Source organism: Ochotona princeps, chromosome 19 (genome assembly GCF_030435755.1).
Source record: "Ochotona princeps isolate mOchPri1 chromosome 19, mOchPri1.hap1, whole genome shotgun sequence".
Classification (NCBI taxonomy): Eukaryota; Metazoa; Chordata; class Mammalia; order Lagomorpha; family Ochotonidae; genus Ochotona; species Ochotona princeps.
Genome location: NC_080850.1, coordinates 40103491 through 40391848, shown reverse-complemented (window position 1 = coordinate 40391848; position 288358 = coordinate 40103491). Strand labels below are relative to the sequence as shown.

Genomic DNA, 288358 nt, shown 5'->3' with positions numbered 1-288358 from the left:
GGAGGGGTTCGGGCCTTGGGATTCGGGGGCAACTGCCGCTCCTCACAGTGTGGCGGCTGTGGGGGGTGCCCCTGCCGGGTCGGACCCAATGCTGGGGGCTCACGCCAAAGACACTGCCGCAAGGCAGTGAACGAGTCCTCGGCCTCATCCAGGACCCAAGAGAGCTCAGTCCTCAGGGTAAGTGCACCATGTGGGAACTTGGGAACTGGCTTAAAATTCCTAGCTCCACCCAGCCGCTAATATCTGGCAGCTAGGTGAGTCTGGGAGGGGTTCGGGCCTTGGGATTCGGGGGCAACTGCCGCTCCTCACAGTGTGGCGGCTGTGGGGGGTGCCCCTGCCGGGTCGGACCCAATGCTGGGGGCTCACGCCAAAGACACTGCCGCAAGGCAGTGAACGAGTCCTCGGCCTCATCCAGGACCCAAGAGAGCTCAGTCCTCAGGGTAAGTGCACCATGTGGGAACTTGGGAACTGGCTTAAAATTCCTAGCTCCACCCAGCCGCTAATATCTGGCAGCTAGGTGAGTCTGGGAGGGGTTCGGGCCTTGGGATTCGGGGGCAACTGCCGCTCCTCACAGTGTGGCGGCTGTGGGGGGTGCCCCTGCCGGGTCGGACCCAATGCTGGGGGCTCACGCCAAAGACACTGCCGCAAGGCAGTGAACGAGTCCTCGGCCTCATCCAGGACCCAAGAGAGCTCAGTCCTCAGGGTAAGTGCACCATGTGGGAACTTGGGAACTGGCTTAAAATTCCTAGCTCCACCCAGCCGCTAATATCTGGCAGCTAGGTGAGTCTGGGAGGGGTTCGGGCCTTGGGATTCGGGGGCAACTGCTGCTCCTCACAGTGTGGCGGCTGTGGGGGGTGCCCCTGCCGGGTCGGACCCAATGCTGGGGGCTCACGCCAAAGACACTGCCGCAAGGCAGTGAACGAGTCCTCGGCCTCATCCAGGACCCAAGAGAGCTCAGTCCTCAGGGTAAGTGCACCATGTGGGAACTTGGGAACTGGCTTAAAATTCCTAGCTCCACCCAGCCGCTAATATCTGGCAGCTAGGTGAGTCTGGGAGGGGTTCGGGCCTTGGGATTCGGGGGCAACTGCCGCTCCTCACAGTGTGGCGGCTGTGGGGGGTGCCCCTGCCGGGTCGGACCCAATGCTGGGGGCTCACGCCAAAGACACTGCCGCAAGGCAGTGAACGAGTCCTCGGCCTCATCCAGGGCGGCCAGTGCACCATGTGGTGCTAGGCTTTGCCTGCTGGCCGCCCGGCCGGGAAGCTCTGGGGTAATGGATGTCCGAATTGCTGCTTAGATAGCTCTAGGGTGACCCCACTGTTTCTGGGTTCTGAGTCAATCCTAAAGATTCCCAACGCCAGTAACTCTTCTTTTGGAGAACTTCTAATCACTCAATAATGCTGAGCTTTGAACACCTATAATGCAAAAGATAAACCCCGGATTGTCTAGCAGGATATTTTTTTGCCTGACATGATGTTGGTTCAGGAGACTGGTCACATCAGGCAGGTCCATAATTTTAACTAGCACTCTAGAACCTTATATTGGGGTAGACTCTGTGCAGGATGTGTGGGCCACACCCTGCAGAAAGTTTGGCCCCACTGGTAAACCTAAATTTTAGGTGGTTATGGACTAAGCTAGGTGTGACCAAGGAGCCTGCCATCAATCACAGGTAAAGGGATCCACCATAGACTGGACTGGGCAAGGCAGCAGCACCCAAATGTGCATCCTGAATAGGCTGTGGGGTGGGCCGGGCTGCAACATTCACCAGCTCATACAAAGCCAAATGGGAGGCCAGAGTACACCAGGCACTGGCCTAAAAACCAATGGCATGTATGTAAACTGGGTTTGGGAGTGGATCAAGTGGAGGTACTTGGGAAGCTCCCCTGGCGAGTCATAGCTCTCGCTGGTGAACATGCCGTCCAAATCTGGGGGTCAGACTAGCAGGGCATAGTAGCTCCAAAATGTGTAACTTGGTAATGGACCGTAATGTACTGGGCAGGACTGAACAAACCTTTGTTTACAAGCAAAACTAGAAACCAGCATGGAACACAGGTCATACTGAGCTAGGCTCTTGCACCTACTGGTCCCCAGAGCAACCACGGGCAGGTGCATGATTTACAGCTAGGAACAAGCCCAATCGGGGAGGTAACGGGACACCCTACCTAGGTTGAGGTTCCCACCAAGGGGCGTATGTGCTAGAATTGGAGCTGCGTTCTATCTAGGAAACAGTTGCAGTCACCCGAGGCACTAGTGTGGGCTGGGATTGGATGCACCAGGCCAGTTCAGACCCCAACACCATCTGGTGGCATGGAGAACCAGGGGGTAGATGTGGGACTGACTAGGCTGGGTCTCAACCCCCTACTGAGCCATGCGTGAGCTGTATGTGGGTAAGGACGAGCCATGGCTGGGCTGAAACATCCAATAACAAGAACCAGAATGGGGTGAAAGCCAGCCAGGAAAAGCCACTGTTCCTGCTAGGGCAGGAGGTGAACTGAGTTGGGTTGGCTCAAGGACCCCCTGGCATGCGCAAAACCTGCCTTTGGGAGGGGATCTGATGGAGGAGCCTGGGCAACTCCTCTGGCAGGACACAGTCCCTGCAGGTAAGCGCAAGAAGCATGATAGGAAACAGCCCAGAATAGGCCATGGAAAGTTTCCCACTGGCACACATTCAGCATGGGTCAGGAGCAGAACAGGCTGAATCAGTCCGTATCACCCACTGGCAAATCCGATCACCAGATCAGAGTGTGGGATGAGCCGGGTTTGGTCGCGACAAAACCAGTACACATTATGGAATGCCAGGGCGTGGTTGCCTGTACTGGATATGAATGCAGCACCCAACCAGCACACATGAGATCCAGGAAGGAAGGGAGGGGCAGAACTGGCGGAGGGGGATTAAGGGGCTGGTTCCCTCGCCGGACAGCTACTCCCAATGGAGAGCGTGGGCTGGGATAGAGACAGACTAGACTATGCAAGGCTACAACGCCTGTGCACTGCATGTGGACTAGATCAGGGAAAAGCCAGGCTGGGCTGATTATTCCTGCTGGTGCAAGCATAAATTAGAGTGGGTGAGGGATGTTTGGACATAGCCGCAGAAGCTGGCACTGGGGACCAATTCTGTCAAGTCAAATCACAGAACCACCTAAAGAGTGCATAAACCGGGACAGAGAGACCTGGGAGGGAAAAAGTGGGTTCCCCCTTCTTGGGTCACTATTCCCGTGGGAGGGCATGAAGACTGGGACGGGGGCTGGGATGGCTAGATAGAGAGGCACTCAACAACACCCGTGAGGGCTGGATGGTTGAGTTGGTTAGATAGAACTAAGTTTTAATACCCATTGACACGTACAAGAGTCAAACGGGATGGGGGACAGACTGGTCTTCTGCTACACATACTGGCAAACCAGGGTAGGGGGCGGGCCTGGTGGGGGTTATTGTGGGTCACCCCGACTAGGCTGCAGCTCCCACTGGTTTGTGTGAGGGCCGAGTACGTGCTGGGCAGAACCAGACTGGACTGCAACACCCATTGGCTCCAGTGCAACTCGGGACTGAAAACAGAACCAACCCAGCAATTGCAACCACCAGCTGATCGTGGTGATGGACTGTGCCGGGCCCTGTGCTTGCTAGAGCATACAAGAAACTAGTCTGGGAATACCTCAAAGTTTCTTTGGAGATCTCCCTAATCGAACTGCTGGACTCAGAACTCTAATCAAGAAAAGACAGAAGACAGAGCAGATCAATCATTCATCTCAGCTATATGTTGGCAGCGATATATGGGGCAAACGGAGACTTTATGATGGACCATATCAATCAGTGGACGACCTCATCGAGCGAACCTGGCAGCGATTTATAACCGGAGAACTATTAACACCACTCGAGCACATATCTCAGAGCATGCCCCACATCCGGGACTCGGGGTGGGCGGGAAACTGGGTGGGGCTTCCCCCTCAATATCCCCCTTTACCTCAGATACAAGATGGAAACAATGTGGACATAATAGTATTACCCACTTCCCTATCCCCCTGAACCTTTTTTTTTTTTTTTCTTTCTTTCTTTTCTTTTTCTTTCTTTAACTGTAATTAACTATGTAAAGATTGTCAACAACACAATAAAATAGATTAAAAAAAAAAAAAAAAAAAAAAAAAAAAAAGAAAGTCAGATTGTGATGGTTCCAAAGTCTGTCTGTATTCAATTGAGCAGGAGATAATTAAAGACACCTGTGGCGATTGAGGCCCTTTGTATACTGGACTTGAAAATCACTCCTAAGAGGAACATCCTTTTCATGAGCAATGCAAGCTTTGCCTCATTCTAAATAGAGTATTGCCCTAACTATCCATAGGTGCACCCCACACTCTGTAGCCAAGCTGCCCCTGACAATGAAAGCTGTGCTTTCAATTACAGCTGCACCCGGTGGTGGGAATGTTTATTCTGTTGGGTTGGCCAACATTCGTGTAAATGAGTTGTTGGTGTCACATGTTCATGGGGTGCTGAGGAGTTCAGAGCAGGTTGCATTATTGGTGTGGGGTACAGTCAGAGTTGCAGGATCAGGGAGGTGAGAGTGTAGGCACCTCCAGAGGGTCGAGCCTATAGAGGATGGAGCTTCTGGTATCCTTAAATGATTATGATTTCTTGAAGAGAACAGCTGGCTGAATTATGGAATTCCCAGCTGGCCTATGGCTTGGAGGAGACGTGTAAGAGTAGGTAGCAGCAGGCTTCTTTGTGATGAGAAGACGCTTATTTGAAATTCGCATTGCTAATCTTGTTCAGGCATCTGCTGATCACTGGAAGAAAAACATGATTCTGTAATTCATGCACTGCCTCATACTATGTGTAACTTCTATTTATTGAAAGCAAAGCACTGTTGTGGACATCATTGCATTTGTTCTAAGCCAGTAAACTCTAGGGTAGATATTCTTCATCATTTTCCTGCTTAGAAACCCAAGGCTCATCTGAAATTCAAGGGTTTGCCCAGTCACAGAGCCTGGCAGAAGGGTGATGTCTGGGGAAGACACCTCATCTTTGGGTTGAAGAGGTGGGAATTTCTTTGCCACATTGAGCTGCCCTTTTTGACAACACACTCATTCATCTCTTTGAAACCTGCATGTGTTGAACTCTCAAATCACAAGCCAGTTTCAATAAACAAAAAGGCTGGCCTAAGCCTGTCTATTCTTTCCAAGTATACACAGTCAGAGCTGAAACCCAAACTCGGCAAGCATTCTAGACAGTTATGCTCTTACTGGGGTGCCTTTTGAGGATTGCAGCTGGGTTCAAGCCAGCTTGCTTTTCAGGGGTTGTAGTGGGTGGTGCTGTGCACTGGCCAGGAGCCTCATGTCCTTTGTACTGGGTTCAACGCCCTCTGCTTTCAGTGCTGTGGGCCTGTGGCTTTGTTTCCTTGGAGCACATCCTTGCTCAACAGGTATGCGAGTGCCTGTAGTTGTACAACTCCAAGGTGTGGCTTATACCCAGAGCTCCCTGGTGTTTATGGGAGAAGCCACTCTGTAGGTCCTTACCTTGCTACCTTCTCTGCTGTTCTCAGTCTTGTCTCCCTCATTCTGTATCACTTGCCCAGGAACTCTCATTTCCAATTATGTTTCTGGGAATCCTGGCCAAACAAGCCATCAGAAGGATGTTTCAGAACCATGTGGTTGTCAGGCTCAAGTATATATTTTCATATCTTGCATGAGTGGTTTCAATGTTTATCAGTTAATTGACCTTAAATCATGTGAACTCTCTGAGCCTCTTCCTACATCTCTAAAAACGGGCTGGATCATGATCACTTCTCAAGGAAATAGTGGAGGTTTAATGAAATAAATTGGATAAAGCTCTGAGCATAATACATACAGGTGGTCCTTGGTTATTATTATGTAATCGTTTTGTGAGTCTTTGTGTAAAAATTTCTCTAGTAGCCTTCTGGAGACCATTGCCCATGGCATGAGTTATTAAAGTCACAGAGTAATTCTACAGAAATACAGCCTTGTTTTCCTGTGAGTTTCAGGGATTTAGAGACAAAAGCTGTTTATAGTCATGTAATCCCAGAGTCTCAGGGTTTAGCAGCTGCTGACTGCAAATACAGTCACATGATATTAAACCAAGAGTGTCCAGAGCCTCGAGCACCTCCCCCCTTCCCCACCCACCTTTGACTGGCTGTTGATTCAATAAACCAATCTTTTTCTTTTTCTTTTCTTTTGTTTTTTTACAAAGCCCCTCCCAGGACTGTTCACATCCACCCACAGCCTGCACTTTCACTACTTCCTGGGCTCTGACTTGTCGCTTTCTGTCCTTTTGCTTCCTCGGAGTTGCTGCAGCCTGCCACGTGCAGCTGGTGATGCTGCAGCCGCTAATGCAGTTGGAGATCCCCATACTTGATGTCATCTGGAAAAATGGAGCACAACTAGGCCCAATGTCCTTGCTGTTGCTTCTGTGAGCATGAAGTTGTTTAATAGCATATTTAAAAAATTTTCTTGCACTCAGGAGAGCTCTGGCAAGATTGCTTGAGCCCCCAGGGATCGCTATTATAATGCTTTCTGCTGCAAGGTGCAGAGCTAGAATTCCACCATAGAGACACTGTGTTGCTACACTCTCCTGTTGTCTATTCTCTGTGGGCAGAGTGCTGATAAAGCTGGAAACTCACCACCCTCCCAAGGAATGACTCCTTGAACAACCATTGTGCCTCACGGTTAGGGAGCCTGATGACCACTGAGTGAAGACATCATTCTCTTCTGTGTGTGTGTATGTGTCTGTGTGTATGCTTTTGTAGGCAAGGGTGCAAGTACAGGAGTAGGGATGCAGAAAAAATCCAGAGAGTTTGCTGAAATCCCAAGAGTTTTGGGACTTTGGTAACTGTTCAGTGAATGTGGAGAACCCCTTTTTCTTCAGGATGATCGTACTCTCTCAGTCTCCTCTAGTGCTGGTGTGTTTAAGCACCTGTCACCACATGGATCCCTATTTACCTCTCCCCTCCAAATTCAAACCTTGTTGCTAGGTCTCAGGGCAGAGATGAAACAATTGCTATTAAAACCGACATGGACTGTGGCAACTTGAATTTGTACAGAAACAGCTGTGCTTTCCTTGCAGTGACCTGCCTTTTATTTAGCAAAGACTAGGACTCCAGGGCATGGTGTGGAAGAAGGCACTAAACAGTGGTAGCTAAAGCAATCAGCATAAAAAATAAACAAGGGTTTTAGGCTCTGACAGGAGAAAAAATAAAATTAAGCAAGGGTTTTGTAAGGAGGAGATTGGAGATGAAAAGGGAAGGAGGTGTTTGCAAAAGCTCTGTGGATACAAAGTAAAAATAACAAGGTCAAGGTTTTGGGCTAAAGGAAAAGAACATTTAAGCTGTTAGAAGATCAAGGACTACTGCTCTTCTGAATAAGGTTGTCTTGGAGTTTGTAAAGGGGTTACAAAGAAGTGAGTTCTGTTATAGTAAGATCCTGAAAGGCAGCTGGGCTCTGGTGTCAGGTGCCAGGGTTTGTCTCAACATGGTGGTCTTTGAGCTCCACTGGTGGTGAGATTAGATCTAACCTGACCAGGTCTTCTTGCTCTGCAAAAGAATTTGAGTTGAGGAACAAGGCAGCCTGTACTTTAGGGCACAGGCAAGTGGGAAGCCAGAAGTTTGGCCCTGGAACATCAGCTTCTCAGTTTTACCACATAAATGTAACACGTGCTTTTGTTTTGTTGTTTAAATTGTGTTATACCTGGTTACAGAAGCAGGGAAAGCATGGGGTTAAAAAAAAAAACATTGCAGACCCTCACAGGTTAGAGAATGGCTAGTGGATGTTCAAAGACAGGAGGTATGTGTTCCCTTTTAAGTCAGTGGGTCTATGCTGAAAGGTAGTTGCCCACGGTGAGGTCTTGTTCAAGGGGATTTTGTGCAGAAGCCAATATAAAGATCTGTCCCACATCTGAGCTGTGAGAATGCAAAACAGAGTGGCCCTTGGGTCTTTAGGGATTGGTGCAGATATTTAAGAGGAGGCTAAATTTCCATGAACCACCTGATGGGATGATGCCATGGGATGAATACTATGAAGATAACACGACCTTAGCTAACATCTGGATGGCAACCTAACTATCCTCTTGTAACCTTTTGCCCTTACACAGCTGCATGTGCCTGAATCCCAGTGTAGTTTGCAGTTGTTTGCCCTATAAAGAGGTGCTTTCAACCCATGTAAATCACTGGTTGCAGAAGGAAAGACAGGAGGGAGAAGTGTACACCTGATGATGTGGGCAAGTGGGTCTCAGAAGATGCAGTCATAAAGCAACTTTATTTTGCCTCCCCAGTTCTGGATAAAAAGTATGGGTTTCCAAACACAGTATTGACTCAATAAGCCCAGATTCTGGTGTCAACATTCTGGTATTGACTGACGGGCCACTCCCCCATCCCCGCCCAGGGAGGCTCTGTCTCAGAAGCAGGAAACCCCAGAGTGCAGTCTGTTTCCTTCTCCTCCCATACAGGAATCTGTGTTGAGTCTCTGCAAGGTTGAAATAGGACAGGGGAAGAGGAAAGTTAGAAGGGGGAATAGGAAAACTCCCATTTGGCTGGAGCTGTCATAAAAGGGGTTTGTGGTGCGAGGGCCTGGCCTCACTTAAGGCTGATGTGCTGATCAATTCTTTGGTTCTTTGGAGAACATCATCCCGGGAGAGCATTCCCTTGCCTCTCTCTGCACCTAGAGGAAGGCATCTCTATTGTGTCTTCTGCTAATAGTCTGCCAATAGTAATTCCCATTAGGGCCCATTTTGTCTCTTCAGGAAGTCCCATTGGATAGGCTTAGAGAATACACACATTAATTCTTTATTATGTGACCCATAATACATGTTCAGAGTTAACCCAGACTTATTTTTCCCCTGGACAAATTTTTTGAAAGTTATATGCTGCCCTGTGCAGCCACAAATTCTTGGATATATTCATCAGTTTATTTTATGTTCTAAGTGAGTGTTAGACACCAGTCCATTTGCTCCCTAAACAAGAGTCTTGAAATTCTGGTCACTGGACTTGAGCCATGAGGCAGATCCTGATCATCTAATTGTATGTGGGGGGAGTCCTACAACACAGTTTTCTTTAAGTTCTCTGAGTCCATATATTTTATACTCTGTATATAGATGAAAACTCCAGGATGCCTTGCCAGTTCTGGCTACCAGCTCTGAAATTTCTGCATGAGAACATGAAGCCATTTGGACTACAACATGACATATTTGCTACGTCTATCAACATGTACCTTCTGTCAAGCTGATGTGTTAGCTGAGCTGTGCTCTCAGGAGCTGCACTGCTTCTCCTTGCAATTTGACTTCTCTTTAGACCATCCACCCATCAGAAGTGCTGGGCATGTGTGCCTCCCATTGTGATGATGCACTTTGAAGTCTAGAATTCAACATGCTGCGTGGTTTAGAGGTTATGTTCTTTAGGGTGTGACAGTTGCCTCTTCTTTATCTTGCAGGCATTGGTTTTCTGTGGCCAAAGAATCATGGAAAGTACTCTCAGAGATAGGGTCTCTAGGTTTTGACAGTAAGTGTTAACTGAGATACAACTTTTTTTTTTTAAATTTATTCATTAATTACATTGTATTATGTGACACACTTTCATAGGTACTGGGGTTCTCCCCACCCCTCCCCAAACCCTCCCCCCATGGCTGAGATACAACTTTCTAAGTTGGCTACCATGTTGAGATTAAAAAGGGAGATGTGTATGCTTGTGTGTGCATGTGCAAGTGTGCATGGTTTCTCTATATTTGCTCGATTCTAGGGAAATAACAGAGAGAAGGAAAAAAGAAACAGCCATTGGGGAAAACAAGTGGACCATGGTTGTAGCTAATTTGCTGCTGCATTCAGCTGTGCTAATTAGTAATGAGCATAACACCCCCTCCCATTTAAAAGGTCAAAAATTTTAGTTTAGTAAGACAGAAAAGCAAACTCAAACTTGTTTGCCCTTTATAAAGAGTTGGAGACGTGGTTCCTAGCTCTGCTTTCCCTGTGATTAGCCACATGACTTAAGGTAATTAGCAGCCTCTCTGATACACAGGCTTTTGTACCTTTGAAAGGGAAATATGCCTATCTATAGTGTTAAACTCCCATTTAAAGGATATATTACTATTCATGAAACTGTGTGGGAAGAATTTGGTATAAAGTACCATGGCCATCTGAAAGTGGGTGGTTTGGGGTCACGAATCAGGTTGTCAGTGTCAGTCTGTGCAGATAACCAATGGCTGCATTGACAACACAGTGTTAGGGGCAGATTTGACAATGATCTGTTTTCATTTGATTGATGTAGACTGCAAAAACTGGGCCATTCCTTGGGCAAAGTATTTGGGCTGTAATGATCTGATATTGGCTGTCCACATTCATTAAACCAAATGGATAATTAGCAGAACACTGCTTGGGTTCGTGATGTATGGGCAGTAATGGTGGCTCTTCCTCCACTGAAAAATCTCGTCCGAAACTGTGAATCTGTCACATCTGTGCAGATGATTTCTACACTTATTTATTCCTCAGGCTTTGAATTCTTTCTGGAAAGACCATGATTTTCCCCACAGTCCCTAGGGATCGTCTACAGAGTTACACTTTTTTTTTTACCACCCCCCCATTTTCCTTCCTGGAATCCTCATTTCTCATCCCAATCAGCCAGTGTCAATCTTTCAGGGTTAACTCTGACTCTTCTCTCTCATTTGTCTACAAAATAATTGGAGTCTTCCTCACCCTCTCTAATTCTACTGCTCTGCTATCCTACAGCTACATCAAGGGCCAGCCTATTATTGCAAAAGGCCTGTAATCGGCCTCCCTTTTCCAGTACTGCCTCATTCCAAGCCGTGCTATACAGCAGTGCTTTTCAGCTTGATTTTTCTTCTGCCCTGACATCCTCCAGGGGATTCTCCCTACCTAGTGCTCCTCCTGGTATTCTCAACCAGTCCAGGCCTGGCTCTTACCTGTCTTTCCTCCTGCATCTTCTCTCATCCTGCTTCATGAAGACTGAGTAATCAATCTCTTGTACCTGCCTGGCTCATTGCTCTCCTATAGGATGCTGTCCTATACTCTCACAACCTGCTCCTCTGAATACTCCTTCCTTCCTTCCTGCTTTAGCCTTCAGATCCCTCTCCAAGAGTCATTCAAATGCTTCCTTCTCTCTGCCATTCTTTAGGCTCTTGCTTGGAGAGAATGTCTCCTGACTGTATTTTAGTACCAGAACAAGATCCACCCTGCTCTATCCTCTGGGTTTTAAGTTCTCCAGGGGCAAGGCTTGAGCCAGATGATCTCTGTTTCACTGGGACCATGTATCTTGCCTAGAGTAGCTGTTCTTTAAATAACTGCTGAGTATGTGAATGCTTTTAAAGGAAGCAAGCCTTCCAATGTTTTAGTTTCTGTTTTTTTTTAAACATGAGATTGAACTTCTTATTTGATTATGTAAACTTGTGTGACAGAAGTTTTGTTCAAAACATGCCATTGTGCTCTTATGACTTTTTTCTCTCTGATAATGTTGGTCCAGTGGTTTGTCACACTAATTATGGGGAAGAAGAAAGGAAATTCTGGAAAGTACTGCACAGAAGAGGAAAACAAACATGAAAATTCTATCTCTAAATGGAAAACAGTATGTTTGCTGGGAAGGACATTTTGAAAGGCAGTATTCCTCTAGCGTAGTACTATTTTTAAGTGGAAAAAAAAATAGAAAAAGGCAACATTTAGAGTTATTAAGAGAAACTAAACTTATAAGAAATGAAAACTACCAAATCATTGTGAATTTTCCCTTGAATTTCATAGCCCATTGGATTTGATGCGATTAGACAAGCGAGGTGAAAGATGGCTGTTTTACTGAAGAAAGGGTACTATTAGAGACAAATCACTGGAGTGGCAATGCCTTCCCTCCAGGATAGCTGGACAGTTTTCAAAAGAGCAGCACAGCATACAAAGGAACAAGTGCAGAAGAAGGGCATTATGATGCAAAGGACAGAATGACCAATGGGTTAAAAAGTCAACAATAGAGGAATGAGTTTCTTTGGAACCATAATAATAAAATAACGTGAACATCTGCTCATGTATATTTAGACTATCCCCCAAATCCAACATCACCTAACAAGATCTGTCCAGGAGAGTAAGAGATTTCCCCAATGCTCACCGTGATTGGCAACTATGGTGAATCCGACCAAGAATATGGCTCAATACACAAGGACATTTCAAGAAGTTCATGGAAAGCAAAATCAAAATAATTTAATTTTGGTTCAAAAACTGAAATCCATGAACACAAGGAGTTTCCACAAAGTGAATGGAAAATATATGTTTTCAGAAAATTATGCATGTGTTTCACCTTTTTTTTTTTACACAGAAGCAAACTTATCTTTTAATTCCACTTCCATGAACTTAAAAAATTTTGAAAAAATGTTTTTAAAAGATTTATTTCTTTTTCTGAAAGGCTAAGCTAGAGAAAGCCAGGAACCTTCTCCAGGTCTCCCACACAGGTACAGGCGCTCAAGGATTTGAGCCATTCTTTGCCACTTTCCCAGGCCACAAACAGGGAGCTGGATCAGAAGTGGAGACACTGGTGCCCTTATGATGCCATAGGCAGAGACTTAGCCTACTATGCCACAGAGCCAGCCCTTGATTATATTATCTTACAGAAATATTTTATAACTAAAAGTTAGGATTTTGTTTGCTGATAGGCCAAACTGAGTATCAGGTTCTCTACTCTCCCTTCAGGTCTTCCCTACTAATTATTTACTAATTATAAAAAGAAAAATAATGAAAAGGTCAATGAAAGATAATAAGAAAGGTCAACATGCATATTAAAGGATCCCTGATATCTCATCCCCAATACCGAGGCTGCTAAAGCTGCTCTTGTCAAGGCCACTGTAGCCTCCAGGTGTTTAGCTCCACTGAGATTTTCTAGGTATTTCATGTGTTACCTGGCATCCCAGCAATCTGTGATACCATTCCCCTTTGTTTTGGGTGGCTTGCTGGTCTTGAAGGCTGTTGTTTTTACTACTGTCCTGGCTCATCTTGCTAAGTCTCCTTTGTTGGCCCATCTTTTTCTTTAGCACCTGGAAACATCATTGGGTCCCAGAGTGTAGGCCTTGGGTCTCTTTTCTATTGGTTTTCACTCCTATTTCTGTGAGCCAAGGCCATTGTTGACTGAGAGCTCAAAGTACAAACTTTCACCTCTAGCCCATTGTTTTTCCAAGATAATGACTGACTTGTTTGAGCCACAGCCTCCCCCACTGGGATCCTAACAGTCATTCCATACTTTGTCTCAAAAACATGATCCCGATCCTCCTCTCAAAAGTGCTCCCCTGTGGAGGCCTCCACATGTAGGAGGCAAATGGGAAAAAAAGGCATCAAATAAGACAACTGTGAGTCTACCAGGTCTATTGTAGACTGGAGTTGTTTTTACTGACCTGACCAGGTGGCCTAAATGGGAATAACTCTCCACAAGGCACAATATCTTTTGACCCTTCAGAACACTTTAGTCCTACCTTACACAGACTCCCGTCAGACTGAATACTTTTCTGCTTTTTCTTCCAAAATCAGATGTAGTATCTCTTGGTTCTTTGTCACTGGAATGATGGTTATTACTGATGCAGGTGGTGAGTAGAGGTTTAACCGGACAATGCTGGTAGAAGGACTAAAGAGAAGGAATCTATAATGATGCATGTTATTTTGTGTTTACTGTAGGGATAGGAAAAGAAGTATGGGATTTTTTGTTTGAAGATCTGACAACATGCCTTTCAACAGAAAAACTTAATGGAAGAGTGTCCATTCATGAAGTCACTGTCTTGCTTCAGAATAATTCGTTTATTTGTAGCAACCCTCAATTTGTGGTGGTTACATGTCCCTTACCATTTAGACTATGAGTCCTTCAAAGATAGGGGTTCTTTTAATTTTTATGTTTTCTAGTCTTAACAGAGTGCCTGGGACATAGAAGATGGTAGTAAAATGCAGTACTGGTCTGGGCCTGGCGCGATAACCTAGCAGCTAAAGTGCTCGCCTTGAACACTCCAGAATCCCATTTGGGTGGCCAGTTCTGATCCTGGCAGCCCTACTTCCCATCCAGCTCCCTACTTGTGGCCTCGAAAAGCAGTCGAGGATGTCCCAAAGCCTTGGGACTCTGGACCCATTTGGGAAACCCAGAAGAGTTTCCGGGCTCCTAGCTTCAGGTTGGCTCAGCTCCAGCCGTTGCAGCCACTTAGGGAGTGAACCATCAGTTGAAAGATCTTCCTCTCTGTTCTCCTCTCTATATATCTGACTTTCTAATAAAAATAAATCTTTATGAAAATTTTTAAACAGGCAGTACTGGTCTTATAAATTTCTACTAGCACAAATGAGTGTATTTGTAATCAAAAGTATGGATATTAAGTTCTCAAACACTTTGAAAAAAGGAGATCTCAATATGTACTACGAAAAACAGCACAATGAGACAAATTATCTTGTTTATTAGCTGTGATAAAAGGATTCTCATCCAGATATCTTCACTTAAAAAGAACAACACTCAGATTCTTTTAAATTAGCCAGTGTCTGCCTATATCGATTGGATATTCGGGTTGCTCATCTGCTTCATGTTATTGCATGTGAATGTGATTCTACCCTTCCAGAAACATGTGACGACTTTTATGTATTCTTTTAGGTACAGAAAAGAGGATGCTATTATTAGGAAAGAAAATCCATGAGAGTCTTAAAACAGTAGGGTAAATCCTGAGTGTTTGTATTTTTAGTGAATTCCTGTTATAGTGCCTTTTCCCAATATGTGACCTGGAATAAATATAACACATGCCTAGCATAGCAACAGTGAACAATGGCTAAAAAGGAGAAAATCTACGGTTTTGAGATACTTCTTCTAGAGATCTCATTGACGTGATTCCTGTATTTATTGCCACTAACTCCTTCATTAGGAAAAGACAACTGTCACTGTTGCCTTTCTCACCTATGATTGGTGATTAACCACATCTAAACCTGGTGTGACAAATGCCATCCTGTCACATGGTAGAGGTCATGCTTTCCTGGGCTTTTCCTACCCAGTGACTGACAATTACTAGAGCTGATGCATGCTGACTCCTCTCACCTCTGGCCTGGGGCCTTCAGCTTGTTCTGGCTGAAAGAGACTCAGTTACACTGTGGTTGGAGACTCCTTCTCCCCACTTTTCTCTTTCTCAGGGGTCAGACATGCATTGCTTATTCCTGCTCCTTCACGTGCATGTATCCCAGTAAATATACTGTCTGGGCGTCTACTTCTTGGAGAATCCAGATGGACATGGGTGGTTCCAGGAGTGACTCAAGAACATGGCTGATTTGGGGACTATGTTAGTTATTAAGACTTACCCAACTACAGCCTCCTTTGAGTATCCATACTGTTGGGAACAAAGATTAAGTTGAGCAGCTGAACCAGTGCTGTTCCTCAACGAGCCCACCCGTGGTCAGTTTGCTATGCTGGGCTGTTTGCAGCCTGGTTCCTCTTTTCAGTGATACTTATTATACTTCTTTCTTATTACGCCTTTCATTCCATCAAGATCTAAGCCAACAAACAACATGCTGTAGGGGTTTCTAGAATTACATACAGGGATGGAATCCTGCACAAGACAGCATCGGTTTGGGGACCACCTTTGAGGTGAAGGAATTGTGGTGACTATGGGGTTCAATGATTGTATCACAATTGGTGCCATCTGAGAGGAATTGCCCTCAACCAGCTTGGAAAACTGATGGCCACCTGACAAGTGCTGGCTGGCAGGTGATGCTCTGTAAGGGAAAGATGTCATCATTTCAGATGCATTGTATGCACCAAACAAAAAGCCTTTATGTGGCTTTATATTCCCATTATGAGGAACACATATATCCCAGAGATAAAGAGCACAGATGGTGCCATTTATTATTACACTTAGTGACCCACAGAACTGGACTTTGCAAAGCAAGAAATCCTGGTCCCCAAAAGAGGGACACTGCAATTAGGATACACATTAAAGATCCTGTTGAACAGGTGTGCCTCTTTCCTAAGCCCTAATAACTCTGTTGTTTTGGTTTCTGCTTTTTGGAGGACCCAGAGAAGGCATAGTTGGTACCAAGTGTACTCCAAGAAAAAGATTGATAACATTTGGGGAACCATTGTTGCTCTTCGCAATTTGGATTTCCTGTGTATAGAATATGTAGAACTGCCAGTGGCTCAGGAATGAACGGATGGATTATACCAGGAGCAAAGCCACTGAGACCTGTAGAGGGAAGTCTCAATGAAGAATGGAGGGACATGATGAGTATGGGGTGGAGGTTCAAGACCAAGTCCCATTATCCTCCCTTATGTCAGACTCCCCTCTGGGCAAGAGGCCTCTGCCCTGCGGAGGAGCTGTTCAGTGCAGAGAGCCCTCACAGTTCCATTTTTATTTTCTTTGTTGTCGAGAGTTATTTCCACCTATTGGCTCTTACCGTTTTTTTTTTTTCCCAGTTTGGCAGAGTTCTTACGTATAGTTCAGTTGCTTTAACTTGTCCTGAAACTTTTAATATTCAGAGGTGACTTGTTTAACCTAATACATTGTGGACGTTTTAAGGATAAGTTAAAATGATTAAGGAAATAATCAGAACTAACACCGTTCTTAGTAATAGTTATCACTCATCTTTCACTGTCAGTATTGATGCCTATAAATGGGAGGTGTGATTTGCAAGTAAGGACTTCATGCTTTTTTCATCATCAGTCAGAGTGGTTTTGAGCAATTCAGAGTCAGCAGTGACCTGAGAGTTCCTTATATATATATAGTTGATGAATTGCATTTCTATAGCTTCTTAAAAAATAGTTTTTCTTCTCCTATCATTTGGGATGCACCGAAAACTCTGAGGTTATAAAGGCAAGTGCAGTTTTTTCTTTTTTCTTGACAAAAATGGAAGCCCAGACCGATTTGGCTATTTGTCCTTATCGCTCTGGAAATGTCGCATGGAGTTGGTTTTTGAACCCTAAGTGACTGGACCACAAATTCCATTCTATCCCTACTCCTTTGAGGAACCTCCCCTTTCAAGTAATAGCCAAAATTTTTTTAGGCAAAAGGCACAGTTGGGTGACATGACAAGAAGAGTCACTTTCATTATTTTGAATTTGCAGTGATTATTAATGCCATTCATAAATTCACATCCTACCCTTGATGTTATCTAGGGTAAACTGTCTGCACTAGGTATTCTCAGGTTTCTGTCTGCTATTTTTGAAAATTATCTCCAATTATCTAAAAGATAAATAAAATGGAGAAATTGGGAAAGAAGCAAACAGCATTAACTTTCAAATGAATATTCCAAATGAAAAGAAATGATTTTCCACACCCCTTTGGACTTGCATTCTGTGACATGCAGCCGACCAGTGTTCAGCTTCATGCTGCTTTCTTGAAGCGCCTTTATTTATTTTTCATTAATCTGTCTCCCTTGTGTGCCTGGCACTCAGTAATCTGCTCATCTCTGGCATGATCTATACTATAATCCATTGCTTTTCCTTCCATGCATTTTAATGAAGCAATTTTTTTTGCTTCCCTTACATAACTGCTGCCCTGATTTCATACTTCAGCATGATCATTTATTGTCACATTATTGAAAGCAAATCTTTAAAGGAAGATCTCAAAACAAGACAGATTTTTTTTTATTCCTTTTTTTTTTAATTTGTTGGTGAGAGCTGTGCGAATTCAGCACTGTTCTTGGCATTTCCATTTCAGTAGGTATTCAGGTTTGGAAAAAGATGTCCCCTGGACACCAGTCCAAGTGGGAATGCTATTGGCAGTCAGAATCCTTTGTCTCCTCTGTGTCTTTCATTTGGCCGGGTGCACTGTATCCTTTCCTGCTCTGGGCTGCCGTTTTGGGATGGTTTCTGCAGCTGAACAACCATAGAAGAACAAAGCAGAAAGTGCTTGCTCGGTGTTGTTGTTTTCCTTCTGTCTTCCTTCTTGCTTTCTTGTCCTCCTGTTTCCTGGCCATTGGCCTGGACTTGGACCTACTCCTCTGCTCTGCCCACCACCATGCACATGCACATTCCAGGCCAGGTGTGCTTGGCTTCTGACCTTGGCTCTCGGTGAGATCTGATTCACTGCCTCCATCTGACCTTCAGGTAGCAGAACATGCCCTCTCTTGTGACAGGAGAAAGAGGGCATTTCTGGTTCTGGACTTCAGTGTCTGCAGCCTGCTTCAGCCCACACTCATGGCTAATTTTGTCCTTCCCTCTCAATCTTATACTAGGTTTCCATATTGTTTATCTAGTCCATAGCCAGCAATTAAATGCTAAGTGTATTTGGCACAAATATAAGCAAAGTCCTTCTCTGCCCATGCAGAATTCATTGACAGGAAGAGATAGACCCAAAAGAGATAGGCCCATAAGAGATGGGTCCAGAATCTGTGGGACCTAAAGCTTATCTAAGTTTGGGGGCTCTTGTTAAGCAAAGGAATGCAAAATTATGAACCTATGTTTAACTGAGTGCCTTGGAGGACATCTGTGCATTCAAAAGTCCAAAGCTGCATGGTTTTTTTTTAGTGAATTCAGTAAAGAACAGGTTCTGTATGTAAATATATAAGGTACATAATGAGGGTGCCATGAAAGGCAACCAACAACCTGTGATCTCAGGGGTGGCTTCCTGGAGGAGGGAGCCCCAATTAGTTTTGAAGCTTGGGTGCCATTTAACTTGGTGAAAGAGAAGGAAATGGAGGAGGAGGTGAGTGAAGCACTCCTAGCAGAGGGTCCAGCGCTTAGGGGTAGAGACATGAGTCTTCTTGGTGCTGCCAATGGTTTCATTTTGCTGGCACATAATAGCCATAGTGGAGGAGTGAGATTAGAGAAGGCTGCCAGGATGGCAGCCCCAGAGTGTTTGTTCCACAACTTGGATCTTGGGTTTCTTACTATGGCTTAGATTTTTCATCTTAAATACAGCTTGCTGGTAGAAAGATATGAAAGTGTGGAGATGAGTTAGGAGATATAACAGGTGGTCAACAGGAGTTATGAACTAAAGTCGCACAGGCAGAGGCAGAAAAGATGGGTGGAGAAGTTTGTAGATTAAACATAGGGTTGATGAAAAGTAGTGAGGATTAACCACACTTTCCAGCTTGGGTGAGTGAGTAGATGGTAGAAATATCAATGTAAAAGTAAGAAATATGGTTTGAGGAAAGACTGTGGTTTAATTTTAAGAAAGTTTATCGATGGTGTTCTTTTGTTTTATTTGTAAATTTTCTGTGAGAGATAGAAGGAGAGAAAGAACACTCCTATCTGCTGGTTGATTCCTTGCCTGCAAGATCGGAATTGAATTGAGGAGCTAGAACTCAATCCCAAACTCTCATGTGGAGAAGGGACCCAATCACTTGAACCATCACTACTACCCTATAGGATCTGCATTAGCTGGAAGCTGAAGTCAGGAGTTAAGTGTTGAAACCAGTTACTCTTAAGGGTGATGCAAACATTTTCAGCCTTGTCTGAATGTCAGACATCTTCAGCCTTGGCTGAATATCAGCCCCAGGGACTTAATTTAGAAGCGTGGTGATTGCATCTAAAACTGGGGAAGTCTGGGCCGGAGGCTGCTCGAGGAAGCATCAACACATAGCTGGTAACTGAGAGCAAGGGAAAGAATGAGCTGAGGGAGACACGGAGAAAAAGAAGTACAGGACAAATGAAGGAGCTTTGGAAGATGTCAGAGCAAAACATAGGGTAGTGTGAGGGCTCTGGGAAAATCCAGCATTACAGCAGGCTAAGAGTAGAAAATTCCACCATTCCAAAATACGATTCCATGTTAAGGTCTTACGATAAAAGGATTAGAACACATCTACTAGACTTGTCAACAGGAAGTGATTGTAGATTAGTATGAGTGTACTTGGAGAGAAGTGATGGGAATAAACTGGGTTTCTGTAAGCTGACTATTGCACAGAAAGTGAGGAAGTGGTGACACAGTATGGGACACTGTAGGGAGATTTTTGGATGAAAAAGGGTTGAAAACTTTCAGCATTAGCTTGTAGGATTAGAAATTGTTAATTTCTTTCTCTCTCTCTGAGTGTTGCTTGAGCCTTTTTTAATAGTCTGAGCAATAAAAGGGTCAAAAGATGGGAAGGGTGGTAGACTGGGATGAGGTTTTGTTAGCCATGACCTTGACAGCCTATTGTCTTTTGGAACCTGGATTCCTGGAGTCCTTTAGCTCCTTTTAGAAGACTAAATGTGTGCATTTTTAAGGTGGCCAGCACAGATCTGCTGGTTAGTCTTACCCACCGTTTGTGTTTTCTGTCAATTCAAAGCTCAGTGATGGATGTATTGATGATATTTGCTCATCTAGGTGGTTTCTGGAGTCAGACTTCCATAAAGGAGAACAGAGGAGGAAACAAGATGAAGGGAAGCTCTTGGCCTTTGCCTCCAGCACCGCTATCCAGTCTGCAGCCCTAGCCATTCTACTGAGCTCCCTGGCAGGGAGTTCTTGGCTTCAAAGGGAACTGCATTATTTTAGAGGAGAGGAAGATCAGGACAGGTCAGCTCACTCTTGCTTCTAGAAACCTGTGATTTAGGACATCATTAAAACTGCCAGCATCTGTTCTCCAGGCAAGAGAGATCAAAAACTTCATCCCAGAGGCCATCTTAAAGTTACAGGCAGACAGCAGAGAAGTTGGGCACTGCAACAAATATGAAAATGCTTTATAAACCAGAACATGCTGTACAAACACTAGTGATCACCATCACTTCTGAGAGGCTGTTTGCAGAAATATTTGTTTGAAGACCCTGTTGTGCACAAAATGAAGCAACAGTCATTCAAAGGCAATTGTCTCCCTTTTTATAGCCTGAGTTTTATGGCAGCACGGGAAATGTAACCTCATTTTCTGCTTAATGCCCACTTGATGGACTCAGTGGGCTAGAAAGTCACCCCCTTCCCCATCCCTTTACATCTCTCACAGCCCATATCTGTGTGTGCTGGAGCAGGCCCTGTGACTGAGCAACCACAACACACAGTGAAAACCCTTGGGTAGCGTGCCTTCTTGACTGCTATGTGATTGCCTAGACATCCAGTAGAAAACCCTGGATACTGATGCCCAATTAGCATTAGTGCTAAGAAGGCTTTCATTCATTTTAGGGAAGGAAAAAAAAAAACCACATTACACTGCGTGGTTATAATCAGGGGAATGATTAGCTGTGTGCAAATAAAAAAAAAGTGTTGGGATTCATAATGGGTAGCATTCTGCATTAGTACTCAGAGATGGTCTGAAATCCAAACAGACACATTTAGAAAGGGAAGTTACAGTAATGCAGGAACTGTGTCTAGTGTGACCTGCCTTTTTAAAACAAGAGAACTCCCTGCTATCCCCCTCTTTTTGGGACCCAAACTCAACCTTAAATATCTTTCTTATTGGCATTTAAATTTGTGTGCTGGTCCTGAGTTTTTATCAAATTCAAGGTTATGCTCCTGGTTAAAACCCATATTCTTGAGACGGTGACATTTAAAATTTCTCACCATTTTTACTGAGTGTGAGTGAGTGTCTGGATCTTCTTTTAGAAGCAGCAGGAACTTGGTTTCTAAGTGGAGTTAGGAGATGGAACACCAACAGGGACAGCCCCTGGTTCTTACTGAAGTTTGCTCAGGTTCAGGGCAACCTGAGGTCGTACAGTGATGGTGATGGTCACTTATCCATACATTGTCTTCTGTGGCATCAGAATCTTGGTTCTCCTTTTGGGTAGACAGGTGTCCTACAGAAGATCATGCTTTCAAGATTCCTTCTGGATTCACTCTGGGCAGCTAAGAATAATAGTAAGATGCAGGCAGAGGTAGTTAGCAGTGATGGCAGGCACTTTCCCAAGAAGGTTAGTTTGGGTCCTTAAATGTGTTTTATGTTTCCTCCTGCTAGGACTGCAGAAATGATGGCCTAAAATGGGCTCGTACTCCAGCCACTATCTTATAAGAGTGAGGATAAGTGCCTTGGATATAGGAACAGAGAGCTTAAAGAAGCCTGGGTTGCTCAAGGTGGAGGAATCCACCATGGGGGGAGTGTTTGGGGAGGGGTGGGAGGAATCCCAGCACCTATAAAACTGTATCTCATAATACAATGTAATTAATAAATAAATTTTTAAAAATTTCCTTTAAAAAAAAAAAGAAGCCTGGGTTGCTGTCACACCAGCTCTGAACTGCTCCCTGTTGGCCTTACTGAATGAGGAAGAAAGAAATCATCCTAAGTTAAGTGACTTTTATCAGATTTTGGCTATTCTCAGTTGAGTTGAATTCCTTAGTTGTACACATTTATGTAACTTTTGCAGTAAATACAAAAACACTACAAAATAAAATTTCAAAACCTTGGGCAGTGTGCTGTGTCTGAAGGTGGATTTGGACAACTTGATAGCTTTAAGAGTTGATCATCTTCTTCCATCCCCACCTCACCACTCCCATACAAATACGTAAGATCTCTACCCTGTCCAACTATATTTATCAGTCATGTGATTGCCTGTAGTTGTCCATTAAGTTTTGTGATAGAAATATTTCTTACTTTCAACTCATTTACCACATGTGATAGATGGTTCAGATAAAGGCATGGTAAAATGTTTGAAAAACAATAGCTGCAACCTCAAATTAGAAGACCATGAATATTTGGAGTGAATACAAAAAGTGACATAGAATTGATATCCAAAAGGCTTATTGTACCAAGAATTTTTTACTGGGCAGTTCACATTATCATGTGAGAACAGAACAAGTGGGAGTGATCCTGAAATAGAAAGGATTTTACAGCAAAGGAGTGTTAGAGGTGGATTTACTGAGAATCCAGCAAACTTGACACTGCAGCACTGCTCAAGCAGGTGCCCCTCATGCCAGAACAAATGCTAGACATGTATTCACATGTTCTACCAATCTGATCATCTGTATTTAGTAAATACATTTTAACCGTAGTCGGTTCAGATTATTACTCTTTCTGACCCAGTGTCCCCTGTGTCATACTTTCGCTTGTCTTGCATGATGAAAGAAACACTGGGATTCTAGTAAGAGGATCCGGAGCTCTGGATGCCTATAGTTGCATTCAGTGGGACACAGTTAGGATTACAACCACTTCCAGACGTAGTTGGTTCAGAACAGTCTTCTGGAATATTCCTGCTGTACGCATTGGTGTCCTAATGTTTGATGGGCCCGTTGTCCTTCAGTGTCAGTACTGGAAGAATCCAAGCCTCAGAGGAGCATGTTTCAGTCATCCACTTATGATAGTCTGTATTCTTAAAAGTTGTTATAAAATAAACATACCTTAAAGTTTGCCATGTTAACCATTTTTAAATGTGCAGTTAAGTAACATAAACACATTCACATATTTGTGCAACGATTACCAACATCTGTCCACAGAACTCTACTCATCTTGCAAAACTGAAACCCATTCACTTTAAACAATGATTCTCTATTTCCCTTTTGTCCCAGGTCCTGTCCACTTTCTGGCTCTGTGAAGTTGGTGACTTATATAAATTAAAGCACACAATATATTTGTCGTTTTGTGACCAGTATGTTTTGCTTGGCATGTATTCAGGATTCATACATGGAGTCTCATGTATTGGAGTTCTCTTTCTTTTTAAGTCCAAACAATATTCTGTGGTGTGTGTTTGCCACCTTTTGTTTGTCCATTAATTTCTTGATGGATACTTGGATTGCTTTCAGCTTTGGTTGTTGTGAATAATGTTGCTGGTAATGTGGGTATACAGATTTGTACGCAAGTCTTTGCTTTCAGTTCTTATGGTCATATATGATAAGTAAAATGGCAGATAGAGGAATGGGTTCTCATTGTTGACTCATTAAAATAAAGTACCTTTAAACTGAGAATATTTTTATGATACAACAAATGTAATTAAAACATTCAGAACAATGTTCACTTTGGATGAGAATTGCATGAATAGAACCTATCAGAATTTCTGTATTTGTTGGCACAAAGTTATGGTATTACTACAAAACAGCAATGATGCCCATGTGGGAAGTCACATTTTATGTATCAGCTATCCAGAAAACAATAACTAACCAAACTGAAGAAAGGCTGGCTTTTTCTGGTTTCCCTATAGAGAATGTTACAGGGCCTGGCACTGTAGTCTGGTGGCTGAAGTCCTCGCCTTGCATGTGCTGGGATCCCATATGGGCACTGGTTGGTGTCCTGGTGGCCCCGCTTCCCATCCAGCTCCCTGCTTGTAGCCTGGGAAGGCAGTCAAGGATGGCCCAAAGCCTTGGGACCTTGTGCCCATGTGAGAGACCCAGAGGTGGATTCTGGCTGTGGATCGGCATAGCTCCAGCCATTGCGGCCACTTGGGGAATGAATCAACAGACAGAGGCTCTTTCCTCTCTGTCTTACTTCCTCTCTGTATATTGTTCTTTCCAATAAAAATAAATGAATATAGGGTCTAGCTGCTAAAGTCCTTACCTTACATGTGCTGGGATCCCTTATGGGTGCTGGTTCTAATCCCGGTGGCCCTGCTTCCCATCCAGCTCCCTGCTTGTGCACTGGGAAAGCAGTCGAGGATGGCCCAAAGCCTTGGGACCCTGCACCTGTGTGGGAGACCCAGAAGAGGACCTGAGCTACTGGCTTTGGATTGGCTAGCTCCAGCCATTGCAGCCGCTTGGGGAGTGAGTAACAGATGAAAGATTTTCCTTTCTGTTTTTCCCCCCTGTATATCTGACTTTGCAATAAAAATAAACACATCTTTAAAAATCTTTAAAAGAAGTTATAAATCCAGTCATATAAAGAGGTGCTCAAATAACACACAACCAAGAAATGTAGAAAACGAGTAATAGAGTTGTGTCAGGGAGTTAAGGAATAGAATACGTTTTTTAAAATTTATTATTGATTATGTTTCCATAGTTAATCAGGCTGGAAAGGGTCAAGGATCAGGTGATAGTGGGTGACACATTTTTTTCTTCTTCCCATTTATGGGGGGATACAAGAGGAGAAATCATGCCCAGCTTCTCCACTGCTGCATTACTCAGGGGATTCGGGAACTGCTGCCTGATGTCATCCCAAGTTCTTCTTTGTGGAGCTTTTTCTGAGAGTTCTGTTCATATGTTTTAGATAGTTCTGAGATGCTGCTGATATTGCCGGTCCACAGATGAGGAAATATTTTCGCAGTTGATTGGCTGTCATAGTCTACCTCCAAGTCTCCATTGACGCAGAAACTTGCTGTCAAGTATCACTGGGGTATTTGATCAATTTGTTCTGCCCTCCATCCTCAGCACACCAGTGGGTGATGTTGCCCCACCCAGCGCTGCCCAACACATGCTCGGCCTTAACATACCTCAAGGGGAGCTGAAACCTAGTCAGAGCAACCCACAATAATGGAATGCAGGGCATGCATTCCATTCCAACCCGCTGGACCAGTCCCCAGCTCTGGTTCCTGTGCCTGCCATCATGTACAGTGGACTGGTCCAGTCTGCCCCGCATCTCATTGAGATCTTGCATACGTCATTGGGCATTGAAGCCTAATTCAACCCAACTAACATCACTCTCCAGCACACACTCATGCCAGAGGGTGCCATTGCCTGTGCATCCAGGCCTGTCCCCAGTCCTGGTTCTCATGCTCACCAGTGGGAGCAAAGCCCAACAGAGAGAGCCTACAACCTCCTCATTCCCCACCCCAGATCTTACACTCTCCAAGTGGTTTTGTGATCTAGTTCAGCAGGACTAGTCCCCAGTCCCACCACTTGCCAGCTGATGCTGAGGCAAAGCCCAACCCACCTGCCCTTATGGTGGCTCATGCCTATACCAATGGATACAATCAGCTACCCCAGCCTGGATCTCCCCATAACCCAGTTCACATGTAGGCCAGCAGATGTTGCAGCCCTGCCCAGCCTGGTCTTTTTCCCGTGGCAGCTCTCAAGCTCACCAGTATGAGTGGTGGCCTAGCATTGGAGTCCCCACTATTTCCCTGTCAGGCTCATGCTCCCGTCTCAAGTGTACTGGTGGGTGCTGTGGCCCAGTCTGACATGGCCTGTCTCACCTCAGCATTTGCTGGCAGGTGCTGCAGCTAGGCCTGGCCTGGTCTGCCCCCATTCCAGCTCATGCTGGTTGGAGGTGCTGCCCAATCAGGCGGAGTCATCCCTCAGTTCTGACCCTAATGTGAACTGGCTGGTGATGCAGCCACACCCACCCCATCCTGCACCCTATCTTAGTTCTCAGATCTGCCAGTGGGTGTTATGAACTGGTCCAGCCTGGCTGCCCCTGTACCTGAGCCACACATATGCCAGCAGGTACTGTAACCTGGTCGGCTCTGGGCTGCTCCTTGCTTTGGCTATTGCGCTCACCTGCAGGAATGTGCCCTGGCAAAGGAGTTCCCCAACCTCCCCTATCAGGTCTCCTCTCAGGGGCAGATCTCGTACAGACTGGTGGGTCCTTCATCTGGTCTTAGTTCACCTCCTGTCCTGGCAGGAATAGTAGCCTTGCCCAACTGGCCCATAGCCAACTCAGTTCTTACTGTTGGGTGTTACAGCCCAGCCATACCTAGTCCATGCTCTGACACAGTTTTTATGTGGCCCAGTGGGAGCAGAAACCGAGTCCAGCCTATCTTACACCCACTCTGATTCTCATGAGCACCAGTGGATGCTGGAGTCTAGCCCAGTCTGGCACACCCCAGAGCCTGTCCACACCCATGCCAAGGGAAACTGCAATAATGTCCAGCCCAGACCACCACCACAGCTCTGGCTCTCGCATTCACCAGTGGAAACCACAACCTATCCGGGGTGTCCCCTAAGCTTGTTCCCAGCCCCAGATCTTGTGTGTGCCAGTGGTTGCTCTTACCAAGCTCTGCATAGCCCATCCTCTGTCTTGACCTTTGCCATCAGATGCTATGGCCTGGCCTGACCTGGCCTGTCCCCAGACCCAACTCTCTCTGGCAAGTGCTATAGCCTGGCCCTACTCAGTCTGCTCCTATCCATGACTCATGTAAACCATCAGGTGTGATAACCTAGCTAGGCATACCCTGCATTCCAACCTGGCTCCTGTACTTGCCAGTGAGCTAAGATTGGCCTGGCTTTGCCTGGTTCACCCCCTTCCAAAACTAACCCACTTGTGTGCACATAGGTGGAGCTAACCTGCTGGTCTGACCAACACTCAGACCTGAATCACATGCTCTTGAGCAGGAGCTATGGCCCATCAGGGGAGTTTCTCTAGTTTCCCCACTAGACCCACTCCCAGACCCAGATCTCACCCATTCGAATGGATGCTAGGCTCCTATTGGTCATAGGTTATGCCCTCCATCCTGCATATGTATGAGCAGTAGACGCTGGACGCTGTGGCCTGGCCTGCCCCACACCATGTTGTTGGATGTGTCTGTGGGTGCTGCAACCTGCACCAACCTAGCCTGTACCCAACCCAGTACCCATGAGTGTTTGGGGGTTTCATGGTCATGCCAATCTCAACCTGTCACAACCCTCAGCTCCAAGCAAACTATCTGAGATTGCAGATCACAGGGGTGGACCCACACATTCCCGACAGAATCTGCCCCCAGATCCAGTTCTCTTGCATGCTGGTTAGTGTCATGGTCCAGCCTAGCATTACCCATCCCCTGTTTTGACTCTCATTGGTGAGTACTGTAATCCAGCCCTGCCAAATAACCCTCAGCCCTAGCTTTAGTGTGCACCAGTGAGTGGTATTTGGCATTGGTCAATACTAACTACCCCAGTTCTGCTATCCCTCTAGGGCTGCTGTTTCGGTCCAAACCTTACAGGTCCTTGCAATCCCGCCTCAAGATCCCACGACCAGGTGGCCTGGTGTCAATGGCTCTGGGTGAAGCCCTTGAGCCACTTGGCTCTAGCCCTGCTGCCTGGGATCTCAGAGCTGGGTATAGCTGGTCCCCTCTGGCTCTGAACACCCGACAGGCTGATCAACTCACACCGTAAGACCCACGCCCTACCCCTGGAACTAACTGATCCACCTGGCCCCAAGCCCATTGCTAACAGAGGAGCCTGAATATCCAGACTGGAGCCCTGTCCCAGGGACAAACCGACCCACTTGGCTTTGAGACCATGGCTAGCCAAGAGCGCGGGCTACCCGGCCCATAGAATACATTCTGTTATTTTATTTTATTTTGGATTTGGGGCTATGTATGTTCTTAGCTTTTGAACATTGTGATTTATTGTGGCTTCTGGTCTTGTGGTAAATAACAGGTTCCCTTTCTTACCTGACTGTGTGTGGGTGGTTGCATTCCTTTCTTAAACAGAGTCTTCAATTCCATGTTAAATCTGCATTACCCAATCCTCTCCTTTGGGATTTCCCCAAGTATCTTAGTTCCTTGACTGAAGAGATCTCAGTGTCTGTTTTACCCTTCAGGGCTTCCTCTCACCTTTTTTTTTTCTTTTTGGCAAGTGTCCAGGTACATGGGTTGAGAGTTATCTGTAGGGGGCACTCTGGTGGGATTGCACTAAGTCTAGCTGTGGGTGGTGGATGAACTTCTGCTTGGGTGCTCAATTCTAAAGTGCTGCCTGCACACAAGAAGGTTCTCTTTGGACAACCAACAGGTGGCTCATTGGAGAGCTATGGGGTTGGGACAAGGAGATTCAGGCCTAGAGGAAGCCTGGACTGTTGGTGAGTGATGGTGTGGGTTCCACAAGATCCCAGTGTAGATTTGCAGCTCCTCCTCCAACTTCTCCCACCTCATACCTGGCCAAGAACTCTGCTCTCTCTTTAGTAGGAAATTTCCTCTCTGAGTATTCATCAGAGGTGCTTCCTCCTTTTGAGACATTTCATCTTACTTTTAAAAAATGGACCTTATTGTCCCTCAAAAATAGACCCTGGATTCATCAGCAGCCAAAAAGGAATCCTTTATTCCTGGGCAGCAGAAGAGGCTGTGAATTCTCAGGTCCTTCCAGGAGAATGAGTGAAGCATTTTTATCCTTGCCCTTCAAAGCAGGAAAGCAAGGGAAGAAATACCAAAGGGTTAAGTGACTGAGTTAGTCAGCTTTTCAATACTGTAATATAATACTTGAGACAGCCTAACTTTCTACAGGGAAGATGTTTATTTTGGTCCACAGTTCTAGAGGTTTACATCCTAAGATCAAATAGGCCTTATTATTTTATAGTCTGGTTGTGATGTTTTTGCCAACGGAGTCCTAAAGTGGTACAAGGCACTGCATAGCAAGGAGACAGGGCATCATATGTATCTGTATTTTCTTTCTGTCTCTCTCTCTCTGACTTTATAAAACCACCAAGATTCAGTCATAGGTACCCTACCCTGATGGTGTAATCCAGTTTCTTCTCTTTCCCCAAAGCTCATCTATATATATCATGATTAGATCACATTTCCACCCTTTAAATACCATTAATGTAAGACTTTGGGAATTAAACTGAGTCTGGGGACCAAATCATATTGAAACCCTAATAATTTTCCTATTAAAATAGCCTTTCCTGTGGTAAAGCTGTGATTTGCAATGCCAGTATCCTATGTGGCACCAGTTTGTTTCCTGAATGCTTCACTTGGATCCAGCTCACTGCTAATCACCTGAGAAAAGCCATAGAAAATGGCAGGTGCTTGGGCCTCTGACATGCGCATGAGAGACTGGATGAAGCTTCTGACTTCAGCCTAGCTTAAACCTGGCCATTGGGGAACCACTTAGGGAGTGGACCAGCAGATGATTTTTCTAGTTTTCCTTCTCTCTGTAATTTTGACTTTCAAATAAATAAGTCCTTAAAGAAAAACATTTCCCCATTAATGTTATGGATATAGATGATGAAGATGAAATGAATTTCAGAGACAGAATTCAGCTTACTGCTACTCTGGTCAACTGCTGCAGTTTTATGGATGAAATAAGTAAATTGTATCTATGGTAAATGATCCTTCTAAGGTTGACTTCTATGAGGCACAAAATGAGGCCCATCCAGGTATCTTACACCTTGGTCCAGCATGGTTTGGGTCTATTGTACCTAAGATGAATGTGGCCAGGAGGTTTTACACAGAGTTACTGAATGTCATTTTTATACTATTTTATGAAAACAGATTTAGGACTTTTTTTTTTGCTGGAAGTTAAAAACGTTGAATAAATTCTCACTTGTTTATATGGGTTTGAGTACGGCTCACATGAAGCTTTCAAAAAAGGCTAGATGTATTTCCCAGGTCCATTTAGCCTTATATGATTTCTACTCATTTGTCTTCTATAGCTAATATTCCTTGAGGCACCTGCTATAAGTAGAGCATCATGTTGTGCACACAGAATGAAGTAATGGGATCAACATGGAATACAAAACAGGGTTTCACACCTCGTGGGAACTTAATATCTAGTCATGGAACAAATAATCTTTCTCCCCCATTCACAAGCACACAGAAACTTAAAAATAGTGCATGGCAATATAGATTTCTTATCAAAAGTTTGTGCAGAGTTGAATGCCATTGCCACTGTGTAGACAGAAATGCTCATTGAATGAGATTCTTCTTAAAATGTGCACCAGGGGTGTCTAATAGTTATGAAAGAGTTATAAGCCATTGCTTTGAGTGCTTTCCAAAGTCTAGCACTCAACTTAACCAGGTTGAGATTTGAGGGCATGTATGTATGTGTGTGCAAGGGTCCTGGATGATGGTACCTCTCCTGGAGACGGCAGGGCCTGCAAACAGGGATGTTCACAAAGGAGACAGGTTTAGTGCCTTAGCTGAGCACAAAAGGAATTGGTAGAAATGACTAGAAGACAGGTCAATTCTTTGGCCCATGATTTAACGACTATTTGTGTGGGGTGAAGTGTGGGGTAAGAACATGCAATATAATTTTAGCTCATGATCTTCAAAACAACAGAACAAGTATTTTTGAAATAAGCACCAATTACCCTTCATTCTTTCCCATGCTCTTTGCCCTGTTGAAGTCTCTGGGTGGTCCTCCTGGGCTTTCCCCGTACAAGAGCCTCCTTAATTGATATGTGTCTTGTGCTGAGGGGAGGAGTAGGGAGGGATAAAGGGAAGTTGACATGAGAAGAGAGTTTGGCACATTCCAGAGAGAGGCATATGCACTGTTTCCTGAGTACGGTCTTGTTGGGAAAAGCTCAGAAAGAAAGGCAGTGATTTGCTGCTGGGCATGGTAGGAAAAGGTATCATACACTCATAACCACAGTCCTGGGAAAGCCAAAAGACTTCAGAGAAGGGAGGTCTACATAGCTTCCACACTTATGGGGTGCAGAAAGCATTGTAGGTTCCTGGGTTCCCATTTCCAAGCTGACCAGATAATTGGGAAGATCATCGTGGCACCTACATGGAAGTATAAGGTAGTGGGATTAGGGAGGGGTCCCAGCCATGCTTGCATGGCCTACACACTCTCCACTTGGAGACTGGCGTAACTCTGACCTCCTGGAACTTGGATACAGCTCTAGGGCAAAGTCAGTCTCTCCAATGTAAGAAGATAAACACTGGGGAAGGGGGCAAACTTTCTAAATGGAAGTTAAGTTTTACTGTAGAAAAATAAAAATTTATTTCTAGCACTCCTGAATTTATTCATTATAATTCATACCCACCACACCAATTTATTTTCCTCACTAAAATATGTCTTTAGCAATTATCCCTGTTTTTGTTTGAACTGTTGAAGTCCTAAAGATGGGATTCAGATAAAAATTCACACAATCTTCCTAAAACTATGTGGATCTTTGTGACTTCCAACCAATTTGGGGGTAACAGTGTAGAGCATAGAAACTTCAGTCTCAAAATTTGATGTGACATTTGGCATAAATAAAAACTTCAGCAAAATTCACCAGAGCCATCCTTTCGATGGCTTGGACTCTGCTAAATACATTCTTGGGAAGCTTATTATGAGGTCTGTAAGTCAGGAATCTTCTGGAATTTACAAAATGTGAACTGGGTTTTTATCAATGTAGTGTTGGCTTAGTCCTGCTACACAAAAAACAAAATCATTTTAGCAGAAGGCAGAAAAAAATAAGCTTGCACACCAGCTCTCTTTTTATTGGAGTCAGGGAGGGTGTTGGGGGGTGGGGGAGCAGGAGGAAGTGGTCAGAGGCTAAGTCCTAGAAAGTCACCTGGAAGCTTGCATCCACTTTCCTATGAGTAAGTCAGTGGTAGTTAGTATATTCTCAATGCTGTTACACACACACCTGAATCAAGTTCCAAAATATTTTCGTCATCCCTAAAGAAAACCTGTAATGATCACTTTCTATTCCTTAATCATGTTATTCTCTGCAAGCGCCCACACTATTTTCTGTCTCTATAAATTTACCTTTTCTGGAAGCTCATATCAATGAAATTATGTACTATATGACCTTTTATGCCTGGCTCCTTCTGTTATGTACAGTGTTTTCAAGTTTCAACCACAATGTAGAGTAGAATAATTTTCATTTGATGTACTATGTTATTTGGAGAGAGAGAAAGAGAGAGAGAGAAAAAGAGAGAGAGAAAGAGACAGAGAGACAGAGATCTAATCCACAGATTCCTTCTGCAAGTGTCCACAGCAGCTAAAGCTTACCTGGGTCAAAGGCAGGAGTTGGGAACTCAGTCCACGTTTCCCATGTAGAAGGCAGGAACCCATTTATTTGAGCCATCACCACTGCCTCTTGGGATGCACGTTAACAGGAAGCTAGAATTGAGAAGAGAACTGGGATTGTAATCAAGACACCCTGTTACGGAATGTAGGTCTTCCAAACAGTGCTTTGATAACTCAGCTGAATGCATGACTCTGGTATATTCCTTTTGATGGAACATGGAAAAAGTAAGAATTAACTATATGCTTTTATTGCCAACTCAAGATTTAATTATTTTTACAAATGATCTCTTCCTCTTCTGGCTTTCTGTTCTTTAGGGTTTATTTGTAGAGTGGTAGAGGAGGAGATAGAAAGAGATCTTCCAAACACATACTGTATTAGAGAAGTGGTAGAAAGGGAAAATAATATTTGCAGCTTTGCTGTTTGCCTCATACCTTTTTGTATCTTCATCGTTTTGGTACATGTTTATATGAAAAGAGAACACATTTCAACTTCTTTGATTTTCTGACATTACATCCTTGATAGAGGTACTCTTGGTTTCAATACATTGAAAGATTGCATTTCCTACTATGGCATAGAAAGCAATGCAGATCATTTTAACGACAAAAAAACTTGAAGAGTAATATTCTATATCATCAAGGTCTTTCTCATTCAACTTGCCATGAGTGTTGCAAGTAGAAAAAAGTTAGCTTTCAAGCATTAGAGTAGCTTTTCCCTCAGTCTTTGTAGATTTTGATGTTTCACACTCAAAAAGATGGGAGCTTTCCACATTCTTTGAAGATATTTTCCTCTTTATCAGCATGATTCAAGTCCTGAGAGGAACTCCCAACTAAAATTTAGTGAAAAGTAACCAGAAGAAAGTTTCCCTCCATGTTATATGGTGAATTAATTGAAAAGACAATAACTGAGGAAAATACCCCCAGGGCATATTTTAGTTAAGAATTGCTTTAATTAACACGGACAGTCACTAGACCTTTGGACATCATGCTTAACAGCACCGAAGATGGAATAAATCTATGCGCAGCTAACTCCTTGTGCAGAGGCCAGTGGATCAGTTCTGTTACAAATTTAGATTTTGCATGTTGTGAGAGCCCTAAGAAATCTAGTCAAATGCAATATGGATTAAATCACGCTCTGAAACATGCTGAAAATCTAACCCTTGATGCCTCAGACTGTAAACTTATTTTGAAATAAGGTTGTTGTAGGGAAGATGAAGAAGGCTCACTGCAGTAGGGTGAGCCCCTCATCTAATGTGTCTGTGGTCTCTTTCTTCCTCTAAAAGATTTTTTATTTTATTTATCTGAAAGGAAGAGTTACAGATTAGAAGGAAAGAGAAAGAGACATGGAGAGAGAGATGTTCCATCTACTGGCTCACTCCTGAAATGGCCGTGATGGCTATTGCTGGGCCAGGTTGAATCCAGGGGCGAGGAACTTCTTGATCTTCCACGTGGGTGCAGGGACCCAAGCATTTGGGCCATCCTCTGATGTTTTACCAGGCAGCCCTCAGGGAGCTTGTTTGGAAATGGGTCAGCCAGCACTTAAATAACATTCTATCTGCAGGCAGTGGCCACAAGGCTGACCCCATGACTGTGTTCTTGTAAGAAGAGAGCCCTGTGGTGACTCAGAGACTGTGAGAATCCCCTGTGAAGACAAAGGTAGAAGTTGAAGTCACAGAAGTGGAAATCAAGGGAGAACCAAGATCTGAGAAAACTCCTGTATCTAAGCAGAGGCAAGGAAGTATTGCTCCTTGAGGAAGAAGGCAAATAAGTCAGTTACTCATAACTGAGGTTTGTGCATTTTGACCAGCAGCTTCCCATTTCCTCTATCCTCCAACCTATGGCAAACAGTGTTCTCCCCTGTTCCTGTGAGTTTGACTTTTTTTTTTACTTTCCTTGGGTAATTGAGATCATGCAGTGTTTGTCTTTCTGTGTTTACGTTATTTCACTTGGCATGAAATTCTCCAGGTTCATCCATATTGTTGCAAATAGCAGGATTTCCTCTTCTTTATAGCTCATTCCATTGTGTGTTTTCTGCACATTTTCTTCATTCACTCACCCAGTTGTTCCCATATGTGACTATGTGAATTTTGCTGCAGTATGTAAGGAAATGCTGACCTTTCACTCTCTCTCTCTCTCTCTCTCTCTCTCTCTTTCTCTCTGTGTGTGTGTGTGTGTGTGAAATGATTGTTTTTTGAAAGTCAAAAGAAGACAAGAGAAAAGAGGAGGGGAGAAGAGAATCTTCTAGCTACTGATTCAATCCCCAAATGGCCACAACAGTTGGTGCTGGGCCAGGCTGAGGCCAGGAACCGGGAAATCCATCCCAGTATCCCACCTGGATGGTTGAGAATCAAGTACTTGCAGCCATCATCTACTGGTTCCCTTTAGCTGGGACCTGTTTTGGAAGCAGAGTAGTCAAGTGCAGTCTGGGATGTGGGTTCCAAGTAGAAACATCACAGTGCCTGCTCAGGTGTCTCTTTGAGATACTAATTACATTACCTTTAGATACACAGCCAGAAATGATACTGCTACTACTACTACTACTACTACTACTACTACTACTACTTACAGTTTTTGTTGAAAACGTCCATTTTCCATCATGTTTTGTACTAATTTACAGTCCCAACAACAGTGTACAAAGATTCTTCTACACATTAATCCTCTTTGCAACAATTGCTGTTACCTATCTTTTTTATTATAGCCACTATAAACAGGTGTGAAGTGGCAATTCCTTGTGGTTGTGATTTGCATGTCCCTGATGACTAGGGATACTGAGCATTTTTCAGATACCACTTTGGTCATTTGCGTGTTTTCTTTTGAAAATATATGTGTTTGAGGGGGGAATCGGGTGCGATCCTGACAACCTCTTAACAGGAGGTCATGTGCGTGGAGCAGGGGAGCACTCCAGAGTGGAGCAGGTGGTAAGGAGGAAGCTTGGATCCCAACCATGAAGACTCCCAGACCTTCACCACAAACTATTAATACGAGCAACAAGGACTATATCTCAACTGCCAAGGAGGCCACAGGGAATTGGATGCCCTCGGAGGCCGAGTACTCTGAGGTCACCCACCCCCAACCGGAGCTTCCACAGGGGATGGAAGAAGTCCAAACACTACCGTGCAGAAACCAACGTCATCGGAAAGACAACCAGAAGCCCTGAGTGGTCTGCAGAAACAGAAGAACAATAAACGTCCTTCGGGACCAGGGAGGAGAACTTTCTCTGGTCCGAGCCTGGCTCCACCTCTGGACCCCCCCTCCCTCGCAATGACCATCGGGATCGCTTCGAAAACCCCTCACAGCAAACAAACAATCATACAAACTAAAAAAAAAAAAAAAAAAAAAAAAAACACCTAAAATAAATAAACAACAGAAAGTAGAACTTGAAATCTGACAGGAAAGAGCTGGCATGGATTGGCTCATGCCTCGCTGGGTGGGTCACAAAGATTAGTTACTCCTCACCATGGTGTTGAGGATTTTCCTGCACACACCCCCCCCAAAAAAAAAAATGTTCTGCACCTAAAATGTTGACATATATCTTGTTAGAGTTACAAGCCAGTCTGGATTATCCTAAAATCTGCCAAGATCAGCAAAATTTTACTTCAACACAACAACTGGCTAAATACTAAGATGAAATGGACACGAAACAGCTGAATGGTGCCTTATGGCCATTTTAAGGTATAGAGCAGCCGGTCCTGTATATGAACTAAAATTGAAATGTCAATGAGCTAATCATAGGTGGTGGCTAGGACTTGTTTTCCTTTTTTTTTTCTTTTTAATACACTGGTTACTCAAAACCATGTCAATTCCATAACATTGCAAATTGCTGTTGATGTTATATTGGGACTCTTAATTCACTGTGATGATATTCTGCCAGCTCAAACTTCAGACCAGAAAAGGTCTCCCCAAGAAACTATTCAACCCATCTGGACAATAAGTAGCTGGACTCTATGCTTGGTATATGTTTGCAATGAAAGAATCTTGATTGAATTTGAACTGTAATACTGCATCAAGGTGGAGTAATCCACTGGGGGGAGGGGAGGGAGGGGGGGATTCCCAGAGCCTATGAAACTGTCACATAATGCAAAATAATTAACAATTAAAAAAAAAGAAAAAAAAAAGAAAAAAAAAAGAAAATATATGTGTGCTGTTGAGTTCCAGTTATATTTTGCTTTTGGGGGGGGGGGTTGCAGTTATTTTAATTTTAAAATTTTTGTTAGTATAAAGAGAACAAACTTAATGTACCTCACAGGTACAATTCCAAAAAGATTGCCATATTTCCCCCTTTCCCTTCTCTCTCCCCAAACTGCCTTTATCCTTTTTAAAATTATTAATTTAAACTTATTCAGTTATTAGAAAGGTGGGGAGAGAAAGAGAGACAGAGAGACAGAGAGAGAGATCTTCTATCCACTGATTCACTCCCCAAATGGCCACAATAGCCAGAGATGGACCAGTCTGAAACCACGAGTCAGTAACTTCTTTCAGATTTTCCATGTTGGGTTGTCCTCTGCTGCTTTCCCTGGTACATTAGCAGGGAGCTGAATCAAAAGTGAAACAGCCAGGACTTGACTTGGTGTTCATATGGGTTATTGGTACCACAGGTGGCAGCATTACTCACCGTGTCATAGCACTGGTCAGTCTTTTTTTATTATTATTTTTTCAAAAACTTAATTTTTGTCCATACCATAAACATACTGGTTCAGTATATCGCAATCCCTTATCAAATACATAGTTTGAAAATATTTTCTCTTAGCAACTGCTTTAGGTTTTGTTCATTTGCAAATTCTGTATATTTTTATGAGCCACTGAGTGAGACAGAAAGTGCTGTTATCTGTTGCTAGTTCAATCCCGAGATGCCCACAGTGACTGGAGCTGGATCAGGCCAAAGCTGAAAGCCGAGAACTGAATCTGGATCTTTTTACGCTGTGTGGGGCAGGAACCAACTCTTGGAACTACCAGCTCCTTTTTTCCAGGTTGTTCATTAGCAACAAGCTGGAATTGGGAGAAGAGCTGTGATACGGATACGTCTTACTCACCAAGCCAAATGCTCACCCCGCTGATTTGTTTTTAATATGATAATTCCATATTTTTGCCTGACGTATAAAATAACCCAGAGAAGCAAGGACCCAGGCTGGCAGCCACTTGGAGGATGTTGTCTGCTCTCACCTGTTTCTGGGCAGCATCTGGAGAACTGCTGTGATTACTACCTTGTGCCATGATTTTTAACCCTGGTTGCACATTAAAATCTCTCTGGAAGCTTTTCAAGCCTTTTCACTACAGACCTAGGAATAGGGCCTGGGCACCTGTAATTGTTTTTGTTTTTAAAGATTTATTTATTTTTATTGGAAAGTCAGATATGCAGAGAGGAGAAGAGACAGAGAGGAAGATCTTCTGTCTGATGATTCACTCCCCAAGTAGCTGCAATGGCTGGAGCTGAGCAGATCCAAAGTCAGGAGCCAGGAGCCTCTTCCAGGTCTTCCACATGGGTGCAGAGTCCTAAGGCCTTGAGCTATCCTCGACTGCTTTCCCAGTGCACAAGCAGGGAGCTGGATGGGAAGCAGGGCCACTGGGATTAGAACCAGCTCCCATATGGGATCCTGGCATGAGCAAAATGAGGACTTTAGCGACTAGGCTATTGCACCTGGCCCAATCTGTAATTTTGGAAAAGATCTTTAGTTAATTCTAAGACTCAGCCAGAGTGGAGAGTCAGTGGCTTAAAGTCGCTATGGTGTCCAAATGCTCTAATAAGGAGAGGCAGAGGTGAGCCCCTCTGCCTCTCATAGCCCTCTGCTTTGTCTGAAGAGAGTTACATAAAGCCGGAACGGGACCAAGACTAAGCCTGGCAATTGTCATGGAGATGCCCTAGTTTTTCCAATCCAATCCAATCTTACTTAGGATGGGAGACACGGAACTAGCTGCAGTGAAGCTAAAATATTTCTGCTGTTCGTTAGAATATTCAACATTACATTCAATGGAGTTTTGCCATAAAATTTCAAGCACTCAGAATTTTGAAAACAGCAAATCTTACCTGAACTAAAAAAAAATATATCATTAATTTAAAGTGAGGTTGATCACTGGGAGCTATCCAGGCAATCAATGTCATGTACAGCCTTTAATGCCTCCTGTCTGCCGAGTGTGAGTTCTGCATGTTGATCACAGATGTGCAAATTTTTTTTTTGCCTGTGCTTCAGCACTTCCTTCTTTGATTGAATAGAAATAAGCAGAATTCAAAATCTGTCAAGCTGGGAGGAAAACTGTTTTATCTAGGACTCTGCCTTTACTGTTGGATGTCCCGTCTGCTCTGAGAGTCACGCTCCCATGGCCCCTTGTTCAATCCCTAAATGCTCTTGATGACTGGAACATCCTTCTAAGTGACTTCCTTTTTCATTTTCTCCACCTCTTCCTAAACACAAATCCAATCACGTCCCTCTCTTCTTTGATCAACATGATGTGGTGACTCTGCCTTTGCTCCAGGTCTCAAGGCAAACCCTTCATCCACTCCTAAGTTCATCTGTGAACTGCTCTGACCTTGAGGGTTCATCTCCTGGAAGCTGCTGTTTCTCATGTTACGTTGCAGTGGTCCCAGGGTTCTCAGTGTCCTCTGAATGTGCCCTCGGTGCTATCACACATTGGCATATGCTGCTTTTTCCCTCCAGTATGCTCTGTCTGCTCCTGTGTGAGGAGACCTTTCCTGTCTTCTGTTGGCTTAGGTCACGTCAACTTGTAATGAGCAGATGAGGAGGCATCAGACTGTGTGGCACTAGGAGTGGAAAGGGACAGAAGACTTCCAGAGATGAAGGTAGAAGATGGGGTGCATGTGTAAATGAGTGCTTGTTATATTGGTTTTGTATAAAGAATTTCAAAGTTATGCTCTAGAACAAGGCCAGATATGGCATTGGTGATGCTGTTTTAATGATCTTTATGGAAGAGAGTGGTTTTCCCCTACCTCTCTCTCCCTCCCCATCTACATTCCTATTACTTATTAACCATCTACTTTGTATTTATCTAGTATTATCTGTCTAATCTATGTAACTTTCTAGCATTGGCAGAATCTCAGGTGCCAAGAGTTCAGTTAAATACCTCAGTTTGTGGCATGTTATACTTTTGCTCCATTATCAAGAATCAGTTCACTGTGTCCATGTGACTATTTTTGAGCTCTGTTTTGTTTTGTTCATCTATTCATCTATTCTTTCTTCTAACACCACAGTGTATTGCTTACTGTGGATTTGTACTAAGGCTTGAAGTTGGGTTCATCATTCCTCCAACCTTATTGTTTTTATACTTACTAGTCTGGTCTTTTGCTTCACCACATAAATTTTGGAGTCTGTCAATATCCACGAAATAAAAGTTGCTGGTATTTCAGTTGGGATTGTCTTAAATCTATAGATCTACTTGGAAAGGACTGATTTTATTTTGATTTGATTTTTTTCTGAGTACTGATTAGTTACATTCTTTCCCCATATGCTGTTTTAACCCTTTGAGTTCCTTACTTGCAAATTACTGGATCATGTCCTTTGCCCATTTTTTCTGGAGCACCTCCCTTTTTCTAGATGCTCTATTGAATTCTTTTGGATACTGTGATTACTTGCCCCTTCCTAGTTTAACATTTTGCTAGCATCTACTCCAATGTTCTGTTTGTTCATTTTACCCATCATTTTGTTCATAGCCTAGAAATTTTTAGTTTTCCTTTAATCAAATTATAAAATTTTGCATGTATCACTTTTATCTCTAGTGTTTTATGTAAAAAAGTCTTTTAACTTTAATACTATAAAGAAAAATTCTCCCATATTTTCTCCCAGTAATGTTGTGATTTTATTTTTCAAACCTGTCCATTTAAAGCAGCCAGTGACAGTTTTGATCCAACAGTTATATGTTAGTTTTCTTCATGTAATGAATCAGTTTTCCCAGTACTGACTTCTGCATAATGAATTCTTTCTTATTTGATTTTCGTCACCACCTGAACTGGATATGAAGTCAGCTCCAGGGTCTTTCCATGGGTCTGATTCCAGGCGTTGTACTGGTTTCTTTGCCAGCTCTCCCAGTGAATCCCACACTTTCCTTTGACAGTGGCTTCACTGTGTGTCTGATTATCCAGTAGGACTGGATAATGAGCTTCTTCAAGTCTTCTTTTTCTCACTCTCCTCCCTCTCCCTCTCACTGTTCATCTCCTGCTCCTGCCTTTCTGTTCCTATTGCTACACATTTGTTCCTTAATAGAGTTTTCAGACTCAGTTTATCAAAACCTCAAAAAAATGCACCTGATGGTTTGAATAATCTTGCATTGAACTTATAGATAACTTTTCAGGTAATTTTCAGCTTTTAATATTTAGTCATCTCATCCAAAAATGTTTATCTGCTTGTTAGATTATCTTAATATACTTCATTTTCACTTTAATGTTTTCTCTATAATAATTTCATACACTCTGGCATTTACTAATTCCTAGATGCCATATTATTTTGAATTGTAAATGGTGGTTTACATTTTCTAACATGCCTCTTGTCACTTCATAAGTTTAAAAGTTTTAAAAAGTTTTTAAGAAGTTTTAAAAGCTTGGCAACGAGACCAAAGAACCTGCGTAATTATGATACTTATTTTATAGATTCTTTTGAATTTTTGCAATTACAGGTAATTACATGGTCAAAGTATTTATCTTTTTTTCTTTTGACTTTGATATTTTATTTTCTTTATGGTCATAATGACCTTTAAGGTGTATTCCGTAAGAATTGTGGGCTGGCAATCTGTAAAGATGGCAACATAACTTTGAGTCTCTCCGTATAGTCTCATAGAAATAGAGGAACAGGAATGTCCAAGCTAAAGACTCATGGAAAATATCTGAAATGTAAATAGGTGTGAAGGTACTTCGTTGTATCAGAATCTTGAGAGGGAAGAAGTGGAAGGAAAGCAGCTGGGTTTCTGATGGCCGGGTGAACACTGCCGTGGAGTACTCTTTGTAAAGCACAGTGAGCCAGGAAAAGAACAGAATTAGGGTGAGGGAAGGCAGTGGTCTTTTTGTAATTTGCAGAAGAATTCAAGCTGACTCTGATTACAGTAATACCCAATTATTCTGGAGATAAATGGACCTGCATTCTTGAAATTCATAAACAGAAGTCTCCTTTCAAAACAAAACTCCACATTAAGCAGAAATTGTTGTTAAGTACAATATAAATCAAACTGAATATGAGCACTAAGGACAAAGAAAACAGAAGACCCACATGATAGAGAAGTAACAGAAGAGGCAAATTGCAAGATATGATAGCCACAAAGCTGCAGATGTAGCCCTAGCTCACCAAACTACATGAAGGAATGAGTAAGGAAACCAACGCTAGACAAACCGTGAAAGTGTGCCAAAAGCAGTGAAAAGAAAACTGTTGCCAAATATTTCTTTTGCTTTAAAGATTTATTTATTTATTTGAAAGACAGATTCAGAGGCAAGGAGAGGCACAGAGACAGAGCCCCTCCATGTGCTGGCTTACTCCACAAATGACTGCGATGGCCAAACTGGGTCAGACTGAAGCCAGGAACCAACAGCTTCATCTGTATCTCCCACATGAGTGGCAGGGCCTCAAACACTGAGTTATCCCATGCTGCTTTCCCCAGGTTGTTTAGCAGGGAAACAAAGGAACCAGAACCCCAATGGGCAACCATAAGGGATGTTGGCATTACAGGAGGTGGTCCAACCCACCACACCACATCTCTGTCCATAGCACATATTTCAGAATGAGATTTTAAAAAGCTCAAAATGACAAGCCCATGAAAATAACAACCTAAAGCAGAATGTAAAAAAAGAACCCTGAAATTTTGTTGATAAAAAACGTTTTGCAAAGGAAAATGACTCAGGAAATAACTAAAACAGAAGAAAAAATTGTTATCTAAAAGGCAAATAGATACAACTGGTAATGTCTTAAGAGAAATAAAGATAGGAAGGAGGAAGTTTGAAAAATTAGAAAAATAATAACAAAAGACGAAGAAGATTCTACATACAAATAAAGGGATCATCTAGAGAATAAACCAATTCAGTGAATGAAAATAACTGTGGTTCAAGAAAATGAGCCTAGTGCTTGGCATTGTGTGCAGTGGATTACACTGCTTTCTGCAGTGTAAGCATCCCATGTGAGTCCTGGCTGCTCGAGTTCCAATCCTACTTCCTGCTAATGCACGTGGGAAAGTAGCAGTAGATGGCCTAAGTGCATACATTTGGGAGGCCAAGATGGAATTCTTGGCTCCTGGCTTTGTCCTGGCTCAGCCCCAGGTTTAGTCATTTGGAGAATGAAAGCAAATGAAAGAACTCTGTGTGTGTGTGTGTGTGTGTGTGTGTGTACCTCCATATACACTTCTGCCTTTCAAATAAAAAAGTAATTTTTTTTTTTAAAAGAAGGTGTTCCTGGGGACAGACATTTGGCATAGCAATTAAGCTACTGCTTGAAACACCCACATCCCATGTTGGCATTTTCTGAGTTTGTCCCAACCCTGCTCTCCATTCCAACTGCCCGTCAGTGTGCACCTGGGGAGGCAGCAGGTGATGTGTCAAGTCCATGAGTACCTACTATTCATCTGGGAGACATGGATTGAGTTCTACTTCTTGATTTGGTCCTTCCTCAGTTACGTCTGTGAGAGGATATCCCTAAAATAAAAAAATGCATTGAACACATAGTAAAAAAGAAATCGACTATGTTTCTGAGAAAATTGACTCAGAATAGTTAACACCAAGATATACTGTAATAAAATTATTGCTGCTTGCTAAAGTAAAAAAAAAGAATTTCAGACATCTATAGGAAGGAAAGGTTGTTAATAGTTATTAGTGAGGAAAGAAAACCAGATTGTCACCAAACTTTATGATAATACTGTTTGCCAGGAAATGTTAGATATTAATAATGAGTAGATAAAGCTATTAATGTAGTAAGAGTCTCAATGTGGAAAAAATGTGAGTCATGAACTTTTTTTTTTAAAGATTTATTCATTTTATTACAGCCAGATATACACAGAGGAGGAGAGACAGAGAGGAAGATCTTCCGTCCGATGATTCACTCCCCAAGTGAGCCGCAACAGGCTGATGCGTGCCGATCCAAAGCCGGGAACCTGGAACCTCTTCCAGGTCTCCCACGCGGGTGCAGGGTCCCAATGCATTGGGCCGTCCTCAACTGCTTTCCCAGGCCACAAGCAGGGAGCTGGATGGGAAGTGGAGCTGCCGGGATTAGAACTGGTGCCCATATGGGATCCCGGGGCGTTCAAGGAGAGGACTTTAGCCACTAGGCCATGCCGCCGGGCCCTAGTCATGAACTTTAAATCAAAATAATAAGTGCACAAGTGGTAAAAAAATAATCTAGAATATAGAGAACAATAACAGCATGGCAGAAAATATAATTCTGCAAATATAGTGAACTGTGAACACTGGTAACACAGACCATGCATTCCGTTACAGTGCATAGGAAGCTTCAGGAAAAGATGACTTATGTTTAAACCCCAAAACTTTTACTAAATTCTAAAGAAAGCGAATAAAATATTTTCTTAACTTTGTGTGACAAACTAGACTTTAATTATAGAGTGTTGAGACAGCTCTTTAATCTGGGAATATAAAATATGTTATTAAATTATTTGGAGGATTAAAATAAAATAGAAAACAAAATTTTGAAGTAATGGAAAATAAGGGTAATGAAAACACAACATTTTAGAGCTGTGAGATATGGCTAAATCAATTAGTAGAAAAAAGTTATACCCCTTGCTACCTACTGCACTAATAATCTGCAAAGTGAGAATAAGAGTTGAAAACCAAATTTAAAGGGTTGGAAAAAGAACATTGTATTTCAAAAGATAGCAGAATAATAATTTAATAAAGGCAAAAGCAGAAATTATCAAAATAAAATTAAAACTGTGGATTTAATGTATACCACAAAGGTTATTTTTTAAAAAATAGCAGGGTAGATATTTATTAATATGAGCAATCAAATAAAGAAGGATGATTTTTAAAAGATCTTTATTTTTATCTTAAAGGCGATTTATAAAGAGAAGGGGAGACAGAAGGAGAGAGATTTTCCACCTACTGATTCACTTCCCAGATGGTTGCAATGGCCAGAGTTGAGCAGATCTAAAGCCAAGATCCAGGAGCTTCATTCACGTTTCACGTGCAGGTGCAGGGGGCCGAGGACTTGGGCCATCCTCCACTGCTTTCCCAGTCCATAAGCAGGAAGCTGTATGAGAAGTGGAGCAGCCAGGATATGAACTGTGCTCGTAGGGGATATTGATACCTGCAGGTAGTGGATTAGCTTGTTGAGCCATGGTATTGATTAGCCTGTTGAGCCTTGGCATCAGCCCCAAAACAGCTACCTTTGAAAGGGAAAAATAGGAAGCACTCTGCAAGTTACAAGAATTGGGAAAGACTTCTTAGAAAAAACACAAAAACACGGGCAGTCAAAGTGAAAATAAACAAATGGGACTACATCAAGCTAAAGAGTTTCTGTACAGCAAGGGAAATGATCAATAAAATGAGGAGGCACCAATAGAATGGGAGAAAATCTTTCAACACTACACAACCGATAAGTGATTAATATCAAGGATTTACAACGAGCTTCAGAAACAACAACAGCAAAACAAACAACCCTGTGAAGAAATGAGAAAAGAAAATGAACAGACATTCTTCAAAAGAAAAATTCAAATGGCCAATAGACATATGAAAAAAAATGCTCAGGCTCCCTAGCCATCAGGGAGAAACAAAAACCACTTCGACTTTCCACCTAGCTCCATTGAGGTTAGCCTACATTCAGGACTCTACTAAAAACACTTGCTGGTATGATTGTGGGGAGAAAGATACCCTCCTTCACTGTTGGTGGGAGTGTAGGTTGGTGCAACCGGTATGGAAGTTATGGAAGACAGTATAGAGTGCTTAGAGAATTGAAAATTGATCTGTTGTAGGACACAGCTTCACCACTTCTGGAAACACAGCCAAAGGAAATGAAATCTGCTTATAAGAAAGTGACCTCTACTCCTATATTTACAGTAGTACAATCTACAATAGCAAAGGCATGGAACCAATCCAGATACCCACTGGAAGGAATCTGACTCAGTCATTAAAAAGAATGAAATTCTACCATGTACAACAAAGTGGTTCCAGTTAGAGACCATTATGCTCAGCGAACCTCAAAAGAAAAAATATTGTATGTTCTCTCTTATATGCGGCAACCTTCATGCAAAATACAAGATCAGTAGTTATACAGGTAAGCATGCATGTACATATAGTCACCTGGAGGAATTATATAAAAGAGACTTGTACCCAGAAGGGAAAATTTTGTGCAGTATGCATGTTTACTTCCAAATCAAAGATGGACTCCCAATGAAACTGTTAAATGTATTTTGAAAATAGGATTGTATATTCTCTGCCATTGTACATACCCTCCAATGTCAAGATAACTTAAATAGCAGAATGATGAACTTATGACTGTATTTGAAGGACTATACTACTGTAATAATACAGGGGAAACCAGTTTGGAGAGGGGAAAGGGGGAAATCCTAGAGCCTATGGAACTGTATGATAAAATTTTTAAAAAGAAAAGAAAAATATAGTTTTCTCAAGTTGAAAGAGGCAATTAACTACCACTAAAGAAGTATGAAAATGATTAATTCTTGCCCTTTCATAAAGCCACCTGTCTCAGATGTTTGTAGAAGGGAATTCTCCAAAACCTTCAAACTCAACTAATCGCAGTGCTAAACGTGTTCTTGAGAAGAGAATATAAGGCTTCTGATTTTGTTTTATCAATTGAATATGAAATTATATGAAACAGATCTGAAAAAAATTTAAGATCTGTTGTTCCTCAGAAGAAAAACACTTCAATATCTTCTAGGAGTACTGAAGCAAGAATCTGAAAAGGTCAAAGAAGAAGCACCGACAACATGGTAGAATGACTTGTCACACCTACATGGAATTTATTCCATAAATGAAGGGTGGTGTCATCTAAGGAGATATATGAATCTAATCCATCATGTTCAGAGAGCTAAGAAAAAATAAGGTTATATCCATAGATGCAGAAGAGATATTTAATAAATGTCTCTATCCATGTGTGTTAAAAAGACTGAAAAAAGACAAGCTTTCTTAGATATGCCCTGTGCTAGTTCCCTGTAGCTGCCATAACAACTGATGAGAACGTGTGGCTTCAAACCACAGAAGTGTATTCTCATACAGTTTTGAAGAAGAGAAGCCCAATGTCATGACACTAGGCCTCAACCAGAATCTTAGCTGTGCTGCATTCCTCCTGGAGGGTCAGGGCTGACTTCATTGTACTTTCTGTTTTATGGTGGCTGCCAGCATTCCATGGTTTCTGGCTGCATCACACCCATCTCTACCTCCATGGTCACATTGCCTTTCCCTCTTCTGACTGTGTCAAATCTCCTTGACTCCCCCAACTGCCACTTGCATATTCCATAATAATCCCCCACTTCACAATCTTGAACTGGATTACATATACCGAGTCTTTCCTCTATAAAACAATATCCACATATTTAAACAGTAGGTCCCATTATCTTCTGGGCCACTATTTAGCCTGCCACACATTTTGTGATTTTGAATATGTATCTGTTTATATCTGGATACCCGTAAATGTAATTCATCTCTAAATCCAGCTTCTTTAATGAGGGAGACACTGAAAAATTACAAATTAATGTCAGATTCTGGCGAGGACTCATACAACTTCTGCTTGTGTGTAACATTGTTTTGAAGCTATTAGCAGCCATAATTAGAAAAGAGAAATTTTTTGGAAATGAAGAATTAGAACTGTTCTTTAAATGACATGCTTGTGTATCTGGAAAAGCAAGAAGAATTTATTTTAAAAATTCGTGCAGTCAATAAAAGAATTTAACAATACAGGATCTTATAAAATTAACATTCACAGATCAATAGCTTCCTTGCAGAAAAAAATTGCAAAATATAATGAAGCTTTTATTTATGACACATTGAAAAACAAGATAAATAGCAAGGTATGAACTTGAAAAGTATCCAAAGCCTTAGATGTGGAGGTTATATCAGTGTTTTTTTTTTCCAATTCATCAATTGATAAAATTCTCTATAAGAATATTGTCATTTATCCTTACCCCTGGAGTTATACAAAGTGTAAAATTTGCCTGAGTGAACAAACAAGAAAAGCCAGCCACCTTGAAAATGAAAGAGGGAGAGGATTGCTTTCCTACACCTTGAAAGGCCTACATGCCCTTTTTGTTTGATAGTTTGGTACTAACCCCTGAATAGTTAGACTGACAACACAGAACAGAACAGTGAGAAATTAGCCAAACCTGCATATGGACATTTTGTGCACAATAAGGCATAATCTCACATCGGGGAAAAGAGAGATTTAAAAAATAATAGAGGACGAGTGGTGGCGGTTTACAGAAAGACTACCATAGTTTCAAAAATTTCAACGTAGTATGATTTGATTGCACAGACTGTCAACATCTTACTAGTTGCAGTCTAGGTCTATGGTAACATAGATAATGGTGCCACTGTGTTGTTTATCTTAAGCTAGAGCAATAAATGTTTTAACAAGTGGAATCAGGGTGCTGTGTAACCATCACTGTGTTATTAGATGTTTATCATGTACACATACATGTATATGTGTAAAAATGTGTGTGAGATAAATTTTACTGACATAAAGGGTATTGAGCAAGCATTTTGCAATTATAGTAAAAGGCATTGGCATATTGGGCATTGCAGGTGGTGACTTAACCCAGTGGGCACTACTCTGGTTCATCTATGTTACTTTTTTCCTTTTTTTTTTTCAAAGATCCATCCATTTTTTATTGGAAATCCTGATTTACAGAGAGAAGGAGAGACAGAGAGAAAGATCCTCTATTCATGGGTTCACTTCCCAAGTGGTTTCAAATGCCAGTGCTGAACCAATCCAAAGCCAGGAGCCAGGGGCTTCTTCTGGGTCCCCCATGCAGGCGCAGGGTCCCAAGGCCCCTGGTCATTCTCCACTGCTGGAAGGGAAGTGGAACAGCCAGAACATGAACCAGCATCCACATGGGATCCCAATCCATAAAAGGCGAGGACCACAGCCACTGGGCTATCGTGCAAGGCCAACTTTTATTCCTTTTTAATGATTTATTTATTTTTATTTGAAAGGCAGCTAGAGACTAAGACAGAAAGATCTTCCAAACGCTGTTTCACTTTCCAAATGTCCACACCTGCCAGAGCTGAGTCAATCTGAAGCCAGGAACTAGAAGATTCCTCTAGGTCTCTCATATGGGTACAGGGGCCCAAGGACTTGGGCCATCCTCTGCTGCTTTCCCAGGCCATAAACAGGGAGGATGCGAAGCAGCCAGGACTTGAACCAGGGCCTCTATGAGATGCCAGTATTTGCAGATAGAGGCTTAGCTCGGTGAGCCATGATACTGTTCCCTCCCTGCCCGCTCCTGCCACTCCCCCATATCCATTACTTTCTTAGATGATGATCAAGTTAGTGAACATTCAGATAGGAAGTAAAAACATTAAGTTTTTTAGTTCCTTAATTCTCTATGGTAGCTATTCCATGAGCATTAAAACGTGAAAACACCATAGGCCAAATGTAAACAAATACATGTAGCTTTGTCTCAGTAAAACTTTATTTTTTAATTTTTTTTTCAAAGATAGGTGACGGGCTGGATTTGGCCTACCAGGCCTACTAAGCTGTGTTCTACACAATCAGCCAAGCAATAAATTAAGCTTTGATTTTTAGCATTGCCAACCATGCTGATAGGAATATGCCAATAGTGACTGATTTCCTGCCATCAGAGTGTGGGCCTTGAATACAGGATTGGAAAGAGGTGCACAGTGACACACCATTCTACCCTCAGGACACAATAGACATAAATCACAGCTGGAGCCTGTGAGAGTATCGGTTTTTATTGCTTTTAACTGAGGTTGTGTGTGTTTCTGGCAGAAACCAGATTCCTTTATCACAGTTGTCAAGCATACTCCTGCTCCCGGAGTCAGAGAAGCTTAGTGGGGAAGATGGAGTTGGTAGCCCCACTGCTGTGACCTCCAGGAAGGTGAGCTACGGATAAGTGGTGAGGACCTGAGAATCTCAAGACCCTAAGTGCAAAATAATCAGAAAAAGAAATTTTTGGAAAATGTGTCTCAGCCTAGCTGTGTTGTCACATTGAGAAGACTCTGTCTACATGCATGTGGTCCCTACCTTTTCCCTTCTGTTTCTCCAGCTTTCTATGCGGTTTTCTCTTCTTTGACCCTTCCCTGCTTGCTTTTGGGTGAGCTTCTCATTATACTCCACCCATCATTGATTTGTTCAGCCCCTTTATGTAATGCTATCATTTTGTCTTTTGTTTTATGTACTCCAGTCTTATACTCTGCTCATGCCTACTTTTCAACTTGGCCTTTCTTAATGTTTTCATGTTCTTAGTGATGTTCTTAGTGATGTCATCCATAACCTCAGGATAATTTTCTCACCATCGTTTTAGTTTTTTTGGTCTATCCTTTCAAGTAACTCTGACTCACATGGCTTATCCTATTTTGTTTGTTATGTGCTAGGTGTAACCCTTACTGCTTTCTGGTTATGTTGTCTGTAGAACTCTGCCCTGTGGAGTATCAGTTATGAGATATAGTTGTATTGGGAAATGCTAAGTCCCAGCCTCTAGTTTCTTTCATCCCAGAACTTATGCTGGGAAAATTGGATCACTGCATCTTTTCCATCTCCAAGTCATCTCTCTGGCCCATCTCCAAGTGATCCCTAGGGGTTTAAGCCCCCTCTCCTTCCCTGGGGATATGGAGTAGAAGGTCTGCTGAGGAAGCTGCGGGTTACCTGGGCTGTGCACACTCACCACTGCATGTCTTTGCACTGCTCTGGTTGTGCCTCAGCTATTGTTGCCAGTTTTGTGCTGAGTGCACAGGTTGGCACTGTGTCTATGGCAGAACAGGAATGGATTCTCTGACCTCTTTCTCAATAGCCTGAAGGGATTCTCTCTTTCCATGTCCCACCCCCACCCAAAAAATGCCTCAGTCTTTAGACTCCCCAGGGAGTTCTGTTTCATTTTATTTTATTTTTTGTTATTAGTTCTTCAAATCCATTTCCCTCTGGCTTCCCTGGTTTTTCCAGGGTTGATTTTCAGAAAGGAGCTAGTGGCCAATGTAGTTTTTCATCTTGACAGGATGAGAGAATGGTTTATAGAACGAGCAGGTGTATCCCAGCAAGGCAAGAATTGGAGACAGGAAATGCATGGGTTTTACAGACAGACTACAAAGGCACAGCAAAAATTTTTTCTTCTAAATTATTTTTTGTTTTAATTGTGCAGGGGACATTTATGTTTATGAAAATAAACATAAAATAAGAATCCATAAGTGAAATAATACTTTCAGGCTTTTAATGAAAACAGCAATCCTGTCTCCACCCCATACCAGAATTCCCCTCCCTGGCTTAAAAGCTGTTTTTTTGGCTGTTTGCTCCCACATGCTAAGGAAACTGCTAATGTTTCCATTTCTTGCTATTATCTGTATGTCCTAATGTGGAGAATGAGCAGTGGTGCCTGTGCCTACAGCATTTTCTTTTCCACCTGTTTCCATCCCCACCCTCCCCGCTCCTTGCCCCCTCCTCCCACCGTACTCCCAGTTCCCTTGCATTCAGTGCTTACACCAGTTTGCCCATGTGGGTGCTATTCACACCTGAGACAAGCATCATTCCAAGATTGCATTGCCCTTGTTCCGTAACTTCTTATTTTTCTAGCATTAGTGCTTGCCCTCTGCTAGTTTTTCAGGGCTTTCGAAGCCCATCAGCAGAGTCTAACACATCAGCTGGTCTCCAGGATCCCTCCTCATTCCTGCCCATACTGCTCTGTGATTGCTCTGCCTTCTGTTTTACGTTTCATTCATCATCATCTCGTGGACTTCCTTTGCCTTTTTCTGTGTGTGGGATCTCCTGGGTTTCCTACTTTCCTATCTCTTTTTCTGACTCTCCCATTGTGTTTTCTAATAACGTCCTAAGAAGGAGTCCATAAGAGGCAAAATTAGTATCTGTGTGACATTCAGATAGTATGTCATTTCGGGCTGTCCCTAATTTTTGAATGCCCCTTTCCCATTGTTTTAACAGTTTTGCATATTATAAATTCTACATCCTCAACAAAGATTTTTCTTTTCATTTTTCAGCTATTAGATTGAAGATGTAGTTTTGAAGCCACCAATTAACTACATGTAGGTCAAAGTCAAAATCCACATCTAGAGATGAAGTTCTTGGGAGGAAGTGGGGGCTGGTGTTGGAGGCAGCTAAGCAGGACCCTGGAGCCCAGTGTGTGATGATAGCACCTGGCAGGGCAATCTCCTAATGATGGCAGGGTCTTAGCTGTAATTGGCACCCCTGGCAGGGGCCTCCTGGTCTGGGGCTTCCTTGGTGGGCAGCTTTGTGCTGTGCTGTTGGGGGTTCCTTCTGCACAGGTACTTGGCTTCTTCCTCAGTCTGTGAGGTCTGTTTGCGTCTTGTAACTAATCCTTTGAGCTCATACTGGCTAGATTGATTTCTGCTGTATTGAACTTGGACAACATGGCTTAAATGGCTAACATTGTCATTGTTCTACTGTCATACATGCATTGGATTTGGTCCAATTCTAATTTGGCTGTTATTTCCTTTAAAAAATTAGAAAATGTCTTTCCATTGTCTCTGGTTTCTGGTGTTAATGCTGAAAGGTCTAAAGCTATACTTTTCCCAGAATCTATGTGATTTACTATTTTTCCCCCTCCAAAGCCTTCTTGTTTTATCTTGATAGTAGTATTTTAAAAATATTTATTTATTTATTTGTTTGTTTGTTTATTTGCGAGGCAGAGATCTCCCAACTCCCCAAATATTCACAACATATGGGCCTGGGCCAAGCCAAAGTCTGAAGTCAGAAATTTAATAGAGGTCTTCTATGTGGTAGCAGAGACCCAGAATTATGAACCATTATGTTTTTCTTTTTTGGGAGCACATTGGCAGGGAGCTGGAATCTAGATCAGGGCTCGGGCTTGAACCCAGACACTCTGATATATGACATGAGGGTCCTCAGAGAGATCTTAACTACTGTGTCAAGTGGTTACCTTTCAAAGTAGTATTTATTCTTAAAATCTAATAAAATTTATAGTATGAAATTTTCAACTGATTATATTTGAAAAAAATCAAACTATTCTGAAAAACATGCATTTCCTGATTTTATCATGTCATATCCTGATAAGTAGTCACTCTACCAAAAAACAGTCAGTAGTACATGTTTATTTACAATGAAGTATATTTTAGTGCACCTGACATGAGTCACGGTATGTCTTTTAACAGTTTTACCTTTGAACATTATATGCCTTTTCAAAGAAATACTATACATGAGTATGCATGATTAATTTGTCCCTACACGCTTTAGGGTGTGTGAGTTAGATACACCACAATCAGAATTGTTGGTGAGTTTTCCCCTTCTAAAGAATATTCATTTGGTGATAGAATGAGAGTCAGACTTGGACCTGGAAGTAGAATGAACTTCTAAGAAATAGAAAGTGAGAGGCCAGGTGATCTTGATGAAAAGCTGCCAAGTAGATGCAAATAGTTGTAGTTGAAATCCTAGTTCACTTGGCATGGAGCGTCTTGATTGGACCCAGCCTCAAGGGATAGGAAATCTCCATGGAATCCTGAGGAGCCAGGGGAAGCTGGCCAGGGTGAGAATTAATGATTCACTTTGGATCATAATTTAAGTACCAGCAGAAAACAGCAACAACACATGAAGAAAGCTACTTCCATGCTGCTGAAGCTGAAGTGGCTTTCTCCATGTGATGTTACTGGTTTGTTGACAAGGAACAATCACACTAAAGTCATCTTTAAGTGCTACAAGCTGCTGTAATGCTTGTTAATATGTCCAGCTGCAAGGAAGTGTGCTTGGCTCCAAAAAGGCCAAATGGGTGAGATGGAGGTAAGCAGGGCTCTGTCCTTTGAGTATTTAACATAGTAGAGCATTTAGCATATTTAGCATTCTAGAACTACAATAATCTTCTGCCAATGTAGACACTGATGGTACAACAGTGTATCTAACAGGGCCCCTCCTGGGGTAATGCCAGCTGGTATTATAGAAACAGCCTATGAAATATAGCGTATAGGTTATGAAGGTTTTAGTGATAGCATCTTCAATTTCTCATGACACTAGAAACCATGGTTCTCTGTAATTATATGTATTTGAAACTCAGAATAACAGAGAGGGAAAGGGACACAGAGAGATCAATCTTCAATCTGCTGATTTGTCCCCATATGGATGCAATGACTGGGGCTATGCCAGTCTGGAGCCAGGAGCCAGGAGCTCAAGTACTTGGGCTGTTTTGCTGTTTTCCAGGAGCATTAGCAGGGAGCTGAATGGAAAGAAGAGCAGTCAGATTTTGATCCTGTTCTCCAGATGGGATGCTGACACAGTTGGTAGTGATTTAACTTCCTTCACCACAATTCTACCACATCAGTTTTTTGTTTAAAAACTTGGTTTTTTTTTTAGTAGTTGAGTGTGAATGGCTGGAAAGAGAGGGAAACCTGACACTTGTGTGATTTTTTTCCTGTGTCTGAAACACTGCCCTAAGTTGCTTCTGCTGAACCCCAAGATAGTTTCTGTAACTTAGAGAAAATCATTTGGATCTTCTATCTATGCAGAATTGCCTTTTGATCAAAGAAAGACTAGCAAAGGCTAACAGCTTAAAGTTGAACATAAAGAACTCTTACCTTAATTTCTCTGAAGTCAACAATGAATAAACCAGCAAAACCCAAACAAAACCAAAATAAAAAACCTCCAACCAGAAAACAGGAAATTCCCACAGAACTACTTGATGTGTCATGAGATTCATATAACAAGGATGATTGATAGTTTGACAAACGATCAATCTGAGTTTAGGAAACTCAGAGAAGTGCAGGCCTCCAAAGCTCTTGTGGAAATGAAAAGAAACAAACAGCTCTACCCAAAGCCCCGCACTATGCCTGTCACTAAGTGGCCGGCCTGCTCCATGACAACTGTTATCAAGGTCCTGGAAATTTGTTCCCTTGCTTAGTCCAAAATGCAGGACCCAGGGAATCTTCCAATCAGACTCAGTTCTGCCATAGTCATATCTGCAGAGCTGTCACGTCAACTGTCCTCATTACTTGGGCAGCATGACACTGCTGCAACCACTGTTGACTAATGAAAGACACACTTGTGCTTTGTATTTCAAGAGAGAGGGCAGGGAGAAGGGAGAAATGGCCCTATATATTAAGTAGAAGGTGTAGTTTGGAAATGAACTAACTAATTTGAATAATATAGGGGAAATTATTTAAATTTGATAGCAAGTTGTTGTAATTTGAAGAAATGAGAATATGAGAGGTTCCAGTCAAGCGTTTTTTTCTTTAGAAAAAGCAAATCTCTAAAGTAAGCAAAAGTAATCAGAATGTATCAGCTCAAGAGAGAACAAGATATAGCACTTGGAAAGGCAAGGTAATAACTGCAATAATAATGTTCAGGCTCTGTTACTTTTTTTTAGGCCAGTTCAATAAAAAGTAATGTAACATTAACAATTTCTTGGAAAAAACCAATCAGCTGCTCTTTCTGTTTTTATCTATGACTCCTTGTTCTGCATCAGTTATTTATTCACCACCATGGTAAATCCCTAGTACTTGGCGTATCCCTGAAGAATTCTGGCATGTTAATAGCAATGCAAAATTTGTGATATTGTATTTCAAAATAAATGTTAATTAAAGCCTTCTTTAGAGAAGATTATCTACTTGTTTTTCATGTAAGAGGCTCTCAATTTCAGCTATTGATTCCACTCTATTCAAATCTAGGCTGAATGTATGTTGTAGTCTAGCACATTATGTTGTCTTTTCTGATTCAAAATTTCCTGTTCATGGAAACAGTGATTTCTTTCTGCATTGTGTGATAGCCTGTTCTGGTTTTCTCACCTTTGAGGGATGCCTGTGTCATTGCCTGAGCAGCAAAGGGGGACAGGTAGCTTGTTGCAGTGTTTTCTAGGCTTTGCTGTGTATGCGAGTTGAACATTAGACCTTATCTGTAATGTTTAGCTTGAGTCTGTTTGTCCGGGTGTCTCTATAGGATAATGCCGAGGGTCTCTTTCATTAGCTTATTGTAAAGATAATGAGATGATATTTTTGAAAATGGTTGAAACCAAACTCTGGAATTAAAGCTACTGTTCAACTTCAGCATCAAAATAGATGACAAACTGCAAAGTGTCATAAAATGAAATTTGATCTGGTTTTCCAGTTCTCTCTCTTCTGTGTGAGTGGTTCAGGAAATGTTTTCTGCTGGGATAGCTGGGCTCCCAGTTCCCTGTTTCCTCATCCATGGATCTTCCTCTTTGATTTCCCAGGCTGTTTGTTCTGAGACGAACCCCTGTTGCTGTTTTCAGACTTGTTGTTTGGTTTATGTGTGTATCGATCAGGGCTGCAGTTTGTTTCAGGTCTAGATTTTGTCCGTGTTTCTGTGGATAGAATGCTCTGGAAGAAGCTAAGGTTCTACTCTTCCTCGGGACCTAGAACAGCTAAGGATTCTGTGACAATTCCTCCCTATGTCCTGCATCCCAGTGCTTGCTTCTGGCTTTGTTTTCTTCTCATTCTTGTCTTTGATGATGGGTGTCTTGTATCTGGTGCATTCCTGGAAATTTCAGAAATGTTAAAAAATAATGCAGGTAAAATTCACCTCCGTTTGGCTAAAGGAATATTTCTCTTGAGGAGACAGTGTGGAAATGGATTTCTACTTTGAGTAGCACCAATGTGCTTCTTACAGGGTCTAGTTTATTCTCTAAGCCGCAGTGGCTTGGGAGATGTTGAATTACCATCTATACCACATGTGTGGAGACCTCTTAGACCCTGGGTGTGTTGCAGGAGTCAGGGAGAATTTCTCAGGCCTCCACAACCAACCAACCCCTTCTCTGCCCTTTCTTTTTGTCTTCCTTTTTCTTTTCCTGTCTTTTCTCCTTATGCCTTCTAAAACTTTGGAAAGACATTTAACTTAGTACATGCAGACCAGGGAAGAAATTGCTTGTTAACATCTTTTCCTACACATCCTCAATATTAATTTTGTACTTAATTCATCCTTAACAGCTTAAAAAAATAAAAGTGACAAAACTTGGACTGCTGTTTCAGTCTGCTGAAACAGAACCTCCAGGGAAGAGACCTAGGAAGTCTACATTTAAAAAACATCTCTACTCTTTATGTTGTAAATGTTTATGAAAGATGTATTTATGTGAAAGGCAGAGTTACAGAGAGAGGAAGGAAAGGAAAGGAAAGGAGAGGAGAGGAGAGGAGAGGAGAGGAGAGGAGAGGAGAGGAGAGGAAAGGAAAGGAAAGGAAAGGAAAGGAAAGGAAAGGAAAGGAAAGGAAATCTTCATCTACTGGTTCAGTGCTCCACATGGTTGGCTGCAACAGTCGGAGCTGGGCCAGGATGAAGTCTCCCAAATGGGTGCAGGGGCCTGAACACTTGGCCCATCTTCTGCCTTCATAGGCACATTGACAGAGAGCTGGATCTGTAGTGCAGCAGCCAGGAACTGAGTCTATACCAGTGTGGGAAATTGGTATCACATGTGGTATCTTAACCCACTGCACCACAATATTGGCCCCCCACATCTCTACTCTTTTGTGTACACTATGCTGCTGGAAATGAAAACTCAGAGACTGAATATTGCCTGCTGTGATTAGGAGATGCCTGTCACCTGTTATACTTGATGGCATGGCTGGTATGGGAGTTAATTTAGCTTCATTCTCTAGAGTGTCGTTTGTCATGTCAGATTGTCAAAATTCAAGTCCTGACTCTTCGTTGTATGTTTTATTGAGCAAGTCATTGCATCTTGCTATGTTTCAGTTCATTTATCTGTAAAGTAAGCATTAAGATTGGCTCCTATCTCTTAGCATTTTTGGATGATTAAATAAGAGTATTCATGTAATGCTCTGAGATTTGTACCTGAAGCTATTCAAGATGGTGAAATATTAGTCTTCATCATTTTGTGCTCACAGATGTACCAAGTGGTTTCCCTAAAGCTTGAAAGGGCTTTACAAGATCACCTGGCTATTAGTCATTCAGATGCTGTTAAGATCCTCATTTTACAGATAAGAATGCTTAGTTTCTCAAATGATACACCTGCAAAAGATGGTTCAGAATACAAATAACAATTATAATCATAAAAACAAGCAATACCTTTTGCAGTTACTACTTACAAATGCTGTATTAGTAGTTTCGTGTAATTTTATCATTAACCCAGTATTATTTCCACTAGTTATGTGCATACAAATCCTTTTGGGACATTATTAAAATGTAGATTTTGATTCCGTAGGTCTGGGCTTGTGTTTGAGACTCTACCCTTTCAAGAAGCTTCCAGGGAATGTTGGTGCTAGTAGGTCAGGACCCACACTTTGAAGAATATGCCTTTAACCCCAACAGCTGCTTTTGGTGGGAGGCACTAAGTAGTAGGTCATTGAGTAAACATCAGCTGTCCACAAGGTTTTTCAGCTGTGTTGCTGCCTAAAAGAGAGACCTATGGACTGTTTTATGCATTTTTAATTGCATGCCTCATCCATTGCCCTCTAAGCTAGAATGACCTGTCATTGCCTTGTGCCTTTGTTTACATGTGGAAGAAAGTCATAGAACCTTAGCCAGATTCAACTCAGAAGCTTACCTCTTCCCTTCCTTTGCAACTGTGATCTTTGGGAATTAGATCCATTTCACTGAATTTAGACCTCTTAATCCTTACACTTAATTTTCGTTCTCTACTTTTTTTGTTCTTGAGCCATCTTAGTCTATGTGGCAGGGCCCCCTTGGAGACAAGAGCATGTTGTTCACTGTGAGAACTGGCATTAGCTGAGAGCCTCAATTATTAAGTCCTCCATGTCTGCCTCAGCTTTGTCCATACAGCAAACTCTTCCTGGCTGCTCTTAGGCAGAGCCACTCACTCATACCGAAGGGAAGTCTTCGCTTAAGCTTCGCATTGAGCTGACATCACGTGCTCAGGTTGATGGCACAGAATCGTAGCTCTTCATGGCTAATTCTAAGGTTCTCAAAGTTATTTCCAAGCACAGTAAGTCTTTTGCTGGCCTCACTCCATCTGAGTGTTCCCATTAGCAATTCTCATAATGTAAGTAAGAGGTCCCAGTAAACCGCATTCAAGTTACTGACCCTAACTTGGGTAGGACTGGTATGTGTTCCCTAGACATTTAAAAGTATGAAGGTGCTCCATTATAACAGGATGCTTCAGACAGTTGATGGAAAATGTTTATCATGAAGAAACTGTGCATGGACTTCAAATTTTATTTGCAACAAGATAAACGTTTTACTCCATTTACTATAAGCATTTTAAAGTACTTTTGTATGTAAGCACACTATCAGCGGGGTGTACTGATACTATATAATGTTTCCATTATATATGTATTCTAACTGTCAGCAAGTTTCAGCCCCCTGCTTTTTTTTCTCCTTTGGCTATTGTGATGAATTGTTTGCCTGGGTGTAGACCTTGGCAGTTACGTGCTACATATCAGTGTTATTGGTGCTGCCTACATAATTACAGTGTTGAAGTGTAGCGAAGAAAAACAAATCGCACTAGAATAAGATGAGAAGTTACTAGCCACCTCTCATGAAAAAAAGTTGGTGACTAAATGTCAACAATATCAAACTGGAGTTCAAAAGGTGAATATTGGAGACAGAAAAATAGTGTAAGAAACTCTGAAGAATTATTTGGTTTCCTTTCTCTCTCTCTCTCTCTCCCTCTCTTTTATTTTCTTTCCTCTGTCCCTTCCTTCCTTCTTTTTTCCTTCCTTCCTTCCTTTTTCCTTCCTTTTGGTTTTGCTTGTGGTTTTGTTAGTTTATTAACACTACAAGAATTTTGGGTTTTGCATAGCAGGCATTTAGGCCTAGCAGCTAACTTGCTGGTTAAGATGCAGCTCCAATTGTTGCACGATTTGGCAAGTGAACAGTGGGAAGTTTGCTCTTCTCTCTCTCTCTCTCTCTTTTCTTCTCTCTCTCCCAAATAAATAAGTAAAATAAAAGCAACAATGACAAAACACAACTCTGTTTTGATTATAATTTCAAAGAGGAAGAGAAGGAATATTTATTGTGATTTTAACTTGATGGTATGGCATGTGGAAAGGGAGTGGTCACTTGGGGGCACGTGGAGAGGAAATGATCATTTTGGGGCATGGGCACAGGTCTGTGTGGTTGCTGCTTGGATGCGTGTCACTGCCAGGGGGAAAGAAAATGAAAAGAAAACAGGTCTCTATATCTGGAGGATACACTGAGAGCTTTGGCTTTCTGTGGAGTGAGAATCAAGTGAGAAACAGATAGGTACAGAATTTATTTAAAAGATTATTTATTTTACTTGAAAGTTTGAGTTACAGAGAGAGGGGGAGATATATAGAGAGAAATCTTCCATCTGCAATCGCCAGAGTTTTGGCTGATGCAAAGCCGGAATCCAGGAGCTTCTTCTGAGTCTCTCAGGTAGGTTCAGGAGCCCAAGACCCTAGGCCATCCTGCACTGCTTTCTAAGACTATAAGCAGGGAGCTGGATTGAAAATGGAGCAGCTGGACTGAAACCAGTGCTCATATGGGATGCCAGCATCACAGGCAGAGGATTAGTTGTGCTATACCACTGCACCAGCCCCCAGGGGCAGAATTTTGATTACAGCAGAATTGAGATGCCAGAATCTGAGTTTGTCTTAGACAACTTATAGAAAAACTGAAAGAAAACCGTGACATGGAGAGCAGATGAGAAGAAAGGTTTAAAAATGCATTATTAGGTCAAAGAAAGGAAGCTAAATGCCAAGGCAAGAGGGAGCCATTCTCTTGGAAATGGGCTTTGCTTGATGTAGAGAGGGTAAAGGTTAGATCTGAAGTAGAATTTTTGTCAACAAAGACTGACCTTGTAAATGAACACAGGGAGCTTGCAAAAGTTTCAACCATTGAAAGTTAGCTCCCGTGTGGCCCGGCATGCAGCTGAGAAATCCACGAGTACGTCCTTCTAAAGCCTCGCCAGCCTTACAGTTCCCCAGTTGATGGCAAAAACATCTTTCCATTTTCTCCTTCACCTGCAGTCTGCTGTGCACCCAGCCAAGGCCTAAGTGCATCGTGTACCAAGGAACCAGGCTGGAAACCCACCAGGACACATGTGCAGTGAGGCGACTGTCACCCATGGAGCCACAGAAATGACATCAATAAATCATAAAATACACCCGAGAGGGCGTTATAAATCATTTACACTTGCTATTAATATTTCAGGCATGTTCATTTTTAGCCGTGTGTTAAATTTTAGTGTTTGCATTCCATTTTAATTCTGCAGTTGATAATTGAAAAATGAGGCTGTTAAAAATGATCCTAGGTTTTTTTGTGTGTGTCAGTTATTTAGGAATGAAATAGAACAAGGGGATTGCTTCTTCTAGACTCGTCTTCTCTGAAATGTCTGTCTGGTTAAGAGGGAATATTTAGGATTCCACTGCCTGCCTGGGAAGTTCTCCCTGAAGGTGGCAATGTGGAGGATGCTGCAGTGGACACCAGTTCATCTCTATCTGCTCAAAACTTCCTTGGTTTTACAAATATACGTACTTTAAAAATTCTTATTAATACAAAGAGAACAGGTTTCATGTATTTCATTAGTGCAGTTCTAAGACGGTAACGGTAATTCCCTCTCTCCTTCCCCACCCCAGTTTCATCCCTTCTTGTTTCCTTTTTTATTTCCTTTAATTTTTGCAAACATACTTTCAATCCACTCAAATGTAAATCACCACTTACCATAATATTCAACCGATAAAAGGTTGGGAGACCACAGTTCCACATAAGTGTAAAGAAAGGGTAAAAACAATATTCACATCAGTAGAAGTCTGTTTCATTTTTGTATGTATATATTTTGGTATTCTTTGTTAAGTGGCATGTATCAGAGAAACTGTATTAATGTTTTTGAGACTGGTTTATAATTTCACTAAGCATAATTGTTCCCAGTTGCATCCATTTCGTTGTAAAAGATAAGAATCCATACTTTATGGTTGAAACACACACAACTTTTTGTGTATGGAAAGTCTTGGATTCCAGAAAATGATTCAGTTCAGGGCCACATAGAATGGTGGTCACTTTGGGCAACTCCAACGTTCAGTTTATTCTTTGACAGTACTGACCCCATGAAAGATGATGGATTTGAACACATTAAGATTTAGTGCTTTCTTGCCACGTTCTTTCTGAGATAGGCTTGTTGGTTTATGAACTTCAGGAAAATCTCATAATTGAGTTAGTAGGACTTGTTAAAACACAAGTTTGTGTGTGCTGTCCTTGCATCCAGGGAAGCACAGTTCATTGTCCAAGTTTGAGACAGACACAGGTCCACACTGCAGTCAGTGTCATGTGAATCACGTGCAAAGGCAAAGCATGTGGCTCATCAGGAAAATATTGATATGTGTCTGCTACAAAAGATGTGGAGAAATGGATTTGTGAAGAACTGCAGATGGACACTTGAGATCACTATTTAAATTGAGTTGGTCTGAAGATGAAATGAGAAAATAGAAGTACCTTTCATAAACTAAAAAGTACTGGGAAATTTAGAAAAAAAGAAAAAAGCTCTCCTTTTATTAATTGTTGTATGGCTCCACTCATAGAATTTAGAAATGAAAAGCTTTGAAAGCTTGCACCCTGATTTGATTAGTAAGACACTCAGTAAAAATTCACAGAAATGAAGCCAGAACAGCCTTACTGGGAGAGCACAGCTATGGCATACTTTGCTTTGATCCTGTGGGGAGGGGAGAATCATGGGGTGTCAGGAGAAGGAAAAGAGACTGAAGAGTATTGTGGATCAAGAAAAAGCCATGGTTAATTTAAGGTGCTTGTCGTTCCTTCAAACAGAGTGCTCTGTTTTTAAAAGTAAATATTGATTTTCCTCACATAAATGAGTATATATGCAGTGTATGCAGGTGTAATGTGATGGGTTTATCTCACAAGCATCAATGTTAAGTGATTACTACTTAACTTCCAATTTCCCATACCCTTTGTTTTTTGGAGAGGAATTTGGTGTCTTTTCTCAGTATTTCCGCTGTTGAGAAACTTACATAGAGTTCTGACATCAGTGAGAAGGTGCAGTGGGAAGTTTTTGTCCCTCATTCTCCTTCTGAACAAATTAACTCAGCAACAACCCCAGGGAGCAGCTCCCTCTGATGAACTTGCTTGGTGTTTGTGTGCTAGAATGCCCATCTCTCCTTCAGTTTGAAGGCCAGTTTTCCAGGAGCAAAGAAAACCTGAGGAAGTTCATCACCATTAGATTTGCCTTACGAGAAATGTTCCAGGGAGTTCTTGAAGTTGGAATGAAAGGACAATGGAGAGTAATAAGGCAGCATGACAAAATATAAAGCTCACTGGGAAAGGTAAACATGAGGGTACCTTCAAAAGCTGGTTATTTTAGGGCCCGCATTCTGGCTCTTCAGATTAAGCCTCCACCTTCTATGCCAGAATCCGATATGTGTGCTGGTTCCTAGCTGCTTTACTCCCGATAATGTCCCTGGGAAAGTAGCAGAGGATGGCCCAGGTTCTTGGCCACCTGAACCCATGTAGGAGACCCAGATGAAGCTCTAGGCTCCTAGCTTTGGCTTTGCCCAGGCCCAGTTGTTGTGGCCATTTGGAAAGTGAACTAGTGGCTGGAACAGTTCTCTCTCCATCTCTGCTTTACTCTCTGTAATTCTGCCTTTCAAATAAATAAAAAAATTAAAATAATTGTAAGCAGATGTAATAAAAGTTTGGAAACCCTTGCTAAGAGATGTCTTTAGGAAGTTAATGGAAGTGCATATTATGAGAAATGTATGCATGGTTTTCAGAATATTTTGTACCAGAATAAATTTATCTTTTCATGCCATATTCCACCAGCTTTTAAAAATTAATTAATTAGTTAATTAATTAATTTTTATTATTCCTTGATACAGTTCTGTAGGCTCCAGGATTTCCCTTCCCCCTTTCCCACATTCCCACCCCCACCACTAATTCCCCCATATCATTACAATAGTATAGTCCTTCATAATCAGTCATAAGTGCAGCATTCTGCTATCTGAGTGTATCCTAACATTGTAGCCATGGACATTGACAAAGAGTCAGTCATCTTGTTGACAAGATACATTCAGTGGTTTCATTGGGAGTCCATCTTTGATTTGGAAGTAGAGATGCACACTGCATTGTATCTTCACATCTGTATCCACAGCTTTTTGAAGTCCCATAACATATAGACAAAGCTAAAACACTGTTATTATCACTCTAATGGTGGTTGGAACATCCTTTTTAGTTCTAATGTAAAACTTGAAAAATCAGCATACTAAAATCACAAAAATACACACTATGAATAATTTAAAATGTGATAATAATAACATGAGTTTCATCTAAGTGTAGGGAGTGGGAACTAAAGCATAGAGTATTTGTACATGATTGAATTTGTTAGCATTATAGATTCCATTAAGATGTTTTACATAGGCCCCAATGTGGCCACATACATGTAAACATACATAGAATTCTTATAAGAATTGCACAGAAGGGAAAGAAAAAGGAATCAAAACATAGCAATACCAAAAAATGAGCAAAACACAAGAAAAGACGACAGGGAAAGATAGACAAAAAGGTTATAAGGCTAACAAAGATATTTATATAAAGAAAAATCCTTCCCTATCAATAATGATTCTAAATACAAATGGATTAAACTTCCAGATCAAATACATAGACTGACTGAATGGATTATAAAATGTCACCAGATCTATGCTGTGTATAAACACTCGGTTGGTTTTTAAAAAAGATTTATTATTTATTTGACAGAGTTACGAAGAGAGAGAGAGCTTCCATTTGCTGGTTCACTCCCCAGGTAACCACAACGGCCAGGGCTGGTGCAGGCAGAAATCAGTAGTAAGGAGCTTATGTAAGGTCTCCCACATGGATGGCAGGGACCCAAAAACTTGTGCCACCTTCTGCTGCTTTTTCAGATCATTAGCAGGATTGGAAGTAGGGGGACCAGGACATGAACCAGTGTCTGTATGGGATGCCAGCATCACAGGAGGCGGCTTTATCTGCTGCACTAGATCACTAGCATCAAACACTCAGTGGAGATTTAAGGGCACATAAATGCTGAAAGTGAAGGGATAGAAAGATGATTTTCAGGCAATCTAGAAACAATGTGACTATACTTAATTCAACAAAACAGAATTTAAGTAAAAAAAAAAAAACTGTCCCAAGAGACAAAGAAGGGTGTTAAATACAAAATGATCAGTTCACTAGGAATAAACATATATAAACATGCATCTCTACATCAGACATCTAAATATGTAAAGCAAACTAAAGGCAGAAGTGACTGCAATACAATAATAGTGGGAGACTTAACAACAAGCCTACTTCGACTAACAGAAAGAACACCCAGACACAAAATCAGATAGGAAAATGAGGATATGAGCAACACTGCAGGCGCACAGTGTCTAACAAGCACTTAAACAACAGTCTACTCAACACAACACGATGCTTTCTTTAGGGTACATCACATATTAAATACAAATGTCTTTCCTGACCATGATGGCAGATAAGATATTCCAGGAGATCTGCAAAATTCACATATATGTGGAAAAGAACAACTCATTTTTGAGCAACCACTGAGCCAAAAAGAAACTTGAAAAATGGAAAAAATAAATTTAAGAAAATTGAAAAAACATGTTGAGACAAATAAAAATGAAAACATCAAAACACAGAGATGTAGCAAAGGCAGTATATACAGAAAGATTTAGGGATAGATGTCTACATTAAAATGAAGGAATATCTCAAATACACAACCTAATCTATATTTAAATAGCTAGCAAAAGAACAAAAAACCAAACCTAAACTTAGCACAAGGAAGGAAATAAAGACAAAATTAGAAATAAATAAAATAGAAAAATATCAATAAGAGTAGGGTTTTTGAACAGATAAAATTTAAACAAAGTCTTAGGATAAGAAATGAAGAGGGGCTGGTGCTTGGCATAGTGTGTTGAGCTGCTTGCTGCCTGTGACACTGGTATCCCTAATGGCTGCCAGTTCAAGTTCACCCCCTTGGGACACATTTTTTGAGGTCCAGTTCTCCCAGAACCTCATCAGGTGATGACAGAGAAAGGGGGGAAAAACACAAAAATCGGGAACCTGGTTCATTCTGTTCCAAAGTCTCCAACCACATGACATGCTAAAGATTTCCCTGCAGGTTGTACTTTACACACAACTACAACCCAGCGCCTCACCCCATCTGTTCCTACAACATGTGCCAGGAGGGAGACCTTTCCCCTGTCGCTGTCTCCTGGATGGCTCAAAGCAGTATTTCACAAAGTGTGGCTGGTCTCTCTGCCTCCTGTGTCCCTCCTGTTAACACCCGCAGAAAATCGAAGGGTCACCTCTGGGTGATCAGGAGGCAGTGTGGAAACAGAATGCACCTGCCTCACTTTCTAGATTTCTTTGAAAGATAGATGCAATTTGCTTATCTTTTATTGGATAGGTGGAATGACTAAAAGAGGCTTCTCCCAACCAGATACTCACAGTAGTTGAGACCAGGCTAGCCCAAAGCCAGCACCCAGAAACCAGATCAAATCAATGTCTCTATATGGCATGTCCCCATATGGCATGTCCAGTGTGTGTCCTGACAGGCTGTGCCACAATGCCAGTATCCCCTACTATCTTGCATTCATTATCTTTTTTTCCTTTCCTCCCTTCTTTTCTCCTTCCTTCCTTCCTCTCTCTCTTTTTCTTTCTTTCTTTTCTCCTTCCTTCCTTCCTCTCTTTTTCTTTCTTTTCTTTGTTTCGAGATTTACTTATTTTCATTGGAAAGGCAGATTTACAGAGAGAAGGAGACACAGATAGCAAGATTTCTATCCGCTTGTGCACTCCCTAAATGGCTGCAGTATTGGCCACAGCTGAGCCAATCTAAAGCCAGGAACTTCTTCTAGGTTTCCATGCAGGTGCAGGGTCCCAAACACTTCAGCCGTCCACCACTGCTCTTCTAGGCCACAAACAGGGAGCTGGATCAGAAGTGGAGCAGCAGGGACTTAGAAGTGGAAGATTCGCCAGTTCTGCCATTCTGCTGGCCCTGTTGTCTGTCTGTTTTCTGAGATCTTGCAGAACCAAGTTGTTTCTCAGGAAAAAAAAAAAAAGGCCCAGGGTTGGAATTTGATAGTGAATTCCACCAACAATTAAAGAATTCATGCTAACCCATTTCAAACTGTTTTCAAATGTTTGTGGAGGGAATCCTTCTGATCTGTCATATGAGTCTAGAAGTACCTGATACAAAAGCCAAACAAAAACTATATAGAAGAAACTACAAGCCAATATTCTTGAGAAGCACAGATGTAAAAAACAACTCAGTGAAATACTGGCAAACCAAGAGCACGCCGGAAGAATCAGATGCTGTGAACAAGCGGAATTTATCTGTGGAATGCAAAAATGATTCTGCTTATGAAAATCAATGATTGTGACAGACCACATTAATAAAGGACAAATATCATAGGATCCTCACGGTATATGCAGAAAAAGTATTTGACTAACTTTAACACCCTTTCAATTTATAAACTCTTGTTTAACTGGGAACAGAGGGTACTTCAATATAATAAAGGGCACACATGAAAATCCCATGGAGAAAAAGGAAAGCTTTTTTCATGATAAGGAACAAGGCAAGAAAGCCCAAATATGAATAATTAACCCTGTTTGCAAATTCTGTCTACGTATTTAGAAGATTTCACTTTGTGAAGTTCGAGCCTACAAAATGAACATACACAAATCCATTGTTTCGTACACAAAGGAAAAAAATAAGAAATTAAGAAAGCATTTACATCTATAATACCACCATGAAAAAATAAAGGTGAAATACTTAGGAATAAAGTAGGCTATAAAAGACTCTGAAGGGCTGGCACTGTGCTGCAGTAGGCGAAGCTAGAGCCTGCAATGCTGACATCCCGTATGGATGCTGTTTCGTGTCCTGGCTGCTCCACTTCTGACCCAGTTCCCTGCTACTAGCCCAGGAAAAGCAGCAAAAGGTAGCCCACGTATTTTAGCCCCTACCACCCACTCGGGAGATCCAGATGAAGCTCCAGACGCATGTCGGCACTCCTGGCCCAGAGCTGGCTATTGTGGTGTGGTGATCTGAGGGGGTGTGAATCAGGAAATGAAAGATTGTTCTCTCTCTCTCCTTCTCTTTATCTGTAACTCTAACTTTCAAAGTAAATAAATAAATCTTTTTAAAAAGAAACTTGTATACTCAAAACTACAAAACACTGATGGAAAATTTTAAATAGGACGCAGCCAGATAGAAAGACAACTGATTTTGGAAGACTCAGTAATGTTTAAATGTCTATAATATGCCTGCTGATCTAACAGATTCACTGCAACCCTTATCAGAATCCAATGACCTTTTATAATGAAATGGGAGAAAAAAAACCTCTATAGTTCATGTAGAACTGTGAAATACCAAAAATAGTCAAATTTTTCCTGAGATAGAGCAAAACTAGAAGCATCATGTTTCATCATTTCAAATATATTGCAAAACTACAGTGGCCAAATGGTGTGGTTCTGGCATAAAGACAGATGTATAGGCCCATGGAAGAGAACATAGACCTAAGAAGTAAATTTGCACATTTGCTGACAACTGCTATGTGACAGGATAAAAGGAATACACAATATGTGACACTAAGAAAACTGGTTATCCGCATGTCAAAGTGTGAATTAGACTGCTCTCTTATGGACTACACACATGCCAAAAAAACCCAAAAAACAAAACAAAACCCTCCAGATGTTTGAAGAATACATGTAAGACCCAAACTCTAAAACCTTGAAGGCAATGTACTGTGACATTTAGTTTAGATGTTGATTTCCTGTATGTGGTACTAAAAGGCACAAGCAACAAAAACAAAAATAAGCAAGCACTACTTCATCAAATGAAAAGCTTCTGTATGACAATGGAAACAACTGGCAGAGTAAACAGCCTGTGGAGGAGTAGAAAACATTTGGCTGTATCTGATGAGTTACTAATCACCAGAAAAAAAGATAATGAACTTTTACAGCTCAATAGCACAAAACCCAGTAACCCAATAAAAAATGAGATAAGGCTATGAATAGATGTTTCTCCAAAGTGTGTGTGTGTGTGTGTGTGTGTGTGTATACACACATAATCAGTAGTTATAAGAAAAAATGCTAAATGTCCCTAATCATTAGAGAAATCCAAGTCAAAACCACAGTAAGACAGCAGGTCGCATCTGTCAGGATGACAAGCATTTTAAAAAAATCACAAATGTTTGAGGATGTAGAGAAATAGTTGCATACTATCTGTTGGAATGCAAAATGCCACAATGCCATCAAAAATACAGTGGAGAATCTTGAACAAAGTTATAAATTGAATCACCACATGATGCAGGAATTCCACTTCTGAGTATCCACAAAGAATTGCAGTCATGATGTCAAAGAGGTACCTGTCTGTACTTTCATGTTCACTCCTGTACTGTTCACAACCAAAACGTGGAGACAACCTAAATGTTCCCTGGCAAATGGCTATGGAAGTGATATATTCCTATGATGGAATAGTCAGTCTTGAAAAAAAAAAGGAAATTCTGCAATGTGCAATAACAGGACTGCCTTTTAGGACACTCTCCTACATGAGGGCTTGTTGCAAAAAGATAAGTTATCAAATGAAGCATCTGAAAGAATGAAGTTCATAAAATGAGAGAAGAGTGGTTGTCAGGGTTTGTGTGCAGAGGGGAAATGAGGAGTTGCTGGTCAGCAGGCATGACGTTTCAGGGAAGTGAGATGAAGACACCCTAGTGGTCTATTACACAGCCTTGCACGAGTGGTGAACAAGCATGCATCACACACTTAGCAATGTGCTAAGAGAGTAAAAACAGGTGCAAAAAAAAAAAGCGCCAAATACCCATGTGTTGCCATGCCTGTGTACCAGGAAGCTTCTCCTCTACAATCAATACCCAGGAAGGCAATTTGTTTGAATCTTGCCGCTTCCATGAACCTCTCTGGAAATTATGCAAGGTGTGCCATCGTGCCTGAACTACTCCCAGAGCCTTTTCTGCTCATTCCACCTACTCTGAATCTCATTTGGCACAGAGAGAAAAAAAAAATTCCCTTAGGCCATGGAGTTCAGCTCTCAGGAGATAAAGTATCCGTACCATGCATCCTTCTCCCTTTCAAATCCCATCTATTCATTTTCTTTCACATTAAATGCTCATCTCTATTGAGAGTGTGCTTTAATTAAGTCTAGAAGTAGAGAAACCTGACTCTTAAAAAGACACATACGGTAAAGTACATGAATATATACATGTAATTATAAATTTTATGGATATTTGCTTATTATAGAAATGCATGTTTCATTAAAAATTAAAACAGGAAAAGTAAGTAAAAAGATTTTAAAATTACCCACCTTCCACCACTTAGCTGTGAACACTATCACTAGTGTGGAGCCTGTGCCAGTCTTTATGGGAGGTAAAAGGGGCTTAGATTTACATATTATTTTCCACTGACAAAAATGGGATCACATGATACAGTTCTTTTATAATCTTTTTTTCATATAATAGCATATAATTAATAGTCTTCTTCGGCAGCAGTCTATTTCTTAGAGTGGTTCATGTCTTCCTTACTTTCAAAAAAAATCTTCTTTCCAATATTTGAGAGCAGAGTACTAATTGCCAAATGCAGATGTAGAGGCTTTTCTCTTTGTGTTAATGTAATGTATCACTGCCCCTGCCAAGAAACATAGTTCTATTTTAATATTGCTCTTTTAGACAATGCATAACTGCAAGGGGATAAATCCCACAGTTGATCTGGTGAGGGGCTGTTTTAAAGCACTGTTTCCTGGTTGACCTTCCCTGCCCTTCCAATTGCCCACTGGAGTGACTCTTTTGTATTGGAGATTCTACCCCCTACCTTCCGGGTAAATGTTTATACAGGGCAGGGAGAAATCAGATTCAATATTCCTTTAAAATGGCATTGATTAAAGATCTCTCTGCTTATGATGGGCACATCATATGAGTTTCAGCTACACCATCAGCGTCAGTGAATGGCTGGTGTACCAGTTAGCTAGTCATGTTTGATTTTTCTGCGACACCCAATGGTCTTAGATGTTGCTAGGACATATAGGACTATGGCTTGTCCCTCCCTCTCCAACTCAAATAGTTTTATTTATATGATTCTAAGACACTGGTAACTTATCGTGTCTACAAGTAAGACCCTTAGCAAGAGATTAGAATAGATTAAGTCACTTGGAGTGTGGCCCTCATGACTGAGCTTTGGTGACTTTATAAGCAAATAGTGATGGAGACAGTCATGTGTGCTCCCTATCCCTGTTGCTGTGCAAACTTGGTGTCAGCTCAGAACTGTGCCAGCAAGAACACCATTTCCAGAAATCAAATAAACCTCTTCACTTTATTAAGTTAGGCTCCCTTGGATATTTTATTACAGCTATGAAACGCTATGAGCATATTTCTGTGGCCTGTGTTTGAATGTATCTTTAATGAGCAGATGTTGATTTCTGTGTCAGTGCCTTTGTAGGGAAGTAAAAAGCATTTCACTAACTGGACAGCATCATCGTATGTTCGAATGTAGAAACTGTGATGTTGAAATGCACTAGAGTAATGCCATGAGGCTCTGGAGGAAGGAATGCTGCTGACAGGTGAGACTGGGAACACCTAATAGAAGCCAGACTGGAGTGGGCCAGCACACTGACTTTTACACAGCAGAGTGAACCCAGATCTTTGATTAGAGCCAGCTTACCCAGTCAGAGTCAGACTGCCCTCAGGAAAGAACTTATCTGTTCTTTTCTGTGCCTTGTAGTTTGCTTGTGGCAGTTTGTGAATTCCAGAGTGGTGGCAAACCAAGTCAGAGATCCATGCATGGAGTAGAAGGCAGATGGCAAGAGCAAGTCAGCTCTTGCTCACAAAAAGCTGTAGTTGTATTTATTGCAGTGCCCGGGGTCAATTTTAGTTGGGATACACAGGTAGAAACTGAGTGGGCAGCAAGCAGTTAACTATGGTTTCCCTGGACGACCATGACTCAGAGCTACAGGTCCTTCTTAAAGGACCTCAACGTCACCTCTAGCACAACCAACAAGTTCCCAGAAGGAATCAAGATAAACAATGTTCAAGGCATGGAAGCATGAACAAGTCAGCATTTTAGCAGTGACTTCAGCCTGAGTAGCACGTGGGAATGGTAGGAAATGAAGCTAAAAGGGCACAGGGAACCCCATGAGGTGCTTTTACTTACTAAGGGATTCAGGTGTCTTCTGCAAGTGATGGATAACAGGATGGCAGGAATATAGATTGCAGAACTTAATAACAAGAAAAAGGCTTCCTCAGAATGGCTACATCCATACTGATAAGAGGACAAGGTTATGTGTCGCAGTGTTTGATGGGAAAAACATTGGAAACAACTGGATGACAATATACCCAATGGAGTCATGCTGCTATGAGAAAGAACAAAGCCAAGGCTGTCTGTGTGTAAAATGGAGAGTCCTCAAGGTGCGAGTGAAAAGAGCCAGGTGCAGAGTGTAGGGATCTTGTTCTGATGTTTTCAGAGAAAAAAAGAAGGTGGCATATGCATACAACCTAACATTATGATTAGTTTGGGGGGGAAATAGAATGAGAAAGAGGCATATGGTTCGCTGATTTAAGGCTTGATTATTTTTATATTCAAGAAAGACAATGTTTGAAGCTTGCTGATACGTGCTTCCCTGCAAACAAATACTTTGTTTGCAGCTATTGGGCATCTAGAGTAGCTTGATCCATAACCTTGTTGGTTGCGTCACTTTGCTGGCCCAGGTGGGTGATGACTTATGAAGATGGGACATTCGAGGAGCAAACTGGGACTGGGGCATGTTCTGGGAAGCCTCTGTTCTATCCCCAGCCCAGCCCATCAAACTTGGCTGAGAATTCTCTGCTGTGAGATAGAATCCCACCTGCTCTCTGACACACACAAGCCAGCTATGGTGAGAATAATGGGTAAAACTATGTTTTGGATGCCTATTTGGAAGAATAACAAAGTCTTCATTTGGATATAGTTGTTAGGACAAATGTAGTGAACTTTGAGATTTCCTATTGACCTGGAGAAAGGATCCTTCCCCTTTCCCCCCATCCCTATCTCCCAGCCTACCCCTTCAAGCCAAAGTTTGTTCTTTGGGGCATTTTAAACTTTTGACTTCTGGAGAAAATGCATCCTTATGAAACCTAGCTGGCTCCAACTCCCAGTGGGTTTTTCAGGAGACTGCCTTTTGTCCAAGATACTTCAGTTTTCTGTTGTTGTTTTAAGGCTTTGAAAACAAAAATTCCAGAACTGCACGGTATAGATTTTTCAGCCTCCCTGAAGCAGCCAGCATTGTTTTTGCTCTCTCCTTTTGAATCCAGGAAAACAAGCCTTTTTTTCATTATATAGTTTTATTTACACATCATTAAGCTGATTTACCATATTACGCCATCGCTGTAGGCTTAGCATTCATGGTTTTCTCCCATCGAGAGAATGAAACAATTAATTCAGGGCTTACTGTAATAAAAGGATCTTTGCACAATTGTAAAAATATACACCATCGGGGTTTGTGCTGAAATCCCTGATTTTCCTAAAGTCCACTTTGTGGGGCTGGGGGATGGGATGGGCGTGAAGGGATTGGAATTAAGTAAATTATAAATACAACAAATGAGATGCAGGCTATAGAGGAACACTGTGTGTTCATTAGGGATTCACTAGCTAATAAGGAAACAGTTCTGATGCGCACAATGTACCAGGGTTTCCCTCCCCCTGGTTTCACTTTGGAAAGTACATTTTGCCTAGTAGGGTTAGCTCTGTGTTTTGGTACTCCCTGAGTCCAGTTTGCTTTCTCAAAACAGACGTGTGGTTTTTATTTTACTTGGTAAATGCTGGACTTTAAACATTCTGTGATTCTTTCTAGCACAACAAAAGAGAGATCGAAAATGAACGTCCATGTTAACTTGGCACCCAGAAACAGGATCACAATAACAAGCCAGCAATATGTGGTGTGGTTTGGAGCTTGGTAAACAAAGAAACCATTATTGCCTCTCGTGAACAAGTACCTGAACGCTGAGACAGCGTCATGTCCTAATCGGAAAAATAAATGACCAGCTGCAAGGTTAAAAGCTGGTCATTCAAGGAGTGTCCTTCATATCTTTGAAAGCATCTGGAAAGCAGCCAGCGTGGACGTTCATGACATACTCATTTGCAGGGCTTGGCAGCATGTCTCCACTTGACCCCTCCCTAATCACTCATTCTGTGGGCCCGGAGCATGGCTATGCTCATAAAAAGGCAGAACAAAAACTGAAACCAGACAGATTGCTTGGGATGGATGCTGCCCCATGGACATAGAAGCACATTGATGAGATTCCTACTTTCACATTGTCTCCTTGTGCCCTTGACCATTCTTTTAGACCAATCTCCTCCAATTATGCTTGGACTATTTTCCAATTTTTAATTTTTTTCAACTTTTTTCTTTGAGAAAGAACTGAGAATTTATATGCAGCGTAAGTACTTCTGTGAATGAACCTTAAGTTTACTTTAAGAGGCTATTAGACATGGCAGTATGTGGTAATTTTTTTCAGGGACTGCAAATGACAGAATTCTGTGGTGAAGTCATATGCTGTGTCCAACATGTTCTTTGAAAGAAAGAGTTTGAGGAGCTGGTGCTGTGGCATAGTGCTACTGCCTGAAATCCTGCATCCCATGTGGGAACCTGTTGGAGTTCCAGGTGTTTCACTTTCAATCCAGCACCCTGCTAACAGATCTGGGAAAGAAATGAAAGATGGTCCAAATCCTTAGGCCCCTGTCACCCACTTTGGAGACCTGGGTGAAGTTCCTGACTTCATCCTGTTCTAGGCCTGGCCTTTGTGACCATTTGGGGAGTGAACTAGAGGAGAAAAAATATCTCTTTTCTCCTTCCTTCCCTCCCTCCTTCTCTCTCTCCATATCTTTTCTCTAGCTCTGCCATTTAAGAAATAAAAATAAATATCTTGAAAGTGAATGAGCTTCATCATAAGCTCACAGTATATTGCAGGAAACTGTACAATGAAAATACTGTACAAATGAAGGCAGTATGTTGAGAGGCCTACAAATGTTCTTGAGTTTTTTAACTCATCCAACAATAACATCAACAAAGACTCCTAATATATCCTTCTATTGAGGTTTTAATGTCCACGGTGGAGCATGAGAACTTTACAAATATTATTCTCTTTAGTTTGAAACATAATGTTTTGCACTAGTTTTGTGAAACAATTCTAAAAGAAACTCAACTCTAGTGGTCACTTGAGCTTTAAATTTTCATGAGCTATGAGTTATGTGACTTTTCTAAATTCGTGAAGCCATGTTGGTAATACTTCAGGAAATGCTATAGTGAATTAGTTGATGACCATGATGGCTTTATATGTGAAAAGAGTTGGGAGGAAATTCACTAACAGAAATTAGAACAAAAGTTTGTATCACAGAATGAGGTATCCAACAACTTCTATGCACCCAACGACTTACATGTAAATAACATCAGTAATTCAGGACATCATCACTGTCAGTCCGAATGAATTGAACACATGGCCAGCCAGTGCCTGCTTGGTATTTTTGAATTATTTTCCCCAGATAAATAATATTGAATCCTTCTAAAGCAGGCAAGATGAGCTTATGGTAGCCAGAATTTCTGACCACACTGCACATTAGATGAAAATTACTAGGAGCTACAGGGAAATTATTTGCTGTTAAGTAAAAATTATAAAGCACAGAAGAAATATTAATTACTTCATAACTTCCCAATTAAAAAAAAATTAAGTTCATGAAGCTCCAATATGGAGAGTTGAGAGAGTGGTGGTATTAAACATTTATTCTTTAGGAATAATATTATATTACTATCTTTTTTCAGATTCAGAAGTGTACCTATTTTGGTTCAGAAAACCCTTTAAAAATGATAAGATGGTGTACTTTTATAGAAAAGCAGCCCTGAGAAAAGCAGGAAAAGATTGAGATTCACTGTGGGGAGACCAGCTCTGTACCCTATCATCAGAGAGGCTCTGGTATGGCACATGAGTTTTCTTTACTCTATTTGAATTGAAACAACTTATGTTCTGATTTGAAAATGAAAAATTTAACTTCTGCTGTGTGGGATATTAGGGTACCCTGGGCAGTGTTGGGGTGACGTTGAGCAAGGACTGATCTTGCTTCATTAAAGATGATACCCAATGGTTTTCCTACAAATCCCTTTGAGACTGATCTCCAGTCTCATTTCCCAGGACGTGGTGGAATAGCTGAGACCAGGAACCCACACAGTGTTGTTCTCAAATTCTCAAGAGGATGGAGAGGAACTGGCTCTGTTTGTTTTGTGAGTCCTAGATAGGCACTGACTGTAGTTGATATTTGCCCTGTAGCTGGTAGGGTAATACAAAAATTGACCTGATTAAAAATTAGGGTTAAGTGCAAATCAGTGGAACTATCAGCTATTTTATCTTGGGGGGGGAGGGGCACCAATAAGAGAGAGACATCCTATCTTGCCGATTTTCTTCTCAAATGACTACCATACCTAAATCTGGGCCAAGCTAAAGCCAGGAACCAGGAACTCAATCTGGGGTTCTCCCATTGGGGTGGCAGGTATCACTTCTACCTGCTAAGGTGTACACTAGCAGGAAACTGGATTCAGAAGCAGAGCCAAAACCTTAGGGACTCTGATACAGATGTGGGCATTCCAGATGGCATCGTTAACTGCTGCATGACATGCCTATCTCAAATGTATGAGATTAAAATAATTAAAAATGTACTCTTCAGGTCTCTGTGTTGAGGACCCCATTCTGGGGACAGTTGGGAGAAATGGATATCTATGCAAGCTTCACAACAGGCTCTGGCAGCTTTACTGGTAGTAGAGCAACAGCAGGAAACAAAGCCACCCTTGAATTCTGAGTCGCTTTTGTTTGAAGTTCTTGGCATATTAAAATTTGCCAAAACAATTTTCTATGTATATACCACATTTTGGTTACACCAGACAAATCAATGCTATTGGTACCAGAAACACCATGAAAATGTGCAAAATCTCCTTTGAAGAAAAGGTTTGAAGCATATACATGGAGCCACTTATGGGTGTGAGGCTTCAGTTAACTGGCCTGGCTTCCTTTAATCCAGATTGCTATAAAGGAGACTCAAAGAGGAGACTGGGAAACATCTTCTGTCAGTATAACCATGCTTCTTGCTCAGGAAAGAGCCAGATAATTCCACAAGTAAGTAGGGAGAGTGCGTCTGGGAAGGCATCTAGGGGTATCAGCCACAAGCAGATCACTGTCATGTGCCCCTGCCTTCAAGCTTGTGCGTTTAAATTCACTTTAATTTTTTGGTTGCTGAGTTTATACGGTGAAAACTTCCAACCATGAGATGCCCAGTGGTCCCTCCTCAATGTCACATTAACTTTCCTTGCTGCCCTGACACCTGTGTATCTGCACAAGCTCTGTGGTCCTCGCAATGATTTGCTGCTCGTCTGATCACCAAGGTGTAGGCACAATCTTCTTCTCAAAGCCTGGAGAGTTAGAAATGTATGTTACAATGAAGGGAGAAGATGGAAGGGAAAATGGGGATGGTGGGAGGAGGGGAGAGGGGAATCCCCATACCTACAAAACTGTATAATAAAAAATAATAATAACAATAAAAACCTTAAAAAAGAAATATATGTTACAATATCTCCTTCCATGTACTCTCTTAGGGAACTCAGCCTTGAGTTTCCTTTGAGGGCCTTGTTACAAAATGTTTCCAAGCACCAGTGATTACTGTTGAGGAACAAATGTATGTTTTGTCTTAGATGTTTTGATGCCCCCTACAATCAAAATGCCATGCTATGGGTGATGTCTGTCTCATGGATCTCTGAGGGTGTAGTCCACACTGGCATTAATCATCTCTAGAATTTCCCTGCCAGTAAGGGCCATGGGTTGAGACATGGCACAGTGCATCCACGATTTAGTGGAGTATTTAGTTCTCCAGGTTCCTTCACTCTTTAGTCTTTGCTGTTCTTACTTATCCTCACCACATCACCTTTTCCATTCCAGATTGGAGAACATCAGGAGACCAAAGAGCCAGGTGAGAAGAGAGGAAGAGAGCTGGGATGTTGCACTTTTCATGGAGGAAAGAGGAAGGCTGACTACGCAGTCACAAATGGTACACACACTTTGCAGGTAAGCATGGCCACTCATTGTCCACTGCCAGAAGCAGATCTAAGTCTTAACTCCAGCAGATCTGGGAATCTTCCTACTAGATCCTTACTCCACCACCCTCTTGCTCTTCACTGTGATTTCTTCACTGACAGGGGAAGTAATAAAGTTTCAGTTGAGCTTCTGGGTATTTTATAAAAAAAAAAAAAACTTTTGAGTTTGTCCTGAAATAGTATCAGTGTATTATCTGTCAGTGGGATGGCCAAAAGAAAAAGCAAAAAAGGACACTCATGGGATTGGGATTTAAGCTTCACTTCATTTTGTTACTTACCCATCTTACTTATGGTATTTTTGAAGATGAGAAAAAAGTAGCATATTTGAACTTCATTGAATTGGTGTGTTTCACTGGGTGCTGGCTAATGGTGGCAGTTGTCTCCAAGATGTCAATAGACTCTGTCGTTGCTTAATAAAGAAATGAAAGGTCTACTAATCAAGTTTTTCAGATATCATGAAAATAATAGTGGTATCTCATATGATAGAGAATGTTAGATCAAGAAATTGATATCCAAAAATGTCTCGGAGATCTGATGATCTGAAGGTTACTCGTGCATAAAAGGGAGATTCTCAGTGGAATCCCTGTGTTATCAGGGTTGTAACTGCCATTGTTCCAGTCCTTCATTCAACAAATACTCTTCATGCTCTTTTTTGTTCAGTGCAAGAGGATTCAGTGCAAGATAGACATCGTTGCTTTTTTATGGAAAAAAAGAAAGAAAAGAAGACATGCATAATGGTAGAATGAAAATGGTGTCCATAGATGAGTTGCTTTAGCTACCAGGGAAGTTTACCTTCAGAAGACGTCATCCATGCTGAAACCCAAGGTTGAGTAGGACCAGTCTTCCCGCCATTGGGAAAGGAAGGCATGGTCCAGTAAAAAGGAATAGCATAGGAATAGCCAGGAGGTAACATGAAATGAAACACTGAAGGAACGTGAGGAGTTCATCAACACTATGGCATGAAGAGCATGGGGACAATGATGAAATATGAAATTGGAGAAGGAAAACTGGATAGGCACTGGAGGGTTTTGCAATCCACTTAAAGAGCTCAGTTGTTACTTCTGTGGGATGAGAAACTATGAAAATGTTTTAGGTGAAGATATGACTGATTTGGATTTTCATTTTGGAAGGTCCAGGCCAGCTATACTCTTGAGGAGGTAAGAGGCAGACAGGAACCATACTAGATGCCTAGTGACCTCCTGCCATTCAGATGAGGGGTGCAATCTAAGGTGATGGCTTAGATGCAAGTAGAGAGGGATAAAAAAGACTCAGAAAAAGAACCAAGGACTTGGCGGCCAGTGGTTTGGATATGGGCAGGAGGATGCCATGGTGACTTCTGAGCCCATGTCTTGAGATGAATGACACTGAAACCATTTTCTGATTTGGGGCAAAAGCAGGAGAGCAGAAACACACTTGAGAGAAAGGGTGTTGTATTTAACTTAGGACCCACTAAGTCTGAAGCAGTAAGGAGTTGTTCAAGTGGTTGATTTCCATAACGCAGTTGAATATAAATGTTAAGGACTTAGGAGAGAGGTTTGGGTTGATGATACAGATTTGGGAAAAGTCTTTGTGAGTGAACAAGGAGAGTGAATTCAATCTGCAGCCATATTCATCAAAGCCAGGAATTGACAGCTCTGGCACTAGAGCATCAGTCAGTCCTGACTGCTCCATGGGACTCCAAGTGTACTGATTTAACATCTTTGCGTTTTAGATTCTTCAAACATAAATTTGGCAAATAAAAGCAGTCACTGCATGATGGCCTTATAAGAATGACATAAGATGGAGAAGGTAAAAATGAGTAGGAGAGTGCTTGACACACTGTAAGGGCTCAAGAAAGAATAAGCATCATTATGGTGGTTGTCATAGTTGTGTTTAAGTTGATGTTTGGATGAACTATTTTTAAGAGTGACAGGCAGGCTGTGCATTAGAGGATGGACTGAGATGGTCCAATGAGGAATATTTAAGGAACCTGGGTCTGGCCAGCTTGATATACCCATTTGGAGTTGCCCTTTTTAGACTCATGGGAGACTTCCAGAAGAAATGGAGATGAACAGAAGGCAGAAAAGGAGATAGAATTACCATGTGGTTCCCCAGAATGAGAAATAAGATGAACTGGCAGGGGTTCCAACGGGTCTGGCCTCCCTAGGATGTAATGGGAACCTTCTAATGTCTGAAATCCTGTAAAAGAGAGGAGTGCATTTTCTCTCTGAGAAGTAGGGGCTTCCTCATGTCTGAATTATAGACCCTGTAATTGCAGTCATAAGAGTAATATTTATTTGCTAGGGTTGGGGTCAGCAGAAGCCTTACTGACAGTAGGACTTGTGCCTGCTTGGAACTGGATGTTTAGAATCTCTGTCCCCAGAAAATCCATTATCATCTGTGAACATTACCTTACGATGTTTGTTCTCTAGCAATTGAAGAGATTGTTCTTATCGTTGAGCAAGACAGGGGCTGAGACACTTAGCAAGGAAACACTTCCTCTTCTCTCCTAGGGCTCTACTCTATAGCACCCAACCTCTGTGACTCAAGTGCACATAGCACAGCATCCTGGGCAAAGGGCACAGACTGTGTGTGTCAGCATAAGAGTATGCTGGGAGGCTTTAGTTCCCAGTGACTCCTAGACCTGAATACATCATTATCCACCTCCAACTGACAAGGCTCCTCCTCCGCTCAGCCTTCTCTTCCCACAACCTCAGGAAAGGTGCAGTACTAAGTCATAAATTAGAGGAGGACAAGATCTTACATCCTGCACTGTGGGTTTATCTTCTGGTAGGAAAATAGAGCAAAAACCTTCATGATTTATGGGCCCATCATTCTGAGCTGGAAGGCTCAGCTGCTTCTGTAGGCTCTGGCCAATATTCATGATGTAAGGTAGTTACGTCTGGCAGGTAGCGCTGCCGTGCTTGTCACTTAGCCTGATCCTGATGATGAGCTGGTGGGCAGCACTTAGCTTCCAAGCCACCCTTGCATTAAGCCCATCATACATTAAAGCAGGTGGGGATCACGAGACACAATGGGTTCCCCTGCATGAATTTCGCAGGACATCTATTCAGCAGTGACAGGGTGGCTGCAAAATAAACCAACACTTGCCTCATATGTGGAATATTTGGGAGGAGGGGACAGTCTTAGGAAATGTGCCAGGGACATTGAAATGATACAGGGGAGGGAAAGTGCACGTGAAGGAACTAACTTCTGCATTCAGCAAGGAAAACGTTTGCTTCCTCTTCCAATTCTTCAGGTTGGCAAATGAGCCTTGTTTCCAGAAGCTATTTGTAATATTAATCATCTTAACAGTGTCAAACAGGCTGCATTTCTACACTTGATAAATTTTTGATGTTGAGCCTCAGAAAAATGCAGTGGTGTGATTTTGTTTTCTCAAGGATTTCTCTCCAGAAGCCAGTGTTAATTTGCAGATGCCAACACATGACTAACAGTTTTATCTGCAAAGATGAATGCACATTGCATTAGCCAAGACATGAGGAGGGTGCAGCTTTTTGTCATAAGAAATCTGACTTTGTGGTGCCAATGGACAGGTGGTTGGAAAGCTAGTCTTTCAGCTTCATCGTGGTGCCTGTTACCACCTCTCCAATAGCCCATTCCACCTTGTTCCCTGTCAAAGAACACAGATTTAGTAGAGGTGAAGAGATCTGATTGCTGTGTGGCACTTATGGCTAAATGCTCTTTGTGATTGGATAAGGAAATGATCTAATTCTGACCAGTGAAGTCTAAGTGAAGGGGGCCAAAGTGGAGCGGGTTGGAGCAGGGAGGGATGGTGGCTTCTGGGAAATTAATGGGAGGAGGTGACCCTGTGGAGGTGAGCTGTTCTTTGCTCTCTGTCAGTCTCCTTCCTGACGCTGGCTGCAGCTGTAAGGACACAGGGACCTGTAGCCAGCAGCTCTGGTGGGATCTACAGTAGAGATCACAGCCAGCCATGTGCATGGAAGAGAAAGTAGAGAGTACTTGGGGACGGAATCTAATTTTTTTTTAAAAAATATCTATTTGAAAGGCAGCATTACAAAGGGAGAGAATGAAAAAGAAAGATCTTCCATTTACTGGTTCATTCCCTAAATGGCCTCATTGGTCAGGGCTGGGCGAGGCTAAAGCCAGGAGCTTGCACTATATCCAGCTGGATCAGAAATGGAGCAACCAGGACTCAAACTGTTACCTATAAGGAATGTGGGCATTATAGGCAGTGTTTCACAGTGCCATCCTGGATATCACTTTACTAATCATACTATTTGTTGAATAACAAACCCTTAGAAGATTTCACAGTAGCTTTTCCTTGTTTGTAGTTTTGCTTTGCACAATTTCAATTACTCTTAATCAACTGTGGTCCAAAAACATCGCATGGAAAATTCCAGAAATAAACAATTTGTAATATCTCAGTTGTGCTGTCTTATAAGAGATGTGAATCATGCTATTTGTACTGTCTGGATGTGCATCACATAGTAGCCATCTTGGTTATCAAATGGGTTGTCACAGTGTCACAGTGCTTGTGACCAACTAACCTTTATTTCACTTACTGATGTTCACAAAACCCAAAAGAGAAGACATAAAATGAAAAGTGAAAAAAATGAAAACTCTCCACTTCAGAAACAAATTCATATGTTGAAATCTATAGTCAATTGTTGATTTGTGCTTAAGTTATAAGTAAACTTTAACAAAAAATATGCATGCATAGGATACACATGAATAAGAATATTTATATGTATATATAGCAAATACAGAGTTGAATGTGGATACGGTTATAAGTATATGCAGCATAGACAGGCTTAGTACTGCTCTCAGTTTCAGGCTTCTAGTGGGAGTCTGGAAGAGTAGGTGTCTACCTCCTGGTCTGATTAGGTCTCTTGCATATTCCCCAGAACTGTGCACAGACACCATCCTCTTGTCTTCTAGTAAGATTCCCAATGAGCAGCTTGATGCTAATTTTATTTTTTAACTTTTCTGTAACATTTTTCTTCACACTTTTACCTTTTATCTTTCTGAATGTTCAGTTCTACAATGACGGGTTTGGGAGCACATCTGCATATTTACCATGCTTCATACACGGTCCTAAGTCTGACGACTGGTGTGTGTGTGTGTGTGTGTGAGAGAGAGAGAGAGAGAGAGAGAGAGAGAGAGAGAGAGAAGTGTAGGAAATATTCTGCTTTCATTTCAAAATTAATATGTAATTGATATGTAATGTATTTATATAATTTATATCAAAATGAATGTATATATTTGTGAAGTGGTACAATGATAACCACTGTCTAGTTTTAGAATACTGTTATGACTCCCAAAAGAAATCTCATACCCATCAGCAGTCAGTCACACTGCGTTGCCCTTTTTCCTTCATCTGGACCAGCGTCGATGTGCCCTCTGTCTCTGTGGCCTTGTCTATAAACAGAATCATCCATTGTGTCTGGATTCTTTCACCCAGCATGTAGTGAATTCCAAGTTCATTCATGCAGTGGCATGTGTCAGTATTAATTTTTATGGATAGATGATGTCGTGTTACGAGTATATATTTCATTTTGTTTACTTAGCCAACTCTTAGAATTATTTTCTGCTGTACAATTTTTTTCAGTTCTCCCTCTCTGGCACTTTGGTTGGGTGGGTCAAGCGTACTTTTTTGGTCATCTATGTATTTTACTTTTCCATATTTTTTATTCCTATATTTTTGCTCATCATTTTGGAGGATTTCCTTGATTCTGTTTTGCAATGCTTTTGTCACAGGTAAACATTTTCAGCAGCCATATTTTTAATTTCCTGTAATCCTTTCTTATTCTTTGGTTGTTCTTTCATTTTTCCATATATAAAGCTTTGATGTTTTGTGTGATAGCAAGGTCACTATTAGTTAATAAATCCAATCAACATTATATTATTTTATTCTGTTATATTGATGTCCTGGAGGATGTTGGACACTGCTAAATGTTAACTGAGGTGTCACAGTGATGTGAATGAATGAAACGTGTTCCTGGCTGCATGGTTTGCCTTTGGATTCTGCCCCTCCTGTTCCCGAGGCAGTCAGGATACCTTAATGCCTTTGTGAGACAAAGCTAGTTTATTGTCATCCCTCTGCCATTAGGAAGGCACACAAGCTCTCTGAGACTACTGCAGACCAAGTTCAATGCAAACAACTTCTCTGTCCTTTCATGGTCTCTACTTCTTTTCTGAAGTTCAGGTTTATTGAGGTATAATGTGTGGAAAGCAAAGTTCACTCTTTGACCCCATACCATTGGGTGAACTTTGATCCTGGCGTGCAGTTATATTACAGACATGAAAATAGAGAACATTTCATCACCCAAAAAGTTCCATTGCTCCTTCTAAAATTTCTCATCCAGCCTGTGGATTGTTGCCAGTGTTTAGTGGTCAACACTATGGGTTAGAACCACGAGGCTTCCTTGCTGTTGTGTTCTCTCACCTCTCAACTGGCCACCTGTGGTCTGCCATGAACTGGGTGAGGAATGTCTTCCTAAAGGATGGAGTGTGTGGGGAAGGATGGCAGCAGTTCTGCAGCTCAAGGGCCGACTGGCACTGCTTGCATGCCAGAGACTAGGAGTGTTGTGGGATGGATGTTCTGTTGTCTTTTCATCCATTACCCTGATTACTGCTCTTCAACTTTGTTTTCAGCCATCTGCAAACCCAGGGTGTGCTAGGATGCTACCATCCAAAAGGGCACCTGGCTTTACTGACCCTGACAAATGTATGCTGACCCTCAGCTTCCTTTTCTCTGGGTCATCCAAAATTATGGTCGTGTCTGTCCTCTTACCGACACTAAATTCATCAAATGGTGTCCCATGGCCTTTCTCCTAGCCTCCTAGACAATGGTGTTTTTGTTGCTACTTTGTTTCCTTGCTACAAATGACATATGATTTGCCAGGAGTTGAATCAAACATGCATGCTAGTCTAAGTGCAGTCTTTAAGGATCAAAAAAAAAAAAATTCCACGGCACAACCATGTGATCAACAAACAGATGACTGGGGTTGTCTTCTCACTGGAACCATTTATTTAGGAAAAGAACCATGATCGCTAACTGAACAAAACATCTGACTCACACCAAATTTAACATGTACTTTGGCCCAGAACATTTAGCCAACCTCATGTTTTGTTTTAAAGTGAATTAAAGTTCTAACTATGAGAGAAACAAGCACATCTCAGGAGCAGTTGAAGGAAGTATCCCAAAGACACTCGGACACTGACTTCATAGGGACGTTCAGGGCGGCTGTAGCTGTGGTCGGGATCTGCGTTGCTAGCAGGCTCCCACTTCCATTCACATAGTGTTCGTTACACAGCTGGAACCTACAATTTTATTTTTACCATGGTAGATTATGGAACAGCACAGCTTGATCTGAGTCACAGAGAAAATCCCAAATGGAGCCCAAACATTTTGTGGAAAAACTACTAGAATTGAAATACAGGACACTCACGATGCCTCCCCATTTACTACCACTAACTGGAGGAAATACAGGACACTCACGATGCCTCCCCATTTACTACCACTAACTGGAGGAAATACAGGACTCTCACAATGCCTCCCCATTTACTACCACTAACTGGAGAAAAAAATCCTTGTAGAAAAGGAGAACAAATTGAACTGCCTATTTCTCATTTCAAAAACCAACCCTAGATCAGCGTTTATCTGGGCCTCTCCTTCCACTTCCTTAAAAATTCAAGAGCAGTTGGGGAGGCGTACCCCTCTCTCCTTTGGAGCTACAAAGAAAGACACAAGTCTCTGTCAGGTGGCCAGCAGTCTCCTCGTGAAAGTTCTCAGTCCCATTCCAGTGGGCACTCTTCCCCTGAGTGATCTCAGCCTTTGAATCCCCTGGCAGATGTTGTGCCCAGACAGCTCTGCAGTGGAAGGGTGGTGACGCCCTCCTGTTTGGTGGTCTTTGGCTTCTTCTGAGCCTTGGCTGGCACCTGTTTCTTTGCCCCTTCTCTGTTGCCACAAGGCCACATTAAGGGCTCCGAAGCAATTGTGGTGGGGAGTGATCTAATCATCTTCGTGCAGTGCACCTGAACAGTGATTCTAGACAAGTCAATGTGTTTGGGTAAATCTCCTGCACTGACATTCGTATCCAGAATTGCAACAGGCTGCTTAACCTTCCTGGTTCTGCTGTCTCACTTATGAAAGACCCAGCCTCCTTAAAGGAACTAACAGCTAGTGAATGTAAAGCAACACCCAGCTCTCTGTCCGTGAGTGCCACGTTGTTCTTATTTCCCTTATTCACTGTGATTCCACATTTGTCCCAGCCCACAAAATGTAGATGCTCCTGTTTACTGTGTGACCCACCATAACCTCTTGGGCACTGGGACCATTTACCCTGCCCTGCCTAGGCTGCCTGACTGCCCGCCAGCTGTCGCCTTTCCTGGGCAGAGCCACGAGGCTCCAGGGATGAGCCATGGCAGGAGCAAGAGGGTTGGGCACCCTGGTAGGATTTCATGGAGATGCTCAGGGAGTCTGCGAGCAAAGAAGGGTGAGCCTGAGCTGTGCAGCAGACTGCAGGGAGGGAAGGCTGCTCGGGGCTGCTTTGAAGGACAGGACTGCCCAATGAGTGGGCAGGAAGTAAGCAAGCAAGGACGATGCTTGTTTCTCTGTAAGGTTTTTCCTCTTACTGATACTCTGGTATGGGGGTATATCCCCCACCCACCACCAACTCCCAGTGTCTCCTCCCCTCTACCCTTAGCCAGGAAAGGGCAAGGAAGGCAAATTGCAATGCTGGCGTGCCCAGAACAGGGGAGGGAAAAGGGGCCTTCACTGCCCTCTAGCGGAAAGACCGGAAATTGCATCAATGATCCAGTTTCTGGACCATCAGACACGTAGAGAAGCGTATTTTAGGGAATTTTATTAACATAATATAGTATAATTAATATGATATGATATGATATGATATGACATGATATGATATGATATATAGTATATGTATTCGAAGTAAAAACAAGCAAGTGAGATATATGAAAATTATCTATTTTAAAAACAGATAATTCATCAGTGAAGTTTAAAATATCTTAAATTAATTTTTGTTTGAAAGAGAGAGAATAGGAGAGATCGTTCATTTGTCTGGTTTTGCTTCCCAGATGCCCACGACAGCCAGGGCTGGGACAGGCATAAGCCAGGAGCCAGCATCTCCATCTAGGTCTCCCATGGGGGTGGCAGGAACCTAAATACTTGGTCCGTCAGCACTGCCTCCAGGTTGTGCATCAGCAGGGAGCTGACTCCCCAGGTGGCCCTCTGTGGTTCCCCCTGAAAACTGGCAGGGGCCACAGATAGAAGAATTGAGGAGGCAGAGCCTGAACACAGGCTGAGATGTGGAGGACGGGAGACCCAGGATTGAGTCTCCATCTCAGGCTTAAGCCATGCTCAGTGGAAATCCCTTGGTTTATCCACACACATCTGTGAGGGATTTAATAACACAAGTCCAAAAAGTGGCCGCGGCAGCAGAAAAGAAAGCAACTTGTGGACAGCAGTTCCTTCTCAGCACTTTTCGGAGATTTCAAAGAAGTGGCAATAATGCTTTGATTTACATGTTTGGTTTAAAAATAACAATGGTCTTTCTTATCCGTTTTCAAAATGGAATTGGCAGAAGCACACTTTGCAGTTTTCCTTGTGATTTAATCTTACTTGCACCTGCAATTGTTTTACTTAGTCTAGGTAGCATATTGTAAAACATCTGGAAAACCCCTTCTTAACAGAAAAATCTTTTTTTTTTTTTGCTTCATTGCCTCTGAATAGCTAAATAGAATTTTTCTCTCTCATATATATATATGTATATGTGTGCGTATATGTGTGTGTGTGTGTGTGTGTATATATATATATATATATATATATATATATATATATGTATAATTTATTTGGAAGGCAGGATCATCAAAGCATCAAAGAGATGGAGAAAGGAGGGATCTTGCATGTGCTCTTTCTCTTCCAAAAATGACTGTAATGGCCAGAGCCGGACCATGCTGAATCCAAAACCCCATCCAGCCTAGCACGTGGGTAGTAGGGGCCCAAGTGGTTGAACTGTCTCCTCTTACCTTAGCAGACATATCAGTAGGAAGCTGAGTTGTAAGTGGAGCAGCCAAGATTCAAATTGGCACTTCCAGCTGGGACGCTAGAGTTACAAGTGGCAGCTTAGCACGATGAGCCATGATACTGGTACCCTGAAAGGGGCTTTCAATCGCTAGTAACAACTAATATTGTTAAATACTCACAGAGATCTTACTACAAACAAGCCTATAAATCTCAAGAGCCTCTAGGGCCTGCCTGAGTTCTGCTTGTTGTCATGTCCACAGGAGTAGTGCATAGTAGGCCTTCCCAGATTGTTCCCTGGATAAGTGAATAAATACATGATACTATGCTAAGTGCTTAGAAAACAAATTTTTGTTTTTGTCTGAAGGGTGTGCAGTGGATGGTTAGTCAATTTTTAAATGCAAAGAAGCAAATCCAGTATCATAAGACAAAGTGGAAATATGTGTCCCAGGAGAAGTGAAAAATTGGAGATGTGGCAGAGGAAAGTATGATGTATGAGAAAGATTAAGGAGAGTGTTACGAAGGCACAGTATTTGAAGATAGGAAGGGTTGGTGTTCATTGCTGAGTGGATGTCTCCATTTTTCCAAAGAATGAAACATTAACAGCAAAGATGGGCAGGAAGCACAGTGAGTGTAGGTTGCGTATCCTACAGGAAAAGAAAAGGTGGATGCCAGGTTCGGCAGGCTGATGTTGAGAACCCGATCCACTGGCACTAGCAATTCTTTCTTCATTTCCAGGAACTCCTCAAAGTCTTCCTTGCATCTGTTAGAGGTAAGTTTGATTTAGATCTTGCTACCCCATCCTCAGGAACTCACAGATGTGTGGTTCCCTAAAACACATGAGGATCATCCATAATTTTTGGTCAGTGATGGTGATTCCACTGTCAAAACTGTCACACACATTCGAGTGCCTCTGCTTCTCTTTGGGGGCATTGTTATTCTCCATGAGAACCTGGTTTCCAGGTGTATGGCCTCCTTAGATTTTCCACAAGGTCAGACCCCACCCCGAGGAGTTGTCTTACCTAGGAGTGGGACCCAAAATCTCAATGTTCTTGGAGGCCACCACATCTCCTCATGTGGCATAGCTCATCCTGAATGGATTTAAAAAGTGGAGGTGAGGCATCTGCATATATAGTTATGTGTATAACTACTTTTAATGATCAATTATTACCTTTTCAGTGTTTCCTTCTTTTCTCACCTTCTGTGTCTCTGTGTGGGCCAATCTGAATTCTATCTATTCCCCACTTCCACATCTTTATGCCTCACTTATCCCTCATTTCTTTTAACATTTAAAAATGTTGTTTATTTGAAAAGCAGAGGGACCAGAGAAAGAAAATAACAGAGATCTTCCATTTGCTACTTCATGCCTTAACTGCCTGCAGCAACCCTGGGATGGATTAGGCCAAAGCCAGGATCTCCATCTGGGTTTCCCATGAACATGGCAGGGATCCAGGTACTTGGGTCATCATTGCTGTCTTCCTGAAGTAGCAGAGAGCTGAAACTGGGAGCTGTAGCTAGAACCTGAACCCACATGTGTTTGCTATGTCAAGTGCCCAGCCACAGGCCTCACTCTTGGCTGTGTGGTTCTGTAATCCAACTTTATTCAAAATGAAGATTTAGTCTCATGGGTACCTTCAGTTCAACACGCCTGAATGGGCTGGCTGCTCTCCCTCCCCAAACCCTTGTTGTTCACATAGTTCAGTGAGCACAGGTGCCTGGGACCAGAACCCTACGTTCTCCTGACTGTTCCCTTACACCCCTTCCTCCCTGTAACCATTCTGCATCAATGTTGGGTCTGGAGCGTGCTCTGAGTCTTCCCCCATGTATCCCGTAATCTGTTGCCACCTTTGGAATTCTTCACTGGACTAGTTGCCACATGGACTAGCTTGCTGCTAAATTTCTTACATAACTAGACAATCCTGCATCTGTGAATTTTTAAATTAACAGTATGCAAATTTAAAGTATATACATTTTCAATCATTGTGTTTTCATGTGAACAACATTTTAAAATCTAGAAGCAGTTGTGGGCTGCTTGACTAGCTGCCTTAACACTGAGTACTAACCATTGATTTCAGTGCCTGCCCACGCATTGGTGTTTTCATTGTACCACTGGGCATTGCTGTAGGAACAGCTTACACAAAGAACAGAGCAACTTTATGACAAAATGAGGCATTTTGGGCTAGAAGAAGCTTAATGAAGTTCTTGTCTTTGTTATAGTAACAAAAGCTTTATCCTGGTTCAAAGAACTAAAACCATATGAAGCATAGGTGATGTAGTTGCTGAATTCAAAAGAAGTTGTAGTGTGACAATCCAGTGTGAAGAGTGGACATTTATTTTCATACAAATGATGTCACCTGTATATTGAATTAATATCACTACTTTAAATGTTCTGTTTGGCTAGATTAAATTAAGTTTTTACAGCTTTTTTTTTTTTTACCAATTTTTACAGCTGCAAAATAACCATGAACACAATGCTTACACCTGTTTTTAAGTGTGTATGTGTGCAAGCGTGCACATATACTACAGATGTCTACATTACGCCTTCAATCTGAAAACTTGTGATATTGGACACGTTTTGTTGCTAAGGTTCCTGGTATTATTAGGAAATGTTAATACTTGTCATCTTTTGTTAAGATCAAACTCTTCTGTGCTAAGTAGTCCTCCTTAGATGATGGTGTTAGTGATTTTATGTCAACATGCTGACATTTTATCCTATTTTGTTTGCAAAAGGGTTTAAACTTCAGACAGCATTTTTCATAAAGCATATGAGGGCACTTCAGAAAGTTAATGAAACTAGCGAATCAAAAGATAGGTTGATGGAACTGGTGCTGTAGCAGGATAAGCCTCCTCCTTGGGTACCAGTCTTCCGTATGAATACTGGCTTGTGTACCAGAGGCTCCAGTTCCAATCCAGCTCCCTGTTAATAGAGTGGGAAGACAATGGGGGTGGGGAGCTAAGTCTTTGGGCGCCCACATACACATGTGGGAGACCTAAAAGAAACTCCTGGCTCTTGGCTTCAGATTGGCCAAGCTCCAGCTGTTGCAACCATTTGAGGAGTGAGGCACTGGATAGAAAATCTCTCCTCTCTAACTCCACCCCTTTCCAATAAAAATAAATAAATCTTTTTAAAAGATAACTGTATTTTGATGCAAAACATTTAAAACCTATGCATGATTTAGTCATAATAGGTATTTCTGTGAACTTCCTGAAGAGCCCGTTATGTGTGTGAAGATATCACTCAGTTCAGCTGGCTGGAGCAGGGTTAGGAAACTTCACAGACAACGAGTTGGAGAGCAAGTGCTTTAGGTTCTGTTGACCATACAGCCTCCTTTGAAACTCCCAACTAACCAATGCTGTGATGTAGAGGCAAACATAGAAAATATGTAAACGAGCAAGCACAGCTTTGTTCAATACAATTTGGTGTATAGTGCTAGGCAGCAAGCCAGATTGGACTGTGGGTTTAGCTAGCCAACAGGTAGCCTTGAGGAACTTAAGCAACTAAATTTCCTGGCTTGAGATGCAATTTGTTTACTTTCCTAGGATAACAGGCTACTTACTGTTCCCAGCATCCCCTGTGCTCTGGCTGCATGGAGCCACAGGCTTCTCCCAAGCATGTCACCCTCTCACGTGACTCCAACATGCCTTAGTAGGACACTCCCTGGTGTCCACATCCTTTCTCATCGTCTCAAACTGACTGCTCACCCTTAAAGACAGAACTTCATCCCAGCTTCCCCCTGAGAGCCCTCCTGCTCTGGGATGGAGGCTGTGTTTGTGCTTTTTTTTTTTTTTTGGTATATGCTGTGCTCCAGGGATGGGCTTTCTGGAACTCATCGTATTACACTGGTCACAGACTACGAGTTGCCAGACCTGGATGGGCCCAGAGAGAAGGCAAGAGTGCTATATTTCCCTTCTGTAACTCACACACCTGTAACCTTACTATGCTCAACCCTCAGCCTAGGGGCGGTGTGACACAGGGGCTCAGTTTCCCTACCAGAAAAATGTCATTCATTTCTGGAAATTGTGGTGTAGCTGTGGAGTTTAAGGAGTAATCCTGTTCTGGTCTGGGCTGTTGTCATAAAGTAGCCTAGATGGGATGGTTTTTAAAGCAACAGAAATGTCTGTCACAGAACTGGAGGTTCAGAGTCTTAAGTGAGCACACCGGAGTGTCTGGAGCTGCATACTGCTGCCTGTCATCAGCAGGCAGGATGAGACCTCTGGGGTACCTTTTATCAAAAGGGTTAATCCCATTCAGGAGGACTGTACTGTGATGACCCACTGACCTCCCAATGCATCCACCCCAAAATGTCATCACATGGAAAGAAAGGCAGGACAGGAGTGGGACAGACATTCAGTCTGTTGTAGCTTCTGAGAGCAGATTAGAGGCTCCACTCCGAGCAGGTCTTTTTCTGTTTGTGACTGACATCTTCTCGTGGGAGTGTTACTGTAGAAAAATGCTGATGCACCAGACACAGGTCACATATTGGTGTCACTATGAAGAGGAGGGTAATGCAGTCCTCAATGGGAAATGATATGGACACATTTCGTTATTAAGGTCATTGTTTATTTCTGAGAAATATTCACATGAGTCACTTCATTATTAAGATGAGATTTTTCTGCTCTAACTTGTCCTCTTTAGATGATAGTGTTGGAGACGTTTATAGAAACTTGTGGATATTTTACTTCTGATGGAGTTAAAATTGTGGGACATATTTTTAAATGAACATCTGGGGTCTTACTTTAGTCAAATGTGGAATTGAGTGATAATTTATTGAGATCATTGCCATCATCGCCGTCATCATTATCACCACCACACCATGTGAGCTGCTGTGTGCCAGCCAGTGCTCTGTGACAACCCAGGGCTCCTGGCCAGCCATGCAGATGAGTTGTGTGAGGAGCCAAATCACAGGTAGAGTACAGAAAGTTAATTACTTACCAGAAGTCATGGAAATGGCCAGTGTCAGGACTACCATGGTGGTCCCAGCGTTCTGACCATGAGGCCTTGTGCTTTACCTCCATGCTTAATTTCCTGTCAGGATTCTAATTCCCACATGTGCCAATTTCCCTTTGCCATTGCAGGATATTCTTCCCTTAGCACTGTCTCTCTGTGATCCACAGCCACCTCTCCTGTATAAAACCAATAAAGCTCTGTCTATATAAATGACCTGTGCAAATGGTTCTTGGCATTAAATTGGCTCATGAGGAAATAGAAATTATATTTTGCAGTCCTTGTCTGGTTTCCTCAGTAATAGATTATGTCTACAGGATATGAATTCAGTCAGTTGAAAAGTGAAAGAATCATAATCAGTAATGGTACAACTGACATCATAAAGCTCTTGATGTGGTACATTGAGAGGACGCAACACCATCTCAGTGACAGTACTGCCAAAAATGTTCCACCTGAATCAGATCATGAGGGAACAGGCAGACAAATGCATTCCAAAGGGCATTTTGCACAGCAGTTGGCCTGGATTCCTTAATTGCATCAGTGTCACAAAAGGTGAAAAGGCTGAAGAACTCTTTAAGATAATAGATTTAGATATAGGGTGCCTTTGGTGTAGTGGTTGGCACCACTCAGGGTACCTGAATCCCAGGTAAAAGTGCTTAGTTTGGGCCCTGACTCCTCTGCTTGCAACCCGTCTTATGAGTGTACAAACTGGCAGCAGCAGGTGACAGCCCAAGTACTTGAGTGCCAACCGCCCGTGTGGGAGATCACTGGTTCTAGCCTTATCCAGTCACGGCTGTGGAAGTAAATGTGGGAATAGAAAATCAATCCCTCTCTTTCTGCCTTTTGTATAAAAACAATGAAAGCAAACAAAATACTTTTTAAAATGCAGTGCAGGATCTTTGAATCTTGGATTAGAGAGCAAAAGCAGTTACAAAAGAAACAAATGGGATGTTCTGAGTATGGACTGTATTTTAGAAAATGTGGATTTTCCTGAGGCATAGTTTCATAGTGGTTGTATGAGGATAATGCTTTTGCTCTTAGGAGAGAGGTCATAAAATACATATTTGAAAGAGTTGACTTAATCTATATCCACATTCATAGATCAGTTGTTGCTGAAGCTTGGTACTAAGTTCTTAGGGGATTCATTATATTTTTCTACCTACATTTTAGATGCTTGGCATTTTCTCCGATAAAATGTTTGAGAAAATGGTTAGTCAGATTTGAAGGTCCTGATTCTCAGTAAACTTTTCACGAGGTTAAACCGCTATGATAGGTCATTTCTCTTCCCCTCTACCCTGTGCTCTGTTCACACCTACCCAGCTCCACTATTTTCTCTTTTCTAAGACACCAACCTTCTCCCTTATTATCCAGCATGAAGCCAAAGTGATTTTTTTTGAAAGTTTGTATGGAAGGCAGAGTGACAGAGGAAAGGAGGGAGGGAGTGAGAGAAAGAGAGGTAGAAAATATCTTCTATCTACTACCTTACTCCCAAAATACCTGCAGCAGCCAAGTGTGGGCTAGGCTAAAGCATGGAGCCAGTAATTTGGTCTAGTTTCCCATGCCGCTGGCAGGACCCAAGTACTCGAGCCATCATCTGCTGCCTCCTGGGCATATTAACAGCGACTGAACTGAAAGTGGAGATGGAACTTGGCATCTTATCATTCTGATATGGGTATCCCATGTAGTGTCTTAAGCTCCTGTGCCACAGTGCCTGCCCATTGACTTTTTTTTAGTCAAATTGATCAAATCAGGCCTTGCACAGAACTCTCAGAGTCTCCCTCTCTTGTTAAGAGTAAACGGGTAACATGACCTCAGCCTGGGGCCTCCTCTTCCTCACAGCAGCTTTGTGTATTTGATTCTCACTTGAACACCCCTATGCCTATCAGGGAGCTTCAAAAAGTTGATGAAACAAAGATTCTTTCAGAGCCAAATTTTTTATTTATATGCACAGATTTTTCATATTGTGTATTTCCATGAACCTTCTATTTTTTAAAAAAAGAAAGAGAGATTCCATCTTTTGTTTCAACTCTCCAAAGGCCAGAACAGCCAGGGCTGGGCCAGGCTGAAGCCAGGAACCAAGAGCTTCTTCCAGGTCTTCCATGTAGGTGTCAGGGGCCCAAACCCTTGGATCATCTTCTACTGCTTTCCTAGGGCACTAGCTGGATCAGAAGTAAAACAGCTGGGATGTGAATTGGCACCTACATGGAATGCTGACATCACGAGCAGTGGCTTGACCACCTATGCCACACCACCATCCCGTCCTTGAATCTCGCAGACATATGCATGGATTTCAACATTTTTTTGCATCAGAATACACTTATTTTTTAAAATCCACATTTTTACTAACTTTTCTGAAGTGCCATGCAAACTCTTGTCTCTGATTAGAACACTCTTTTCCCTCTTTAGTTAGTGCTAATTCTTCAATTATTATTTCAAATAATGTCTCTTCATGACATTCCTCCCCACCTAGTTAGGTCCCCAGTATGAGTTACTGTGGTAGCATATGCATTGCTCTGGTAGCGTCCCAACTAGATTCTAATTCTGCACGGTTAGGTGAAAGCTTTCCTCTCTTCTTACGTGACAGACTCTCCGTGCATGTTCTGCTTCCCACTGTGCCCACAGGAGGTGCTGTTGTTACTGATAAATATTTGTGTGTACTCTTATCAAGGAGTATTTTTCACTAAAAATAGAGATTTTTTTTGTCTCTATAGAGTTCCATCATATGTGTATTAGAAAGGATATAATTTTATCTTCCAAAGCTTCATTTCAATTCCTAAGTGGATGTAGTCCTTTTTGACAGTATAGAAGCATTATTGTCATAAGGCTCCTTGAGAAATTGGGTAAGACACTTGGCTTGTGTTTCTCTTCATAATCGATATGACTTCATGCAAAATGATGCACAGATCACATCATGCTGTCAGCCCCCATCAAGGAAATCTTATCTTTCAGAATTAAAATTGTGAATCAACTCACAGTAGGATATTGTCAAATAAACAAAGAATCATCTCTTATATTGCACTGCCAAATTTTTGATAAGCTTAATTCCTCTAAATGCATTTAATTTAATGAAGAGTAATACAATTTAATAGCAACATAAAATGGAATCATTTATCTTCCTGGTTCTAGACACTGGGCAGATGTCTTCTGCTTAATACATTGTTTCAAAATGCAAGTCTTTTTCCTCTTCTCTGTCATATCTGTTTGTCTTCATTTCCATAGATGTGTCTGAAGGAGTCATTTCTATGCACGTGTTCAATTAAACTATTCATCAGCTGATCACATTTGTGGCTGCAAATCTCTTAAATTCCTTGTCTTAAATTCCCAGAACTGTGGTATTTACATAATCCAGTAAAATTTGGCAATTATTAGTTTTCATTAGTTATGATATTTCTTGCCAGTAACATAAAACCAAATGCAAACTGACTGAAGTCAATGTGAGAATTCACTGGCATCGATAACTAGGGAAGCTAAGGATGGATGCTGGTTCCAGGGACTCAGGTGAGCTTGACAGGGGCCTCTGTTCTCCCTGGCTGACTTTCCACAGTAAGCTGACTTCATTCTCAAGGACTTGTTCTCTTCCTGAGCAACAAGGAAATGTTCATGAAGCAACATAGGAACTCAACACTGAAAACGGTGATTTTCCAATGTTTAGAAACAGAACAAAGGGCTCTAGCTGAGTTTAAACTGGGATTTAGAATGCATCTGTGTATCTATTAATATGGTATGCCTTGGGGGCAGGGTGTTAGGGAGGGGCTTAGTTCCTAGGCAGCTGGGAGGTTGACCAAGTATCAGTTGGTGCTGTGTTTTACGGGTGGGCAAGGACTAGTTTTTGAGCCACTGTAGAAAATAGTTGCTTTGGATGAAGCATTTTCTGCGTTTCAAGGGGAAGGTTAAGGCAACATAGTTTCATTGCATGAAGGGTGGGATGACTTGGATGCTTCTGGGAGGCCAGGTCACAGTTTATGAGGAGCCAGTATCTCCTGGGGAAACCTGGGTGGGCCCAAAGGCTATCATCTCCTGCTTCAACACCTGTTGTAGACTCCCAGAGCCCTGGGTGTGTGTGTGTGTATGGGGGTGGGGAGGACTGAAACACATAGCCCAAGAGATGCTGGTTGTAGAAATAGCAGAGTGAGCCCTTTGTGTTTCTAATTAGGTTTACAGGGTTAGATCATACAGCCCTCAGATTTTCTAACATGGAGGGAGAAAGCATGCGAAGCGTTGTCAGTGAAGATGCAAAGAAGCAGGGCACTGTCCATTTGATAGGACAGGAAACAGGTATCTCAAGTAGGTAACAGGGACTTTGTCCCTGGATGCTACTGCTCTGTAACCGGCTCCCAAAGACAGCACCAACACCAGAAGAGCCGTTTTAAACATGTTATGAGTACCTAAGAAGTATTAAGATTACTCACCTTGAGAACATTCATCCTATGCAATTTCTCTGGTTAAGCATTTTTAAAAATTTAAGACACATGCAAAATGAGATTGGGGCTGACATGGTGGCATAGTTGATTAATCCTCTGCCCTATGGTAACAGCATCCCGTAGGAGCACTGGTTCATGTCCCGGCTGTTCCACTTCTGATCCAGCTCTCTGCTGATCACCTGGAAAGGCAGCAGAGGGTGGTTTAAGTCCTTGGGCCCCTGCACCCACCTGGGAGACTTTGAGGTAGCTCTTGGTCCCTGGCTTTGGATCAGCTCAGCTCTGTCTAATGTGGCCATTTGGAGAGTGAACCAGCAGAGGGAGAGCCTTCTCTCTGTGTCTCTCCTTCTGTCTCTGTAAAAATCTGCGGTACAAATGAATTAAATAAGTCTTTTTAAAAAATGGAATTGAGGGGACTTGCACCCTTACTTAGTTATGTTGTCTGCAAAAGTTAACTGTAAATTGTTATTTAGGTAGCAGCCTCTGTTGCTTTTGTTTATGTAAATGCAGATTCCATATAAAACTGCTGCTAGCACAATGCTCATTAAAGGGAATTTAAATTCCAAATGAAGACTTATTGATTTCCAAGAGGGCAAACACAGCAAAATTTCTAGAATAATCTTAAGTTATTAAATTACCAATTTGGTTATTATTTTTTTAATATTTTGGTTATTTACTAAACTGTCTACAGCCAAATGTTAGTAATGGAAATATAAGGTGTCAGCAAATAGTTATTTCCCACAAACATTTAAGTATTAATGATGTGCTAAAAAATATCGAAGTTTTGGTCTCTGTTGTTCCAAATTCCTTGCCTTCATAAAACATGCAGCCTATTTCTTGTGTGGGAAGGAAGGATTAGGAAGGGATCAGATGATAAATTTGTAGCCACCGGGGTGCAGCCCAAAGAGCCTGACTTAGTCCTATCACATTTCCAGTGTATATTTATGTACTGTACCATTTGGGTATTATAATAAAAATTTTTATCTATCCCTGGAGGCAAAATTGAGTTATATATTAAATGGCTATTTTCTTTGTTTTCTGCTTCGGTATGCATGTAATGTGGTAGCATAATAAATATTCCACACTTGTTTCATTCTAACCCAGAGATAATATTTTTGCAGCTGACACAGTAAAGACAGCCTGGGCTTGCAGACTAAGAGGGAACATATTGGCAGAATAAAATACAGATGTTACCAGGCATTTTCTTTACCTCATGATTGTTTTCAGCAGAGGTTAACTTCGTGAGCCTGTTTCCCTTTACTTTGTTGGGCTGTTGGAAGCAGAAGTCCTCAGTAAATCCAAGAATGTTAAAGAGATCTTCAAGAAAACTACTTCAAAATATTTTTTTTAGTGTGAGGAAAGTAACTAGAAAATTCATTGCTTCTCAACCCAAAAATTTCTTTTCACTAGAACATTGGCATCAAAATTACTGTATCACTTCTCTGTCAGGAACGAACTTGAAATACATCCGAATTATCTTCTAAAACATTTTATTTTCCTTAAGTGAGAAACAAATATAAAATGTCTTCTATCACAGTCTAGAAAAAATATAATGTTTTAGAAGATGACATTTGTAATTGAATGCAATTGGAGACCATTATGCTTAGCAAAATAAGCCAGTCCCACAAAGAAATATCATATGCTTTCTGTGATTTCTGATAATTAATATAAAGAGTATAAAAAATTAGTATGTATGAGAAATTGACATTTTTGAGATTTGATTACTGCTTATTACCTTTGCCTATATTCTTGAGGAATGCTGCTTTTTCTGCTTTAAAAAAAGAGATGGTGATGCCTAGCGTGGTAGCCTAGTGGCTGAAGTCCTCACCTGGCATTTGCTGGGGTCCCATATGGGCACCAGTTCATGTTCTGGCTACTTCACTCCAAACCAGCTCCCTGCTGTGGCCTGACAAAGCAGTAGAGGATGGCCCAAAGCCATTGGGTTGTTTGTTTTGCTGTTGTTGAGTCTTTGAAGCTCTTTGTAAATCCTGGATATTAGTCCCCTATCAGCTGTGTAGTGTCCAAAGATTTTCTCCCATTCTATTGGTTGTTTCTTCACTTTGTTAATAATTTCCTTTGCTGTACAGAAGCTTTTTAGTTTGATGTAGACTTATTTGTTTATTTTGGCTTTGACTGCCTGTGCTTTCAGTGTCTTTTTTTTTTTTAATTCTTAGAAAGTCAGACATACAGAGAAGAGGAGAGAAAGAGAGAAAGATCCCCTACCTGATGATTCACTCCCCAAGTGGCTGTAATGGCCGGAACTCAGCTGATCTGAAGCCAGCAGCACAGAACACAGAGCTTCTGGGTCTCCCACATGGGTGCAGAGTCCCAAGCTTTTGGGCCATCCTCCATTGCCTTCCCAGGCCACAAGTAGGGAGCTGGATGGGAAGTGGGGCCACTGGGATTAAAACCAGCACCCACATGGGATCCCGGCGTATGCAAGGTGAAGGCCCCAGCCGCTAGGCTACTGCGTCAGACCCCTTTTAGTGTCTTTTCTATGAAGTCTTTCTCAATTCCTGTGTCTTATAAAGTGCTTCTGTCAGATTTAGGTCCTTCATCCATTTAGACCTGATTTTTTTATAAGTTACAGGTGGGCAGTCTTGCATCTTATCTCTATCCAATTGTCCCAGCAGCATTTGTTGAAGAGTCTAGGCTTTTTCTCTGGATAATTTCCAGTTCTCTTGTCGAATATTAGTTTGTTGTATATGTGTGGGCTTCCTTCTGGTGTTTGTATTCTGTTCCATTGATTTTCTTCTGTTTCTGTACCAGAACCAGATTGTTTTGATGACCACTGCTCTATAGTATTCCAGCCTGGAATACCTTTTTCCATCCTTTCACCTTCCATTTCCACCTATCTTTGTGGTGAGATGAGTCTCCTGTAGGCAACAGATAAATGCGATTTGTTTTTGAATTGATTTATGACATTTGATTGATGAGCTCAAGCCATTTACATTCAGGGTTGACATGGACAGGTAATAATTTGGTCCTGTCATTTTAGCAATGTATTGTACATTGTTTGATTTAGTCTCCCATTGTCATTTCACTGGGATGTTCTCCCCATTTGCCTTTGGTTTTGGTGGGTGCTATTCCTCTTCTCCGTCAACAGAACATCTTTAAGGATCATTTGTAGGGCAGGTCTAGAAGAGGCTAATTCTTTGAGCTTTTCTTCACTGTGGAGGAATCTTATTTCATTTTCAAAGACACTCTCCACCAACTGTGACCCCACGCTATGGTCCCACTGTTGCCTGCACAACCTTTCTTCCACTTCCAGTTTGAGCAATGCCTGCGATTAGGGAAACGCCAGCTGTCCTACATCAGTAGGTGCTGATCTTGCCGGAACCTGCTGGCCATTAGGCTTGAGGGCCACTCGGACTTACTTTGATTGGAACCTTTAGTATATTAAGTTGGCACTGGTTTCCCTGTGCCATCAATGCAATGTGCTGAGCCAGAATTGAGTTTTCTCCCAGCTTAGCGCATACACAACTCACTGTTGTCCCTCCAGTCCTGCAACCTTTGTCACAGTGCACAAAATGGCTCCCAATGTGGCACTGGTTGGAAGTCTGAGCAGTGACTTCCACCCTGTTCCTGCACTTGTCTGCTTTGGCTCTGCCACTCTGCATCTGTTCATGGTCGAATCAAGCAGATCAGCAGGATGGGCAGTTCCATGCCTGGGTTCACCTCCTGATCTCCTGGTGAACTCCTCTTTCTAACTGGTCGTTGGTAGAGCGCCAATCATCAATCGCTGACAGCTGACAACTACTGGAATATCTGGACATTAAAACACTGCTCCATTTTCTCTGCTACTTTCCCGTGTCCACAGGTCTCCAGGTGCCCCTCTGCCATCAGCTTATCCTGTCCTATTTCCTGGAATCTGTCCTTTCTGCTTCACCTTGGTTAATTACTCTCCATCACTTTAAACCTGTCCTCACCCTATACTGCCATCTTGCTATAAGTAATTGAAGTCATAAAAAAATGAAAAAGGAAAATGGATCAGAACTATCTAAAGAAATAATAATAAAATATCAAAATATAGCATTAAATACATAAAAATGGTAAGTATCTGGAGTTCTAAAAAACACACAAAACCTAAAGCAGGATGTCTTTCAAAATACTTTTCAAAACCTAAGATTTTTGATTCAGATAAGTGTAAGCTATAACAATTGTTTACAATAAAGTCACAGTACCAAAAACATGCTGAAGAAAATTTATCAGGCTGAAGATAAAACCTGGAACTGAAATAATGAATGATGGTCATGTGACATGATAAATGTAATGAACTTCCTTTTCTTGCCTTTAACTTTCATTTAAAGAAATTTTATTGGTGTAAGCAAAATACCTTGTATTTTTAACATGTATAATAGTAAAATAGTATAATAGCATTCATGTATGTTTGCAGTGAGTTAGCAGATGGAAAAATTCTCTCTGTCTCTCCCTCTTTATCACTGTGTCTTCCAAGCAAATAATAAATAAATCTTTAAAAATGTGTTATTGATACAAGAAGTCAGAAAAGGAACATAAGCAAGCATGAGATGAGTCAAATAAAAATAAATTATAACAGTAGAATTCATGTCAACATAGTAATAATTATACTTATTGTAAGTGAACCCAACAGCCTAACTTAAAGGAAGAGATTATTGCACTGAGTTATTCTAATGCCTGGATAGCTAGGCCTATGCTAGATTGAAGCCAGAACTCAAGCCACATCTTGCACATATACATGATAAGGACCGTAGTACTTAAACTTTTACTTTCTGTCTCAAGGCACACATTATCAGGAAGCTAGAATTGGATGCAGATGTCCCAGACTGTATATTCAGAGCTGCACTAAACACTCATCCCTGAAATTCAATAATCAGTGTTGATTAAAAGCGAGTAAGTAAGTCTTAGTAAGCTAGCAATAGAAGGATGTTTCCTTATTCTAATGGAAGTCAGCAAAAGCCAAGAGCAAACAACATATGTGATATGAAATATTAAATTCCTACTAATTTCTCATTCCTACTAAATTTAAACATATAACAAATGTTGCATCTAAGCTTATATTATTAAATGTGTAATAAAACATAATAAAAGTTGCGTCTAAGCTTATATTGGAGTATAACTGTTATTAATGAAATAAGACAGAAAAGAATACATTCTGTGACTATTATAAGGGAAAGACAGAAATAATGATTTTTCACACAAATCGCCTTGCAAAATCCAAGAAATTACATGAAAAAATTATTAGAATCAATAGATTTCACTTTTAAAAGATTTTTATTTTATTTTTATCACAAAGTCAGATATACAGAGAGGAGGAGAAACAGAGAGGAAGATCTTCTGTTCAATGATTCACTCCCCAAGTGACCGCAATGGCCAGTGCTGCGCCGATCCGAAGCCTGGAGCCAGGAGCTGTTCCAGGTCTCTCTCACAGGTGCAGGATCCCAAGGCTTTGGGCCATCCTTGACTGCTTCCCAGGCCACAAGCAGGGAGCTGGATGGGAAATTGAGCTGCCGAGATTAGAACCAGTGCCCATATGGGATCCCGGCGTGTTCAAGACGAGGACTTTAGTGACTAGGCCACCGTTCCGGGCCCTAGATTTCACTTTGATGGTTAGATACAAAGTGGACTCAGGAAAATTTAATACTATCTTTTATATCAACAACATAGTAAGGAATGAAATACTGAGAAGGGAACTCATTTACAATAATAACATGAATTATGAAATACCCAGTAAAATATAATACAACATATTGAAAACTATTAGATCTAAAGAGAAAAATGCAAGAAAATCCAATAAATATGGATACATAGCACCTTCCTAAAAATAAAGTGACATTTCCGTCAGATAACCATATTTCCAAAGTTAGGGATATGATGCAATTATAATAATCATTTAGGAAATCTATTAAGTTGATGTTATAGAAAAAAGAATAGAAGAAATACTAAATAATACTATGAAATCTGAGAAGAAAAAAGTGACTTCTTCAGATATAACATATTTGAGAATATTGTGAAGTTACAGGTATAGATGGTAGTAAGACTGAATGCAATGCAGAAACAAAAAGTATGCATGTTAGTTTAGTGTGTGTAGTAGTTGAGAGTGTCTAATTTGCAACCAGATCACCAAGTAGCTGTGAAGTCTTGGGCAATGTATTTAAATGCTGTGTACCTTAGTTTCCTTATGTGTAAACCAGGGATCATGTCTTTAACCCATAACCTTTGTTCCTTGTATTAATTCATTAAGTTGATACACATGTGGTAATAGAGTTCCTGGAGCACGGCCATAACTACGTAAGCACTACCTGTTGATATTGTAAAGATGGTAAATAAATCTGTAGGAAAATGATGAGTTATTTCCCACATTAAGGTGAAGTTTGGTCATCCGTTCAGAAAATACTATGATCATATGCAGAGCTCAAACAATACCCAAATAATTAAATGTAAAATTATTAAAAGTGTGGAAAAAGTAATTTTATAAGCTTGGAATAAAGAAAAACTATGCAAAATATAAAACATTGCATTCATAAGAGAAAATAATCACATAGCTAAAGCATAGAAACTAAAAAAGAAATTTTTGCATGGAAAAGGCATAATAAACAATATTGGTAGGCAATGTACAGCCTGAGAATATATTACATTATAACAATAAAAGATTAATATCAATCTGAATAAATAGAAAAATGACAAACACTCCAATAGCAAAACAAGTAAGGGATATTAACAAGCAAGTTATGGCAAAAGTGTAAATATTCAATAAAGCCTACAAAAATTAATGAATCTCTTCAATAATCCTAGAAATGTGCATTAGTGTGATACATTTTAATGAATGTTCATGTATTAAATTGAAAAAAATATACAAGCTTGATAACACCAAGGGTTGTTAGTGGCATCATGGCAAATGGATATATTAATGCCTTGTTGTTAGAATATAAAGATGGTCAAAATATTTTTAGTGGAATAATTTTCAGCACCTATTTAAATAAAAGCTTTTTTGTTGGTCCATTTATTCCAGAGAATTGTGGAATTCATTCTAAAGAATATTTCACATGCACATGGTCCTAATGGCCGAGATACGGGAATCACCATGGCAGGATTGTTTATGATAATCGAAAGTGGAAGACAGATTCTCATTACAGGAGAATCATTTTAAACTTAGAGTAATACCATCATATTGAATACCATGCAATCATGAATAAAAATGAAGTACATGTATTTTATTTCTTGTATAATACACACATACTCACACTGGAAAATTTCCCAAGAAATAATAAGTGAAAAAATAAAGTTTCAGAATAATGCTTCTATTTATTATTGTACATGTACATGCATGCACAGAGAGACATGCTCCATATACACATGGAAGTAGGCAAGGAAAGAGGAAAAATACTAACTCTCGGGTTGGGTTGTAGTGGGTTGGGAGATAGATCCTCATGTTTTAGTCTTAGCAAATGAGTCATTTTAACTTTTTATTCTGAAAGCCACATTTACAAGTTTTATAACAAAATCAGTGGAATGTAGTAGACGAACAACTGCTTAAGAAGTTCAAGAGGCACCAGAAGATATGCTTTGTTCACAGTTACCCTTGCTGTATAGCTAATCCCCAGGGTTTTCAAACTAGGGCAAAGATGAGAAATTGCATATTTCTTCATTTATTCCGTAGCATTTTATTTAACTGCATGGCAATTTTAATTTCCTTTTTCTTCCTGTTGACTTTGTTTTGTGTCTTTTCATTTAAGGGGATGTATAGTAACTGTGTAATGGAGACTATCATATCCAGATATGAGGATACATGCAGTATGCATCTCTACTTCCATATCAAAGATGGACTCCTAATGAAACTGTTAACTGTATCTTGACAATAGGATGCCAGACTGTTTGCCATTGTCCATGCCTGCAATGATGGACATATGACTGTTTATGAAGAACTATACTAGAGTAATAATATAGGGTAACTTGGGGGGGCGGGGATTTGGGGAGAGAGGAAGGTAAATTCCAGGGCCTATGGAACTGTATCATAAAATGATAATAATAAAAAGAAGTAACAAATAAATTAATTGAATTGAATCACAAAAAATGATTACTGCTATCAAATTTGGTATAAAAGTAGACACTAAAGTGTTCACACTAGTAAAATGTTCACACTATACCAAAGTGTTCACACTAGTAAAGTGTGGAGGAATGGTTAGGTAGGGCAAGGTCCAAGATATCAAAGAAATGCATAATATAAATTTTATTCTGATATCCATAGGAAATAACTTAACATTGGAGGAAACCAAGAGTGTTCCCATTCATGCTGGGAGCAACAGAACCAAGTATTTTCATCATTACAGCTGTATTCAACAAGTGTTAAGTATGAAGTACGTTAAGTAATAAGTCATATATTGGAAAAAAGTATAATATGCAAGTATAATAACTTAAGCTTGAAATTTGAAGTCCATCTTGAAATTTGAAGATAATTTGTTGGAAAAGCATTGGGAGGTAAATATGCAGTTAGGTGGGAAGTTACAGGAACTTTCCTACACTACCAAGATTCAGTTATAATAAATGATGGGAAAGAATATCATTATAATAGCAAAACCAATATAACATGCCTAAGCATAAACAATAGGAAATGCAGAGTAGTTTTAGCAACAAAATGGAAAAGTATTTGAAGTCAGATTTTTTTTCAACTGATTATTATTTTTTGAAATAACATTTTAAACTTACAGTAGAATCAAAGGCTTTTTGCTCCATTAGCTAGAGTTCAGCAAGATCAACAAAAAAGTTGACAGTTGAACAGGAAAATAGACAAGGGATATAAAAGATAAGTAAGAGGATGTTAATCTTCACTCAGAAATTTTAAATAGTAGCCAGATCACTAAAACTGCAACATATAATTCCCATCTATTTGTTTGATGAAATTTAAAATAAAGCTTTATAAAACTATTTACAGCAAAACTGATGCACACAGGCGTTTCTCCTCTTGTTTTTTGTTTTAAAAATGTTAACACCCACATGAAGGGAATCAAACGCAATATTTGTCTTTCAATGTCTGACTAGTTCAATTCAATGGGATATTCATAGTTCCAACATTTTGTTGCAAATGATAGAATTTCATTAGTTTTCCATAGCTGAGTAACATAGCATTATGTGTATATACCACATTTTCTTTATCTGTTCTTCTGGTGATAGGCACCTTGGTTGATTCCATATTTTAGCTATTGTTAACAGTGCTGCTGAAAATGTGGTACTAGTATCTCTTTGATACAAATGATTTTATTTATGTTTTTGGGGATTTATCCCCAATATTGAAACTGTTGAATCATATTGGCAAGTTTATTTCTAGTTTTGTAAGAGCACTTGGGACTGGCGTTTCGGTGTATTGTAAAGCCACTGCTGGCTATGTCAGCACACCATATGTGTGCTGGTGCAAGACCCGGGTGCTCCACTTGTGCTGTAGATTCCTGCTAATTGCTTGGGAGAGCAGTGGAAGATCAAGTAAGTGCTTGGCTCCTGCCTTCAGCCTGAGTCTGCGCAGGCCATTGTGGCTTTTTGGGGAATGAATAAGAGGATGGAAGATCTTTCCCTTTGTCCCTCTTCCCAATTCTATAACTCTGGGTTTCAAGTAAATTAACAGATCTTAAAAAAAAAAAAATCTCCAGTATGTAAATTAGTGGCTGCACTAATTCGCGTTCTCACCAACAGTGTAAGAGTCTCACTTTATCCACATCTCTGCTACCACTTGCTACCCTGTCTTTTGCTTACTAAGCCATTCTGACAGCAATGAGGTAGCATCTCATTGTGGTTTTAATTTGTACTTTCTTGATTCCTAGTGATACTGACATTATTTCATATATTCGTTGGCCATTTATATTTGTGGTTTTGTCTCTGTCGCCTGCCTGTTGGGGCTTTTATTGAAATCATCACCTATACCAGTGTCTTGAAGGGCTTCCCTTATGTTTTCTGATAGAAATCTGGTAATTTCAGGTCTTAAATTTATGTCTCTGATCCATTTTGAGTTTACTTTTGTGTCTGTGAGAAGTAGGAATCTACTTGCCTTCTTCTACGTTTATACATCCACTTTGCCAGACCATTTATTGAAAAGACTGTCCTTTTCCCAGTGTGTGTTTTAGGCACTTCTGAGACCATGTTTCTAGAGGGAAATACACAGAATTGCAAAGATGTCAGTTCCCATTGAATTATTTTTGTGTGAAGTCAGTGCAGTTCTAGTGAAAATGGTAATATAATTTTGAGAGGAATTTAGAAATAATTTTTATTTCAAATTTTAGTCTTTATTTTTGTCAAAGTTACATATTTGCATTTTACATGTGCTGAAAGTAGCATTTCTCAGCTTTACTTTTTCCAGTTTCTGATTGCCACTTCTGGAGTCAACTGTTTCCATTCCTTTAAACAATTGTGACTGGTATTTTTACATGTATTCTCAGGCCAGCACAATTTTTTCTACCCAAGTTCTCCCCTCCGTATATATTACCTATTGACTTACTCTGAAAGGCAGATTTAGGAACCATTTCTTTGATCCCAACCAGTGACCCTTTCTCCCTCAAACAGCATACAGATGTCTAGACACGTCATCTTCTTCTCTCCAGCTTGATAATATTTTTTGTTCTATCATTATCCAATATCCAGGCAGAATGTCAACATAAACACTATTCATTGGTGAGTCTCACAGTGCCCTGTTCTTTTGCTTCATGTACAAATTGCTTTCCTAAGAGTTAATAGTTAGCTGGTCTTAGAGTTGTTGTGATTGACACAACTCAAAGAAAAAAAGGGAGAGAGGGAGAGATGTATTCTCAGCACAGTCCAGTTTCTGAGGACAATCTAATTCTGGTTTTTGAAAATTTGTGTGCCTTGTCCAGCCTTTTGTCCCCAGTGGATTAGTTGCTCCCTAACTCCTTGTCCCTCTGTATTCTAGCACCTTCCTCTGTGCTCATTCTGAGAACACCACTTCTCTGATTTTGATGAGGGAACTCTCATTTGCTGGAGTTTATGTCTTTTTCCTCCATAGCATACACTCTGGCATTTGGGGAACACTTTACCTAGTAGTTGCAGGGCACTGTGCCCCAGTGGTGGATTGGAGAGCAAAAAGCCTCTACCATTGTCCCATCAAGCACTGGAAGAAAGTGCTGTACTGTACCTTTGTCACCTCCAACCCATCACTGGTACCCTCTACCCCTGCAAACCAGAAACTACCTGTATCGTGTTTTATAACTAATTCATTAGGCCTCTTATGTATGTGTTTGTACGTGGAGATTGTGTTTCTAAATGTTAAGAAAGTGTTCTTTCTTTTTATGTGTTGAGCTGAATCAGGCAGTTCCCAAATGGATTTCCATCACATTGATGAGTAAAACCCACGTGCTGTGACAAACGTAGTTTATGATTTGTTAACGTGCACAATTCTGACCCTTCCCCTCCCTCTGTTGATTAATCATTTCAACATAGTGATGAGGATTTCTTTGACCACAACTTTAGTCAGGTTCTTTTAGTCCTCCACTTGGTTAGGAAGTAGCTAGCCAAGTCTACTTGACTTGGGTTTCACTTACTCTCTTAACAGACTCCTCAGCAAGAATTCTGCTAAATCACTTCAGGGAAAATCACCCCACATTCCATCTCTAACAACCTTTGTATCTTACCATCCTGCTCTGCCTTTAGCAATGACACTATCAAGTCAGTTCAGCTAGAAATGTCTTATTCTTGATGCTTCCTCTGAAATTTTTCAGCCAGTGATGTCCACCTTGCTCCTCAGTTGTAAATCCACCCTTGTCCTTGTTGTACTCAGAATTGTGTCCAGTGTCCGTCCCCTACTGCAAGCCCCTGTGGTATAGTGAGCCTATTGCTATCATCATGGCTTCCTCTCTTTCAGAGGGAATCTTCCTTACCCTACTTAACAAATGTCTAAGAATAACAGCAATAGCAATCATAGTAATAGTAGTGTAGCAGTAGTAACCTGTAATACATGGCTAATTGCAAACTTGTGGGTGAATGTAGACACATTCACAGCAAGCCCCGAAACATTAAAGAAAGCTTTGTGCCTCTCAACTACTGGGCGGGAACTCCATTCTTTGTGGTGATAACAATTTTAAGTTAAATTCTGAGACGTAGGCATCCCATCGTGGCTAGATACTGCCTACCTGCTTACTGTGACCTAGCACAAAGGGCAAATTCTTTTGTTTCTTATTTACTGAAATTGTTAAGCTCTCATTCTACTTCTTCAATAACATTTTCTATCAAATGCTCAACTAAAAATCTAATATACTGATGAAATATAAAAGTGAGCTTATTTTCTGTAAATTATTGGATTAAATGTTTTAAACTTTTAATTTATGTATGACAGAGAGGCCAAGCAAGAACACGAGATCATATCTGCTGTTTCACTCACCAAATGCTAGCCACAGTCCCAGGAATGGGGTAGGCCGAAGCCAGAAGCTAGGTAATCTGTGTCTATATGCCAGAGGGGTGACAGAGACCCACCATCCTGGGGCATCCCAGATGGCATCAGAATCATAGCACCAGGTGTTGGCCCCTATGTTTTTTTTTTTAATTATAAAACAAGATCTGTCAATTTGATAGTTGGCTTTATTTTCTAATTGTGTTCAGTATTACTGCTTTCACAGTAAACTCTCTTTCTCCCAGAATAAAACAGAAAAATTTCCTTTTCTCAAAATTGATTCTAAATGACTTTGGTATTGGCTTCAGTTTGTCTCTCTTTGGGGTGAGCTACGGCAGCACTGAGGAAATAAGGCTGATTTTAAGAGGCTGGAATACAAATGAGAAAGAATAAAGTTGGGAAATAAGGAATTATGTGATGATAGCAGTTGTTACAAGTACTTTACTGCTTAAAATGCACAAAATTAACAAGAGTGTATGGTTCTGAGTACTTCCATGACCCAAATTAGAGCTGACTACCATGACCAACTTGCATATCATTTACCAGTAGCTGTTTAACATGTATTCCTTGCTTTAGATGTGGAACGATATGACTTTAAAGGGAAAAGCACATAGAGTCATGGGCCAAAATTTGTGTGCATTTCCCCCTGAATTTTTCTTACCTAGTGCTATTATTTGAATGCTTTCGTCCCCAAAGATTCACACTGGAGTTGGGTTGCCATTGTGGCGATACTGTGAGGTGGGACCATTTGGAAGTGTGTGGATACTAAGGGCTGCCCATCATAAATGGACTTGTGGTAATCAAGAATGCCATTGCCAGATGCTGATACCTTGACCTTGGAATTCTCAGTCTCTGGAACTGTAAGAAATCAATGACTGCTCATTACACATCATCTAATGGTATTCTGTTACTGCCCCATGAACGGACTAAGAAGACGTCTGGCTATATTTCCCTCGTTTGATCCAAAAGGTGATTGGAATATTGATGATATAACATTCTCCACTTTGAGCTTCCATTTTATTTGATGGTAAAAAATGAAGAATCAATTTGTCTTTCTTGGAAGATTGGAAGGATGGGGAAGAAGCCCTGAAATGTCGTGAGTTGGGAGAACATGGCCCCAACACGTCACAGGTCCTGTGTGCCATTGGCTGAGAAATAGGGACCCTCTGCTTTCTGATTGTCATTACCCTTCTGTTGTGGCATTCACTGTGAGGTCCACAGTTCTGTGATGTCTGTAATGTTTGTGGTTTGCTGCCGTGTTGTATCCCGTCATCATGACTGCAGTGCCCTTTCAGATTCAGCCAATTTTGGTAGCATTTAGGCCACTATGAGATCTAAGGTCACCTTTTAACTGAGGGGAAAATTGAGGAATTGTCTCAAGCACCACAGCATGGTTATTCAAAGAAGCAGGTGAGATGCTTCCATCTGTGAGTAGTAAGAAGGCCAGTTTGAATTGTCCTAAGGCAAGGTATTTGCTCAGTTTGAAAGCCAGGAGATTCAGCTTTCGTGGGTGCTCATATAATAACTCAATGACCCCTTCTCTCCACTCTGCCTCTATACTATCACCTTCATTCTAAAGTAACTCCCTTTCTTGGCCATGTGATGACTCTTTGCAGAAACTAGAGTTTTGTCTTTTCTATCTAATTGGTTGTTGTTTCTCATTTTGTGACTGAAAACTAAAGAAGAGTGCCTCCAAAAATCGCTGGCCACCCCAAATCATCCTCATTAGCTTAACCGGGGGTTACATGCCCATTTTTGAACCACTTCTAAACCAACTTTTAGCCAGAGAAATGAAATTCTCCTTAGAGTAAAATTGGGCTAATCCCTGAAGCTGAGGGTGGAATTGCTGCCTCCTTGGGGTACTTGGAGGGTGAGGGTTAGGGTTATTAATCAAAATGAAGTAAGGAAAAAACTGCTTAGCGTTTCAAGCAGACTGGGATGTAATACAAGCTATCGAGCTACAAAGTCACTGGAGGGGATGAAAGAAACATAAGGAAGGGGAATAAGGTGACTTTATTCAGTTTACTCAGTCATAAGCTGCTGCTGGAGGAACCATACCAGTCCAAGCCCGTGCCCTTGGCCCCGGCAGAGCCCGTGCACTTCATCTGAAGACACATTGATGCCATAGCCATGGACTCACTTCCATCTTCTCTCTAAAATAAACCAGGTTTATTGCCATATGGTTTATATGGCACACCTGTCATCCATTTAAACTGTGTAACACAGTGCCTTAAGAATTTCTACCACAAACAATTATAGAATTTTTTTATTACCACAAAACAGAAAACAAAATCTCAAATCTGTTTAACCCAAGATATTTCATCTTCCCAATTCCTAATCCCAATTTATTCATGACCTCTGTTGGTAGGTAATCACTGATCCACTTTTTGCTTCTATAGATTTGCCTGCTCCAGATCTTCTGTATAAATACAATCTTAGAATATAAGGCACTTTGTAGCCAGAATATTTCTCTTAAGATAGTGCTTTTAATATTGATTCATTTGTGTTGTCGTATGTGTCAATACTTCATTTTTATCGTACCATGGTACAGATATTTTTCATTTCATTTATTCATATTCCATCAATGGACGTTTGGGATGTTTCCATTTTGACAATTGTTAATAATGCCACTGTTAAAAATTAAGTCATATATATGTTTTGTGTGAATCTGTATGTTGGGTATAAGCTTATGATTAGAATTCTGAATCATATGGTAGCTGAAGCTTAGTTTTAGAAGAACTGCTAAGTTAATTCCCCAAAGTGCGGCATTTTACATTCCCACTGGCAATATCTGAAGGTTTCAGTGTCTCTCTTCTCCCCATTTTTTTCCACTGAAGCCTTCTTAGCAATGTTGAAAAGTAGCTCATTGTGATTTTGGTTTGTATTTCCCTCTCTGATTGTATTGAGTCTTCTTTCTTGTGCCTGTTGCCATGTATATATTTTCTTTGGAGAAACATCTGCTCGTATGCCTTGCCCTTTTGAAACATTGGATAATTTGTCTTTTTATTGTTGAATTATGAGTTATTTATATGTTACAGATAGAAGTTGCATAGCAGATACGTAACATAATAGATGTTCTCTCCCACATCGTGAGTTATGTTTTCACTTATCAATAATACCGTTAGTACATTAAGAATGTTCAACTTTGAAGAAGTGCAATTGGCCTATAATTTGTTTTTCTGCTTATACTTTTAGTATAATAGCTAACAAATTATTGTCAAATCTGAGATTGTAAACTTTTAATTCTTTATTTTCTTTAAACATTTGTATAATTTTTGTAGATTCAATTAAGCCTAAGGTCCATTTTTAGTTTATTTTTGTGATGGTGTGAGGCAGGGGTCCATCTTGTAACTTTGAAGAGACGTTCTCATTTTCTAACACTATCATATAATTCTGTGTGAATCTTTTTCAAGAGTTAATCTTAAACTGAAACCTGTCTAGCAAGAGAGGTTGGAAAATGTAGATTCCAGACACCTAGCGCCTATGATAGAAGGGCGAACTTAGTAGGATAGAAGCCAACCAAAAGCATTCAGCACACAATTAAAATCATGTTCAGGCTGCAATGGGGGTTTTCTATCTGTTGGTCACCTCGATAGAAAGCAGGCCACAAGTCTCCATTTATTCAAAAATCTTCAACCTTAAAAGATCATTTTATCATCAACAACTTTTGGGAGAGATACCAATATATGGTTTTAACTAACTTTATTGTTTTTTACTCCTGTTCTTCCTTCTCCCTAGCTTGAATTGATTCTGACAAAAATCCGTTAATATGCTGAGGCTTGCTCCTGTTGTACATGGTGGAAATAGGGATGAGGTGGGTGTGGGTTGGCACAAATAAAGTAAGATTTGGGATTATGTTGATTAGTAACAAGGGCTAAATTAAGACAAAAGAACAACAGAAAGTTCCTTCTGCTTTGAGAAACATGTGTGATGCTAGGTGCTGCCTACCTTACAAGTTGTGTTGAGTTGCTTTTCCTGATGCTGAAAACAATTTGCAAATACTGTGGTAAGACTTTTAAAAAATAAAAGAAAATCTCAAAAGTAAAAGAGGTGATTTTAGAAAGACTATTACACTGTGACAGCCCTTTGCCAGACAGATTACAAGATGGTTTTGTGAATATGATGTAGTGTGTCAGAAACAGGGATGAGATTTTAGGAAGAGAGGTCTTTAGGAGATGAATAATTATAATTAAGGCACTCAAATTAAGAGGTAAGCAGGACATCCCTGCCCTTGCCAGAGACTTCCAGCTATGACTAAGCAGGTAATAAGGATAATTTGGCAATGATTTTACAATTGTATTTTATAATGAACCATAGCATATTAATATGGACAGGACTGTTTAAACATCTCAGAGACTTCAATTTATTCAGCTTAAGAGCTTAGTTGAAGGAAAAAACTAATGGAAAGTAAGCTGTAGGATTGCTGTTCCTGAATTCTAAATTTAGCTTAACTATATTTCTAATCTTCTGCGCTAAGGATATTTTCTTGAAAATGCGTTTGAATTATATAATCTGATCACCTTTGATAATCCAGGGATTTAGATAGGCAGAAACATGTTTACTGTATTTTACCATGTCGATTTTTAGCCTAGGTAATCCTCTAAATGATTAGTTAATTATATTCTGTTTAGTTACGAAGCTACTTAACTTACATCCAGTGTAATCGTCCAAGATATGTAAATTTTTACTGCCAAAGGAAGAAATTCCACACAAAAGCTGCTGTTGCATGTGGCTGACATCTGCACAATGTGGTCCTCACCACCCTGAGAACAGAAATCACACAGGTGTAACCGAGAGGTGCCACCATTTGGGGGCTGGATGATCCAAAGAAAAATAGATTGCTCTCTTGGAAAGCACAGTGGGAAGCATCTCAGAGGCAGTTGTCGGCAGTGCTGCTCTTGATTTTTAACGTAAGCCAAGATGACCTCACATTACACGTGGGTATAAATGGAGAAGTCTTTAATGAGCAGCAGAAAAGGAAAATACGGAGAGAAAACTCAAGGATGTGGTCTTAGTACAATCTCAAGAAAAAAATTTTAAAGGGGACTAGCATACTGAGAGTATCTCTAACATACAGAACACATCTCAGTCCTCATGACAGGTCTAGGAAGAAGGTGTCATTATCTCTACATGTGAAAACTGGTTTTCTGAATTTCAAATTCCATGCACATTCACCTAGTACTTCTTGATAGCATTATTTCAGATGCAAAAGATGGAAGTACAATTCAAATGGAATAAGTTATGAAGGGGAGCAGGACTAACCCAGGCATTCCATGGGGAGAGAAACTTTCCAAGTGGTATCTTGATGGGTCCAGCAAATGCTATGCCCCCAACCAATATGTAGATCAGTTAAACAGGATGTCCAAAAATTAAGCCACATCCAGATGGGTAACTGACTTTTGATGGTGTTGTCAAAAACACACATAGAAAAAAAGAATTTTCAATAAATGATATATTCAATAAATATTGTCTACAATAAAGCATAGGGAGGCTTTAGAACATTGGTATATGATTTTGGGGGTAAGACCCCCAAAACAAGACAATAAAGACAAAATTGGATATATGTGATTATTTTAAACTCAGAAGCATCTGAAAAGCAACAGAAATAATCATCCAACAGAATGGTGGAAAATAGGTATCTGACAAAGAATTAATTTCTAGACTATATAAAGAACTTTAAAAACTCAGTAACAACACCAAAACAACCAATCTTGCTTAAAAATGGACAGAATTGAAGAGATGTTTCTCAAAAGAAGAAACAAAAATGACTAACAAATATGTAAGAAAACATGAAAAAACATGCTCAATATTGTTAGTCATTAGGAAACTGAAAATAACCACATTGAGATATTACTTCACTGCTCTTAAAATGATTATTATCAAAAGTAGCAAATACTGGTTAGGATATGGACAAAGGAGACCTTTCACAGTGTTGGTATGAATTAAATAATGATAGCAGTTAGGCAAAACATAATGGAGATTTCTTTAAAAACTGTAAATAATATCTCCTTATGACCCAGCAGTTCATGAGCTCAACAATATCAAAGAGATACCTAAAACACTGTGCACAGCAACTCTGTAAACAATAGCCAATATATGAAATCAACCAAAATGTTTATCATTAGATGAATGGATAAAGCAAACGTGCTGTGTGTGTACAATGGAATATTATTCAGCTGTAAATCAGAATGAAATCCTGTCACTTATGGCAAAATGGATGGAACCAGAAGCCATCATGTTAAGTGAAATAAACCAGACACAGAAAGGTGCAAACTACATATTCTTCCTAGTATGTGGATGGTTAACAGCTCAGTCTGAATACATGATTACTTGAGGCTGGGTAAGGTGGAGGAGGGGGAAGGAGTATGGATCTCAGTTACCATATCAGAGTTAGCTCAAAGGAATAGGTTCCTAGCGTTACACAGCATAGTGGGGTGACAGTTCACAGTAACCCAGTATGTATTTCATTTGCAATTAGAATTAAGGACCTCCAAGACTACTCATGAAATTATGTTAAAACAAGAGGAAATGTTGGTTTACCTGTAAACATTGCATGCATGTATTGAAATGTTGCTTAGTAATTCATAAATATATACAACTATTATTAAAAATTTTTTAATTGAAATTAGCTCAGGAACAGCAAGGACTGTTTTGGGCTTATGGACTTATGTAACCAAAAAATGTAGACACACTCAGTCTAGCTACCATAGTTGGCCACAGGCATGGCTGGATCCAGAAGACAAAGTGTCTTAGTTCTATTTTCCCAAGCTTGACATTCAGGGACTCCAACTTCAAGCTTAGAGAAAGAGATACCCTTTGTGGATTGAGATAAAACTTCCAGCACAATGTCATTTTCCCAGCTTGGTCCAAGTAAACCCAACCAGGAATTATAAGCAATTTGAAGGGAAAGTGAGCACATGAGATCAGCTGTTTCAGAAAATACGAATTGTAACTCTTACATATATTGAAGATACAGATCACAGAATAACTGCATTATTTATGTATTCCAAAACCTTTGTGGGAAATGTAATTTTAAAAATGAGTTTTCTAAGTACAAATGTGTACATAGTTTTTCCATAACATGCATTTCCATGAACTTTTTCTAAGATCTCTCATATTTTCGATGCGGATCATGAATTCATAATCACAGTAATTGGACCTGATCATGAAGATACCTGCAGTAAACAATTGGATTTTGAGCTGCACTTGGATCTATAAAGTAATATATTTTATAGCAGGCTTTCTTTCTTTTTTTAAAAAAGATTTATTTTTATTACAAAGTCAGATATACAGAGAGAGGAGGAGAGACAGAGAGGAAGATCTTCCATCCGATGATTCACTCCCCAAGTGAGCCGCAACGGGCTGGTGCTGCGCCGATCCGATGCCAGGAACCAGGAACCTCTTCCGGGTCTCCCATGTGGGTGCAGGGTCCCAATGCATTGGACCGTCCTCGACAAGCAGGCTTTCTTTCAAATTTATTTGGAAGGCAGACAAACTAAACATTTATTGGATACTTACATGTGCACCAACAGAGTATAGACACTTTATATTCACTCTTGCAATACACAAATGATTCATCAAGCTCTGGACTTATTTAAAAAGCAAATTAATTGAAAGTAAATTAAATTTAAAATTCATTTCCATGGTAGTTTCAGCTACACTTCAAGTGTACTAGAGGCTACCATGGTGAATGGCACAGATATAAAGCATCCCTGTAATTGTAGCAAGTTCTATTGGACAGCTCTGGATATTGCTCTTAATTCTTTTTTTTCAGAGTGAAATGCAGCAATCTTAAATCATACTAAATAAGACTATGAAGAAACAATTAGTTCATTACATTACTCTATCAGATAATTGGTCTGAGCTTAGAAAAGTGAATGTCAGAGTTTTCCCTGACATCTTATATGGACTCCACTTCTTGTCATGACTGGGTCCTTGGAACCTTGCACATATAAAATAAATCTTAAAAAAAAAAAAAGAGGGAACGCATGAAGAAAAAGTAGGTGTGAAGAGTATTCTTTTCTTTTTAAAAATTATTTATTTTTATTTGAAAGACAAAATTAAAGACAAGGAGAAAAAGATCTTCCATCTAGCGGTTCACTCCCCTAATTGGCTGGAGCTGAACTGGTTTGAAACTAGGAGCTTCTTCTGGGGCTCCCACATGGACTCAGGGTCCCAAAAACTTGAGTCACCCTCTGCTGCTTTCACATGCCCTTACTTATCAGGATGGTGGATCTGAAGTGGGGCAGCCAGAATACAAACCAGTGGCCATATGAAATGCCAGTGCCACAGGCGGAGGATTAGGAAGCTATGCTGTGGTGCCAGCCCTGGGTATTCTGTATTTTAAAAGGTCTCCAGGAAGATGACAGTCAATATTGTGTTTGATCCTGGTCTGACAAGAAACAGTAAAAGTGACTTTTTGTTTCATTCAAAGAGGAGCTTTGAAAATGGACATACTATCAGAAGATATTTCAGAGTGTTTATCATGAAGTTTTGTTATATGTCATAGAGCTGTTGTGGTTTTGTATGAGTGTGCTCTAATATTTCAAAGATCTATTGTGAAACATTTAGGAGTGAAATGTCTGCTATTTTAATTTGCTGGGGAATAGCAGGAAAAAAAATAGGAATAAAACAACTATGGCAAAATGTAATTCCTGCATCTCACTGGTGAATTCTATTACTTCTAGTTCTGATACACTTTTAAGCTTCTAAAATGAAAAAAATCTTTAAAAATAGATTTTTTTCATTCATCTAGAAAACATTTTTTCAAAAGGAATGTTAAAAGTCCTGAGACTGTTTTCTAGTGTCTTCATGGGTCATTTCTTTGATCACTTAAGTATCTGAAATGTGTTTTTTATGTAAGGTACAAGATGAAGACTGCTTTAATTTTAGTGAGTTACATGGTAGTGAATATTTTGTTTGTCCCTTTGGATTCACTCACCATCTTTTAGACATAGCCTTTAATTTTCACTGAATGCTTTACTCCCCTCTCATTTCCTAGTCATGTGTACAGGGTAGGGCAGCATCAGGCTAATACTCTTCAAATGTGTTCTGAGCTAAGAAATAGCCAAAGCAGAAGCCATCATCCCAGTTGGTAGTTTAATAGGAATTTAGGGATGAGGTCTGCTGAAACCTGAACAACAGGCCAACCCAATGCTACCCATTGCTTCCTGTTCAATAGATAGGAAAAAGCTTGTGGCAATTTAACCATGAAGCACAGGTTATATGTTTTATTGTCTAGTACCAAATATGGAGTTTGTATGTCTGCTTCTTATTTTTTAAAAGGCTTATTTATTTTATTTGAAAGACATTGTGCGTGTGTGTGTGTGTGAGAGAGAGAGAGAGAGAGAGAGAGAGAGAGAGAGAGAGAGAATGAGAATGAGCACTCTTCATTCTGTCTCCAAATGGCAGCAATGACTGGGGCGGGTTCTGGCTAAAGACAGGAGCCTGGAACTCTGTCCGGGTCTCCTACACGGGTGGCAGGGGCCCAAGCACTTGTGCCATATTCTACTGCTTTCCCAGCTGCATTAGCAGGGGAGAATATCAGAGGTGGAGCAGCCAAGACTCAAACTGGCACTCATATGGGATGCCAGCATCCTAAGCAGCAGCTTAACTCGCTGTGCTACAATGCCAGGCCCCTCTTGCCGTCTTTCAAGTAACTTGGGAGTTGACTCTAATTTGGAGCTTAAGAGAGTGTCTGGAACTCACATGGTATCAGAGTCACCTCCTTCTGAGATTCCTGCTCTCTGCATTGTAAGGAAAAGACTGTATGGTGCACAAGCTAGGCTGAATGTCCATAGACCAATCTAGTAGAGGAGCAGAGAAACATCCCTGTAAATTTGAGTTAGTTAGTTTTTCATCATTCTAATGAGATACCTGGGATGAGCTACTTCTGATGGGAAAAGGCTTATTTCACTCACAATTTTGGAGACTGGGAGTCCCATGGCAAATGTTGGATGACAGGTGGCAGATGGTGGACATGTGTGAAGAAAATACCACATGAAAGCCAAGAAAGAGTGGATGCACTAAAGCCCAACATTTTATAGCAACGTTCTTATGAGAACTCAAGAGGTCAAGTGGGGAACTGCTTGCTGAGGCTACCTCCCTGGAAACCAAGCCTTCAACACATGGCCTTCTGGGGGACATTCAACATGTATGCAAATCACAGCAATATTCAAATGGCTATTTTACAGATTCAAAGAACTTTTGATTTGGAAGGTTGAGAACAAAATGTGTTTGCAACAGAAAAATGTCTTTGTTAAAATATTTGATAAAGAAACTAGTTTGTGATTTTTATGTTTGTCAGGGAAGTAAGAACTGAGCTCCTGTGATGTCATTGGTATGTCAAAGCTGCTTGACTAATGGGCCATCCAGTCTAAGGGGTGCTGGGTTAGCTTAGCAGGTCTGAGTAACCAAGTCTGAGTAAAGGCTAAGGGCTCTGATTCCGATGCTTGTCCCTAGTATGCCACAGCACGAGGCTATTCTTTCCTGATTGTGCAGTGAGAAAGACTGCAGGCGCTGCATTTTAGTAAAATAAGATTTTTATCATTTTAATGTGAATTATTTTCCAGAATATTATGGCTGAAAAGTAAATTAATATACAAGAAGTGTTAAGGAAAGGCTTTTCCAGACACTTTCACTTTGCCTGTGTGAACACATCCGGGCCGTAAAAGACCACAAATCTCAGGATATAATATTAATGTTCCAGAGGATAATGTTAGGTAAATAACGATACAGGCTGATGTGAATTCTGTCGGTTTTCAGACAAGTGAAAGCCTTAATTAATTCTTTATCTGCAGCTCCTCCTCCCTTTCTTCTGCGTTTATAACAGGAGTGAGATAATGATTATAATCTGGGAGATAAGCCTGCATCTACTGAGAGCTGTTGGGCAACTCTGTGATTTGGGCAAATGAATTAAGTGAATTAAATAAATTCATGTTCAGTAGACTCTGATCTTCAAAATAATTTCCTGCTTAGGAAAGATAATTTCCAAGTGGAAGACAAAAGCCCTCTGCTGAGTTATAAAACCTTCGTTAAAAATATATTCATTTTATTTGACACTTGCTATGCACCAGGACACTGCTCAGTGCTTGATATGTATCTTAGAATATAAACAAAATAGTTAAAGGCTCTTACCCTTGAGAGGTTTATATTCTTGTGGGAGAAAGACAGATATCAAACAATAAGCATAATGGATACGTAATTTACAGAGAATAGTAGAAGGCAAAAAGAGGTACAAAGAAAAGGGGGAACAATCATAGAAAGCAATTACACTTTGTTGGGCCACAGAACTAAACAGGAGGGTTTGCTGAAAAGGTAAGTTTTGAGTAAGACATGGAGGAGATTGGCCAGCAAGCTAAACATTTCAGGCAAAAGAAGAGCTTAAGTTTTAAGGAGGAAATATGTCTGGGGAATTTGAAGGAAAGTAAGGAGACCAAAGTGTCTGGGGTAGACAGAAAGAGGAAAACCTTGAAATCAGTGAGGTATTGGAATGATTCAGTAGATGCCATGGTGCCCTTCAGAACCGGCACATCCATTCCCCTAGATACAAAGACTGCTAGCTGCTATTAGCTGGGTTCCTTCCTGGAATTTCCCCCAATGAGATAGAACTCCCTTCCCAAGTATGCTTCCCCCCTGGAGAATCTCAGTACAAGACTGATCCACGAGGGATTGAAAATTAGGAACTTTTGAATCAATCCAGACCAGCTCTGAATGGCTCAGTGTGGAGGGTGAAAAATCTTTCTGCCAAGGACTTTTTGGCTTTTTATGACATCATTCAGATGCCATGCAAAATTGTCCACCTAAAAATCAACCTGCTGGGCCTGGCGGCATGGCCTGGCAGCTAAAGTCCTCGCCTTGAACACGCCGGGATCCCATATGGGCGCTGGTTCTAGTCCCAGCAGCTCCACTTCCCATCCAGCTCCCTGCTTGTGGCCTGGAACAGAGGACGAGGAAGGCCAAAGCCTTGGGACCCTGTACCGGCATGGGAGACCTGGAAGAGGTTCCTGGTTCCCGGCTTCGGATTGGCGCAGCACCAGCCGTTGTGGTCACTTGGGGAGTGAATCACTGAACAGAAGATCTTCCTCTCTGTCTCTCCTCCTCTCTGTATATCTGACTTTGCAATAAAAATAAATAAATCTTTAAAAAAATAAAAACTGGATGTTTCTCTCTTGTTCTGCACTTCAGATCCTCCCATCTTAGAATGAAAGGCATCATCTCTACCATATCAACACTTAGGTTTGACTCTCCAGAAAACAGGCTTGAACTGCAGATTGGTGTGCAGAAAGATTATTGGATCTGCTCTAAGAAGTAATACCAGCATGTAATGAAAGTACAGTTGAGTACAGGCAAAAATAAGCCACAATATAGTCATGCTTGGATAGGGGTGTGACAAACGTCCACCCACAGGCATTACCAAGTCAACAAAAATCACTTGCTCTGGCCCTACCAAGGCAACCACAGGTGAGACTCAAAATTCAACAAATCTATAGCAGGTTGATTTTTTAAAAAAGATTTATTTATTTTTATTGGAAAGTCAGATATACAGACAGGAGGAGAGACAGAGAGGAAGATCTTCCGTCCGATGATTCACTCCCCAAGTGACCACAATGGCCAGTGCTGTGCCTATCTGAAGTCAGGAGCCAGGAAAGTCCTCCAGGTCTCGCACGTGGTTGCAGGATCCCAAGGCTCTGAGTCATCCTCAACTGCTTTCCCAGGCCACAAGCAGACAGCTGGATGGGAAATTGAGCTGCCGGGATTAGAACCAGTGCCATATGGGAAACTGGCGCAATCAGGGTGAGAACATTAGCCGCTAGGCCACTGCGCTGGGCCCTCCAGTTTTTACTTTAGCTTATTCTAGCTGCTATGCTGAGAGTTGGGCAGAGGGCTGAGGACAGAAACAGAAAGACCATTTAGGATTGAGTGATTCAAGATAGCAGCATCTTAGTCCATTGCGTGTTACTGGTAACAATCATAGTTCTGATTCACAGTTAAGGGACCACATCTGATGATAACCTTCTTGCTGGTCAAGTTCCTGGATGCTGTGTGAGAGAAAAATTCCTTTGGTGAGTGATTATGAAATTTAAGTCGAGTAGGGAGGGAGATGAGGACTTGGGGGGTTGAAGGACCTGAAAAAGTAACAGAATCAATGGATTCGGGTATTGATGTATTTGAAGACTTGGAGTTGAGACATCAGGCTGACTGGATAAAGGAATTAAGAAAATAGGTGTGGAGGCTTGAGATGTTTCCAGTTGAGATTATGAGGAGGTTGCAGTTGATGAGATCTGGGGTGCAGCATGGAAAAGAACTGGCTGAGGTAGGAGACAGAGCAAGATCAGTGTCACAAGATTCTGGGACTGAGACTTAAAGATTTTTGGAAAATTTTTTATCAAGTAGAAGGTCAGGTATTTATGGCAGAAGTTCAAACATGGCTTAAGGGCCTACTTCCCATGATATAGGACCTGGATTGGCGTCCCAGGTCTGCTCCTGGATCTGATTCCTACTGGTGCACATTGTGGGAGGGAACAAATAGTGGTTCAGTTGTTGAGTCTCTACCACCCACACGGGAGATACGGAATAAGTTTCTAGCTTCTGGATTTGGCCTGTCTCATCCCTGACTGTTGTAGGTATTTGAGAAATAAAACAGCAAGTGAGAGAACTCCATCACATCTTTGTTTATCAAACAAAAATAAATAAAAAGTTAAAAAAAAAAAAACAGTGTTGGAATGAACCACTTCTTTTCCACACTGGATCTCTACTGGGTCATTCCCAACATGTGAGATTGAAAGTTCCTTCCACCTCAGAAAGCACTCTTGATCTTGCATGCATTTTAAATAATGCACTTTTTTTGAGGTGGCTATTTGTAGCAAAACTTGAAAGAGTTATTAATATTCTGTGTCAGGTATTTCCCCCATTCTGTTTTGAGCTCTCTCAAAATAGACTTTCAACCCAACATTCTACTGTAGAAACTCCAGATATAATATTCACTAAAGCGACCAACCCAGAGTACCGACTGTATGACACGTGACAATAAAATTGATCTGCTGTCGACGATGTTATAGCCAAAGCACTTAATTGAATCAAAACTGTTTTTGGCCATCTGCCTAGTCAGTAACAGATGATCTGGTCAATCTGCTTGCTTTTCTATTTCTGTTATTTTTAAAAATGAAAATATTTGATTTTGTAACGCATGTATGGGGAAAAGAGTTTTTATATTGATTGCTCTATAACATTAAAATAATACACAGATACTTTTTTTAGAAGATTTATTTTTATGGTAAAGGCATATCAGATTTTTATAGAAGAGACAGAGAGAAAGATTTTTCCATCCACTGGTTTACTCCCCAAGAGGCTGCAATGGCTGGAGCTGAGCCAATTCGAAGCCAGGAGCCAGGAGGCTTTTCTAGACCTTCCACCATGCTGGTGCAGGGTTCGGAGGCTTTGGGCCAACCTCTACTGCTTTCCCAGGCCACAAGCAGGGAACCGGATGGGAAATGGAGCAGCTGGGACAAGAGCCGGTGCCCATCTGGGATCCTGTTGTTTATAGGGTAAGAATTTAGCATGAGCCATCATGCCGGGCCCTCGTAGACACTTCTTTTTCCACAGATACTTAGATAAATTATTGCAGTAGTTGTGAATAAATACATACTATTTTTTCATGAAAACAGGTAAATTTTTTTCACAGACCTTCTGTGTTAAACATGAGAAGAGTATTTCTTCAATCAGGAAGTAGGTTGATATAAACCCTAACACAGTGCAGCACTGATTAAACATGTATGGCTTCCAAATAGCTGTGTACACTGAGTAGATGTGCCTGCCCCTCTTCCTGTACTACTTGATGACTTCATTCATTAGAGCGATTCAACACAATTCAAAGAGAGGCTCTTCTTGTGGATTTAGTTCATTTTCACATTGTATATGGGCTCAGAAAAATCTGATTTTTGCCCTAGATTTTGCTCACTTGCCTTGTTTTTATAATGTTGTTTTTATAATGTCTTTATTCAACCACATGTACATCAGTGTCATTGGGTCCTTCCGAAGCTGGATACTTTCCTTTACTGTGTGTATCTTACATGAGCTGCATCTCTCTTTGTTTTGAGAAATTCTCACCTGTATGCAGTTTTATCTTTTGGGCACTGCACGTTGGTTCCCAAAAGCAGGACAAGTGATGCTGCAACCCTGGCATGCTCTGGAGCAAGGAAAATAGTCTTACTGATTTTGTTAGCCAAAGGCATTTTGCAGACAGAAACCCAATTGGATGTTTCACACTATTCAGAGTCAGCTTCTTTTGCTGGCGAGACTTGATGAGAGAAGAGCCTTCCTTGTAGGAGAGAAACCACTTCTTTGCAACTGAGCCTTGTGCATACGTTAGGATGAAGGCTCATCCCACTGAGTACCTCTGCACTGGCCCTTGAGCTTGCATTCGTGACAATGAAGAATTATTCGGACAGGCCAGATTGTGTGGACTTTGCTTCTCTCTCTTCCACTTCTTTCTCTTCCTTGATCCTTTGGACACACTGTTCTGGTTTCTTCTGGAGGGTTGGGGACCCAGAAGAGGGATGAGGGAAGGGGCTGGCAACTGCCTGGCTACTGTTGCTATTGTATGTGTTGGTTGGTCAGTATTTACCTGTAACAGATACTTGGACTCTTCTGAGAGAGAATGCTTGCATCTGTGCTTCAAAGACCCAAGTGACACAGGCTTGTGACATGGGTGATTCAACAGAGCTAGAATTCTCTGTCTTCTGCTCTTTTTAGCTCCTCCTTGCCTGTGCTCTGCCATCAGCAGGACACTGTTTTAGACAGAGTGATGAAACAATTGTTTATGCCCACTTGTAATTTGGCCCTAAAGAAACTCAGACATTCTTGCCTCACCAGACAGTGGGAATAGAAATTTCCCATTGTTGCTTCTTTGCAGTTCCTCTATTAGTGGTCCAATGTGAGTGGAGGAAGCAATGCGTGTTCTACACAATCCAAAGTCTAACTAGGGTCAGATGTGCCAGCTGCCTCCACCTATTACTGACACTCTTCATTTCTGTGGTTGGCACTCTTGATCTTTGCTCTGTTTTTACTTAGTTTGCCCAAAAGAATGAAAACTATTTCCTTTATCTCATATATGCAGAGGAGGCAAGTCACCAGTTGAGTCACAGCTGCCATGTGGCAGGAATTCTCACAGATCTTCTAGAATCCTTTAGTATTTTCCCCTTGAGGGATGGAAAATGTGACCCCCAAAGGTTCATGTGCTGGAAGTTGGACCCCAATGAGGCAATGTTGAGATAGTAGAGCCTTTAAGAGCAGGCTTGGTGGGGGATAATTAGGTCACAGGAACACTGCTTTTAGAAAAACTTAATGCCTGTCGTGTGGAATTGATTAATTCTTTTGAGAATACATTATGATAAACCAAGTTGGGCTGTCCTCTGGTATCCTACTTTACCATGCAATCTTACCTTCTATCACACACTCCCACCTGATCCATCCACCATGTTGGTCTTGTAAGTTTTAAAAACCCTCCTTCCTTCGTGCATTATGCAGTGTGATTTTGTTACATTAACACAAAATGGACTGAGATCAGAGGTAAAGGGTTGAGGTTGGGGTGATAGTGACAGTGTTCAGTGGTGGTATCAGAGCTTGCTTTATGTTGCCTTTTCATTCCTCTAAGAATGTAGCTTACATGCACTCTTCACAGTATGGGTCGAGTGTCACCCACTCTCCTTGATTCTGAGGATGTAACTCTGGTTCCCACAAAGCTAGAAAATCTCATTTCTTATCATGTTGTAACAGGAACTTGGTTAATTCCTAGTGTTTTGTCCAGGATTGTTTCTTATGGTTTAGTATCTGCTCCTCTTCTAAATGGCACTTTAACTGACTTTGGGTATTTTTTGTCTCCCAACTTTTCCTTGCTCTGGGAGGATGTTCTATTAGGCATCTACCCCACTGTGGAAGTTTGAAGAGTAAAATCCCTCCCTTTGTTGTAGGAAAGCCAGGAGGAAATATAAAAACTGACTTCAACCAAAGGCATGCTCTCTTCTTTAACTTTGATCTTGAGGGCATGGTGTGAGGACTAAGGAAACAAATAGTTCAAGTTAACTCATCTCAGCAGGGACATCCTGATGGGCTGTTTGTGCTCTGATTCCTTCTTTCTGGTGTTCTAGAGGGTTCTTGCTTCTTAACTGTAGCGCCACAGCTGCCCACTCTTCTGAAACTCCCCTTCTAGCTCCCCCAGGTTAATTCAAAAAGTTTTTAAATTAGTTGGAGTTGAATTCCATTTTTTGAAAATGCAGATCCTGACTGACACAGTAGATATTTAGGTGACAGACAAAAAGGCAACACAATAAAAAATGTTGCTTTTTTTTCCTGCAATGTGCATGTCATTGCCATAGTCATATTCAAGTATCTTCTTTTTTTTCTTTTTTTTTTATTAAATTTATTCATTAATTACATTGTGTTGTAATTACATAGAACCTGGGATTCTCCCCCCACCCTCCCCGCATGGTGGGTTCCTCCACCTTGTTGCATAACCGTAGTTCAAGTTCAGTTGAAATTCCCTCTTTGCAAGTGTATGCCAAGCATAGATATTCAAGTATCTTTGCAACTTTCTCATTACCCCATCATCAAAGTCTTCATTATGCAGTTTAACTTAATATATGCCAACTTGCGGTAGATAAATTCATTGTGTCAAATGTTGCAATCTTAAAAATGTCAGACAAGTATATACATCTCTTTACATCTTCTTCTTCTTTTTTTTTTTTTTGGTCTTTTTCTATGAAAAATGAAGCCTGTTTCTTGAGATCCACTCCACAAGAGGTCGTGTTTTGCAAGAATATTCCAGATGAGTAGGCTGTGGAGTCAGGAGCTGCCCCAAGCACAGCACCACACCAGGAGATCCACTTGCCCTGCTTTCAGTCTGCCAGCCCAGACACATCTGGGAGTCATGCAAATAAAATGGGGTAGCATAGAACTTTGCTGCTTAACATACAGTCCTAGAAACAAAAGCATCCACCTTAGAGTTTGTTAAAAATGCAGCCTCCACCCAATTCTGAGTCACAATCTCATATTTAATAACATACCTGGCAGATCACAGTCAAAGTTCAAGGAGTACTGCTACAGAAAACATCAGAAAACCTAATACACAGTAAGTGTTGTTGCATCAAACTAATCTTGATTATGTTATACGAAGATCTGATTTGGTCATGTGAAAAACACACTTACTGTAAATCCCATTAAACAAACACACACATGTATATGCTGGAGCAAAAAACAGCTGAATTTAGAGTCCATTTATGTCCTTCTCTGTAAGAATACCAGGATCCCTGTGTATCTGCAGAGACACTTTACATCAAGGAGACACAAGCCCTTGACCTGCTTTCACATGTTTAATAATTATTTGCTCAGGAGCGTTGTGATTGGCTGATAATATTTCACACAGCGTGATTTTGAGCTGGCTAGCCCATACACCAGGGTAAGAATTAGTTTTACCAAGATCTGAACAAATTCTAAAGATGGGACTGCATACAGAATTTAGTACAGCTAAATGAATAGACCTATAAAATTACTGAGAGTCCCAGATAATAAAGAAGTAGTATTTTGAAATGTCAAGATTAATAGTAAATATGAAAATATCTACAATTGTAGTAGATTATGAATGGTATATTAACACAACGGTGTTGTTACTAACAAGAATTCTCACTGTCTGATTGTGCTAATAATATTATAATGCTCAAAATAAAGACAGTAAAAATCAGTAAGGAAAAGAGGACTTGGGCAACACTGGCAACTAATGATACCTCATGAAAATCTTTGCCACAGTGTATGCAATAACAACACTCTTCAGGGACACTTGGGACATTCACCAAAAAAGATAATTTATTCACAGTAAGGAATTGTCAGTACATTTAAAAGTATTGAGTAACATAGCATATCCTTTTGGACCCAATGAATTTAAAACTGACAATTTTTTTTCTGAAAATTTTCTAAATATTTGTAAGTTAAACACCATGGTTTTACGGTTTTACATAATCAGTGGTTGAAGAGAAATAGGTGAGCAGCATTGTGGCATGAGGGATTACAAGCAGCCCATATCGGCCAGATTGAGTTTCACCTGCTCTGGTTCTGATCCACTTTGCTGCTAGTGCACTTGGGGAAGCCGTGGAAGATGGCCCAATGCTTGGGCACCTGCCACCCATGCAAAAGACCAGTCCCTGACCCAGATCCACTCATTGTAGCCATTTGGAATATCAAGCAGGGAATGGAAGCAGTCTCTCTCCCTTTCTCTTGACTTTCTCTCTGTCTCTCAGTCTTTAAAATAAACATACCCTCATAAAAATATCAGGCAGTGTTAAAGTAGTCTTAGGGAGCAGTTTTTAATTTTGAATGCTTATATAAGGAAAGAAATATCTACAATTTATTTATATAATTTGATCCTATGAAATTAATGTAAAAGATGAGGAGCAAAATAAATCTAGTGTATATGGACAGACGGAAATAATAGAAGAGCTGAATCAATTAAGTAAAACAGTAAAAAAGAAATCAATGAAACTAAAAGCTTGTCCCTTTAATAGATTTGAAAAGGAATGATGGACCTCTTGTTAGACAAAGAAATCATAAGAGAATTAAAATACTGAGTAATATTTCTTATCAACATAAGTACTTGCATTTTGAACAAAATTTTAATAATCTAAAACCAAGAATATGTAAAATGAACAGGACGCATGAACCAACTGGGCTTTAACCAAGTAATATAAGCTCAAAAATTAATTCAATCAACTACAGAGGAAAAAAAAGAAACACCATAAAATAATTTCAACTGATGTAAAAAATATTTGACAAAACTCATTGTATTCATGACAAAACAGAAAAGCAAGCAAACAAAAAACTTTCTTTGAACTGTGAATAGAATGGAAATTTCTCAGTCAACAAAATTTGCTTCCAAACTACAAGAAACTTAATGTTAAATGGTAAAAGAAAAAACTGATTATTTTTCCTTAAGATGGGCAAAAATGTCAGAATGTGAATTCCTAACAATTTTTTTTCAAAACTGTGTTTGGCTTTCTATCCAGTACAACAAAGCAAGAAAAGTAATACAAGAAGCAACATTGTATTTAATTCCATATAGGAAATTTCAAGGAATCTTAAAAAAAGATGGGGAAGCAGAATTACTGTAATAAGGACAGTTAGCCAACTTACAAAGTATAAATCCACTGTACAGAATTTTATTGTATTTCTGATACTAGCAACAAGTAATTGAAAACTAAATTTGAAAAAAATCATTAATAGCATAAAATTTTTTTAAAATTTTAGTAATAGGTTTTTACTAATATGCGCAAAACTACTGTGCTAAAAACTACAAAATATGGGACCACCCGATGGCATAATAAGCTAAGCCTCAGCCTGTGGTGCTGGCATCTCATTTGGGCACTGGTTCATGTCCTGGCTGCTCTACTTCCCATTCAGCTCCCTCCTTATGGCCTAGAAAGCTAGCAGAGGATGGCTCAAGTCCTTGGACTCCTACACCCAAGTCCCATATAGGAGATCTGGAGGAAGCTCCTAGCTTTTTGCTTTGGATTGACTTAGCTCTGGCTATTGTGTCCATTTGGGGGGGTGAACCAGTGGATGAAAATCTCTTTCTGTGTCTCCTTCTTTCTTTGTAACTCTGCTTTACAAGTATAAATAAAATAAATCTTGTAACTTACTGAGAGAAATGAAAGGGTACCTAAATAAAGAGATACAGTAAGTTCAAAGACTGGGGGATTTAATACGATCACTATGTTAATTTCTAAGTTGTTTCAGGGTATTCTCAGTTCAGAAAGTGAGTGTTCTACATTTAATTAATGAGTTAATTAATTAATTTTTTGGAAGGCAAAGCTGCAGAGAAGTGAGAGACAGATGTTCCATCTGCTGATTCACTCCCCAGATGGACACAACAGCTGGAGCCAGCCCAGGCTGAAGCCAGGAGCCTGGAGCTCCTTTCTTATCTGTAACGTGGGTAGAGAGTCACAAGCATTTTGGGCCATCCCCCACTGCTCTCCCAGGTGCATATCAGGAAGCTGGATTGGAAGTGGAGGAGTTGGGACTTGAACTGGTGTCCATGTGGTATCGTGGCTTAACCTGCTATGGCACAACACTGGCCATAGAGTTCAAGTCTTTTTACAGAGTTAAACATACATTCACTGGGCCCCGCACGGTGGCGTAGCGGCTAAAGTCCTCGCTTTGAACGCCTAAAGGTCCCATATGGGCACTGGTTCTAATCACGGAAGCTCCATCTCCCATCCAGCTGCCTGCTTGTGGCCTGGGAAAGCAGTCGAGGATGGCCCAGGGCCCTGGGATCCTGCAACCTGTGTGGGAGACCTGGAAGAAGTTCCTGGCTCCTGGCTTCGGATCAGTGTAGCACCGGCTGTTGCGGTCACTTGGGGAGTGAATCATTGAACAGAAGATTTTCCTCTCTGTCTCTCTTCCTTTCTGTATATCTGACTTTGCAATAAAAATAAGTAAGTCTTAAAAAAAAGTACACTCACTGATTGCAGCAATAATTCTACTTCTGTGAGATAAGAGAAATAACAGTATATGTTCGCAAAGAACTTGTACAAGAATTTTCCTAGTACCATTCGCAGTGAGTTTATCCTGTAAACTGTCCAGTGGAATACTACTGGTCAGCAGTAAAAGGGAATTTATTAGTGAATCCCAAGAACACATTGAGTGAAGGCATAAAGAATGTGGCCTGTGTGATTCCATTTACATGGAATGCCAGGGAACACCAGTCTAATTGCTAATTTCAGAAAAGCAGCCCAGTGGGGCAAATAGGAGGTGAGATGGAGGGTTCACTTAAAAGGGGTGGAAGGTAACCTTCTGAGGTGAAGAGATGGTTCGTGATTTTGGTTTTTGGTAAGGATAATGTTGATGTACACATTGTTCAGAATTCATTAAAGTGTTTAGTGAGTGCAGTAAGCTGAATGTAAATTGTTTCAATAAAAATGATTTAAAAGATCGGTGGAAAGTAGAGCAATTAAATTTCCTAAAGCATAAAGCTGGGGTACTTGGGGGAATGAGTGGCGTGAACTAATAGCCAATTTTCATTAAGAAGCAGCCATCTGGACTAATTAGTTCTAGATGTATGTGTCCTTGAGCCTCTAGGCCTAGGTCAGCGTTTACTTCCAGACAGGAAAAAGTTGCTCAGGCACCAGTGGTCCCCCTAAGAAAAACAGAGGTCAACAAGCAAGCACAGTCCTCCGTGTGTCCAGGCAGAGCAGGGAGCATGAAAAGGGGCTTGGAATTAAGTGGCTCATTCGTTCTAACGTAATTTGAAATCTTGGCTATTTGCTGGGCACTGTTAGCGACTAGGGACTTAGAAGCACTTCGCAGCTGCCCAAAAATAAGGGGAAGAGAAGCCTGGTAGGAAGGATCACCTGCGGGGCGCAACCTCTGTTGCAACTGAGCAACGGGGATAGAACTCAACAGCCTAAGAAAGGACTTTGCAGCATCAGAAGCCGTCTGCGTCCTTTGTGTAGTCTACGCGCAGGAAAAAGAAAGGGAACAGAGAAGCAGCTTCCAGAATGCTGTCTTCTTCCAGCAACGAAGACAGAAAAAGCCTTTGCAGGCAGTAGCGCTCGGCCAAGGGGCCTCCCGGGGCTCCTCGGCGGGTCGGCAGAGGGAGCCATTCCCCAGGAAATGCGTGCACCTCGCTGTTCCGAGGGCCTGGGAGCTCGTGGTATGTCCCGGGATTTCCCCTTCGCTTGCCCCCACCTTCCCCTCATCTCCCCTCCGCAGCCTTAGCAACGCATCAAGGCACGACGGGATCTCCCACCCCTTCTCTGTCCCACATTTGCGTGTTTTGCACGCAACCTGGCTGGGAACGCACCGTCCACTCCGGCTCGACCACGGGGCCTCTGTCCCTGTTCTTTATAGAGTTTAGAAGAGGGGGCCTTGCACTGAACACGAGTCAGGACGCAGTCGGATACCCGTCCCGCCACCACCTTTAAGTCACCCCCTGTGGAGACCACAAGGTTTTCTAACTTCGTGACCCAGCGGTTGGTGGTGTCGCCCCCAGGTAGTGGGAGGCGCTCTGGCTGGGAGGACACACACTCCGGGTGCCGGATCAGACCAGGAGGATCCTGCAACCGGGGACAGCGCGTGGCGCCAAGCGACAACCCCCAGTGGCCACTGGGCCTGGAGCAGCAGCAGCTGCAGCAGCGGCAACTGCTAGCATCCCGGGCCCGGCTCGAGTTACTCCCCTCCTCCTCCAGCTTCTCCGGCCAGACAGGGAGAACCTTGTTCAAATTTGCAGCAAACACTTTCCCGGTACACAGACCTGGGTGTCTGGGCACGCGTTGGGAAATCTGCCTCCTTTCCCGCGTCTCCAGCTCCGGGACGCTCGGCTTTCGGAGGTTCCCTGCGCTCTCAGGACCAGAGTCTGTGTCTTGGCTGGCGTTGCGTGCAGACCAGGGAGAAGTAGTCGAACCGTGAATCTCAATTGTGGTAAGAGTTGTTCAAACTCCACTTTGGCCACTGCTGGACCTTGGTTGTCCGCGGGGAGGTGTCTTAGGGGGTGGAGGTTGGGGGCTTATTCCTTAACTAGGATATCTCGGTGCAGAGTGAGGTGGGGACTAGAAAGGCTCAGTTTGGGGTGACTAGGCATGGCCCCAGAGGTTTACTGTTCCTTGCTTTTGGTTTTGCTCCCGGGGATTGTGCAGGGCGTACTTGGAGTATTTTTCATGGAAAGATACTGCCCTGGCACATTTTACTTTGTATAATCTCTGTCCTTGCATTGCGTTACCTGTGTGCGTTCCGTGTTGACAGGTGACATAGGTGAACCCGTTTCAGCCCAGCGCTTTCTTCCAGACCGCCTGGATGTCTTCCCTGGGATCTTGCCTGCTCTTGGGACCTTACTTTCCTGCACTGGATGTTCGATTGCGCACCGTAAACTTCAGTCTTGAGGGGAAGCCAGGGGCTCTCTGTTCTTGCCTTCTTAGCTCCTTCAGGGTTGTCTGTGTCTCAGGCTGGGTGTGTTAGGCCAGGGGTTCCTCCTCAGGACACTTGCTTCCTCCAGGAATACTTGAGGGATGATCTTTAAAACTTCGATCACTTGATTAAGAATTGTTTCATCCCAGTCTTTGCCTCCAAAATTTCTCTGATCTAGGACTTTTACCCCTGTTCTAGGGAATCATTTTGCTTCCATTTCTGTTTCTGTTTAATGACACCGTTGAGTAAATGAAATATGGTATTATCCTTGCTGCTGCTTTAAAGATATCCCACCCCCAAGATCCGGATTCTTTCGGAGGAGGTCCAAGTTCAGGGGTTTGTTTTTTGGGTACTGTTGGTCATTCTTATTCTGTGAAACTCCTCTGCACCAAGTCAGAGGAGTGCAATATTCCTTGCAGGTTCTCCTTTGCTTGCTTTGCTCAGTGATGTCCTGGGTTTTACTTTGTGTATGGTTCATAGGGCAATTTTTATGCCCTTTCTTATGCAGGAAGACTGGGCAAAATGCTTGCCAGGCTGCAATGCCATCTTTCTGGCTGGTGCTCCCAAAGGGGAGCTTCAGGGTACATTCTCTGTTGCCAGTGAGAGTTCCAACAGCTGTGTTGGTAAACTTTGGGGCTGGTAGCCCGGATTCAGCTCTCAGCTCTGCCACTTTGCAGCTGTGTGGTGTGGGGCCTTAGTTAACCCCTCTGTCTGCGTAAAATCAGGTGATGATGCTAACAGTACTTACTCTGGAGGGTTGTTGGAAGGACAGGATGGGATTACACATGTGAAGAGCTAATGAGTCTGCCACAGCCATGGTAGACATTTGTTAACTGTTGGTTTATTAATATCATTACATAGCTAGCATAAATTATTATTATATTGCTCTATTGTAACTTTATTAGTTGTGGGCAGTTGGATGGGCTCTGAAGACTGCATTGTCTCCAAGCTCCACTTTTTTCCAGGATGTGTTGTGAGGTCAGACATAGCTCAGACATGGCTTTTGAATTGCGGTCAGGGTGTGTTTAGTGGGTAAAGTGGTATGGCAGGGTTGGAATTTGTAGGCGATGGGTGATAGTTGGGGAGCAAAGAGCTTTAGAAGAGGTTAGAAAGTGAGAAATCAATACTCAGTTTACAACTTGGATTCTTCCTTAAAACTCATATATTAGTATTCTTCCTTTAGCATGTTTTTGGAAGTCAGCCATTCGTTGAATAAATATTGAGCATCTGTTGCATTTCAGGTCTTGAGTATCTACTTTATGATCTGTCCCACCCCACTCATTTTAAGTACATCAGGGCTTCACTGATACCAGCACTCTGTGTATCAAATCCTCAGTGTTTTGTAGAAGTGTGGTTTCTTTTTTTTTATTATTTATTTTATTTTTATTGGAAAGTCAGATATACAGAGAAGAAGAGAGACAGAGAGGAAACTCTTTCGTCCATTGATTCACTGCCCAAGTGGCCACAGTGGCCAGAGCTGCACCAATCTGAAGCCGGGAGCCAGGAGCTTCTTCCAGGTCTCCCACATGGGCGCAAGGTCCCAACTCTTTGGGCCATCCTTGACTGCTTTTCCAGGCCACAAACAGGTAGCTGGATGGAAAGCAGGGCTGCTGCGATTAGAATTAGTGCTTATATGGGATCCCGGCACATACAAGGTGAGGACTTTAGCCACTAGGCTACCGTGCCGGGACCAGAACTGTGATTTCAATAACTGTGAAAATACTTTTTTTTGAGAGGACATTAAACAACCAAAGAACTAATTTAATATGAGCCCAAGCAGGTGCTTCTCCATGGATGCATCCTCTGTCTTTATGGTGAATTTGGGTTGGGCATGGAGAAAGAGCAGAAGACCTTGTATGTACTTCTGGCTCTGCACTCTGTAATAGAGTTGCCATAGTTCCTTGCTAACTATCTAGAACATTTTATTTCTTTAAAATTTGTTTTAAGTACATGAATTATGTCACTTACACCTTTGCCTGTTAATCAAAGTATGTTAGTGATAATTAGCTAAATGGGAAAAGCATTTAGTTCTCCTCCAACGAGTAGACTTCCCCCCCCCAAAAAAAAGTTGGAATGAAGAGAGAAATTTATTTTGGCTTAACAGATTTTTGAAATCTCTGCAGTTTTCTCATAAAAATCAATTCATGGGAAGCATGCATTATGAACAATTCATGCATAGACCTCATAAATTTTTTAAGGATTTATTTATTTTTATTGCAAGGTCAGATATATACAGAGAGGAGGAGAGACAGAAATACCTTCCATCCGATGATTCACTCTCCAACTGACCGCAACAGCCAGTGCTGCGCCAATCCAAAGGCAGGAGCCAGGAATTTCTTCCGGGTCTCCCATGCAGGTGCAGGGTCCCAAATCTTTGGGACTAAGGAGCTGGATGGGAAGTGGAACTTCCTGGATTAGAACCAGTGCCCATATGGGATCCTGGTGCATTCAAGACAAGGACTTTAGCCACGAGGCCATGGCGCTGAGCCAACTTCATAATTTTTTCTGCCAAAATAAAACAATCTTTTAATTCCCCCTTTCCTGTGAAAATTATTGAAGTTTCCTTGTGTTTTTTTTCCAGTTGTTCTTGGTGTTTGGTATATATAAAAAAACACGGAGAAATGGCTTGTTAAAAATTTCAAATTGAGTTTGAGAAATTGCCCATTGTTAACTTTTTAACTTCAATATGGTTCAACCTGATATGACTCCTGGTCCTCTCTGCCTTGATTCAGATGTAGTAAATCTTGAGTGGAAAGTCTACATTTCTGCAAGCTCACCAGTTCTAGTGCAAAGCCAAATTGCACACACTAGTGGTTTGCCATTTTCATCTCTGTATGTTTGGTCCAGTAACATATTTCTAAAATACAAATCCAGTCATGTTATTTCCTTTATTGAAAAGAGTCTGGTAGCTGTCCAGGTGGTGAACTGTGAAGATCAACATTACCTGGGTGTCTGTTGAAAACTCACATTCCAAATCTGGGATGCAAGGGCCAGAAATTTACATGCTAATCTGGTAGACATGACCTCAGATTGCATCTGGACAAACACTAGCTGATGACAGAAAGCCTGACCTCTGTAATGTTAAGACTACCTTTGCTTTGTCTGCTCTGCCTCCCTCTTGCCCAGCTCTCCAGTCCCTGCTGACCCTGCTCTTATCACTCTTCCCTGAGTCCACAGCATTCCTTCACTCCTCTAAGAGCTACCTGTGTGAGCTGTTCTCACTGATGGAAATGTCGTTTGCCCTTCTTTTCTCTAAAGAACTCTTACTACTCATTTATCTTTCAAACTATAGTCACATCATTCTTCCCTGATTTTCCACTGATTTTGTAAAATCTTAGTAATGTTTTGGAAGAGTTGTTTTCACATAGACCATCTATCACATTGTTTCATCTGCATTTGTTAGTTCATTGTTATCTTATTTGGTAGGTGGGATCCTTTCTTCTTATTGTAAGCTCTTGTGCAAGTGATTGGCTGATGACAGCTGTATGATAAATGTTCAGGAGATTAAAAAATGAATAATAAGATTTTCTTTTTCAAAAAAAAATTCTTTGTTTCTTAAAGATTTGTTTGTTTTACTTGAAAGTAAAAGTGGTAGAGAGGGAGAGAGAAAGAGATCATCCATTTACTGTTTCAGTCCCCTATGGCTTGGCCAAGCTGAAACCAGGAGCCAGGAGGTTCATCTATGTCTCCCACATGGATGAGTACAGGGATCCGGATACTTGGCCATCTGCTATTGCTTTCCCAGGCACATTAATTAGCAGGAAGCTGGATCAGAAGAGCTGGATCAGCATATGGGATGCTGGTGATGCAGGAAGCAACTTAACCTGCTGCATGACAACGCAGGCCTCTGGAGTCTTTTCTTTGCACAGGAAGTGTTTTGGATAGTTACTGTGCCTGTATGGAGGTTTGTGGAGAGTCCAATTCAGAATTTATTATTTGGCTGGTCAGAGTCTATAAAGCTAACCTAGAGTAGAAGATAGAGCAGCTAGATTATCTTAAGATGATTTATGAAGCACCACACACCTCTCAGTGCTACCAGTTCAACATGGCAGGGCTATGATAAGAGAGCTGCTTTTACTCTCTGGAATAATTTTGGTTGTGAATTACAGCATCAGGGCACTGGAACAGAAGTGGCAATGTCAATAAAAATATGGAGTTTGTCCTGTGCTTTTCATTTTGTCAACACTTTCACATCTGCTTTTGTATTTGCTTGAAAACATGGAGCTTTTTCTACTTTCCTAAAAGGATGTTGTCTGAAATATGTCCAAAGATTGTGCAAATCTATGTGCTTTAGGGATTCTGGCTCCAACTACTCTTTACATTTTCTAATTATACTTTATCGTTTAGACATAGCCTTCAGCAATATATTCTTTCTTTAGACTTTCTGCAATTTTGGTTATTTTCTCTTAGTTTCAGCAATTTGATTTCAACAGATCTCTGATTCAAAGTAAAGATTTGCCTTTTTTGATTTGTCTAATAACTTCCATCTTTGTCTCAGTAAGTTCAGAAGAAGAGTACTTTTCATAATTACTATTAGGCTTTTCACTTTTTTTCTATGTTCCATTCTTTTTTATGTAAAATCAAAACATGTAGTAACAGTTGACTAAGCACCTGAATAATTTCCAGGGTATGAGCAAAGATGATGATGCTACCAGATTGCCAGTGTTGATTCATTGGCAGCTCCACTATCAGCCAAGAACGAAGTCCATTCATTGGCTGATATACCCTGTCCCAGGGTATGAGAGAGGGCAGGTGGGAATCAACCTCAAGAAATGTGGTACAAATAGCCACATCGTTGGCCTTCAAACACAGGCAGATACAAAGTGATGCCTAAAATTTCAGTTTGTCAATGGTATGGAACCAATATTTTGTTTCAAAAATTAGCTCAGTTTTAAGGATTGATGTAAGACCATTGAGTTCTGTTATTTTCTTTTGCAATTCTATTCCTTGCCCCCTAAGAGTAAGCCTACATCATTTTCCTCCTGGACTTTTGCCAGCTTTTTGCCTGATTTCCTCATCTCCTCATTTATTCATTCTCTCTATCTAAATATCATGAGCATTTAAATCTATCTGTTGCCTCCTTCTGCTTCACTGTGTAAGATTCTTTTTCATGTGATCATTCTCTTGGTAAGCAAAGTTATTGCAGAGGATTAATTTAAAGCACTACATAAAAGTATTCCTCATGTATGGGGAAAAATTAAGACACATGACATTGTTAGCTGACTTTATGAACGTTTATTCGTAAAACTACAAGTCACCCTCTAGATGTTGTTTGATAGCACACTCACTGTGTGAATGTGATAATATATCCTGTTATTATCTCTGTTCCTTTCTAGTGATTTCCTATCCTGTTTCATTTCCAGTGATTTATACTCCTAGATAAAGAAACTATGTAAAGCATTTTAACCACCTCCATTTCCTACTCAGAGGGCAATAAATTGTATCCTTCCCCAGTTGGAAGACAAAGAAAACAGTGTTTCTGTATGGAAGCACCATCTCCAGAGGTACATGTGCAGGATATTAGCATCTGTTAAACACATCTTATCTTTGGGAGCAAGGAGACCCATCCCAGGGGATGACTTAAGTGCCATGTCATCAACATCTTGTCTGCCCTAGATGAGTTGTACAGATTGGATCATTCTAAACTAGAGCTGCAGGTGGTGCTTCTCACCACTGGACTTTTAAATACCTCTGGTAAAAGATCTTGTTTTTCTTTTAAAAATGTTTTTCATGGCAGATTGAAAATTCAAGCCCAAATTTGACTTATTCTTCCTGGAATGAAATGGAATGATGAAATCTTTGGTTTGCGTCATGAGACTCAGCTCATCAAAACAAGCTAATAGCCATCCCTACTGAAGGCTTAGGAAGGATTCTTTATTTTTAATAAGGACTTGATAGTAAGATGTGACTTGGGCTCTTTAAAAAAAATCATAGGTTTGAGTTTTATTCTTAAATCAATCCGATATTTATTGGCTAGGTAGAGTATATGTATAATTACTAAGAATTTCTTACCATCAAAAAAAAATTTAGATCACAAATAAGTGCATAGTTCACCAAATAAGGCTGGGAATCGGAAGGGCTGTTCCGAGAGTCTCAAAAGAGGGTTCTCTGTCCCTCTTGGAAGGTTTCTGCTGGTGTGGGAGGAAGGGATTAGGGGACTGTTCAGGCAGGGAAATGGGCCCAGTAAGCATGGGGGCAAAATTGACAAGAGCTTTTCCAGCAGTAGTGAAGAATGCATCCCACTGGAGTAGTGAGTTAACACTTGAGCATTGTTTCGTGAGAACCCCTTGCAGGGCAGGAGGACAAAATGCTGCCTGGCCCATCGTGCATGTGCACATTTGTGTGAAGGAACCTTCCCAATACCCTTCTGTTATGATATGTGAACCAAATGCAGATTGATGACCCCATTGAGATTCAAGTAAACACTTGCTGGAATCTTCATCCATGTCCCAGATCCATAAGAAGATGTGAAATGAGAACACTGATTTCTTGCAACCATTAAGGGATTTTTTAGGGCTAGGACTGGGAGACCAGGCTCAGGGATCTCCTAGTGCCTTCCAGAGCACTAGATGTTCCTGCTACTGTACCATCCTGCCACTCTCCAATCGTGAATATTACTGCAAGTCCTTCAGTTCGTAGAAGGACCTGGCTAGTTTATTTTTAATGCTCGGAAGAATGGAAAAAGTTCACATCAGCAAAACTTAGAAGGAAATACTAAGCATGTTTCCCTGTCTCCATTTCCATGCTCCTTGGTGCCCTTGTCTTACCCACTTACATTCCTCCCAGGTATTTTGCTGTTGACTCTAAGGTTTGCCCTTTCATTACCTTCCTTACGCCAGTTATCCCTTAAGCAGCTGTGCAAAACCAGGCCATGCTTGAAGCCAAGGGCAGGTATTTGATAAAGCAGGCAAGGCACCACATGGGGCACCTCCATTTCATTGTGGAATACTTGATTTGAGCATCATCTCCTCTGCTTCTGATCCAGCATTGTGCTCATGTGCACTCTGGGTGGCAGTAGATGTAGGTCCCTACCATTCATGTTGGAGACTCAGTATGAGTTCTGGGCTCCTGTCTTCTGACTGCCCAGCTCTTGCTGTTGTAGACATAGAGAAAGAGAAATGATGGTTGGAAGATTTCTCTCTGTGCCTGTCTCTTTCCTTCCAAATAAAGCATAAACAAACAAAAACAAGATAAATGCTTGAGGAGCCTGGCCTGTATCCACAAATTTAGAGGCATAAGATTCACCTGTGGATATTTCCTTCTGTGGATTTTGATCCAGTTTGTGTGCAGTGGGATGTGTAAGTTTTTGATCAAGCTACTCTGATGGAGTGATCTGTGGATGCAGCACAATTCAGGTTAGGAATTTAGTGTCCAATTCAAAAGCCATGTCTTTGTTTATTTGTTTTTCTTTAAATTTTAGTGACTAGGCCAGAGAGGCTCACAGGGCCTAGCCAATCTGTGAGAACCTATGCTTCTTCTCTGTGCTTGGAGGGACAATGGCCGTAATACAACGCTGTTCATGTGACAGCCAGAGAAAAGGGGTCCATTGTCTCGGGCTTGGCTAATGCCTCATTCTGCTGGGGTCAGCCCTTCAGCAGAGCTTGGAGGCCCTGGGGAAATAGACACACTTGAATCAGAGAGACAAAGAAAGGAGGTCAGGGCCTTCTACAGTTCAACTACTTGCAGCAATGTGTCGCACTTAGGAATTGAGAATGAAAAAAGGAATTCTGGAGAAACAGCATTAATTTGCTGATTTCAGAGCAGCAGACATGGTTTTACGGGTGTACAGTCTGTTGGAATTCCAGCAAATCTTTGGCCACGACTGAGTCATTTTCTGCTGTGTTCCACTGTCTTACCTGATGGCAAAGATTTATTACTGATTGAAAAAATAGCAATGATTTCGTTCTCTCTGTGATAGGTACAGGCTCTCTTCTCAGCCCGTTTTCTCTGGTCTTATCATGTAGGTGAGTGATCGGAAAGCTGCCAAAACCCAAATCAAGGTCCACACTCTCAGAGCTGAGGCTGCACAGGATTGGGGCAGCTGAGGGCCCGCCACTGGCAGTTACCTGCGAGTAACTCCAGGGAATGGTCCCAGGTATATCATGTCTTTAGAGTATCTTCCCCAGTTCTAAATTTGGACAACTGCTATGAAGGTGAGAATTTGGGGGGGATTTGAAGTACCATTAAGTCCACGAAAAAGTTATCAATATGTTTTAACGGTAATGAAATTAGAGGACCCTGTACATGTCATTTGGGTTCTGTCCTCTTTATCCCCAACTTCCAAGCTGATTTCAGCCCTCGGGGAAAGGAGGGAGTTGCAGACTTCCTGTAAAAATCTAATCCTGAGCTCAACAATTGGGTGCCTTCTTTGTGTCCAAAGATGGTGGAGTCAAAGACATCGCCTTTGCAAAGGTCATAGACTTTTTCGCAGAGGATTGCTCTGGTACTCTGATCACCCCCACTCTCTCTCCCTTCCCCTCATGGATAAGTATGTCATTCATCTGGCTCTGCCTCGGGGCCCCTTTGAAACTTGGTCTGTAGTTTTAGCAGACTTTTGTAGGAAACTTTTCTTTAAGTTAGACACAAGAAAACAGATTTGAAAGAGGCGTGTGGAGGAAAACCTTATCATAGTTTCTAGAGAGTCCACTTATGTGGAGCATGCAGGCAACTGGTATCTTCTGGCCAGTGCAAAACCTTCTGGCCACTGAGATGAGAGTTGTCCTGACCGGGATTATGCCCAGGAGAAGGCAATATGTGATTTGCTCAGGATCACTTAGAGTTTCTTGTAATTCAGTCTATCATTATCCCTTGATTATAGATCACCCTTGAAAATCCATTAAGGGGAGAGAAGCAAGTGGCATGCAGACAGGTAGGAGGCTTTATTTGCCTCATTTTATTTCCACACCCTCCCATCCCTTTCCCCCCAACCCCTGCAGTTTGCTTACAATTTACTGTAGGGATCTATGGTTTTGCCTGTGGTGGAAATGGCTTTGAAGTGGAGAAGAAGGACAGGAGGCTTCCTAAGTGGCAAAAGGATAGTGTTAAACACTCCCCCAATTAGTTAAAAATTTCCCAGTTCATTGTCATTAAGGCACACACAGACTCTGGGTGGGTGATTCAGAGAAACTTGTCTGTCAGTGCTTGGAGGGTGAGTACCATTCAAGTGTTTGTTGCAAAAGCAGGCAAGTTGTGTGTTGTCTTTTCTTGTTGTTCAGCTGCTACTATCTGCTTTTTAAAGGTCTAGGATACTTGCTGGGATTTAGTAGGGTGTCAGAATTAAAATCTGGTCAGGATGCTAAGCTTGGATACTGGTTGTATGGGTTTAGTCTTCTTTGACATAATTTATTGAACTGTTCAGTTTCTGTGTGTACTCTTTGTGTTTTTTGTTGTGGTGAAAAAGGTTGAATATTAAAGTCCTGTGTTTCATGTAGAATTAAAATTCTAGCAATAACAAGAAACATGGAGTGAGTTCTGGTGTCAATTGCCATGTAATTTGGATCCTGGTGGTTGGGAGGACTTTAAGTTTCAAGTAGCATGGATTTGCCTTTTATTCCATGATCAGAAGAGCTATGAATCAGAAAGCAGCAGGCTAACCTCATCCAGTGGTTGGTATATTTTTTTCCCTAGTGCATGAAAGGTCGACAATGTTCTCAGAACCCTGACTCTAGAATCTGAAAAGCAACCTTTTGGGTTGGCCAAGTACTTCCCATTGCCTCTCTGCCACTGTCCTCCCATCCAGTGTAAGATGTGAGGAGGAAATAGGGAAGAACTCTATGGGTCATGGATGCATTTCTGCATCTTGAAGTATCATTTATTAAGTCTGAGACTGGAATGCTTTTATTTTTTCTCCCACTTTCCAGGTCTCATATTGGAGTGCCTGAGTTTGCATGCCAGCTCCCCTTACAGTTCCAGCTTTCTGCTAATGCACACTGTGGGAGGCAACAGATGATGGCTCAAAGTGCCTACCTTCCTGCCACTCACATGAGAGAGCTGTATAGAGCTTTGGCTCTAGGCTTCAGCCTGGCCCAACCATAACTATTACAGAGTTAAACCAGCAGATAGAAAAGCTCTCTCCATCTCCCTGCCTTTCTGAAAATAATGAATAAATAAAATGTTACAACAAAAAGAAATAGGTTGGAGGTATAGGTTCATTCCAAGTAGATAAGTCCTTGGAAGTTGTCTGTGCTTGCTTAAATTCATTAGCAAAAGATAGCAAGGATTTATCATGAAAATTGTGGCAGAAAATGAAGGAGAAAAGGAGGAGAGTAATTTGGAGACTGTTTCAGTAAGCTTGCTAAATTTGACATAATCCTTTGTTTATTCATTATATGTTTACCCATCAGCCATTGTGTTCCATGTCATCAGTTATGCTAGTGATATGGCAATACCTAAAGTAAACAAGTTCCTTACCCTTTTGGATTTGTATTGCAGTGTGCATTTCAGGCATTCACTGCTCTGTCCTAGGGACAAATGTATGTAAAGTGAAGGTTTCAGTGTGCTATAATGTGGTTGTTTATAGCATGTATTACAGAGGCACGCTTCATGGATTTGCACCCTGGCTCACTCTATCACTTACAAGATATTTGTTCCTGAACCCTTGAGCCAATTACTGTATATTCATTTTTTAAATCAGTCAGGTAGGAATAATGATGGTAGTTCACCCACAGAATTGTTATAAGAGTTAGTTGAAATCCAGGTATATAGCCGATACTCAGTAAGTTTTACTTTTTCATACCTGACTGATGAATGTTGTTTGTTTAAATTCACCAAGAATAGATAGCAATGGTTTACCATTGATAGCACGGAAATGAAATAAAAGGAACAATTATGAGACTATTGCAATAATTTTGCTAAATTGAACATAATCCATTATGACATGTATATGGAATTATCTAGGTCACTTTCGCTTTTAATTCAGTGAGCTTATTTTGGAATTTTCCTGTGTACTATATCTTAGTACAGGCTGTGTCTAACATGCCATCCTATCTTGGATACAAACTTACTTAATTAATTAGCATTCGAAGTCTGCCTTCATAATCCAGCCAAGAGCAAAGTTATCTTCTCGCATGAGACACAGTCATGATCTCAGCTTTGGCAGAAACTTCCAGCTAATGCTGCTGCTTCACCCTTAGTGAGAGGTCTTTTGAAACAGCCTGGCGTGAGACACACTCCCCCGCCAGTAGCAGGTGTTTGGTGGCAAGGAGCAAAAGCTGCTTAGCACCTCGTGTCCCTCCTGCTTGAGAATGATTACAGGTTGTTGAGCGACCTTTCTCTGTTTTTCTTCATTAACAGCACCATAGGCCACCTCAGCTCTTAATAACTAAATACTTCATCAAGACTGCCTAAGCTTGGAAAGTTCTTCTGTCTCTGCCATGAATTGACTCTAAAATATGTCTCCTGAGCACACAGGATCCATCATTATATTATTGTAAATCCTCAAAGGGTCAAGTGTGATGGTATTCACCAAGTTGTATCTTCTTCAAATTCTTGTGTTAACATTCAGCACTTAAGTGACTCTGGAGATAAGGCCCGTGGGGAGTAATTTCAATTAAATGAGATCCAGAGAAGAAGCCTGATTTGTTAGGGCTGATGTACTTCTGAGAAGAGGAAGGGAGAACGAACACCCACCTTCTCTACTGCATTAGTCACAGTGACAAGGCAGCCATGACAAGCTGGGAAGTGGTCCTTATAGAGGTTAATTGGTTGGCATCTTGATATTGGACTTCAAACTGTGAGAAATAAATTTCTATTGTTGTTTAGCCCCCAGTCCGTGGCATTCTGTTAAAGGAACCTGGGCACACCACAGCATTAGAAAAAAAATATATCGTGGATCTGATTAAATATACTATTATTTAGGAAAACGCAAATAACATGAAAAGTGGAATCTGACCTAATACCTAATGCTCATTTACGTGAACAAACTTGACTTTATATATCATATACCATTGCATTATTGCTTGATTAAAACCAACCTGGACCCAATCTTTCTTCCTGTACAGGTACTAACGGATAGTGAAACAGTCGACAGCTAGGGAAAGTCTTTGTGGGGAAGATGAGAGATGAGGAAAGTGCCTGGACCATTTGGACTTTTAGACTTTCAGTTTTTGAGCAATTGGCTTAACAGCAATTATCTCACAGGATACAGCCAGATGGGCAGAGGAGAGAGGATGATGGGCAGGGCCAGTCAGTGAGGTAGTGATTTACCTGGTCAAAAAAGGCAAGGTGTCCCTTGCATTGGGCAAGAGAGCTCCTTCTGAAGGCGTGATGGCTGCTGCTGACCCTACCCAACTTGCAGGTGCAGGGAGCTCTTTGGTATACCTGAGCCAGATGATCTGCTGTTATCCTGGTGAGGATCAGCCTGCAGCGACAGCACTTCCCTTTTCATTAAAAAAAAAAAAAGAGCAAAGCAAAACAAAATAAGCTTGTGATGTGGAGCTGTGCCCTGTGAGGGCTGGGGGAAGAACAAGCCCTTGCCTTTCTCTGAAGGCAGTATGTAAATGATGCTTTGTAGTTCTGGCTGTGCAGCCACTGGGGACTATGAAGAGGGCCCTGCACAGCCTGCGCTGCTGGGAAGGTGATTTATATGAGCATGGCTGTCCTATATGTGAACCCACTTGTCCTGGAGTTCCTACTGAGAACAGCAAGGGTCTTTGGTGAAGGATATTGTATTGTTAAGAAACCCAAAAACCTTCAGGAGGTGCTCACCTCAATTAGCTTTTAGAATTTCAAGGAACTCTGGTGTTTCCAGATGTGATATGTAGGCAGAGACCATTAATCCGTTCATTTTCCTTCTTTTCCCTACCCTTCTCTTCCCTTCCCTTCCCATTTCTGATTTATTGATTTGTTTATTTGAAAGGCAGAATGATAGGGAAAGAGAGAGATTCCATCAGCTGGTTCACTCTCTAAATGGCCAAGGGGCCAGGAACTTCATCTGGGTCTCCCACGTGGGTGACAGGGGCCAAAACATTTGATTTGTCTTCTGCTGCTTTCCCAGGTGCTGGGAAAACATGGAGCTGAATGGGGAGCAGAGCAGTCAAGACTTGAATCTAGCATGCCAATATGGGACACTGGTGTTTTAGGCAGCGGCACAACCTAATGTACCAGGAAACTGGCTCTAAGAACATAGCTGTTTCCTTGTGAGAGGGATTTCTTACAGACCTAAGGGACATTCAACCCTGTTGGTGAAACTAGAAGAGTGCTTTTTATTCCTCTGCCATTTTGTGCTATCTGGAAAATGAGCCCATGTAATTAGGGCCAGGCTAGTGGGTGGAGCCATTCAGTGGCATTTGCATGGTTTACTGGCTGACTGTGACCGCTTGGATTCCTGAATTGTCAGAAGGGATGATCATTCATATTTAAAATTCCAGCATTACTCAGCAACATGGCTATCTGCTCTTATTTTTTTTTTTATATTTAATGTTTTATTTATTTGAACTGTTATAGAGTGAGTGAGAGAGAGAGATCTTCCATTCACTGGTTCACTCCCCAGATGGCTGCAATGCCAGCCCTGGCTGACCACTTTTCGGCTGTATCAATGGGAGGTGACTTGGTCATGTGTTTAATGTGGGTACAAATAACAAACATTGATGGTGTTACAAATTTCAAGGCTGGTATCACAAATGCATTACAATGTCTGTTTTGCTTTGTTTGGACATGGTCTAGAATGAAATAAAAAAGTCCTTCTATGTTGAGGGAAGTGTGGTTTTCTGCAGGAGCCGTTTTAGATAGCAACACAACTTACGACACGGAGAGTTCATGAAAGGCCCTTCCCAACCAAGAGCTTTACTGGGGGACTCAGGAACAGTACTTGGGTAGCAGGAGTGCAGCTGAGTGGGCAGGTGGGGAGGGGCAGGTGAGGGGTCACAGCTGGCAGCATCTGGAGCAGGCCAGCTTTGCCTGAGCCGGTCATCTGGTCCGGCTGTGGAGCTGGCCGTATCTGGAAGAGACACACATGTGAATCCAACACCCTGTGTTTTCTGCTCCTCTTGGATCCTGGAGACGCTGGGGAGGAACTCTGTAACTGCTGTGTCCCTAGGGAACTTCCTCTGTCAAAAGCAAGAGAGTTCCACAGAACTCTGTGTTTTGTTTAACTTTTAAATTTGTGTTCATAGTTAGAATTCTAGGAATGTGATAGTATTCATTTTTATTCTCCCTCCCCCTTTCTTTCATTCATTCATTTTTGAAGTAATGTATTTTTAATTTACATTACACTGCAGGCTTAATGCTCCACTAAATAAAGAGTTCAACAGTAAAAAGATCCTAGTTCAGAGAGGATGCAGACAAGGAGTCTATACAGTAATCCAATGAAATATGACCATTTCACCCTTATGCAATACATTTAAAGTAATCACAGGTCATTAAAACTGTAGTAATATAACATTCTTAACCATTGGTTTGACAAAGATTAAAAAACAAACCTTTGCCTGATAAAATATAATTTCAGCAAAATTTTAACATTTTGCTGACTTAGAGTAAATTCTAAACATGATGGATATATTTATTCCATTCCACCATATCAGATCTCTAGGAAAATGTGTAAAACTGAGTTGTGCTTTTATTTATTTGCTTTTTATAAAGTAGAAACTGCGGAGTTTAAAAAATTCTGTAAAATCTGGGCCTGGCACTGTGTCCTAGTGGCTAAAGTCCTCATCTTGAACGTGCCGGTATCCTATATGGGTGCCGGTTCTAATTCCAGCAGCCCTGCTTCCCATCCAGCTCCCTGCTTGTGGTCTGGGAAAGCAGTTGAGGATGGCCCAAAGCCTTGGAACCCTGCACCCGCATGGGAGACCTGGAGGAAGTTCCTGGCTCCTGGCTTCGGATTGGTGCAGCACCAGCCATTGTGGTCACTTGGGGAGTGAATCATCGGACGGAAGATCTTCCTCTCTGTCTTTCCTCCTCTCTGTATATATTTGACTTTGCAATAAAAATAAATAAATTTTTTAAAAACTTCTGTAAAATCTGATAATCTGCTTTTATTGAGGATCTCTAAAAGTTGATTATAAAGGTAGAATTAAGAAAAATGTTCTTTTTTTTTTTGGTGCAAAAAAGTTTTAAGGTCATTGTTTTTTGTTTCTTTTTAATAATGTGTTTTTGTAAACTTTGTCAAGGGGATCCAAAAAAGTGAGTGGTTGTGTAATGGCACCTTTTTGGTGGTTCTGGAGTATGAAGGGTCCCAGTCCTGCCCCGCTGAGTACCAGAGTCCCAGGACGCTATAATCCTTGCCACATGTCGTGACCCGTGACCCGAGCAGACCCACAGGCAAACAGAATGCCTGCTGTCTGCTCCTGGAGCAGTTGCTCACGAGCAGTTGTGCAGCTGTGGCCAGCTTTGTTGGGAGAGTGCAGCGGGCTTGCTCTTTTAAGCCTGTTCTGCCAGTAGGTAACAGGAATAACAACTGGCTGGGGGAGTACCTGCCAGCAGGGCTGGAGACCCCTGTGCTGGCCCCACAAATCACTGTGTGATTCCGAGTTCATCAATGACTATGGGAGGAAATAATGACACCTGAAAGCAAAGGAATGTTGTCCTGAATACCCAAATCGAAGAATTGAACAGTGAAATTGAGGGAGACAGTTCCTTTCTAAACATTCCTTTGAACTTTTCCAAGAAAGTGAGGAACGCTGTCACCCCAGATCCCTGAGGCGTTCCAAGTTCAACAATGAATCAGACCTTGCTTGAGTCTAGGAGACTGAAGTCGAGAGCTGGAAATGTGACCGCCACACAGTGGCTTCCACATGCTGGGCACCCTTCTGGTTTCCATTTGCTTCAAGTTAAGAGCAAGTTACATTGCTCTATTTTGGTGTTTGAGCCTGGTTCCTGCGGGGATGGCCATCTGTGACCAAACTCTCTAGAAGAGAGGGGTGGGAGGTTCTGAGAGAGAGAGAGGCTAAGGTGGGAGTTCGCTGGGGGCTGACCCAGGATCCAGTGACTGCTGTGTTCCCTCCTACAACTTCCCTCCTACAGGTTCCCATTACTGTACTGTGAGTCTCTGTGTGATCACGCAGTCCACGGAGAAAGTCCTGTGTCTGACATGAGTACACATCTGTCCAGTGTGTGTGTGTGTGTGTGTGTGTGTGTGTGTGTGCATGTGTGTGTGTGTGTCTCATCCTCTCTCCCTTTCAAACAAACGAAAATAAGTATTTTTTAAAATGTTAAAAAAAATGAATAAACTCACTGGAAATTTGAGAGAACTCTGTTGTACCTCTCTTCTGTCCCTCTGTCCCTTTAAGCTCTTCCCAGTCCGTGAGGCTGACTAGGGAGACTCTTGGATTGCCTGGGCTGCAGGGGCTGCTGCTGAGGCTACGCTGGTCTGGGGCAGTTGAGGGTCCACCACTGGCAGCACCTGGGGCAGGCCAGCTTCAGAGTGGGGAGACAGAATAGACACTTTGGGTTATGATTTGCTTTTAAGATACACCTGAGGGTGCTTCAAAAAGTTTACAGAAAATGAATAACCTATGATTTAGGAACTTTTTCGCAACTACGGTAAACACCTTTGAATTCTTTTTTGGAGTGCCTTCATGTATATTTCTTAGCACAGCAACATGGACATACTATAATCATCATTTTTAAGTTCTGTGGCCTTTTAAATACATTCACACGGCTGTGTAGTTATCACTACCCTCCATTTCCACAGCCTTCTCATAATCCTGTAATGAAACTGCCCCTGTTACACAATGACTGTCTGTGTTTCCTTCACTGCAGCCCCTGGTAACCAGCATTCTTTCTGAAGAAAATTCCAGAATTTTCTTCCTTTTAAAGGCTGAGTTGTATCTCATTTTATGTATGTGACATATTTTGTTGATCTGCTCACCTATTCAAGGATGTGTACGACACACGGGAACTTGTTGCTGTGAACACTTGTATTTGGATATCTCTTGAAGTCCGAAGTAGAACTGCCACCTCTTGGGGTGATTCTGTGTTTTTTTTAGTAACTTCACTATTTTCTCACATAGTGGCTGCTCCGTTTCACATTCCTACCAGCAGTGCACAGGAGTCCCAACTTTTCTACATCATTGCAAACATTTGTTGCTATCCGTTGTAGTTTTTGAGAGGGGAGGATAATAACCATCCTGTTGGGTCTGAAGTGAGATTTCTTTGTGATTTTGATTTGTATTTCTGTAATGATTAGTAGGGATAAGAACTATTCAGGTACATATTGGATGTATTAGTTTATTTAGTTTACATTTATTCAAGAATTGCCTCTGTAGTTTGCTCTTATTTTAATTAGGTTGCTTGCTATTGTTGATTTGTAGGAGTTATTTTTATACTGTGTTTTAAAATTTCACAATTTAGTCCATTTTGATACACACACACACATACACAGAGAGTGAAAATGTGAGACAATGAGCTTTTATCTGCCTGTTTACTTCTCCGATGTGTACAACGGCCAGGGTCAGGCCAGGCTGAAGCACGAGCTGAGAATTCAGCCCAGGTCTCCCATGTGAGTGGCAGGGACCCAGAAATTTGAGCTATCACTGCTGCCTCCAAGGATTTATATTAACAGAAAACTTGAGTTAACATTGTGGAGGCAGCACTCAAACCCAAGTACTCCAATAAGGAATGGGATGCTTTATCACAGGTGTTGAAACTGCTAGGCCAGACTACTGCTGCTATATTCTGAATACTAATCTTTTATCATATATATGATTGACAAATATTTTCTCATTCTCTACTGGCTGCCTTTTCACTCTGTTCATAGTGCCCCTGATGCACGAAGGCATTTATGGTGATGTGCAGGCTGTCTGTTTTTCTCTTGTTGCCTGTGCTTTTGAAACTAAAGGCAGCAATCACTGTCACATTGTAAATGTATAGCTCTTTCCTCTTTAATATCATGGAAAGAATTTCTTCTAGAAACTCTTCTGAAGGAATTTTGCAGTGGCTCCTTTTCACTTTGATACATCTTCTTCAGAATGGTTGATCTATTTTCTTGGTGCTCTGCCTCCATCTTACCCTCTTTTCAAAGGCACCCCAAGGGCTCCTTTGTGGGTAAAGAGAAAATGGCAGAGTGAAGGACAGGCTTAGTGTCACGGTGGCCTCAGTCCTTTAGGGGCTGAGAGGAGAGGGGATAAATTGCAGGAAATCCAAGCATCAAGAGGGTCCTTGTGTAGCTATGACTTAGAAGAAGTATGGAGCCCGAGATTGCACTCCTGTTTGTCTGAGATGGGCTGAGGTCTAACTTGTAAGAACCTCTTTTTTATTTCTTTGTTATGTTTACTTGAGAAGCAGAGAAGGGAGAGAGAGAGAACTTCCTATTGGTTTGCTCCCCAAGCTTCATCCAGGCCTCCCATAAGCACTGGGACCCAAGCACTGGAGCCATCAGGGTGTGTATCAGCAGGAACCTGGAGTCAGAAGTGGAGCTGGGACTTGAACCCAGCCACTGCGCCAGTGTCCCAAACAGCATCCTAACCATTATGCCATGTGCCCACCCCTCTCCTTTTTCTTGGCCTCAGACAGCAAAGTGAACCTGGGACTTGGGCCTCAATCTCCCACTCAAGGACAGAAAGAACTTACTGTGTGCCTGAACCCTCCCAAGGCATATAGATGGTGATTTTTGTAAATGCTCATTTCATTTTTAGAAAACACTGTTGTGTGTCTCTTCTTTTTATCGAGTGTCGGAAGGACATTTGTAATAGAAAGTCCTTTCCCTGGTTGCCTGTATCTCATACTTCACTCATTTTTATCTCTGGATTACCTTCTGTGTGTGAATCCAGTCTCCACAGTGGTAGCAACACATTGGAACACTGTAGACGTTGCTGGAGGAATGTATGCACTCTCATCCTGAAGAGCATCCTGAATCCAGACTGTCTCAAGGACATTATTCTTTACCATTGGTGGTTCCAAAAGATATTTAAATGTGTATGTTTTTCAATCTTTTATTTAGTTTAGTGACACTGTAAGCTTCTGAGCTCTTTCCCTTAGGCATCCTGGGCTCTATAAAGTATGTCTATTTTTTGCCTGGCAGGTGTTCCAATGTAAAGATGTTTACTATGGCCATTAACCTTGGATATTTGGTCTGCCAGTGATTTGTCCCTGTTTTGCTAACCTGTACAGGAACTTAGGATACCACAAAGCTGTAATTCAGCATTTTGTAATTTTAACAAGTTGAATGGTGATGGTGAGCATTTATTCCAGGGATTAAGACACAGATTAAAATGTTTACATCCAACATCTGAGTACATGGGCTCAACTCCCATCTCTAGCTGCTGACTACCGATTTCTGTTAATACAGACCTTGGGAGAGAGCAGTGATGTCTGAAGTAATTAGGCTCCTACCTTCTGCATGGAAGACCTAGATTGAGTTCTTGGCTCCCAGTTTGCCCTTACCCAACTTCGGCTGTTGGGTTCATTTGGGATTGTAATTAAGGATATGGGAACTCTCTCTTTCCCTCTCTCTCTGCCACTCAAATAAATAAATTAATACATTTAAAAAAAACCACATTGAATAAAGGGAAATTTTTACCAAGGCAACTCTTGAAATGAATCACACTTTAATTAGTAGATGGCTTGCTTGCCTAGGAAATGGATAGAGAACACTGGTAATAATTCTCTGTAATATCCATGCAAAAGGCTATGATGTTCCATTCCTGAAATCTCATTTGGTTGTTGTTCATGAAAAATATGTGTCTCTTCTCAGGGCCCAAGGCACCCAGGGACTTAGGAATCCAGAAAAGCCAGCTTCTTGATGTTACAAGAAAATTTTAAAGTCATAGTCACCCTAGGAACTAGAAAAAAAATGCTTTTCATCTGTGTCAGACACCCCAGGTCCTAAACTCATTGTGTGTGTGTGTGTGTTCGTGCACACATGCGGCACACACCTAATAGAATCAGGGCTCAGCTCCTCCCGCTCTCACCCTGCTCCTTCTGTTCACACTTTTCTGCCTTCTCACAGGCTCCAGGGCAGTGACTGAAAATGGGGAGAAGATAACAAGGACTAGAGGCAGAGCAAGGAGCTGGGACTCTGCCTCCATTTTGACTGGCCTGGGAAAGTGTGCCTTCAGCTGACACAGAGGCCTGTGGGCACTAGTTCAGCTTACTTGCCTTGGAAATGCTGGACAGCCCATAACCCATGCAGTGAACGAGGAGCTGCATTAGGAACGGGGAAGTTTTTTGGCACCGTTTCTGACATACACTCCAGTCAATCATGGTCAAGTGCCTAATAACAGATGTTGTAATGGAGCCTGAAGACCGCTGTCTCTCTTTTTTTTCTTTTTCTTTTTTTCTGGTTTCAGACAGTAACAAAGTACCTCTTACAGCCTCTAATCACACTGAGATTTGAACTGGAAATACTGATATTGACAGAAAAAAAATCACATTTTGACAAGAGCTTTCTTCCAAAGCCCTTCCCAAGTGGAAGAAGGCTAGATCATGGGAACCCCTTTCACTCCAGTCCCAAATCATATGCATTTTCCTAGGGTGCAAACCGAATCTCCTAATTATTTTAGACATAAACAATTTTAGCTTTTATGTGTTGGTGTGAATATAAAAGATTCCCTGGCTCTCTTAGATTTAATTTGTGCTGCTGGTAGCAAGGAATTACCTTAAGCTCTCAGTCTGAGGAAGGTTTTCAGGTAACCTGAAGCCATCGTTAAATTAACATACTTTAAAAAGATAAATTATCTTTTCAAGAAAATGTTAATTACAAATGAAAAGGCCTGGCATTGATTGTGGCCGTTTTTTTTGTGGCATATATCTTCATTAAGATTGTTTTTTCTTTTGCTTCCTTTTCAATGATGAGTGTGAAACTAGCTCATCATTAAAGGAAAAAGGAAATGAAGAATTTAATGACTTAGGACAGGTAGAAAAAGCACTATGTCCTAAGTACTAAGAGCATATGACTCAGAACTTTCTCTGGGGTTCTTCTGGGGTTTGTTAGGATCTTGTTCTGTGAGACCATCAGGATCCCAGGAAGGAGAGGCAAGCACTGTGGCCCAACACAACTTTATGTTGCTCTATTTGAGGAAGTAGGCTTGGAAGCCACATATGTTTCATGGATGTGATTTCTTGCTTGCTTCTGATAGGGTGTAGCCACTCGGTGTTTTGTAAAATTATCAACTCATTACTTCATCTCTGAATATATTTAAAATTTCGGGTTATTTCCAAGAGAATTTGTAGTGGATTGGAGTCTTAAATTTGTCTTGCAGTATGACCCATGAAGCAGAAGTCTCACAGAACAGGGTCAAAATTAGATTTTTTAAATCATTTTTTTATTCCATTTGTTGTTTCTCCCCAAAGTAACCACAACCTCTGGTGCTGGTCCAGCCTAAAGCTATGATCCAGCAATTCATAGTGGTCTCCAAAATAGGTAGCATGGATTCAAACACTTGGCCCAACTTCTGCTTTCCCAGGCTCTTTTACAGGGAGGTGAATCAAACAGGATTAGACAGGACTCATTTAGTACTCTGTTATAAAATGCTGATCTTGCAAATGGTAGCTAAACTTGCTGCACCACAATGCTGGCTGCTTACATTGAGTTTCACTTCAAGTCTTGTATGGATAACATATGCATTTAATTCACTCATTTGAGCATCCTGAACAAGGACCTTTTGTGCATCTAACATTGGTTCATATGAAAGTACTCGAGAAAAATGATGGGGCTAGCACAACACCAGCATCCCATGTGAGTGCTGGTTCTAGTCCCAGCTACTCCACTTCCCATCCAGCTCCCTGCTTATGTCTTAGCAAAGCAACAGAGGATTGCTCAAGTCCTTAGGCACCTATACCCATGTTGGAGACCCGAAGAAAGATCCTGGCTCCTGGCTTCGTATCAGCAATGTTGGGAGTGAACCAGTGGATGGAAGATATCTCCTCTCTCTTTTTTCACTCTTTTTTCTCTCTCTGTAAGTCTACCTTTCAAATAAAAATAAGTAAATCTAAATAAAAAGAATGATGAAATAGAATTAAAAGATGAGTTTATTTTGAAGCAAAAGATTAAATATTCATATGTAATTTTTCATAATATACATTTTGGTGATATGTATTTTGGTGCAAGAAACATAGAAATCCATGAATAGTTTTTTCATAATTTGCATCTTCATAATGTGCATTTTCCACACACTTCTTGGTGACCCATTGTATGCATAAAGGCAGAATTAACTTTGGAACTTGCCATGTGTTTATTCATCTGAAGCTTCATAACTCACTTTTTAGCACCTTTTTCCACTTAGACCACATTTGCCTCCATTTATATTGGGCGTGTTTCTTGCTGCATGTAAGAATCAGCAATGTGCAGACTCAGAGTTTGCCAAGTTACAATATGTTTTTAACAGCCACCCTCATTTACCCCTTGTTTCTCAAAGTAAGACCTCCTGGGTACAGGAGGAACACATTTGTGATTCAGGCTCCAATGCTGTGCTCAGCATTGGTTTATAGCTGCTCAAGCAAAACTTTTCTTTAAATACAATTGATAATATGTTGTCTTTTCCCCCTCCCTAAACTATCAAGGCCTTCTTGGGGTTATTCACTGTACAGTGTATTTCCATTGTTGGGGGACGGTTTCCTATGAATTCCAGACTTGGCCAACCAGGAGCAGCCCTGAGCTAGAGTGCCACCTCCTGGTGGAACAGTTTGCTTCCAGGATTGCTCCTCTTGATAACTGGGCTCCAGCCAAGCTGAGGTAAGAGGAAAAACCATTGACCTGGAGCCACACCAGTGGTCTGCAGTTCACAGCGTGTGACCCTCCTCTGTGTGTCCTTAGCCTCCCAGAAAACTACCCAGTCAGATGCTCACGCTTTTGACACCGTAACTCTTAGTGTTGATCTTGTTCAGGTAACAAACCTTATTGAGCGTCTGTTATGTCCTTATTCAGCTAGAAGCCAGGGAGATGTGGGAGAGGAGAAAAAACAAAGCCATGGACTCTGCTTGCAAGGATTTTACAGCCTGTCAAGGAAAGGACATCGGTTATGCCCAAAGGTGACCAGCAGAGGAGTTGGTTTTATTAAAAGTTTAGCAGCAGCCCAAGATGATGCGGCAGTTAGATGAAGGGTGTGACAGTGGGTTCCAGTATGAATTTCCAGGTGATTTCTGGTGGAAGAGTAGTGGATATCCAAACCTATGTCCTGACTGCATTGTGAGCTAGATTCAGAATGAGCAAACACACTATTGCAAAAAGAGATAAATCGGCAGGAAGTCTCTGTGATGATTTGAATTTCAGTGAGTGAGGCTTCCATGATGACTTGAGGGAAATCAGAAATGAGTCACAGATTCCTTCAAATTAGCAGGGTAAGAAAATATATTCCAGGAAGGAAACTATTTCCACCCTTCATAGAGTGTTCAATTGAGCTACTCTTCATGTATGGTTTAAATCCATTAGGTTTTATTTTTACCTTTATAATTACATGATTAGGAAGTTTAAAACCTTGAATGAATTGTAGTGCTATAGTTGATGGGAATTGCTTCTCTTTAAGAAGAAAATAAAGGTGTTTGGTGTGATGGGGGTCACTTTTTTGTCTACCCATAGTTTCCAGTATTCAAGATAAATTAAGATTATGATATTGGCAACTTTTTTTTAAAAAAAGGGATGATGGAGAGAATTTTTAAATAAGGCAAAAGGAGAGTGTGTGTTTCATGCAATGATTGAGGTGCTGCTTGAGATGCCAGCATCTTGTATCAGAGTACCTGAATTTGATCCCAGCTCTGCTTCCAATCCTGGAAAAAGCTTCTGGCTCCTGGTTTCAGCGCAGCCCAACCCTGGACACGGCAGGTGAAACAGCAGACGAATGATCTTTCTCTCCCCCACCCCGTGTCTTTCTACTCCGTAACTCTACCTTTCCAATAAGGAAATAAATCTTTGAAAAATATGCAAAGCTTTTAAGTATGCACAATAAGAAATAGGAAATCTTTATTTTAAAGCAATTGTTTTGAAATCTTTCCCTTTCCTAAACTTCTGTTAGAAAGCTGCATTTCACATGAGAAATAAGCCAATGAAAGAGAGATTTCATCGTGATTGGAGTGGCGAGATCGGCAGTAATACAGAACTGTTGAAATATCAAAATCACTTGCACAGGACCCTCAGAGCAATCCCCACATCAGAGACCCTGGTTAGAGGCTGGGTGTGGCTTCTCCCCTTATCTCTCCCCTCTCCCCAGATACAAGAAGAAAAAAAGAGAATGTCAAAACAATGGCCTCACCCACTTTCTTCTAGCCCTTGACCCTTAGCACCCTAATAAAATATTTAAAAGTTATCAAAAATAACATTTATATAATGAAAAAAATTAAAAAAACATGCTCAATGAGCAGATTGAGTGTAGTTGCTTGAGAATAAAGGAGGAAAAAGCTAAGACAGCAATAAACCTATAAAGCTTATATGAGTTCAAATTCATGTCCTCTCAAAAATTTTTAAAAATAAGAAAAAGATGTATTTTTAAAAGATTTTATTTAATTTTATTAGAAAGTCAAATGTACAGAGAGGAGGAGAGACAGAGAGGAAGATCTTCATCCTTGGCTCACTCCCCAACTGGCTGCAGTGGCCAAAACTGAGTCGATCCGAAATCAGGAACCCAGAGCCTCTTCTGGGTCTCCCACGTGAGCGGAGGGTCCCAAGGTCTTGAGCCATCTTTGGCTACTTTCCCAGGCCACAAGTAGGAGCTGGATGGGAAGTGGAACATGAGGGACATGAACCGGTGCCCTTGTGGGATCCTGGTGTGTTCAAGGCAAGGACTTTTGCCACTAGGTCACTGCACGGGCCCCAAGAGATGCATTTTTAAGATGCACAATGTTATGTAGGAATTATCAAGTCCTAAAAAAGTCTGTGACTTGAGATATATATCTATCTATCTTCCTCAACAATTTTTGTAGGCCCAAATTGCTAATTCCAAACCTTTTCCCACAGCCTTTCTTCTTTAAACTAGTTTTTTCCTAAACTCTTCATTCAAGTCCACATATTTGATTCTTTTCTATGCTCTTATTCATTGGACTCATTCATGTGTTCCTTCACCTGCTCTCCTCTCTGCCACATGCTATACTGTGTGGTGAGGACACTTCCAGAGACCAAAAGCATCATTGCATGGAGAAATTTAGTAAATGGCAGGTTTCTTTCCAGTAGTCCCTTCCCATAGCCATTAGCAGAACTTCTGCCAGGCCTGTATCTGCTGTGCTGTACTGTCTTCTATTTGAAGACAGGCAAAAATCCTATTTGCTGATTTATTCCCCAAATGCCTGGCAATGGTATGTTAAAAAACCTGGATCAGGCTGGAGCCACTAGCCGGCTATTTTGTCTGAATCTCCCACATGACAGGGACCCAACTACGTCAGCCATCACCTGCTGCCTTCCGAGCCTGTGGATTAGCAGGAGCTTGAGTCGGAAGTAGAGCCAGGACTCGCAGTGAGGCCCTCTGCTATGGAATACGGGCATCCCAAGCAACAGCTGACCTGCTGTATCAGTCTCCTTCCCCTGTTCTGCCTGTTTCATGCTTAGGTGGGGTAGACATCATGCCCTACAAACTGCTTCTCCTAGGGATTAAAAGGTGGTTTCACAAGTTGCTTTATTCAAGGCACTATTTTTTAATGTTAAGCTCTCCTAAGCACCCTGCTATTCACATATTTGTATTCTGTGGTGAGTGACATCCATACAGAAAGAGCTGAAGGATCTTTATTATCACTGTGTGTGGTGATTCACATGACTGGGCAAGGGAAACCGAGATCTTCATTTTTGCCTCAGTAATGGCCTTTGGGAGAAACTATTTAGGAAATGTCTTCGTGGACTTGGACATGCATGAAGCTTCTGTGGACCACAGCTTTATCAACTGTAAAATTAGTATTTTGAAACAGCTTTCTGCTAAAAGGCATTCCAGAAGTTACCAAGAAAGAAGAAAGAAAATGTTTGTTACAGGTTTATTGTCATGAAAACTACTTTCCTGGTTAATGTTTCTGAAAGGTAAATAAAAGCAGATAGTGGATGAATGACCTTCCAGAATTTACCTCTGTTCCTGCCCTCCCTGCCCTTATGGTATCAAGACCCTGGATTTCATTACAAATGGCACAGAAAAACAAATCCGGAGACTCCAAGCATCGGAAGAGAAGATGATGAATAGTGTCAATGAAGGAAGTAGCTTTCAATTTTCCCATCAATATAAGATTGTTCTCCAACTATTAGTCAGGGTCAGACAGGGTCATTTCTTGAATTCCTAATCTGTGCAGATACCACAGGAAGTAGTGTTGCTAGGTCAGCATTTGGCACTTCATTGACTGAAACAAAGCCCTATTTTATGTTGCGTAGAGTTGGAGTCTGGGTTGTGTCTTCCATTTGCATGTATATTCCATCAGAGAGGAAGCAGAGGTAGAAGGAAGCTGTCCCTGAGTTTTCTTCTGCACCTCTGGACCAAATGCAGCTCTGGCTAATTACAAATGTTCACCTACCTCTATTTCCTCAGCAGTAGCTTCACATTGTAGCCCAAATCTTCAGAGTTTTGGACCATGTGGACTGATAGCCACAAGGATAACAAGTGCCCGGATTCTGTTGTGGCCATGTCTGCTGTGAGAGATTCCTGTGGTCACTCTGCATCCTGGCCAGGGCTTGTGGTTCAAAGCCATGTGTACTGGGCAGAAGGGCTGCTGACTCAGTGATGTCGCTGGTTATTTGAAACATCTATGCAGTCACCATGTGGCAACACCTGTGTAGCTCAGGCACTCGGAGAACGCAACTTTGAATGAGTTTACATTTCAGGAAGCATTTAACGTTACCATACACAGATGGAGAGTGACTTTAAGAAGACTTCAGTAGTTTTACCTGGTGACTGGAGAGATGGTTTGCCTGAAAATTGAGAAACCTAAGTTCTGGGTTACGGTGTTGGGTTACCCACAGAGTAGCCCTGTCGAGTGAGCTTGGAAGGGGTTTGACTGAATCTGTTCTAGCTCTTAGCACAAAAGCTCAGTGGAATACAGGACATATGTAGAACTTCGTGAACTTTTGGAAACTGATTGTTAAAATACCTGAGTTATGAGAGCAAACATTTAGCACAGATTAAGGTGCTGCTTGGATGGGACTCTTCTGTGGTGTAGTGGATTAAAGCATTGCCTGCAGTGCTAGTATCTCATATAGGTGCAGGTTAGTGTCAACTGCTCTGCTTCTGATCCAGCTCTTGTTAATGTGCCTGGGAAAGTAGCAGAGGACAGCTCAAGTGCACAGGCTCCTGCACCCATGTGGGACACCAGGAAGAAGCTCCTAGCTTTGACTTGGTCCAGCCTTTACCACTGCAACCATGTGGGGAGTAAAGCAGCAGGTGGCAAAACTCTCCCACAGCACCACTACTGTAACTAACTCTACCTTCAGATAGCTCTGCTCGGCATCCATCCCTTTTGAAGTTCTTTGTTTGGAGTTCCAACTCTGGTCCTGATTTTAGCTTTCCGCTAATGATCACCCTTGGAAAGAGCAGATGAAGGCTCAAGTACTAGGATTAGCCACATGAGAAACCAGGATTGAGTTCCTAGCCCCCATATTCAAAATACGCCCAGGCTTGGCTGATGTAGGCACTTAGGGAATAAGCCAGTGGAGAGAAGATCTCTATCTCTGTGTTTATTTCTGCCTTTCAAATGGAAAAAAAGTTCTCAGATACAAAATTTAAAAACTTAAATCATGTTCTCTGTTAGATGAATGCTGTGTGTTCACGTGTGGGAGATGCGTGGTGCTGAAGGGGTAGTACACGTTGTGTCTGCCTTAGTAAACTCTGGATGGGTTGCATTGATAGGAAAATTTTCTAAGATCTTGGTTCCGTGCAAACTCTTTTTGCTTATAAGACCTTTGTTCTGCTGTGGGGTTTTCTTCCTTAAGAAATGAGGAAAGGGAAGCGCTCCACGGTGCCCTCACAGGGAGTGTCTCCGTGACGGAAGGTGAGCTTAGTGGTCCAGAGCTGCTGCCCCCTCTGCAGCGCTGAGGATGAGGGAAGAGTGGCCATGACTGTCTCATGTGCAGTACTAAAAGGACCTGCTCAGGGAAGAAGCTCATACAGCTGACGGGGTTCCATCATTGTGCCTGTCCTCCCTTCACCACGTACAAGGAATGACCTCTAGTCCTGTTAATATTCACATATCCTGCTCTACACCAGAAAATTTCATCTGCGATTCCCTCTCTTTTTATAATTTGACTTTTCCTTTCTAAAGGGAACTGCCTTCTTTTGTCATCTCTTCTGCTCTGTTTGGATTTTCTTTCCTGTTGGTGTGGTGTCAGGAGATTGATCGCACTTTAAGAGTTTTGGATTTCTTCAATGAATATTTACTTTCAGCCAAAGAACAATAGTAATGCTTTTCGGCTTCCATAGGTTGGTCATGTTCCATTTTCTGTTTAATCTTCCTCATATTCATTCACTCATGGGCCACATGAAGTCTCATGAGTTGTTGGTGTGATTATTTTAAAAATTAATTGATTTGAGAGGCAGACAGAGAAACACACACACACACACACACAGAAAGAGTGGACACTCAAGATAAAACAAACTGCTTTCTGCTGGTTCACTTTCCAAATGCCTAAGATAACTGGCGTTTGATTGGTGCTGGAGTCAGAACAGGGAACTCAATCCAGGTCTCCCACGTGGTAGCAGGAATACAACTACTTGAGCCAGCGCTGTCGTCTCCCAGGGTCTGCATTGGCAGGAGCCAGAGTCAGAAATCAAACTCTGGCACTTTGAGGTGGCCTGTGGGCGTCCTACCTGCTAGACTCCATGCATCTTTTTAAGTCTTAGCCCATGAGCCAATATCAGGCTCTGAACTTCATCTTCTGTGCATTGGTTTTCTACTCTGCCTCACACAGTCTGTGTTGTCTGTTTACCTTTCCTCTCAGAAGTTGCACTTTTCAGCCTGTTTCAGCAGAATGTAAACACCTTTTCTGAAAGTTGAATTCTTCCCAAATGCTTTCTTAAACCCAGTCACCAACTGAAAACACTTCTAGGACCCTCATAGTTATTTGGGAACTCTCCCACTTGAATCCTAATCATGTTTTGCATTGCCTTGTCATTACCATATTCTTGATATCTCTCTTTCATTAGACTACAAATCCTTTTAGGGAAAATATAGTCTTCATCAATGTTTTCTGATTGAAATAACATGTTTGCATGTGAAAATGTGTTAAATTATATTATGAAGACAGTTAATGAAACTTGAGTTATTTCTAAAGATTAGTTTGCATCAGTTTCAATTTCCTTGTGTAGATAATTACACTATAATTATATGGGAGAATGCCCTTATTCTTAGGAAGTGTGCATTGACGTATTTAGAAGTAAAGGGGACTGTTGTGCTTGAAGTGCTTTTGAGTAGTTGGAGATTCTTATCATTTTTAGGTGTAGTAAATGGTCATTCTTTATTTTTGTAAAGTTCACATAGAAATTAGTTGAAAATAAAAATGTTTAAAAATGAAAATTTTATACTCTGTTAATCAAAAGCAATAGTAGAAAATTAGCAAAAATGCAGGCAGATAAAAAGAACATTTATTTTGTAGACTAAAAAGAAGAGTTTGGAATTTATTCCCATTCTGCTTTGGACAAGGCCTGCAGCACAAGCATACATATGGTGGGCTCCCTGGTAGCTCCAGGGCAGGTCAATTCCCCAGGACGGTCACAGGCTAAACAGCCAAGTGCCTGTGGCAGGACAATCTGGGACAGTGCTGTATGTAGAAAAGGAGCAGCTGTACCTCAGATGCAGGCATTGTGAGGCTGTGCCTCTAGGCTCTGCAGAGCTCCAATAGGAACGACAAGGTGATGGGTTTTTGCCAGACCTTAGTTTGTCAGGGAAAGATTTCTCAATTGTTGCATTGGGTTCTGCGGTATGCTCTGTGACTAATTACATCAACAAAAGACTGGACTTTGGGAGAGGTGTTTTGGAAGCAAAACAGTAATTTCGGTACTGACATGCTTAAATATAATCATAACATTGTGCTGTGTAGTGTTATCTTGAAACATAGTGTCTTAAAACAGGAAACATTTATTACTCCATAAGTTCTGTGGCCAGAAATTGGGGGAATCACTTAGCTGGTGATGCTGGGTCTAGTCAAGGGTCTAGTCAGTGGGCAGAGGCTACAGTTTGCTGAAGCTTGGTGCGCCGTGGGTTCTCCTTCCAAGATGGCTGACTCAGTTGCTGTTGGCAGGAGGCCTCACTTCCTCCCTGTGCTGATTTCTCCACACACCTGGCAGAGTGTCATTAATGTGCCAGCAGCTGGTCCCCTGCAGAATAGGGGTGCAGAAACCGAGATGGCAATGCCTTTGTTGATGAAGGTTTGGAGGTTACACTGTCAGTTCCACCACATCCATCTGGTTGAACAAATCTTGCTCCATGTGAAAGGGATTTACCTAAGACAGGAGTTGTATGGGGAGAAGGGTGTCTTGGAGGATGATTGTAACAACAAGGTGTGCTTACTGTAAGGAAAGAGTACAATATATAGAAGGGATATCAGGCATTTTCTGAGTTGACAATACAAAAAACCCAGGTCTTTTAGGTTGAGAAAAATGGGTGGGAATGGCAACAAGGTATTAAATTGTGAGAAGTTTAGGAAAATAAGTATGATCTCACTGATGAGGTTCTGTAATGAAAAGTAGTTTTTGAAATTTCTTTTTCTAATAATAATTAGAAAAAGATGTACTTGGCTTTTATTTTCCCAGCAAACTATAAGTAGACTAAACTCAGAAAATAGGATTCAGAATGGCTTATACCTGAGAAAGCTCTCCCTGTTATCTGTCCTAATTGCTGTGATTTCTTCAAGCCTGCCAAATCCTCATTTCTTTGATTTCTGACATGCATTGTTTCCCTATGCAGTTACGTCCAACCACTGTCTTTGCTTCCAAATGTTTGGCTGCTGGTTGGATTTGGCACACTTTCTCATTTTATCTCTGCAGCACCTCTTTTCATCTAACAATGTGCCTGCACTGGCACTTCAGATTACTTCACCTGGGGCTTAAGGTCCTTGGTCTTGAGTACTCCCCACCTTTCTGGCCTCGCTTCTCAATATGCACCTTACCTCCAAGGCTTGATTCACGTATGTCTCTGCCTGGTGGTCCCTCAGAGAATTTTCATTTATCTAAAGGTTTTCCTCCATGAGGTACGAAGCTGGGACAGTCAGTGGACATAATGGCCACCAGCCAGGCTTGTTCAAGACTCAGCTGTGTCTTCATATGTGATCTCAAGTGAGACATTTCATCCCAGTGTACCCCGTTTGGGGATTATGAATCCTCTCCTCTTTGACCTCTTTCCTGAGCTCAGAGCTACTATTGGTCTCCTCACTTAAAAGCCAGGAAAGGCATGTCTACATTGACTTGTTTGGCAGATGCTACTCTTTCGTTTATATCTTTGCTCCCCAGTAGATTTTGAGCTATTGAGAGCAAAGACAGTTATAAGTCAGAATGGTTCCTACAATTTCTACACTTAGCTCTTTAATGCCTGTGGCCCATGGATCTTGTTCCATGTGCTGTGAGTGATGAAGCCATGCAGATGTAGAATTCTCTCTAAGCTTGACAACAAATGGATCACCTGGGTCTTCTCCAGGTTATTGCTTAACATCATCTACATAACAGCTGTATGGTTGGCTGGCCAAGTAGCTGAAGCTATATTCTATTACCTCCATTATAGCCTTTTCCTGTCTTAAACAAAGTGTACACCATGCCACAGCTTGGGTCTGGTTTCTGTGAGGTGCCATGAACACCCACCCTTGGGATGGCTCAGTGGCTGGGATTGTCGTTTTGCTCCATTTTTGTTCAATGAGAGGCCCCAAGGAATGCCAGAAATGTAAAAGAACACTCACTTTATTCTAATGTTTGGAGATTGCAGGGGTGTTTACTTGTAAAACCATTTATAGATTACAGGTTACTTATAAAACCAGTATAAATGTACACATTTATCAGATAGGATTTGACTGGTTGTTTCTGTTTCTGCTGATGTTGGTGGCCATACTGATTTAACATATTCTTAGTACTGCTATGTGCCTATCACTGTGATGATCTGATCTGATAGAACATTTCTATTGTGGGATGTAAACATAAAATCATAAAACACATCCCCACCACCAAAGCTGATAGATGTATAACACTTGTACTAGTTGATATGAACCATCATGCTTGAGTGATACAACTTCCTACTGGAATTACTAACCTCAGAGGGTGAGAATAGAAATCATAATGGTATCTATAGGAGTTTAACAGCAAAGTAGTATTTCCAAAGGACTCCACATCTGAGGCTGTTCTCAGAGCAACCAACAAGGGTTGTTCTTTCAATGGCTATGGTCCCAGGAAGCCAGCCTGCTGATGCTCCGTTCACAAGTTGAAAGCATCGGAAGAGAGCAGCATGCTACCCTATATCCTCTCTGGGCAGCCTGAGTTACCTGAGCAAAGGCAAGTACTTGGTCAAGTGACATGTACTTGAGACAGTGGTCAAGTGAAACAGATGACTTGGTTCCCTGAGGGGAGAACAGTTGTAGAAGAGTGGCTATCCATAATCAGGAAATTTGTTTGAATTTAAAGAACTGTAAGAAGGTAGGGGGTAGGAAATTAGGTGTAGGAAAATTAAATACCACCAAATAAGTGGGTGAGGGCACCCAGGTTATTTGTCTGTGTTTTTTAATCGTTTTAGGAAAGGAGTAGACTTCAGAACGTCTGAGAATTGTCTGGGATCTTTATACCTGTATTGTTGCTAAAATAAATCAGTAAGTAAACACCCATTATTTATTTCCCCTTGACACACTCATAGAGAAACTGACTATCTGTTATCATAACTCTGAAGGATTCATTGTAAGGATTTCATTCATTCTGATTATTTATTTAGGCGTTTGTAGCTGAATATTGCAGAGATCTTGCAAGTGGGTCTGCAAGGCACTTGGGTAGCAAGAGTTAACTCTGCAGGCTGTGTTTCTGGTTTCTAATAGGAGCACTTTAGCAATGCTAATCAGTCCTGCTGATTTTCTGTTTTGATTTTTCCATAATAATTAAGTGAATGATCAAGTGTGCAATCAAGGTTGGCACTAGGGGGTTCATGCAAATGACTCTTCTTTTTTTACATTTTAAATATTTTTAAATGGAGTCATATAAAGTTATTTGAAGATGAGTAGGTGGGTGAGGGTAAGTTAACACTCTAGAGTTTTACACACATTCAAAATATTATTTGAATGAAATCCATCACCACTGTGCTGCTTCTTTTTTTAAATCAGCTCATGTTATTTTTTGGAAACTACATTTTGTTTTTATATGCACTCCAAGTGTGAAGTTATAATGTAACATATGAAAACACAGCACTGAAGAAAGAAATGAGGAAGAAGAATACATTGAACTACCTTCAGAGTAGTTATATATGAAACAGTAAAAGCAGTTACCAAAACCTATAGGAAAAAGAATAGAAGAGTATATGTAATACCTTATCAATTTCTTATTTAGAGTGATTATTAGTGTCTTTATTAAGACAAAATGAGAGGCTAATGCATATTTGTGAGTAGAGTGAAATATGATGTTTCAACACTCCTTTTGGCCTAATGGTGTATCTGTGTTATGTCCTCTTCCCACTACATATACCATTTGCTTTATTTTAGCTTTACAATTTTGTCAGCTTATATGAATTCGTGAGTTTCCTATGTCTTGACCTAGCGAATTTTTACTTTTGACCTTCTATTCTTTGAGATAAATTGGTAGAGAACTCAGTTACATTTTAAAATTTCAATTAAAAATGCTTTGGAACTAAGAAACTAAGTACCTTTAGCATGTGTATTAAAATATGCAACATGTATTTTAATGGGCTGATATTTTTTTTCTTCCACCTATGACACCTCTACTTTAGAAAGCAGTTGAAATTTCTCTGTGAACTTTGAACAACAATATTGAGGGATACAGTTTTGCTTTTTGTCATCTGCCCCATTCACATAGTCATCATGTATCGAATGCAAGAGGGAAAATGATACTGAAAGAATAGTGTCATAGTTCTTATATTAAAAGAGAACACATCCTCTTCCTTTTCCCTGGAGTTTTGATTCATTGCTTGTAGCAATTTCTGTCTCAATAGACTAAACATTTCTGACTGGCAAATGGATGGTTGGATCTGACTTGGTGACTCAGGAAGTAGTTTCGCATCTGGGATACTTGTGTGCGAGTGGATGACAGATTCCTCTGTGCCACCCTATGTTTGGTCTTCAAGGAAAGAATGCAAATCTATATATACATTTCACAATTCATTGAAATGAAATATGCATCCCAACACAGAAAATTACTGAGACTTGTTTGTTACAACTAAATGTTAGTAAAGGTTTTCTTTCTTTCTTTCTGTTTTAATGGACAAGGAAAACACTAGTTACATATTCTGTCTCCGACTGCAAAGTGAATGTAATAAAAACCCTTTCTTGGATGAGTTGCTATGAGGGTTAAATAGCTAATTCACTAAAATGTTCAGTACATTGTCACATACTGGGCACCCAGTCAGTCAAATTATTGTTATTATTATTGTCATATTTTTTATTCATTCCTGTTAAACATAATTGTTTTTTAGTTATATAAGCTTCAGATTTTTACAACTTTGCAATGGTTAACTTGTGAGAAATAGCAATAATTTGAATTAGTCTGTTTTGTCTACCTGTTTTTGCTTTATACTTCGGAGTTATTTAGTGACTATTTGGATAACCTTTGAAAACATTTTATTATATCTTTTGATGCCTTTAACATCTTTTAATTCACCTGTGAGTTTATGATATTTTTTCCTTAATCTAAATCAAGCATTGTGTTTTTTTATTTAGCCTTTTTGCCGTTAGAGACAGATAATCAAAATGTGCTTCAAATACTTGTCCTTCTTTTTCTTTTTGAAGATATATTTATTCTTATTGGAAAGTTCAGTTTACAGAGTGAAGGAGAGACAGAGACAGAAAGATCTTCCATTTGCTGGTTCATTCTCTAAATGGCCTCAGTGACTGGAGCTGATCTGATCTGAAGCCAGGAACCGGGAGTTTCTCCCTGGTCTTCCACATGGGTGCAGGGTCCAAAGGCTTTGAGACCATTCTCCACTGCTTTCCCAGGCCATAAGCAGGGAACTGGATGGGAAGTGGAGTTGCTGGGACACGAACTGGCGCCAATATGGGATGCCGTTGAATGAAGGTGGAGGACTAGATATTTGAACCAACCTGCCAACCTCAATGCTTACTGTTCTAAACAACCTGGATTTTGAAAAAAGTAATCTTTGCCTGTTTTGATTTGTCCTCTTAAATTTTCAGGAAAAGTTATACTAATTTTTAATTTTATAGTTAATGATATTGTTGCTGTTTATTATCTTTTTAAGATTATTATTATTATTATTATTATTATTATTATTAGAAAGTCACAGAGAGGAGAGACAGAAAGATCTTCCATTTGCTGGCTCACTCCCCAAGTGTCCGCAATGGCCAGAGCTTAGCCAATTCAAAGTCAAGAGCTAGGAGCTTCTTTCTGGTCTCCCACATAGGTGCAGCGTCCCAAGGCTTTTGGCCATCCTCAACTGCTTTCCCAGGCCACAAGCAGGGAGCTGGATGAGAAGTGGGGCAGCCAGATTTAGAACCGATGCCCATATGGGGTCTTGGTACATGCAAGGTGAGGACTTTAGCCACTAGGCTTTTTGCCAGGCCCTATTATCTATCTTTTGAAGCCACATGGTTATTATTCAATGCCTTTAGTTCCCAAGTATAGAAGTATAATATAATTGGAACAAGTATACTTTCCAAAGTAACCTCATGGTGAGGAAAACTAGTATTACCTTTCAGAATGTAATCTTGTCCATTGTTAATTTATTTTGCTGGTTTACCAATAGACATGTTAATTACTATTTTCTTTGTGATGAATAAATGGGTGAACTAATTCTGATTTCAAGGCCATTTTTATAACAGATAACATAGTATGATAATTAAATTTTTCCCTGTTGCTAAGTGCTAAGTTAGAGGAAGTGAATAAAGATGAGTAATTTTGAGGCCCATGCCATTATGACCATTAGCCACCTAGGCTTGATGCAGTATGGGGTGCATAGTGTTGACACTACCTATTGAACATTTCCCAGAGCCATGTACCTCTATAATGCCAGTGTCATTTCCTTAGCTTATTCCAAGTTGAGTTTTCCATGAATCCCCCTGCAGCGGAGTCATCTTTTCAGTGTCACTGTGTATCCTGTTATTCTTCGATGTTTCTCCCATACCCACAAATGGCTTATAACATCCCCAGTGCTCAGTACTCTGTTTTTTTTTAATCCAGTTGTTGTCTTTTACTTACCTTGAAAATTTGTGCTCCGTAAGTGCACTTGTCTGTACATCACTTCTCTAGCTCTCTGACTGGGATATTTTCTTGTTCTATCTCATTTTCCAGCCGACTTGCTTTCTAAGCTTCCAAATATATTGATCTGTGCTATTTCAGTTGAGTTCCCCCAACTCTGACCTCTTCACACTTCTTTCAGTATATGCTTATTTTTCAATCTAGTTTTTAGAAAGCACAGCAGGTCAGTTTGTTTCATTTTTATTCAGCAGATGGAAAAATCAAAGCACTAAATATGAGGAACAAATATAAGGAATTAAGGGATTGCTGCCTTGACTATCAAGTTATGTGCATCATGTGGGCCAAGATGGGGGTGAGTTTTGTGTTCTGTATCCAGTTTTCCCAGGATGCCTACAATAGAGTCAGTGTTCATTGCACATTCTATAGGTTACTGAATGAATCTCAGTTGGAGCTTCAGGGGTCTCTCTCTCTTGAAGCAGTGAAGTTTCTGACTTATCATTTATTCTCCTGGACAACTGAGATCAGATTCTTCTTCCCCCACCGTGTGAGAAATCATGCTAGTGGAGAGAATCTGGAAGTCTGTGTTACTCTCAGTTGTTCTGAGAGATTCCTTTAACGTCAGCTGTCAAGCATGAGAAGGATATTTGTTGTGGCAGCAATTAATGATGATTTGCACATTTTGCTAATTTGCAAAATTGTAGGCACCCTAACCACATGAGAACGACTTCTCTCTCCTGGGCCATGATATCTGGTCAGCATCTGTTTAAATATGGGCTCTGTCATGCATGCTTCTGCCCCAGCTACAGCGGGAACTACTGAATTGTTACTCGACTGGAAAGAATTCTGTTTGCATCATTTTAAAACATTCCTTAATTTGGTCTTTTTTTTTTTTTCTTATAGGTTACTCTTCAGGAAAAAATGGTTATTTCTTTGAACTCATGCCTGGGCTTCGTCTGTTTATTGTTATGCCACTGGATTGGAACTGCATCACCTCTGAATCTTGAAGATCCTAATGTGTGTAGCCACTGGGAAAGGTAATATTTCTGAAAATAGCCTGAGAGATATTCATGATTGCTGAGAAGTTCCTCTTCTATTGCCATGAATCTTGTATAAAACCTCTGAATCTAAAAAGAAATTGGGAAGTTGTTTTATATAAAAATCATTAATTGCGTCTAATACATTAAAATTGCTCACCAAGGCTTAATAGGATACATATATATTATATGAAGAAAGCCTTGATATATCTGCTTCTAGGATATGTATAAGATCCATGGAAAGCAATAATAACTCAATTAAAATCATTTCCCTAAGGCCTTATCCGTATCTTGAATCTATTTGCAGTAATTTTGAGAATCCAGTCAGTCTGGGGGAATCATCATAGAATGATGTATTGAATTTAAGTGTTCCAATGGATGAGCTAAAACAAAAAAAATGTTGCAGGTAACTTGGAAAGGGAAGCCTGATGTTTGAAGGATGCATGGAGGTAGCATGTGCTAGGATATTCTAGAATAACTGAATAAGATAAGTGGATATCAGTGGTTGGCAGGAGCTCCATACATAGGAAGTAGCTAAAAACCAGTGTTCTGTGGACCACCAAGGGCTGTACACAAGACAATACTTTTAGTGATGGAGGAAGATCAGACTAGATAGCTCATGTGAAGTCAGAAGAAATAGTATCTAGGATTGAGCAGTTTATAACAGAAAATGAGTCTTCCTCAGACATTTTAAAGACCCTTTCGGAACACAAAAATACCATAAATCTTTCTATTGATATGGCACTGTAGTCAAGTACAACCTGATCTGATCCAATGTGGTATTTTCACTCGAAGAAATTACCTTTTCTGAAAATAACTGCATACATGCAGGCATTTCAGACAAATAGAAACAGTAATTACTAGTGAATAATATGTATTATCAGTATCCAAAAGTACAATTATGTGAATCCCTCGTTCACTCTCCTCCTTATCGTTATGATAATCCCTCTGTAACCCATCGCTACAATGCAACAAGCCTAGAGTCTTATGAGCACAGCACTGTACTGTACTTGGGTATGTAGCTTCCTCACTCCAAGTACTGTTTTCTGGCAGGGACCTGTCCCCATCTTTATTGGCAGTGTCGCACTCAGGATAGTACAAACATGGTGGCACCTAATTATTCAGTAGAGTTCCATATCAGTATGAAACTCAGAACTCAGCTATGTGTTTCAATGTATGTGTAACAAAGTCCTAAATATTTGTGATACCAACTGCATTATACAAAATTTCAGGGGATTTATTATTAATTCTTTTTATAATCTTTCCAGTATCTTCCATAAAATATTTCACCAACAAAGCACATAATATCCTTTAAAATAATAATGAACCAACAAATATGTAAATGAGTGCATAACACATTGTTGGTTTAGATAAAGGGAGAGACCATTGGTGATTGAATTTCTTGATGGGTTATAGCACTGGGATGGGGCAGGAAAAGTCAAATTAGTGAGATGCTATGGAATAAGAATCAGCAGATCTTGAGGAAACGTGAACCATTGCAATGAAGGAGAACCTTCTACGTTAAAGAAGAGACATGTGCTTGTGCCGCTGGGAAAACCAGAGTGAATCTGAGAGGGCAAAGTAATAAAATGTCTATAAAATCATTTTTAAAATAGGGTTCTAGAAGTGTTTGGGAATATAGATTTGGTACTATCCAGTATGATATGTGAACAGATGAATTCTGAAGGGGCAGGGAAAACCCAGGTCTTCAAATAATCCAGCCACCACTCCTGAGTAGACGCTTGGTCCCGATTCCTTGCTCATCGTATGACCGGAGCTTCCAATACAGAATTCCTTTGTTTTTTTCACCCCTAATAGTTCCCGCTGTCTGAGCACTGCCTTTTCCGTGGCTTGTGCTCAACAGCTAATTGTTGAGTGAGTGAGCTCACCCTCAGATAGGACAGGAAATGACCAAATGCGACAGCTGTGGTGGGAAGGGAGCCGTGAAGAGTGGAAGAGAATAATACACAAGGACCATCTTCATTGGTGACCTTGTAGAATCCAGCAGTTGCATATGTGACCAGACTAACCTGTAAAATACGACTCAGGTCAAGAGGAATTGAGTGTGGATAAATAGGAAAATGATGGGGACTATTCTTCTTGGTTATGCTTTTTTCTACTTACAAATCAACAGCTAAAATTCTTAAGCTGTAAAGCTTTCTGCTATCAGGTTAGATCTTTATTTCTAGAAGAAAGGTAAAACAAGTACAATTCCTTTGGCAAGTATGGGGAAGGCATACCAAGTCAATTAAAGTGGTCTAAAAAGATGCAAGCTACAGTTTCTCCTGCTATAACAGAGTTGTCTGTAGAAAAGGTATAATTCTTTGTGATGGAGTCCACAGGCCCCATCAGGACATTCTTGTAACGAAAACTGCCTGTACCCAATGGGCCTGAGCCATGGAATCACCCAGAACCTTGCCTCTCGTGCGTCTGTGGAACTGGCCTATGTTCCAGTGAGAAGTGCAGACTCTGGGCTCCTACCAGGTCCTACTGAGTCAGAATCTGCATCTGAGCAAAATCCGAGCTTTGAAAAGCACTGCACAAGTCTCCTATCTGTACCTCTCTCTGGCTGCATCCTCATTGATTGCTAAATACTCATCTTCAAATAAAGATGTCTGAGAAATCATACATTAGATGAAATGAAAGAAATTAAATTATGTAAAATACACAAGGGATGTTCACAGTCAAAGGGAATCTGCACAGCATCCTTCTGGAGAGTGAGTCTGCAATTCAACAGCTGCTTCTCCACGTCCTCGTGCTCTGTTCTGTGAGTTTGAGCTTTGCTGGCTTGCACGGGTTTTTCTAAAGACGGCACAGATGTACAGAAACAGCTCTTTGCCCAAATCTTCAATTACTATCTCAGAAGTGGCAGTAATCGAATCAGTCCTGAAGCCAGCAGAGATAAGAAATGATGATTATTACCATATCTGATTAACATAACAAGATAATTTAGGCAAATAAAATGTAATTAATGACTTTGGAAATTGTCCAAGTGATGATGTCTTCTCCCTTCCCCACCCTTGTTCTTTGACCTTAAATTAAATCTTGTTGGGGTTTCTCCCCGGATGAGATTTAATAGGTGAATATCATGGTGATGACATGTTTTAGGAAGATGAAACAAACAAGCAGGAAGTAAGTTTTGCATCTCAGTGCTGAAATAGTGCAGAACTGGAGTTGGATTCCTTGTATCCGGTCGAGATGGGCTTTGCAGCTGTGTGTCAGCTTGATGGTGAGGGTCCTGCTGCTAGTGCTGACCCCAGGCTGGCTCGCCAGCCCTCAGGCTATGTTGCTCATTCTCAGTGTGGGCCTGGCCTGGACCATGGAGTAGGTGTCTTCTAGCTCTGTGGCTTTAGAACAGCTACTGATGAGGGTGGAGGTCTGGATTGTTAGCAGAGAAGCTGATTAAATCCGAACAACAGGGTCATACAACCGATCAGTTTGTAGTTCTCATAGCACTCTCCATACTGACTCCCATAGCCTACACTCCCACCAACAGAGAAGGAGCATAATATACCCAAAAGAAGTGAAATCTACATATGAGAAAGAGATCTGTAATCCTCTCTTTACAGCAGCACAATCTGTAATTGCAAAAACATGGATATGACCCAGATGCCCATCAAAAAAGGAGTGGATAAGAAATTGCTCTATCTACTCTATGGAATACTACTCAGCCAGTAAAAAGAATGAAATTCTACCATTTGCAACCAGTTGACCCCAACTAGAGACCATTATGCTGAATGAAACAAGTCAATCCCAAAAGGACAAATATCATATGTTGTCTCTGATATAAGTCAACCTTCATGCAAAATACAAGATCAATAGCCATTCAATACTACTTTTGCTACATGTCAGGGGGTTTGACATTTTTGTCTTTATTTTCATTCATTCAAAAAAAGGGTTTTTTTATTCTTATTAATTTTCTCACTTTCTCATAGGTCACACAATTGGATCATTTACTTCAAAAAGGTCTTGGATTTTCTTTTTCATTTCTTCAGTGACACATTAGTCATTTAGAAGCATGTTATTAACTTCATGTTGTATATTTTCTATTTTTCTCTCCACTGTTGATTTTGTTTTATGGATTTTCATTTAAGGGGATGTATAGTAACTGTGTAGTAGAGACCATCACATACAACGCAATGAAAATATAACACAGTGAAAATACTACGCAAAGTACATCTCTACTTCCAAACCAAAGATGGACTCATAATGAAGCCATTGAATGTATTTTGACAATAAGATGCTGGACTCTCAAACATTGTCCATGCCTGCAATATCAGTACACACTTAAATAGCAGAATAATGGTCTTATAACTGATATTGAAGGCCTGTACTATTTTAATGATATAGGGGAATCAGTGGGTGGGGGGGAGAGCAAAGATTTGGAGGGGAGAGAACTGAATCATGAAATAATAAAATAAATCAAATTTTAAAAAATCCAAACAGCATCCTGGGCCCTGGCCAGAGCAGCAGTGATAATGCACAGAGGAGGCAGACCCATTCTTGGAGACATTTTCTTCACAACCCAACCCCAAAGCTTACAGAAAGCAGGCCCTTGGAAAAGTGACAACAGCTTAATTATGTAATGATGGAAGGATACTCAGCAAAACAGGGATGGTCATTTACTGGGTGTAGTTACTGAGTCACTACTGAGGATTGGAAGACTGTTTACTAACATGATAAAATACTCAGACACTGAAGTTTAAAATGCAGATTTTCAAAGTATGTAGGGGGCATGGTTATAATAATAGAAACATTTTCTAAATCCTCAAAACTAAAAACTGTAAGCCCTAAACATTATACAAAAGAAGTGCAGCATAATACTATCTGTGGCCTTTGGAAGAACCAGAGAATTCTCTTCTTCTCTCTTTAAATATTTGCTTTCCACATATTTGTAGCCTTTAAAGCAGAGAAGGAAAGACTGAAACTGTATAGGAAAGGGGAAGAATATATAAAAAAAAAAGGAAAAAAAAAGAAATTTGGATTGAAAAGGCTTAGGGCACTTCCCCATAAACATAAGTGGAAGTCTTGGTCTCTGGGCAGTGTAAAAAGTAATTCATATTCAGTTGGTTCTGAACTGGGTTCAAACATCAGATTAATTTTAGCAAAAAGAATCAAGACTGAAGAGAAAGCCCAAAACAGTGAATTTTATTTTGCTATTTGCTCCATGCTATATTTGTTTTTTCCAGAAAGTCAAATCACATTTTATTTAGGATTTTTTGTGTTGGGAGCTTCTGTAGAGCAGAAATCACATAGCAGTTGTTCCACTGGAGCCCATGTTGTGGCACAATATGTTAAGCTGCCAGCATCCACTTCAGCTGCTGGTTCAAATCTTGGCTGCACTACTTCTGATCCCACTCCTTGCAAATTAGGCCTGAGTGAGCAGCAAAGCATGACCCAAGTACTTGGGCCTCTGTAAACATTTGGGAGAACTGGATGAAGCTCCTGGCTTTGGCCTAGCCCAGGTTTGACCATTGCAGCCATTTGGGAAGTAAACCAGTGAATGGAAAATTTCTCTCTCTGTCTTGCTCTCCTCCCTCCCCTATTCCCATAATTTTGTCTTTGAAATAATTCTTCTGAATGAAAAAAAAAAACAGGGTGGGGGGAATCACTCAACAAATGTTTGTTTAATTGGAATCCCACATACGTTGGTTGCCCTCTTATAGAGAAGTGTCTTTTTAAGTCCCAAACCCTGAGAGGAATCCTGGGAGTCGTGTTGATGAGCAGTACCAGGTGGCAAACGGAGGATGTGGACAGATTCAAGCATTCCTCAGAGAAACTCCACGATGCTAGAAATAAGTGAGAACATGTGTTGTTTTGCTTACAAAATCAGTGTGCGGTGATCTTCCACCCACATCAAACAGCTAGAGTGATTGCTTTTTGAGGATCACAGCAGAGACACACAGAGCCGAGCCTCACAACCTGGCCTGTGACATTTCCTGAGAGCTCGTTATCCAGTCTTGCTCCAGGAAGTTCAGCTAGGTTGATACTATAGAACCTTGCAGAATAAAGTTTTCCATCAAGCTGCCATTTAACCCGTTTGTCTTTTGTTCCTTTAATCTGGATTGGAAGTTGCTCTGTTTTGCTCGTAGCTGAGATGGGACTGATAGAGCAGGTGAACACACAGGAATTTACACACTTCACTTTCCGTGAAAAATAGAACAGAGATATGATCCGACTTGCTTCGAGAGTCGGCGATTTCCAAGCAACTGAATTGGAAAGGGAAAGAATTGTTAAAGAAACTCCAAAGGTTTGCATCAGTATGGATCTCAGGAATTGCAGAAAATATCAAGAACTTAATGTGAAATGTCATCCCGAGAATATAAAAACTTCTTAGGAGACCTCTGACTTTACCCAAACAGGTAGTATCACAGCATAGGAGCAATTACACATCCTGTCCTCATTTAAACTTGGTTTGGCAGATAGTAACAAGGATCACCTTTTAGGGTTGAAATTGTAATCCCAAATGTACATCATTAGACATCCAGGATCCCAAATGAGAAGGGATCTTTGCCACTGTCTCTGACTCCCTTGTTTAGGGCATGTCATAATCAAAACACAGGGAGGTAAGGTCATGTACTGAAGGTCACCCCAGTGTCTCAGTGTCAGATCAGGAATATGACCCTGTATTCTGTTAGTCCAATGATCATTTCAAAGGAGCCCATTTAATCTGCTTGGCTTTTAGAGAGGGTGCCAAAATTTACCTAGAAATGCAACTCCAGCATCCAAAAGCCAGAGACACACACAAATGTGAATGGCATGATTATTTCAGAGATGTCATATTGAAGACTGGCTATGTAATGACTACCAGAGACCAGCTGCAGAAAGCAAGCCAGCCCATTGTTTGTCAGATCAGCACCATGAAGCTCTCGTAGAAACACACAATCTTCTGCCCCAGTCTAACTGGAATTCTCAGTGTTGAAGTTTCAGCCTCACCCTTCGTGCCCCTTCTTTACTTGACAGTTCCTGTTAATGAACTTGGGCTATTGATTTGCAGAAAGGGAGTCAGTGATTATGGCTCATTTTGTCTGTTGGTGTAAGCTGGGCAATTTAGTGGAAATCTTTAAATGACTTAAACAGAATAAATTGTTTTTGCAGAGAATTTTCTCCGGATTTTCTTGCAGGCAGACACTAAACTCTTGGCACGTAATAGATTAACATTAAGAAGTGTGGAACTGAACATTGGATGGTTTTTGTAATTCATGGATGTTTCCCAAGAACGCACATTCTTGGGTCTGAAGGATTGCTCCAACAAGAAGCTGTCCGTGAAAATGTACTAAAAAAAAGAAAAGAAAAGAAAAAAGAAAAACAGACTGTTCAAGAAGTAGCAACAAGCTGTTGATACGATTATTTCAGGTTAATTGTCTTGGCCGTATATTTGGAACTTGGCTGAGTTGAAAGTTATTTGGACACTTGTTATTTAGATCTTGTGTGTGGTTTTCCAGTACCTGAGGGTTAGGACCGGCACATGAAAGTAAATCCTTCTGTATTCCCATCATAGCAATGTGTGCTTTCTGACTTTCCCAAATCAGCAGCAGAATGTACTCTCTTGTAAAAGCTCGAATTGCCTTTTTGCTGGCTCTTATTGCTTACATGTAGACTTAGAATGAAAAAAAAAATTGAAAGATTTTTGTTATCTGGTGCACAGGAACAATGGGAAGGAATTAAATACAGAAAACGATAGCATGCTATAGTTTTAAAATTAGGAATATTCAGGCTTATAAACAACAGTGAAAGAGACTTTCCTTTGAAATTTACAATATAAATTCTTGTCTTTTAGATATGATGTTATTATTGGTATATTTGGCATTCCAAAAAAGAAAGCACTGTAAAAATATGGAAACTTTAAAAAGATACATGTTTTAGGGAAGAGACAATGCTGTTATCCCTTCATTCACTCCCCAAAATGACTATAATGTCTGGGACCAAGATAGCGGAGAAGCTGGGAGATGGGAACTTAGTCCGAGTCTTCCATGTGGGTGGCAGGAATTCCACGTGTGCCATGACCATTGCCCTCTAGCATCTGTATTAACAGGTAGCCAGAGTTAGGTAAGACATAGGTGTCCTCCCAGTGAGGCCAAGTGGCTGCCTCATGATCCTTGTTTACAGGTCGAGATGGAGTTGCATCCCTAGAATGGTTTGTCAGGACAGAGCATGGCATTAGTATAAAAAAGAGACATACTGAGTTCTTGTTTCTTCTTTTTCTTTTCAGCTACTCCGTGACTGTGCAGGAGTCATACCCACATCCCTTTGATCAGGTCTACTACACTAGCTGCACGGACATCCTCAACTGGTTTAAATGCACCCGGCACAGGTACTAGGAGTTCAGACAGGTTTACGAGTTGGCTAACTGAGAGTGCTATCTGAGATAATCAGTGGCTGAGAGTGCTATCTGAGACAATCAGAGATGTGTATAACTCAAAATGAGCATCCATCCATTGCTTGCTCAAGTCCTAGCCATGCTCCGTTGATGGACATAGAAAAGCGCAGTGGTACCCCATGTCCTGACTACAGAGACATTGTCTGCTGTCTGTCCCCTTTGTTAGCAAAAATCCATCTGGGTTCTATATTGTACAAAACCTAAGGAAATAATCTTAAATATGAATGAAGCCTTACACAATGTTTCTTTTTCAAAAAAAATATTTATTTATTTTTATTGGAAAATCAAATTTACAGAGAGAAAGATCTTCCTTGTGCCCCAAGTGGCCTCAATGGCTGGAGCTGAGCTGGTAGAGCCAGGAGCCAGGAGCTTCCTCCAGGTCTCCCACATGGGTGCAGGACCATTCACTGCTGCTTTCCCATTCCACAAGCAAGGAGCTGGATGCGAAGTGGAGCAGCCTGGATACGAACTGGTGCCCATATGGAATACCAGGTTGCAAGGCAAAGACTTTAGCCACTTGGCCAGTGCACTGGGCCCAGATTATGTTTCTAATTGAACATCTGACTCTATTTAAACTTAAATGTGCACCTTAAGTAAAACAAGCCACATATTATTGTTAATAAGTATTTATAGTATATATAGTATAATATAGCATAATATAATATATAATAGTATATTGTGTTAATAGTATAAAGAAGAACTCTCATGAGTTGAATGTAGCACCTAATGACTTATGGTGCATTAAACGATATCATATTCACTGTCATTTCTTCATATAAGCTGTGCTTGGCTGCTTTCTGTATACTAGCACTCAATCCCTGCATATTATACTCTTTATTCCTGCCTTGGCTTTATTTGTTTTTTGGTGTTTTATCATTATATGGCCTGTTTAGTCATTGTATGACCTAGTTATTTGTTTACTTTGTATGGTCATGTAAATTCTATCAGATCTGTCTCCCCAGTAGAACAGAATTTCTTTGACAGCACATGTATTTTGGTCACTGCTACTTTGCTAGGGGCTAGAATAGCTATGAGCACAGTGGAAAAGAAATTCTATAACATATGTTCTATGAATTAATCAGTGAGTGAATGATGTTCCAGTTCAGAGAATAATCTTTTGTATATTTCCCTCCTATTTTATAAGGAGATGAAATTGTGCCAATATAGATTTTTAGAGGGATTCTCTGAAATTATCCTTTAAGAGACACACAAGTGGAAAAAAAAGATGCAAGTGAATGAGGCTTAGATGGGAATCACACACAGAATTAATCAACACTTTTCAAGATAAGTGAAATAGGAAAATCATGTAATGTCTGATCTCTTGAAATCAAATACAGTTTAGTTTAAATAGGCCATCTTGACATACTCTTACCAAGTTGGTATCAGAGTGTAATATGGGTCAAGACATATATGTACCATATTTCTTGTTAGTTTCAAGCTCTTTGACTTTCATAATTATGTTATATTGACTAACGTTTTTAGAAAAGTAGAAATTTTTTAATCAAATTGTTGTGCAAAAGAACTAACCCTTGGTTTTCTCCCTTGTGTAGAATCAGTTACCGGACAGCCTATCGACATGGGGAGAAAACAATGTACAGGCGCAAATCCCAGTGTTGTCCTGGATTTTATGAAAGCAGAGAAATGTGTGTCCGTAAGTAAGATTTTCACCTCTTTGTGGTTCATCTGTTCCTCCTTGTGCTGGTTTACTTGAGAAGATACAGGCATGGTGAGGGTCTGGAAGATGACGGGTCTTCGAACCTTACCTCCTACTTATAGCTGTTACATTGTGGATTTATGACCAGGGAAGCATTACCTCTGTCTCCTTGCTTTGACAAAAGTCTGCAACCGAATGTTGATTGAGGAGAAAGCAGCTGTTTTAGAAAGACTATTCAAGACTGGATCTGGCTGTCAATTTCAGTTCTTCAATAAATATCTCACTGGAAATTGGTCATCTGTCTCTGTTCACAGAAAAGAACAGAGATATCTTTCCTTCAGCTGACCTAAGTCAACTTCTAAGAGGCCAGCCTGGCATTCCAGGTGCACAAAATGATGGATTGTATTAAAAGGGGGGCTATAAATGCTATGAACTGATAGTGAGTCTGGGTCACAAAGTTGAGTTTTTTCATTGGCATATTCCCTCTTCTCTCACCTCTCCATTTCACTAATTCATTCTGAGATGTCTTGAGAGAAATTTGATATCTCAAAACACACTATAGAAAATTCTATAGTGTTGAGAGGAATGTGGTTTGCAATTGATACTTCTTACTGTTGTGTGTAGATCACTTAGAGATCATGAGTTTTGCTTTATAACTCATGGAATGACGTTTAGCGCAGTGGGTGAGTTGTCACTTGTGATCCTGTCTTTGCTATGAGAGTGCCTGAGTTCAAGTCCTGGTTCCACTTTTGATTCCAGCTTCCTGCTAATACGCAGGTGATAGCAGATGACACCACCAGGATGGAGTTCCAGACTTCTGTCCTGGGACTGACTCAGACCCAAATATTGTGGGTCATTGAGGAGTAAACCAGTAGATGGATGATCTATCTTTCTCTGTTTTTCTGAGTCTCTCAAATACAAATAAGAAAAAAATTAGTTTGAATAATAGTTTGGCTCTGCACATAAGTAGAGGGGCACCTCTGCCATCTGCCCTGGGTCACTGAAGTTGAACAGATGAGAGACAGGGCTCTGCTGCAAGCTGGAGACGCCAGGATTGGCTGAGCGCTTAGGACCTGCATAGCCCAAGATAGTTCTGGCTTTGCCACCACTCACTTGGGTGATCTCCAAGAAGGCCTTTGTACTTCTTGGAGGTTCTTTGCTATCAGAGAGAGAGATTGGATCAGTACATGTCTCATCATGTACTGATGTTAAACTCTGTTTATTATGCAGTCAGCTCCTCAAATCTGATTCAGACTCAACATGATGTATGGTAATAAACATTCATAGGAGAATTTAGGAATCCACAGCCAAACCAGAAGAATAATATAGAAATTTATTGTGAATGTTTTTCCTTGTTAGGAGGAAACACGTTGCATTGTCTAAAGATTTAACCAACCTCGATTCTTACATATTTATCATTTTCAAGTTTGACCTATTATGGACTACTTTTAAAGTTATCATTGTTATTAAATAATGTTCATATCTTTAATTAGGAAAAGCTAAATTTCTAGAAGCATGACAGCTGGGTCAGAGATATACCTTTTTTCTGAGGGTTTGGTTTTACCAGTTCTTATACCCACAGGCAATAACTGAAAAGTCCTTTTACTTATATTCTGTGCCAGTTTTCTCTCTACAAGTTTTTTCCCTTAATTTGCATGCCTTTGATTAATGATGCTGGATAAGAAAAATTATGTGTTTTTAATCAAACATCTTAGAGAATAATCATGAACTGATCTCATGGCCATGGCTGGTGGCCCAAGCAGCACTGAGCACACACAAGGTGGGAATGGGGAGACTTGAATTGCTGGGCAGGCCACATCCCAGAGGCCTCAGTGACATGACCTGGGTGCCCTTATCAGGATTCAGCCTTAAAAAAAATAGGTAATCAACACCCTGAGAGTATCTCCTTCTCCTAAGTCACATTTCTATTAATCCAAGTCACAGGACTTGCATATATATGCAACCCGGATGCTATTGCATTGTATTACGCAGGGCTCAGAGAGGTGCTCAGGCTTTGATCTTCCAGCTAAACCTTGTGTCCCCAAAGGCTTCTGCTTGAGAACGGATGTGAGGAGTGTGGAGACATACGTGGCAGGTGAGGGAGAGGGGTTCATCGTTCCATGGCACCATTTTTCCCTAGCCTAATATCTGTTATTTTGTGTGCTAGTACAACCCTCCGAGGAAGAGTAGGCGTTTGCACTAGCAACGTGATGCCTGAGTATTTTACCTTGGTAAAAATGATTTTTTCACTTCCTACTAGATAGGTTTTAGTGTCTCCAAGCCCCAGGTTTGGACATCTCTAGCACTTGCTTCTAGTATTCTACTTTTAAAGGTTTTTTTTTTGTTTTTTTTTGTTTTGTTTTTTTGGCTGCCCCAAGGTCTCTGAAGACAAGAGACAGAAAAGTTTTCTTTAGATATGGTAATATGTTTAATCAACTTACCATCTACTTTCTCTGGCCTCAAAGCTATTTGGTCTCTTTAAGGCTATTTTGCATCTCTCTGCTCTGATGTCTTGATTTCATTCCTCAGTCCCTGGAGATAGTCTGAGGTCTCTTACTTCCTCGGTTCTTGGGGACACCTCAACAGTAACTGATGTGCCCTCCATAGCTGGTCTTCAGGGCACCCCTGTGGTTAGAGAAGGAAAAGAATGTACCGGATTCACCCTCTGGCTTTCAGGATCTCTGTTTCAATCAGATTTTACTGCCATGCAGAAAACACCATCTGTTTTTAACTATTGCCAGTTTCCAAAAGGCATCAAAACACAGGAATCAATCATGATAATTTCTGGCAGTCAGTTTACCTGGAAGACAAAAAAGTTTAGTTTCACGCAAATACTTGTGTTTGATATGTGTTTCTTGTGGGTAGCTCCTTCAGGAGAGCATGGCCCCCCACCCCTCCTTACCCTCCATAGTGGATCACAGTCTGGAGAGTTGACCTGGGAGTGACAGCTGCCCACCCACCTGTCACAACTTCCTGAGGTTTCCTGGGAGGGAGCTAGCTCTGCCTCTCCCCAGTTTCAGAGATGACAATACTTCACAGGTACTAGAAGTTGCTCTTCACCAGAAGTGGGCCAACACTCCTGTGCTAGAGTCCTCTTCTCCAGCCTGCTACAGAGTTGAATTCCAGCTCAGTGTTGGTTGAGCTGTGGAAAGAGCTGAGCAGCCTCAGGAGCACCTGCCAGGCTCCCTTGTGAAAGGAGCGTGAGTGATAGTGACTTTTAGAACAGAGCTACACGGAGAGACCTTGTAACCACGCCAGGAGAGTGGCAGGCTCTTGTAGCTTAGCTTGTGCTTAGGAAGAAAAGAAATATCCACTCTAACTTGACCTGGTAAAGGAATTTGCTTGTTCATTTGTATCAAATAATTTTCTCCTTTCCTTGGTAGGAAAATTTTGATTCAATTTTTGGTCAGATTTAACATGATTGATTGGGTATGCACAGTGCCAGCAGGATGGGCTCTAGGGAATAGAGCCTCTGTCCTGCAGGTTTCTGCATCCATGATTTCAGCCAAAGTTGGATTTTAAAAAAAAAACTCAGTACATTTGTGTCTGTGTTGCATGTTTACGGATGTTTTTGTTGTCATTATTCTCTAAAAAAAGTGTAACAGTCATCTATGCGGTGTTAATGGTATGTTAGGTGTTAGAAGCAACCCAGAGATGATTTAAGGTTTTGAGGATGTTATATGCAGGTTCTATGCAAAATACCACACTACCTAAAATATTTGAGTATCCATGGATTTTCATGGCAGCAGAGAGGCGATGGCCCTGAAACTAATTCCCCATGGATTCTGAGGGACAACCATATACATGTATAAGTCAGACATTTTTTTCTACTGTTAAAGAGTAGTTCACTGATCCAAGTACCATTTCATTTTTAGGCTTTTAAAAAATTTATTTGAAAAGCAGAGTTACAGAGAGATCTTCCATCTGTTGGTTTATTCCCCAAAGGCTTACAGTGACTGAAGCTGGGCCAGGCTGAAGCCAAGAGCCAGGAGCTTCATCTGGGTTTCTTACATGGGTCATCCTTTGCTGCATTTTAGGGTACATTAGCAAGGAGATGGATCTGAAGCAGAGCAGTTGGTAAATGAACTGACACTTCTACGGGATGTTGGCGTAACAGACAGTAGCTTAACTTGCTGTGCTATGCTGATCTAAGAACCTGTTTAATGCATTTAAAAACAAAAGCAAAGTAACTGTTAGCTTTGTTTAATGTGCACTGAGTGCTGGGTTCATGCTTCCTAAAACATCCCTCTGAGGCAGATAGAATTATGCTTATTGCTTAGATAAGGACACTTATGAGGACATATGGATAAGGAGACTGACACAGTAGTGACATTTCCAGTATGACCAGTTGCTCATGTACCCATGTGATCTGAATGCACAGGAGACTCTGTTATCACCCCTTCCATTCTGGCTGAAAACAGGTGAATTAAATCTACATCAAACTCCCAGAGGTACTCTGATGTACGATATCATTAGGCAGCTTCTTTGTGAAACGTGTTCTGACCTATAGGATGAGTTTTAATACTCATTACTCATGTAGAGTTATATTATCTGCATTTAGTTCAGATAATGTTTAAGAAAATGTTATGAACAATGTGAAATCCTTGGGCTGGTGCAGTGGCATATCAGATTAATCCTCCACCCTACCCTATGGGTGCTGCTTTGTGTCCTGGCTGCTTCATTGGGCCAGCTCCCTGCTTATGTGTCCTGTCAAAGTAGTGGAGGTTTGCTCAAGTCCTTGGGTCCCTGCACCCACGTGGGAGACCTAGAAAAAGCTCCTGGCTCCTGACTCCTGGCTTTGGATTGGTTCAACTTTGACCATTAAAATCATGTGGGGAGTTAACTAGCAGATGGAAGCTCTCTCCCTGTAATTCTGCCTTTCAAATAAAATAAATTAACTTCTTTCAAAATGTGAAATCCTTGCATGTAAACTTTTACTAACTTAAAGAGAGAGTTGTTCTTATTTATTTGAGAAGTAGGAGTATGTGCACGCATACACACACACACACACACCCCTTCCATCTTTTAGTTCACTCCACAGAGACCTGCAACAGCTGGGACTGGGCAGGAACAACACCAGTAGATCCATTCAGCTCCTGCCTGGGTAACAGGGATCCAGGTATTTGAGCTGTCACCCCCATAGTGTGCCTTAGCAGGAAGTTGGATTGGGCACAAAATGGAGCTCAAACTCAAACCTAAGGACTCTGATATGCGAGGAAAGCATCTTAACTACTGTGCTTGTTTTGATTTTAATAATATTTGTGGTGTCTGGTATTTAGTTCAAAAGCACTCAAGTATTCTACTGTAGCTATAACACAGCATAAATAATAAGCCCTAAGATTCTAATGAAATTAGAAGTAATTTCATGACAGTTCTTTATTAAGCATATCAACTGACTTGTCCACACTTAAACTGTACATTGTGAATCACTCATTTCTCTGTTTTGTGTTTAACTGTGACTAGACTCAAGCCCTTCTTTCTAGTCACGTAAAATATGTTGTTTTGCACACTCCTCTAAGCAGAAGAGAGTGTCCCTGAATTAATGAAATCCATCCTTTTTCAGATTCTAGATTTATAATACATGTAGCTATTCAAAATTTGAAATTCAGTGAATTTTAAATGTGGAAATATTTTATATAAAAATACATTTTTGATTTTTGTCTTGGTACAGTAAGCCATACATCCCAGATAATGCTAACTACTCTTCAGTATTTGTTAAATGTCAGCTTTGGCTGCCTGAGTGTGCATGGGTATGTGCCTATTCAGAACTGTACTTTGATTTTAATAATTACTGATTGACTGGCTATACTTATAAACCCAAAATTTTGTTTCATAAACAAATTCACCTTACAGATAATTCAATCATCAATTTAACAAATTTTAACAAAGCATTGAGACCTTTCACAAAATTTTTAAGTTAGATTAATTTATTTTTATTGGAAATGCAGGTCAGATTTACTGGGAAGAGAGACAGAAAGATCTCCCATCCACTGGTTTACTTCCTAAATGATTTCAGTGGCTGGAGCTGGGCCGATCCAAAACCAAGAACCAGGAGTTTTTTCCAGATCTCCTATGTGGGTGCAGGGTCTCAAGGCTTTAGACTATCCTCTACTGTTTTCCCAGGCCATGAACAGGAAACTTGGTGAGAAGTAGAACAGCTCAGACATGAACTGGCACCCATAAGGGATCCTGGCCCTTGCAAGGTGAAGATTTAGCCACTGAGTCATCATGCCAGACCTTTCATAAATGTTTTGCAACCTTAATTACCTTCAGTGTCATTACAAAATTGTTGATTAATTGGGTGGTTTGATGGGTAGAGGGAAATAATAGAGAAACAAGAGAGCTTTCATCTGCGCTTGCTCCCTAAACACCCACACTTGTTGGGGCTGGGCCAGGCTCCATGTCGTGTAAGCATTGTCACTGCCTCCCAGCCCCAGAGTCAGGAACCAGGTCAGCTCTTGAGCCCAGAAGCTCCCACATGGACTTAGAGTCTTTCATCCTGTAACATATTCTCATAAATATTATAGATATCTGAAGACAAAAGACATGACAACTGTAGATTTTGATTCTCCTACATGTTTATGTATGTGATTCACAGTCTTCGGAAGTCTGAGATATTTCTCTCTCCAAAGCAATAATCATCTCATCTCGTATTTTAGCTTAATTTTTAAGTGTAATTCTGATGCTCTCTCTTCAATTTGCTGACTTCCTCCCCCCAGTACTTATTTTGTGTTATTTTGGTAAAAACTAGGTGGCAGTAAGTTTAGCACTCTATTTTTAAGCATTCATTTCAGTATGTGGAATGTGTTCACCCTATTGTGGAATAGGTCTCGAGAAACTGTCCTCATGCATAACTAAACACCTTACTCCTGTCCTTTCTCCTGCCTTAACACTTTCCTGTGTTCTGATTCTTTGATTATATCTGGTTTTAATAGGTTTCCTTGGATGACTATTCTATTGAACTTAGCTCAAGCCTTGGAGGTTCATCTGTGTTGTAACATGTAACAGGATTTTCATTTCTAAGAGCTGCATAGTGTTCCCTTACAGTGAATACTCGAGAACATGATGCTTTTTGGAGCATGCTGAGCTGTTGCTTGTGCTTAATGGTACATCTTTAACTCAGATTTCAGACATTCTATTTCTTAGCATTAATTTCAATATAGTTGAATCTGTTTAATCTATCAAGATATATAAATGTAATTCTGTTGGCCTCATTAGGTTGATAGCTAAAATAATCATGTATTCTTCCTATTTAAATATTTACTTTTAAGGCAAAACACTCCTGTAAATGATAGAATAATGTGTGCTTGCTTTTGCAAAGCACATGGCTGTGTGATTTTTTTTTAAAGATTTTCTTTATATATTTGAAAGGTGGTTAGAGAGAGAGCATAGAGAGAAAAAGCGAGAGAGTTCTTTATCTGCTGACTTATTCCCAAATAGCTACAATGATTGGAACTGGGTCAAACTGTAGCTGGGATCCTGGAGCTGCATCCAAGTCTCCCGTGTAAATAGCCAAGGCCCTAGCAAGGACCACCCTCTGCTTTTATCTCCTCCCCGTCCTTATCATGTATGCTGCTTTGTTACAAGTACAGCACCGAAACCCCTTCAAAAGAGACATGAATTTATTGTAGCATTATAAAATTACTAATTTTCTACATTAAAGTCATCTTGGTTTTTAGACTATGTAAATAATTGGAAAACAGATGAGCAAAAAAGGGCAAAACCATCGCTTACAGTTCAACCATTTTGATATATATATTTTTCCAGATATCTTCCCATTTCTTTAAATGCAGATAAACATTTAGACATATGCAATGCATAGATTTTTTAAAACTGTGGTGTTTCTTTGCATATATTCTGTGTGTATTTACTTGGGAATAATTAAATTTACATGTCATTTTATGGCTGAATTTGGCAATATTGGAATGCACTGGCCCATATCCTTTTGTCAGACACTTAACTCATTTGATGGCTACAGTGAGCATCATTGTTTTCTATCTCCACATGTGTAAATTATTTGTGAAGTAAATTACTTTAAGTTTAATTTTGGGATAAAAGATGCATATTGTGTCATTTGGTATGAGCAGCAGGCAGAAGAGGTTGGGGAAGACAATCCTAGCTATCTCCTTAGGTGGCTCCTGGAAGGGATGCTATATTTTTTCTCTCCTATCCTATTGATCAAAACTAGGAACAGGAGCTTGTGAAGCTGCAGGAGCATCTATAACCATGCCTATTTCTGTGGATATTCTGAGTCACATAGCCACATTTTAATGTTTTGCATACAAATTGCCAGACTATTGTCCAGAGTCTATATTCTCCTACTTAGCCATGGTGTAGAGTAGACAAATACTCATTATCCCCAATCCTTGCCAACATCAGGTAGCACTACTGCTTTCAACTTGTTGGGCAAGCAAAGCAGTACCTGGCTTCATTTAGCTTCTTCTTGATTTCTTGCCATGCTGTTCTCTTTAAAATTTCATTTCTATTAGCATTTCATATTTTGGCTTAGAGCACAAGAGCAGGGTGGGAAAGTGAGACTATATTATTCTCCAGAAAACCACAGAAATTCTTACTAGAAATAACCGTCATCAGTGGAGAAAGTAAGAGAAACAGACTGATCTGGGAACTTGATGTCCCAAGAATCAAACTGTAAGAGGTCCAAGGACTTCCAAGCCCCTTATCCTCACCTGCTTCACATGGTCCCATTCTGTTACCTCACCCAACATTCCAATGGGCCAACTTTCCCAAGACCTCAACTGTGTATAGCTACAAGGTGGTTTGAGGCTGGGACAGGCCCTGATCACCTTCCACTTGCCCTGGCCTGAGCACTGTGGAAGGGAAGAATCTCTAGCTCCGTGCTGTGAAGGGAGTTCTTGGCAGCTGTAATGGGAATGCACTGGCCCATGAAGAGAGTTGAGACTCGTGATCCCCATAGCCCTGTAGCTCTTTCAGGAAACTTGGAGCAAAAAAACCTTTGAAGTTGCCCTAGGGATCTCCAATATTATTGCAACATCACAACTCCAGGAAAATGTGTTTGGAGATGCTCACAACTCATTTCCAAACACATACTTGGGAGCTGACTGCTTACCAAGTTGGAGGTTGCCTAGAGATGTGGTTACATCAGGGCTTGGACAAGTACACAGGAAAAGCAGCAGTGTGCTTGCAGAAGGCAGCAAGCAGCAGAGTGGGAAGCTGCCAACTTCCCCTCCATGGGGAGCGCTGTAAACCCAGAGACAAGGCTGGCCATACATCCACAGCTGAATCTCCTTGGCCTCCCTGTGGCTGAGGGAAAAGATAGCAGAATTACAGAAGGACAGAGGGAGCAGCTGGGGGTCCCTACTCTGGTCCAGCTCCTGCTTTCTCTGTGTCTTGTCCACTGCTGATGCTGCTGCAAAGGGAGGGACCATTCTGGTGACCATTGCCTTCATTTTCCTTACCAATTTTTGTTAGACGGTGAAAGTCAAATGTGAACTCCAGGTTAAAGCAATCATGAAGGCATTTGGAGAGTGTGGCTTGTAACGGAGACGGAGGGAGGAGGGTTGGAGCCTGGGTTATCCACGCTGTTGCCTTTCAGGCAAGCTCTGATGGTGAGAGATCAGTTCCCATGGATGTGCCCTGCATGGCTTTGGCAGCCGTTAAGAGAACTTGGGAACTGTAAATGAGAAGCCGTGACTCCCACACACTGAACTCTATATGATTGTCCCTTCTTAGCAGAGGAGTGTGACAATTGATTAACAGAGCAGGGAATAAATATTCACAGCTGATTTTTGATTAGGCCAGCTTTATATAAAACTGTACTGGCTGCAGACGAACAGGGAGCTGAACTGTGGCACAGGCTTAAACAGGAAACAGTTCTACACATGAACTCTACTCTTGTTTCAATGCTGTGTTTCAGAAATTTGTTGATTTTATTTTTAAAAATTCTTTATTTTACTTGAAAGTAAGAATTACAGAGAGACAAAAAAGATAAACATACACACACAGAGAAGGATTTTCCTTCTGCTCGTTCACTCCCGAAATGGCAGCCATGGCCAGAACTGGGCCAGTCTGAAGGTTGGAACCAGGAGTGCCATCTGGGTCTCCAGTGTGAGTGCTGGGACCCAAAGACTTGGATCATTCTCCACCACTTTCCCAAACCATGAGCAGGGAGCTGGATCAGCAATGGAGCAGCCAGGACTCAAGCTGACACCGATATGGGATGACGGCACTACAGGCAGAGGATTTGTTTGCTATGTCACCACGCCAGTCGCAGCAGTGGGTATTAAACTAATTTTTTTAAAAAATCAAAACCTTAAAAATACCTACAGTCCACTTGCCCAGGACTCGCTTTTTCTTCTAAAAAAAGAAACCACACCTTTTGAGTGATATGTTTGGGGACCAAATCAGTCCGTTTTCCATACAACCCTTACACTGTCCTCACATTTCATCTTTGGGTTTTAGATTTGACTGCAGTTAACAATAAGCTTGCCTTTATGGAAAGTGGGTACTGTTCCTTGGAAGTGGCTGCCTAGGATTTTGAAGTTGGGCATGCAGGGAGCAGAGTTACCCCAGTGCTGATTTCTGCCTTCTGCGTGGGAAGCGTGTGCTCGTTTGCCACCCCTGTAACAGACTGTTGAGTGTGCCTTGCTCTTCTGGAGTCCTGGAGAGGTACCTCCTACTGTACCTGTGTCATCATCCTTTATTTGAGATGTCCAGTGTTGTCTTCTGCTTTTGTCCCAGGGGAAAAAATCAGCTTTCTATTTGTGAGCTGTTTCTTTTTGCCATGCTAACTCAGGATCATCTTGTCAGCACTTTTGCATAGAGGATTGGAAAAGGGTATTCGATGATCACAGTCCACCTCAATGCTAGCCACAGGAAGATCCAATTAGCAGAACAGTTGATGAACTTGAGCAAACTGACCAACTGGTCAAGGCTTTAGCGAAAAAGTATTGCCAAAGGTGTTTTCTCCCAGTCCCGCCTTGGCAATGATGCAAGGACACAATTCATTCTCTACCCCAGCATTGCGTCATTTCGTCTTTTCCTGCTGACAAGTTTTAGATGAGATTTTTTTCAGGGTGCAAAGAACTGAAACACAAGGTGAGATTTGGTGATTCAGCCCTTGGTGCAGGCCTGTTTAAGGGGCAACTGGCAGGTCTCAATGAGAAAGATAAGAAGAGGAAGAACACCTGCCTTTGAAGCTTAAGGAAACTGGGGTCTCTTTTGATTCTCACAGGTTTGTTTAGTAATAAAGTTGTGATCTTGTCAAATATTCCCAAAAAGCCTTATCCTGCAAACTGTCTTAGACTGATGCTTTTGAACAGAGGTAAAAGTGAAAAAATCCTATTAGGCTAGGCAAAGGGCCCCTGAATGGGCCAGAGTCAGACAGAATGTTCCTGGGAACACCTACCCATGATGCCCTTCCTGCTACAGGCAGGGGATTTTTTTCACGTTTCCATAGGGACCCAGTACTCTGTTGCTATGGAGTCTGACTTGGTTCACTGGAACGTACCAGCAAACACGGGGAAAGACCCTTTGTCCACACACTGTACCAGCTGAAATTTCAGTTTTCCCACACAGCTACTGGAACTGAAATTTCTGTTTTCCATTTATGGACATGAGTGTCTGCTACCAGCAAAGTAGAAAATCCAGCAAATAATGCAGAAAGCTTTCGGTGTATATTGATGGCTAATGCTTGTAGGCTACTTAGTATTTTATATGTAGAAACTGCATGAATTCAAGATAGCTTCACCCTAAGCAGATGGAAATCGTGCCACATTGTAAGTTTTGCTTAAGAAAGCCCAGTTTCCCAGTTTCACAGGAAAAAAAGGCCAAGGGGAAACAAAGGAAAAATCCTTCTCTTATCTCTAGAAAATGGGTTTCTGAAATTGCAGTCTCCGCAGGACAGATAGATTTTTTTTCAGTCCTCATAATTTATGCAGTCGTCTTGCAGGGATAGATAATAGCTAATATAAAACCCAGAACTTAGAAACCGTTTTTATTGTACTGTGATTTGAGTCTTTTAAAGGCAGAGTGATTTAAAAATAATGGAAAAAACACATTTTGATGTAAGTGACCAATCACAAAGCATGGACATGTAATGGCAACAATTGTACTTTTTCAGCCTGGAATAGGAACTGTCAGCATTTTTTTTTAAAGATGTATTCATTTTATTACAGCCAGATATACACAGAGGAGGAGAGACAGAGAGGAAGTTCTTCCGTCCGATGATTCACTCCCCATGTGAGCCGCAACGGGCCGATGCGCGCCGATCCGAAGCCGGGAACCTGGAACCTCTTCCGGGTCTCCCACGCGGGTGCAGTGTCCCAATGCATTGGGCCGTCCTCAACTGCTTTCCCAGGCCACAAGCAGGGAGCTGGATGGGAAGTGGAGCTGCCGGGATTAGAACCGGCGCCCATATGGGATCCCGGGGCTTTCAAGGCGAGGACTTTAGCTGCTAGGCCACGCCGCCGGGCCCTGAACTGTCAGCATTTTTACAAATTATGCGATGGTAAAGCCGAGGATGCCCATCTGGTCCACCCACGGAGATGCTCCCTGGAAAGAGATACATGTGTGGACAGCATCAGTGCTGCACTGCCACTGTTCTTTCCTTCAGCTGTGTACTAACTGAAGTTCCAGACTTATTTTCTTTCTCCTTGATAAATAATTCGAAGGTAGGGTTGTGGGGAATCAGAGTTCCAAAAATATTGCCATAGAGAAGAGCAGACTTGTTTATTGGGCTGAGGAAGGCAGCATCATTGCAAGGTAGGTCCCTGCTGTCAGCTGAGTGGCAAAGGTAATTATGAATTTAAGGATATGCCAGCCGAACTAATGTACGTTTAAGCTTAAATATAGCAACTAAGTTAATACGTTGTATGTAGTGTAGAACCGAGGTATGTGGAAGAAAATCATCACCTTGAATGAAACCTGCTTGTAGATCAAGGGAGGAGAATGAATTTCCAGAAACTTGGATCTTGGGCATTCTCTGTTGCTGTGTGCACCTTGTGTGAGCTATGAAAACTTAACCTGCGGGATTCATTGTTAAAGTGCCAAGTTATTTTAAGATGTGCCATGTACTAGAAGATTTGAAAATTTGAAGATTTTGTCACTTTTTAAAGACTCTGGAAATACCTACAGTGAAGACCTGTCTCAAACATCTTTTACCATGGAATTCCTTACCTGACTTTGGTCTGTCACTTCCAAAGATAAGGGACTGAACAGGTCTCAGAATCTACTTATTTTGAAATCTCTACTTTAAGGCACCCAGGTTTTTTTTTTCTTCTCTAAGATTTATTTTATCTATTTGAAAGGCAGAGTTATGGAGAGAGGAACCCAGGAGCCAGGACCTTCCTCCAGATCTCCAACATGGGTACAGGGTTCCAAAATGCTTGTTCTACCTTCTTGCTGTTTTCCCAGGCATATTAACAGGGATCTGACTTGTAAGTAGAGCAGCCAGAACACAAACTGAAACCCATATGGGATACTTGTATTTTGCAATACCCTCAGTTTTAGTTATAGTTATTTTTAATTATAATTATTTACACTTACTTGGAGACTCTTTGTATCTTTGATAGTTTTCAGAATGAATGCAGTTTCTATTCTAGCAATTCAAGAAAAAGCGAGTTTTAGGACAGCATCTGCTGGGCCTTGCGTCTGAATTCTGAATTCTTATTGACAAACAGTATTAACCAACAGTTGGTTACCCAAGTAAAGTTGTCAAGCAGCATGCACATAATGTGATTCTTGATATAAAACCTAAAAATTGCTAAATTTGGCAGTTTATACAGGATCAAAAGCTAATGTAAAAGAAAAGAACAGTCGAGTTTGAAATGGGACATATCAAGGAACTTGAAAGCCCTATCTTCTGTATTCTTGCAGGACTTTCTCTGGTGTTTTTGTAATGAAGGTTAGTGGTCCATGTCAGGCAGAAAGCTAGCAGGCACAGTGATTGGATGTGTAATTGTGTTTTGTTTCTTCCATATAGTGGTTTATAGTTTAACAACTTTCTAAAAAGATTTATTTGTTTTTATTGGAAAGTCAGATATACAAAGAGGAGGAGAGACAGAGAGAAAGATCTTGCTTCTGCTGATTCACTCCCCAAGTAGCTGTAATGGCTGGAGCTGAGCCAATCCGAAGTCAGGAGCCTGGAGCTTATTCTGGTTCTCCCATGCAGGTGCAGGGTTCCAAAGGTTTGGGCCATCTCCCAGGCCACAAGCAGAGAGCTGGATGGGGAAGTGGGGCCACTGGGACATGAACTGGTGCTTATATGGAATCCTGGAGGATGTAAGGCAAGGACTTTAGCCACTAGCCTACTGCACCGGGCCCAATATTTTAACAGCTTTTGACATAAACCTTGGGACTTTTATCTTCTGTGGAAAAATCAGGCAGTTGGCAGCATTGGCTCAACACTCTTATAGGGCAGTGGGAAACTCAAGGACAGCTGCCAGTTTAGATGAATGCTGAGCTGTCTCCCATCCTACTTGATTTTCTGTCTGGCTCATGACTAGGTTTAGATTCATGTTCCCTGTGCTTTTGTAGCCATTGTAGTAACAAGTACTGCTGCTGCCCTTCTCTGTAACCCCCCTCCCCACTCTCCCACCTCATCCCACCTGCCCCTTTTTGCAGAAATTCTAGTGCTAAGTTTACATTTTGGCTAAAGGCTTCAACGCATAAATGCAAAGGCTCCAGACAAGCACAGAATCTTAGCTGTTACTGTGAGTCATTGACCTTTGTCTAGGAGGAGTGCATTAATTCCGAAGCTGATCTGGGCAAGGAAGGAGAGGGAGCAGGAGTGCACTGGAGTGCAAGAGGCACTGTCCAGAGACTGCCACCCAAGAGCCAGGACGGCACAGACACCCACCAGGAGCGCCACCACCCTCCCCACTTCCCCTGGGAGGAGTGTCTTAAAAGCTGCATTAACATGCGAGTGAGATGCGGGGGGGGGGGGGGGGGAATAACTGAAAGTGAAGCTTCTGGAAGCAAGTGTCAGCAAGATGAAATAGGGCCGACCCGCAGGAAATGCCATGGGGTGGAAAATTCACTTTGGGGAAGGGTATTTATGCAGAGATTCCATAGCTCTGCAGAGAGTGGAACAAGCAAGTGAAAATGCCATTCTAAAAACAGAAGAACCTGGTATGGCCCTTCCTGTCAAGTCCTCAAGCTCACTTTGTGCAAACAGACATGACAGGAACGGCAGGGACTAATTCGTCCCAAATGAAGATACCTTCCTTCTGTTTTCTTTTTCTTTCCCTCACTCAAATGTGTGCTGACATTTAAAAATCCTTCCTATATTGGATCAATTTGTAGTTCTATAATCAGAGCTGTTGCAGGCTGAATTGTTAGGAATTTGTACTTAGGAAAGCTAGAGTTTGATCCAGTGCTTATTAGCATTTTGAAAGCGTGGTCCATTAGGATCATGCTACTTACATTACTTAAATCTGATTCAGCCTGAAGAGACACAATGTAAGAGTTGTGGCCAAAATAGATAATGCCGATCCAAGTGTGGAATTAAGCTAAAAACTCTTTCCATTTTCAAATAAATGAATAGGATTATGTGCTCCACAGATGGTGTTTCAGTTCCCTCTGAGGGATCCGCTACAATAGTCTATTTCAATGCAAGGTGTAGATTTTTTTTTTTTTCTGGGTAAGTCATTTACGGAGGAAAAGCTCAGACAAGCATTGCATCATGGATTTTGAGTGTTAGCACTTCCTCAAATCAATATTCATTGGAAAAATCTAAAGTCAGCACCACAAAAGCATTCAAAAACCCCACTCAACAAGCACCATAGACTCTTAGTAAAATTGCAGTGTTTATGCTATTTTAGAATTTGTGTGTTCTTTCATCTTTTGCCTTCTTGTGTAGAGAGAGAAGGCCCTTTGCTGCTATGTGGAAGTTTTCACATGCTCTTCTTTTTAAAAGAGCTTTACTGGGATTCAATCAACAGAAAATGAACTACTCATACTTACATGTATAATGCAATACTATTGCATGATTTCCTTCTCTCAGTCATGACTGGAAGCCACATGTTTTCTCACAGTCCGTTTGTAATTCCTCCCATCCACTCCTGGCCACGCCCCTAATGTTCAGTCGATGTTCTGTTGCCTCTATATTGATTTCTATTGCCTAGCACTTCATGTAAATGGGAATTTTGAATATGTTCTCTTTTTTTAATTGGAAAGTCAGATATACAGAGAGGAGAAGAGACAGAGAGGAAGATCTTTTGGCTGTTGATTCACTCTCCAAGCGGCTGCAGCAACTAGAGCCGAAGCCAGGAGTCTGGAGCCTCTTCTGGGTCTCCCAAGTGGGTGCAGGGTCCCAAATCTTTGGGCCGTCCCCAACTGCTTTCCCAGGCCACAAGCAGGGAGTTGGATGGGAAGCAGGCAGCCAGGATTAGAACCGGTGCCCATATGGCATCCCGGCACGTTCAAGGCAAGGACTTTAGCCACTAGACTATTGCGCCAGGCCTGAGTATGTTCTCTTTGAGAGTCTCATCTCTTTCACTTGGCACAGGTATTTTAAGATTCATCTTCAGGCATTTTTAAAAATTTCTTTACAATGGATGTATTCAAAATTTTTCCTTTTAGCTTTTAAAAAATATGTTGAGTGCTTTGTTGTTATTTGCAGTCATCTATAGAACTGCAGAATTTCTTTCTCTTGTCTAACAATATCTTACTACCTCTCAATTGTTCTCTACCCCTCCCTCTTCCTCCAGCCTCTGGTAACTGCCATTCTATTCACAATGTCTACAAACTCAGCTTTTTAAGATTCTCTATGTAGATAAGATTGTAGGGCAGCTGTCTCTCTGTGCCTGGCATTTTTTCACATAACTTAATGATCTCCATTTCACAGATGACAGGATTTTGTCCCTTTTTTGGCTGAATAATATTCCATTTTGTGTGTGTACCACATTTCTTTAGCCATTCAGTTGGTCAAGTTGATTGGTGATTTTGTTCTATTCTCTTTTAAATTTATGTTCACAATAAAAAACGGTTAGTTTGTAGGACACAAGTCTTTCATAACTTTGGTCAAATAAATCCATAAAAGCATTTTTATGCTGTTATGATTTTTTGTAAGATTGATTTATTTTTCTTGAAAGTCAGAATTAGAGAAAGAGAGAGAAATTACATCTACTGATTCACCCCCGAATGATCTCAATGGCCAGAGCTTGAATGATCCCAAGCTTCCAGCCAGGAGCTTCTTTTGGGTCTCCCACATGGGTACTCAAGCCAAGAACTTGAGGCATCTTCTGTTTCCCGGGGACGTTAGCAGAAGTGGAGCAGCTGGGACTTGAGTCATTGCTCATATGGAATGCCAGTACCACTGTCAGGATTAGCATGCTATACCACTGCACTACTCCCCCCCCACCCCCCGCCTTTTAAGTATTTTATTGAGAGGGAAACAAGGAGAAAAGACAGGAGACAGAGAGACAGAGTTCTCCGATTGCTCATTCTGACCAGAACTGGGCCAGGCTGAAGCTGGGTGCTGGAAACTCAATCCACGTTTCCTACCTTGATAGCAGTGACCCAGTTACCTGTGCCATCCCTCACTTGTTGCTCCCCAGAGTGGATGTTAGCAGAAGGCTGGATCCAGGAGTGGAGGTGGGACTGGAGCCCAAACGTTCCAGCATGAGTTATAGACAACCAAATGGCATCTTGCTAGCTAAGTCAAATGCCTGTCCCTTGTAAATGGTGTTTAAAAGTAGAATTTCTAAGTATTTGATGCCAGTGTAAAGGAATATAATTGAGTTTTTGTATACTGATTTTCACCTGCATGTTTCTTAAACTCTTATATTATTTTTAGTAACTGTTCTGTAGATCCCTTCACATATTGTGCATATAAGCATATCTCCATAGTCTTCAGAGTAGAGCAGTTCGACTTCTTTCCCAGGCTGGATAAGCTTTCTTTTTCTTACCTTGTTAGTTCACCAGAATCTTTAGCATAGTATTGAGTAGAAAAGGTAAGAGCAGATATTCTTGTTTTGCTCCTAATCCTAAATGAACTCATTCATTCTTTTCTGCATAATGTTAGTAGTAGATTTTTCACATTTTCTCTTTGTTAGATTGGAGAAATTGGTATTCTGCTGTTGTTGAGTAGGCTATTCTATAAACATCAGGTCAGTTGGGTTGATAGTGATGTTCAACTCTGATGTGTCCTTTCTGATTTTTTTCTAATTCTGTTGTTGATATTGATTATTCAAATCTCTCACCTTCATTGTTTCTGCTTCTCCATGGAATTTTTGCAACTGTTGTCACATGCATAAAGAATTAGTATTATGCCATAAATACTTTATCATCATGAATTGACCATCATCTCTGATAACAGTCTTTGTTCTAAACTCTCTGTGGGAGTGGATATTGTGGTACGGTGGGTTCAACTCCCCGTTGGAGTATCAACATCCCATATTGAAGTGCCGTTTGGAGTCTTACCTACTTTGCTTCCAAGCTAGATTCCTGGTGATGTAGCAGATGATGGCCCAAATACTTGAGTCCTTGCTACCCACACAAAGACCCAGAAGGAGATCCAGGTTTCCGTCTTTATCATGGTCCAGCCCTGGCTGTGGCAGGCATTAAGGGAATGAACCAGTAGATGAAAGGTCTCTTTGTCGGCCTTTCCCTCTCTTCTCTGTTACTCTGACTTTCAAAAAAAACTTCATTATTAGCATGGTTACTTCTGTTTTCTCTTGTTGAGTGTTAGCACAAGTTACCTGTCAAAATCTTTTATTTGCATTTTTATGTTTAGAATATATTTGTTATAAGCAGCATATAGGTTCCAATGTCCATTGGCTGACATTGTAGACCTCAAGTCTCCATTCACCCAGATTTTTGCTATCATCATTTGGCTGGAGTAGTTGTCCAATTTTTTCTGTTCTTCTGCTACAGTGCCCAATGGGCTGCCATATTCTCCATGTGCCTCATGGTCTGTGTCTGCTGCTCCGCCTTTTTCAACTTGCAGATTGGCCCAAGGATCCAAGCCAGGCGACCCAAGCCCTGCCAGATCCCCTGCCCATGGGGCTCATGAACCCAGCACCCACTACACAGGTGGGCCCCAGCACCCAGGGCAGGCAACCTGAGCCCTGCCGGTTCCCCCGCCTCTCACAGAGGTGTATAGCAATGACTCCAAATCAATTTTGGAATATGTTCACTATCTCAAAAGAACCCATGACTCATTAGCTATTCTTCCACACTCTCCACAATTGCTGCCAGCCCTACAATCAACTTTCATGTATTTACAGTTGCTTATTGAGTATTTTATGCAAATGGAATTTTCCAGTGTGCTGCCGCACTATTTTGTTCATGATACAGCTTTCAGTCCTGCTTCCTGCTATATGTTTATTGGGTTGGTGGACTTAATATGACATCCTCTGCACTGAGTTCTACTCTGTCACCCTTGTTTTTACCATCCTAACTAGCAATGTGCCAGGTACATCAATAGACATATTGAAAGAAGAGGTACTTTCATTCCATATTTTTCAAATAGATATAATAGAGTAGGCTGCAGAGTAGTGTTTGGAAATCTGAGAATAAAATCATTCCTGGCTGCACTGAACTCTTGCAACAGCAACTAGATTTTTTTTATTATTATTTAGTATTATTGGAAAGCCAGAGATACAGAGAGGAGAGACAGAGAGGAAGATCCTCTATCCGATGGTTCACTCCCCAAGTGAGCCGCAACGGCCGGTGCTATGCCGATCCGAAGCCGGGAACCTGGAACCCCTTCCAGGCCTCCCACGCGGGTGTAGGGTCCCAAAGCTTTGGGCCGTCCTCAACTGCTTTCCCAGGCCACAAGCAGAGAGCTGGATGGGAAGTGGAGCTGCCGGGATTAGAACCGGTGCCCATACGGGATCCCGGGGCGTTCAAGGTGAGGACTTTAGCTGCTAGGCCACACCGCCGGGCCCAACAGCAATTAGATTTCATAGACTTGGCATAGGGGCTGGCATGTGACATGGTGGGTAAAGTCACACCTGGATACCAGTTAGAGTCCTGGCTCTTCCACTTCTGATCCAGGTCCCAGCTCAAACACCTGGGAAAGCAAGGCTGGTCCAATTGTTTGAAGCCCTACGACCCATGTGGAAAATCTGGAAGAAGCTCTTGACTCCTAGATTCAGACCAACCTAGCTCTTGCCACTGTGGCCTTTAGGGCGTGATCCAGCAGAAAGGAAATTCTCTTTCTCTCTCCCTCTGTGTGTGTGTATTTCTTCCTGTGTAATTCCACCTTTCAAATAAATAAATATATATACACATATATTTAACATAAAAGGACTTGGCATGTACATAGGCTCACACAGAAATATAGGGAGGATGAGAAAGTTTTCCTTGAAACTGAACTTTCTGGTTTCTCCCTGCTCTCCCTTTGATTGTTCAGACTCCTAACCAAGTAGTACACCTGCTTTAGTATCTGACCCAGCCACACCACTGTTATCCTTTCTGTACCTGTTCTCCAAAGACTTATTTAAATACCTATTACAAGGTGTGGTCTAGTGAGATGAACCAGGGAATACTGGAACATTTTATTCCATTTTTCTGGTCTGTTTCCTTGTCTGAAAAATGCAGTAATCATATTAAGTAAAGGAACATTTAACTCCATCATTCCACGCTAGTCTGTTGCAATGCACACAATAAAATGACAAAATAAGATTGTGACTTGTGTTTTTAGTCATAATGTTAGGATAAAAGGAACTGCTGAGGGAGGATGAATTAACTGGAAAGGTTGTGTTTCTGTGCTATTTTTAAGATGCGCTTTGATCATAGAAACATTTTCCAAATTGATTTCAATGAATTTATTAGCTTGTATGCTCTAAAGACGATAGTTATGTGCTGTGTTTAGAGATATAATTGGTTTATAAAGGACTCTGTTGTGTGCCTACTCTTCCATTCACTTTATGCCATCCTAAGGTAAAAAATCCAAAGGAAAATATATATGGAGAAAACAATTGAACATAATTATTAAAAGTATTGAAGTCCAGTATTAAAACCAGCCAAGCATTTCCGCGTGAAAGGAATGAGCCCAAGGCATTGATAATGGGATTTAAATGGGTTTAGGAACTAAGGTTGAAATAGGAGCCTAATTAGAGAAGCTCTCAGGGTCACCATGTCAATCCTCACCTGTCCATCAGACAGACAGCCTGTCCAGAGCTTTCACTTCAAAGACATGGTCTGTTCTTCTCATCAGTGTCTCCTACCTCCCAGTTCTGGAAGGAGAAGTTGCTGTGGGTGACCCTCGCAGCTGGACGCCTCTGCAGCACTGTCCTACACATGGGTTGAGATTCAGCCTCTCTCTGGCCTCTAAATAAGGCTTCTGAAACTCAAACTATGGCATTTCATTATTTTTCTCAAAGGAATTTGGAAAAAGGAAATCATGGTAGATATACCATCTTTGCTGAGGCTTTGTTGTAGTTGACCATTTAAACAGCAAAAAAGGGCCCAGCGCAGTAGCCTAGTGGCTAAAGTCCTTGCCTTGAATACACCAGAATCCCATATGGGTGCCGATTCTAATCCCGGCAGCCCTGCTTCCCATCCAGCTCCCTGCTTGTGGCCTGGGAAAGCAGTTGAGGACTGCCCAAAGATTTGGGACCCTGTGCCCACTTGGGAGACCCAGAAGAGGCTCCAGGCTCCTGGTTTCAAATTGGTGCAGCTCCAACCATTGCGACCACTTGGGGAGTGAATCATCAGACGGAAGATCTTCCTGTCTCTCCTCTCTGTATATCTGACAATAAATTTTAAAAAAATCAATAAAAAAATAAAAATATCAATAAAAAAATAAATGAATCTTTTTTTAAAAAAAAGCAAAAGAAAATATGCCAAAAGGGGAGAAAATGACCATCTCTTGCCTTTGATGGGAGAGCTACACTTGTAATGGGTCCTTTGATTGTTCTTGAGCTTCAAGGTGTTGAATACTTATTAAGGCAGATCTCTGCCCCTTGTTCTTCTCTATTTCCCCGTGGAATCTTCTAATTCTACGAATTCCTGTATTTGATCTTTTGTTGCCCATGTGAGGTTTGTTAGTCATCAGAGCAGGTGGCGTCTGAAGCTGAATGAGGGAAGATGTGGTTGAGCCAGGGGTGTAGCTCAGCAGGTGTCCTGCATGTGATCCTAGCCAAAAGGCTGAGACATGATCAGCAGGTGTCCTAAAGGGTGTCTGTCACCACATTCAGGCCCACTGGTGTTCCTCCCACTTGGTGACTTGGGAAAGTGGTAAGCAGACTTCCTTGGTCTACTCTGTTCTTTGTCATGTGCCTTTCCTTCTACTAATCTTATCAGCACTTGAGCACAGGGCTGATGTTGAGTAGGAATAGTTCCAAGTTGGTGAGAAAATGCGTGGATCTGAGATGGTATGTGTGCAACAGAATATGATGCTGTGTGAAGACTGCATGCCATGGAAGTGGAGTTTTGTGTTCTTTCATTTTAGAATCCAGCAGCCTGACCTTACTTCCCGTAAGTGAGATCGTTATTTGACTTCAGGCTTCAACGCACAGAGGTGATTCCATTGGCTTTAGTTTAATTAAGCAAAAAATCATTGGGAAGGCAGATTCCCCTTTCCAATTTCTAATTAACTTACAGGCAAATTTGTTTGCAACTATTGGCTTATACTCATTTTTCCCCTGGACTTTGGCCTATGGTCACTCAAGGGTTTTTTTGTTTTATTTGTTTGTGTTTTTTAAATCTAGATTTTTAAAATTACTGTCATTTTGTTTCATTTAATAGAATTTATTGCATTTTGGGGACTCATTTAATACAACGCAAAGTTTGCACCATCAGGAATCAAATGTGAAACATTGTGTGCTATTATTTGCAGTGTTGAAGCATTCTAAACAGGTCTCCTTTGATTCCCCCCCCCCCCAAAAAAAAAAAACCCGATGTATTTATCTATCTAGGGAGTAAACAAAATAAGAGCAGCATGACGGTGAATTGGGACCCCAACACTTGCATTTCTGACTCAGAATTTTCTGGAGCATGTTTCTATTGTGCATTTGTTTATTTTGAACGAATATGATCTTGGTGTTGGAGGAAAGGTACCCCGCCTGCTTGTTCATTCTCTCCTTCTTCCCTGGTTTTCTCACATAACACAGAGGATATCATCTGAAGTTATCTTGGGGTTCATAGCCCACATAAGTGCTGATAACACCCCACAAAAAAAGTAGTCTGTGGTGACAGAGAGGATAGGCAAGCAGTGATAAGGAAGGTGGGTAGTGAGGACATGAAAGGAGTGAAAAAGAAAGGCGGAGAAGTAAAGCAAGACCTACTTGCAGACTCTGCCCAGCATGGTCCTCACCTCACCAGCCCTGTCCAGGTCAGATGAAGCCCCAGGAGGTTCTGAAGGAATCCAGCTTCCCAGGAAGGCAGAGATTTTCAGATTCTCAAAGAGCAGGATGCATTCTTTTGCTAAGTGCAGGCATAAATGGATGCCTAAGGTACCTGAGCAAACAAAAAAGCATTTTATTACTATGTGCTTGCCTAAGATGTTAATGTGTGAAATAATTCTTTAGTATAAAATAAATTGGCAAAAACTCAGATGGGAGACACACACACACACACCAATATCAAAATTTGAGAATATGGGTGATACATCTTTTCCAGAAGCCATCCTATCCAGATTATTTTGTATTGTTATTATTATTAAAGATTTATTCTACTTATTGGAAGTCAAGATTAGAGACAGAAGAGAGATTTTTTTTCTTCTGTTGATTCACTCCCCAAATGGCTGCCGGGACTGAGCCAAGCCTGAGCCAGGAACATCTGTCTCCCATTTGGGTACAGAGACTCAAGCACTGCGCTATCTTCCTGGGCTCTTCCAGGTGTATTAGCAGGGAGCTGGACTGGCAGGTGGCTGTTGCAATGCTGGCATCTCAGGGTATGGCCCTACTTGCTATTCCACAAAGCTGCCCCACCCCCGTATTTTTGTTAGAGACAGAAAAAAAAAAAACCACCTCTTCTTTCAAATTGGAAATAAATGGTACCTAATTTTTAAACTTCTAGAGATATGCAAATAGAATTTTATTGTTTCAATGTCTTGTAGGAGGGAAAGTTTACAAAGGTGGGGCTGCAGGGTGATTACAAATTGTCTGTGGCAAGCACAGCTGCCATCGGTATGGGCCAATATCGTCATGTCTCCTGCTAGGTTTATAGTGGCTGCCACACTCTCTGTAAGGTATTGAGTCTGTGTGGTGCATATACTACCACATAGTCCGGTGTGCTACCACATGCAAAGCATGCCCTGAGTGGTCAGACTCAAGCCTTCTGTCACATTACATTGTACAGCATTAGACTACAGTATTTTTCTGACTTTAGATTTGTGTATGTCTGAATGATTAAGAGGGAACAGTGCAGAGCTATGACCTTACAAAGGAAAGGCACATAGAGATGGAAGAAGACTGTGAACCCTTGAGTTCCACACATATCTGCTTAACTCAGCATCGTAAGTCAACATACTGCAGGGACAGTGTGTTAGTGTGTAACAGGCGGGTTCTGCTTTTAATCACAACTAAATATGTTATTATATGAATCAAATATTATGAGGTTGCTAAGCACTGCCTTGGAGCTCTGGTGCCAGAAAACTGTGCCCTGGCCCAGGGTCCCAAGTTAACCAGGCCTGGCATCCTTCACCCAATTGCCTGGGTTCTACAAAATTACTCTGCTGACAGCAGGTAAGCCTGTAATTCCTGAAACGGATGGCCTCTTTATTCTCTCTTGGTGTCTTCTATCAGATATTTCTTTTTTAAAATCAGATTTATACTTTTCAATGTAGCGATTCCTAACTAATTCTCAGGATGAAGACCTATGACCTTAGTTTAGTCCCAAGATCTCTACTTTTCCTGTTGCCCCAAACAATATCCATATATAGAACTTGACATTTCCATTTTCCCTCTTGCTTGATGTTGCTTTCTTATCACATAAAGCATCTTTCCCTTCTATCTCTTCATGTGTAAGACTGAGAGCTTAGAAGTGATCATCATTGTTGGTCCAGTTATTCATATACACCACACTTAACATTTCTTTGTATACACAGCTACACTGTGTATACACTGGTGGCTATGTTGTATAAAAATATTTTAATGACATGGAGCTATTTTTCTTACGGAGTAGAAAAGCAGTTTTTAAATAATTATGATTATGGGATTTTTAAAGAAGAAAAACATATAAGAGAAAATCCTGCAGGGCTCTATATGCATAAAAATGTTATTAGTTTGTGGAACGGGAAGTGAGGCTGAATTTATTCATTGTTATTTCATTTGTTTTGGATGGTAAACTTCTGTGTTACTTTTGTAATAAGGCGTAACTTAATACGCTGTTTATCTGAAGCACAAGTGACCTTAAGATACCCTAGATTGTGAAGTAGTTGAATCCAAAATTCTTCCAGAGTGCCCTCATACTTTCTCAGATGTGCAGGTCTCTTAGAGAATATTTAGCCAACAGATGTGGCACCAAGATGGAAGAAAATGCTGGTGTTTAGCAGAGTCTAGGTTTTGATGTCCCTTTCCATAGCCAACTGAATGTTGACTTTGGAACTCATCAGACTATGTGTTCGCTCATGTTTGTAGAGATGTCCCCTTGGCAGCAAGGGTTGAGTCGACCCTGAGAGCCCTGACAGTAAGGGAACTGAGGCTGTGTATTCCCCCAAAGACCAGGCCTGACATTTAAAAATATATTCTCCCTAGGAGAGAGTGTGTATAATTCTGCTGTGTCATAATTGTGAAACACACTTTTACAAAGAAGTGTGTTGTTTCCGGGGTATGTGTTACAGTAAAGGGAATTGCTTTTCTCACTCTGGAATCCTGGTTTCTTACTGTATGATTTTTTCCACAAATGTTCCTCCCTAAACAAAGAGGATATATTTGGAACTCATTGATAATTTTTTAATGTGTATTTGGCAGTTATTCTTGAAACTTCTTTCCTAATTTAGCATGAAGTAGAATTAACTAGTATTAAATAGACGAAATGAAGGAATTTACTTGGAGATATCAAAATGAGGAGAATTGTTTGGTTATGCAGGAGGCTGGGAGAGGTGGAGGAATGGATTGTAGGGAATTATCGGGCATGCATGTTGTTTTTAAGTGACACTTGAGACCGGGATGTACAACAGCTGTGTTGTTAGCTTTTTTTTTTTGTTATGCCAACTTTCTTTATTTGATTGATTTTCTCTCTGACAGCTCACTGTGCTGATAAATGTGTCCATGGTCGCTGCATTGCTCCAAACACCTGTCAGTGTGAGCCCGGCTGGGGTGGCACCAACTGCTCCAGTGGTAAGTCTCCACCTGCTGTTGTCTGTCCAGGGATGTTTTGCCTGATGGGCCCACTTGTCTACAGATTACCCTGAGCCACAATTTCCTTCTTCATCCAGAGCATGATGCGGATTCGAGTCCAGTGTGTTCACAGAGTTCCTTTTAAACCTCTGCATGTCTTTTATACAGAACTGGTGTTAATTGAGTATAAAAAAAGAATTCCTGGAAGAAAGGAAATTTTAGTATTCTGGTAACCATATTGTGTTGAATATGATTGCATTTTTCCAGACGAGGATCCAGAATTGAGTCTCCTTACAACAGGAAGGCAGTTACAGTAACATAACCATTGTATTCAAACTTCTTGTACTTGTTGATTTATCTTCCATACTTTCTTGATGATAAAAAAAATTACCTCCTGTTTTAAACTCAGAAGTAAAAGCAGTATTTTGAATATTTGCGTCATCTCCATCTGAGCTTAGAAACACAGATAGCATATTTGAGCAGAAAATTTGGGGAAGAAATATTTGTAATAAATTCTTGGACAATGTGATGCTTGTAAAATTAAGTCATAATGTAGAATATAGTTCATCTCCCTTATGTTAGAATTATGATTCCACAATGGTGATATTTTAGTCTCTGAGCAGACTGTACTTCAAACCCTAAAGTCCTCATCATGAGGATTAAATGATGAATGTCTGTAGTACAGTTGCTTTGCTGAGTTTCACAGTTATAACTCATCCCTGCATGCATAATTACGGCCACTTCCTGATCCCTCCATCTCCTTTGCTTCAAATACCATGAGAGGGAGTTAAAGAGGCACTACATTGTAATATATGAAACACTACATTTGTGAAAAGGAAATCACAGTTTTAAAAAATTAGTGGGTTCCCATGACAGCATATGTTTATTTTTACTGCCACCAAGAGTTTTATAAGACCAGTCCAAGAGGATTTCATATTGTCTCTGTAATCTTATGTTAAAAAATGTTACTTTCTACTTAGGGGCAATAGTGCTTTATCTTGTTAGTACCACCTGTTTTTGCCCTGGTCAGTCTTGGCTTGCCTCCAAAGCAACAACTTCCATAGAAGTCCTTGTGCTGTCTGCGCACAGAACATTTGGTCTTAAAGAGTCTTTATTGTACCTCAGACAGGCAGAGAGTGTGTGCATGTGTGTGTGTGTTTCTGCCTTACAGGCTTGTCAGTTCCAGGGCATAGCTGTCTTGCAGGGTTTTGTTTTGCTGCTGTTGGAGACAAGGAGGAGAGCAGGCATTTTGTTCACAGGACATAGAGACAAAATGTTGGGGATGTGGGGTTTGGCACAGCTCCATGTTTCTGGCCGACTGACCTCAAATACGATGTTGCTTTCATGAACTTTCAAGCTTCAAACCCAGTTGTGCCTAGACGTCTGGAAGAAAAATAACATTATTATAAACTAGTTGGGAAAGAGAACAGTGGGTGTATTCCTCATTTGAAAAATGAGGCTGGTTGCTCATTCCAGAGCAGGAAGGATGTGCCCTGGTTTGGCTGTGTAAGCTTTATCTTCTGAGTCCACAGCCTAGCTCGAGCTCAGGGATCAGACTGATCAGCGCCTGTATAGGAGGGAGAAACCTGCATTGGGTTCACACTGTCATGAGCTGACTTGGGCTGTCTGGAAACTAAACCCTTGCTTTATTTTGGAGTTAACACACTTTTGAATGAGTTCTTGAGAATTCTGAAAGCATCTCTTAACACTGGAAGGTAATATTTAACCAACTTTTATTCTTCTCACACCCATATTTTGGCTTTAAAAAGGACAAAAAACATACGTAAACATCAGAAGGTATCTTAAGCCCCTAATGAAGGGCCAAGAAAAAATTTTCTGATACCTTTCTAACCATGTAAGAAAATGCCACTTGGATTTTTTTCAGTTTCAGTGACCCTAATATCAGATGTATCATTTTGTTTATTCTCGGCCAGATAAGTCCAAAAATAAAATCTCTGCTCCAGTGTCCTACTACACCAACATTAAGAGGACCTAGTATCTCTTCTTTTTAAATATCTGGTTTGTATTTATTTTTAAGGCTGAATTTCAGAGTTACAAAGAGAGACAGAGCTATAAACACACACACACACAGTGTTCCATCTGTTGGTTCATTCTGGTACAGTCACAATGCCATGTGCAAGGGTAGACCAAAGACAGAGCCTTGGACTCCATCCAGGTCTACCATGTGGGTGGCCAGAGCCCAAGGACTTGGACTGTCAGCCACTGCTTGCCTAGGCACATTGGTAGATTTGAAAGTTCGGCAACCAGGACTGGAATCAGAATCACAGGTGGTAGCTAATCCTACTGGGTCCCTATTGCTGTCCAAAAGGGCCTGATTTCTCAGGATTGTGTGTCTAGCTCCCCTTTTGTCTAGTTATTGTTGCTTGTGAATTTGATGAGAAACTGAGGTCCATGGCATGATTGCTTTGATAATTAGACTGACTGCTTGCCAGAGCCCTCTCCCCATGCCCTACTTCTTTCGTGCTCAGCCTGAACCCCAGATCTTTGGGGTTTTCTCACTAATGAGGTTGCTTAAACCTTCATTCTGGAAGGGTCTGAGAGTCTGCTTGCCTTGCCCTCTCTGATCGTTGCTGCCATTGACCTTCAATATGTAGTAGTTGTGAGTGCCCAACAGCATCTCTGGCTTCCAGACGAGGGTCTCTAATCACTCTTGTGTAGCAGGAACCCAGTCTGACCTTGGTAATCATGATCACTCCAGCCACAGAAATTAAGTACCCTCTTCCTTGACATTAGCACTTACAATGACCAGTTGGCAATTGATCACTATTACACACTACTGTCTGTTTTGTTTCCCTGCTAAAAAATATATGGTAGATTTAGGGACTGACAAACACTTTCAACTACACAGTTTTCCAAAAAATTCTTGTTGAGATTAGATCCCTGGCCCATGTTCCTTGCTCTTAGTATATTCCTTGCACGAAGTCCAGGTGTGTCAAAGAGCTATGCATGCTTTGTTCTCATGGAATGAAATTATTTATTCCACTACACTCAGACATGCTTTTAAAAAGTGATTAAAATTATTTCTTGAAAGCAAACACATATTTTACTATGCCTGGCACCCTTACGTGCCCCAATTCCTCTTTCCCCATCCCTGGGTAATCGCCAACTATTGGAGGGCAAGGGCTATTTGTGGTTCATCTTGGAGCCCCTTTGTGCCTGGCATATGATTAGAGCATGGTCAATGTTTGTGCCATTTAATGGATTGAATCAGCTTTGATTCTGAGCAGGTCATGTTTGTGTTCATATTGCAAGTGTCCCTGGAGTGACTGCCATCAGTGCAAGGCACTGTGTCACATACAGGGAATAAGAGAAGAGTTGAGGATAGGGGGCTGGTCTCAGAAGAAGGACTTTTCCAAGAATGAGCTCCTGTGAGACTCACAGCACATGATGAGATGGCCACTCTTATTGACCCTGGCTTACAGATAAGAAAATGGAGGCATAGAAAAGCCAGGTGACTTGCCTGGCTTTCTGTGTCTTACAAATGGGGAAGCCAGACTTATGTCCCATTCAGAGTTAGTGACTTTTTTTTAAAAAAAGATTTTATTTTCATTGGAAAAGCAGATTTACAGAGGGAAGGGGAGACAGAGAGAAAGATCTTCCATCCACTGGTTCACTCACCCAGTGGCTACAATGGCCAGAGCTGAGAAAATCTAAAGCCAGGAGCTTCTTCTGGGTCTCCCATGCAGGTGCAGGTACCCAAGGCTTTGGGCCATCCTCTACTGCTTCCCCAGGCCACCAACAGGGAGCTGGATGGGAAATGGAGCAACAGGGACATGAACCAGCACTTACATGAGATCTTGGCACTGGTAAGGTGAGGATTTAGCTACTGAGCCACTGCGCTGTGCCCAAGAACCAGTGACTTGAATCATCATATTCTGATGCGTTCTCAAATGGGAAGGGTTTAGCGAAAGCAGCCAGAGTCAGCAGTGGTGAGTGGAAAAGGGCAGAAGGCCAGGACGAACAACTCCAGACATATGTTAGACAACTCCCGTCAGAGAGGTAGAGGACACATACACATTAGAGATGATGAATGTATAACGGCATCATCTCGCGCATTGTCACATGCAGGTTAGCCAGGTCGTATTTCTGATCTTTTTCAGATCTGAAATCCTGCAAGTGATTTCCTCGAATGAATTTCTGTGTGCAGTGCCTGAGATTTTGGAGTTGCAAGTTCTTTATACCTGTTGCATAAATAGTAGTAGTAGTACATTTGTTTTCAAAAACTTTGGGAGCCTGCTTATGATTTTCCACTTCTCTTATGGCTGCAAGGCACAGATGAAGCACCCTCAGTCAGGCTGTGGCCAGCAAATGATTTTCAAATTCTTGTCCCGCAGGCTTTCTGCTTGAACGTTAGTATGAAAGAGGGAGCAAAAAGGAAAATGAATTTTGATTCAGCAAACCCACATTGGAGTTTGTGTAGTCAATGGTAGCATTTCTGGGTAAGTGTACTGAGAAATAGTGAAAATATGCCTTGGAGGGCAAGACTAGCTTGCACATTCTGAGGTTCATTGTAAGGAACACTGATGACCCTTTTGTGTTACCAGGCATGCTGTGTAGTGTGCAGTGAGTAATAAGACTTTGCCTGCAGGATACTTGAATGGGTGAACCCATTTGGAAGATATTACAGGACAGAAATTGCCAAGGCACACGAAGCTGACATTGTTGCCAGCAAGGTTTGCCATCAGGATCTATTGATGTGACACAATAGAGAGATCGATGGAGTCTGAAGAGAGAAGGTCCCCAGAGCCCAGCAAGTCATTAACCTGCCAGGCCAATGTCAGAGTCAACCCCAAATCAGCTTGACAGAGCAGCACAAGTAGGACTAGACCATTTGCTTTAGTGGTGGTGGGTGGCAAGGATTGAGTTCTGCAGAACTCATCTGAACTGCCTGAAGGTAGATTCACTGATGGACTGTTCAAAATGTTTGATAAAAATCTTGGAACCTGCTAATTTTGCCCTTTTAGAATAGTCTGAAATCTATAATCTTCTTGGAGCTACTTTCTGGAGGGGCAGAGAAATCATATCACTGCCCCTCCAGTCCTATCCTGGAGCAAGCTTGCTAGCTGCTCTCCTTTGGAAGATGCTTCTGTATCTCCCTTGCCCCCCACTTAAAACAAGCGCCTGCTTAAAATGTCTCACTTCATTGCCTGAGAGCATCAAATGGCCCAATCACTGCACAATAGTGATTGAAGTGCGTGGTACTAGTAGTTCCTTATATGAGAAATGTGGCTACCCAATACTTGTTCATAGACAGTGCAGACATTGGGCAGGGCAGTGATGGGCAGCTCTTATCCTATGGTCCTCACACTTCTGCCTCAGCTCTCTCTCCATACTTGCTTGCTAAGAGATTCACCTCAGTGAAGCTGGTTTATTGTTTGTATTATTTCATACCACCAATCATAGATAACCTTACACTGCTTCTGGCCTAAGTGGGGATACTTTGGATATTTCATACCAAACTGATCTATGTAGTCAAAAAGATAAGGTTGGACTGTTATGCTATTGACCTCTACTAGTGGCGTGTATATATATATATATATATATGCAGTATCTATGTATATGTGTGCACTATATATGTGTGTGTGATATCTATGTAGCAGAAAATCTTATTCAATGTCAAGTTATAAACTAATCTAACCTCTCCCTTTGGTTGCCTCTGCTGCCACCCGACCCAAACCACCATCCTCTCACTGCTTGTTACTGCACTAGACTCTGCTTGTCTCCCCACTTCCTCTTGATCCCTCTTGTGTTACCTCTCTTTATTGAGATCAGAGCCATCTCATAAATTCAGCTACAAGGCATGATGCTCCTCTCCTCAAAAGTCCCCAGAATGTCACACTGTAGTTAGGAGAAACTGAAAAACTCTGCACATGACCTACCACTTGTGCATGGTTTAATGGTTTTGTTCCTTGAGCTCTCCTCGTATCACACCACTCAATGTCTACTTGCCTGTTCTGGACACACTGGCACTTAATGTTTCCTCCATCTGGAGTGCTCTTCTCCCAGGATGCCACTGTGGGAGACTTCACTGGATCAATTACATCTCAGTCTACGTGCCCTGACCTCCACACAGAAAGTTAACCCAGTGGTCTCTGTCACATTCCTTCTTAGCTTTGAGGGTACTCCATGACAATATTTGATATGTTTACTTGGTTTGTTGAGGTTTTTGGTGTCTTTCCCTCTAGGATCCTAGCCCAACAAAGCCATTGATTTGTCTGTTCTATTCACTGCTACCTGATTATCCACTGGTACTCAGGCCTGGGCATGCAATAGTGCCCAGTACATAACAAAGATGTGGATATACCAGGAGCAGTAATGGGAGAAAAAAAAAAAAGACTGATTGAAACACTGCCTCTCCTTTCTTTCTTTCTTTTTTTTTAAAGATTTACTTATTTTTATTACAAAGTCAGATATACAGAGAGGAGAGACAGAGAGGAAGATCTTCCGTCTGATGATTCACTCCCCAAGTGACCGCAACGGCCAGTGTGTGCCGATCAGAAGCCGGGAAACAGGAACCTCTTCCAGGTCTCCCACACGGGTGTAGGGTCCCAAATCTTTGGGCCATCCTCTCCTGCTTTCCCAGGCCACAAGCAGGGAGCTGGATGGAAAGTGGAGCTGCCGGGATTAGAACCAGCGGCCATATGGGATCCCGGGACATTCAAGGCAAGGACTTTAGCTGCTAGGCCATTGCGCTGGGCCCAGCCTCTCCTTTCAAGACACTTTCAATTTCAAGAGACGGCTGAACAGTAAAGATATAGAGAACTGAAGAACTCAAGGAAGAAGTGAATGGAGCACTTAACAGAAAGACATGGTTTGAAGTCCTCCAGTCAACTCCTTTAGGGAGCCAAGTCCCTGTGGCTTTGGGATTCACTTTGACCATGTGCAATGCAGACACATTTGTCCCCAGTGACTTAGCAGGAGACTTCTTGTTCTTAAGGTGGAAACTGCAAGAAAAATATAGAGGGTATGGTTTCATGACTTTGAGGAAGATATAGGCCCTTGAGCTCTTCCCTCTTCAGAGAGAAGATGGTGGGCCCAGAACTGCTCCACTTCCCATCCAACTCCCTGCCTGTGGCCTAGGAAAGCAGTAGAGAATGGCCCAAAGCCCTAGGTACTTGCACCCACATGGGAGACATGAAAGAAGCTCCTGGCTTCACTTTGGCTCAGCTCTGGCCATTATGGCCACTTAGGGGGTGAACCAGCGGACAGAAAATCTCTCTCTCTCTCCTTCTCTCTGTAAATTCAACTTTCCAATAAAAAAAATAAATCTTTTTTAAAAAGAAAGAAGATGATAGCATCAATAACAAGGCTATTAATGATGATAGCTATGGCTTGGTGCTTTACGCCTAAGAATATAGTTAGGAAAGTCATCCTTTATTTGCATGGAGAATGTATAACAATCTTGCAGTCTAAACTTCCCTATCTTACTTCTCAAGGTGAAGATATCACATGACAATGAAGAAGCTAGCTCTTAATTTGTACCCAAATGGAGTATGTACAAGATTAAATTAAGCAAAGAAATTCAGACTACAAATTATTTCAAGTCACATAGCAGTGAGGAGAATTTCATTAACCTTTTTAGTCTCCTCTTTTATCAAATAAATAGCAAGGAATAACGTAGTTGAGTTTTTTAAAAATGTTCATACTGGGAATGGACATATTAGCTCATAAATCTTCATAACTTTTCATATAAACATATAAGAACCGTTTTCTCACAGTAGTAATGTGTTTCCCGGTTGCTTTGCTTAGAGTGAAATAGTGGTATACATATTGGATGCTCCTCTGGAGTCACCAACTTATCCTCATTACCCAAGCTATTCAATTTCCCTAGAGGATCATATGTGGGATTTCTACAGATGGTTCATGGAAAAGAAGTTTATTTTGGTGCAAATAATTTGTAATCTTATACATAGTCTTTTCACAGTGTACATTTTTTCATGAATTTCTTGAAGAGTCCCTGTCTATATGGATAAAAAATTTATTTTACATCAATAATAACATCTTTTCATCTCTTTTCCTTTTGAAGTATCCTTTTAAGTTGTTACAGGGGGATTATACCATCAGTTGACTGAAATTAAGTGTGCCACTGTATTTTGTAATCCATTGCCTTTCCGTGACCTTATCTGGTATCTGGTTGTTTGTGATTATGTGAAAGAATTTTTAAAACTACATAAAAACTTTTTCTTTTTTTAAGATTTATTTATTTTATTGCAAAGTCAGATATACAGAGAGGAGGAGAGACAGGAAGATCTTTCGTCTGATGATTCACTCCCCAAGTGAGCCGCAATGGCCGGTGCACGCCGATCCGAAGCCGGGAACCTGGAACCTCTTCCGGGTCTCCCACGCGGGTGCAGTGTCCCAATGCATTGGGCCGTCCTCGACTGCTTTCCCAGGCCACAAGCAGGGAGCTGGATGGGAAGTGGGGCTGCCAGGATTAGAACCAGCACCCATATGGGATCCCGGGGCTTTCAAGGTGAGGACTTTAGCCGCTAGGCCACGCCGCCGGGCCCATAAAAACTTTTTAAGGCAAAAAAAAACTTGGCACTATCATTGTGGGTAAAGTCACTACCTGTGATACCAGCATTCTATATGGGTGCCAGTTTGAGTTCCACCTGCTCTATTTCCCATCCAGTTCTCTGCCAACATGACTGGAAAAGCAGCCGAAAATGGCCCAAGTGCTTAAGTCCCTGCAGGCAAGTGGAAAACCTGAGTGAATCCTGGCTCCTGGCATTAGTCTGGCCCAGCCCTGAATGTTGTAGTCATTTAGGAGAATTAATTAACAGGTGGAAGATTTTTTGTTTCTGTGTTTCTCTTTCTCTTTAACTCTGCCATTCAAATAAATAAAATAAATCTTTGAAAAAAATTTTTTAATTCTTTACAAAGATAATAGTTGTGCTACCTTCTTTGATCGAAGTATGTTTCACTCATAGACCACCTAGCTGATTTTAAGAGTCCAAGCATTATGCGTGGAGTGAATTAATCCCACTTGAGGTATATGAAAATACTAAAGGGCAGAAAATAAAGAAAGGATGATCTTCATCCTAGTTATAAATGCTATTCCTGTAGGATTAATAGTTGAGGAATGAAATTATCTTAAAATTGTATAAGAACCAAGTGATTTTATCACTCAGTACCATGGCATAACTCTAGTACAGATAACTTTCAAAGAACACTTAAATTCTAGTAGATTTGATTTGAATGACTGTTGTATGTTAATGGAATTCTGTTCATGTATCAATGAAAAGCAACCATTTAAAGAAAGAGGAAATTTGTGTTAGGAACCAGATTTGTCTATGTTGTAAATTAGTTATTAGATGATTTAGATCATATTGAAATTTAAACTTCTGTAAGATGGGAATACAGTAAATCAAGATATGAGAAAAAGGAGATTGGGAATAGATTTTTGCAACATATAAAACAGACAAGTAATTAGTATGTAGAGTATGTAAAGAACACCCAGAAATCAGTTAAAAAAAAAACCTTGAACTTTGCAGCAGACTAAGAATACAATCAGATGATTTAGAGTAAAGAAAACATTGACCAATAAAAATGTGGGGATGTGCTTGGCTGTGTAGTAATATGAGAAAAGAATAGGAAAGAACAAGATGTCATTTGTCCTCAACAAACTGGCAAAGGTCAAGGGTGACATTATCTAATACTGCTGAAGTTATGACAGAAGGTTTCTGTTTACCCTTCCAATGAGGTTAAATTACATAGTAGCTTTAGACATCAGTTTGACTCTCTTTATGGTAAAATTTTAATGCATGTGGATGATATGATCCAGAAATTTTATTTCAACTTCTGTACAATTCATTTACAGTATTTGGAGAAACACTCGTATACACATTCTGGGGTTAAAGAAGTGTTCTTTCAAGGATGAAGTAGAAAGGATAGGTGAGAGAGATGGTAAGGTGGGAAGTATCTTTTTGCTGTTAAAACTTTTATAGCTGAAATATATGCAATTCATTCCCTTTATATAGATAAAAGAATTATTAAAAATAAAACAAAAATTTTAAAGATAAAGTGAGAAAATAAATATTACCGGGTTTAAAAAGGTGTTCTTTTCATCTTTAGAACAAAGAAAATTTGGAAGTTGAAAATAGTGATGTGTGTAGGAACAGCTAAATTTACCAGAAACTGTTAATACAGGGGAGTGCTGTAGAGAAGTTAATAGTACTAAGCTTAAATATTACTATAAACTGCTCTGTTATTATATATATTAGCAGATATATCAGTATTAGATCTCAATATCATAAAAGGTTTAAAAATGCAAGATAAATGCAGTTAGATACATTTTAATGATATAAACATGTAAAGCAATTCAATATTATTATTGACCACACATGTATAAATAGACTAGCAAGTGTATCTATTAGCACAGCGGTAAAGATGCCCATATCCCAAGTGCCAGAGTTTGATACTCACTTCTGTCTCCTGCCTCTTCCTAATGCAGGCGCTAGGAAGCAGCAGTGTTGTTAGCTTCCAATGAAGTCCTGCTAGAATGAGGCTTAGAACAAAGATGAGCATGTAGAACAAATACAACTTAGTAAAAATAGAAGATGTGTAACCAATTCTTTGATGAAAAGATAAGCCTCCATGGAAGCTATGAAATGACAGTTTATACTTTGAAAAATTACTTAACAAACATTATGAAAGGAAAAGAAAGGTTCTGTCTCAGGCCCTGAGTTACTGGAGCAGCCCGGGGGGTTGTCTGTGCTGATCGTTGGCCCTCTGTCGGCTCCCCGGTGGTTTGCTGACATGTGAAGGACATGGGATTTTTTGTGCTTTCAGGGGAGCTGGAAAATACACGCTTATTGTTCTTCTTCATGGATGGAGAAGCTTTACAAAGTGGTTTTATTTTTAAAGTGCTTGATGTCTTGAATGAGTTTTTCTTCTGCATTAACAAAGGGAGTGACATACCAAACGCCTTTTTAGCTGCAAATACAAGGAATAAGATCATAGGGAGATAAAAGACCCCGAGGCATCCAGTTTAGGATAGGGTGTGCATTTCAGGAAGAATCCTGTGTTTCTTGCCTTTGAGAAAGCAGGAAATTATTTGGTCTCTTTTGAAAAATGTCCTGCATTTTCTTTCAGGTATGTGTTTGAACCTCTTCTGTACCCTAAAACATGCAGGGTGGAACCTGCTTCCCTATTGATTTCCCTGCTAGACATGGGTTTGGCCGTTGGTTTGTTAAAAAGTCACACGAGATCATCACAGCCAAACATCATGTAAAACTGTATTTTCAAGTCACTAATCCTAATTGCTACTTAACATTTATGTATTAAGGGCACTTAGAGTCTTAGGTAGTTCAGAGGCATGTTGGGATGAGTGTGTGTTACAAGCTAACATCTCTTTCAACATGACAGCTTGGATTTGAAATATTCAATATTCTGTTCTGCTATAAGAACCTGGTAGTCAGTCACATATCCCCAAGGAGTTTGACATTAGTATTATCTTCAACTAGGCTTACAACCCAGAGCTGTTGAACCAAGATTTTAGAAATCCTGATCTGCTCAGATCATTCAGGGTTCTTTCATACTTAATCCAAGCACATGCAGCCAGAACTTCTGGTTGCTGTCTAGTTGCTTAAAAGAAGCATCTATGGGCCCGGCGGCGTGGCCTAGCAGCTAAAGTCCTCGCCTTGAAAGCCCCGGGATCCCATATGGGCTCCGGTTCTAATCCCGGCAGCTCCACTTCCCATCCAGCTCCCTGCTTGTGGCCTGGGAAAGCAGGAGAGGATGGCCCAATGCACTGGGACACTGCACCCACGTGGGAGACCTGGAGGAGGTTCCAGGTTCCCGGCTTCGGATCGGCGTGCACCGGCCCGTTGCGGCTCACTTGGGGAGTGAATCATCGGACGAAAGATCTTCCTCTCTGTCTCTCCTCCTCTCTGTATATCTGGCTGTAATAAAAATGAATAAATCTTAAAAAAAAAAAAAAGAAGCATCTATGGTTCAGAATGGTTCTAAGGTTGTTTCTGTGGTCTTAGCTGACACATCATGAACACAGGTAAACAAACAAAAAGTCAAGTCAGTGGAATTTTTTTGGTACCTACTATTTTAGCAAAGTACTCCAGCTATTTGGCTTGTGATAATCTATTTGTATTGAAATGGGAGTCACTAAGAAATTCATGTATTTATCATTTTTCTCTTTTATGTTTCTGGGCACTATACCCTTTTTCTACATCAGAGTTGAACTGATAGCCAGGAATAAAATATAAGGTGACTCCATGTGAAATCATGGGCCTGAGCTTTATCCAGTTGGTTTATTCAAGTGGGCAAAAAATTCAGGATCTGCCTTTTGCTTCACAGAGTTACTAGGGAATTTTTATCTTTCAAATGAGCATTATGAGAACCACATTGTTCTTTTTGGCATGAGTGATTCACGCAAGGCAAACAACATGGACCAGAGTCAGGCTTGTTGTGGTTCCAGCTAAGTGTACAGCTGGCGGGTGTCTGTCTGAGGCATTATTTTTCTCGGGGTGAGATGTTCCAGTGTGGTAACCATGGAATAAAATTTCACATGTAATACCATGTGGTTTTTTTGTGTTGCTAGTGTATTCTACCACCTTCATTTTAAGAAAAGAAAATTAAATGTTACCATGGTTGAAGGCTCAGAAACCAGTATTTCTCAGATACATGGTGGCTGTAGCTGCCATAGCTGTGTTGCTCTCAAGTGGCCAGAGCACAGGTTTGTCTGATGTTAGATGGCTGTAACCTGTCCCTGTACTGTCTAGTGACTGAGGAATCCGGTAACAAGGTGAACTTGATGGTGAACATCATCTAAGGACAAATGATCTCATCCTCCTTTCCCTCTTTTTTCTTCCCTGCTGAAGGAGTCCTTCGCTTGAGACTATGCACGAATATGCTTTCTTCTTCCCCCAGAACACCTCACAGTGTAGTGTAGCACATTGCTTTCCCTCCCCATCTCTTTTAATTTTTTTTTAGAAAGGCAGAGCAACTAGCAAACAGATTTGGATGTGCTCTAGTTCACTTCTCAAATGCCTGTAACAACCAAGGCTATGCTAGGCCAAACCCAGGAACCAAGAACTCACTCAATCTGGGTCTCCCACTTGGATGGCAAGAATCCAAGTAGTTGAACCATCGCTGTGACCTTCCAGAGTGTGTGTTAGCAGGACGCTGGAGTTGGGAACTTAACAATGTTCCTGATAATACCTGCTATGTGTTTGTAATTCTCCCTCCCCATCCAAACCAAACCTCTCTGAAAATACCACCATCTGATTCTTTTCACACAGAAAGTGGGCTGAGACCTTGGAGTAGGTTACTGTGATGTCTTGGGCTTTATTTGCTTGTGGAAGTTGTTGCTCTCTACATTCCTGATAACTTTCATCTATTCTCCAAATATATCATTTTTTGTAAGTATTCATTTGAGATGTGTGGAAAAGAGAGACAAATCTTCCACCCACTGGTTCAATCTACAGATACCCAAAACAGGGGTTAGACTGGGGCTAAACTAGGGCCTAAAATCCAGTCGCCTGAGCCGGAAGCTGAGCTAAAGAGCCAAAGCAGGTATCAAACTCAAGTACTCCATTTTGGAACATGACACCGTCACTGGAGTCATAACTGCTGGGTTAACTGCCCCTTCAATTAGGTCATGAGTGCCAGCCATGTGCCAGGTATTATGTAGTCCTAATTTTCAGGTCTGTTCCTCCTAAATCTAATGATGTCAGTGCCGTATAAACAGACGCAGACAGCTTGCTTGCTCTTTTGTTTACGTAATAATGATGATTAAATCATTATCAACTTACAGAGGCACTTCCAATTTGACCATCCCCCGCATTTTATGTTTCCTTTGAGATATATCCTATGTTCTCACTTGTGAGGTCATTTCCTTCGTCCTTCAAAACCCTTAGCTCATTACCTAACTGCAAAAGCTTGCAAAATGAACCGTAGTCATTTGCTGCTTAGCCTAAATGGCTCATATTAGATTAAAAAAAATTTAACTGTGGGGTATTTACCCAAAATAGATCATTTCAGTATTTCAGCTGCAGAATGCTCTCACAAAACGGCTGGCTCTTTGTGTGTTTCAAGTCTTGTGTTTGAATCCTGATATGTCCAAGTTGCTGTTCTGGGGCATTTCTTTTGAATGTTCTACTGCTAAATACCCTCTGTGTAAATACCCTCTGTGTATCAAAAGTAATAAGAATACCAACAAAGTCTTAATTGTAGTGAGGACTGAAAATGAGCACCCAAAGCTGGTTCACAAACTGTCATGATATAAGTGCTCAGCTAAGAGGACTTTTACCAACAATAACAACAACAACAACAGGTTGCTTTTCCCTGGCTACCAAACAAGATATGCATTTGTTGTAGGAAATTTAAGAAATCTGGTTAATCCAAATGAATGAGAGAAAATTAATCCTTAAGCTCAAGCCCCAGAGAAGCTTCATGATATCATTTGCTATAAAACCTTCCATTGTCCCTCCTTCTCTCTTTCTCATTCTCCCTCTTGTCCTCTGGTCTCACAGATACTAAGTTCAACCATATGCAGTTGCTGATAATTGACCATTTTTTACCTAAATTAGTGACAGTCTGGTCTGCTGCTTTCTAATATATTTCTAAAATTGAGTCAAATGGTGCATACTGATTTTGATCTGCCCTTTACAATTATGGTATTGCAAACATCCTTCCAGTTCATTAAATATTCTTCTAATTGTGCATAGTATCCCATGATATGATGATAACAATTTTTCACCAGTTCCTTAATCCTGGAAAGTGTGGTTGATTTCAGTTTTTCATTATGGTGAACCGTGCTTTCATACTTCCACAAGTCTGAGTGAGGCACCTGGGCCTCATTTACTTCTTGTGTAAAAAGGGATGGAAATCCTGCCCAATTCCCAAGATCACTGTAAGGCTTAATCTGTCTCAGGAACTTGGAATAGGATCCGTGGGCACAGCGAAATATTATTTAGCAGTTAAGCCGATAGCTATTGTGCACTTTCATTGTCTGTAGTGACACATGTGGAATCTTGAAAAAGCTAATGGAAAAAGTCTATTACGAATAAACTATATGGGGACTTCAAAATATTTTACCCCTACGTACACTAATCTTTTATTTCTACTTTTGTACTACCTGTTTGAAATATTTTTAAGGCACATATTTCTTTGAGCAAAAATCTCTAATTCACATTTTGTAAACTGCTGGACGAAGAGATTTTATTATATACTTTGTCAGGTTAACTTTTTTTTAAAGATCTATTTTTTTTCTTGGAAAAGCAGATATACAGAGAGAAGGAGACAAAGAGAGAAATATCTTCCATCCGCTGGTTCACTCCCCAAGTGGATGTGACAGCCGGAGCTGAGCTGATCCAAAGCCAGGAGCCAGGAGCTTCTTCCAGATCCCCCACACAGGAGCAGGGTCCCAAGGCTTTGGGCCATCCTCGACTGCTTTCCCAGGCCACAAACAGGGAGCTGGATGGGAAGTGGAGCAGCCGGGATTAGAACCAGCGCCCATATTGGATCTTGATGCATACAAAGCAAGGACTTTATCCACTAGGCTATTGCACCAGGCCCCAAGCACCTATGTACTCCCCTGCAAGACTGTTTTTGAGAGTTTGTTTCCTGCACAAAGGGGAAAGGTTATCACCATTACTGCATTCACCTCATTTTCATTGTTAGACTGCTTCAGACTTGTAGTGCAGTTTTTCAGAGTTCAGGATGCACCTGACCACCATTGCTAACCTGGTGACTTCCACTACTCAGGAGATATGAAACAAGGCAAATGTAAAGAATCCTTGTCATCTGAGTGCAACGTGACATGGAGAACAGACAAGGATAGTCTTAAAGAGCCTCTTCTCGGATTAAGTCCCAGATTTTTACCTAAAGGGCAGGGAGTGTCTGCATCTGGAGAAAAAGGGGACAGGTGTAGCACCGCTGTCTGCTCCAAATTCTGTACATATTTCTACATGTTTCTTCTTGGTGTAGTTAAGAATGATCATGGCCACAGTGCAACAGCAAGTTGGCTTTCTGGGACATTTTGCCTGTTATCAGAGTCATTCCCTCAAAAGGTTTATTCATCCATTTTCATTTTATTAGGAAGGATTGGGGAGAGACAGGAAGGAAGACACACACACACACACACACACACACACACACATACACAGACACACACACATACACAGATATATATACACACACTGAAACACACACACATACACAGATGATACACACACACACTGAAATGACACACACACATACATACATGCACAGGTGCACATATGGATTTTCCATCCACTGGATCACACCCTGAGTGCCCACAATAGCTGACAGACATTGAGACAGGCTGGAACCTGGAGCCAGGTCTCCCACCTGAGTGACTGAGACCCAACTGCTTGAGCCACCACCTGCAGCCTGCTAGTGTGAGTATTCACCGTGAAAGTTGCAGACTTCGCCTCCCACCTCAGCTTCCTATTTGAAAACCTTCCAAACTGGATATAAATGTAATATACTCTGCCTTTAGGTGACAGAGGTGAATTTACCAGTAAGTTTTTCCTGACACACCAACATTGGCTATGTATCATCTCCGTGTTCCATTGTAGCTAATCCATATACTGCCCTGGCTATGTATTACAGTGCATTTTATTTTATTAAACATGCATTTATTTATTTGAAAGGCAGAGTTGTGAGGTAGAGGAGTGGGTCACTCCCCAAGTGGCTATAACAGCTGGGTCAGGCCATAGCCTAGAGCCTGAAACTCCAACTGAGTCTCCCACGTCTTGGTAGGGGCCCAAGTATTGGGGCCATCTTCTGCTTGTGTCACAGGCACATCAACAGAGAGCTGAATGAGAAGTGGAGAGGCTGGGACTTGAACCAGTGATCGTAGAGATGGCCAGCATCGCAGGTAGTGACATAAGCTGGTACACTGCAACAGTGGACCCTCACAGTAGTTTACTTCCTACCAAGTTGAATTCTCTGCTGATGAGCTGAAAATTCTGTGCTCCATTTGCACTCCAGGCCTATTGTGATTTCCTGCATATGCAGGTACTTAAGGGGTGTCACTTGAATGAATTACAGTACCCAACCAATACATGTAGCCTTAGGGTACATTGTGAGGGCACTGGAAGTTATCGCTGTAAGGGTGTCAGTGCCAAATTCATTGTTTGGGGGAGGGGATCTGATGCTTTCCTAGCTTTCCCTAGGAGTTGGAGGATGGATTACATACTTCTGATATTACATAGTGGTTTAAAATTCTTTATTTGCAACTTACTGTAAGATCTTATTAGAGCAAGCTGTCGGTGCCTGTCTGAGACCCTCATTAAGCTATCTCTTAAAAGATCTGCCTGGATCTATCTGGGTGCATTGTATTCCAGAGCCATTGCCAGCTGCTAGTATGGAACGATTTCTGCTTCTTGTCTGGACTCATAAACGTACCCTTATGCTTATAGTACCCAGGGAAGAACACTGGCTTTTGTGCTACAGACTATGTAACTTCCTGGGATACGTTTTTAAAAAATGGATGTGTTGAAGTCATAAACAATTAGGGATGAGGAAACAAATGGAAACCACAGTGATGCCTCAGTTTAGCACTGGTTTATTGTGCATCTTGACCACTTATCTATACATTTGAGATCACATCAGTGTCCCATGTCATATTGTAAGATCTTGTATCAATGGCCTTTTAGGCAAATGCAGCCCCAAGCAAGGAACCTCACTTTAAGCACGCCATAGTGGTCAGATACAGTCAAGAATCACATCATGTCCCCATGATAGCAGGATTATTAAAGCCAGAAACCCTTTTCTCTATGCTGACAGTTTTCAATTTCGAATCTAAACACATTTTGATCATGAGGAGATGGATGGCTTTTTTTTTCTTTTTCTTTTTCTTTTTTTTTTTTTTTTTTTTTTGACATTTCCAGGTATACAGAGGTGATCTGTGCTGCATGCTGTGCTGGGAGGAATGGAATGTCAAGCAGGTTGCAAACGGGAGGAGGGGTCAGTCCTGTCCCCTCATTAGCTCTCCTTCTTTCAACTTCTTTCCTGTTGTTGTTACCAAACGGTCTGTGAAACACTTATTGCTGGGGACCACTCTTACCACAGTGCCACAGTGAAAAAAATCGCTCTATGCTAACCATTGTGATTTTTGAAATGTCTTACTTATCTCTTTATTTGAAATCTTCCATCCACTGGTTCAGTGTCCAAATGTCCAAAGCAGCCAGGGCCATGCCAAACCAAAAAGGAGAGCCAAGAATGCAGCCTGAGTCTGCTAGATGAGTGTCAGGAACCCATCATCAGCTGCCTGCCAGCGTGTGCTTCAGCAGGAAGCTGGAACTGGAAGCAGAGCTGAGGCTCAAACCCAGGGTACAGGGTGGAAGTATCCAAAGGAAGGTTTACCTGATGCTGTGCCAAATGCCCATCTCATGACATTATTTCAAAACTGCATTTGGCATCATCTTAGTCCTTATCAAGGTGATTTTGGATGCTGAATTGCCTTTTGTGTCAATCTATGAATCCTCCCTTCTCTGCAAATTGAGAGGGGTCAGCAGAGGTGAGTGCAAGGAAATAAACCTTTGGGAAATCAGTGGAAGTCCTGGATTTGCAGTGGACAGCCGGGAAGAGAGCAGGGTCAGAACTGCCTTCACACTTCAGCAGCGAGGTCACAGAGGAGAGGGGCCTTCAAACAGCTCACGACAAATAGAGTCAAAGAATAAGGTTTCAGGCAAAATATTTTTCGAAGTTTATGTGTTTTCTCACAATAATAATTTCCATGAACTTTCAGAAGATTCCTTGTGGTGGACTGACAATATTGTATAGAAATCATCTGATCAGATAATGGATTTTTGATAGGTGGAATGAAGTTTTCCTTACTTGTAAGGTTTGCTGAATCAGGGAACAAGTTTCAAAAGTCTGTGTCATTTACTCTGGAGGAGCATGAAAACAAGATACATTTTTCTCTTGTGATCACATGTGTACTTAAAGAATGATATGTAGGTTTCTGGGAGATTTCTTTTGCTTTAAGATCCCAGATTCAAGTAATTGCAAGCAAAAAAAATTTTTCCAATGTCCATAGTCAATCTAAAAAAAAAATCTCCTATGAATAACAATTAGGCTTAAATCTTATTTTGGAATTACTACCTAATCTTATTTTGGGAAAGAAGATTGTGAGCTCTTAGGTAATTGCTTTCTTGATCTGTGTTAGGTTCAATAATTCTCTCTCATTGTTTTTAATTGTGTTAAAGTGTGTTTATTAAAGTACTAATGAGACCAAAGCCGTACTGACTAAAAACAGAATTATTCATTCCAGCCTTTTTGAAATCATGGAATCAAAGGTAGTTTCTAATATTGGAAGATGGATCCTATACTTCTAATGAGGCATCTACACCTACAGTTATTTTTTTAATAATAGCTTATCCCAGATTTGTTAAAGTCACAAAATATGTGTGAAATGGAACTGCTTTTTTTTTATTTAAAAAAGCAGGTTTTTTACAGACCTCTAGGCAGTGTGCATATTCCTGTATGGTTTTTGTACCATCTAATATTTACATCCTCCATAGCTGGCTCATGTGTAGATTTTGTCTATCATCACCCCTAATAACTTGTGAGTGTTTGGGACTGTGGGTTTTTGTCCCTGCACCCTGGTCTCCTACTTGCTGTCTTTTGTAGGCGCTTGTCCAGTTTTTTTGGGGGGGGGAACTGCTCTTGAAGATGCTCATTTGAGCCTCTGTCGCACCTGCTTTCATGGGCCTCTTAGCTTTTGATTGGTTGTCCCTTTCCATTTCAGGTTTGTCTTGGTTTTTAAATAAGTCATCCAGGAGTACTTCAAAAAGTTCATGGAAAATGGAGTAAGATGGTGCAAGTTTCCCATGAACTTTTGGAAGACTGTCTCCCCCACACTTTTCTCTTTGTGTTCTTTGGGAAGTAATAGGGATGAACCGCAATAATTCCTCTTCTGACTAGCATCTCAAAAGCAGATCAAAGTCTCTGTCCCCAGCATGCTGCAGAGTCAGTCCATCCCAAGGGCTCTGCCTCCAGGCCCTTCCCCTCATCACCATCACTGGGGCGTTTTGATCTGAACGATGGTGGCTGGTCATCTGACTCACTCTCCCTGCTGCTCAGTGCTAGCTTCTCAACTTTTTCCTGCCCTTTCTTCACACCTTGGTGGGAGGCAGATCTGCACCACCCCTCCTTGCAGTCAATCCATCACTACCAATCCCTGATCCAAAGACACAATCCAAGCTGTTTCACATGCATAAATGGTCCCTGAATGTGTGGGTCACCCCACTGGGCGGGCCAGCCCCTTCTAACTCCAGCACCCCTCATAGATGCCATCTCAAATGCCTCGCTTAGCAGGGACAGGGAACAGATGGAGTGAGGCATTCCAGTACCAGAGTGAGAGCAAGTTCCTGTTAAGGAATGTGGGGAAGAGGGAGAGTGGGAAGAGGTCATCAGCTGGTCTTTCCCAGGGAACTTTGGTTCCACCCTCTCATGCATTTCCCTGTTTCTCTTCCTCACATCAGCCTGCGATGGAGACCACTGGGGCCCCCACTGCAGCAGCAGGTGCCAGTGTAAGAATGGGGCTCTGTGCAACCCCATCACCGGTGCCTGCCACTGCGCAGCAGGTTTCCGAGGCTGGCGCTGCGAAGGCCGCTGTGAGCATGGCACCTACGGTAATGACTGTCACCAGAGATGCCAGTGCCAGAACGGAGCCACTTGTGACCACATCACAGGGGAGTGTCGCTGCCCGCCCGGATACACGGGAGCCTTGTAAGTGATCATGCTGCCCTGCAGCAAGACAGAGTCACCTCTCTGTGCCGCTGCCACCTCTATGATCTTTGTGCCTCTTTCTGTGGTTGCACGCTGTGAGGACACTAAGGGCTCCTGATCTTTTATTCATATCCATGACAGCCTGGCCAGGATCACAGGGCCCCCAGCAGGTGGGGCAGAGAGAGGGAGGAACAGGTGGAGTACGCTGAAGGCAGGGTTAGGATTTGTTGTGTGGACTTGGGGCACTGCTTTGTGTCTCCCTCAATTACATGCAGTTGAGTGTTCACATTGGCTGTGCTTGGTGAGCCCAGCGCCTTAGAAAAAAAAAAAGAGAGAACAGGCAAGAGCTATGGGTAGTCTAAAGAACTCTAAACTGTGCCTGCATGTGGCAAGTATAATTAGCTCCTAAATGTTTGCTAACCTTATTATTGTTAAGTGTACTTACAGGAATAAAGATGAGAAACAACTTAGTAAAATGTCCATATGTATAAGCTCTAGGTAGTGGCACAGAGGAATTTACTAAAAGTTCATGGGGAAAAAATTCACTAACTGTCTCAAATGAAAGACTAGCTGGGTTATTTAATGTCTGTGAATATGCACATGATTGTATGACTCTAAGGGTGTATGGATTGCAACTATAGGAAATGTGCACACAGTTTAATTCTTTTTGGGAGAGATAGAGGCAACCACTTACTGCTTTGCCGTCATCCACAAACTGAACAAGAGGCAGAACTTGTGCACACAGACTTGTAGACAATAGGAAAATTTTGTTCCTTGAGAAAAATTATATGTGGAAATCACAGGAGCAAATCTTGAAGGAACTGCAGCAAATCAGCTGAACGCCTCCACAGGCAGCGCTGCACTCATAAAGCAGAGCTAAGAGAAGACAGTCCGGTTTCAGAAAGGGTCAGGGTCTTCAGCTGTTTCACTGAGAATGTGGCCCCAGCAAGGCCACAACTGGGTGAGACTCTAGGAAACAAAGAAAAGTTCTTCAGGGAGAATGGGGTATACAGACGCTTCAAGATGGTCACAGAGTGTGCAGGGCTACGGTCTTGTCACACTGGATGGCAAAACACAGCAAGCTGAGTACAAAGAACATGTGTATGAGGCGCGTGGTGCGCCAGCACTGCAAGCTGCTTTGACGTTAGAAAACAAACACACAGATGAAAGTCAAGACGCTTTGTCAGAGGAACAGAGCAGGTGCCTGTACCAATGAGTGTTTGCTGTTCGCTCTCCCTTGGTGCTCCTGGACTGAATTTTCCTTAAAGGGCAATGGTTTCATTACAGAGTACCCAAAACAAGGGCAAGGACTGGGTGACCTCTCACTGGCACTTTTGGCCCCTGTGGTTAATCCTCTTGATGTTAATGAAATGAGCAATTATTGAACAGAGCAAACTTGTGTCTCTCAGAGCCCTAGGCAGTTGTGTCTGTGAACCTGAGGGCCATGTAACTGAGTCAATAATGTTGTCCTTTGTCACTCATTAATCTCTCAGCTGTGAGGATCTCTGTCCCCCTGGCAAACATGGTCCACAGTGCGAGCAGAGATGCCCCTGCCAGAACGGAGGAGTGTGTCACCATGTCACTGGGGAGTGCACGTGCCCGCCCGGCTGGATGGTAAGCTGTCTTCCCATTGCCATTGATCCACACCCACCCCCTGTCACCTGCTTGGGGATGCTCAAGTGACGATGTGTGGCAGAATTTCAACATGAAAGGAAGCTACAGTGATGGTTACAGATTCCAAGTTTGGGTGCGGACCAAATACCAGTTGGGTTACCTGGATCTCACTTCACATTGCCTGGGTTTGAGACCTGGCCTGATGCCTGTTTCCAACTTCCTGACAGCATAGACCCTGGGAGACAGTGGTAATTCCCCAAGTGGTTGGGTCATTGCTACTCTCATGGGACATATGGATTGAATATATGACTCCCAACCCAATACTGGCTGGGTATTTGAAAAATTAACCAGAAGATGGGAGATGTGGGGTGGGGGGGAGTGTGTGTTTGTGTGTTTATCTCTGATTCTCAAGAAAATTTTTTTTAAAAGGGAGTGCTTCCAAAGGTGGAAATCCTTCAGTCCAGAGAAGGCAGAAAGTGATTTAATCCTGAACTTGAACGGGCATCTTTCAGGGAAAAAATAGGCTGTAGTCTTGCAACAGAAGGTGATATCTAGTATCCCATGTGACAGCCAGATCTGTCAGGCATGGGAATTGTTTAGTTACAATTTTCCTAATTATGTCACATGGGTTGCTTTCTTTGTTTGAGAACATTATTCTGAGTGGAGTGTTAGAAGAAAAAGTTTTCCAGTTATACAAAGGGAAACTGAGAACTCCACTACCACAGAACTTCCTAGAATCTTCAATGTCAAGATCCAAGAGAAACTATCATTTACCACACTTCCAAAGTACTGATCAAGCTCCCCTTACTTTGCAATGCAGTTTCACAGCTGCGTTTTCATGTGGACTACACAATGCAATTAGTTTCCTAATGAAACATACCTGAAATGAGGAAATAAACTGGCTCTTCTCTTTCTGGGTTGGTTTGTGCCTTTGTCTTTCTGAAGGCAAAAGAGTAAATGACCCATGTTCTTTCCCGTCATTAATAGCAATTTGCTTCATGGTCCACTCTGTCTCTCTGAGCGCTTGCAGCTGTTTCTGCAGAGGTCACAAGTGACTTGATCATTGCCAAATGCTAGGACCGCATGTCTCCTTCCCAAAGCTGTTGACTCTGATGATCATTCGTCTGCCTTCCATCTCTAACAACTATTGCCCTATTTCCTTCTTTTAGAAACAACCTTCAAAAAGTTTACAGAAAATGTACATTATCTTTTAATTCCCTTTTCCATGAACTGGTTAAATTCATTGCACATACACCGCTTCCTTGCAGAGTTTTTAGATTCTAGTCCTTCTCTTTTGTCACTAGAAGTCCTCAAAGTTATAGGACTTTAGCTGTGATCCACTGATTTTTTTTCCCAAATCCTGATTTTACAAAAATGCTGATATATGTGTGTGTGTGTGTGTGTATATATATATAAAATGTGGGAAGCAGAGAGAGATAAGGAGAGAAATCTTCCATCCACTGGTTCATTCCCCCAAATTCCTGCAGTACAGCTGGGGCTTGGCCAGGCAGAATTTAGAAGCCAGAAACCTAATCCAGGTCTCTCATGTGGGTACTGGGAACCCATGTACTTGAACCGTCATTGCTGTATCCTAGGGTGCATGTTATCCCCAGTCTGAAGCAGAGCCAGGACTTGAACCCAGGCACTCTGATTGGTGGCATCCCAGGTGGGTCTTAGATACTGCACCAAATACCTGTCCCTTCAGTGTTGATCTTACCCACTCTGAGATCAGCTCTGTATTTGTCTCTATCTTATTAGACACCCCAAACTTGATAAGAGAATTGAAGTCACCATCCAGCTAGGTGGTGCCAAGTCTGGACTATTTACATTCAGGCATGGAGGTAGAATTGCCCTTTATTGTGACTGTAGAACTGAGAACTGCCATGGATTTCCCAACGAGGGACTTGGAAAATAGGAGTTTAAGATGTTAGGACCTCTTGGGAGGTCCTAGTGCTGTGGGACGGGGGTTACTACCTGCAACAATGGGCATCCTATGTGAATTGCCCAATTGGGGAGGGAATCCCACTGAGATATATATATATATATATTTAATAAAAAAATAACACCAAAGCAAGTGGGCAATAAATACCTGACTCCAGGTGAAAATGTTAAAAGTGAACAGGCCTGGGCCCGGCGGCGTGGCCTAGCGGCTAAAGTCCTCACCTTGAAAGCCCCGGGATCCCATATGGACGCCGGTTCTAATCCCGGCAGCTCCACTTCCCATCCAGCTCCCTGCTTGTGGCCTGGGAAAGCAGGAGAGGACGGCCCAAAGCTTTGGGACCCTGCACCCGCGTGGGAGACCCGGAAGAGGTTCCTGGTCCCGGCATCGGATTGGCGCGTACCAGTCCGTTGCGGCTCACTTGGGGAGTGAAACATCAGATGGAAGATCTTCCTCTCTGTCTCTCCTCCTCTCTGTATATCTGGCTTTCCAATAATAATAAAATCTTTAAAAAAAAATGTGAACAGGCCTGACATAATCTGATTCCAGAGATACAACATGAACAGAGTTCCTGAGGCCGTTGAGTCAGAAGGAATTTCATTGATTGAATGCCTGAAGACAGAGACCAAGAGAACAACTGAAGCAGTGGCGAGCCATTTCTAATAGGCCAAAAAAGATCAATGTTAATACAACTGAACTTGTCCACCTAAGCCTTTCATAAAGCTACTGGTCTTCTTTATTTTCATTAAACACAGCATTGTGTTTCCTTGCCCAACTAGAAGTGTTCGGCTGTGTTTGACTTCTTGGCCTTGATCACTTCCTGCATTCAACCTTCTGCTAACACTGGTCCTGGCTTGGTTCTTCACACGGGAAGGATTTTGCAGGAGTGGTGGTGTCCACAGAGCCCTGTGATGCTCAAAGGAAGAACAGTAGCCATGCTTAGGACATACATATTTCTGTGCACTTGCCTCATCTCAACACTGAAGCTTTTTCGCTCTCTATTGGGCCTGCCATGGTATGGGACAGTGGCTGTTGCAGGCTAGGACTGGGGGTTGCAGTCGGTGGTTGGCCAGACCCTCGTTGCTCGGGGCCGCTTGACAGAAGTGTCTTCTTGAATGCTTCAGGTCATTTTTCTCTCTTTCAGCTTACACTTCTCATTTCCAGCATTTTATTTGTGTTCTCACTCTAGGCTTTCAATGACAGATGCATATTCATATTATACATACACACATGCATTTTAACTAATGGAAATCATAACCTCCTTAAAGATGCTTGCTTACAGTAGTCCTCATTCATCAAAAATATTTCAGCAGCATCTCCGAAGCTTATGGGAGATTGTAATGGGTAGCATTAGGCCCCAAAATAATGGGAGTTTGCACCAGAACTGCTGCCCAGCCAGACTGACCCATCTATTTCCTTCTGTGAATTTTGCATCACAGCAAGCATTGAATATTGTGCTAAAATGGAGAGGGCGTTTTATACCCACCCCTCTGCCCACATTGTGAACTAATTAGGGCCTGTGCCCTTACCCTTAGTTCTTTGTGCTTAGCACTCTGCCTGGCATAGATGATTCTTTCACTGCTCTGAATCATCTCTCCAAAGCCTTCTGGCTCCAAGAGCCTGTGGAAGAACTTCTCTGTTTGTAGATAGCTAGAAACCACTAGAGGACAGCTAATTAGCACACCAACTGCCTTTGTGGGTAGCTGGTAGTTAGAGGAAATGTATTTTCTTAGGCTATCCAGAATCAACATTTAGGAAACCATCTGGTGTTTGCTAGCCTCCAATTTTAGAGTACCCACAGTCTGCCTTTTTTTTTTTTTTAGAGAGAGAGGGAGGACAAAGAACTAGCTTCGCACAGTTAAAAACACTGGGAGAAAAATCCCTATTATGTGGGATATGTCATTTAGTCCAATTACAGTTCCAATGGATACTGTAGTAATTATAAGTCCAATAAATCAGCAGCTATGTAGCCAGTGGAAACAGAAAATGATACTGTATTTAATCAATCTACTGGTCCAGTATTGTGTTGTTGTTGTCAGAATAAAGACAATGACTGTGCTTATTAAGATGGACAGCCTGTATGGTAAAGAGAAGTGTCCAAGTTACTCTTGAATTTTCTTTCCAGGACCTGTCCTGTTGATTTTGGCTCTATGGTGTTATTGGACTTGCTAAAAATAAGTGCTTGTTTTCTGAAATACATATCGGGGTTCATTCCTGTAGAAATATTCCTTAGGCAATGTTGTTGCTAATCCAGGCACACACAATGTCAATCTTAAATTGTGCTACTTTCCAAGAAACAAAGTCAATGATAATGCATATTGTCTGCAGAGCATACAGTGAAATGCTTTTCCATTTGTTCCAGATGTTACCATTTATGTAACGGATGCTTGCTAAGGATTGTTGACTTACTGTGTGTGTCAGAAGGATTATAAATTCCTTAGGTTGCCATAATTACATGATGAAAATTTATTTTAAGCTTTGAGTTTTCGTATGGATTTTTCCTGAGATCACTATTCACCCCTTTGAATGTGTCTTGAGATTTGGGCTTACCCAATTACTAAGACAGTTTAAAATTTCTAACAGCTTAAAGATGATGAACCACTTATGTGTTCTTAATTTTCTTCATCTCATATTCCTGCAATCCTTTTCCTCTATCTTTCCCTCCATTTCAGTTTCCTGTCTTTGCTTCTTTTTCCTTCAGCCCTGCTCTGGCTGGAGGCCCATCTAATTTTCCAAGTCTCTTTGAATGCAGGGCACAGTGTGTGGTCAGCCTTGCCCTGAGGGTCGCTTTGGAAAGAACTGCACCCAAGAATGTCAGTGCCATAATGGAGGGACGTGTGATGCTGCTTCGGGCCAATGTCACTGCAGTCCAGGATATACGGGGGAACGGTAAGGAACACTCTTGTGTTTCTCCGACCAGTTGTAATGACATGAAATGAAAGTTTGACAGATCAAGTGAGCATTTTTAATGCTGTGTATCTGACTGCCCCAAATAGTCCTGTAGTATCTCTAAGTACCAGTGTATTTGGCAGGTTCTTTTCTAACTCAGTATACAGAAACTGATTCAACAGTGAATCTAAGACAACAGAGAAAGCATTACTAAATAGAGAGACGATAAAGCACCGGCTACTCAGAACCTTTCCTGGGCATGACATTCTAAAAACACTAAATATTAAGAACTATGACTTATATTTTAGGTAATTTTGGACAGATGTATGTTAAAATGGGACATATTTTTACAAATGCCTTTAAGAAGTATGAATTTATCTGCCCATGATTTTTCCGTATTCTGCAAGGAAATCTCTAAAGTTTGTAGAATATATAATTTAAAATTTTATTTGTATGAAAAAAGTTTTCAAGTGTATGTGTGTGGGGTTTTTTTGTAATATGCATTTCCATGATTTTTCAGAACTATTTTGGGTAAAACTAGCAGTTTCATTGTGTGGTGATGATCCAGTCAGGTCTGCTGGGACATTCAGGGCTCTCTGCTCCCACACGAAGTAGAAACAAATGGTCCAGCAGTTTCTGTTTTCCCTGTTCTTCACTTCCTAAAACAGTGGCAGAAATGGGAATTCATGTCTGAATACTATCAGAATAATCTCATGATTGCTGTTAGTTTTCAGCAAATTATCTTCGTGTTTCAATAGTTATTTTAAGCCTTATTATTATTATCAGATTTGTGTCTGTTTATTGGAAAGTCAGATTTACAAAGAGAAGAACAGACAGACAGAGAGAATGATCACCCATCTGCTGGTTCACTCTCCAAGTGGCTGAAATGGCTGGAGCTGAGCGAATCCAAAGACAGGAACCAGGAACTTCGGGGTCTCCCACGAAGGTGCAGGGTCCCAGGGCCTTAGGCCATCTTTTACTGCTTTCCCAGGCTATAATCAGGCACCTGGAAGGGAAGTAGGGCAGCCAGGATATGAATGGGAGGGCATATGGGATCCTAGCGCATGCATGCAAGGCAAGAACTTTAGCCACTAGGCTACCACACCAGGCCCTTTAAACCTTATTTCTATCAAGAATTTTTGTTGACAGAATCTGTTAAAAGGATGGACAGTGGTAATTTCAGGCAGTGGTTTACATGCCGGTTGGGGCACTATATCTCATAAGGAAGTTCCTGGGTTCAAGTTGCAGCTCTGCTTCCAATTCCAGGTTTCTGTTGATGTGCACCTTAGGAGGCAGCAGGTGTTGGTCCATGTAAATGACTTCCAGGCTTTGGTCTGGCTCTGGCTGTTGTGTGGGAAGAAGAGCAGTGAGTGGAAGTTCTCTATCTTTCTGCCTTTCAAATATAATCAGTTACTTTCATTAAAAACATCTTTGTCTTCTGCCAATATAATTTTATATTTCATTTAATTTTTTACTGTTATCAATTCTCAACACCTTTAGCAGGTGGTTTTTGTAATGTTCATTGGTCCATGTAATTAAGGCACTTTTGTAACTGGCATCTAGTTTTAGGTTAGGTAATTTGAGATCCAACTAACATCTTAATGTAGAAAAACAAGTCAGCCTAGGAAAAGCATAAGGATCCGAAATTATGTCTGAAGGCGCTAAAGATGTGATAGTAATTATTTTCTTGCTTTCTAGGGATTCAAGTTTCAAACTAGAGGTAACACAAATCAACAAACACACAGGAAAAATAAGCTCATATTCATGCTGTTTGGAATAGAAAGAAAGGGAATAACAACTAATTGTCATTAAAAGGCAGAGAAAGAGAAGAAAGTGGAGATGGAGCTGGTTTTTGCTGCTTGGAAAAGTCTAGGCTTTCTGATGTATCCATCACATATCTCCTGTTTTCAGTTGTTATCCCTGTCTGCATTCTAGAATTCAGTATATGTGCCCACTGAATAACAAATGTATTTGTCACTGTGAAAGGGAAGAGCTGAGTGGCCAGGGCTAATTTGTGGCAGGAGGTGTAGGGAAAGAGGCCTGCAGCGACTGGGGTCTCAACCATTTGCTTGGTTTTGAGAAGTCAGCAGAACTTGATCACTGAGGTTAGGCTAGAGGTTGTGCTCTGAGGAGAAGCAGGTACCACATGGCAAAGTATTCTCCGGATGTGGGGAGGATCCTCCCAGCAGACAGAAAAAGAAATAACACAACAGGCACCCTGTAGGCTGGCTGGGCAGTGCCTGGGATGCCCACATCAAAGACAAGGGGGTTTGTGGGAAGGCAGAGAGGATATTGTGGAGAGGGAGTGTCATGTGGTACAGTCAAGTTCTCTGAAGGGTTAAGGATCATCTGATTAAGGATCATCATCTACTGGTGTTGCCATGGAAATGACCCAGGCCTCTGGAGGCCTGGCCAGGGTCCAGGCATGGAACTGGTGCCTGGTAAGTGTTCCTCGGGAGGAGGATAAACATGGGTTCACTGAGCCAGTCGGAAATGGTGGGCACAAATTGGGGGATTGCAGCATTGCTCCTCAGGCCCCAAGAGTGGGAAAGCTGACTTGTTCTCAGAGAGAAGGCAAACAGATGGGGCTTCTACTCCAGGTTTAATGATCAATGAGATTCTTTTTCACTAAATTGTGAATCAACTCAGCTACTCCACTCACTCTAGGGAAGAATATGCTCAGAGTGTGCAAAAGGAAACTCCTACTCCTTACAAATCAACTCATTTCCTTACTTCCCTATTATGTTAATTCACTTCCTTACTGGCAAACTCACTTCCTTTTGCTTAAGTTCACACTGAGATGAACTTACCCAAGTTGTGTTAAAACAAGGATGTGACCCTCATGAGTTGGGAATTGATATCATGTTTTGTTATTCGACCTGTGACACACAGTGTTGGAGCATTAGTCAAAATTTTAAAAGTGAGAAACCCCTAATTTTAATATTTCTATTGTAGTCGTTGTTTGTTGCTATGTTTTTTCTCACCCCTCAGCCATCTCTCCTAAGAAACTGTGTTTCTCTTTCCCACTGATTTTCAAGGCAGATTTCCGGGTTCAACGGGGGTGGGAGGTGGGGGCACAAAGGCAGCAGCAAGAGCGTGAAATTGATTGGAAAATGAAGGTTCTTGAAGATAAAGGGCCCATCAGAAAAGGTGGAAGGTCCTACATGGTTGTATTTGTGTTTGAGTGCAAAAGTCTCTAGAAAGCTATCCTAGGTTTTTGACTTGGTACATAGAAACAGATGTAATTCTTACTAGCAGGATTCTCTCACAGGACGTTACCAAAAAAGGAAAGCAGGGTGTTGGGCCAAGCTTAGCCAGTGGCTGTTGTAGTAAGTACAGTTAAAATTACTTTTCTCTTTGTATTTATAACTCAAAGGAGTACTATGTTTAATAACAGTTTAGAAAGGTAAATATGAGTCAGGACCAGCTATTGTGGGTCTGGTTTTCCCAGAGGAAAGGAGTCTCTGCCAAGATTCTGATAAAACAGAGCCACTGGTTCCCTGTCACTTGCAGCCCTTCTCTGGCTTCCATCTGTACCACTGTTCAGGCGCTTTGTATTTTCCCCTCAGAGTCATGAAGAGTGTTGAAAGCTTCGTGCCTATTTGGCTTTGTTCTCAAATTCACATAGAAGAGAGAAAGCAAATGTTACTATATACTCTGTTGATAGTTTTTGTTTTGGTACTGACTTGGAAGAGACACCAAAGACACAGGGTGGAGAGAAGTCTCTGTGGAATTAGCAGAAATCAAGCCAAATTACTGTCTGTCACAATTTCCTTCTTTTGAGTTTGCCTGTTTAAAGAATTAACTAAATGACTTGACTTAGAAATGACCAGTTACAGGTTAAAAACTAAGAGTGCCTTTTCTAAATACTAAACATAGGTAAAATCTCATGTAATTATAAAATACACATTCAGTGTTATGCGGAGTATTCATTCCATTACTCCAGAATTTTCTAATTTGCATCACAGCCAAAAACTATACCTGTTGAAGAACTCACCTGGAAGTGTCTAGAAACTGTAAAATAGGCTTCTGTGGAGCCCTTTACTTTGTCTCCCTCGCATTAAATACACACTAGAGCCAGACTTCACCAGAAGAGTAGCAAAGACATTGTAAGATTTGTCCTTTTTGTGTAAATAGGATCCTGCCCACTCCAGTACTGTCAGTCTTCTCTTGTCTGTCATTGAGTATATGCCAAGCCTGGTGGAAAGGCTGTTTCTTTTACATGTATTTTTTACTTGCCATTGCTTTTACTGCTGGCCACTTTTTACTGCTGGCCATTGCTTTTACTGCTGGTGATGCTGACCTACATTTTTGGTTCTGTGTGTGGGGAGTCACATGCAAAGTGGCTACTGAGACAGTCTCCTGCTTGTGGTGGGCGCTGGGTAGTTGCAGCCCCATATCCCTCTCCCTTGGCAGAATGAGCTCCTTTGCTACAGAGAACCCTGACACCTGCCTTATCAGAAAGCAATACGGCCAACCCAGAAAGGTCTCATGCTTGCCTGGGAGCAATTAGACAGTGATTTTTTCTTCAGTTCACAGTTCCCACCAGTAACTCCCTTCACTCACTTTTCTAGAGCAAGTGTTTCCTCTGGATAAAGGTTTGAATGCCATTCAAGTAAAGATGGTGAATCTGTGAGCTGTAGTGTGTTGGTCCCTACTCAAGTACTGCACACTATACTTCTGACAAGCCCTAAGTGTAAAATGAGTGTTGGGTCCTAAGTTCATTATTTTATTTTGTTGTTTCTTTCTTGGAGTATACAACCAGTAACTGCAATAGGTAGCCAAAATAATTCATCTTAATACTTTCTAAATGAAAGGGATAGCCACTAAGGAATATTAATGCAATCCATGCATACTAGAAGCCCTCAGAAGGTCATTGGAAATGCATCTTATGAAAAAAACTATGCCCTATTTCAAAAAAGTTTTTTGTATGCAAATAAACTTAGGTTTGAGTTCTGTTGCCCACTGACTTTTGGAATTAGCCTTAAATACATGACAAAGCCATTCTGAACCAGCCAGTTTGCCTTCTCACAGCGTTGACTCACTTGTGTTCTGTCCCCGCCTCTTGCCTGGTAGCTGCCAGGACGAGTGTCCAGTTGGGACCTATGGACTTCGCTGTGCCGAGACCTGCCGGTGCGTCAATGGCGGGAAGTGCTATCATGTGAGTGGCACGTGCCTCTGCGAGGCAGGCTTCTCGGGGGAGCTGTGTGAGGCACGACTGTGTCCAGACGGGCTGTACGGCATCAAGTGCGACAGACGGTGCCCCTGCCACCTGGACAACACACACAGGTGAGTGTGGGAAGCCAGTGGATGAACATGTCTTTAGTTTTCACTTCAGAACCAGGACTTGGAAGAAGTGCCAGGGTCTCCCACTCAAGCTGTTTCCTTCCTCTGGCTTTCCTGGGCTAAAAGCACCAGGGGTAAGGAACACTTTTACACTTAGTGTGTGTTGGCCCACATAGGAAGTACTAACATTGCTAGATGTCCTTGGAAGATGTTAAGTTCTATTCCCTATTAATGGCCACTGTTAAAAATTAAATGTGCTGAGGTTAGTAGTTTTTCCCCAGGAGAGTGATACTAAGGCATTCCCTTAGTAGCAGGATGCAATGAGGCACAAGAGATTAAGCCAGGTTTGGGAGGTAAAGAAGATCATAAAACGATTCTCGTGACAGCATCTTATTTGACAGCACATCTGTGCAAGAAGAAAGGCTACGTTCAGGAAGTGCGTGGGTGGAAGTTTTGTGAAAGTGCTCTACGTGTGGCTGTCACATGTGAAATATCTTTGCAAGATTGATTACTTGGACAGAGAACTTGTACAGGTCTTTTAGTTCAAAAATCTCACAAAGAATTTGAGAACAGGAAACCACAATCCCACCCACCCTACCCTACCTTGCCTGCTTCTGAAAATACCTCCCCCCAGCTTTTGTGTTTTTCCCTCCCCCAAGGACCAAAGTACGCATAACTTAAAATTCCCAGCCTCTGTTGCAGATGTCTGGAAAATCTGAGTTGGACAAAAATGTGACACGCTGGATAGCAGTTTAGATGTTACTAGTGTTCACTTTTCCTTGCATTCAACACAGATGTTTCTCCATTTATAGTTCTGAAAGGTAACTAGCTGGTGGCTGCATCAAATCCCAAATGTATGAAAGTTGAAAGTAAACAAAAGCATGTGGTTGGTCTCTTCTTTAAACCTAGTTAGCAATAGAAGAATGGACTTTGTACCGTGTGTGTGTGTGTGTGTGTGTGTGTGTGTGTGTGTTGGAATATATTGTACTATGATAGAAAAGGAGTGTGTTGTCAATGTGCTGTAACTAACTTTGCAAGCCACTTCAGTCGTCTATGGCAACAAATGTTGATTGGAGGATGGGACTATTGTTTACATGACAAATTTTTGGCAAATACCTGGAGAGTGAAAGTGAATGTTCTCTCGAGGGTTTTGCTTCTTTTCCAGTTCCTCAATATTGAAGGAGCTGGCAGGATGAAAGACAAGTCGTGAACCTGGCTTGTTTTCTTGTAGTTTGAATCTTGTTGCAACAAAAGGGAAGTCCTATGTAGCAAGAGCTAAAAGCGTTATAACAGTGTGGGGCTTTGTGTATACTGACATCAAGTTGAGTAATAAGCCTGTCCCAAAGAAGGGACCTGGCTATGAAAAACACTGAATAGGCTGAGAGAATAACTACAGTTTTTTTGTAATTGGTACCGTGTTAGGAGTGAAAAGGTATAAGTGAAGAATAATTAAAGATTCATTTATTTATTTGAAAATTAGAGTTACAGAAAGAGAGAATCTATCATCTGATATATGTTTTACTCTGCTGATAGCTGCTACATTCAGGCCTGAGCCAGGCCAAAGCTGGGAGTCAAGGGCTTTTTCCATGTCCTCCTCTTGGGGAGCAGGGGCCCAAGCATTTGGACCATCTTTTGCTGCTTTTTATGGGCCATTAACATGGAACTGGACTGAAACTGAGGCAGCCAAGACATGAATTGGCACCTACATAGGATGTCAGTATCATAGGTGGTAATTTATTCACTATGCCAGAATTGATTGAAGCCAATTCTGTGGTAATTTTGACATTGGCCATCAATATCCAAGAATGTATGCTTTAAGAAAGCATGAGCCAATTTGACAATCACATAGATCAAAACATTAAACTCTGTTCAATAATATGTATCAAGTAGTGAGGAGGTGAAAATTTAGCTAGTAATACTTCCCTAAATCCTGAAAACTGTTTTTTTTTTTAAGAGTTAGTTATTTTTTGGCCCTGCACAGTGGCCTAGCAGCTAAAGTCCTCGCCTTAAACGCACCAGGATTCCGTGTAGGCACTGGTTCTAATCTCGGCAGCCCCATTTCCCATCCAGCTCCCTGCTTGTGGCCTCGAAAACCAGTTGAGGACAGCCCAAAGCCTTAGGACCCTGCATCCTCCTAGGAGACTCAGAAGAGCTCCTGGCTTCTGGGTTTGGATTGGCGCAGCTCCGGCCGCTGCGGTCACTTGGGCAGTGAATCATCAGACAGAAGATCTTACTCTCTATCTCTTCTCCTCTCTGTATATCTGACTTTCCAATAAAAATAAGTAAATCTTTAAAAAAATATGTATTAAAAATTTTAGTTATTTTTATTGGAAAGGCAGATTTTACAGTGAGGAGAGAAAAAGAAAGATCTTCTGTCTGCTGGTTCATTCCCCAAGTGGCTGCAACGGCCAGAGCTGAACCAATCTGAAGCCAGGAGCTTCTTCCAGATCTCCCTTGCAGGTGCAGGATCCCAAGACCTTTGGCCATCCTTGACTGCTATCCCAAGTCACAAACAGAGAGCTAGATGGGAAGTAGGACAGCCGGGATACAAACTAGAGCCATATAGGATTCTGGTGCATGCAAGGTGAGGACTTTAGCCTCTAGGTACTGCCCCAGGACCCTGAAAGTTGTTTTTAAAGAGCTGAGTTGATCCGAAGCCAGGAGCCAGGAGCTTCTTGCAGGTCTCCCGCATGGATGCAGGGTCCCAAGCCTTTGGGCCATCCTCTACTGCTTTACCTGATTGTTGACATCTTGTAGTTGTTATGGGAGCCATACATATATTTTTATATGCCTGGAAACACAGAGTTCTTCAAACCAGATGTTTTATTACAGTCTTTGTAGTAATGAAGAATCCAGCCTATTCACTTGATCTTTTAACCAAGCAAATGAAATTCAGCTATTACAAAATGAATGATGTACATGTATTAAAATTATAGTTTCGGGCCCGGCGCAATAGCAGAGCAGCTAAAGTCGTCACCATGAAAGCGCGGGATCCCATATGGATGCCAGTTCTAATCCCAGCAGCTCTGCTTCCCATCCAGCTCCCTACCTGTGGCCTGGAAAGGCAGTCAAGGACAGTCCAAAGCTTTGGGACCCTGCACGCACTTGGAAGACCCAGAAGAGCTCCTGGCTCCGGATTGGTTAGCTCAGCTGTTGCAACCACTTGGGGAGTGAACGATCGGACAGAAGACCTTCGTTTCTGTCACTCCTCCTCGCTGTATATTTGCCTTTCCAATAAAAATTAAAATCTTTTTTAAAAAAACTAAAAAAGATAAAAATAAAAGCATAGTTTCACTGTGGTTAGTGATATAAATAATGCAAAATAAACTAATAGCTTATTCGTTTGTTTATATATTTGTTTAGTAGGAAGAGGAAAACGGAGGGGAATTCTCTTATCAATTAGTTTCCTCCCTAAATGCATGCGACAACTTTAGAATGGGCTAAGTTGAAGTTGAGAGTCATGTACTCAGTCCAGGTCTCTCACATGAATAGCAGAGACCCAACTACTACAACCATCACTTGGTGTTTCCCAGAATCTTCATTAGAGGGAGCTGGCATTGGTAACAGAGCCAGTACTTGAACCAAGGCCTAACAAATGGGATATGGGCGTCCCAAGTGGCATCTTAACCCCCTTACTGAACACTTATGTCTACACTGTTTCCAGGTGAATTTTGAATTCTATGAACGTGCACACACTGACACATGCTACAGCCATTTATGTAGAGGTTTGCATTGGTTAGTTTATACTGCATTTATAAAGCCTGGGATGATCTTGGCAGAAACTGGCTTCTAAAAGCAGTGACATACAGGATAAAACCCAAACTTGGTAACAGCTTTCAAGCCTTTGATTGTGTCATGTTTGCTGATATTTCTTTAGACAAACAAAGTCACACAGCCAAGTCTGTATTTAATATTCTCCACCTGTTACTGGGAGAATTTGCAAAGAATGTATAGACATTTTTATTTTGCAATCCATCTCAGAGCTGAAATGAATTTAAATATATTAATGAGTAATATTAACATTTTGAATGTTAGCAGTGTTTTTGAGCCTAAAGACTTTTACAATGACCTGGACTATTCAACTCAACGCTAACTTTAATGGTGGGAATGATTTTGAACAAGAAAATAGGAGTTGAAATTTAATGAGATTCCACATGGAATATGTATATTAACTCGTGTTAATTAGAACATTTATTAGCCACGGGCAATCAGGATGTGCCCATTTGCAAATGCCATCTAATTGCTGTTACGTTTGAACATTAATCACATCTAAGGAAATGAATAAGAAGTTCAAAGGCTCATCTGTTTTACTCAATATTGTACAGTATTGGACTGCAGTTACAACTTAGCTATAAAAATGGGAAAATTGTTCATTAAAATGATAGATATTTCTCATACACGTGTGATCCTACTTTCATATACACAAAGCAATGTGTTCTTGAGACGCGAGAGTGTGGTTAGTACATCACCCTTCCACCTGTATCTACTGCTGCCACAGCCAGAGATAAATCTCATTACCAATTAAGGTGCCTGCCTGAAAACCTATCAAATGACTCCAAAGTACTTGGCTTCCTCCATCTAATTACAAATTGCTGAACACTAATTTTGGTGTCAATCAATCTGAGAACGAGTATGTGCTGCACTAGCACTAACTACTAGGAGGAGGTGGGAGTGGGGGATGAGGTGTGGGCAGAGAATCAATGTTTCTATCTGCCTCTTGCTTAGTTCCATTCCTGTGCCCATGTTACCCTATATGACATTTATATGTACATCGTGAATGTTATTGTCTAATTATGTGAAGTGACATTTTCTACCCAAAATGTTAAGATAAGGTAAACTGCTACAACCAGCCCATCACTTGAAATATTTCATTTCCCTTGTTCAAATGTAGTACCTTAGTGAAGTTAATTTTAAAGTGTTCTTATTATTTGAGTAGTGCAGGTTTTCAGCAGTTCTACTGACCTCTCTTTCTGTGCTAAATCCAAAACTGTATCAGTGCACTTTTCATATCTAGTCCCTTATTAGGCTACTGACAGCCCTCTCTTCCCTTTGCTGTGGAAACCGTCACACCTGGATTGGACCTTGATTCTGCCACTACCTGACATTTTGAATAAGTGACGTTTCCTTTCTGGGCCTCTGTTTTCTCTCTCTTTAATAGGATCATACATACCACTGAGCACAACTGAGAGGGTTGAAATCAGTGACTCACAGGGAGCAAAGAGCATGGTGCTGGCCCCCTGTCCATAATCAGCAAACACTGTTAGTCTGAGCTTTGGTTCACAACAACTTCACATGGCTTTTGGGGGAAACCTGTCCTTGTGAATGGATAAGTTGATTTTAGTGTAGCGTTGCATGAATGATGAATGTGGAAAAGACAATCTGGAGTCAGGCTCGCTGTGACTTCATCATGTGTTCACTTGGTCAGGGATGAGTATATCAGAAAACAGACTTAACCCTTGCCCTCACGGAACTCACAATGATGAGGGAAAGGAAGACATTATAGGACTGTAGCAACAAACATGGGATCATAGACCATGAAATATGAAGTGAGGGGACTAGAGTGTTATGAAGGAGAATTACATGGTAGATCTATTTTAGCTTAGAGTGATGAGGAAGACTGCTCTGCAAAAAAGATGCTTTAGATGAGATTGGAAGGACAAGGTAGAATGAGATGGGGAAAGGCAAGGAGAACACAACCTAGAAAATCAGTCACATGGAGGCTCTAGTAAACTAAAAGAACATGGCATGGGGGCCAGCGTTGTGGTGCATGGATTGTGCTAGCACCTGCAATGCTAACATCCCATTTGAGCATTGATCTGAGTTTCAACTGCTCCGCTTCCTATCCAGCTCCCTGCTAATGTGCCTGGGAAGGCAAAGACGACCTGAGTGCTTCTTCCCTCCTCCACATGTTGGGGATCTGAATAGAACTCCAGGCTCCTGGTTTAGTCCTTATCCACCCCCCAACCCCAGCTACTGTGGAGAGAAAGCCATCAAATGGAAGATTCTCTCTCTCTCTCTCTAAGTTTGTGTTTCAAATTAAAAAAAGGAAACCTTTAAGTGAATAAAATGTCATATAACATGGTAATAAAAGATATTTGCAACAGAAGAAGAGGCCAAGAAGTAGGCAGAGGGTACTTGATGAGGCCCCTTAGGTTGTGTTTACAATGACCATGTATCAGATCTCACAGATCTCACTGTTATCCTAGTATAGTTATTGGCATCTCGTGTACTTTAATTTTTTTTAAAAAATTTCATTTAAAAGATAGAGAGCTGTTCCATCTACTGGTTCACTTGCCACATTCCCCACAGCAGCCAGACCTGGGCCATGCCAAAGCAAAAAGCCCAGAAATCAACATAGATCTCCCACATTGATGGCAGTGACTCAGTCACTTGAGTCAAGGTCATTTGCCTCCCAGAATGCACACTAGCATGATCAGAAGTAGAGCAGCCAGGATTCAAACAAGGATATTCAAAACAGGATACAGATGTCCAAAGTAGCATCTTAACTACTGTACCAGATGCCCACCCTTTGCTCTTCAGTCTTCAGGAGGCCTTGGTATGGACAATTAGTTGTATAAACACTCTAGCTATATTAAACTATGGATTTTATAGCAAGTGTAATGGGGGAGCATGTGAAGAGCTCTGAACAAGAGAGTGGTGTGATGTGTCACTGATTCGGGGATGAGGCCAAAGTGGATGCAGGGAGAAGGCTGTTGAGTTTGGGAGGCAAGTGACATTGGTAGTGTTGACACTCCTAAGGTGAAAATGAAGAGCTATGGATGGATTCAGAATAGAGTTTAGAGCAAGCCTTAGTGATGGAGTGGATATGGGCAGTGAGGCAAAAGGAGTTACCAAGAGCAACTCGAGGAGAAGAGACTGGCCCAAGATCTTAGCAGATGTGTAGTGATCCAGGTTGCCCTGAGATCCACACCCTATGCCTTGAATCCACACAACTGTACCCAAGGATTCATCTCCTCGGGCTTATGTTTTCCTTTATGCCCCATTTCTCAAATATTTAGTGAGGGATGCTTAGGGCTTTGCTTTAGGCACTTGACTGCAACAGGGGACTACAAGATAGATATTTAAATACATCAGTAAAAGCCACAGGCTTTTTCTAAAGAACTAAAATGAAATGGGAGATGTCTTGGGTGTAATTGCCAAACGAGGCCTTCAGGTGCACCAAGACCTGTGCCTTAACCGAGGTTCCCCAGGCACTGGAAGAAAGGTGATGAGAGCCAGCTTTCATCCTCCCTGGTGTATCCATCTTACTGGGAGTGGAGAATCAGAGCAGTCGTCTGGGAGAGGTTGTTGAATCAGAGTCTGGAGGCAACAGCAGCTTCTGTTGTCAGCCTTGTAAAGGGTACAGTTTGGGCTCTGTCATTGCAGGAAGATCATCTGTAAACAGTCCTCCAGTTGTCAGCGGAGCCAGCCTGCTTGCTTAGGTTTTCCTGTGGCAAAAAGCACATGTGTTCTGAGCCAGGATGCTACAGAGTGATCTATTGTATCTGCTGCCTTCCACACGCCTCTCAGTGCAGCTGATGTGTCTTTCCATTTGCTCAAGAGCAGCAGCTGGCTGCCTGGGCTGTCCTGCCTGTCAGTGTGGCTGCTGTCCCAGGTAGAAACTGCTGCTCTGGAACCGCATATAGGGAAGCTAAGAGAAGAACGCAGCCTGTCCAGGTCATTGCTTTTTAGAGCTCTTTAGATATCCCACTAATTAACTGATCTGGTATTATTGGGTGAAAGGAGTTTGTTGGGTCTTCTTGTAGCAAAATTGGATTAATGCTTTCAGTTTTCTGGAAATCAAGAATGTCAAACAGAAGGATGTAGTTCTAACAGTTGTCCAGCTAGTGCATGAAGGTGTTTTCATACAGTGTTTCTGCATTGCCAGTGAGGTTCCAGCCAATTAAATCATACCAAGCCTGGGAAGGAAGTTTAAATGATTGTGCATGGGATTAGCCACACATTGAGTGATCATGGCTAAAGCAACATTTGCACAGGCCTTGGTGTCATGTTTACCCCCAGAGTGATTTTCCTTTCATCCCCGTCTCTCAGCTGTCACCCCATGTCTGGAGAGTGTGCCTGCAGGCCAGGCTGGGCAGGCCTCTACTGTAATGAGACATGCTCTCCGGGATTCTACGGGGATGCGTGCCAGCAGATCTGCAGCTGCCAGAACGGGGCTGACTGTGACAGTGTGACCGGGAAGTGCACCTGTGCCCCAGGATTCAAAGTGAGTGACTTGGGCTCTGTAGCAAGGAGGGTGCATTGGGAAGTATGCCACTAACACGACTTGTATGACCTTCTGTGAAGTCCAGGGTACGTGCTGGATTCATTCACATCATTAGCAAGAAAGAGAACAAAAGAGAAAAACAGACAGAAGTAGCTACTTTAGAATAATGACTACAAAAGCTAGTAACCAAGTGTTTGGCACCACTTTTTAATATAAATGTCATGAAGAATAATGTGTTATAAATATTTCTAAGGTCATTATATTTTACTATGTTCTACAGGCAACAGAGTTACTTTTAGAAGTCTATTACCGGTTGACAGTGTTTTGTTTTGATTCTGTAAAAACACACCACATGCGGTAACTTCAAAAAGTTTATGGGAATTAAAAGAAAAACGTTGATTTTACTACAAAACATTTAAATGTTTGTAACTTTTTCATGCTATGCATTACCATGAGCTTTTAGAAGGTCCACCATACATGGAATTTTGATTACTTTTTTTTGCAGTTAGATAATATCTATTTGGAAAGATTTATTTATTTGTTTGAAAGGTACTGTTACAGACAGAATGGGAAAAAGAACTTCCACCCAGTGGTTCACTGGATCAGCTCTGGTAGTAATAACCATTTTGAGTGTGAACCAGTGAATGGAAAATGTCCTTCTGTGTCTCCTAGTCTCTCTGTAACTCTGCCTTTCAAACAGATAAGTATTTTTAAAAAAAGAAAATACCATTGTATTTTAAATCGTCTTGTATATCAAACCGTCTTGCTTTAATGAGAAGAACATGCAGAATATTGACGATTCTTTTCAGAGCAGATAATGTGGAGTTGGTAGGTCATGAAGCCACAGAGCTGAGAGAATCTTCACAGGGTTTTCTATTGGGTGTCACAGTCCTTTGGCTGAACCCTTCTACTTACTTTGTCTGAAGGCTCCCTTCGGTTTTGAAAACAGGTGATCCCCAAGTCCTCTGTGTTTGCCCAGTTCTATATCTAGTGCTCACTGTCAGATACATCGATTCAAACTGGCGCTGAGCATGCATTCCATGGCTTTGCTTCACCCTGCTCTTGTTACCTGTTATACAAGGGGAGTTAGGGAACATGGCAGGTAACATCGAGTTCATTTTTGTGCTTGTTTATTTATTGAGAGTATTTTACAGCTACAATTTATTTTTATATATCTATTTGAATAAGGATAAAGCTTTTTTATGGGTTCTGCTATGAAGACAAATCTAATGAAGGCAGCAGTTTTTCTTTTGAGGGAAGCCTATTTAATACTATCTTCTAAACTTAAGCCAGTTAGCATTGCCTCTAAGTCTAAAAATTTGTGTAGTGATGACAAATTAGGACATATAATCAGCATTGCCAAGATATATTTTTGTTTATTTGTACTGGCCTTATTTCAGTAGGCAAAATTGCATGGAGGTTATTATTATTTATGCCCCCGTAGGGAATCGACTGCTCTACTCCATGCTCTCTGGGCACCTATGGGATCAACTGCTCCTCTCGCTGCAGCTGTCAGAACGACGCTGTCTGTTCTTCCGTGGATGGGTCTTGTGCTTGCAAGGCAGGTAAGAGTGGGAAAATGAGTCTTTGATTTGATCCTGGCCCTGTTAGCTCCCAAAATCACAGGAGAAAAAACTGGACTAGGATTCTAGCCCTAACTGCACCCAGACTCAGTGCTGATCCCCATAAGCCTTACATCCTGATGGCTCTGATGCTTTGGGGAATCTCAGCAGGAAGCTTGCATGGCATGCTCTCTGGAGCTGCTGCCGGATCCAGAAGTCTCTGAACCTGCAGTTTGGAAGAGCAAACAAGCACACTTGTGTCTGTGCTCCTGCATGGGGCCTGGAGTCATGACAAGAAATGCAGCCAAGTACAGGCGTTACAGGAGGCCCAGATGTGTCTGTGTGTGGGTGCAACCAGGGTGCTGGTCTCTTATTGTTCATGACTGCCAGGGTCCTTCTGTGAGAGTGGAGTTGTTCTTTCAAGCAGGAACCTGCCGTGTAAAAACCGCAGTTTCCTATGCTCAGTAGAATGCAGCATCCTACTAAGAGCAGCACCAGGCATTGTAAATGCCTCACTCTGCATAGTCCTCCCCCGGTTGCCCCCTAGTGCTGCCTGGCTGGGACACTCTCAGCAGATCATACCTACCCAGCTCCATGTGTGCCCTCCAGGTGCCTTTTGTTCATTTTTATTGGAGGCCTTCCATAATGAGGCAGAGCCAAGGCTCTGTGCTGCTACAGCTGGGGCTGGGGAATACTATTGTCCATCTTCAAGAAGTTTCTAGGAGGAAATGTAGGTCAGGAAGCCTCAGCCAGTCTCCTTCCTGCCTTTGTCTCCTCACCCACTCTACTTATTCCTGTCCTGCAGGTTGGCACGGTGTCGACTGCTCCATCCGCTGTCCCAGTGGCACATGGGGCTTTGGCTGTAACTTAACCTGCCAGTGTCTCAATGGGGGAGCATGTAACACGCTGGACGGGACCTGTACCTGTGCTCCCGGATGGCGTGGGGAGAAATGTGAACTGCCCTGCCTGGTACGCCCACCCTCACGCCTCCTCCAGCAATGGTTGGCGGCACTAGTTGCAGATTTGTGGGATTGTATGTCCGTTTTTAAATGTTTTAGACATGTCAGTCACTCCATGAAGATGGTGGGCTGTGCTGTTGGCTCACAAGCTGCAAAGCAAAATCCAATACAGCCCCATCCTATAAGTGGGCCCTAAGCAAAGGTTTCATTGGTTTCTATTTGGTTTGTACAAGTTCTGGATCAATGTTTATGCCATTCAGCACTGCTATCTGTATGTGCTGGCTCCCACATTGCTCCTTGGTGATCATTGTGCACTCTGTGGTTTCTTAGTACATGAGTGCCACAAGGAGGCTTGCAGTACTATCCTCGGTCAGTTAATTTGCAGGATCTGGGGTGAAAGAGCAGAGCTTGTAAGTGTGGAGTTTTCCATTGTTCTTCAGTGGAGTGAGATATCCTCCAAGAGTCCCCTTTCTTTTGGGTCACAAGGCAGAGGTGCTTTGAAGACATAAAGTCCTGGGGGAGGAGGTGTGCAGAGGTGCTCCAGTAGGTCCTAGAGACCTGTACTCAGAATGTATCACTTGGTTTAGGCTTCTTCCTGGAAGGGAGAATGCTAGCCAGTGAAGAGGCACAAACTGTTTGTTTTTCTTTGTAGTACCATGTATCCCATCGATGACTTATGGAAATTAATTTAATCTAATTAGAACTATAATTTTTTAAGACTCTAGTGTTTCTTTTTTGTGGACCAAGGTCCTTCCTCTTCCCCGAAGTGGAAAACTCATGCAAGGAAACATTGAGCTATTTTATAGACGTCTTTGGGAACAAGAGGCTGTCTTTATGAATTGTGGCTTATAATAAGGTTTTTAAAAATTCATTGGTTTAATTTTCTGCATTTTCATCTATGAGAGTATATTAAAAAGTTGGTGGAGGAGCAAACACTTGGCCTAGCAATGAAGATGTCCGTGTTCTGCATAAGAATACCTGCTCCAGACCAGACTCCTCAGTCTAGTGTTGTGCCAATGCAGACAGGGAGACAGTGCCGATGGCTCCAAGGGCTGCCTTCCTACCCACCATGAGGAACAGCTAGATTTCAGTCTCTGCTTGTAGTTTCAGCCTAATCCAGCCCTACCCATCACAGATGTTTGTAGAGGAAACCAGTGGATGAAGCTTTCTCTCTTTATCTCTGTCAAATAAATTATTCCTAAAAATTTCAGCTAGTAGAAAGCAGAATTAAAAAGGTAAATTCATTTATTTTTTAAAAAGATTTATTTATTTTTATTACAAAGTCAGATATACACAGAGGAGGAGAGACAGAGAGGAAGACCTTCCGTCCGATGAGTCACTCCTCAAGTGACCACAACGGCCGGTGCTGCGCCGATCCGAAGCCGGGAACCAGGAACTTCTTCTAGGTCTCCCACACAGGTGCAGGGTCCCAAGGCTTTGGGCCGTCATTGACTGCTTTCCCAGGCCACAAGCAGGGAGCTGGATGGGAAGTAGAGCTGCCGGGATTAGAACCAGGGCTCATATGGGATCCCAGGGCTTTCAAGGTGAGGACTTTAGCTGCTAGGCCATTGCGCCTGGCCCAAAAAAAGGTAAATTTATTCTGGTGCGGAAAAAAACTTAGAATTCATGTACATGAGAAGATCTTCAAAATGTTTATGGAAAATACACAGCTATAAAAAACTGTGCACACAGATATTAAAATTGCACCAAAGTAAATGTAATGTTTTAGGTTTGTGTAATTCTTCTAAAGGCAGAGAGAGAAAGAGATCAAGACATATTCCATCCCCGAGTTCATTCCCCAAATCCCTGGAACAGCCGGCACTGGGCCAGAGGAAGCCAGAAACCCAATCCAGGTTGCCCATGTGGATAGCAGAAGCCGCAAACACTTGAACCACCACCTGCTATCTCCAGGAATGCTCATGTTCACCAGAAGGAAGCAGCAACAGGATGCAGAGCCATGGTCAGAATCCAGGACTTTAATATGGGATATGAACGATCCAGGCCACATGTCAATCACAACACTATTTACCTGCCCCGCTCCCCACTTTTTGAAACCTCTTCTTTTGCTTGCTAGCTTGTTAGCCTAGTCTGTTTCACCCCCACAATGAGAAGCATAAAGTAGGGTGTGAGAGATCTTTGAGTACCGCTATAATGGTCATTACGGGTGCCAAGAAGACCTGGGAGAGTTGACTGTAGGGCGTGCTCCGAAGAGGTGCTTGGAAGAGCAGATACTGCCTCTGCAGTGATGGGTGTGGTCCTGTTGTTTCCCATCATGTGTTTCCCTGGCCCTCACTGCTTTTTCTGATGCTGTGTTCCATGCAGGATGGTACCTACGGCCTCAACTGTGCTGAGCGCTGTGACTGCAGCCATGCAGATGGCTGCCACCCCACCACGGGCCATTGCCGCTGCCTCCCTGGATGGTCAGGTGAGAACCAAGGGCTGGGACTTTAAAGGGGAACCTAGTGCAGCCAATGCCTGGTGCTATCCATACCTACTACTATTATTGCTAATCCAGAGAAATGTGCAGCATTCAACGCTCCAGGGTGCAAAAAAAGCAAAAAGACAATAAAGTCTCCAGTGAATGGACACATTTTTTTTCAACCCACCAAATGTTAGTTAGAACTATGTAATCTGTACTCCAGGTATGATTTTTAACTGATGTGTGCAGGAGCAGCTAGACAGGAAATGGGCAAATGAATCTGAAACATTCAACAAGACCTCTGGGTTGTATTTTAAGCACTGATAAACTGATAAAAACCTGATCATTATAAATCCTAAGTATGGAGCTAGGATCGTCTTGATGAGGCAGAAATATAAAATACTGATATGAATGTGCTTAGAGGCAAATATGAAAATCCTCATTGCTAGGTATTAAAGTGTTTTTAAAATATATATTTATTTTTATTGGAATGTCAAATCTGCTGAGAAAAGGAGAGACAGAGAGAAAGATCTTACATCTGCTGGTTCATTCCCCAAGAGGCCAGCAGCTAAAGCTAAGCCAATTCAAAGCCAGGGATCAGGAGCTTCTTCTGGGTCTCCCAGGAGGATGCAGGGTCCCAAGGCTTTGGGTCATCCTCAACTGCTTTCCCAGGCTACAAGCAGGGAGCTGGAGAAGTGGGGAGGAGAAGTGGGGATGAGAAGTGGGGCAGCTGATACATGAACTGGCACCCATATGGGATCCTGTTGTATGCAAAGTGAGAACTTGAGCCATTAGACTAACCACACTGGACCCCAGATGTGGGTTTTAAACTTTCTTTTTCTTGCAATAATGTTTGGGTCATATGAGATGCGTAAGATTGGGTACTAATTTTCTTTTTTTTTTCTTTTTTTTTTTTATTATTTAACTTCATTAATTACATTGTATTATGTGACACAGTTACATAGATACTTGGGTTCTCCCACCCCTCCCCAAACCCTCCCACCATGGTGGATTCCTCCACCTTGTTGCATAACCACAGCTCAAGTTCAGTTGAGATTCCCCCATTGCAAGCATATACCAAACATAGAGTCCAGCATCTTATTGTCCAGTCAAGTTCAACGGCTTCTTAGGTATACCCTCTCTGGTCTGAAGACAGAGCTAGTAGAGTATTATCCCAGTCAATTGAAAGCTCCAACATACCATCAGCAAAAATTTACATCATTATGGAATTAATTGACATAGTAATGAGTAACCAATATGTTAAAAGTAAATGCGAGTTCCCAGCCACCTTCTGTGACCACCTCACCTATACTTCAATTTAGTTTATACACAACATATAACATTCAAAACATAACATGTTATACATAACATCATATCATCTTAAAATAAGGCAAACATGTGGTATTTAACCTTTTGTGATTGGCTCATTTCCCTTAGCATTATGGTTTCCAGTTTGGCCCATTTGGCCACAAAGAACTGCATTTTGTTTTTTTTAATAGCTGAGTAGTATTCCATGGAGTAGATGAACCATAGCTTTCTTATCCAATCCTCTGTTGATGGGCATTTTGGTTGCTTCCATGTTTTTGCAATTACTGATTGTGCTGCTATGAGCATAGGAGTGCATGTTGGTTTCTCATAAAACAATTGTTCTGGATATATTCCTAGGAGTGCTATTGCTGGATCATACGGTATGTTGAATTTGAGTTGTTTGAATACTAATTTTCTAAACACAGGATTCTCCTTATTGGTGCAGTTGTCTGATTTCAACCAGGAATTACCAAGCTCATGTTGGTCCTCAAGGAAGAGCAGTCCTACACATGTTAAATTGCTTCAGACATTTGACATCATCTTCCACATCTCTTTAACATGAACAAAAAATATTGTTGTTCTTCCAGGACCCCTTTCCACTCCTGCTGTGAATGAGGGTCCTGATTTTTCCATGGGCTCATCAGCACATCTGTTTTTTTGGTTACAATCATCCTGCCATTGTGGTTTTTCACCATATTTTGCTGATGCCCATGTGTTGGTCCATGGTGATCTATGCATACATTCATTGGTCACCTATCTTCTGTATGGAAGTGTTTATTCCTATCTTCTTCTCCCTTTTACTTGGATAATTCTTGCTTTTTAATGTTGAATTATAATGTTTTTTCATAAATTTTATATATACATCCTTTATCAGATAAATGATTTGTGAAAGAATTACAGAGAGAGAGAGGGAAAGACAAGCAGAGAAGTCTTCTATCTGCTGGTTTATTGCCCCGGATGGCTCCAAAAACCATGGCTGGTCCAAACATGGGAGCCAGGAGCTTCTTCAGAGTCTCACACGTGGGTTCAAGGGCCCATGGCGTTAGGCCATCCTCTGCTGTTTTCCCAGGCCATAAGTAGGGAAATGGAGAAGATAAAAATTGAATCAGTGTCCACATGGGATGCCAGTGCCTCAGAAGAGGAACTAGCTTGCTATACCACTGCACTGGCCTCCTCCAGTTCTTTAATTTTGTACTTTCTTCATGGTGTCCTATGAAGATGACATTTTTAGTTTGATGAAGTTCAGTTTGTCTACTTTTAAACTGTATTGCTGTGTGTTTGTTGTCAGATCTGTAAACCATTACTTAATCCAAAATCACAGAGACTTACAACTGTGCTTTGTTCTAAAAAAAATTTATGCTTTTAGCTTTTTACATTTAGATCTTTAATTCATTTTGAATTATATATATGACATGACTTGAGGCAGGGTGGGACAACTTTTTTTCTTTCATTTGTGGCTATCCAGTTGTCCCAGCACCATTCATTAAAATACCGTTTTTCCCATTGAAATGTCTTGACACTCTTGCCAAAGACCAATGGTGCATATGAGTGAGAAGGTTTTTTTCTGGACTCTATTCCTTTGATCTATCCATCTGTCCCCATGCCAATACCATGTTTTGATTGCTGTAGCTTTGTAGGAATTTTGGAAATTGAGACAGTTTGTTTTGTTTTGTTCTTAAAGGATTGTTTTAACTTTTCTGAGTTTCTTCAATTTCTATATAAGCTTGGGCTTGACATGTCAATTTTGACAAAGATACATGGTAGAAATTTAATATGGACTCAATCCTGGTCAATCTGGGGAGTGTTGCCAACTTAATGACATTAAACCTTTAGATCCATGAATAATGGATGCCACCAGTAACTTGTTTGATGATGGCTGTCGGTCCTTTAGAGTTTTTTGAGAGCTTCTTTGGTATCTGAGAGTTGGATAGGAGGCAAACTTGGTGTGCTTAGTTTCTAGTGTCTGAGAGCCACCTGGAAACAATGAAGTCTAACACAGTAGACGCCATGCTCTGTCCAGGAGAGCCATTCACACTCACAAAGCCTCTCTAACTCTGTAGTTCCTTCTTTACTTGCCAAGACTACTGTAACTTTGACTTCACAATATGAAATTCTGCTTCCCTGTGTTTCTGTTGTGTTCTCCATTACTTAATGTTAAAACTTGCTCCCATCAGGATTAAGTCACATTTTGTGACTTCACTGGACTGCTGAAAGTTCTCAAATGAAGAACAGCACTCATTTCTTAGAGATCACTGTGAGGCAAGTAGCAATGATCACCTTCTGGAACATCCAGAACTTTCCCAGCTGAAAGAGACATCAGTGTTTTGGACAACATTCCACCAATGCCGGCTTTTTCTTCTTAATCTGTAGAGAGTGAGGCATCTCTGCACACACTAGTCCCTGCTATAATATCTGCCTGCTTCAATGACTTAGAAACTGCCAGTGAAAAGAACACTCTAGTAGCCATCAGACAGGCAAGAGACAGGATTTGGCATGAAGCCAACTAGGAAATGTGTTAGTTGATTTCCACCGTCTGGGTCATGGGTTGTAGGACAAATGATCCCATCTGGCCTTAAACCTGCTGAGCTCCTGCAGGAATTCAGGGACTTTGTCACACTACATAATCCTGTAATCTTCCATCCATCTGGGCCTGGCCTGCTTCTCCCATAGGGAGGGTGTTATGCCCCCAGTGCTGTTCTGTCACTTGTTGCACCCCATCTCTTTGCTGCATAGCCACTAAGTCATGATGGCTCCTGGGCTGGCTCACTGATCTCCTGGTTTTCATTTCTCCGGTTGGTCTGTAAGCGTCTGTCAGTGTCTATGCTCCTGAGAAGTCTCTCCCTGTACCTGTAGAGAGCAAACACATTTGGAAGAAGAGTTCCAGAAGTTCCCAACAAAGAACCCTACTATTAAATCAAGAATTATCTTATAAAAGCAATGAGCAAATTCTTGGTTTCATGGTCAATGTCAGGTAGACCCATAATTTTTCATCGGTAGGCTTGTGTTCATGAAATACCTTGCAAAGTCCTTTATCAATCTAAAGGCTTAGTTTTTTGTTGTTTCTAAGCTTAGCGATAGAAGTGCAGGGAAGCGAGTGATGCTCTGTCCTCTCCTGCTGGGCTTGTCCTAGCTGAACTGCTAAGTAATCCATGGGAAGGGCTAAAGCATATGCTGTTTACAGTGAGGCTTTATGAAGAAACTCGTGAGAGTGAACACAGGGCATCAAGAAGCTGGTATAGTGCAGTCAAGCACTGAGGGCACTGTGCGACATGGCAGATATGGCAGGTTTGGAGACAGAAATGAGGGTGGAGTACGTCTCAACTCTGCCAACAAGAAGAGGGACACAGGTCAACCAGGACTGTCCTGTGCTAACCTGACATCCCCAGGAACCCTCTCTGCCTTCCTACAAGATGTCACTGCCTCCTCTGAACTTTGCCCTATAGTCTGTTGTTCATCTTTTTCTTTTAAAGGAACTTGGATTTTTAAAAATTTCGCCATAATAGCGAAACCCATTTTGCAAAAACATGAAATAAGGCTTATTTTATGATTACTATGTGTTACTAGGGCCTGGTGTGGTAGCCTAGTGGCTAAATCTTTGCCTTGCCTGTACTGAGATCCCATATGTGCACCAGTTTGTGTCCTGACTGCTGCACTCCCCATCCAACTCCCTGCCTTGGGACCCAGCGCCAATGTGGAAGGCCTGGAAGAAGCTCCTGACTCCTAGCCTCTGACTTTGGATCGACTCAGCTCTGGCCATTGCAGTCACTCAGAGAGTGAATCACCGGATGGAAGATCTTTCTCTCTGTCTCTCCTTTTCTCTGTGGATCTGACTTTCCAATAAAAAATAAATAAATCTTTATTTTTAAAAGTGCTACTAGGAAAAGAAATCATAACATAAGCTTCATTTGATAGTCCATATACTATTTCCAAAAACTAGGAAGATTTTTCAAAGGAAAACTTATGTGGTTATTTAAAACCTTAATTTAGTGCTCTTTTTAGCCAATACACTACTATTTAAAGATTTACTTTATTTTTCATTTGAAAGGCAGAGTGAGAGAGAGAGAGAGAAAGAGAGACAGAAAGAGATGTTGTATTCACTAGTTCATTTCCCAAATAGCTGCAATGGCCAGAGCTGAGCCAGTCTGAAGCCAGGAGCCAGCAGCTTCTTTCAAGCCTCACACATGGGTGTAGGGGCCCAAGGACTTGGGCCATCCTCTGCTATCTTACCTAGTCATATTCAGGGAGGTGGATCAGAAGCAGAACAGATGGAACCAGTGCCCATATGGGATGCTGGTACAGCAGGCAGAGGCTTAGCCTCCCATGCCACAATGCTGCCACAGTGCTGGCCCTGACTACTTTATTATTTTGTTTTTTCTTTAAAAAAGAAAAAAAGCAGGAAAATATACTGTTGATATAGACTATGTCCTGGGATCCTTCTCTCTTTCTCTCTCTCTCTCTCTCTCTCTCTCTCTCTCTCTCTCTCTCTCTCCCTCCCTCTCTGCTATAAAATGAGCTTGGCTTTCCATTATAACTATTGTGAAACTTCAAATTCCACTGAGGTAGGAGTGTGTGTGCATGTGTGTATGTGTGATGATTTCCAAACCTGTATAGTTGTAAATATTTTAAAAAGTGTTTTCCAAAATCATAGAAGCAGGCTGATGTTTGGTGATTGCTTCCTTTCTGCTTGACTTTGGCCAGCCAGCACACCGATTTGCAGAGCATTGCAGCTCATCAAGATTTCATTCCAGCTGTCTAACACACGCGGTCTCCCTCCTGGTTCCCAGTCCTGGCAAAGATCACTGTCACCTGGGAACTCTTCTAACGGGCATATTCCTGGCAACCAACACCACACACCCGATGAAGGAGAATTTGGGGAGTGTAAGAGGACCAGAGGCCACCTGGAGGCCCTGCCAGTCTATAATGTAGCTATTGTGCAAATTTGGAAAGGGTATAGAAATCCTGCAGGATGCATGCACTGGTGGGTAGGATGTGAGCTGGATTTCTGCCCTGACTAAGCTCCCTAACCAAAGGCTTTGGGGTAGTATACAACCTGTCTGTTGTTTAATGAGTCTTCCTGTAGCTTAGACAGTGGCAGTTACCAGTTTGTAGAGTGACCTCCGCACTGCCTCACCGTTTTCATTACTGCAGAAACTGGGGTCCTAAGGAGCATTTCTTTCTCATAATGGCAGAAGCATGGATAAAGGTTCAAGGTGCAGTGGTACCCACAGGAAAAAGTGGAATGCTAAATAGATAGAAAAGCGATTGGGACACCAGGTAAGTTCTCGGGAACCTTGGGAAAGAGAGAGAGAGAGACTGGCAAGGAGAGAGAAAGAGAACTGGAGAAAGGGTAGGACCTACAAATTGTTCCAAAGTGGGAGGTACAGCCTTTCAGGCTAGTGGAGTACAAGCACCCAGCCTCCCCCTGCCTGGGGGCAGCAAGCAGAACCAGGCCTGCAGTGATGCAGACATTGTTTAAGGACAGTCTCATTATGATTGCAAGTCCCCATACAGTCCAGCTTAGTTGGTGAACGGCTGCTTCCGGAACTGACCAGGGTCACTCAGGGTGCTCTCTCATGCAGCTTAGTAATGCCTGCAGTGGTGTAGTGAGGGGAGACCTACCTCCCTTTGGCCAGTGATATAAACAAACATTCAAGTCCAAGTTGGGGATCTCAGCTTAGTCAAAAAAAAAAGTCAGATTTTCAGGATTGAGTGTGTCTATAGGAATCTGGGTATGTGACTGTCTTTGAGATCTTACGGGACCGATCACCTAAGCGCAGCATGTCCAAACCCCTGAAGTGAGGGTGCTGGGAGCCACTCATGTTCCTCAAATGAGCTGAGAGTGACTTCTGTACTCTCCCCTATACCGTGTCCATGCCGTGTTGGTCAGAAGGTTAGAAAAGGTGTTTGATGAATAAGTACTACAATTATAAAACTCTATTATAGTCACCAAATTCAATTATTACTCAAACCTCCGTCCTGGCTCTGACAGATGTTGAATAACTTGCTAGCCAGGAATAAGAGGCCGAATCAGAACCATTTCCTTCACTCACTAACACCCAAAATACTACGGGACTGTCATAAGGAATGTCAACAATCAGGCAGGATGGGGACTTGGGGTTATGTCTCTGAGAGGGGAGAGAGTGACGCCCCACTCGATTTGTTTGCCCCCATTCATGCAAACTCCTACGCCCAGGGAATACTGATTTCGCATTGAGGTCCTGGGCACAATGCATTGGGCATGAAATGCACGGAGCTTTCTTTGGAGCTGCTGAGCTGAAGTTTATCGCCATCATTCAGCCATCGCCTAGCAACGTGGCAGGGCCATCAAAGAGCTCTTTGTCCTCATTCCTGGTGGAAACAGCTCCATGCAGTCTTCTTATCAACATCAGAACATTTATCAGAGAAAATTGCCTCCATGGAACCTGAGGTGCTGCCTGTTTAAAGCTGAATCTGTTGCTTTTGTCCCTTGGCCCAAATATCGAAGGGAGCTAGTCCCTGGAGTCACGAGTGCTAACACTTTCGTCTGTTCTTTTCGTCAGCATTCCAAAGGAATTTCTTCTAACTGCCTCTTCATTTTTCTGCTCCTCTTTTCTTTGAGCAAGGCAGATTTTTTTCCAGCCCTGTGGCGGGGAAGGGTCACCACTGGAGGGACAGAAACTAGGGGTGCTAGCCTTCCTGGGTTACAGGAAGACTTTGCCAGGGAAGCTGTGGTGACTGTATGCCACTGGAAAATAGACCATGTATCCTGTTAGAGGCTGTAGCTGTGCCTAGTGTTAACTAGCAAGCGTTTGTTGCATGTATCCATATACTGTGGTGAACATCGACAGGTGACCTCTCTCCCTTCTGGAGCTGCAGGAACTCGATCATTACCTGGAAGAATGTGAGACCATCCAGACCTGCTGAGGTCTTGGCCACACCTTCAGGTGGGCGGCACCAGCATTGCCCACCCATTTTCTAACTGCTTAAGAGACACCGATGGGGAACATCTTACCTGTAGGTTCCTGCCCAACCAGGAGGGGTCAGGGAATGCTTAAAATCCCAAGATTTTCCTCGAACCTTTAGTGTCACTTTTCTCCCCTTTCAAGAAGCACCCCACCTCCCGCCTTTCTCTGGGTGGCTGCTTTCCCCTTCTCTCTCCCTTCCCTGCTCACCTGGTCCCTTCACAAATAAACTTTTCTGTCGGCAGCAGATTGCCAGCTTTTTATTTCTATACTAAGCTGAGGAAAAAACCCACCGGGCATTTCCGATAACAGATGTACGTTCTGTGAGGTGAGGAGGAGGAAGAAGTGATTCTTTATCTCATTTATCTCACATGTCTCTCCAGAATGTATCTTCCTTTTTGTCCTTGAGGCCGTTGATTGAATCTGATGCCTTGCCATTTCATCACCTCTTCCACCTCGGGGCACCCCAACAACCATGGAAACAAGACAGGTGTTCCCCCTTCTGGTCTCAGTCGTCTTCAAACCGTCTTCTGTCCTCCTAGGAAACATGTGTTTCCTTCATATCTTCTCCTTCTTCAGGATGGTGCATTTGGTTCCTGTTAGCACCAGGAGGAAGTCACATGTCACAGCTTCGTGTCTGTGGCTCTTGTTCATGTAGTTGTGAACTGGCTGCACACACACCTCACCTGCTGCTCCAAGGCCCTGGGTTTCAGCCCCATCCATTACCTGCAGTTCCTGTCAGATTGGCACAACCTGCTTTGGGCTTCTGAGCCTTGTGTTCACTGTTCCTGTAGCCTAGAACTCTCCTCTCCTTCCACAAGCTGTCTTTTCCTGATCATGACCCCGGGCAGAGTAGGGTGTGTGTGCCTGCTCTGAGGCCGTAATCATTCTGGAATGACCTTTCTTGAGCACTTCGCATCAGCAAATCAGTAGCTAGGTGGACTCCTTGAATATTTGTTGAAATTCTTTTCAGTTTTTGACAAACATGGAAGCATAACCTAGGACTGTAGGACTGTCACAAAGGTGGCAAAGAATAAGATAAGATCAATAGAAAGCCATTAACGAATAGCACACCCATAGAGCCCCAAAATGGAGAAAGCAAGCATATCGCTCTTTATCCTAGAGAAGAGTTCCCTGCGAGTTTATGCTTTCCTGTGGATGCTGTCAGTAGCCACATGTCCAGTGTGGCTTAGAGAAGCTCTAGGCCAGGACTCCACAGTTTGATCTTCATTTCTTAGGCATTTGAAATACTAATATCCTTCAGAGAAGGCACATTCAGCAATAATGCATTTGTCAAGTCCTTTCCTGATATAAGACGAAGAACAGATGCCAAGAGACCCCAGAGGGACCACTGTGGGTGGTGGGATGCGGGGGAAGGTAGCCATGGGAGGAAAGGAAGCAGTACAGTGTTTACCCTGCAGTGTAGAAGATGGTTAATATTTGTCTTCAGATGGGTTAGACATTAATATCTCCAAACTGAGGACTCAGTTTTACTGATGAGAGAGTGAACACCAGGCTTACATTTTAATAAGGGGTTGATAATAGATACGTCATCATTTACATTTAAAGCAGTCTTCCATGAAAATTATTTCACCGCTAGTTTCTTCAGAAATATGCACGTAAAATATTGGGGAGAGGAGGCTAAAGAGACCACCTGTAGTTTTCCCCGTGTTGCTGTGCAAGGGAAAGGAAGGGCCAGTCAAGGGAAGCTAGCCTGTGACTCTGAGGTGGGGTTCCTCTTTGCCATCTCCCAGGCCTGGTCACTTACATGAAAATGACCTCTGTGCAGTTGATTGTGACTGACGGCTTTGCCTGCCAGATGCATAAACCTTTTAAAGGAAGAGGAGTCTGATACAAGGTGAAAGATCAACTGTATTCAGATTGGCCAATCCAGTCTGTTATTATTCGTCACATGCACTGATTGAGGATATGCTTAAGTTAATACACATCCTGATCACCTAACAGTGTAAAATAGTATCATGCTTGTGATCTGAACTCTCAGAGATATATGGAATGTGAGACTTACAAGAAAAAGGTCCCTGTTTTATTTCATTCATGAATTTGCAGGTAATGCTTCAATTTACCCCAGATCAAATCTACTACTATTATTTTTGCAAATGTTAGCTTTATGTTTGCATTAGGAATCTGTTTATTTGTTATTTTGTTTGAAAAAGAGACAACTAGACTTCTCCTTCATCTAGTAACTGACTTGATAAATGCCCCCAACAGTGAGGGCATAGTGAAGCTGAGGCAAGGATTCTGGAACTCACTTCATATTTCCCACGTGGGTGGCAACAACCCACATTGTAGAGTAGAATTGCCTGCTGTTCCTCCAGGAGGCACATTAGCAGGAAGCCGGATTACAAGCAGAGCAGCCGTAACTCAACCCAAGTAGTCCAATATTGGATGTTGGAGTCCCAAACAGCCACTGAATGCCTGTATCAGATGCCTACTCCCAGAAAGGTTTTCTTTATATAAAATGATTTTTTAAAGTTCATTTATTCATTTGAAAGGTAGAGCAAGAGAGAGAGAGAGAGAGAGCAAGAAAGAAAGATATCATCCATCCACTAGTTAATTCCCTAAACACAATATCCAGGGATAGGCCCAGCCAAACACAAGAGTCAAGCAGGAACTCGACCACTTGAACCATCATGTGCTGCTTTCTAGGAAGCTTGGAAGATAGCAGAACTGCTTGGGCTTGAATCAGGCACTTCATTTTGGGATATAGACACCCAATATACCACAACTCTCACCGCATTTTTGAAGTTTACTTACTTTGATTTATTTGTGAAGCAGAGTAATCAAGCCAGAGATATAAGAGACACAGAGAAATGTAATTAGAACAATGTGTTTTGCCTTATCATTTTATGTTTTATTCATTTCTCAGTGAAAACAAAGAGTAGGGGAGGGAGGAAGTTGCTAAATGAACCAGAGTTTTATTGACAGATTGTATCAACAGAAAGAGGCTTGGAACTTCCCTGTTGTTTAAGTGTGGCTCAGGTGTTTTCTCCTTCTCCAAGACACCGTAGAAAACTATTCGGGATATTACTGTAATTTGATGATACTGTGTGTTGAGTCCTGGATTTAAAATCTTCCACCAACTCGGCTCATGAGTCTCGCCAAATTAGCGACTGCAGAAGTTCCCTACACTGCTCAACCTTCAAGCTGGCCCCGTGTATTGTTGTTGCAGGTGTCCACTGTGACAGCGTGTGTGCGGAAGGCCGCTGGGGCCCCAATTGTTCCCTGCCCTGTTACTGTAAAAATGGGGCATCCTGCTCTCCTGACGAAGGCATCTGTGAGTGTGCTCCGGGATTCCGGGGCACCACTTGCCAGAGAAGTAAGTGTGTCCGGGGTGGTTGTTCCTGTCTGCCTTCCCAAGGGTGCCATGGACACAGTGGGCTCTCTATTGCACCTGTTCACAGCACCATGCTATGGCAGTAACCTGTGTTTTGCAAAATTGCTCTCAACAGTGCTTTCCCAAGTACTTGATGCTTTGCATCCTCTAGGACTAACCTCACAGATGGGGCTCCAAGCAGTTCTTGTTAGTAAGGATTTCATTGCCTCACCGGGACTGGCCTGGGGATATTCTTGATCTGTCCTGAAGCTTACAAATGGTGCTCCAGAAATGCATTGACCTGTAAATATTTTATTCAGTAATTTGGCACTGACCTTACCTCAATTACCAGAGTCAACATCAGCCAAACCTTGAGGCCAGTCATACTTGGGGAAATAGAACTGCAAAGTTAAAAAATGGGAACTATTGACATTGGGCACCAGAATTTCTGAGTTAGAAAATGACCCCTAAAACTTTGCGAAAATTTTGAGTAATTGTGGCCAAGAAGGAATTTGTGATTAATTCTAAGATACAATCTTGATTTTTTCTTAATTGCTCCTTATCTCCATCAAGAAGCCTATACAGTCATCTTGTATTTAAATCCAAGTATCTCTAGGAAAAACCTAAATACGAAGCATTTGGCTTAGTTACTTTTCAGTAGCAATTGTTAACCTGGACTGCATTGAGAGGAGGAAAGTCCTGTTAATTTGATTCTAGATCTATTTATTGGCAGTAATAGTTTTTAAAGAATGGGTTCAACAAACAGCCTGAGAGCTTTTACTTGCTTGTTAGATAGTAATGCTTTATTTTTTTTTATTATTCTTGTATTCTGTGAACAGAAATTCTTGAGTCCTGCCCTATGCCAAGCCTTTAGCTAATTGGAGCTTTCAGTGGGAAAACGAAGAGAATAAAGACATTGGCTTGCCCTCAAGGAATTTAGAATTTAGAGGGTTTTTTCTTTCTTTTTTTTTTTAAAGATTTATTCATTTTTTTATTACAGCCAGATATATACAGAGGAGGAGAGACAGAGAGGAAGATCTTCCGTCCGATGATTCACTCCCCAAGTGAGCTGCAACGAGCCGGTGCACGCCGATCCGAAGCCGGGAACCTGGAACCTCTTCTAGGTCTCCCACACGGGTGCAGTGTCCCAATGCATTGGGCCGTCCTCAACTGCTTTCCCAGGCCACAAGCAGGGAGCTGGATGGGAAGTGGAGCTGCCGGGATTAGAACCAGCGCCCACATGGGATCCCGGGGCTTTCAAGGCGAGGACTTTAGCCGCTAGGCCACGCCGCTGGGCCCTTTTCTTTTTTTTTTTTTTTTAAGCTAAAGAGTTCCCTTGCCTTCTGTCACACCCCTGGAAAATCTTCAGGATCATTTTCTTAGGGTTTTAAATTTTCCCCCCCAAACTTGAACTAGATCCTGATGTGGAATCTGGAGAAATGCATCACAGATCGTAACTGTTCATTTCCTGTCTATTCCAGTCTGTTCCCCTGGTTTCTATGGGCACCGCTGCAGCCAGACATGCCCGCAGTGTGTCCATAGCAGCGGCCCCTGCCACCACATCACAGGCCTATGTGATTGCCTGCCTGGCTTCACTGGTGCACTCTGTAATGAAGGTAAGGAATTCATGAGAATGGGATGCCCAAGCCCGTGGGGTCTACCCTTGGCCTCCCCCTCAGGCTTCCCCAAGCACAAACTCTCAGCTCTAGGCTCCCCAAGCCTCTGGCGTGCTGTGTCTGCAGCTTGTGAAAATGCAACTTTGAGCCCTGGCAAACCTGGCTTGCCATGCCAGCATCTGTCATTCTCTGAACTGTGCTCTTACTTGGTTTGTTTTGGAGACATCCTCTCCTGAAAATTCGCTGGGTGGAAGGGGTTTGACTCCCCAAGCAGGAAGCCCTAAAATCAGATTTCTAGAAATGTGGTGTTGTCTCCTGATTTGTGATGCCTTCAGGAAGATCTTTGGCTTCAGGTGTTTGTAAAAATGAGCCATTCAAGATGAGAGGTGCAGTGGAACAGAGGCACATATGATGCAGTCAGATGGTGAGGGACCCTTAACGTCATTTCCTGTCCCAAGCATCTAGAATCCTGTGATCACGAGTGACTGATCTGTATCTTATTCACTCCTACAGTGTGTCCCAGTGGCAGATTTGGAAAAAACTGTGCCGGAATTTGTTCATGCACCAACAATGGAACCTGCAATCCCATTGACAGATCGTGCCAGTGTTACCCAGGTTGGATTGGCAGTGACTGCTCCCAGCGTAAGTCTTGCTTGGGGACAACTGATTCACCATTCTTGCTTGTCTGTTTCTAATTCTTTTAGGATTGTAGTATGTGCTTTAGAACCCTGAAAGAGTGTCAGACTAATTAAAAGATGCAGTCTACGTTTTGCTATTTTTTGTTCCAGCTGCATGCAATGGTCCTATATTTAAATCCATAAAACATTTTGAGAAGAATATAAATGTGCAACATTTTACTTATTGACCTTTTGATGACTCACTATCCACTGAAATAGAAGTGGATGTGTCAAGAAGTCTCTCTTCTCATTCTGCATTCATCATGAGAGTTAATTATGGAGAAATGTAGCAGTAGAACTTAGAGGATGCAAGTCTTGGAGCATTCTGGGCTCTTGAGCAGGCTGCCCACCTAACTGCTACTCAAATGCTCAGTTCCACCCATTTCCCTTAGGTGTTCCCATACCACTGTATTTCAGACAGAGATCATGTGACTTCATGTGGGACTCCGTCAGAGGCTTTTAAATCAGCCATGTCATTCACAGGGGATATTGGCCATAAGTCATCAGCTAACGATTTAGGGTAATCCCCAAATACTTCACTTTTGACTAGTGAATAGCATATGTTATATGTGAGGGTAATGTGATCTCATACATGATAAATTCCATCACATATACTCAATTTGTATTAAATTTACTCATCAGGAGTACAAAAATAATTGATAAGTAATAACATACTGATTTCACATGGTGGTTTTCTGGCCATTTAATTTCGACTTCGAAGTTGCAGTCAATCTGCAAATGTTAATAGATTTGCAATATGAATATATTTTTTGTCTGAAGATTTTTTCCTTCTGGAATGATTCAGGCTATACTCCTTTTCTGGGCAATGAGGAAACAGAGCAAATAGATCCGTTTGTTGAAAGAGATATTATTAGATATAATTCCGTGGTGTGCATTTCACTACATTTTGAGGGGCATCACTTCAGAGGTAACCCTGGCCAACGTGAATATTCAGTAGTACAGGAGATCTGGCTGGTTTAAACTGGCACCAGTTAAGGAGCAGCCTGTAGAAGAAAAAAGGCCTCAGATTATTGTCATAAAATGATTGATGTATTTTGCTCCTTTTTTGAATGACTCTTTATTTTGGAAGTTGGTCATTTCCTCGTTTGAAGAAGAATGTGCTGGAAGGAACAAAAATGAGAACACCACTGTGAATGGAGACTATGGTGTAGGCTGCCCTCGCAATCACCCTGGAGGAAGCTGCTTTTTTGGCAAAGGCCTTTGCTTCTGGTGGGGATCATTGACTTCATTGATTCCCGTATGGACTCTGTGGAGCCATCGTAATATCTCCTCTTGGCAATTGTCAGCCTGTCTGAAAGGAGGCAGGTCCATCACCAAGGAAAGAAAGAGCTGGAAAATCTAAGCAGAGCTTTTAAAGGAGCAGGTGTCCCTGATAAAATAACCTGGTGGAGCTATAAATATTGAATGCTGTTCATCCTCATTTTCTGATCGTAACCAATCTAGGGAGTGAAGCCTAATGCAGATGGGTTACCTTGGAAAACTGACATGTGGAAAGGTTTATACACACTGATTAAGGTATTGTCTAAGGAATATATTGTTTCAGACCAAGAGTGAGTGCTCCATTTGGTATCAGGTAGGCTGCTGGCTTTCATTGTTTTCACTGCAAGCCTAGCTGTGGCCCTACAAGAGAAGCTACATTTGCCTAACTAACAACACGTCTCACTACTGATCTCTGTGACCATGGACGGTCACTATTACTCTTCATTTGGCCAGGGTTCTTCATCTGTGACATGAGAATGTTGTCCTTAGAGAATTCATTCTCACGTTCATTGCAGACCTCATGTCAGCTATTGGTTTATTTCGGCTCTTGGGCAAAAATGATACTCAAGTCTGGGAGAAATGTTTTCCCTTTTTAAATCATTTCAGATGTTTTATTGCTTTATGGGTCTGTATTCCCTGCTGGGAAATCCTTTGGAGAGCTACAGATGGTCCTCCTTTTAGGTTTTCATGTTCCTGAGGCAATAGCATGCATAAACAATATGGTTTCTGGGTAAATCGAATTGTGTTACTTTGTAATCTTGTCTTGTGATCTGTCAGATTCTTTCTCCAACTTTTTTGACTGCTTTTCAATGGGCTGCAGCTCTTAAGATTTTGTTTGGTTGTTTTCTGCTCCTTCTGGTTAAGAGTCTTTATAAGTAAACAATTCTTACAGATAAGAGGGAGCCTTAACATTTATAATAGCCAATAGTGAGAACTCTGGAGTAGAATGAGAAGTTCAAAATTTGGATAGGAATGACATGACCTTCTGTTTTTTCATCTCTCCTGACCTCTGTTCAGATGTCCTTCTTAGGGAAGCCTTTTTTTTTTAAAGGAATAGCTTGCATTTCCCCCTTAACCATCTTTTTTCTTTTCCGTAGTTCTCAGCCACCATTGCATTTGCAGCTGGTGGATTGGTTGCCTCCTCTATTAACTATAAGCTGCCAGAGGACCGTTGAGCCTTTTTCTTGTCTTCTGCTGTCTCCCTCACATGCCTGTGATGGTGGTAGATACATAGTGGGGGTTGAATGTGTATTGGTTTCATAATTGACTCTGAAAACTTGAGGTGACTTACTCCAGCCACCCTGTTCTGCAGTCAGTATAGCTGTCAGGAATGCTGACTGTAGTTGAAGTCCATCTTGCTATGTGGATTTCAGTGCAGTTTGGAGCAGTGTGAAGTGTACACTACTATCCTGTTAGTTGCCAGAAGATGTATAGAAATGGGTGGAATTCTGTCTGCTCGGAGCTGTTCTCAGAACTCGGCCATTCTCTCTACTTGTTTTAGCATGTCCACCTGCGCACTGGGGCCCAAACTGTATCCACACATGCAACTGTCACAATGGAGCCTTCTGCAGTGCCTACGACGGGGAATGCAAATGTACTCCTGGCTGGACTGGGCTCTACTGCACCCAGAGTAAGTGACAAACCCAGCAGGGATCACCCAGAGGAACTTCACCCCATGAATGAAATAGCCCCATCCTGTGTGTGTCCCATCAGAGGTCACCAAGGGTCCCTGGCAATGCAGTGACTCATTTACCCAAAGATCCCAGGACATCTATGTGTTCTGTTTTTTTGCATCATACCAAGACACTTCAGTGGTTGAGTGTTGTGTGTGCTAGGCAGACCCTATGCACATGGCTTGGATTCCCTGTCATTTAATCTAACAGCACAGGGCATAGGGTAGGTGATGGAGATTACAAAGGCAATGAACACAGTAAAAGATGCCTGACTAACTATGTACTGTTGGAGAACGTGGCCTTCGGTGATTCTCAAACTTCAGCAAGCTTCAGGGTCTCCCAGAAGCCTTCCTAAGCAAACAGTGTGTCTGGTTCAGTGGGTCCAGACTGAGGCCTGACAGTTTCCATTTCTGTTCTCAGATGGTAATGGAAACATAGGTCCATACCCTGAGAACTGCTGCTCCTGTTCGTTTTCCTTATTGTAAACCATGAGATCCTAACCATTGTTTCTCCCATGAGCATTTAGCCTCATAGGATATAAGTGTAGATTACTCCACAGCTGAGCACCACTGGGAAAAAGTAATTGTCTATCCTCTTTAAGGAGACAACACAGGGAGTCATATATTATGATTACGAGTAATGATTAATAGTTTAAGATCTTGAATTCTTCTGTCTTGTATTAGTTACATCTTCCTTGCAATAATGCTGCCTTGGGACATCAAAGAAGCCCCTGGGCAGGCTAAGATATGTAGTTGTCTTTATTCCCTAGTAACTCAGCTTCTATCTGTTGGAGGTAAAAGCTGTGTTTCTCTCCAGCAACTCTTAACTCCTGCTGCCTTCCCTTCTCACACAGGATGTCCTCTGGGGTTTTATGGCAAGGACTGTGCCTTGATATGCCAGTGCCAAAATGGAGCTGACTGTGACCACATCTCTGGGCAGTGCACTTGCCGCACTGGATTCATGGGGAGACATTGTGAACAGAGTGAGTACGAGAGAATGGCCCACAACCAAGCAGTTTAGTTACTCTGGAATCAGTTTTCCTAGATGTCTGAAAACATGAAGGCAGAATTTCCAGTTTCTAAGCTGTTGGAGCTGATGGCTAGTGACTGCTGATGACTAGAGACTTGCCTTCCTGGGATCATTGTTGGCTCTCGGTGAAGTAGGTGTGCCTACAAGGATGAAGACAGAATTCAAGTTTTCCATTCTGTTCTTTCTGGCTCTCCCTTCCTCTGCTTTTATTTTTGGAACGTGGTTACTCAGAGCTATAAAAGAGCCAGCCAAACTCTCTCTGCAGCCAAGGTAGAACCCGGACTCCCCTTGGAGGGCTGGACATTAAGGGCAGAGCAGGGCTAGAGGCCCAGAGCCAGCCACAGTCACTGCTGCAGGAACAAGTCCATGTGAACACTGACACTTTTTTGACAGCCTTCTCTAGAGAGTACTTTCATACCATTTCCACTAATGGCATTCTGGTTGTTTTAACAACCTCCAAGTTACCATACTCCCATCATTATTTTGAAAGTCTACTCAAGGAGAATTTGCACTGTTAGCCTTATGGATCCATGGTTGTGCATTTCTACTCTGTTGGCTAGGCATCTGCTCATAGGGTCTTAAGAACTTAAACCAAGTATTTCACATTAGCATGTGATTCTCGTCCTCTTTAACTTTCACTGAATATTTGAGATGAATAAATAAGGACTTGGCATAGCACAGGGCCAATTCTTTTTTGGGAAAATTTCATGTGGCAGGAGAAGGTATAGGATGTGTATGCTGGAGAAGGAGGCAGCAAAGGTTACCCAGCTGCAAAGCAGGATGGCCTGCATTCGGGAAGTGGCCATCAGGACATTGGCTCTGCGTCAGTACCTCACTGTCCCACCACGGCCCAGTGGTGTCAGCCTTATGGGCTAAAGTCTAGGGTTCCTTTGGATGTCCTCCCCCTAGCAGCTGCAACAAGAGTGAGATTCAAGTTAGCTCAAGACTGATTCAACCCAAATATGGTTTTGTATTGCTCTTTTCGAAGTGGATACTGAGTCACACAGTTGCTTGCTCACCCTCTTTGTGTAAGTAAATGTTATATGAATATGTCCAAAGACTTCAGCATAGGCATGGAACCCGGAGGAGGCTCAACGCTGACTCCTGCTTGAATGCCAGACCAGTTAAGGTCTTATTAAATGAATAAGTGCTCTTAAGTGCTTCCATGATTATTGCGCTGAACATCAAATTAAGACATCTCTATTTCTGAAGACTTCTCCCTGTACTCATTTGTAAACAGAAACCCTGTGTTTGCCAGGGAACTCTGTTAATATTAATAGCACATTGCCCCCTGCTGCTCACTCTATGAGAAACATTAGACTTTTCAATTTCACACGCCTATGCCATTCTCTGAAATCCATGCCTAACCCTTGTCAAGACTGTCCTGCACAACCAAAGTCTGAACCACTCCAAGGTGAATGACGTTGTTATCCACAAAACTGGCAGAACTGGTCCTCTGCGTCTTTTCCTCCTCACTGTTAATCAAAGTGAGGATGTGTTTTGGGGGTGCTCCTTGAGCCTGCTCTGCAATGTGCATGCTCTCAAGCAAGCATCTCTAGTTTGTACTTTGAAAGATAGATCCCTGCAGCCCACAGTGTTGCCTGCTGGAGTAATTTCAAGTTGCCATTTCTGATTATCCTTTACAGACTACTTGTGTATGCATCAGGAAAATGGGAATGCAGCAGCTTGAAATATCAAGGACTGTAATGGCTGGCTGGCAACTCAATGTGTAACCTGGAAAGTGAGTCCCTTTGTGGCTCAGAGAACAGAGTCCAGCTCTGGGATACCCTGGGCAGCACAATTCATTCTGAACAGAAATTCCCTGAGAGGGCTACCTTCTAGCTTGCACATGCAGGGCCATACAGTAGGAGACAGCTCTGCTCCGTAACCCCAACACTGGAAGGTCACATTGATTGGGCCTGGTTTCCTTCCCCAGAGTGTCCTGCAGGAACCTACGGCTATGGATGTCGCCAGATATGTGACTGTCTGAACAACTCCACCTGTGACCACATCACTGGGACCTGTTACTGCAGCCCAGGATGGAAGGGAGCACGATGTGACCAAGGTAAGAATGGTCGTAGATGCTGACTGCCACCTGTTGCTATGCGACCACCATGTGCTGACCAGCGGTGAGTGCTGTCACTCAGGTTTTCTAGCATAATCCCCAGCATAATTCTGTCTAGCATCACTTACAGTTTCTTAGTTACTTGCCAGGTGAGTGCCTCCGTGTTGCTGTCCCACAAATAGAGAAACCAAGTGAAGTGTTGGAAAAATTTTCCAAAGGTCACATAGCTGTTAAAGAGGATATGCCATAGTTTGATGCCAGATCTCACTAATTCCAAAGCTCATGAGCTTTCTCTGAGCTTATTAATTTTTTAAGCTTTCTTGGAGTGTAATTTAAAGTGTATAATTTGATAAAATTAGGCACATGTTTACAACAGGGACATGTTTATCTCTGGGACATTATCCCCATAACAAAGACACTATTCATCATTCTGTAAATTTCTTCGTCCCTTTCCCTTGCATTCATGTACCACTTTCCCTTAGACCCCAGCTGTCCATTGATCTACTCTCTGTTAATAGAAAATTGGTTTACGTTTTGCAATTTCATTTAAATGGACTCACGTTGTACTCCGAGTCTGATTTTGTTTGCTTAGTACAATTATTCTAGGATTATATTTTATCATTATGCATGCCAGTTTCTGAATTCTTTTAATTGTTGAGTAATATTCCATTGAATGGATATAGCATAATTTGTTGAGCCGTCCTTCTGTTGATAGACATTTGTACTGTTTCCAGTGTTTGACTACTACAGAAAAAGATACCATGAATAATCATGTAAAAGTCTTTTTATGGCCTATGTTTTCACCTCTGGTGGATAAATACCTACAAGCAGAATGGCTTATTATACGGTGGACAGGTGTATTGATGAAGATATTAAGAAATTTGCACACATGGTTTTTAACTAGAAAGCCTATCATAGTCACTTGGGAAAATTCATCATATGCATAGTCCCAATTGAGCAGTTTGGATTATAAGGTGGATGGACCTTTGATAAAGTGTCTCTGATGGTTCTGAAGCCTGCCAAGGCTCCTGCAGCATGCTGTACTCTTGGGAAGATGAACAAATGGGCTATCCAAGTCTTTATAAACATTTGTCTAACCCACATGGGAGACCTGGGTTGAGTTCCTGGTTCTAGGCTTCCCCCTTCCTCCAACCCGGCCATTGTGCACACTTGGGAGTAAATCAGTAAATATAAGCATGTGCTCTTGCTCTCTCTCTCTCTCCTGTCTCTCAAAAATAAGTAAATTTCAAATCGATCAAACGTTATGAGTACAGACCTTTAACTGCAGAACAAATAAATACTCAAATTTAGAGCATCTAACTTCTTTCACAAAATAGCTTTTGCATGTTTATGATTTCATTTGGCCATAATAACAACAGGATGGTTTCACGATCACATCCTGTTACAAAGACATTGTCATCTTGCTGCACTAGCCTAGGGGTTCTGGGTTTCTGGGCACACTGAGAGGAGGTCTTGCACTGGGAATCTAGGGAGATTTGGGGTCCTGTGGGTGCCTTTTGCAGCTACATGAGTGAGGTTGTAGGTGCTGTAGTCAATATGAATTTTTCTGTCATAGAGAAGTGACTCTGTGTAGAACTTCACCCTCTCAGGAAGACAGCCCCTTGAAACCAGCTCCTGGTAGCCTGTATAAAGGCATGAAGCTTTCTTAAAAGAAATTTCTCAGAAGAACCAAGGATAGACAGAAGGTTAAACAGTAGGGACACTTGGGATTTAGCCTGGCATAGGCTCAGGACTGAGTAACAAATAAAGCAGAATTCAAATTAGATAAATTGTCACCTCAGTGAAATTGCCAATCTAAATGTTTAAAATGAAATGTGTGGGAAGCTTCCAAACCCTGCTACTGGGCCTGCTAGTTCTGAAAATCCTCCTACTGGGCCTGTGGGTTCAGAAAACTGACCAGCCAAGGACTTAGGAAAATCAGGACTGCTTGTCTTTCCTTCCCACTCTGTCCCGTGAAGCCTCCACATTAATGTTTGTTCTATGAACTGAGGGCCCCCAGGCATTAGCACAGTGGGCGGTTTCTGTAAGCAGAACTCAAGTGTTTTCCCAGCAGGTGTCATCCTGACGCTTCTTTTCCCAGCTGGCGTGATCATAGTTGGAAATCTCAACAGTTTAAGCCGAACCAGCACTGCTCTGCCTGCTGATTCCTACCAGATCGGGGCCATCGCGGGCATCATCATCCTCGTGCTTGTCGTCCTCTTCCTCCTGGCGCTGTTCATGATTTATAGGCACAAGCAGAAGGGAAAGGAGTCCAGCATGCCAGCCGTCACATACACCCCAGCCATGCGGGTCATCAATGCGGATTACACTGTTTCTGGTAAGATCAGCAGAACCAAAAGCCTCTCACTCCTTGACCTTAATGTCTCCCCTGGGTTCATTCACCCTAAAAGTGTGGCTGTGCTACCTGCTGCTCTTGTCCATTCCCCCCAGTAAGCTGTGTGTTCTGTGTGAATTATTTTGTTGTTTCCATCTTTAGAGTGCTAAAAACAAACAAAAACAACAACAAAAAAACCCATCACCATGTCATTTCCTAGGGAAGTTCTCAAGCTGGGCTCCTGGTGTGGTCTTGGTCACTGTAAATTTAGGGAATGTCAGTCATGTGGAGGCCTTTCGGGGCACTCAGTTCTAGCTCCTGTCCAGGTTATGAGGAGGGTCAGACAAAAGGATTGCAGGTCACTAAGTTCATGGTGCAGATGGTGGCAGCCACCAGGCCTGTGTCCCCAGCCTTCAGTCTTTCCCTGGGGGGCACCAGTTTATGTAACGTAGTAGAGGTTGTTTTGTTTTGTTTTGTTTTGTTTTGTTTTGTTGGAATTAACAAGAACCAACGCAGTCCTTGAAGAAATGTTTATGAATCATCTCTTCTGTCCAAGATCCCATGAAATAATAAATAAATAAAAGTGACATGATTCAGTTCCCAGAAGAGTGTTCTTTAAACTGAGCAAATTGAAAAATGAAAATCTTTATTGTTTTATGGATTTCAGGTTGTATGTCCACAGGTATGATGATTCTATGGAAGTCAAGTAGCTGATAGACATAGTAGTATTTTTCAGTGCAAAGTTGTTGGGATTGGAACTCATTATTTTTTTAAAAAAAATGGAAGTAAGCATTTGGTTCAGTGTTTAAGATACCACCAGGATGGGCCCAGTGGCGTGGCCTAGCGGCTAAAGTCCTCGCCTTGAAAGCCCCGGGATCCCACATGGGCGCCGGTTCTAATCCCGGCAGCTCCACTTCCCATCCAGCTCCCTGCTTGTGGCCTGGGAAAGTAGTTGAGGATGGCCCAATGCATTGGGACACTGCACCCGTGTGGGAGACCTGGAAGAAGTTCCTGGTTCCCGGCTTCGGATCTGCGCGCATCGGCCCGTTGCGGCTCACTTGGGGAGTGAATCATCGGACGGAAGATCTTCCTCTCTGTCTCTCCTCCTCTGTGTATATCTGGCTGCAATAAAATGAATAAATCTTTAAAAAAAAAAAGATACCACCAGGATGCCCCAATCCTATGTCACAGTGCCTGAGTTCAAATCACAGCTTCCTGCTTCTGGTCCAACTTCCTGCTATGTGATCTTGAGAGGTGGCAGTTGATGGCTGTAGTACCTGGGACCCTGCCACCCATGTGGGAAACCTGAACTGAGTTTCCATCCGTCTGGCTTAGGCTTAGGCTTAGCCCCATCCTAGCTGATCCTGGCAATTTTGGGGAAATGAATCAGCAGATAAAAGATCTCATCTCTTTTTTTTTTCCTCTCTCTCTGCCTTTAAAAATCAAGTTAGACAAAATAAAATGAAGGAAATTGGGATAAATAACTTCAATTGATGTTTTCTGACTAGTACTAACTCCCAGAGCAGGTGTCTTTAGGTATCTCTGCTCTCTCCGTGGAAGCAAGCAGGTGGCGCAGGTCTGCTGCCGGTAGGGTCTGTGTAGAAGGGGAAGGGGCAGGAGCTAGTTCACCCAGTTGGTGACAGAAAAGCCATGCAAACATGGGGCCTGCTGTGATTCCCTTTTGTCCACACAGAGAAGGCAGTGTGCTTGAGTCTGTGTTGTAACCATTTCCTTCTCTCCTTGCAGAAACCCTCCCCCACACCACTGGGGGAGGTGGGAACAGCCACTACTTCACCAATCCCAGCTACCACACACTGACGCAGTGTGCCACGTCCCCGCATGTCAACAACAGGGATTGCATGACCATGGCCAAGGTGAGAGGGTGTACTCAGGTTCTTGCAGGTGGGCAGAGAAGAGAGGGAGGCACAGGGACTTCCTGGACGTTGCTGCCTGCTCTGTGCTGTGTCAGACACTTAGCCATGTCCAGACAGTCCTTTGGGTATGTCTAAGATTTACTGACAAAAACCCAAGTACCAGGCAGTTACAGTCATGTTCTAGTGAGAGAGGCAGCTACTGTGAGTCAGGCCTTCCTGACTTTTCAGTCTGCGCTGTTTCCATGACACCCTTGGAAAAATGTTGCTGGTGCTACATGAGCCTCTCCCATTGGGGTTCTCCCTGGCGTTAATCACAACACAGAGGCCTGGAGCAGAGTAGACCCTGGGAAAAGTCACTAGGCTCGTCCATCCTGACCCACCCATCTTCCAGCACCCTTCCTTTGTCCCCTGTACTGGTGTAACAATGCTGGTAAAATGCATATATGTGATTTCAACCATGTGTAGCCACGACTTTAGTAGGTCAAAAATGGTCATGGAGCAAAAACCTAAAATAGTACATGTCCAGCATTTCTGACCACTTTATGGATATTCTGTTCATTACAATGCTAGGAAGTGAGAATGGTTTCTATCCTGTTTTACACATGAGGAAATGGATGCACAGAGGTTGGAGATCCAGGACTGTCTGGGTGATGAGTCCCAGCTCATATCTGGGCCCTGCCCACTGTGCTCCCCGTCCCAAACACTTCTCCCAGATGCATTCCAATTGTATCTTCAGTCTCCACTGTCTGGTTCCAGCTCTGTATCAGAAAAAGCTCAGGCTAATTAAATTGTTCCAGTTGTAATTAAATTGATGCAGTGAGGTTTTAATTACAGTTAAATAGCCCCTCACATTCTTCCCAGCCTTCCGCTCCCATCATGCCGTTTGTTGTCATGCAGACTCCAGGAGGGTAGCAGAGTGGGCAGGGTCCTTGCAGTCCTGCCTGGAAGTCTGCTGAGAGTCACCCATGACTCATGCAAGGGCATGGAGCTTATGATGGGAAGTTTAGGCCAAACATGCATTTTTTTTCTCATTTCCCAAATCAAAGTAACGTGTATAAAAAATTCAGCAACGTCTGACTGACACAGCCTGGCTGAGAGACGTGAGGGGAGGTCACAGGGGAATAAATGGACCAAGGTCATGAACTCCAGCTGCCCTGCAAGTACCCCCAGGTCGCAAGCAGCCCCCTCGGTCCTGGGGTGTGCAGTGGGCTTGCTTTCCCCCAGCTCTGTGCCTCTGTGCTGGGTTACGCTCTGTTTTCTTTGTAAATCCTTTTTTGTTTCCGTGGCTGGCAGTCGAAGAACAATCAGCTGTTTGTGAATCTCAAAAACGTGAATCCTGGCAAGAGGGGCGCCATGGTAGACTGCACGGGGACGCTGCCCGCCGACTGGAAGCATGGTGGTTACCTTAATGAGCTTGGTGAGTGTTTCTGCCCATGAGCACCTGTATCTTCCGGGCACCAGAGACTTGCACCCCTGGGGTCTGCTGAAACCAGGCATCAAAAGCCAGAGTACCCAAATGGTGCCTGACCTTTGTACCAGGCCTACCAGTGCCTGACACCTGTGCTGGGCTTACCACGGGTCCTCTGTGCTTCACTTCTTCAGTAAACATTGAGTTGCTGCTCTGGGCCAGTACTTGATATGAAGAAACAGGGATCGCCCCTGCTGGCAACTTATGCAGTGCCCTCCATGTGCTTAGTTCTCCTAATCACTGTAATAGCATTGAGGAACTGAGAGAGCCAAAGTGCACAAAGCCTAAGAACCTGTTTGTTCAGTGTGAGGACTGGTACCACTCCCTGCCACGGTGTATGCTTCTCTAACCGAGGACAGCCTTGGCAAGGAGCATTTATCTATAGGAGATGCCCACAGCAAGGAAGCCAACTGGGGAGTCACAACCCTTTTGCAGTTAGAACTCATTGACAGCTTAAAGATTGTGGAGGCCCCTGTGGAATGTCTGTTGATGCGGGCTCCAACTATCAGTATTTATCACCTTGCAAATAAATGGTTGCAGCCCTGGTCATTTGGCATCATGGACAGAAGCTCCTCCATGGCCTTGGACTCTTGAATGGATTAGCATTCCTTTCCATTCACAATGGGTGTTTCCCCCTCTCCTCTCACAGGTGCTTTCGGACTTGACAGAAGCTACATGGGAAAATCCCTAAAAGGTATGGAGTAAATTTGGGTCAAAATCACAATTTATATATATTTTTAATCTCAGAGGCCGAAATAATGCTTGAAACAAATAAGAGTTGCAGTGTAGAGAAAATGTAGAAATCGTGAGGGTGGTGTTATTGCACTGAACCCCCAGACATGGTCCACTGACATGGAGAGTGACTGTTGGTGGATTTATTAAAGTATAAGTGTTGGGGAGGGAAGGTTTGTGTTTACTGAGGAAATGCTCGTATTTCCTTCTGAAAGAACATGGCTGAAGGAGAGAGTGAAATGTCAAAAGGGAAACAGAATGGGAAACAGGGCAACAGGACCTGGGTTGTGTTTTGACTCAGGGGGCTGCTCCTGACGATGATGGTAGCCCAGAGGTTCCCAGGGAGTCATTCTCCACATCACGGCAATGACAGCAGAGCCCTCTCATGCTCCTCCAGCCATGAGCAGCCTGATTGGTGGCTTTTCCATTAGTCAAATAGAATGGAATTAATAACCTTTGAATCTGATCATCAGAATGAAATCAGATCCATGGTGTTTTCATTGATACTCACCTTAGGAGCTGAACTTAGCTTATGCATGGTTCATTTTATTTCATATTTTCTCCACACCAAGTAGGAAGTGTATCATATCATGTCCAGCATAACGAGCTATAGAAACCTAGTCGTCAAAACCAAAATGTCTCCTGCCTAAGTAAATAGTCCCCAAAAAATGATGTTAGACATGGAACAGCATTGGCTTTTTGCTTGTTGTCTCTCTTCACAGACCTGGGAAAGAATTCTGAATACAATTCAAGTACCTGCTCTTTAAGCAGTTCTGAGAACCCTTATGCCACTATTAAAGACCCACCCATCCTTATCTCCAAGAACTCAGAGTGTGGCTATGTGGAGATGAAGTCCCCGGCCCGCAGAGATTCCCCGTATGCTGAGATCAGTAACTCAGCTGCAGCCAGCAAGAATGTCTATGAAGTGGGTGAGTTCTCCCAACCATAGAAAGAACCCTGCATGCCAGCTTTGTGTGAATGTATGTTTAAAATAAATTTGAATGGTTCATAGTTTAGATGCAGTCTGTTTTTACAGTGATCGCCTTGATTGGTGACAAATGAAGTTTTTAGGAAAAATAATCAGTTGGAAAATTGGAAGTTTTTTTTATCTACCACCTTGTCTGTCTTTGGCTTGGTAGCCACAGTAAGTGTTTTAACACACATGGAATACCATGTGTATCATATTAGCTAATATGTTGAGTTGGCCAAAACAAATGGACCAAGTCGATTAAACTGGTGGTTCCATTTCCTGATTGTACTCATTATGTTATATAATGTTTTTAGCAGGATTGGAACATTTTGCTTTTAAATCTTTCCAGTATGTCAATAATATTCTCAGATGTGAATCTGATACAAATTAATAAGAACTCAGTTTAAAATGATATTTTTATTTCCCCCCTTGTGAGTTCCACTTGGGAAATAAAATATACCACAAGCACCCCAGCATTAACTAGACAGTTGAGCTGACTATGCTTTAATCTCTTTCTTTCTCTTTCTGTGATTTTAATTTTTAAAAATTGTTTACTACATATAAATGAAGAAACCAATATTAATGGCTCATTTTTATGTGTCTCAGTCATGTCAATTATATGTGTGTATAAAACAATTTATTTTTCATGTATGAAGATAAGTTTTTAAAATGGAAACTGTAAAGTACTAAGTTATTTTTGGAAAGTAATTTATAAATCCCTTTAAAATTCTCTAACATGCCCACCACAGTAGAATGGAAACTCAGTTGAGAATGTGACTCAAGTCCTAACACTTTGAACTCGCAGAGTGTTGGCAAGAACTGAGTTAGTCTTCTGACCTGTAGAGTAAGGGTTTGGACTAGATTATCCTGCAGACAGTGATTTCCAGTGCCATAGGCATGGTTTTTGTGTATCGCCTCAATGCATCCTCTCAACCATGTGGTCACCTCTTTACTCTGAGCATCATTTGTGTGCGTGAGTTGATCTAACAGCCAACTCTGTGTGATTCTAAAGCAGTCATGTTTTTAAAAATGGATATTCCCTTATATTTTTAGGAAAAGATCCTCTTGAGTTTGATATTTATGAGAAATTCCATTTTCTTTTCTTAAAATGTTCCATGTCTTAAAATTAACATGTCCTTGGTTGTTATAGAACCTACAGTGAGTGTTGTCCAAGGGATATTCAGCAATAACGGGCACCTCACTCAGGACCCGTACGACCTCCCAAAGAACAGTCACATCCCTTGCCATTACGACCTACTGCCTGTGCGAGACAGTTCATCCTCCCTTAAGCAAGAGGACGGTGGCAGCAGCAGTGGCAGCAGCAGCAGCAGTGAATGACACCAAAAATAGCCGGGTAGCCGCTGGAACCTTTTCCAGAACTGCAGTTGGGTTCTCCTCCATCCTGAAGTTGGCCACCCCATGGGAATGTTTAACAGCTCGATAGGCAACTATTGGACATGAACTTGAAAGCGTGAAGCCAAGGCTGATGCTGACTATAGGTGCTTTTTGTACAGGTGGCATGGAAGGAGACGACGATGTTATCTCCCATGGCCGTTAGTTGTAGAACTGCACCCAGAAGTGTGGCTTTCAGAAGAAGATGTCAGCGTAAAGCATGAACTGCAGGATGCCTTTGCAGACACGGGCTTGAGAAGTGAAAATGTAAACATTGCCTTTGCCATTTGCGTGAGGCTACTATTAATACAGGAGGAAACATCCTGCCAGGTGGCAGGGGAATTGACTTTGAATGAATTCTAGAAGAGGATAACAAATTTCAATAGGCAAATTTTGGATTTTTTTTTTTTTAGGATGAGGAGATGTACAATTAGAATTATTTTAGAAATAGTAGAAGTATTACAGAAACCAATACAAAATGTGCCAACAGAGGTGGTTTTTCCCTGTTTGACCCGCTTTAAACTGTGGCATCATTCTGATCATTGTTACCATCATATGTGTTTGTCCCTTGAGTTTCATAACATATCAGTAATTATTTCATACATATAGAAATTAAATAATTTTATTTTTGACATACTGGGTTGAGTGAGTGTGTGATGATTGGGAGAGGTTGTAAATTTTAAATGTAAGAAGATGCTTAGGTTTTGTAAACCATTTAGTAATACGTGCTATAATATAGAATTAGCTGAAAGTTCTGATTAATTTTTCCCTAGAAGTGACCGAAATATTTTTTTTGCATATTTGAGTAAAGGGCACTTTCCTTTTGTTGATTGTGGAGTTAGATGAACTATGCTTAAGCTGGTCTTTCGCATTGCTAATATGATATATACCCCACTTTTCATTAATGTGTATTTCCATTTTTAAGTTGTATATTATATGTTTTGTAGTTTTGGGATTGTTAATGAAAAACTATTATATCTTCATGGTTTCTTGTATTATTGTCACCTATCTTTCATTAGGTAAAAGTGTATGTGGTGTTTTTTCTTCTGAATGGAAGAAAGGAAAATCTATAAACAGAAACAATTAAAATTAGTCATTACTAGAGCGGTACAATAGCCATAAGTGAATGTCTTATGATTGAAATGGAAAACTTTTTTCTTCCGTGCATACTAACCATGCAAGAACACTTCTCACCCCGAGGTTATTGTTTCATGGTGAGACCTACCTGAGCAAGCAGAGGTACTGAAAGGCTGAATTGGGAGCGACCTCCTTAGAGAAAACACTGACCTTCAATCTGCCTGTGAAAGCCAGGAACAAGCAATACTTGTGCACTCTTTCTGCCGGTAGAGTACTCGAGGCACTTTACACAGATATGGTGCTGGAGACAAAGTTGGGATGTCTAGTTATTTCATGTCTCAGAACAGCACCAGGAATAGTCATCTGGTTGGATGAGTAACACACTTAGAATACTCACCCCATTGATGAATATTTTCTTTCTAAGCAACCCCAAAATCAATTCGAAGAAGTAAGGACGGCCTAAGACAAGCTGTAGAAACAGATCATTTATTCCACTATCTAATCACAGACTGAACCTAGACTTTAAGCAATGGGCAACAAAGTCAGAAACATGTGGGACACAGGAGTCCCTTTTCCTAAGGAAATACGACATTTCCCCAGGCTTTATCAAGGATCAAGTCTTCAAAGCTCGACTTAAGGTTGTGTTTCCTCTTTACTTCCTGAAAGTAGGTGTTCTTCATTTGTTTATCTTAAAGTACCTGCTTCTTTTCCCATGCCACAGCAGAGAGCTAACAAGCCTCCTGTTCAAAATCCGCAGCAACTGGAAAGAAGACCTGACAATAGGTGTGAGCTCCAGCAGGTTCATTCTAACAAGTTGCTCAGGCCACCTGAGGTCCTGAAGCATTTGCTCCTGGGGCAGAATCTCTTCAATGTCAGGGCACATGTAGTATTTTAAACAGTATAAATGTGCATGTTATATTTGGCCAGATGTGGTTGAGAAGGCAATATTTTATAATAAACACTCTGAGATGCAGATTTGAGTAAAGAAAGAAACAGCTTTATCAGGGTGAAATTCATAGACAAGAAAAAAAAAAGTTGATGGATTATCTCCACCAGATTTTAAGGGGCAGCCATAGGAACTTTTCCAGTTCCTAAACTACCAGAATTAATTCAGTGGTTAAGTTATTCTTTATACAAAGTAAACCTATTTTCAGGACCTTTGACCTCACATGAATTTTGGACCCTAAAATTAATTTCTCCTGTGTATCCTGTAGAGATCAAAGCAGTGAGCTTGGAAACATCTTGCAAAAGCCACTCCTTTAGGAATATTAACCAAGCTGTTATTCTTTCCCTAGAACTTACAGTATCAGAAAATTCATAAATTATTCTCATTTATATATAAACACATCATCCTGGCCTGACTAATCATGCATATGTTCACTTTAATAAGGAGAGTATATTATCTATACTTCATTGTGTGATAAGGAAACTTTCATAATTATTTACAGGACTTACTTGATGTTAATTCATCTAGTAACAGTAACAGAAAATGTATATATTTAGCATCGTCTTTATGAAATTTATATTCGCTCAGTTCAGGAAAACCAACTGTACAATTATATAAGACAGTTAAAGCCTGTTTCAACTAAATTGATTAGTGTATGGCAGTATGTGATAAGAAATGCGAACAATTTTAGAAAAAATGTGGTCATTTTGACCTCAAAGATTTGAAGTAGCTGTTTGTAATTTGGACTTTTAAACCAAAAATGTTATACAAGTTGAACAAGAGTATCACAGTATCATTTATAATTCGCATTGATATTAGAAGTCCATTTAACAAATTCATTTAAAAATGATTTTTAAGGCTACATTTTCTGAAGTAATAACTTTTCTGAGTCACGTCTTTATTATCCGAACTAAATATCAAGAGACATTTCTGTGTTAAAGGCTTTATGTTGTAGAAGTGTACATAAATATGTGAGTGTGAATCATATAGTATAGATGAGAACTTGCAGATTAGCTAATGAGCAAACTTCCTCTTAGTGTCCTGTTAATAATGGGTGCCAAAAGCTGGGTCTGCTTGTCCTAGTTCAGCATTGTACCTAGACTTCATTTTGATATGACTGAATTGCAATATATATTTTTAAAAGGAAAAACTCAAAATTACATTGGATTTACTGAGTTGTGTCAAACAAAACTTTCCATGTTGAAATATCTCTATTTTCCAAAGATGATAAACTTTCGTCAGTATTAGCCTACACTGTCATTTGTATTACTGAATGAATTTATGGATTGATTCAATAAACTTTCTTTTAAAAAATTCCTATCTACTGTTTATTTCTGTATCTGATTCTACTACTGATGAATGAGAAGACATTTATGATCTTATTGAAATACACCATTTTTATGCTTAGCTCCACAGCATTTTACATAGATGTTTAAATAACAGCATTTTATTGTATTGGATTTCTTATACATCTATATATATGTTTTCTTTTCAGATTGCATTCCCTTTAAGGAAGGAAGCAAACTTTTACTCATAAAATGGCTCCAGAAACTCAGGTTAGTGTCTGAGAGTCAGTTCTTTTGTCAATAGCTTGAGGTTATCTTATGTGGATTTGCTTTCTGTATCCCAGTGCCTGTTAATGCGTTCCTTTGTAACTGAGGCAGTTCTGAAGTCTTCACTCTGTAGCACTGTGTTTCAGGGATCACATGGGGAAAAACTTTGTTTCTTGTTGTTCCTTTGCTGGAGGCCTCACAGCCTAGTACATAGAACATGAGAAGTGAAACAGGTGAGCCATTTTCAAGCTGCTTATTAGGAAACAATCATCTTACTAACTTTGTGACTTTGCTGATTTACTTTTCAAGGTCTTGTTTTTCTTCATTGTAATGTTTTGGAAATGGCAGTAGCTACTTCATAGGATTTTATGAGGATTCGGTAGCTTTATAAACTTTCAAACTATCCCAGTCCCTGGAACATAATGGATATACTCAGTAAATGCTGGCAATTCTTATTACTATTATGAAAAATTAGCTAGTAATAAGAGCCATTTGCAATAATTACAAGAGGGATGCGGCTGGTCAAAGGGCAGTGAACATTTATGTAACGCTGGCATATGTTCATACGACCATATCCTGGTGTATTTTCTTATTGTCACAAAAGCTCATGCGTATGTAATTTATTTTTTAAGATTTATTTTTTATTATTTTTTATTTGAAAGTCAGATATACAGAGAGAAGGAGAGGCAGAGAGGAGGATCTTCCATCTGATGGTTCACTCCCCAGGAGGCTGCAACAGCCAGAACTGAGCTGATCCGATGCCAGGAGCCAGGAGCCTCTTCCTGGTCTCCTATGCAGGTTTAGGGTCCCAAGGCTTTGGGCCGTCCTCGACTGCTTTCCCAGGCCACAAGCAGGGAGCTGGATGGGAAGCAGGACTTAGAATTGGCACTTAGAACCGGCACCCATATGGGATCCTGGCACATGCAAGGCTAGGCATTTAGCTGCTAGGCTACTGCACCGGGCCCCATATGTAATTTCTATAGGAAGAGTTTAGGAAAGTAATTATTGTATGATATCATCTTCCATTCACATGTGTCTTCCTAAGAATTAGGAGTGCTATTGAAACGTTTGGATGTGTGTTTCCGGAAAGATGGTGACCTGGCCTGGCACATAACATTCCCATCCAGGAGACTAGAACCACTGACCAAAAAAAAAAAAAAAAAAAGTCAAGAGCTGATGTTGGCAACTTAAAGAGATATACAGTGAAATTGAAATGTCACATCTTTGAGAGTAGGTGGTGTGTAAAACTGTCAATGTGAACTGTTGGGAGATGGCGAGGGAGAGGTGGAGTCGGATACAGGTCTGGTGAGAGCCACAAGAGTTAGGTGGATACATAAAGAGAAGACGGGAGAAAGTCCTGGCTGTTTGCTTGACGCAGCCATGGAAGAGGCCAGTGGTCCCTTGGGTGATGCAATCTCAGGACGGTTGGCTTCCGCATAGGGCTGAGGTCAGACTTTGTCTCGTTGGACTTGTCAACTGAGAGTCTCTCCGACCCTTAACATCATCCAAGAGACTCAGCTGGTCGCTGACTACCCATTGGCTTAGAAACGCCTGCTTGGATGGCTGGTACACCAGTGAGTAGCGAGGTTCACAGAGTATGAGATCTAGTGCACTGTCCACATGAGTAGGCAAAGAAAGTCACAAGCCACTTGGAGAAAACATTGTAGCCCAGTTAGAGAGAGAGAAGACTGAATGGAAACACTACAAAAAAGCCTCTGTCAGGAAGGCAGAGCTAATAGAGAAAATGGAAGAAAAACTAGATCAAATAGGATTAAAACTCTTCCATGGTCGTAATGAAAGACCCAGAAGGAGTGTCCCAGAAGTAACAGATGGAAATCATGGGTGGGACCAAAGCAGGGAGGATTAGCCCACTCAATGTTGAAGCAGGTGGTGATCCAGAAAAGTGAAGAAGGAAGCAATAATGAAGAGAAGTCCATAAATTGTGATCTTCCATCAGGGGAGTGATACTTCTTCTATGCTCCAGATATGAAGAGAACTACTCAGGTAATAAAACAAAGTGAATGGGGCCCGGCGGCATGGCCTAGCGGCTAAAGTCCTCGCCTTGAAAGTCCCGGGATCCCATATGGGCGCCGGTTCTAATCCCGGCAGCTCCACTTCCCATCCAGCTCCCTGCTTGTGGCCTGGGAAAGCAGTTGAGGACGGCCCAAAGCTTTGGGACCCTGCACCCGTGTGGGAGACCCGGAAGAGGTTCCAGGTTCCTGGCATCGGATTGGCGCGTACCGGCCCGTTGCGGCTCACCTGGGGAGTGAAACATCGGACGGAAGATCTTCCTCTCTGTCTCTCCTCCTCTCTGTATATCCGGCTTTCCAATAACAATAAAAATCTTTAAAAAAAAAAAAAAACAAAGTGAATGGATAAAAGCATTGGAGGGAGGAGGGGAGATTCGTCCTGACGTCCTGATGTAACTTCTGAACTTGAAGCGTAGTGAAAAAAAAGAGTCAGATAAGCAGAATGAGCAGATTTCTCACAGGAAAGTTAACTCTGGTGAATTGAGAGCGTGCAGAGCAGGAACAGGCAGGAGGAAGAAGCCACGGTAGGACAAGGCTGGTGGCAGATTGGGCTTCCCAGCTCTTCTGTTGTACCGTAAACTACCCCCAGAAAGGTGGTGAAAGAGCCCCCGTTTCATTCTACTTCAAATTGCAGACTCTAGCCAGACTAGAGCAGGCAGGGCAGTGATGACAGGAAGCGGAGAACCACTGGATCAAAGTTCAGAATACACAGGCATGCGAAGTTAGTGTTGGGGACGCAGCAAATGCAGATTCAAGGCCACTACTGGGGGAAGCCTTGCATGGCTCTTGGTTTATAGCAGTCATACTTCTTCAAAGGTTGATGACCTGGACTTTAGACACTGTTATTTTCATACTAATATGAATTTCAAGTAACAAATGCAATTTAATTATGTAAAACATACTTGAATTATGCACATCAAAAATATGAGAATTTAATTTTTTTCTGTTATAGCTTGAAAAATGTAAAAGAAACAGTTTTTTAAAAAGTTAAAATTCTGAAAAATGTTTCTACCATCTCACACTTAATGGGATTTTAGCTGTCATCCAAATGTTTTCCTATCATCCCTCCAAAATACGGGGAGAATTTTTTTTAGAAAAACAAATGCTTCAGAGGTTAGAAGCTAGTACAAACTACTTTTGTTTCATCATGTTTAACCACATGTAACATTGGCTGTCTCAAGAGCAGGTGGTAGAGAATTAAGTCGCTTTAAAGTAGAGGTGTTCATTGTTACACAGTTTTCATGGGTGATGGAAGAAAGAACAGTGAGAATCAAATTACAGTCTTCAACAAGTCAGGGTAAAGCTCTCATCTAGCAGTTCAGTCATGACTTCTCCAGAAAGGCTTTTGCTGACCATAGGTGTGGGTGAAGACCATAACCCTGTGTGGTAGCACCCTACTTGATTGTCTTCCTGTGGTTTGGTGTCTGAAGTACAGTATTGGGTTATTTTGCGTTCATTGATTGTCTGCCTTTACAGTGCAGACGTAATAAGCACCTTGAGGGAAAGACCTTTCTGAGTGGTTCAGTGCCTGTCACCAGTAGTGTCTGCCACGTAACCGAAGTGCAGTACCTCTGTGGGTTGATTGATAGGCTGGTTGACTCAGTGAATACTGGCTTCTGCTTAATTTGATTTTGTTCTTCCTTATCCTTCTTCAGAAGTGTCTTGAAGATGTTATTCCTTCCTTTTTTGTTGGACACTTGCAGTAACCCATGGTGAGACCTGCAAGTCTTGGGAGTTGATCAGCCAAAGGAAAATAGAATAATAAGATGTCTGTATAGCAAAATATGTTCTTTGATTTCAAAGTATCAAGCCTTTGGTACTTATTCTCAAAAC

General features: G+C 41.6%; 1 protein-coding gene across 2 annotated transcripts; it reads left to right on the top strand.

The window, feature by feature from the left end:
• The first annotated feature begins 77309 nt into the window (after positions 1–77309).
• Positions 77310–282209, top strand: MEGF10 (multiple EGF like domains 10). Of its 2 annotated transcripts, none has more exons than XM_058677551.1 (25): positions 77310–77431; positions 170207–170340; positions 178553–178654; positions 180271–180371; positions 206495–206587; positions 227083–227329; positions 228823–228943; positions 233635–233771; positions 238848–239060; positions 247110–247284; positions 248729–248849; positions 249652–249815; positions 252128–252230; positions 263664–263810; positions 265289–265423; positions 265937–266065; positions 268883–269011; positions 269908–270036; positions 272020–272148; positions 274250–274486; positions 276230–276357; positions 277651–277774; positions 278475–278519; positions 279280–279486; positions 280678–282209. In XM_058677551.1, the coding sequence occupies exons 2-25, from the start codon at positions 170225–170227 to the stop codon at positions 280863–280865; spliced, it is 3420 nt and encodes a 1139-aa protein (XP_058533534.1). In that variant the 5' UTR covers positions 77310–77431; positions 170207–170224; the 3' UTR covers positions 280866–282209. The 2 variants fall into 2 exon arrangements, with proteins under 2 accessions (XP_058533534.1, XP_058533535.1); XM_058677552.1 differs by lacking the exon at positions 77310–77431 and adding an exon at positions 132576–132656.
• Positions 282210–288358: the final 6149 nt, after the last annotated feature.

Bases quoted from the DNA above. Each gene is read 5' to 3' on its own strand.
- MEGF10 (XM_058677551.1), top strand. From the start codon at position 170,225: ATGGTTATTTCTTTGAACTCATGCCTGGGCTTCGTCTGTTTATTGTTA. The intron at 170,341-178,552 runs GTAATATTTCTG...TTTTCTTTTCAG, and splicing joins GTGTGTAGCCACTGGGAAAG to CTACTCCGTGACTGTGCAGG. The intron at 252,231-263,663 runs GTGAGAACCAAG...TTGTTGTTGCAG, and splicing joins CTGCCTCCCTGGATGGTCAG to GTGTCCACTGTGACAGCGTG.